General features: G+C 40.7%; 1 protein-coding gene across 7 annotated transcripts; it reads right to left on the bottom strand.

Annotated features, from left to right (window-relative positions):
- Positions 1–5,475: 5,475 nt before the first annotated feature.
- TJP1 (tight junction protein 1) lies at positions 5,476–170,333 on the bottom strand. 7 transcript variants are annotated; one of them, XM_086756838.1, is made up of 29 exons: positions 170,167–170,333; positions 161,510–161,642; positions 52,667–52,723; positions 44,971–45,095; positions 44,652–44,754; positions 42,956–43,235; positions 42,286–42,389; positions 41,374–41,542; positions 40,876–41,020; positions 34,092–34,228; positions 32,012–32,117; positions 31,036–31,186; positions 30,391–30,499; positions 29,718–29,937; positions 29,112–29,296; positions 28,878–28,973; positions 28,359–28,441; positions 27,046–27,256; positions 26,398–26,498; positions 24,842–25,195; positions 24,178–24,429; positions 22,505–23,404; positions 22,103–22,197; positions 21,376–21,600; positions 16,085–16,260; positions 13,020–13,461; positions 11,696–11,913; positions 10,343–10,426; positions 5,476–7,042 (listed from the first exon to the last, which is right to left on the bottom strand). In XM_086756838.1, exons 1-29 carry the CDS (start codon positions 170,331–170,333, stop codon positions 6,948–6,950), a joined length of 5,523 nt encoding a protein of 1,840 aa, XP_086612964.1. In that variant the 3' UTR covers positions 5,476–6,947. The 7 variants fall into 7 exon arrangements, with proteins under 7 accessions (XP_086612964.1, XP_086612963.1, XP_086612962.1 ...); XM_086756837.1 differs by having other exon boundaries at positions 10,322–10,426; XM_086756836.1 differs by having other exon boundaries at positions 10,283–10,426.
- Between the last annotated feature and the right edge of the window lie 32,230 nt (positions 170,334–202,563).

Genomic DNA, 202,563 nt, shown 5'->3' on the forward strand with positions numbered 1-202,563 from the left:
TCAGAGTGCTGGTCCTCCCTGACAACAACTGCCACTGTAAGACCCGTTGCCCATGCTAGAACAACTCCTTTTTCCTCTGAAAAGAGGACTGAAATGGAATACCAATGCACACAAGAAATTACACTCCTCCATTTCTACCACGTTTTGACCTAACCACAGTATCGTGCAGGTATCCCTGCATGGGACTATGGTGCATTATCTATAAATGGCTTTATCACTAGGAAGTCAGAGCTAGTTCCTTGTGTTTTTCAAATTAAAAAAAAAAAAAAAAAAGAACAACAAAAAAACCAAAGATCACTCCTAGAAAGCAAGAATGGCACTCAATTCCTTCAGAATTGTTAACAAAGTATGCTGGCCTCACAACTCACTAACTGCCACTGCTATATTTTAAAAAGCTACTGCCTACAGCCCAGAGTATCAAGGTCATCTTCTAACTATCCAATCAAAACAAAGGAGACAGAAAACATGCCAAAAGTTAGCAGTATGCCAGAGCAGAGCTCGTTATTAAATACGACACAATAAGGAAGTGTGAAGTCATAGCTCCATGCTTGCTCATCACCTGCTCTCACGCTGCAGAGAGGCACAGTCCAAACTCCTTGCTCAGAGTGATGCTAGTCTCCCTCACATTCACTGAGGATTAGAAAGTTTTACATCCTGTACAGAAACTTGTCAAAAACCAAATAATCAGTGAGTTTTGCTAGTGGTGGCGTTGTTTTTTTGGGGGGTGGAGTTGGAGGTGTTGTTAAATAGAACAGTGCAGCAGAATCCACGCAGTAAACGTTTTCTGCTTTGTGATAATTTTCAGCTTATTTTGTGAAAGACTGCTCTCCCCACTCACTGGCATGGCATAAAACTGGGCAGCTGTTACTGCCACAGGCCACAACTCCATGCCATCCACGCCCATTAAACAATGGGAATTACATTTACGTGCCACCAAAGGAGAAAACAAAAGTTTCAGTCTCTCGGAAAAAACAAAACAAAACAAACCCACAGGCTTCAGCACATCTGAAGTGTTGTCACAACTTGTGTGTTGCTGGTAGAAACAAAGCAGTGCTGACACCGGCAGCGCTAGTGGGACTGCCCACGATGCTCAAAGGGCTGCAACTTCCTTCTGGCACAGGCTCTGACCGCTCTGCAGGGCAGCAGGTTCTCTTTGATGTAGCTAATTTTATAGCTTTACATACCACGTCGTAACGTTTGCCTCTGCAAACGTCTTGTGCCTTACCACAGCTTTTAGCCCAAACTAAAACCAGTTAACGCAAACATGAAAATTAAGGCAACTATTTCCCGGTCACTGCGCTGACCTCCCGGAGGTACTCCTTTACCAGCACACTACTTCAGTGATCAAATAAGTAAATTCCTTTATCACCAATTTAGTCAATGCTACCATACCTTTTTATTCTGCAATGTGATGAACTTGAAATATTTGGTCATTGGTTCAGTAAGGACAAAAGTGAATCTAATCAGGAGGGAATCACTGCAGCCAGCTTCACGGTTACATGATCCATATCAGAAATTCACTGTCAAGCTCTGTACTACAAACACTCCTAGCAAAGAAGTTTCTGCTTGTCTCCTTTCTGCAAAGAATAATTTTCAACACCAGGTTTCCACTCTGGCAAGATTACCTGAAAATCATTTACATCATTAGCCTGGCTCTTAGTGTAAGTGCATGCTATAGGTTTGATGGAGTATCACCACTGGTAATCCAATGCCAAGAAATAAAAGCAGCTACGAAATTGAATTTGCCTTGAATTCTACAGTCTGTTTCTCACTTCCCATCTTCTCAGCTGTCTTCTCATCTTCCCCAAAATTCTAAGCCCCACAGTTGAAAGGAAGAAGGGTGGAACCAGGTCATAATTTTTCATGGAAGACATTCTTGTTTTTAATATAACTTAGAAACTGATACATTAACCAACATGTTTTAAACCCGCACTCATCTTAACAGGATGTAATTTATAGTGTTTCCAGAGCTTATCATACCTACTGTGCTCAGCAACTTTTCTAGAAAAACGTGTAAGTGCTGCAGAATACTGCAAAGAGAAGGTATATGAGTGAGTATTTGATTAACAGGGTTTTTTGTTCAATTATTTTTAGAGAAAATTTACTATGCACTCAACACCCAAGAGAAAAGGTAATATCAGTAGTCACTAACAGGCTACAGTTTATTTCCTTTTACTCTGTTTTTCTCAGTTGTCTAGCTAATTGCTGTTAAAATCAATAGAAAGGATGCTTAGAACATGACAATACTTAGCGTTAGGATAACAAGTAGAGAACTGCAGGTTTCTTTAGTGGGAAAGATTTGCTGCAACAGATACATTACGCACACAGAGAGGTATATGATCTTTGAAGAGAACTTATTCTCAGGTTTGATGCAAGCTTTTCAGGTCTTCAAATAACGTGAGTAAACCTGGAGTGATTCCACCAGTTTGTTCCAGCAGATTTTGTTCTGCTGAGATAAGTAACAGACTCCAGAACACAGCGAATTGCAACAGCATTAATGTTTTACAGAAACTGTTAAGCCTCTGGGACTCTCCCCACTACTCCGTTCTTTCATTTCAGTTGTCCCCAGGACAGCAGAAGTGTCTGTCACCCCCTCCCCTGAACAGACAGGTCAGAAACACAAGAGAACGCCACAGAACAGAGCAGGCTGTTGCAGACAGGGAGAACACACGACGCTCCTGGTTTGTTAGTGGTCCGTAGTGGTACCAAACACCAGCAGTTGCAATCCAAAACCAGATGAAGCTACTGGAGGTTCCAAAGTGCTCTTGATTTAAAGTTTTTCACAAAGCCACAATAAAAAAATAAAAAAAACCCAAACAAACAACAAAAACAAAAAACAAACACAAAAAAACCAAAACCAAACCAAAAATCAGAATGTACAAACAAAACCCAGTACAGACCCCTAACCACAAGCAGAGCACCTAATTTCCTTGTACAAAAGCATCTTTTACCACTTTCATGAGATACACAGAACGGATGATCTGGCAAGGTCCAGCTACATGACACAAACCATAGTTATTCCCTTGGCAACAAAGGGTGACAGTGACAGATCCCAAACCTGCCTTCCTGGCAGCCTCTCCAGGCCAAGGAACAGTCAGACATTTTGCATTTGTCTCCACTCTTCCACTGCCACTTTGTCAGTGCTGGAGCTGAGGAGTGACAGGCAGGCAGTGCTGCAAGATAAACTTCACTGGGAAGCTTCAGGTACATTGTCACAGGGCAGGTTAGAGCAATTTCAGCATCAGCATTAATGAATTAACAATTGACGAACCCCAAAATCTGCTCTTGTCACTCTAAGCATGAACTGTGCTGTTGCTCTCTTCCTCAAGCGCACGTCGTGGCAATTCTAGTCACACAGTAGCGTGCAAAACTTTCAGTCTCATTTCCTACTGCTGCAGTAACAAATTAGGGCAATTGCACTTCTAGATACAGAGGTTGTGTTTCGGACCACTTCTCTGCCTCTTTCACAGGAAGGACTGTCACCTGAAGTCACTGACAGACAGCTGTACGTGCTATAACTGCGCTTCACTGCATTCTGAAGTGATCTGTAAGTGTTTCAAGTTTAATTAACTAGGATAGCACCACTGCTTCCCACCAAAACATTCTTGAATCTTCTGTCAAAACTGAGTTTCAAGCCAAATTCAGTGACATAGAACATAATTATTTTAGTGTCACTGGAGTGATAACTGCTTGGGATAGAGCCAGGTAGTCCGCAGTAATCAAGCTAATTAAAGAAATCTAATAACATTCACATCCACATACATGTGCACAGCCAGCTTCATGCACTTTCACTAATATTAAGCGCATTATTCTCGAATGCTTGCTCAAAGGCTCTTAATGCACAGGTCATTTCGATATAACTAATGAAAAATTATTTTCCCCATTCATTTGATCTTGCCAACAGATGGAGCTAGTTGCCAGAGTACCCCACACGTAACAAACCACCCACTCGCACTCAGTGAGGCTTCTACAAATACTTTTCTCACAAGTGACTTAGATACCAATAAAACATTTTTCAGATGTGCTCAATATCTTTTATTCGCCAAACGTGTATGACTGATTTCTGTCATCTGGTCCAGGTTACAGTACAGCACAGCATCTTCAACCAGATCCTAAATATTTCTGATTTGCTTCACCCAACCCAGGCTGGCAGGAACAGAAAAGTACTTTTACAACCACCACTTGTTTGTGTACAGGTAGTTGAATACTCACTACTACTATTCTTGAACAAACAGAAAAATAAAGATCTTTGCCAAGAACCTAAGTCAGAGATGAACAGTCATTCTGTATCCGTTGAATATCTGTTTCCGCCGTTGAAGCCATTTGTTTAGAAATGAGCACAAGACTTGAGAGTTACATTATCAAAACTTCTGTGCAATCCGCAGGGCTAAGGCTGGCCAGTACATCGTGGAGACAAACAGGAAGAATGGAAGACGCTGTTTGTGAAGTTCACATTAAATAGTGAAGAGAGACCTACAGTAAACTAAAATACTACATGTGAACTTACCTCCTGCAGAGCCTAGCCCATAGGAAATATGTAAGGAACAATCTCTTGCAAGGATCAGGATTTCAAGAACACCGGTACTGTAGCACGCTAGACTCTGGATGCTCAAAGCACAAATGACATCACTGCAAATAGTTCACGCAGTCTAACTCCAGGGTTCCTCAGGTACAACTGACTGACTCCTTTTGTAGTGCTTTACATACTTCTTACTAAGATCTGAACTAGAAAAAACACTTAGAAATTTTAGCATTTCTCCAAGATGCTTTGCATGCCATTTTGAAGCCTTCCTTTCCGCTGATCCGAAAACCCACCACCAATCACTAAGACAAATGAAAAATGCCATCCTGACATGAACAGGTTTTTTTGGCTATTCAAATTTTCTGCCTGCTCTTGGAGTTGAGATAAGCATAAGGAGTAGTAATAACAGCAGTGAACGTATCTTCTAGGGCAAGTAATGCCTGAGAAACTAAAGGGGCAGTGAAAGTACAGAAAGGAAGCACCAGGTTTATGCACTGCTTCCCAGCATTATTTAAAAATAACTTCTGGAATTTATTTTCTCTTGTAGAATAACAGTAGCTTACTAGTTAGCCACCGAGTACTCCAAACAGGCTGAGTAACGGGATTTTGAATGCAAATCTTGAAAATTGTGTAACTAGCCTATGTGTAAATCTACATACCGGAACATCACCGAAGGATTTGGAAGAGCAGGTATAATAAGTAAACTAGCACCACCACAGTGATCCAAGGGACAAGTCTGCCACTCCTACGTACTGAGTATTCCCAAGGGATCCACACGGGAGTTCATCGTTTCAGAAGCCCTGCTGTAGACAGCTGCGACTCCGCAAACAGCTCTGCTCCACGGATGAACATATGGCAGAACTCAACTGTCTACTTGCACAGAAAAAAATCAAAGCTGACTTTGTCATGTTCACATAAATGCATTTCAGAAACAATAAGGTACTACAATCTCCTTTATTTTAAAAACAGTTTTATTCTGTATATTTAGAAACGTGTAATTTTAATAACTGCAGAGAAAAAAAATCAGCCACACCTGAATAGCTAATAACTCATTAACAGAATGCAGTGGTATGTTATCTAAACAGTAGTAGTGCCATTGTGCCGTAATAAATTGTCTATTAGTAAAAAAATACATTTCAGGGCACGTAGTACAGCATCCTTATGACAAATTACAGTAGGGATACTTTTCAAGAATTTAATCAAAGTAGAGAATTCCGCGTTATATTCTTTAAATGCAGCACTTAAAAAGGTAACAACTTTGTGCATTTTTTAAAAACGTCCTTGTTCGTATATTGTAGAAATGCTGCTTTATTGCTGCAGATGTCAAAGTTCAAGGCTCAAAAGGTATGAGAATACAAAGATATCCTTAAGAAACTTTGTTTGTTTTTATATATATTTATATATATAAAAAGGTAAAGCTTATAAAAGTTAATTTACAAACCAAGAACAAAAGTGGTATGCACGCATTATATACAAGCGGTCTATAACATCTATAAATTTTCAAATGCATAGCAGAAAACATACCATCATTTTCTTCTGGCTCTCTTCTGGCTGATGAACACAAACAGTACTCATTCTCTAAACCAAACTCACAAGTTGTTTTTTTTTTTTTCTTTTTTTTTTTTTTCTTTTCCCTCCTCTTTCCCCAGTCTCTCATGATATATTATCTAGGTAAGCACAAAAGCCATACAAACTTAATACAGAGAACTATGAGAGCTAAGACTATTAAAAACATGAGGGTAAGGCATCCCTGCTGGTTAATAGGTCTGTAATAATGTGGTTAATTTACAAATCCACAGAGGCAACTGAACCATAGTCATCCCACATGCTTTTCCCCCTCCCCCCGTTCCACGTACAGTCAGTAGCTGTGTTTGCATTTCCTCTCGGCAGAGGAGAGCATCCAAACTGTGGTACCCCAGGCTGATCGCCATTTCATTGGACACGTACACCAGAAGTCATTTAAAAACCAGAGACCAAAATGTCATCTTGTGAGTTACAAACGCACAGTCATAAAAATGCAGGCCAAATTCTGTGTTTCCATTAGTGGAGTATAAACCAAATTCAGTTCCTCTGAAAATAATTCCATTGGTACTTTCAGATTTTAAACAATGAAATACTAGTAGTGTCCTTTCAAAAAAAAAAAAAAAAAAAGGAAAAAAAAACACAAAAGAACAACCAACAAACCAAAGCACACAGAACCTGCAAAACCCCTACCTTGTTCCCACGTACACTCCCTGCTCGTGGCATGTACTGTGACCATGGTTCAAAGAGTGTACTTGCTAAACCGCTGTTAGTTAAAGCAAGATGCTCAAACGCTAAGGTCCGTTATCACTTAGAGAACAGTTAATACTTGATAGAGTGGTTCAGTTTATATGTAAGGTCCATCTCAGTTTCACATTATTTACTTGGTCAGCTAACTTAATATTTAGAAGTGGTCAATTAGGACTGAGACACAGTTTGCTCCAACAAGATAGTTTGGATCCCCGGGAAGAGACTTGTTCTGCCAGGTTTTGGGGTCACCTGTGGGAGGAAAACACAATGCTGGTGTTTAGTATCCGCCGTCAAACAGTGCATATCTTGAAACAACCAAGCTTTTGGACAGGAGCTTCTAAGTTCTGAATCAACACCTGTTTGGCTTTTTTATTTTTAAAAATCTGCAGTTTGTATGTTATTAATAAAAAATTAACTCTTCATTTTCAAATAATATAGGACAGCCCAGTTATTCAAAACAGATGCTGCGGCACTCAGGAATTGTTAATATAAGCCATTCTACTCTACAGCACCACCACAGCGCTTTTCATTTGAGCGGTGTTAACAGCGAAACAGGCATTCCCTGGCTCTTTCCTAAATTGCAGAAAAAATGAGTTTTAAAAGCTAATCTGGGTAGGATGCATTTGGGGTTTCTTGGAACAGTTCTGAGGACAGATGAGTCAAATCAAAAGCTATGTTGTAGCCACACACTGACATACTGGGAGTTTTATTTTCTATCGTGAACACTCTTGTAGACAGGACTGTAGTAATTTGGCAGCTACCTCCACTATACTTGTGTAAAAGCCTGGAATACTGATGTTCTGAAAGGGATTCTAGTTAACTGGTACGTACTTAGCAATCTTTGCGACAGATCTTATCTACTCATGGCCAAAGGCCCTGTGTACCACTCTGTTACATGGAACGTCATCAGGTGCCATCTCACCAGGCCAAGACTACAACATTCCCTCTGTACGGTCAGTCATCTCTCTCAACTGGAGACAGCGTTCTTCATTAACCACCTAAAGCCACTACTAAATGCTGCCGCTATACAAAAGCGTCACTATCCCACTATGGTAGAGCAGTGAAAAATGCACTGAAGTTCTTGTAAGCCTTCCAGATAAATGACATTAAACAGCTTGGCCAAAATAGATCTGCCTTGAGAAACGGGTAACGAGCTGAGAGAACCCAGCCACACAGACTGCAAACGCCTGAGACCTCTTCATTAAATGAGATTGACAAACTCCATGTAGTTTTCTCGAAGAACTCATGGAAACAAAATGAAGTACACAATGCACTGAGTGATGGCAACATCTGATGCAGGGACAAAGAACAGAAGTGGCCTGCCTATAGCTGGAGAATGCAAGCAGGTTTACTGCAACCAGCTGAGACTGCTAATCCCAGTCAGGCAGCTCAATAATGCTGCAGGACTTTTCATGTCCTAGATGCAGGGAACTCCATTCAAAACTCCTATGATCAAATATATTCGGAGAAGAGTCAAACGGGACTGTAGGACATCAGGTCCTGGTCTGGCACGTGAGATAATGTAGTAGCCACTGCAGCCTGTAGCTGTCAAGGATGTTTTTCCCATACTTACATACAACTGCTTTGGCGGGGTTCAGGGGGGAGATCCTTCCATTTATTTTTTTTTTTTTACTAATATTTTCTAATAGGCATGGCCATGAAAGGTAACTTTCCCCCTCAGTTTTAATACCAGAATCACTCAAGCTTTTGAAGTGGTTTAACAGTAAAATATCAATATATGAGGCTTAAATGTGGCAGAAAGGATGTTAGTAAGTGCAAATGAATGTCACTTTTAGGACAGAACATGGATACATTGAGAAAAGATGAGGTAGAGCAGACGACTGAAGAGAGGAAAAACCCAGAAAAGAGAAAACTCAGAATTGTAATAAACTGTTATTATAAAGCCACCCCGAAAATCAGAGTCCCATAACCAACTAATTTAGAAAGAGAGAAAACAATTATTTATTTAAGACACAGTATGGTCTACTTACATATCATAAGACAGAATTGCCTAATTTTAAAGTTTGTCTCAAAAGAGCAATGTTATGATATACATCCCATTTCAGATTAACAGAATGTGGCGTCATATTTACAGTACAGAACGTGTTAGGGTCTCAGTACGCACGCTCCTGCTCTCACCCACACACGCGCGCACACACACCCCCCCACTCTGGAAAAGGAGAAAAATGGCTCGGTGACTTCGGTTATCGGTTAGATCATGTGAGTCCTCTCCCTTCCCTTCAAGTAAGTTCATGAACAGGTGCTATTAGTTACAACAGAAGTGGTGTGTCATTTCTGTACACAGCTGTCATCGCTTTCAGGATTTCTCATTTATGAGTCCGTGTTGGAACACTGCCATGTATACACACATTGTTAAATAGATGCATGCAACACATGCATAGAATAGTTTATAAAAAACAACTAAAAATTATTGCCATTAGTACCTCTAGGTTATTGAATCCCCATCAAGGGGGTGATGCTTTAATCTTTCAAAGCATCAGTGCTTTGGTGCCGACAGCGACAGATACATTAGAGATGGAAGATACGCACACACGGTGGCTTCAACGCTGTATACAGAAGTACATCGTCCAGTCATTGCTTAGATCATACGTACACATGAATGGTCTGAACCTTGCACCACAAGTTTTGAAAGTAGCTGAATAAAACCTTAAGACTTTTTCCCCAAATGTGCAAATATTTTTTTTTACATCTGTCACCTCATAGCCATTTCATGAAATTGCTTCAAACTTTCCCAGATTCTCAGCTAGGCTCCTCACTGAATCTCAGCAACCCTTTCTCCCCTTCACCCCAGAAAGCCACAGTGAGGTAAAGATGAACAGGTAAATCAAATCGCAACCTAGTGCAAATTTTCCTAACCAGAAACTTCTGGGTAAAAGGCGGTAGAGGAGAAAGAGGTAGGAGCAAGCAAGAAAAGTCTTGTGGAAAATCCAGCTACATCAGAATGAACTGTAAATGCTTTTACTGAACACTAGTAGTTTTCTTAAATGCCCCAATTGTTAGCTTCAACTCACACACATGGAGACAGTTAACAAGCATTAAGTTGTGGTTCATGAGCATGCAGATTGTTAAGCTTTGCCAAGTCCTATATGGTTAATTAAGCAACAAACACCAGTTATGTTACAAAGGCCGATCAGAGGTACATAATCATCTCCTCTCATTTTTAGTGCGACTATCATTTCAAGTATATTCAGCTGTAGCAGTCCTCAAGAAAGAAGACAGAATAGAAAAATACGATAATATTTAATAGATTAGAGATATTACTCTTGTTATGCTATCATGGTTTTAGCTATGAATTTGCACCATGAGTAAATGTAAGAAAGACATTTGTAATGAAAGTGAAATGGGAGAGTTTGACACAAATACAATGATTGAGTTCTTTATATTACACAGCATCACCTTTAGTCAAATTAACTTAAATTATACGATAGCACCCAAAAGCCCCAAAAGGACAGAGGGAGGACAGCATACCCGACGAGGAGTCGGAGGATTTTAGAGCAAAAGACCAACCATCAGGGGTCATAGACGCACAATGTGGCAGGCGCAGCTCCACCGGCTTCAGGAATTTTAGTCCGTGAGGCCCACACATTACCAGGGGGCTAAGCAGTGTTTCACCTACAGTTAAGAGAAAGAAAAACCTGTTACTGATTCTTCTTGACATGGGTTCAAAGTATTACATAATAACATTGCAGAGCTACTCAGCAACTTTGTTCTAGAGAAAAACACAAACATTTTGACCTGTGTCTAAAGAATAGCACTTAGTAAAGCAGTCTCTCATAGTCTCTTTCAGAGAGCTCAAGCGACTTTTCAAAGGAGCACATCGCAATCTCAACATGAAAAAGGATAACCAAGTCTGATTATTAAATCATGTTGGGATTTTTTTTTTTTTGCCACTGATTTCTAAGCAGGTGCATCGAAAGAAACAGATCTCCCAAACCATAAGCAGTCTCGTTCACGCTTCTCTGTGCTCTAGCTGCACTGCTCTGCTGGTATGGATTTATGGCACACAGGGCTGAGCGAAGCCTTCGGCAGCTCAACAGCCTACGCCCTTATCCTATCTGACAAAAGATGAAGCATACCAATCTATAGGTCTATTTTTAGTTTAAAGCCCAAATGTTAACCTAAGATTATTCAGTTGAGGAACATGCTATGTTTGGTTTATAAAGATTCCAAGTAACTGCAGATTTTAAGTAATGGTTTAACTGCAAATTTATGAAATTGACCTCTTCAGTTCCCTGCCATGAGGAAACCCAGAATCTGACAGGTCAGAAAATGCATGTGCACTGGGCTAGTGGTATGAAAAACAGACGTATGATGAAAAAAATGCTCAACTAAGATACGCTACTGAACCCTTATTAATAAGACAGTCAGGAACACACTTTTTTTTTTTAAAAAAACCCTTTTATTTATATAATTGTGACGTTTTCTTTAGAGAAACTGAGAAAAATTAAAATACTGAGTATTTTCTTGTGTTGAAGTAAGCTCCAAATATGTAACTCAAATCAACTTGGTTTAGATTATGTGCTTTATAATTGTTTTCATCCTAACTGTGAGATGATGTATAAGAATGCTTAGAATAAAACTCTGCACCTTCCTACTGATTCTGTTCCTTTAGTGCACTAGGTAAGTTTTAAATCAATACTTAAGTCTAAAAATTAAATATTCTGAAGTTATAATTCAGGGCCTCCATCTTGATTGCCGCTTTCACTACTGAGCAGAATATTGCTTCCTTTGTACTTCTGGTGAGATGTGTACTCTGTATCTTCATACAGAAACACATATGTTGTCTATTAAAGCACGTTAAGGTATTTTCATATTCTATTTTGCTGTTGTTCAAAAATAATTGTATTAAGTAACAGAACAGCGTACAGTGCCAGCTCTTACCTTTCTCCTTGTCCAACGGTGGAAGTATACTGTTGTCTCTGCAGACTTTGAAATATATTTCTTGCTCTATTCCCTCTGGAATGGCTCCTTGGGGTATAATAATACTAACTCCAGTCTCTATGGAGCTCAGGACACCACCATTGCTGTTAAATACACCTCTTGCTGTGGCTACAACAGTGTGTCCGTCTTCTTCTTCCTCATCCTCAAGTGCTGAAGGGCTGAATATAAGACAGAAAGCCTAGCAGTTTTATCAATATTTTCTTCCTTAAAGTCAGTGGCATACTTTAGCAGAACACAGCCCAGAGTAAGCTAGCACAGATTTTAGGAAAACATTAAATGTATCCCACACTCAATTGTGTGGGACAACTAAGTTGAAAGCACTTCAAGTTCTAACACAAGAAGAGAACATTTTCACAAAACATCCCCACACAGTTTTTTCCAGGTTGCCAGGACATAACCGAAGAAAAATATATGAAGTTTTCAAATGACTAGTTCCAGTAGCTTTCAGGTCGATTTCTAAAGAATTTAACTCAGAGAAACAGTCATTCAAGGTTTCTAGCAGTCTACAAAACTATAAAGCATCAGACCATTTCTCAGGTGCTTAAGGACAAATAGGATTCATTCTTCCATTACATTCCTGAGTTGCTGAAACATCAAGCAAGATTTCAGGTCTGGTTCATGCACTCTTATTTTGAAATCAAAGAATAATAAAACACTGTTCTGCAAATATTAGTGAGAAGAATTTAACAAGTCAGCAGGTACCTTAAGACTGTAATACTATCTGTTGCCCTTGACAGAGTTCTTATAGTTAAGGCACATCAGGCAAGCACAAGCTGCTTTTAAGCAGTTGCTGGTTTGTCTCACAGTAAAGAACCACTGTGAAACTGCTGAAGTGACATCCTCTGTACAAGTACTTCTGAAACATCCCTTATGCGCATGTACCATTGGAGGTCTCTCTAAGCACACAGAATAATACAATTTCATGCCACAGCTATCCTTAGAAATTAATTCCATCTTCTGAAAACAAATTGAGAGGACAGATGATTACTGTCTACCAGAAGATTTACAATTACGGTATGAGAAGTGGGAAATAAAAGCCATGCCACTTTCTAATAACAGAATGCAAGATGCTAGCGGGACACAGGACACACTAAGTATCCACCCAAGGGCTCTTCAATGCCCTCTGGCAGAATTTTAGAATCACAGTATCCATCTTTCAACTAGAATATCAACAGAAATTGAAAGTACAGCAAGAGAGAGAGCTGTACTTTTCACAGATGAACTCCTACAGATGTACTATGCGCAGAAGCAAGCAGCAGCTTACCTTACAGGAATGGCTTTAGGCACAGCATTGACGTTATTTGGTTGATATTTAGGCTTGTCGACCTGTACAGCAAAGGTCTCCATTCCACTATCAAAGTCAGGAGGCTGCGATGAGCTGTGTGCTTTCAAAATTGGTTGAGGAGAATTCTGAGATTTGGATGGCAACTCTGCTTTATGCTGAGCTTCATTTGGCAAGAGATTATGGTTGAATTTCGGACTCTCAAACTTGCGCTCAAAGGGCCTCGCGGCACTGGTGTAGGGTTTTGTTGTAAAGCGGTTGTAAGAAGGAGTGACCGTTTTCTGAACCTGCTCAGTTCCGTTAACGGGGCCTTTGTCAGGGAAGCTTTTCTGAGGATAAAACGTGGACTGCACAGTTTCTTCTCTAGAGGACCTGAAAATTGCTGGCTTGTTCTGAGGTGGAGGAGGGTCAGACAAAGAGTTAACTGCAATGCAGAAGAACACCAGAACACGTCAGCGACCATCAGAAATTTCTCATCACATACACTATGGCATAAGAACACATTGTAGTCAGTTCTTAATCAAGTACATCAAAACATATATAGGTTCAGCCTAGGTCTCAAATCATCCGTCCTCCTACTATATTTCCCTTGTTCAGCCAAGTTAGACTGTTTCATTAAACAGATACATTAGGCACCATGGTAAGACCTTTTGACAAAAAGGTTACACTGATTTATCCTACGACAAAAAAAAAAAATAGAAAGTCGGTATTGAAATACTACCATGCGCTTGCACAAACTGGAAAATTCAGTTGGGCTGGACAATCCTCTCGGAGTGAAAGTGAAAGCAAGTTTTTCTTCTGCTTTCAGAAGCCTACAACTACTACTCATGCCTAAAGAGTTCGGGTCCAAAGCACAGAGGGGTACATTTTTAAGTACCAGAAATTTTACTTCATCTTTGCTGAAACTGCTAACTATGGAAAAGACAGTTACAGTGACTGTTAACACCTGGAAAGTATGGTTTCAGTCAGGATCACCAGTCACGTCATAAAACTCAATCTCCGTGCAGTCAACAGCTATTTTAATTGAATCATCAAACAGTTTGGATTGGAAGGGACCTTTAAAGCCCACCCAGTCCAACCCCCCTGCCAGGAGCAGGGACATCTCCAACCACATCAGGTTGCTCAGAGCCCCGGCCAACCTGGCCTTGAACATTTCCAGGGATGGGGCATCCACCACCTCTATGGGCAACCTGGGACAGTGCTCCACCACACTCACTATAAAAAAAATTTTTTCCTTATATCCTGTCTGAATCTACCTCCCTCTACTTTGAAACCATTACCCATTGTCCTGTCACAACAGGCCCTGCTGAAGTTTCTCCCCATCTTTCCTGTAGGCCCCCTTTAGGCACTGGAAGACCTCTCTAAGGTCTCCCCAGAGCCTCCTCTTCTCCAGGCTGAACAGCCCCAGCTCTCTCAGCCTGGCCTCACAGGAGAGGTGCTCCAGTCCTCTGGTCATCTTTGTGGCCTCCTCTGGACCCTCTCCAACTGGTCCACATCCTCCTGATGTTGGGGGCTCCAGAACTGGACACAGTACTCCAGGTGGGGTCTCACCAGAGTAGAGCAGAGGCGGAGAATCACCTCCCTTAACCTGCTGGCCACGCTTCTCTTGATGCAGCCCAGGATGCGGTTGGCCTTCTGGGCCGCAAGGGCGCATTGCCTGCTCATGTTGAGCTTCTCATCCACCAGCACTCCCAAGTCCTTCTCCTCAGGGCTGCTCTCCATCCATTCCCCACCCAGCCTGTGTTTGTGCCTGGGATTGCCACAACCCAGGTGCAGGACCTTGCACTTGGCCTGGTTGAACTTCATGAGGTTGGCACGGGCCCACCTCTCCAGCCTGTCCAGGTCCCTCTGGATGGCATCCCTCCCTTCCAGCGTGTCGACGGCACCACACAGCTTGGTGTCATCAGCGAACTTGCTGAGGGTGCACTCTATCCCACTGTCCAGGTCGCCAAAGATGTTAAAGAGGGCCAGGTCCAATACCAACCCCTGAGGAACACCACTCGTCACCGGTCTCCACTTGGACATCAATCCATTGACCACAACTCTGAGTGTGGCCATCCAGCCAATTCCTTATCCAACAGGCAGTCTGTCTGTCAAACCCATGTCTCTGCTGTTTAGAGAGAAGGATGTCATGCGGGACACTGTCAAATGCCTCGCACAAGTTCAGGTAGATGATATCTGTTGCTCACCCCTTGTACACCAACACTGTAACCCCATCACAGGAGGCCACCAAGTTGGTCAGGCACGATCTGCCCTTGGTGAAGCCATGTTGGCTGTCACCAACCACCTCCCTGCTCTCCATGTGCCTTAGCATGGTTTCCAGGAGGATCTGCTCCATGACCTTGCCAGGCACAGAGGTGAGACCAGCTGGTCTATAGTTGCCTGAGACTATTTTTGAAAAGGGAAACATGGTCCCCCTTTTCCAGTCATTGGGGACCTCACCAGACTCCCACGACTTCTCAAGATGGCCAGTGGCTTGGCAACTTCATCCGCCAGTTCCCTCAGGACCTGCAGATGCATCTCATCAGGTCCCATGGACTTGTGCACCTTCAGGTGCCTTAGATGGTCCTGAACTTGATCATCTGCTACAGTGGACAGTTCTTCATTCCCCCAGTCCCTGTTTTTACCTTCTGCGACTTGCTGGTGAAGACTGAGGCAAAAAAGTCATTGAGTACCTCAGCCTTCTCCACGTCCCAGCTAATCAGGTCTCCCGTTTCCTCCCAGAGAGGGCCCACATTCTCCCAGGTCTTCCTTTTATCCACAAAGTTCCTAAAGAAGCTTTTCTTGTTGCCCTTGACGTCCCTGGCCAGATTTAATTCTGTCAGGGCTTTACCCTGCCTTACCAGAACCCTGGCCGCTCGGACAATCTCTCTGTACTCCTCCCAGGCTGCTCGTCCTTGCTGGGAGGAATATTTTCACTAATAATTATTCAGAGTTTCAGTTTCAAAGCAACAATTACCAGTGTAGACATGCTGAAGCAACCACACAAGCACCTGACAAGTGATACTTGTTACCACACAAGACAGGTTAGCTTCCCAACAGCTCACCTTCAGAAAGTGCAGGCTTGTGGTGTGCCGGGAGAGACAGGGCTGGACTGTTAATCGACTGAGGTTGCGTATACTGGACTGAAGGAGCAGGAGGGGGAGTTGTAACTGGAGGGACTGCCTCATAGCGTTTTTCACCAACAGGCCTATCCATTGATTCAGTGTCTGTTGATTTCCCCCTGTTGAAATTAAAGAAAAAAACAATTGACTGTTCCGTTTCTGCAGGGCTCCCAGCTCCTGCGTTCACTGCTATTTTTTTCTTCTATGATCAATGATTTCCATCTCTTCCTATAAACACTAAAACACAATTTTCTTTAATATCCTGTCTCAAGTATAAGAACATTTATCGATAAGCACAAGAGATTAAGACAACATTGAATCTTTCGAAGAAGATTAGTAACACAAACCATGGCAAACAAGGCAGATGACATTTCAGGTGTATTTGCGTAATTGCCTACAAAGTCTTCATTTTTCAATTTCATTTGCGGTAACTCCAATGAAAAAGTGTTCTCTAATTTAGCAGGTCTTCAAAATAAAAATATAAATCCACTTTTTTGGGAGGTGGGTGGATTGTTTTCGAAATGCATAGTTAGCCAATAGGACAATGGAGTCTAGCAAAACTTTTCTAAATACACCTAGTATTTGAACAATGCCATCTTAATTAGAAATGCAATCAGCTTAAGCTTCACTAGCTTTATGTGCATGGTGTAGGTAACTTCAAAATCTAATTTTCAAAACTTCTTTTAATACTAGAAGTATTTATCCAAAAGTTTTTCAGGAAATGATTGATTTCACAAACACCTGTAATTTTGGACTACAATATATTGCACTCACTTTCAGAATTTGCATGTTTAAAATTTTAACTGCACATAATGCCCGTGATGAAATGTAACAGTGAGAGGACACCTGAAAACATCCTCACATCAACAGCAGTCTTACCACTTGAAGTTCCTTCTCAAGTAGTCATAGCTAGTGTAAGAGCCAAGAAATCTAGGTGATGGCAAAGCAAACAGCAATAGAAGAATGAAAGAAAACAGTCATTCTATCTTCAGCATAATATTTCTTCACACTTATGTTAGTTCTAGCAGTTCTCATACGACAAGGTTGTTAAAACAGAGACACTACTGTTAACAGTGATGTTGCTGAGAAGACCTTTACCATTGCTCATGTCCCATGATCACCTACTGTGTTTAGTACGAGATTTTGTCAGCGAGGCAGGAGATGGTTAAGATCTCAAGCTGACAGATATTGAAAGCAAGAAAGATTACATTAAGCCATTTGCTACCATCTGTATAAACAAAGTTATTCAACATACTGAAAAAAGGAACAAAACACAATCCTATATTGCAACCATCTCTCACTTGCGGTCCAACTTGCATTAATTTCTTCAGCCTTAACACACATGGAATGATGATGGTTTTCCCTTGCAGGTCATGTACTGAGGGTGCCTTCACAGCAACTATTTCTGTAGCACGATCAGCTCATCCAATAGCAGAGCCCACACCATAAAATGCTGCTGATTGTGTTCAACAGTTCCTAAAAGGATGTCTTAGAACAATTGTTTACGAGTACTAGGAGAGACAGAAAACTCTAGATATACTGACGACTTTCCCTTGATTTTTAACTCTTATCTTGCTTATATGTTGCAAGAAAATACATTTTACATTCAGACAGCTTTCCCTCATCCCTTCAGCATACTCATGAAAATGGAACAAGTAACAATTCCAGCCACCAGTCTTACTGCTTCAGAGGAGTACGGTATCAAACTAAGGAAAGGGCTGATCAGCTTTTGGAAGTCTGCTGGATGACCACATGAACATTTAGCTCAGTGAGCTAAACAGCAACTGTATGGATGCGACTCTAAAATCAGCATCACAAAAAAGATCAGTTTAGATTTGCTCTGTAAGTTTCCCTTCCCACTGATTTTACACAAAGCCATTCATCCAACAACAGAAGTCATTACTGCACGCTCATTCACTGTTGTCTTTACTGCAGGTGGGTAGTAGCTGCTTTCTCAGAAAACTGCCCACCTGAAACCACTGCTTCCCAGAGAAGGGTTAACCAGGGGAGGGCAGCACTGCAAAAACCCACAAAAAACCCAACATGCTCCACATCTAATCAGAACTGCCTGCCAGCTTTCTGAGGAATTAAAAAATGGGGAAGGGCTGTACATTTTGATGGAGGGAGCGGAAGAGAGCCATGACAACACAAACACAACCAAAGATGTGCTTCATACAACGCATATTCTTCTGTCACAGGCTGCTGACAAAGGGTCAGCCATCTCAGCCACATTATTCAGAACCGGACCGGAGTGGAAGTGGGCCACCACAAAATACTTGCTTACAACTTGTGATATCAATGAAGTTCCTCTAATTACTGATGCGCTGGTTTCCAAGCTGTTTCCCACTTCATTTTTGTTGCAAACTCGCTACTGTAGTTGGAAAGGACATAGAAATGAACAAGAACGAACCAGTGGGCTGCAGGTTAAAAGCCTCAGTGTACACCAGAAAACAAACTGCACTGTTGATCTTCAGTTCCCATTCAAAAAGCTCCAACTCCGTAACAGACACATAAGAGCTCAGCTAGAGCAGTTTAAGAAGTTAAAAAAGGACACTGTACCTTACTGCCTCCTCAGATGAGGCTGTAACTGACCATGTGAGCACTTTTAACCCTCCTCAATACCAAATTTAGATCAGCTACCTCACTCTGCAGCACGTCGGGCTAATGCAGGTAACTGCACTGGAACCAGGCAGGAACACATGCACTGCCCTCAGCCTTAGGGGTAGCAGCCCCCTCAACTGCTGCTATTAGATCCGTTGAAACACGTCCATTTACAAGCTCTACTATTTCCTCAGTCAAGAGAAACTCTCTCATTCTACAGTTACTAACAACTGTAACATGCAGATATGGTATTACAAAGCAGCTTCAGTAATAGCTTAAGTGTTTTAAATGATCCAAATAAAACCCCAACAAATTAAGAGTAAACAAATTTGTACACGCGTTATGGAAAAATATGTACTTTCACAATACTTACTCAGAGGCAAAGAACTTTACATAATTTAATGTTTAATATTTATAACTGAGAAAGTTTAGCTATTACTCATGAATAAATAAAACCTGTCCTCTGTACTCAGGATATAAGGATTAAGGAGGAGCAAGAGACTGGATAATCAACAGTTCCTATATAATCCAAATTCAATCCTGTTTATTTTTAGAGGTGTTGATTCACAGAACAGCAATTACCATATAAATTCACCGGGAAAAAAGATTAATAATGAGCAAGTAACAGGCTACAAACTGGAAGCTGATGAAAGGAGAGTCCTAAATATGAATGTTTTCTCAAGACAGTAATTGTTTCGTGTTTCTACATAAGGACATTGCACTATGCTTCTAGAGGTAGTACTGCCCAATTGAGTAGTGTTCTTGTTTCTCTCTTTCCACTTACTTCCATTAGTATTTTAGCCTTTGTCTATTTGCTCTGGACTACCCTGGGTAAATTTTCTTTCCCATGTCTGTCCCTTCCTGTTAAGGGTTACATTCTTTCATAGAAAAGAACACAACACATTTTTGTCCCCTGACATATGAAACTATCAGCCCTAAAACCAGCATTATTTTATTCCTCTGTAGCAGTAAGATGTCACCTTCCCATAAGTACAAGCCCTGAAGCTATATACTAGCTCACAATAAAAACAAAACAGAACTGAGCAGCCAAAGAATGGAAGTATCATGGCAAACACAAGTGGTAGGCAGAAGTACGGAACAATCTCTCCCAACTATTAGCTGTTCTGCAGTACAAATTCAGTAGTTGTGTCTATTTGTCATGTTTTTCAGTGTGTGACAACAAATGAACGACAACAGCTTCTCCATCTGAAGAATTTTACAATCTTCACAATTACTTGAGAAAAGCTTACAGCATTGCTCCCAAAGCATTACTTGCATTCGCGCCTACAAATCAAAACGGACCATGTACAGGTAACACGATTTTTTGTAGGTGGGAACAGAATTCTGAAAGCCACTGCCATGCATTGAGGCCAGCCAAGAATTTTTTTCAGGTTGCTTCGTATGATGCCCAGAGAGCAGGACAGACGTGGTCCCATTTTCCCATTAGAAGACACAGGGCAAGCAAAAGGAATGATAAAGAGCATCATTGCCCGAGAACCAGAACTGGTTCCAGGTTACTATATACATTCCTTTCTTAGCATACAAAAAACTAAAGTAAGAAACAGTTACCACATGCAGATTACTTAATTAGGAAAAAAAAAGTGAATTCTTTAAAATCTGTCAATGTTTTGGAAAGATTCTAATATTCTCAGTTCACAAAGGAAGACATTGGAGATGACAGACGATAGTAAGAACAGGATTCCGGAGTCCTAGCTCAAATCTTTTACGACAAGCACTGGAACACAGTGTATCAAGTACACGAAAGACAGCTTGCACACAGACTTAATGCTGTAAAACTTCAGCAAGCTAGTCTATTATTTCACTCTGACGATCTCGTTTACATTAAGGCTGCCAGGTTTTCAGCTCGACCTGAATAGTCCAGATTTCAAACAGGAATGCAACCACAGCCTTCCAAAATGCCCTGTTTCCCGCCCACATGCAGCAGCCTAATACAGCTTTTTGCACTAACAGCCACAAATTGTTATTGTCTGAATCACAAGTTTGGGAAATTTAGGTAAATGCGGACAGCAGTCACAAAAGCTTGAGTAGGGATCCTTCAAGATAGCCAGTTCTTTACCTAAGCTCAATCTGCGTATATGCTTTCACACCATTTCTGTATCAAAATGTTCCAGCTCAAGGAAGCAGAACACCACAGGAAACAGATGTTTCCATCAACAGATTAAGTTCTGGCCCCAGTGATATTCCCTAAAGGCTCCGTTTCCTAATGTCAAACGTGGCTAACGCGTACAAGCCTGTCTGTAGAATAAATGCATACAGAACTGGAATAAACCAAAACCTCTGCTTTGAAAGATGTTTAAGCACTCAGTATTAGGTAGAGTAAGAAAATACTTGGTTATACTCTGTTAGTAAGCAGAAAGCAAAAGTAGTAACAAGGTTGAAGGTCCTGAAACCTACAAAAATTATTCATTTAATTCTCCAAAACAAAAAGTTAGGAAGTTATGTGTTTTCAAACTAAAGCTACATCTAAACAGAGAAACTGACACTGTGAATATAAAATAATTTCAATTAGATACCATGAATGCCTGGAATTCCATTAATGTAGGCAAAACTTCTGTTTTAGTCCTATATGCCTCCCTCTTTCCAAATTAAAAGAAGAAGTCCCCCAAACTTACTTAGAATAACTGGTGAAATTCAGCTGATTCTGTGAATGTATTGGTTTAGTGGGCTCAGAATGATGGCTGGCAGAAACCGGCGCAGATGGCTTATTTTCAAAACTCCTGCGATCAAAGTATGAGAGCTGCTTTCGATAGTACTCTTCATCTTCCTCAGGATCATAATGATTTGAACGCACAATATCTTCAGGTGGCTTCACTTGAGGTCTCTGTGGTTCTGGGGCCCTAACCAAGAATAATAACATACAGTTGCTTTGCGCAGTTAAACAAGCATAAGCATCTGAATTAAAACTGTATTTTATTACCTAGTTAGTAATAAAGCAACCAAAACATAATTCTTATAATTGCACACCTTGCCTTTTAACCTATATTGCATGGAAATTAGCTGTGTCATAGCATAAAGAAAGAAAACCCTTATTTCCCTTTTACCTTACCTTTTCTCTTTTGTTTTACTTTCTAATAATCTCAATTAAACATAGAAAAAAGATAGTGACATTACCTACGTTTCTTCCTCAAAAATGCTTAAAAACCATTTTGTGTCCTTCCCCCCACTTCCCAGTAATCAAGTCCATGACTTTGTGTCCTGCCTTACTATTGAGACAGAAATCTCACTGACACACCCCGACTCTCCACTCCACAGCTTCCCATTGGCACCACTAAGATGTGTTTTCTGAACATTCTAATCTCATACTGCAAACTAGATTTAATTAATCAGTTGTGCATCTACCTGTAAGTTGTTTTGTCGTGTTCATACTGGCTCTGAGGAGTTGGTTTTGGACCACTCACAGCTGTGAGTGTAGGCTTAGGTGCTAGTTCTGGAGGCTGTAAAGAAAAGCACAGCATATTCTCTTAGATTTTAACACTTACAAAGATACAGCGCTTTGAGTAAGAAAAGAGACTGCCCCTCCCTTCCCCTCAAAGCTAAAACAGAAATAAATATTAGTGAAAGACTCATTTGAGGAGTTATCAGCAATGTTTTCACTAAAGTTTTCAGGTTCTGCTTTTAAAACATACTGCAGTTGGGTTGCTCAGAGGCTATTCCACAGGCAGTAAAGCTTCCTTTTATTTTACTTCTTGCAATGTAGTCTCATTAGCAAAAAGCAGGAAGTAAAAAACTTCAACGACTTACCTTGACAGTTGATGTATCACTTGGGTCCTTCAGTTTTTCCAAAGACGGCGATCTTCGTCTTTCAAATATCTTAACCCTACTTCGCACAGACTGTGGTTTCATGGCTGGATCTTCCTCTTCCTCTGCTAGAGATGGCGGTGTAGGCAGTGGTTTACTGTTAGAAGGCAAAACTTCTGTTTTGGTTTGTGATGAAGCGGGGGGAGGAAGAGAAACACCTGAAGTGCTATGAGAAGGCTCGTATTGTCCAGCTTTAGCATTATAAGCTTGAGGAGGACCTTGCTCATAGCCCCTTACGTGTGGATCGAAGTACTGCTTCGGCTCAGGAGATCGAGATATGGCTGACTGGTATGGCTGAGCTTCTTGTTTGTATCTGCCATGCGTGTCATACCCAACAGTATGTTGATCTTCATATCGCACTTGTGGTAAGCTGAAGTTTTTGGGTGCATGCTCATAGCGTGGTCTGCCATCGTAGCTCATTGGAGGGGGTTCCTCAAAACGAGGTTGTGCTGGATAATAGCTGCGTTCTGTGCTCTCTTCTATGTTTTGTCTGGAATCAAGATCCCTAGGAGGCTGGTTTTCATAACCTGTTCTTGTTTGGTTGTAGGGCTGTTTTTCATCATAATACGCCCAGTGCTCCTCATAGGGAGGTACACGGTCATCATAGTGTAGGCGAGGGTCATAACCACGAGAAAATTGATCTACATAGTTTGTAGAATCATACCTATATGTTGACTGTTCATAGTCTCTGCTCGGTTGTTTTTCTGCATATTGAGCCTGGGATTCATAGATCAGATTTGGGTCTCTTTCCTGCCTCTGTACTGGGTGATTCACTGCCGGCTGTTTTAAGACATAGCTTTGTCTTGATGCTTCTTCATTAACATACGGATCTTTTCGGTATACCTGTTAAAGAGAAGCATACTTTTCAGTTAACATGAAAAGTAACTGCAGTTGCATTTGAAACGTAGTATTTTAAACAAACCTAAGTTTTAAATATTTGCTTTAAATTTGATTAAAAGCAGAATAATTTGATGCTGTTGCTTGCAATCACAGGAAATTGAACTTGGTGATTCAAGAGATCCCTTCCATTTCTATTTTCAAGCAAAAACACATAAGCAGATTAAAGGGAAAGACAAAAGGTAACAGTCTCTCACCTTTGGAGTTCGGTGTTAGCAAGGAGGGGCACATTTTTTTTGCAGGGGATGGGAAGAGTAGAAGTAAGTAAATTTAAATAATTAAGGTAGCTCTAGCATTGCTGGGAAGTATATAAATGAACTGGATTCATCTTAATGATAAAGGATTTTCCACGATTTAATGTATAGAAAGATCTAGTGTCATTTTAGGGAAATAACAGATTTTTCTCAAAGCCTCATTAAACAGCAGAACACTGACAAGCTAAAAAAGGTCACACGTAAAGTAAAATCAAAATACAGAATGCAGTCTTTTTTAAAAAAAGTCATCTTTTTGAGAAGTGATAAGTATATAGTTTGAAGCCATGCACACAAAACATTAGATGATGCTTAGCAATTCAGATGCACTGTAGTTTTGTAACCTACATGATCTCTTACAGAAAAAAAAAAAATGAGAAGGAATTCTCCAAATAAGGGCAAAACAAAAAGATCATGTGCTAGCTTGATGTACAGCAGGAAATCAGCGCAACAATGCGGCACAGGTACCTTTGCTGGATCTATATGCGGCGATAAGGATGATGGCTCTTGATCTCTTAGGACTATATGAGCTCCCTCAGTACTTGATGTTCTTAAGGGGCCCGCTTGTGGTTGGTAAGAGTTGTAAGGAGCAGCGGTAGGCTCCTCCAGTCTGACATTAGTCAGGTTTACATTAGCATTTACTGCAGAGGTTGATGAGGTTGCAGGGTTTGATTCAGGCGACGGGGAAAGGTAAGGGACTGCAGGTGAGGCTTCTGCTTTCTGTGAAGTGTGTAAAATATTTTAAATGTACCGCTATTGAATCACTGTATGACTTTTTGACTTATATTAAAATAATTTAAATAACGCTTTGATCAACGCTGCTAGATGTAGAATGAAATGTATTGACAGTATCATGCACTAGCCCTTCTAGAAATTCATAAAGCTGAAGATTAAAAAACCAAAACATTTAATCAAACTAGAATGGTACTCCAATCCCTCCCTGTCAGAATGAGTCACTGAAACAGGCAGGGCAAGCTGATTCTCCAGTTCATTAGAACGTATTACTGCTGCTGTTGACAGATTCTTGTATGCACTCGCAATGCTGGTAAGCGGACTACAAACACAGACACCTTGTTCAACTTGCAACCTGAAGTAAATGTAGAGTGGTCAGTGTATAAAATCACTTTCTTACCAGCTGAGAAGTTGCTGTTTTAAATCCTGAAGAATCTATTCTGAGATTTGGCTGTGGCTGAGCTTGAGATGCATAAGTAGGGTAAGTTTGAGTTTCATGATGCATTCCAGAAGAATCCTCTCTAACAGGTTCAGAAGAACGTGTAATAGCAGATTCAGGAGGAGTCCCAACCTCATCATTCAGGGTTTCATCCAGTTCTTGGTCAGTATAAGCACCTCCTTCTGTATCTGTGTCTTCATAGTCAGACGTGTGTCTGCTGTCTGTGCTGTACATAGAGTATTCACTACCAGGAGCTGAGAGGTAAGAAAGGCGGTCATCGTGTAAATCAAGGTCATCACTTGTAGCACCATCTGCCTGTGTCAAACAAAATTAGAGTACTTGATAAATATATTTTAAAGAATGTCCTTGTTCTTGCAAAGTAAAGCTAAGGGGTTTTTTTTGGTTGGTTTTTTTTTTTTTTTTTTGGATTAAGTCAGAACTGAACAAATGGAATGCATCTATCTTATTCTGAACCACAACAGAAAGTCTGGTAGTTTAAAAAGTTAGTTATATTCCAAATTCAGTCAGAATTGTTGAATTCTCATATTGCTGCTATCACAGGGAAGGAGAAAACAAGTTTCAGTTGTTGAAGACATTAAGCTTACACCTAAGAGCCCTTTCTGCAGTCTAGCTCTCTGAATCGTTTTACTAAAGGATCAAGTGATTGTCAGTGTAAAGGAAGGGATAGTGCGCAGTGTCCACGGAAATCAAAGTGTCTGGAAAGATACAAAGCTGCACTTCAAAGTGATATTATGATACTGGAATCGCTAACTTGAAGGTAGATATAAAGAGGTATATAGATATAGAGAGGAGCTCAATCTGAACAGAAATACGACGATCCAAATATTAATGAACACGTAGCAATAGCTGACTGATTATTTGCTTATTTGTAGTTGGCACTTCGCTTGACGTTAGCTCTTCAAGAGGATGGATCTGATGCGCATAGTGCGACATGCAGCTTGAGAAGGCAACTGGAGTTTTCATGGGGAACACAGAACACTAGCTTGTTATTTTTTATCTGTGTTCTCAACGCAGAGAATACCGTTCTCAGAAAGGTCAGACACAACACCAATATGCCACCCGCTTTGATATTATCAAAATATAATTCATCATCAGGCAATCCCAGCCCCTCGTACCAATGCAGCAAAACACCCAGAAGTTTTCATGAAAGAGTATCCAATCCTGCAAAGTCTTCAAAGCAATAAATACCTCCTCCAGTTACCAGTGGCAACGGGCAGACGTTCTCACTTACTGCACTGCTACACGCACAAGGACAGTGTGCGTCATGAACAGAATAACTGCACTAAGGCATCTGAGCAGTTCACACAGCCATGAGGCAATTACTGCTTTAAATCTTCAAATAATGCTTAAAATGAGGAGGAAAAAAAATGAAAACAAGTTTCATTCAACATATATTTGCCCATATCTGTAATACCAGTAAGAATGAAAGAACAAAAAAAAAAACCAAACCTCTAATAAACACAGTTTTGACATTTCTCCCCTAACATATTTCTTACCTTTCCTTCTGAAACCCACACTAGTTGATTCTGTTGTTGCTGAATTGCTTCCTTGAGAGCTCCATACCATCCTTCATTCATTGAATTCAAGTTAATGGTAGCTAGAAGTACAGCAGGTTAGTTTGACTTAGGATTTCTGCAGAACTGGGAGAAGGATCTGTACCACCAGTAATAAAAGCAATATAAACTGGCAGGTTAAAACTATAAGATTCATATAGTAATGTAAATATTAATATTCAAAAGCAACCTTAAAGCCTGATAGGGTTTGAGTCATTTTATCTCATAGGATTTACTGTGTTAATTAACAGTAGCTTAGAAGAAAGTGAGGCTTCAAGTTTAACCAGACTCAAAAAAATAAAGTTACATCATCTTTCTATTCATTCAAATGTTTGATTTTGGTTGATGATCCTGCAAAGCCACTAAATCTATTAGAAATATAACTCCCACGTTTCAGATGGCTTTATGTTTGTGCAGTCACCTGCAAAGGATGTACGCATCAATGGACTACTGGGTATCGAACGGGGGAGCCTGAAAAAGCCAATAACTGCTTGACTTGGTCCATTGGCAGAAAAGTCTGGAGGAAGAAGTTACTCTCACCCCACTTCCCCCTTTCTCAGACGTACTGTATTAGCATTTTTAATTACTTACTTGTAAAGAGATGGTGATTATTTTTGCGTAGCTTGTGAGCTCTTTCATACAACTTCCTGGCACTTTTTCGGGACTCTGGGCACAGCCTCATCCTCATAGTCTTTACACCCTGCTTAGAGTCAGGATTTAGGAAGACTACAATAGGATACCACTGGGCATAATTCAGACGGTCCACTGCATTAGGAGTGACATCTAATAAAGCATGTTTGTCCTGTTGTGATAAAAAAGACAGAAGCAAGAAAGTTAATTACTTATCTACCAGACTTTTTTTTTTTTTAAAAAAAAAAAAAATCCTCCACAAATTTATTTTATATTACCTTTACAGAGTTCATTGTTTCAAAGTATTGCTTTAAATTCTTTTCCTATTTGAATAATAGATGAATAGAAACAAAACCAACTGCAGTACTGGGCTACACAGGCATACACATTTTGAGCTGTAGGACTGACTGCGTAACTATGAGCTTTTTAATATTTAACTCGCTGTAACTATTTATTTTTAAAAAATTAAAATCGTCAAAATAGGTGGGCACTAACTAAAAATAAGCAGTTTCCTATAAGTATTCTGCTAATAGGAGAAAAGGAAAGATTGAAACACAAGATCCAGTCTCATCACACACCTCCATCTTCCTTTCAAAAAAACAAACAAAAAAACAAAAACCCGCAAAAAAAACCCCAAACCACCAAACAAGAAAACCCATCACACCACAAAAAAACCCCAAAACCCCCACGAACTTGGCCAGCTTTCATCCAGTGCAATATTTCTCAAGCACACAGTACCCCCACCTCTACTTGGGCAGCTGAAAGGCCTGCAGTCTGTTTTCAAGTAAGGAAATAAAAAAGGTGAGGAGCAGAGCCTCATATGGTTCATATGATGAGCTAATGTCAGAAGCTTCAAGAATGTTAAGGAAGTGAGACTGAAGGACCCTTTTCCCCAGTCCTTGCCCCAAAAAATGATGTCAAGTTATTAATTTGTAAATTGGAGTAGGGGAGGACTAATAACTCCATAAATAAACTAACAATTCCTAGCTGTAATGTCACATCACAGCTTCAAGTGAGAGAGGAAATATCTTAAAACAGCATTAATGGAGAGAAAACACCACTCTGGACCAAAGCCTAGGTTGCAGTTATTAATATGGATAAGGAAAGAGGTGGCATTTTTTTTTTAAATTAACCAATAGAAAGATGAGAAAGTTACATTTCAAGCTGACACATTCATTAGCAATTCTTCTACATTTATATCACCCAACACTTTACTTGATGATACCAGTTTTACTCCTTTCGTGTTGAAAGTACAGTGACAATAGAAGACTTACTCTATCAATTATCTGCTTTATAGTGTGAAGACGAATAATGCCAGAACTACGTTGGTCAGTACCAGCATCTCTTGGCTCGCTTTCTGGTGAAGAAGACACAGTAAAAATCTGTTGTAAGTTTACAACATTCTATGTTCCCTCATTAAGATAAAACAAACCATTTCTGTGATTCTATAGCTCAAATTATCAATTCAAATTGAAGACAGTGCTCCTGCTTCAAAATAATACATGAAAATCTACCCACCCATCTGGCCGTTAAAATCACTTTACAAAAGCACTTAGAAAATAAGATAAGGTCCTGAACCAAAATGAAATTTGAGAAGGCTATAAACAGAACTAATATTACTTTTACCTTCAGGGAATCATCAGTGACCAGTGAAAGAGCTTACATTTAGTCTGTAACATCACACTGTCAACTTCTTTGTTAAACATGTTAACAGCTAAAAGAATAATGTAGAAATAATCTACGAAAAGAAATCTGACTTTCGTAACTGCAGAAAAACCTGATCCCACACTTACTTGCTATTTGGAAGATATCTGGTTCTTCCCTGGCAAGTTTCTCCCGTGCAACATCAGCTATTGGACCAAAAATGGTTACCGGTCTGAGAAACCCAGCTGGAATGGAATGAAAAAAAGCTAAAATATACCGACTGCTTAAAAAAAAAAAAATGCAAAAAACTCTTAAATACACGGGCTAATACAAAGCAAACCACACAAACCTGTGAACTTGCAACAGTAAGAATAAAGCCATACCTTCCCGCAGAACAACTCTTTCATAGGCAGGAAACTTCGTCTGAACAGGTTGGGCTGAAAGATCTTCTCTGCTTTTTCGGAGATTTCTTTTTGAGCTACGCAAACCTCGGAATCTCCAAAAATCTGCTCGATCTCCTCCTGCTGTCTTTGGAAGCGTGTACTGTACGCTAGCTAGCTGCTCAGCTCTAAGATGACAACAAATCCCAATCAGTTATCAAGTCAGCTTCTGAAGCAATGCTTGACTAGCAAGCTTTTACTTCCAAAAACCACTACCACTTACAGAATCAAGTTTTCATTATTTCTGTATTAGAAAGTACACGATTGAACTACTGAGACTGATACCACATTTCTGAAGCTTTATACAGCCTTGTCTCTTGTATTGAAAAGGAAGTTTTACGATTTTTTTTTTTTTTTGTGGACTGTAGAAGACACAAAAGCAAATCCATAGATCAGATATTTAACTTCAGTTTGTTTTAGCACTTTGTCACTTCTTCTGACTGAACCAGTTCTATAAACTGGCATCCTGCAGACAAGTCCAATAATTCACTACACAGATGCAGAATTTAAAACTACAGTTTTGAAACTTTAAGTATTTCAAGTTCGTACCTGTTTTTGTTCGGTATGATACCTCTTTCAACTTCCTTATGATTCTTGCCGATTCGAATTGCCAGCCATGAACCCAGTTTGCCATTGTACAGAGTGTCCACCACCCGGAAGACTTCACCTTTGTTGAAACTCAGTCCATAAGGAGATTCTTTTTCATATTCAAAATGAGTTCTAATATAGAAAGAATCTCCTACATCAGACTCAACAATGCGACGATAAACTGAAAAAAGAAAGAGAAACCTCAAAATATAAAGTGTTACGTAAGTTCAAGTGATGTCCTAATGCTCACAAAAATTATCAAAGCAGTACCTCACCTTCATTCTCCTTATTTTGTATTTAAAATGTTACTTCAACAAGACTTAATGTCTCAGAGCTGCTCTATTTTAAGCAGTATAATAACAGCAAACTCTACCAACAAAAACTCAACTTTCGTGATCAGAAATTTGGTGCTAGTGCAAGCTTTTGTTTGTGTGGGGGGGGGGGTGGGTGTACTGTTACAATATCATTCTCTAGTCCATTTGTAGTGGCAACCTATCGCAAAGCCAGAAGAACTTAACAGTCTTCATAAGGTGCCAATTTCCCATAAGCCACAAGTCAGCCATCACTCACTATATTACTTACATGTTGTTCTACTAACAGTCTACTACATTGCTCCCAACACACAAATATTTACCGTCTTTTTTCTTCTGTGCCAAGATCGTTACTTCTTCACCTTTAGGAAGATCCAGCAAAAAAAGGACAGCTTCTTCTCTGATGATATTTGTGAAGTCTACATTGTTTACCTGGTACCAATGAACCAATTAGTTTGATTTAGCATATGACATTATAACAGAGATTTAACTATACAATGGGAAATTAAAACAAATTCTTTGCTAAGATTTTTTTCTAAAATTCATTTTCATACATACACATCAAGTGCATGTATCTCAAGATGTCTTTTGTACCTCTACGTAGTCTCACTTTACTTCTTGACAATAACAAAGCTTCCAGATTAATAGGCAGCTGTTCATTTTATATGCTTTACATCCGTGTTAGAGCACCTACAAACATCAGTAATATACAGAGCCCTCTGACAATTTAGTGATCTAGTAGTTAAAAAAACCAACATTATCAACTGAATTAGACTAAGAAATTGCATGTGAAACTCGCTAACCTTCCCAGCAACCGAACAGTAACAGATTTTGCTGCTATTAAGTAATCTAATAAGTATTAAAAAAAACCCCAAAGCACATGAACTACAAAGGAAATATTCAATACTACAGAAAGATAACCTACTTTGGTACAAAAAAACAGTGTACTGTTATTGGTTTTGACATACCCTGAGAATCTGGTCCCCTTCCTCCAATCCTTCTTTCGCTGCAGGGCTGTCTTCCAGAACACCAGCCACAAATATGCCAACATCATTGCCACCTGCTAGCCGCAAGCCCACACTATCTCCTTTTCGGAATTTTACCAGTTTCATGCTTGGCCTAGAGATTCAGAAAATATTACACTTAGAGCTGTAGTAGCATAAACTAACCTGCTAAATTTGAGACTGAACATACACAATGAATTAATTTGCCTATCATTTCAATTAGATTACACGCTATGCATACTATTAACTGCTTATCAACATCAGCATTAGAACACACTCATTAGCAGCACCTCAAAAAACCCACCTGTATTTACTTGTCTAAACAAGTTTGTTTGTCTTATGCTCATACAGGGATGTAAGTGAGGCACTTTGACACTCTTCCAAACATGTTCCTCCTTTAAAGAACTGTGCTGGGATACAGATCTACTTTGGCTCTAAAGAGATGAAGATGAACTTGAGACGAAACCAAACCAGAATCTATTCTTACGGACACCAGCGTCCACAAAGGAGATCCCAGCTCAAGTAGACTCATTTTCACATCATGACTTTGCGCATTTCTGCAGTGACCATTATTCATTGCTCTCCAGTTATCACAAAAGGAGAAGAATACGCTACAGTATCTCTCCTCTCCCTGGAGATGGGGACAGGGGCAGGAGGGCTGGCAGAGCCCAGAGAGCACTAAACACCCCAAATTCTTTTCACCAGTCGATCACTGTAACTGCTCATTGGCACAGAAAATTATCGGACTTTAAAATGGTGTTGTCACATCGTGTAATATAAGACCAAGGAATGAACCTGAAGTCTTGATCCCAGTATTTCTAAAGAAAAGTGTCAGGACAGCATATTGGACTCTACATCAAAGTATTTACACCGGTTATTCACCACCTTGGATAAAAGCTTGGTTTCCCAAGGCCCAGGCAGATTCAGAGAGTTACATTACCGAAGCATTCCATCTTCATGGGTTGAATTGGGTAAAGGACCATCAGATGGACTGACTGGTAAATCCACATCTGGCTGACCTCCTTGTGCATACACTGGCTTTGGTTCTAATAAAATATCGAAAGATTTCAAATGTCCTTTTGGTCATTTAAAGATCAGAAAGTAAGTTCAACTTTATCAAGCGCGTAACAACTTCTTCAGTAGCCTTCCTCTACCCTTCTTAAAGCTACAAGTGCAATATCAGAAACTTGCAACAACAGAATACACCATGCCATTTGAAGCAACATGATTACTGGTCTAGTTTTTACTTCAGTAAAAACCCGAAAGCTTCCCTTCTACTTCATTAAGTACTCTGAACATTGTAAAACTGCAAGAATTAGAAGGCTTCATGCTCACAAGCTCACTTCCAACTCTGCTGTTTCTCACCTTCATCTAACATAACTTATTCATTTTCCATTGGCTCTCTTCCCTCAGGAACTCAATTTTTGAAATGAAAATACCACAAACACTCGAACTATGCCTTGAGATCGGTAGATTTCAACACTTACTTTGGCCCAGTTGGTGGTTCCTAAAGATCAGCACTTACTATGGCTCTGCTGCACAGATCGCCTACAGGCACTGGGAGGACACTGCCTCTGCAGTCTCCTCTCAGTGATGACCACTAACAGGTCACCCTTCGAAAGATCCTCATTTCCCTAGAGTTTTCTGTGAGGCTCTTAAAGGATTATGCCCTTTATTGCACTTCTTCATCTCAGACTATATATTATGGCAAGTTAATTTTATCCACAGACACAAATTTAAATATTATCTTTCTATACGGGCCTACACCTCCTCCAATCCAAACTAAGTATTTCCATGTACCTCTTCCCATTCACCCAAGAACAGAACATTTTTTCCCTACTAACCAACAAAATCCCCACAGTACTTATTACTTGCTTGCCAGTCCCTCAAACCAACTATTATTATGTGATATTGGATTAAGAATCACCTCAAGGGTCTCCTTATCCTGGTAGGCTTTGTGTTATGCCAATAATTAATCTTCAATATCTTATAGAAATACAGATTTCATCTTTCTCACCTCACCACCACATCCTTTTTTTATCTTGACAGATATAAGCTTACTTCATTTGCATCTTTTCATAATATCACTGTAAAAGGTCACCTTGCATGACAGTCTTTTTAACAACGGCTGCAGCACCAGAAAACCTACTGTTCTCATTTTCAAGATCTTTCAGAGTCCATCAACATCATAACTCTTCCAGTTCTTCACTGAACTACTGAGTACCACATGCAGTAGTGTCACTGCTCATCGCTTAAGCCTTCAAATATTTTCAAGCTTTAACGTGCTTTTTCTCTTTCTACCCAGTCTTTCAAGAACAGCTCCCTCTAACCCACCTCCACAGCTTCTTCTCCACTTACAATTTCACTGAAGCATCTCCTTCTGTAAACAAAAATCTTGTAAGTCAGCCTGCCCAGAACAGTGTCCTGTCACCATATATACTTTTTTTTTTTAAACCACTAACTGGCTTTTATCTGCTGCCATTTAGCTTATCCTTCCCTTCTGAAAAAAAAAGGAAGGAGATTTTGCTCTGGTTTTATTAGTTACACTGTGCTTGTTAAAATGTCTTCCTGGTCCATGACTGTAGCTTTTAAGTGCTACAGTAACAAAGCATTTCAGAGTTTTGAGTCGTGACTTGGGAGCAGCAGTTCTAAACAGGCTTAATTACATCCTTGGTTAAATACAGTCTGCTACAGTAACCCATAAGAACCAGTCTTGCTTGTCTCTCAGAAGAGCAATGACAGATTTTAACCTTGCTTGAGAAATCAGGACAAACTCTAAACACTGAAGTTTGACCCCTATATAATGGGCAGAGCTCATAGCTTATGTTTTCAGGACTGAAACTCTAAAATACAGATTGGGTTATGGCTACAAAGAGTGTCTGTATTCAGAAATAAAATTAATTAGAACTTGGTCTGTTTTAAAACTTCAGAAGTCATTCCACAAACACGCAATGGCATAAAGTCTTTCTGGTCATCCATTCTCAACAGCACACATAATTAATATATTTTAGCATCTTTACCTGGGAGTGGTGGAGTTTGTTTTTCAGTTCTTTCGACTGCCACCTCTTCCATGGTTTTAGAAATATCATCTGCATTCTTTACAGGCGTAGAGACAGCTCCTGGTTTAGTTACTCTCTCATCTTCTCTGCTTCGAAGACTGTATTAGAAAAAAGATTCCACTCGACATACAGAATCGTTTCTACAATCTTAGTCTACCAAGACTAAAGAATAAATCAATTTATTCACAAAGTTCAGGTTTGGTGGGTAAGGAATTACCAATCATTGTTTAACAAGGTTTTCTTCTTAGACTATTATTAGTAATTTTAACATTTCTAAATCCATGCATTTTGTCCCTAACTTCATGTGAATAAAGGTCTTCTCTAGATGTGGCTACTCAATTCCTGAGAGCTGGCAAATAAGCAAGGATATAAATAGTATTTGAAAGCGGACAGACACAAACAAATCACACCTTTTAATGTAATATCATACTTAATTGCCAAGGAGAGGGAAAAAAAAAAAAACCAAAACAAAAAACCCAAAACTTCCTCAAAGATAACAACGGCTTGTCAGGTGCAAGTCCATCTCCTCTCATAAAGGAGATGTCTGTACTGGGGGGAAAAAAGAAAAGTTTTTCACTACCAACAGCTAGATGGTGCTACGAGGCAATAATGACTATCACTTTTCATGAAGTACACACACATCCAAAAAAATCCCTTATATAGAGCAAAGACTGTTTATTTTGATCAGAACTAATACTTCAAGAGTTGGAAGTATGACTTTCAACAGATCCCAGAAAAAAAAAAAAACCAAACCAAAAACACACAAACACAAACACAACAAACCACCACACACAACACACACACACACAAAATCAAACAGACCCCAGCAAATCTACTCATCCAAGGTGCATGAGAAATAAAAAAATAAACATCTAAATACAAGCAGAATGTGCTTTCCTGAAGCAGTGTGAAGTCTGAAACATCAGAAACAAAAGCTTAGCTATTCTGCCAGGACATACTAAGACTTTTCAGTACTTTCTTCTGCCAGTTTTAAAACTGTGCCTGAAGGCAGCTAAAAAACCCAACAGAATGCAGAAAAACAGTGTAATAATCATAACAGCCTGGGAGACACAGGCACCCTTGCATTGTAAACAACCATCTTGTTATAAATCACTGGTAAAACGAGTACAAGGGCCTAATTTTTAAGAAACCTTATTTTTGCCTTTTTTATTCAGATAAACCTCTTTTAGGGAGCTTCCGGAGTTGATTAAAGTGATGCTAAAGCCATTACACCTCACAAAATGAAAAGTAAGTATTAATTATTCTACTTTGCTCCCAAACTTCAGCGATAAAAGTTTTTTATTCAGGTTTCCAAGATATTTTCATTCGTACATAAAATTAAGTGTATAAGCTAAAAGCTTATGTATTTTACTTCCAGCACTAGATTAAAAAACAACTGGACTCTTCATTCCCTTGAAAATAGTTCCTGGCTCATTAAAAACAGACACATACATTCAGCTGTTTAAGCACGTACTAAGTGTTTCATAAACAAAAAAAAGTCCTGTAGTAGTGTAAGCTACAATTAACTCCTCTCCTCGTCTGAAGATTTTCAGGTAAGGAGCACTAGTTAATGAGATATTACAGTGGATTTCCCCATGAGCCCTCTCTACCTGTTTCCAAGCACCTCCTAACAATTATTAGCATTATTCCAAAATAGTAGTATCTTTGTTTAGCTTTAAAATAAGGCCAAAAATCCTGCAGTTAGTACATGAGGACAAAGGTCATTTTACATTTCCTCTCCACATAGTCCAAAACCGCTGTAATTTTATGCTGCTTTTATGCCTGCGTATGTATAAAAAAAAAAGAGCATAAATACGGAAAAAACAGCTCAAGAACAGTAACTAAAATACAGACACAGAGAGCACAGCACAAAATAGTCAGGCAAATATCTGAAGCAATATGCTTCTAGGCTGGAGTACTACTACACATGTAGGCAAACACACCCTACAACTAAAATGCCTGCAAAAGGTCACTTCTACTCTGCATAAGATAAAGTTGAAAAGGGAAAAAGCTGACAAACACAATTGTGACAGAACAAAAAGGAAAAATCAGAACAGCAGGAGAGTAGAGTTTTTCTTCATTTTGCTTAAACTGTCCAGTAAGCACCAAATATCTCACGTTGCAAGATGACACAGGAAACAACTTGATGCTGTCGCTGGTTCTAGGTGGTGGAAATTTGTTACAAACTGACAGCTGCCCTGCCCAAGAGACAGAAGTGCTGTTCACTGTGTGCTCTGTGACACTATTGTTTCACATCTGTGCTGTGTCAGGGTCCCCTCTGCCTCACTTCCTCCCATCTCTTTCTTTTAAAGTATGCCTAACAGAAGCGTTTTTAAATAACCTTCAGTCACAAAACGCAGAGTCAGCGACACTACTGCCAGCAACTGTGACTATCACTTCAGAGTAAAAAAAAAAAAAAAAGGATTAAGTTTAAAAAAATATGAATATGCAGGCTCTTTCCAAACGTGTTTTAGCACATTTCAAATTCTTTAGCATGAGAAGACAGTAGGAGCCAAGAGGTGTCTTCCTAAGCACACTCAGAGTAGGGTTGGTTTTTGCCCTGTATTCCAGATTTCCATTCGGCAGGCTTGCCAGTACTTGGCTGTAGATGCCATTTTTCAGGATGGGTCACACCAAAAGCTCATCTAGCTCAACAGCCTGTTACTGCCAGAAGCAAGAAAAGATAAGTAAAGAGTATATATGATACTTCCTCCCTAAATACACTCCAACTTAGGGTGCAGACACCTCTTCTGCTCCTTCCTCCTTCTGAGCTCCTCCTCAAAGCCAGGACATATCATCTCTTATATTTCACTTAGTACCTAAGTCAGTATCAGCTGGTTATACACTTTCCAAGTCAATAAGGGTATGAGTATTTATCTGTATCTGGAGATCTGTAAGATCAATTCTCTGGATTCTTTTGCAAGTTATCCATAGTCAGTCTTGAATCCTCTAGAAGTAAAAAACCATACACATCTCATTACTTGTAAGTTATGAAGAGCATGCTTAGAATTTGAGTTTTAGAAAGACTGTTCAAGAGATATCTGTGAACCTCCTCTGGACTAGAGAAAACTAGCAGAGCTATTTAATGCTTTGACAGACTACGCAAACAGCAATTGTTACGGAAATTCTATATCCAGGAAAACTGCAGGCACACTGGTGTACACACCAGTACGAAATACCAAGAGATGGACAACACTGAAGACCCTGCAGACCCCAGAGCAATACTAAAGCAGGTCTGCTGGTAGATCCGTGTACTCCAGCACATGCCTCAGTGTCTGTAGTCAAGCTTGTATGAAAGGACTAAGAGGATTCCCCTGGAATTTCTCTCCTCATTAACATACAAACACTTGGCAGAACACAGTCTAAATAAAGACTCATTATCTTAAATACATTTTTAATGTCCTCCTTAAGCTCAGTTTGAGGACTTTTTTTGCACCTTTTCCTCCTCAGCTTGTTGTTCTCAAGCTTTTTATCCTCCATATTTTCCAGCAAGTTTTTAAAAATAGAAGCAGTTGCAACTAATTTGATCTTGCAGCAGATTTGAACTCGCACAAGTAACTGCTACAAGAAGAAATTGCTTTTAACATGTTTTTCTTTACATGGCTTAGAGCCCAGATTTTCTGATTTTGAAAGGGCCATGTCCAACAGGAAGCCAATCTATGCCAAGGTAGCTCTTGTTCATAAAGTAGATGGAGCGGATGCATTCAGAGTTGAGATAACTTCAAAGTTCCTTCTCAGGAAGGATTTAATTCTTCTGACAGTGTAGTCCGTCGGGAGGAAGTGACCATCTCCCCAAACCACCCTAATAGGACAGGAAAGCACTAACACTAGGGTTAGTCAGTCAGTTTCAGTTTTGATGGATTTTTTTTTTTTCCTCCCTCCGCAAGCCCTTTTCACACTGCATTATAAGTACATGACAAGAAATAAAGGTTTGAAATCTAGCACAGACTCACAAACTTCACAGTCAAATTTTTCTAGGTGCCTTCTAATTTAAAGGTATATCCAAGGTGTAAAATCTACAAAGTCGATTTCATTGACATTCAGAACTGTTCAGCAGAACATTCCTAAATGTTCATTTTCCTTATGCTTATCCTCAAATTCCAGAAACTGTCTTTTTTCATTCCTTTCTTAGGAGAGTCTGAAAAAAACCACCCCACCCCAACTAAAACAAAAACACCCCACCCCAAACCTCCACCTTTTTCAAAGTTGAACATCTGAACAATAAACAGAAACATGATTCCCCTCATGACAGTCTTAGAAGGGCACATCAAGACGCGAAGAAAATGCTAAACGCCCATTGATCCTGAATTTCCAACACTTCAAAACCAAAGCTATGGAGCTATGATCTTTGTCACCTAAAGAATGCCTTGTCTGATTGATTTTTATTTATTTCAATATTAAGAAAGGAAAAACAAGGTAATGGCTCACTTGTATTTTTCCTCAGACACCACAGGGATAAAATAATATCACAAAAGGCCAAAGGGCGCTCTCCATTCACTGTGCTTGCTCCTGCTTATGAAAGCTGGAATTCAACCCATCTAGTCCAAGATGGAAAAATTTATGGCTGAACTTTCATCTTTCTAAAGAAATAGATTCTACTAACCATTAAGAGCAGTGCCATGACAAAACTCTGGAACAAGCAAAGTCTGTTGCTGTACAAACCCTGAAGTATTAAGCCACAGTTAAAATTACCTCGACAGGCTGAAGATATGGTTTGACAGGAACCTCATGAAGTTCAACAAGTGTAAAGTCCTGCACCTGGGGAGGAACAACCCCACGCATAAATATATGCTGAGGGTCACCTACCTGGAAAACAATTTGGCATAGAAAAGACCTGGGGGTCTTGGTGGACACCAAGTTGAACACACGGCAGCAGTGTGCCCGTGCAGCAGAGAAGGGTGTCATGGTCTCCTGAGCTGACTTAGGCCAACTGGTCCAGGAGGGGATCTTTCCCCTCTACTCAGCACTGGTGAGGCCACACCTGGAGGACTACATCCAGGTCCAACAGAGACAGACATGTGGAGAAAGCCCCAGGGGCCACAAACAAGATGAAGGGACTGGAACATATCTCCGAAGAAGAGGCTGAAGAGTGCTGGGACTGCCTAGCCTGGAGGAGAGAAGGCTCAGGGGGATCTCTTACATTATATATATTCACACACAAAATATTACTTCTATTAAAACAATAGAAGAAGGGAAGGTGCAAAGAAGATTGAGCCAGGCTCATTTCAGTGGTGCCCACTGACATAACAAGAGAGACAATGGGCAGAAACTGAAATACAGCTGATCTGAACAACACAAAACACTTACCGGGAGGGTGAGATATTCAAAAGCCACCTGGACACAGTCCTGGTCAGCTGGCTCTAGGCAGCCCTGCTTGAGCAGGGGGAGCTGGACAAGGTGACCTCTGGAGGTCTCTTCCAACCCCAGCCAGTCTGTGATGCTGTAGAATTTGAGCTAGCCCTCCCTATATTCCAGTTGTCTTGGTTCTCTTGGCTGCTTTATTGAGCTATGAGGTGTGCATTTCAAACCAAATGAAGAACAGGGGCGCCTCTGCATCTAGAACCTTGTTTTTAAGCTTTTCCCACTAATATGGGGGGCTGTTACTTGAAAACAAACTGTCATGCCTTGTGGCCCCTTCTAACAACATACATGGAAGAGAAATAAAAACATCTGTAATCTGCAACCCCAGCCAGGCGTACATGCAGGTAAAATCTATCTTGCAGTTTTATTAATGCTTCAAAAACTTAAAGCTGTGACAGTATAACCGTTATCTTCTCCTTGGGCAAAGTGTTATTCAAACCAACCAAGCTTATCTTAGTTTCATGGAAAAGCTTGCTGCAATTCATTTTTCAGAATTTTTGACAGCATCTAAGAAAATTTTCAAATACAGGCTCTGAATTTGGAATTTGCAACGGATCAAGTCTAACTTTTGCTCCATCACCTATGAGCACTCAGAAGGTAAACTTTTCTCTTACAAATACTTTGTAGAATTTAATATCCAACACTGAAATTCTATTTCAATAAATTAAAATGTGCATTTCCAACAATCTGGAAGTGCAAAACAGATTTGTTATTGAAGACTAAACGTTCAAACGGCAGAAGAAAGAATTCCAAACCATACAACAGATTACTCCTCTCTGAATTCATGTAAGTTTAGACTTGCTTACTTCAGAATTATCATGAATGCCCCACTACCAAGTACAAATACTAAAAACCACATTCCAAAAGCTAAATCTGCTGTGCAATACAACTTTTTTGTAGGAATTAAGGGTACTCAGAAACACAAGATAACTTTCAAGGAAGTCCAGGGAGGAAAATAAAAAGCCTATGCCTAAATAAAGCAAGATTTCAACAAGTTTACCCAGGTTGGACATTCAACAGGAACTATGCTACTAGTTATCTCAAAAATCCTTGCTGCTAACTGCTTTCCAAAACCAAAATCCAATTGCGTATGCTTCAATAACACACATCACTACCAAGCTTACATTGTCATTCATACAACCATGCTCTAAGATCATGTTTAAAGAGATTAACGCTGACATTAGAGGTTCAGTTTCTCCTGGAGCCTAGGAAAATTTGGATCATTATTGCTCGCATTTGGAGAGAGTCATTAAGAGAAAGAATGCTATATTATTACTACCAGAGTTCTGCATCACATTCATCATGCTATACAAGTCGAAACACTCCTACAATTCATATGCCACATTAAAGAGTTGATTTAAAAACAATACAATGCTGCCATCACCTGCCGTTGCTGGGCTGCTGTGGAGAATGTCTGGAATGGTCTGAAGGCTCTGACCTCTGGTCAGGAGATCGTGAACGACTGCGGCGGGGCCTGTCATGTGATCGGTTGGAATGATCTGATGCCAGCGACTGAATTTCTGAAATGTCTGTTAAATAAAAGTTGTTTTTTCATGAAATGATTGTAATTAAAATGGTGGTGTGACCTGCTCAAATGGAAATAAGCTTTTGCAGAGAATTTTTATGAAGATGTTAATCTACATTTATTATTTAAAAAAACTAAACTTAGTAATATTCCTGAAAGAACAATTGCAAGAATAGGAACAGTATCTTTCTCCACTGTTTTTGAAGGTGTGGATTTCAATCACATTCAAACAAGACTTTACCCACATGATAGTCTTACTCCTAACTCTTCTCCTCCCCACCCTCTCATCCCACTTAGGTATTTCACAGCACAGGGAATTCCTCTCTTCCTTTGGAAATCAAGTTCATTTATACTCACCATCTCTCTCGGAAGCATTAGCAGAATGAATACTGTCAGAAAGATCAGGGACGTTCAACAGTGTAGCTCGTTCGTCTCGCTGAACAACCATCTTCAACTTGCCTTTTGACCTTTCTATTAGTGTCTTTGCATCTGCTAAGGACATATTTTCTGTCACTGTGCCATTTATCTGAAACAAAGTAAGAAAAGAGCAGATATAAACTTATAGAAAACAATCCCAGTGAATTTCCAGTAACAATAGTGGTTTTCTGTCTGATGATACTTAGAAATAGCTAGGGATATTTATCAAATTATCACATTACAATGGAAGACTATTGGACACATCCAAACTACAACATAATACAGAAAATTATTTTCATCTTTCAAAGACAAAGCCTCAACCATTAATACAAAACTTAAAATGTCAGTTGCATTTTTTGAACCAGCACTGCTAGACTCAGCAGAGTAAGGAATGGTATGTTTTTCTGCACCAACACATTTACAGCAGTATCTTGAAACAAAAAATTTTAGTATGATTTAAAAGTCACTGGGTATATTGACTTCTACAAAAATCAAAGTTTAACCTAAAGGCAACTTCTAGTGCTGCTCTACAGCACAATTCCACAACATCACGTTGTATAACTAAGCATGTAGGGCCAAAGTCTCTCCCTATCCCAAATGTTTTCTATTACGCATTTATAGTGGGCATTATTTGTCTGAATAAGGTCTGGGGAATAATATAAGAAAAACCCAGAAAAGCATCATAGTTTTTCTTTCCTTAGAAAGGCTGATTTACACTCTTTGAGATAATTTAATAAAAAAAAAAAAATACAACTACTAACAACAATTATGGTATTAAGAGATAGCTAATTCCAGGAACAGTTGTATCAATGAGCTTTCCCTTTTAACAACCACCACCCCCATTTACTATACCTTCAGTACAACATCTCCTTCCTGAATATTGCCATCTCGTGCTGCCAGGCTATCCTGTGAGATTTCCTTCACAAATATGTGGCTCGCCAACCGTAGACCATACTCTTTATGTAACAGCAATAAAAGAAAAAAGAAAAATTATGAAGCTACAGTAGAAAAAAAAAAAGGAAGATATCTGAAGATTTGCAACACTGCTTTACACAACATTTCCACCGGAAACACAAAGAGGACAGTGAATTTGGCACATGAAGGGCCGTAATAGAATTGCTCTATGGATTTACCATTATATCACTCTCTTTCCTAACTCTGCCTGTAATCGTAGCTGCTGTTCAACAGCTTAACTTTCCCTCTTTCCAACAAGATGGACACTGAAGACTCAACTAAAGTATACAGAAGGTAGCCACTGACTACCAGATGTCAGGTGCACAGCGGGGATTTGTTTACACTATACCATACTTTACCCTTAATGAAGCACATATACTTTAGAATATGAAAAATACCACCAGAAATACAACAGTAGTTTAAGTTTTCAGCTAGCTACTGGTAAAATGGACAAACTGTCAACAGCACTGTTCAGACAGTCTGTGAAGCCCTTAACACAACCCTGACTGAAGTAGCTGGCCTTTAGAAAACCGCAAAAGTCTAAGCAAGAGAAATACATACAAGTTACCTTCATTTTTCCTCGATTTCACCAGCGTTACTTTGGTAGGTTTTGCAGGCTGACTGGACGTGACCGACCTTCTGTCTGATCTTGGTGATAAGCTTCTCTCTCTGCTAGCACTTCGATCTCTTACCCAGCTCTTCTCATGCCTTCTGCTGGCACTTGGACCACCACGGCTGCTTCTTGGATCACGTATTTCTTCATCATAGCTGTCGTCCTCATTATCAGACACTGGTTCAGGTTCTGGTCGAGCCACTGGAATCTGAATTTTCTTCATCCTTCGGATAGTCTACAACCAGACACTAGGTATCAGCCTCTGGCTGTGTAATGCCAGTGGTATTACTAAATGTCTGAAGCCAAGCTAATCCCAAAACTTAAAAGAAAACATACACATGTATTTGTGAATGCTCTGAATTCTTGCATCCTAATTATAGAATTCTATCCAATTAATAGAGAAGACTCATCAATACAGATTACTAAAAATCTGGTTTTGAGGGAAGGGATAAGATTGTTTTTACAGTTGCTTTAGTCCTTTTTCCTTCTGCAGAACTGGCAAAAGGATAAGAATAACAGGCACTGTAGCAGAACACGATATTCTGTCTTCAGAGCTGCATACTTGAACGCCTTCTCTCTTTGCTTATACCCACAAATCAGTTACTGGTACTGCTAAAAACTTCTTTTCCTACCATGTAATCTGCTGTATACTCAGTGTGTTATTGACAGTAACTCTCCTCAACTTTGAAGCCTTCCAGCCTTCCAAAGCTATGTTTATGCAAGCCACAGAGGAAGGGAACATTCCCGCTGAAAGTTCAAAGCCGGTTTGCACTAATGTAGACAGCTGTTTCCAGAGTAAGACTCAGCTCTGTTTAGAGGATTATTTTCTCTGTGTTACAGAAGTGGACCAAGTTATACCATAAAGTTTCCATTAATTGCTTTTCTCTGCATAAGTCTATACACCAAATACTTAAGATACTGAAAGCCCTGCACAGCTCGCCACACATTGTTTTGTGCAAGCTTTGAAGACTTGCTAAATCTACTAATGCCAAACACAATTTTTTGTAACTTTATTAAAGCACACAAGAGTAATAGAAATCTGTCAGCACAAAAGCTTTTCTACAAGCCCTAGAAGTCTCTTTTCCTGAATTAAGAAATTGTTAAACATCGTGCGCTTGTGTTCTATTTTTTGTAACACAAATCAAGCTTCTAGAGAAAGTCAGATTACTACCCTTTAGTAATGGCCTGTTCTGTTTTGTAACGTTCAAAAGCCAACCACTTTGAATAAGCCTACAAAATTATAGGAATTAAGGTAATTATACTTTATTTTGGCAAACTGTTTACTAAGCATAAAAAAAACCCTACGCTAGTGCCTAACAGCAGGTAAAGTCCTTCAGCATACACCAGTCTTTGAAAGACTTGACAAAAGCACGCTCAAGAGAGCAAAGAAATATTAAACAAAGCTGAGAATTGAGCTTTTGGCAACAGAAGAACCAGTGCCACACTACACAAACATCACCATTCACTTTTTTTACAAGTTGTGGGTGACCCACACGATAAACACATCACGATCATCGCTTAAACCTGAAGCACCACACACTATTATTCGAGTACCTTGCGTCACACATGCATTTCACAGCAGACATTACACCATTTCACTCCTGCTCTGTAACTATGAATTAAAGTTTAAATCTTCAAGACATTCACTTACAATTTTGGCATTCTTCCCACTTTTCCTCAGCTGCTGAACAGCAAATGCATGCTCGACATTATCCATTGAAACTCCATTAACCATTGCAACACGGTCATTTTCTCTAAATGGAAAACATCACAATGCACAGCATAAATACTTCATGCCAAGAGGAAAACATTGGGGAATGGGTTCCCCCAAACAAACTACATGTGTTATAAACCTACTCTACAAACAGTTACAGATAGATATCTCGGGAGCAAAACAAATAGGAGGGTAAGCTACCACTGACCAAGATGAATCCCCCAGGATCAGAATCCAGGTGTAGGCTGGCACTTACTGTAGCAGTCCTTCTGCTGGGCCTCCTTTCAGCACATCAGAAATAACTATTGATGTCTCACCACTCTGAAAGTGAGGATTGTCTCTTCCTCCAGATATTGCAATACCAAATCCAAATCCAGGGGCCTATAATGTAACAAGGGAAATATTTTTACTTTCTAATACTTACATGGTCACAATTCACATTCCTGTGTCAAACACAAAAAGGTCCCACAGGATAAGTACAACTTTTTGAAAGAACGAAGGATCAATGAACTGTGCAATGCTATGAAATCTAAGAACAGGAGAGAGATTAAAAATTTTTAAAACCCCCACTTTTAGAAAGCACAGAGTTTCAGACTAACTACCTAATCTCTCCCAAGAGCAAAATATTAGAGTTCCTACCTGAATTTTAATGGTCTTGGCTTCAAGTGGCCATCAGTAAGACCTCAATCTCCAGTAAGCACATCATACCATACAATTATGTTCAGATACCGATTCAAACCCACATCACTTCCTGCGACTCCTTCTTTGAGGTTTCACATGATGATATTTACCCAGCTTGACCTCGCTTAGCTCAGGAACCGCCAGGATGACGGCACGCAGCAGTATGACTGCGGGCTCAGATCTCAGGAATAATACCAAGATCGCTTGTACCATTAAATACATCAAAACCTTGTCAGCACTTGCAAGTCATCTGCATCTTAACAGAAGTAATTTGCTTCAATCTTTTCCCTCTAGGGTGACCTGCCACGACAGCAAGGTCAATGCCTCTGAAAAGTTATTCCTGTTAGATATTTCAAGATACAGCAACCATGCTTACATTTCTGCCTGGAAGCAGTGAGGGGGGGAAATAAACTTTCTAAATATAACCCATTTGCAAACCGTCTAGCTCTTCCATTATTGCCCGGAAAACACCGTCAGGAGGATATTACCACTTAAATGCTGTATTTTACTCAAGAATTTATTATAAAGTTTTCAACTACTCAAAATATAGCCACTGGATGGAAAAGATCATGTTTCAGTCAGTTCCTCCTCTCCGTTTCACACAGCATACACTCCATGCTGGCAGACTTATGCTTTTCTTTTTCAGACTTTTCAAACATGACCCAGCTTTAGCTATGAGTTTCATAACCTTACAGTGACAGCAAAAGCAACATGGCAATCCGCATCTGGCTGTAAGAAACATGACATTCGGCTTTTTGGACAGTAATTACTGCTTTAAAAACCTGTTTTCTATTTCCTCTCAAAACAGAGGTCATAAAAAGATGGTCTAGATTTAGCCTGTAAGCAGTGAATAGGACCATGTAGAATGAAAACAAGTATCTGGAGATTCACTGTTCAGAAACAGATTTCAACAGTTCACAAATGCTGTTGCCAGATTTCTAGAACATAAGTCGGTCTAACGAGTGCGGGGGAGTCGGAAGGGGTACATCTTCCTGCTTCTTTTACATTAATTTGATTTTATTAAATGAAAACTAGACGTCTTTACAAGATACATTCCAGCCAGATCAACCAGAAATCATGGCAGGGATTCAAGAATCACTAAGTGAAACCCTGTGCCATGCAAGGGGACAGTCTAAAAAGGATCATAATGACATGACCAGAGCTGAGGTTTTCTTTCAGTTTTATTTTTTAAGTCATCCACAAATAGAATATGTAATAGTCTATGGAAATGTGAAACAAAAACCCCTTCAAAACAGTACTAGTCCCCCTTTCTCATGACACTGCTTTATCTTTCAGTTTTCCATCACTCTAACAAACAGAATTCAGTTTGCACAACATTTGGGTGGGGAAGGAAACGGAGAAGAGAGATAACAAAGACATTCATGTTAAACAGACATTTACATTAAACTTCATTTAAATGTTCTCCATCTTTCCTTACACCATAAACAAACAAAATTATCAGTTTTCCATTCATGAAAAAAAATACAATCAACAGGTTAAGGCCAGCAGAGATACAGAAACTCACTGTAAACCTCATCTTCCCCTTGCCATTCTATTCTTGAGGAGATGTGCAAACCAAATCACCAAAGTCTGAAGCTAGTAGTCTTAAGTGTTGTTCTTTTCAAGAAACCGTGAAACAATGCAGTCTCATATACAGACAGCAGTCAGAAGAGACCACAGGTCAGATAAAGGCTTTCTGATAACATAAACCAAGGTCTTAAGAAATACTACAAATTAGTATGTTCAAATCAAACGAAATCTTTAGGAAAATTTAAGAGCTCAAGTAAAAAACTTTGCAGTGAATCTCAGCCTAATGCTTTTCATTTTCTCCTGCTGCCTACCATCACCTTAAAAGATAAATGATCAAATGAACTGCCCTCAGAAAACTGAATCTAGCTTCTAGACATGTCAGGATGTTGATCACTACAGATTGCATTTTAAAAATCCACCACATTATAAATTCACCTGTCAGATGCTGTAGTGACAACAGAAGAATATTTTTGCTCTCCCACAGTAAGGCAGTATGGAAGAAGCAGAAAGGTACAGATATACCTGGTTTTTGCTCTTTGGGGGAAGGAGACACACCTAACAGACACACAGTACTTGAGTTCCAAGTACAAAGAAAAACACTTAACATATGAAGTGCACAGCTCCTCCTTAAAGTCCTTTACAGTTAAGCATATAAAGCCAGAAGATTGCTCAGTAAAAGACAAATCATAGTTACCTGATACGCTTTAACTGAACTTGAGTCTGGCTCAATCTCTTAAGAGCTAAGTAGCAGTTCAGGAGGTTGGAAGGGTAGTAAAGAAAGGGAACAAAACCTTTTGGTTAAAAGTTCAAGCCTCTCCTCCCCAAAAGAAGTTTCCAATAAGTCTTTTGACAATAGCGCTGTAATTCACCAACTACTGTGTTAAATCACAGCACAGTCAGACTGCTTATACACTGTGTTCCAGACTCTAAGATACCTGAAGCAGACCAAAAAAAAAAAAAAAAAAAAAACCAACAAAAAAACCCAACCAAACAAAAAAAAAACCAACAAAAAAACCACCCCAAAACAAAAAAAAAAAAAACCAAAACAAAAAAAAAAAAAAATCTGGTGTTTGAACTATATCCAAGTGCCTGAAACAACACAGGTATACTGCACCTACTGGGATTAAGTATAATCTGTCCCTAATTTGTAATGACATCTCTTGAAAGTAAAGGTCATAGAAAGCAACTCTTCAAAAGAGGTGAGCAAAGTCGCATTCTTCAACAAGAGCTCCCTATGCAAAAGCACTCCCTTCTCTTTCAGAAGGCTCAAAGTTTATACAGCATGCTATGCCCTTTTAAAGGGCCACTACAGGATCAAGGCATGCAAAAAACCAAAACACGTCTCTTTTTCAAGGCATGTAACAACACCTCTGAACTGCCATTTATTTATAAATCAGTAACTGCCCCAATAAAAACGCAGAAACATTTCAAAAATGTTTACCTCCTCAGAAGTTAAACAAGCTAGCGTGTAGACTACGCAGACAGAACACCTTATACAGTACCTGCTAATGTGGGTTTTTTGGTTTCTTCTTCAGGAGGAAGTTGCATACAAATGACATCTACTTTCCTAAAATTTGAAAGTTACCACCAAAACTGCTTTTAGTTTTTACAGTTTTGGCTACCTTTCTGGAGCCCAAGAAGGGCTAAAGGAATCCTACTCTGTCACACACAATAGCAACGGAGTGATAGTGCAGAACAGCACAGGCCAGGAACAAACTGTCAGAGCTGGAATTACCACAGGATAAGAATGATTCTTAGAACAGGAGTAAGCGTAGGCAAGAATATTCTACGTATCTTTGCTAACACACACACGTCACCTAACAAATTAATGGCATTTTCCTTCTATTTTTAAGGCTGCTCATTATAATAGATGTTAGTGGTCCTTACTCATCATCTAGTTTTTAAATACTATTAATAAGAACAATTAAAATGGAAAAAGAAATCTCAGTTACGTAGTCTCTTTGGGGCACATGGAGGGACAACGGAGCTGCTTGCCATGAAGAAGGTGGTACTTCAAGAGCTGATAGCAACTGACACCAACTCCGCACTTTTCTGCCTCTCCTGGGACACTTGCTAAGGTTTTAGGCAAATTTACCCCGGATCAGATTCTTCCAATGACTTGTCTAGCATCGTTTCTGAGGGCAAATACTGACAGAACCTACCAAAAAGTGTGGTGAATCCCAAGAGCTTTGCAGGTGTACAATAAAACAGGAAGTCAGTAACAAAGCCTGACCTGCATCTCCCCTGTAGAAATTCAGCGTATGTTCAATGTCGTTAATTCACAGCCAGCTCCCTGCCCTCAGCTAAGCCAAAATCAGCGGGACTTTTTGGTGTGCCTCACTAAAGACAGCAAGTTCAGTTCTTCAAAGTGTTTTTCTGTGGCTGACAGTAGATGGTCTCTAGCAGTTCTGCAGCTCAGCCAAGTGGAGCAGATAAGACTCACACAGAAAATATTCTGCAGCCAGAGTGGTATTTTGAGTCTATTCCAGTTCTGTTAAATTCTAGATATCTTTGAGGATAAGTGAGGACCAGATGCATTTCACTCCTCCTGACTAAACTGGGGAAACCTCATTTACTTGATAATCTAACACTACAAGAATGTCACAAATAAAAAACAAAATCAAAAATCCCACAAGCAAACATGCAGTTGCTCTCTTCCCAGTGCCAAGGATAAATTATCAGCACCAGTTTTTTTTTTTTTAACATTAGCACAAGAGTTTTGATTTTGTTATCTGGCAGATGGAAAACATTGTTTGTTTGTTTTTAATTGGCTAAATTAATGCTACCAAAGCATTAAATTAATTAATGCTGAGGCAAATGAAAAACAAGGAGATGATGGGTGACAGCCAACACAGCTTCACTAAGGACAGATTGTGCCTGTCCAATTTGGTGGCCTCCTACGACAGGATTACAGCCTTGGTGGACAAGGGACGACCAACTGACATCATCTACTTGGACTTGTGCAAGGCATTTGACACCGTCCCGCACGACATCCTTGTCTCTAAGTTGGAGAGACATGGGTTTGATGGATGGATCACTCAATGGATAAGGAATTGGCTGGATGGCTGCACCCAGAGTGTGATGGTCGAAGTGGGCAACAGCTCAGTGTCAAAGCGGAGACCGGTCACGAGTGGCGTCCCTCAAGGGTCCATGTTGGGCCCGGCCCAGTTCAACATCTTTGTCAGGACATGGACAGTGGGATAGAGTGCACCCTCAGCAAGTTCACTGATGACACCAAGTTGTGTGGTGCCGTCGACACGCTGGAAGGGAGGGATGCCATCCAGAGGGACCTTGACAGGCTGGAGAGGTGGGCCCGTGCCAACCTCATGAAGTTCAAGCAGGCCAAGCGCAAGGTCCTGCACCCGAGTCAGGGCAATCCCAGGCACAAATCCAGGCTGGGCAGAGAATGGATTGAGAGCAGCCCTGAGGAGAAGGACTTGGGAGCGATGGTGGACAAGAAGCCAACATGAGGTGGCAATGTGTGCTGGCAGCCCAGAAACCCAACTGCATCCTGGGCTACATCTAGAGGAGTGTGGCCAGCAGGTCGAGGGAGGGGATTCTGCCCCTCTACTCTGCCCTGGTGAGAGCCCACCTGCAGTACTGCATCCAGCTCTGGAGCCACCAACATCAGAAGGACGTGGAGCTGTTGGACCAAGTCCAGAGGAGGCCATGAAGATGATCAGAGGGCTGGAGCACCTCTCCCGTGAGGACAGGCTGAGAGAGTTGGGGCTGCTCAGCCTGGAGAAGGAGGCTCCGGGGAGACCCTAGAGTAGCCTTCCAGCACTTAAAAGGGGACCTACAAGAAAGTTGGAAAGGGACCTTTGACAAGGGCACATAGTGACAGGACAAGGGGTACTGGCTTTAAACCGGAAGAGGGTAGATTGAGATTAAATATAAGGAAGAAATTCTTCCCTGTGAGGGTGGTGAGGCACTGGCCCAGGTTGCCCAAAGAAGCTGTGAATGCGCCATCCCTGGCAGTGTTCAAGGCCAGGTTGGATGGGGCTTTGAGTAACCTGGTCTGGTGGAAGGTGTCCTTGCGCAGGGCGGAGGAAGTGGAAGTGGTGATCTTTAAGGTCCCTTCCAACCAAAACCATTCAATGATTCTACGGAAGTTATTAACAGTCAACGCCATCAGCCGTCAACATCTAAGTGAGAGATACGTAGCTAACAAAACAGTTAAACCAGTACTGCTGACAGAAGTTTGGCACATAAAATATCATAATCAAAATTATAATCAAATCACACTTTCACTTCTGTACTATACCAGGACTCTTGACTATTCTCCAAGCACAAAGACATTATTTCTAGCTCCTACCTATTATCTCAAAATTTATTCAAGCTAACACCCTATTGCAGCATTTCACTATTCCTTTGGCCACTGACTGAACTCATCACTTTCAGGTTTCACTGGATTTACTTCTCCAATTAACCAAAAATAACCCTTTAAGAGAAACTAAGCTATCACCAACTCTACTAGCCAACCATGTATTGCTATATTATTTGTTTGGTTTTGAATATAAGATAGTACTAAGCTAATCACCAACACGAGTGGAAAAAAAAGCTTACATAGGTTCCATGGATGACTGGACAGCTTCGAGAAGAAAACATAAAGGGCAATTACATACAGAAATACTACTTCTTGCTCAAGAACTTGTTGACCTAAAAAATAGCTGGGAGCTTGAAACACAGCATAGATGAGTATCACCATGCTTTTTTTTTTTTTTAACTTCTACTTTTCTTTCAGCACGTGCTTGCAGTTAGAGAGAGGGTACTTTGCTAGACAGCCTTCTGGTCAAAATGCTCTCTTCTTAAAAGGGCAGGTACAAAAACCGTTATTTCAAATCAACAACACCAAACTTATTAGAATCAACAGATACTAGGTTTCTACAGAGACTTAACGCTTTATCTGACCAGCTGACTTATTCACACACATTTTTAGTCAAAAGTCCGTTTATCTGATCAATACTACAATTCTAAAATGCCTTCATTCTATGCTGAAGAACTGAAGGCACATGATACAGCTTGCTCCCTTGAGAAAACTCTTGTCTATCTCCCTTTTGTGGGAATGGACATAGCTATGTGGGCCATGATGCCGTGGTTGCTTTAATCCTGAGCTGCTGCCAGAAATGGCATCCCACCTTGTTCTGACTTTCCCTAAGCAACTCAGTCCTTATTGTCTCTCTCACACAGTTTCATGACAGCTACATCAGAAATCAATTTAAGAGTAACTCAATTAAGAGTCAGTCTCAACCTAAAAGTTGTCTTTCTACTCATTAACACCTGGGACACACTCCTTTCTGTAAGGTGCACATTCTGACCATCTGAAATTGCTATTTTTGGCCACTAATTTAAGAAAGTGGCAAGCAAATAAGGCAGTTTTGAACATGTTTGTTTATACTTAACTACATCGTTTTATACTCCTGCAAATAAAGTTTCAAAACCTTTAAGTGTAGCTACAGCCCAATCGTTAACAAACACTTAGATTCCTAACAGCTTTCAGTTACATACAGAAGTAAATCTCAAGCTTTGTTTCTGGCATGGTTATTTGCAGGCCGGCTTATCTCTGCAACCCAACAAACAGAGCTGCTATCAAATGCAGCTTTTGAAACACTTCTAAATTTAAACAAAGGAATATGACAGTTTCCTTTTCTTTTACTTCCTGACATCTGGCTTTTTCCTATTGTTTTCAAAAGCTGCCAGTATCCTGTGTTAGGCACACACAACCAATGGTATGAACTTACCCTGTGAAGAGTCACTGTGTGTTGTTCCCATATAGCTGTTTCTTCCATTGTTGTGCTCTAAGAAGAGAAAAAACAAAGATTAGACTTCACTGTCAACAGTTGTACTAAATGACTGTATAATACCACAAACAAACTTACACTCAAAAATAACACGAATATTCATATTGAATAGTGACAGAGAAGTAGAGCTGGCTCATTTGTTACACATTTCCTGCCTTTATATGTCACATCTGAACTTCCTGTGCTCCTAGGGAAGGGGAGACAAAGGGAAGAACAGGCAAAAGAGATTTCTAGTCATTCTATATTTCAGAACCTGACATTATAAAGAAGTTTAAAGGGAAGGACTACAATTAGCATTGTGACGTAGGCTCTCTTGGCTGCTCATTAAGCGTGCAGTAAATGAAGCTGATCCAAGGCCCACTTTCAGTTTTCCACTGTGATCAGTTGTATTGATATTCTAACTTCTATACTTCACACTTCTGCGAATGTGCTCCTTTTGCTTGTTCTAACTGTATGCAGATTACCACTAACTCGTGACTACCGGGCTATACGTCACAGTACCTGTGCTACTGTATTATGCATACAGGTCACATTTAACAGACTCCAGTTCAGTGCGGGGTAATTTCTTTGGTGAACAGTAGCAATGCAGGAATAAACAAGGTCTTCTCCAAAGGAACTAGATTAAACAGTAACATTAGGACAATATTTACACACCTGCACTTCTGCTTAAAAGAGCAGACACTTGCACTACTTAACATGCAACGGCAACCAAACTTTTGGGAAGGGGAAGATGGCATGAGGGAGAAGTAGCAGCAGAGCCAAAGGCTTGAAAACAGTCAGAAGGGCAGCAGGAAACAGACAGCTAACAGCACGATGTTTCCTGCTATCCTGTTGCTGTATTTTTTACCTTTCCAGATGGAGTACCCAGTGTTTTGCTCCATACCCTCCCCTCTCATAAGCAATTCACTGAAGAACAGAATCAGAACACAAACTTCTGCTTTTCTCCTCATTTCTTTGAGATTTTCAAAAACCAACACTCCCATATTGCAGTTACAGTAACCCAGCCACTACAAAGGCACTCCTAACTTTTAAACCAGTCCTGTATTTAATAGAGAACAGCAGCAGGAGTGTTTACCCTCACAATCAATACCTCTGAAAACTTTATCCAGTTTCCTAACATCAACACTCACAACCAGGTTTAAAAGGCAAGTTCTTCTTATGACCCCAAAAAGCTGTGGATCTTTTTCCCACCACATTTTGTGCTCTAGGTTCAACTATCAGGATGTGCTACATCTCTGCTCGTTTCTCTTTCAGGGTTCACTTCTCCTGAAAGCGTTGGTGCAGCTTAACTGGGATATATTTCATTCAAACAGCTTCCCCCCACCCCCGCCCCCATTCAGTACCAAGTGTTGCTCCTTTGCATTACAAATAGATTCAGCTCTACACTAGAATTAGATTATTTATCTCCAGCTTTTTAAACGTAGACCAAATACATATTAGAACAGTAACGATTTGCACACACAAAACCATCTCAGAAACAAACCAGAATGTTTTGCTCGCTAAACGGTTAATGAATACTGATTTTCTTCCCTATTTCTGATGTTCTCATTCTGTCTCAGTTTTGGCAAGTTTCTCAGGCTAAACACCTCGTCAACAAGTAAAGAATTATCTCTGCAAGAAAACTTCTGAACAGGAGCCAGTTAAAGCTTTTTCTTTTAGAAGAAGGTGCAACAAGAATCCAGTGAAGGACTGCAAAAGTTGCAATTCACATTTTAATTGAAATAGGGTGCCTCATTTGTACCTGCAATTATCAGAGATATTAACCTCGCTGGCTTATTTATTGCTTTTGTCCCGGCAATGCCGTACAGACCCAACACCCCATCGGCAGCCGGACGCACTTTCGCACAGCAGTTTGAGCTCAACGGCTCCGAGTTCTTGTGCCTTGCTGTTGGAGCTTGGTACACATGGCGCAGTGTAAACACACCAACTTGTTCTGGATATGGCAAAGACTGGTAAATCCCAGTTTAACCTGCTAAGCACTGCTCTCACTGGATCTCATAGAGCTGGCAATCCCAGAGTCAGAGTGGGATAACAAAAACAGCTAAGCAATAGACTATGAAAAATGGAAATGACCTGTGTAACATGCCTCTTAGAACTGAGAAGACTTACTGCCTCACAAAAAAAAAAAAAAAAAAAAAAAACACCAAGAAAAAACCACTCCTGTAAACTCACTGGACTTTCTAACTAGACAAGGTGCTCATTGCTCATCCCACTGACTGCAGCTGCTATTTTAATGTCTTTCTCCTTTCTGTAGAAGCTCAGTCTTCCCACTTTCTTTGCTTCTTTTTCTTGCTCACACCATCTCCTGTACTCATCTGTGGCTATGGCCTCCCCTAGATTTTACTAACACATTCATTTCAAACGCAGCAGACTTGGAAACATCAGACATCCATTAGTCACATTACAAACCAAGCAATATGTTATTTTCATTCTTTCTGCGTTCCCAAGCAGTCCAATCAAGAACACTGAAAACAGTTCAAAGGTAGCCGGAGGTGAGTTGTTGGCTTTGACACAAACTGCTTATGTGAGTTAGTTTCTCATCTGTGAAGAACTGCATTCACTCAAAGACTGACAAAGAAGTTTGATGAAGACCTGTGAAGGTACTCACCCTGCTGAGCACTGACAACCCAGGCAGAAGAACTAGCTTATGCTGCCATCAGTTGAGGTCCCCAATGCAATGCTGCTCTTACACCATACTCAAAGTGCTCCATTTATCATGAAACATTTGAATTTCAGGAATCTTGTAAGGACTTAATTCCCAAGTCTCTAGAAATGGCAAACACTTGTTCTTGCAAGCAATGCTTGTAATTAAGGGGCGGGGGCAGACAGCGTAGGTCCACAGGGATGGTGCCAGCCCTGTTGACTGCTGCTGCCATGCTTTGTACCCCAAATAATGTTACCCACCACTAATTTAGGGGAAATCAAGATGACTCAGTAGAAAGTGAGAAATACATACAGCCTAACACCCCTATGAACTAGGAATATGTGAGAACACTAACATGCTACAGTCTAGGGTTAGACTAACTTAACATAGACCATTAAGTATCTTTGAAATGCAAGCAGACAACTGACAGCACTTGAGCTTTGCAAACTCCAGATACAATGTCTACATTACCTATGGTTCTCTACATGTATTAAGAATAAAACGAATAGGAAGAGAATGACTGTATCATGACATCAGCGTTGGAGGAAAAAAAAAAGCTCTACTTTACACTTACATGTTATTTAAGTGAAGAGTTTCCTTAAGCTTATCTTAGACACCCTTATATACATCACTAGCAGCATTCTCAGCTCTCTAAGGCAAGTGGATATGTTTGTGGGTTGGTTTAGGTTTGGTTTTATCCTTTGAATAATAATTAAAAAAAAGAGTCATAAATGAAGTTGCAATTCATCAATATGGAAGTAATGCAGCTTATTTGCTCAGAATCTTGGAAGTACCAAATCTTGTTCAACTTCCTTGTCTTTGAAATTGCCCTGAGATATAAACATATCAAAGCAAACATCTTTCCAGAGAGCTACAAGGGTCTTCAAACAATAACAAACACTTTCTGTTCCCCTTCTCATCACATTTCTTTCCTGCTTCTCAAAGGCCAGGGTTGTTTGTTGTTTTTTTTTAAAAACATGCCTTTTCTCATACAACTCCTACCTTCAACACAAGCACCTAAGTACATGCATGCGTTACTGGATTTCCCCAAAACATTCATTCTGTATATTATGCATCAAGATTTCTCTTTCAAGCATCATGAAGAAAAAAGCAGGACCTTGCTGGCTACCAGTTTGAGCAATGCTGCCTTGTTTGCAAACAGCATTGCTCAGTTTACCTCTACTGCAGCTGGAAAAGCTGTCAGCAGCAGCACTGGAGTCACCCATGGGCTTGAAGAGACAGTACCAGTTCATGTTTTGAAAGATTCAAACAGCAGCTACAAAAATTTAGTATTCCATACCTAAAATAATGCAAAGTTCCTAAGGTAGTTTCTTGCAGGATAGCATTTACTTCTTTAGACTTCTACACCTCGAGACAGAGCTCAGACTAAGGCCAAAGCTTCCACATATTCTTGAAATCAAAGCCAGAATAGTTTCCCCCATGTTTCTTTGCAAGTCTAGGAGGACTTACTAGACGAATTATATTTATTGTTTTAACTGAACTGCTTTTTGTACAAAGAGAAGTGTGTCAAGTTAGATTTTAAGCAACTGTTTGCTCAGTTATGATTGAGTTTTGACACAAGGTCAAAGCAGTTTCCAATCACCTTATTTCTTAGTAAAAGTCAACAGTAATTTCCTATAAATAAACAGTAGGTGTTAAATATCTAGTGTTGTTACACATTTCCACACATTTCTCACTAAGGACAATGAGATTATTGCATTTTCAGAGAAAATAATATTTGGGTATTTATCTTAAAACAGGCAGATTTTCAGGTTTTCCTCCGGCCAGCAGAAGCGTAACCTACAGCGGGAAGCAATGAAGTACTTCTAGCATCTTTACAAACCTGCTTTTGCGGATCGGCATTGACAGCTGTCCTGCAGGCCATAAAATGAAGCAACTACTTCTGCTGCCTCAGGGGGCATATTGTTTCTATTCTCTGCAAAACACAATGGAGGGGAAAGCTGTCTGTGAGAGATCCAAGTCCCTGCTCTAACCCTTTCAACCACAGCAAGCAAGCCACAGTGAATGGAACGACCAGATCACAAACTCACCTACACAAAGAACACTATCTTTGCACCAAGCTTGCAACCTCACGTTGTAAGCTGTTGTGTACGCCTTACTTCCAGTGAAATGCTCATGTCTAAAAACCTCCCTCATTGTCCTGATAAAATTGTAACAGTCTTGAAAAAATAGTTCTCTTATTCAAGACACCAAAAAGAGAGAGGAAAAAGAACTGGTAAGGGGCTGTACCAAAATAAGGAAATAAGCTTAGATTTAGTGTCAGTCTCTTCAGAAGGACACACCAGACATTCATATGCCTTATCTATCTTGCTGTATTTCTATTTGGCTTCTAAAATTAATTCTCAGTTTTTCTTGGAGAAGTCCACCAGGTACTACTGACCTTCAAAGTTTTAAAAGTTAACTGTAGAATCAATACTTTGTGATTGCACTAGTGGGAACAAAAATTAAAAGTGCTTATTGTAACCATTAGCACCTGCATGCAACGGTTACCCAACAAATCTGCAGAAATTCTTGTATCTAGGTGAGAACTATCACTCACTTAGGAAAACAAACAAGAAGTCAACATCCAAAACAAACAGCTTCCTGAGGAAGTTCAGAAAAGAAAACTGAATATTCCTCAGCCAGCCCAGAGCAGGGAATGAAGAGGTTACTTAACGACATGCAACACCTTTCAGCACTCAGCTGGAGCAAGGTGTTTTTTCCAACACTGACCAGGAAGACTTCCTACAGACACTCACCTTTGTCCTCACCTAGTTAAACTACAGCCACCTTAAATTCCAACACATTCCCTCCAATTGTCTTATCACAGAAACCTTCAGCAGACTGAAAAATAAATAAATGCTTTTTTTTTTAACAGTTGCTCCCCTGCAATTAGTGCAATGAGGGCAGAATCCTATTGTCAGGCTGATTTTACCAACTGAGAGCACATGCACCACATCTACTGTACAGAGTACCTTCCCCGTACCTGAGCTGTTTCAAACACCGGAAGCCAACCACTGCAGCAAGCACAGGCAGCCCAAGAGGAGGGCACGCCGAGGCAGGGTAACTGCAGCAAACTGCATGCTGCCAAAGCCGGCTCTTTGCACTCATGGCTGTGGTATCTCTCTACCAGACTTTGCAAGCAGCCCATATCCCTGTTTTCTAGTTGACCCTTTACAAGGCAGAAAGACCGTTTCCCTGAATGTATTTTTCAGAAAAGGCTCAAGAGATCAGACAGAGCAGCTCAGGGACTGCTGCAGAGACAAACAACATGCACCTGATGCTATTTGATTATCACTTTCACACAGCAATGTGAAATGGAGGAGAAAACAGCCACTAAAGCATTCTCCTGTGAGATCTGTATGAAACAAAAAATTCTCATTCATCACTGAGGCCGAGAAGCCAGTCTGTCATCTCACCTTCTGAATGTACATCCATGCAAGTGTCATCAACACTTCTGAAACAGCAATATTAACCTCATTCTCTCAAGCAGTTTAGATACACTAACACCTAAAGGTAAAGCAGCGTGCATTGCCTTCCCCCCCACCTTATTTCATACATTGCATAGGTCTCAAGCTCTAGTCAAGAGTCCCACTCCTCCCAAACACTTGTCTATATTCAACAGGCCACCTCATGAAAAGCCTGTATTAAGAAAGACACCATTATTAAAGTTGGTCTTCAGATGTCAATGTGCAATCCAAGTTTGTTGTTTTTGTTTTTTTTTTTTTTAAAAAAAAAAGGATATACACAGTTCTCAGAATTTTCAACACTGCATGTTAATAAATTGAACTTAATTTTACTTAGATCAGTCTAGAATTACAGTCTCTACTACAGTATTACATATCACTGCCTGGACAATAGAAGTCAACTTTACATCGTGAACAGCAATCTTGAGAAGAAAAACTAGGGCTAAATTTATTTATTTATTTAATAATAGCTAGACTGTTTCACCGTTCTGCTCAGTTCTCCCTATGCTTCCACAACCACACACTGCTCCATGGGATACTAAACAAAACTTCCCTGCTTCCTCCTCTAAAATTATACGATTATTTGTTATATTTCAAACATGTAGATATTGCATATATATGAAAACGTCCCTTCTGCTAGTTTTCCCAATGACTTTTTGTGCAAGGCATTTTTGCTTAAACTTCTGGGTGCTACTCTCTCCAAACAAAAAAAAAAAAACCCCACAACAACAACAAAAAAACCCCAAAACAAACAAACAAACCAACCAAAAACCCAAAAAAAGCAAACCACCCCCACAATATTTAACTCATTCCACGAGTCTAACTTCTTTTTTGGCATCACTCACTTTTCCAGAACAGCATCTTAAGTCCACAGTCGGACACAGCTGATCAGACAGTTCTCTAATCTCCTTGAGTCATAAAACCTTTTCGTTTTTGTTTCGGTTGCTGCTTAATACAAAGAGAGTGGTAGACTCTTTCCCAAAAAGCCCTAAACAAGAACAGTATGCAGAAATTTGGGGGGAAAATTGCATTTTAGTGAAATAATTAAATACTGGATTACTGATCCAGCCACATCTGAGTATTTATAAAAGTGTTTATGACACAGGCCTAGTGAACACCATTATCCCCAAACGGCAAGAGGCTGACACTCGGGAGTAAGAAGGTAAAACAAACCAGAAAGTCAGACCCAAACACAGATACATCTGAAACGATCTTAAGTCAAGTCACTTCAGATGAAGAGTACCACTCCAACACCCTGGTAACAGTATCAGCCAGCAGCTAAGCAAAGCTTACTAGCTTCATGATGTCCAAGGCGTGGGAAAATGGTGCTTGAGAATTTGGGAGCCTTGTCTGTTTTGCTTCTTTCCATTTTGCTTTCCAGCTGGCAGTGAAATCATGCAGGATCACAAACTCTGAAGCGCTGGCAAGCAGCGTTTCACAGATCACTACTACGGGCCAGTACGCTAGCAAAAAGGAATCAAAATCACAACAGAACAGAAAGGCTAAGAAACAAAGCAGTAAGCCACGTTTCTTCCCCCACAAGTGATGTTCCCAAAGGGAAGCACAGACAGCTCGCACTTAGCTTCTGGTTTTATTTTAAGTCATTTCTCTACCATACTAACCTAGGTCAGTATTATTAGGACAGAGATTCCAAAATTAAGAGCACAGTTTTTAATATGTAATTGAAAATATTTATCTTCTCTTTAAAGATCAACTTCAGCTCAGCTGAGCTAAATAAAGATCTCAAAATACCACATTGAGTTTCTTGAATTCTTTAAATCTCAGAGTGCAACTTGAAAAGCACTTATTTTACCACAAGTAACTGCTGAAACAGCACACACTACTCTCCTACTAGTTTCCAACCTCAAAAATACCCCTCTCCCTCATATTAGGCTTGTGCAAGTGTTACACTTCTGTATGTGCCCGTTTCCAGCTGTATTAGTTCCCTGTCACTCCATCTCAACTCCACCGACAGCAGCTGCCAGCGGCACAGTTTGTTAACATGAAATCTCAGACTATAGCCTCACATCAAAGTAAAATGAGCTATATTGAAGTATACAAGTAAAGCTCATTAAGTGTACACAGCTACGACCACAGTTTCACAACTGACACAGCTTGGCATAGGAAATTCCGATCAGATATTCCCTGCTTTGTTGGTTTGTTTCAAAACCATGGCAGTGGTCAAACGGTGGTGCAGGCTGCCCAGGGAGGCTGTGGGATCTCCCTCCTCCAAGGTGTTCAAAACTTAACTAGATAAAATCCTGGGCAACCCACTGCAGCTGACCCTGCTTTGAGCACAGCGCTGGACTAGATCTCCAGAGCTCCCTTCTGACCTCACTGTTCTGCAATTATCCTACAAACTAGATTTAGTGAGAACTGCTTTGAGCAGAAGGTTGGACTAGCTGATCGCTAGAGTCCCTTCCAACTTCAATTACTCTGATTTTATCAAGTCACATTTCCAGCACATTCCTGAAACCAAATCCAATCATCCAACCGCAGACACAGCCCCCATCCCTGCTCTCAGACACAGCTCCATGCTACTGTTTTATCACTCGGTTAAGAACATTAGTTGGAGTTGTTCCAGTTTGTTTTTTCCACTGAGGGAGGAGAAGAGCACAGTATCAGTATCACAGGAAACAAAATTATACTGCATTAGTCTTACATAAGAAACCTAAATCAGGCTTATGTACCTGACCATTGGTTTTTAATTAAAAGATACAAAGCCAAAACGCACACAAATATAAGATACAGCCACCAAAAAATTACCAACATGAAATTAGACATCAGAGCAGCAATTAAAGTGCCTCACTTTAAGCCAGAATGCCTCTTACCTTGTTTTTAATCCAGAAAATCATAACCTAGTTACCAAGCACTGCACCATGTCAGTTTTAGATCATTATACTCTGAAGATCTGTCAAACAAGAGCCTTAGGATAGGCAACAGTATCCCACTAAGAGCAGGGTTGTTTTTCCCAAGACAGTACTCAAATTTTCCAAATATCAATCAGACCAAATACAAGTTTAAGGGCCTTGCATGACAGTTCAAGTTACAGATGCAGAATTACCACCTTGACATCTTCCAGCTTGACAATATACCAACAGCACACATAGGTTAATTTCTCCTTGAAATGTTTGGGTTTTGTTTGTTTTGGTTTTTTTTAAAAGTCCACAGAGCCACAACAAGCCAATACATTTTATGGTTAATTTACCAAATTCTTCTGAAATTAAGATTTTAAATGCAGGCACTTCAAACACAAAGACTGTCTTTTGCCCAGTAGAAGCAGCTGACAACTATTTCTGTAGTGGCAGAATTCTCTCATATTTTCCTCCCTGAATCTCAGTATAAAGAAATATGTCACTTCATGTAATAAGATTTTTTTTTTCTTTTTATGGGACAAAACTTCTTCCTCTGATTCTGAACCAACCAGTCTTAGCAAGAAATGTTGGGTTAAGTGTCCTTCTCTCCCCTGAACAGCCACACACACAGACAGCATTTCTCCCCACCCCCAGTTTGGTTAACTCAGTTAAGAAGATTCAATTTCAGCAGTCGCATGGCTGCTACAGCATCTGCAGAACACATTACAACTCTAAAATCACTTAACTTCACACATTCCAAGGAAGTAAGTCAGAAGCCAAGGATACAGAAACGCAGTGGTTAAAAGAGGGGGAGACGGTGAATAAAGGTAAAATGTTACAGCTCTTTGAAAAAGAGTAACTTCTTTGGTTAGAAAGTTGTTAGCAACTTTGGAGTAAGGAGACAATGGTAACAGTTTGGTTAAAAAACAGGCCTAACAGGGAACACAACAGGTTTTTGCTTTGTTTTCTTGTAATTTTTTTTTGTTTGGGGTTTTTTTTGTGGGGTTCTTTGGGGTTTTTCAGGGTGTTTGTTTTTAAAGTGCAGTGCTTGCAAGTTGAGAGAGGAAGAAAAAAGCAGAAGCCAATGGGAGAGAAGGAATGAGAATCAGAGCAGCATTGCCACACCCTGTTGGTCAGAGGCTGACGTGCGGCTTGGATGGGAGGACAAGGTAACAAACACTACAGCAGGGACTAATGTTAGTGTGTCCCAAAGGTTTATCCAGCTACCAGCAAGGAAACCATTCCTGAACCTCCTTACCAGGCAAGTATGGGAGGTGGAAAACACATCATTTTTCCTCAAAAAGAACTATATCCATCCTATTAATAATGCTCAGTTTTGTATTACTCCACCGTGAAATGGAATGCTTGTTTACCTCGTACCACGTACCTGGAAGCAGGGGAGAGGCATCTGTTTAAGCAGGCACAATCTAGTATGCTCTGACACTTTACTTCATTATTGTCTCCCAGTTTCCCTACTTATATGCACAACATGAGTCTGTTCCAGGATTTTCTTCCTGAAAAAACTTCCTTTCTAAAGCTAATACATAAAATACTAATTAAGTGATGAAGGAAAAAAAAAAAAAATCAGCAGGCTACAATTGTCCTTATATCCAATTACAAAACTGCATAATGTAGCAATGACAGAACTCAAAGCCAGGTAATGTTGGAAGCTGAAGATGCAGAATTTTAAAAAACTAAGAAATATTAGTCAATACTACCAATATTTAGATTGTCCCTCTGTGCGGGAGAAAAGAGGAGACAAGAGCCCTTTCCTTAATCATACCAAGCTGTTAAATTGCATTCAGTAACCCACAGACCCACAGATGAACTCCCATCTCCCAAAGAGGATATACCTACAGCTCGTTTAACTGCTTCATTTTCAGCAGTCCTTTGCACCCCTTTGTTTAATGTCTATATAACGCAAATTGATTTACATTATCGACCACTAGTACGAAAAATTGAAATGATTATGAAAGTTCAGTTTCAAAGGAGTAGTAAAAGTGGTGAATGAGGTCTAAGAAAAAGGATGGGTTACTTCGTAACTGTGTGAATCAACTGAGCAGGTGCCCAACAGTGTTGCAAAGGCAAGGCGCAGCAGCCAGAGGACTTTAAGCAAACTCTCCTGCCAAAACAAGTCTAACCGTTAGAAGAGCACTTTCAGGCTGCTGTTTGACAACATGAAGGGTTAAGGAGCAGCCAAAGCCTAAGCTTAAGGCTACTCTCATCCTCAGGGCAGAGTATCTCCTTTATTTGCAAACCTACTCTGAACTGAATCAAGGAATCAGTCTGGCACTGGTGATTGCTTTCTCAAGGTGGAAAAGGAGCAGGCAAGAAAAGAAGCTAACAAAGCAAAAATAAGTCTTTTCTGGTCAGCTATTCATTGACTATGAATGTAGAAACATCACCCACAAACAGCGCACATGCAATCACTTTCATAACCCTAGCTGCGTTAGTGGGTAAGAAACAATTGCTTATTCACAGCCAGTTATAGAGTGGGATTTTTTTTTTTTTTTTTTTAATCTCAATCTTGGCTATACTATTAGATATTTGAAAGACATGGATGTTTCTTTTCAGAGGGCAAAAGAAGATTCATTGTTACCAAAGACTTAGAAATATGTTTTATGGAAGTTATGTGGATATTTTGGTGCCTTCCAATTTGTTATCCTTCCCCTTTTTCTAAGTGATCTGCTTCCTTCTCTTCAGGAGCCATGGCCACTAACAAGCATAAGAGAAAATAACAGCAGCTCCAGAAGAATGAGCAAGCAAGGAAGAAGCAGCAAGACGTTTCCACACTTTTCTCTCCCTTCCCTTAAAAGGACATGCAGCAGGAATAGAGATGCCCCTGCCACTCAAAGCAAGCCAGAAACATCTTTTTCTCCCATCATAACTCCTCGTCTTCTTAAAAAGCAGCAATGAAACCAACTCCATTGAGGAGCCAAGACTGGACGAGGGGCAATAAAAGCAGGCCTGAGATACTGCACACCACCAACGGTTGCCCTGATAACAATGCTCATCTTTGATTTCCTACTGGCAGCGATCCCACCACTGCCTTTCACTACACCCGTGGCTCCCCACCTTTTCCATCTGCAGATGTCTTCAGATAAGTGGGATGTAAATCACCAACTTAAGCTAAAAAAAGCAAGCCTTTTTTAAAAGAGCGTGTTCTGGGTTTTGGGGTTTGGATTTTCTCTTTTGCAGACTGCACCCCCACCCCCACTCCAAATAACTATGGCTTCCCATGAATCCCAGGCTGAAGAATGACCCAAGCCATTTCTCACTGAGGCAGGAGACAACACCCAGTCTCATTCCCTTCCCTGCTAAAGCCAGGGTAGAACAGACACTGGCTACAGTCACCAAAACAAAATGACAGAGTAATTACCGGACAAGAGGCTTTACACAGGCTTCAAATTAAACCCCGCAGGTATTCAGATTTACATAACCAATATGCCTTTTCCCATCCCACCCTACATACAGCTAAGATGTTTTTTCTTTCCTGTTTGCACACCAAAGCAGGCAAAGGGACAAGAGAATTAACTAACATACTCAAGAGCACTGATTGTTGACCAGATCAGAACTTCCTAGCAGCATGATGCCTTTACGCACACAAAGCAAAACAGCACACTTCATGACAAGAGGGCATTTTGTTGGTTTTGAAGAGTCATTTGATAGATTTTCAATTATTCTAACCATATTAGGTGAACTAACGCTGAATTTTACATAAAACTTAACATGCAAACTTAGAAAGCTTTGCAAATAAGGAATTACCAAAAAATGACAGTCTTTCAGATCAAGTAGCTTCAAGGCCTTTCTTCTGCAGTTTAAACTTCACCTTCTACTTCCACAATTGAGCATTTAAGGTGATTAAAAAAGCCAAAGTATAACTAAAAGCACAGTTCCATCAAAGGGGAAAAAAAAGCTACACCCAGAAAGCCAAAGGTTAACCTTAAAAAATGGTCACAAAGCTACTTTTGTATTTACATCAGCCATTAAAAATAAGCTCATTTAAGCGGAATAAACTGCCTCACCAGCAGCTTTAACCACATGACACTAACTTCTTCTCCCACAATTTCAAGTACGTCGAGGATGCAGGGTTATATTCTTGACCAAAACTGCACCATGTCCGTTCATCATCACTCTGGAATGCACATTCCCAAACAGGCAAGAAAACTCTGCGGGCAGAGACTATCAGGGCTATTTTAAAATACGCATTGTGCTTATAGCAGAACTGCATCTTCCAACTACCTGGAACGATATTTAAAAACAGAGACTTTGCAAACACAAAGCCCTTAAACAAGGGCAAACTTCTCCCTTTTTGAAAGCTGTTCTGATTGTACTTTTAACTTAAAAACTGCAAGAACCAAAACTATAACCCGACATTCCAGTTTGGAAAACTGAAAATTCACTCAAGTTTACAACCTTTACCTCACCTCTTTATCACTTCAGCACTCCTTATGGTACAGAAAGCAGCTCCATTGAACTTCTACATTCTGAATGTAACACATTCTAAAAAAATAACAAAAGGTTATAGATCAGGGGAAATAACTTGTGTAGAAGTTTGTCTTTCCCCATCTGTTCCCTTGTCTCTTCAAGCTTCACATTCTAAAGCAAGCTAAGGCTTTAATTTACAAAAGAGAACAAATGCACTTGAAGAGTGACAAAGTTCAAATAGAAGCAAGGAGAAAAGATAACAAATACCACTTAGCTGCAGTTTTCCCCTCTGCATCTATTTGTTCACGTCCCTGCATATTAGCTCCAATCTGTTCCACCAAAAAGAGTAATCAACAGCAGAAGTGCTTCCACACTCTAGCCCTACTTAAGCCCACCCCACCCCTTGACTCTTCAGGGGGAAGTTTCTCATCAAAACATAATGTAATTTAATTTCATGGCTAAACTTAAGTTCTTTCAGGAGCAGAGTTTCAATCGATTTTTTGTTTTCACTCTTGCCCTTAGATGTTCCTCACCACCAGCAGCCCAAACATCAGGTGTGTTAGTGGCATCTGCAAGTCAAGGACCCAGAAGGTCATTTTTGTGACAACACACGGTCTTTTCTGGGCTTTGGACAGACCAGCAGTGTAGCTTTAGGATTGCGTTACCTTTTTTTTTTCCTCAACACCCCCCCCCCCACCCCGAGCCCCCAAGAACTTCAGGTGGTTACAAGGCAAAATGGAAAAATACTTAAAAGCTCTTTTCCCATTCCACCTCTGCTTTACATCTTGCAACTACACAGTAAACCAAGCACATATTTTAGCTGCCCAGTCCTGACAAAGACATCATATACTAACCACTTCAAGGTTCAATGAGCATGTGCCAACTATCAGCTTGCACATTGGTATCATCACACTGTTGCCATTTTTCCTTCACAGTGCATTGTCAACTCAGGAATCAGTGCTCCCCAGTCATATTTACTCTCAAAAGATCAAAGACAACACATGCACCTTTACATCAACAGCACAGGTTATTGATGCATATACTTAATATTCTTAAATACCGAGACCAGCGGTACTGCAACACTTCAAGCAAGTGCAAAGTTTCTGCAGGGTTTAACTTGTTCCTCCAAACTGGAAGGAAGGCTGCCACAAAGCATTAGGTACAGGATACCTTAATACCATTACTTTAAATAATCTGCACTCCCACACACCTACACACTACACGTTATTACATCAGTATAATTAAATACAAATAGTATTACTTTGAAATAATTTTCAAAAGTAGTACTTTAGATTTTTAGATTTACTTAGGTTTTCTTTATTTTTAGGATATAATACAAATACATTCAAGATTTATTTTTTTTTTCCTACTGCTACTAGAGCTGAGTACACATTTTTTCCAAGATGGAATCTGAGCTTCTCATGTAAGCAAGTGATAAGCATCGAACCACACACAATTGCAGTATCTGGAGTTTGCACTTGGAAGTCAGCCTAAACAAGTCTGATAGAACGGTGCAGCGGACTGAATTACAAAGCATTTTTCCTTTTTAGTGGTCTCACTTTGCATTTGTTCCATAACATATTTAAGAGGCTCACATTTAAGAAAAAAAAACACACCAACAAAATTACTGAGGTATTGAAGAAAGCTACAAATAAAACACAGTAAATACAGGCAGCAGTTTGACACCCATCAAGAATGTCTGACAAGGAAAAAAATCTAGACATATCAGCACTGTAACTAAGACAAAGCTTTCTGTTGGCAGGCTGAATAGCAAGAAATCATCATGGCATTCTTAGGAGAATCGTCATTACAGTTGAAGTATGGCAGTCTCCCTACCTGTACAGGCCTGAAAAGCTGCCTTCATTCTCAGCCTATGAAGCTATCAACTGAAGTACCTAATGCAGAGACATCACTGAAGTTATTTTCTACAGCAGTTTGATACCTTTTATAAACACACAAACAAAAAGAATGAATTATGTTCAATATCTTGTTCTGACTTTGCACAGGTAAGACACACAAAGTGAAGAATCCCAAACTAATCACTACATAAAGACATGTCCAGAAAACAGAAGTGGATGCCATGGCTTCAACTTTGACATAAGAATTAACTATGCAACATATAACACAAGCAGAGAAGCGACATGCTTAGGAGACAGAGCAGCTTCTCATAAGTCTGTCTCCCTAGGTAATCATCATTTCATGAAGAATAACCCTTGATTGCTAACCAAGCTATGGTGAAGATGATGACAGGCGCATAGAGTATTTCAGAAGAGGAACTCTGCAAACAAAGACTAAAAATAAGAAGTCTATACATAACTACTCAGGCATGCTACCCATCAAACCCACCTCTTAGCAAGTATTTCCCATCTGTGCTTAACAGGCAGATGTCTTTTTCATTTACTCAGCACATTTTTTGAAATGAAAAAGCATGAATGCCATTCTAGCTGTTTATCTAACCAGCTGGAGAAGAAACTGGATAAGCTCTTGGTTAAGAGCTGAAATGTCTGTATAACTTTGGCCAATTACCTGTTTATCCCAGGTTACAGCTACGCTTCATTCAACTGTCACCCTAAAAAGCTATCAAGTTGCATGACAACAAGAACCAGATGCTGGGCGGAGAAGGAAGCAACTGAATCACCTACAGACCTGCAAAATCAGCTAGCTTTTTTTTTTTTAGAAGAATCTTTCCTAGATGAGTAAGAAACCTCAAGAGTTCAGCTTCATTACACCAGACAAATCTGTTTGATGAGTCAGTTCAATAGAAAAATACTATCAGAAGGTCACGGTTGCAGAGAAACCATTTCATCCGGAGTATTATTTGGAAAAAATCCTAAAGGCTAAATAGGTGAGGATAAAAAAAAAAAAAAAACACAACACCAACCACAGAGTGAAAGACTCAGTCAGAAAGAAGAGATGAGAAATGAAACAGTACTTCCAGCAAAGACAGTTGCAGTACACTTTTTTCAGTAGAGAAAAAAAAACAGAACTGGATAGGAAAATAAAACTTACTCTAAATAAGAGTGCTTTCAAAGCTTCACTGATTTAATACTCATACCTTCATAGTCATGTAGGTTCTAATAACTTATTAGAGAAAATTAAATGCTGTGACAATAGCTAAATTTGTACTTCTTGTATCAATGTATTGATTTAGTTGCATCTTCTCCACTAATTTTTGTAGGTTCACCTTCAGAAATCATTCCCTTTGAAATTTAATCCTCCAAGAGATACTGTAATGTTATCAACAGCTAGAGTAATGCCTCTTTTTGCCTGTGCCACTGAAGTTGATCCAGGCTAACAGATGCTGAACTGAGCTACAGAAATACAGATTTTATATATATATATATATATATGAAGAACAAACTTTCTTGCCCTACCAATCACACACAAAGAATGCAGGCTCTTTGCACCCATAAGAGTAAGAAAATACTCACTATGGAATTACACTGTTCAGTTAGTTTCCTGCTGTAAATTCATTACTCATTCTGTTCTCTTCACTGCACTGCTCTAGCAGGAAAAATTTATCACATTGCTATGCAACTTCAAATTTGTATTTTAGTGCACTGTAACTGTATACTGTTTAGCCAAACAGCGAAAGCAGTTTTAAATAAACCAGCTGCTTATCCCTGGACACGCACTACTGCTTCAAGAGATGTTAGGCACAGGTTGTGCCCATTTTGCAGTTACTGGAAATGCAGTAGACACAGTCACACTCCCCTCAAACAAGATGACAACGATGCCATGTTGCACAACAGAAACCCAGTCTTAGAATTACATAAAACTTCACATATGACTATATATATAGAGAGAGTATCAATCAAATGTTACTACTTTGTTTTCCACATGCTTAGTTTTTGATCCAAGCACACTGAACTGAAGCAGGCTTAGAAGTGAGGTGCAAGTAACCAACAGATTATGTTAGATACAAATACATTCCCTGGAGTCAAAGGTTAAACTGCAAACTGGTAAACTTTGCCCCTCACAGGTAATGGGCTATTATGCTTCTTATTGTATAGGCTCACTTGGGTTACACATCCACTTCCCGCAGACGCTCACCATGTTCTTTTCAGTGAGAATATGGACTCTCTGTAAGTGTCTTTGGAAAGCAAAAAAAAACGCTTACCCTTGTAGCATTTTAGTTGGACTATTGTAATTCTAATACTGAAGAAGTTACTGGCATTACAGTTACCAAGCATGACACCCACTAAGCATCACATACTCAAGAGAAACATTTACTTATCAGCTTCTTCCTATTCTTCATACCAATTCAAGAAAAGACATTAGATCTCAAACTTCTATACGACATGCGCTATATTTCAGGAAACGCCTTTCCACTGTACTGGTCATCACCAATAAAGGACCATTGTTTCATAATCCCTTCCCTCCCCTCCTCTGCCCAGTCACACATGCTCTTTATCTCCGTAATCCACCCACTCTTTAAAGCCACCACATCAACTTTTCAAGACTGCTTGTTAGCAGCAGCTCTGAAGAAACCACACAAACCAAATCTCTCACAGACATGACTATTTTTGAAGTGAAAATTAACACGAATACAATTAAATGGAGACGAGTCAACAGTTGGGCCCAGATAAGAACTCTGTGTGCAGTCAGCAGGGGAGAAGTGTTGTTACAGAAAAAGGGGGCTAAAAGCATGGAATGAGAGCCAGCTTTGTTCACAGTCAGTAGCCTAAGTGCCTATCAGTCAGCAAAAGCATTTTTAAAACAGCTGCATCAAAGCTTTCTGCAAGTTAGTCAGCATGTGACAGGCCAGCACATTACAACAGTGCCACAGCAATCTCTGCATAATAGGAGTGCTCGGAGTGACCCCAAAGGTCAGTGTTTTCAAGCATTCCAGTAATCTGTAAATTGCCTTGGCTTACCACTTGGAAGCAACATAATTACATTGCTTGAAGGACTAGGACAGTAAAGACAGATTTTAGGTATTATGCTTTGGTCAACTATATACTAACCTCTACATTGTAAGTATATCCAGGGAATATGGACTAATGTACAAATAAAAAATAATGGAACATTAAAACATGGAAAAATCTGCTTTTCTGACAGAGGAAAAACTAAGTTTTGTAACACTGTCTATAGCATTTTACTAAGTATATATTTTTTTTATTTCTCTATTTTCTTTATGTTCCAAAATGTTTAAAGTTATTTTCTACAAAATTAATTTTTAAACACAGAAACTACAGAGTAAATTAAAAGGTGCTGTTCTGGAAATTAAAAGGTAGAGCAAGCAAAATCTAGTTTCATACTAAGCATCCAGTTCCATTTGAAAACTGGTACTTTCTATAAGAGAAAAGAGAAGTGATTACTGCCAGCTAAAAACATTCCAAGCAATTTACTCTTGGCAAAGGAAGGCCAGTCATTGACTTGATTCAAAGATTTTTCTAGAAATAGAAAAGAAAAATTGGATCACTCAATCTACCTCATAGGACAAAAAACTTAGCATTTAGTTGCCAACAGCCTAATCAGGACTGTAGTAACACAAACTATTTCAACATGCCATTTGATTCATGCGCTTCTGCTGCCGCACTCCCCCGCGCGTAGCACACCAGCCGGATCGCAAGGCGCGTGGAACAAGTACCCGTATCTGCAGCTCACCACACGGCTTACTTCACCCTGCCCTGGGTGGCCCTTCTGCTGCACCGAAGGCCACTGTCTGCTTACTTCACCGCTATACCACTAAAACTGATTTCTACTACACTCTAGGTGACTTCAAGCATTCTTCATCCACACAGAAGGGAGTAAGACCAAGGACAAATACAAAGAACACTAAAAATTCTCCACTTTAATTCAATCGTAGAGAAGCAGTGAAAAAGCCCATACAACATTTCTGACTGCTTGCCTTTGTTTGCAGTATTTTTATTATCAGTAACTACTTAAGGTATGCTTTATTTTTTTAAAGGGAGATAGTCAATGTAATCAGAAGTCCAGGCTAAAAGCAAGCCGCAGCCTAAGTTTAAAAGGCATCTCCTGCAGGTTTGCATTTTAAGCTAAGATGCTAGCACAATTTGAAGTACAGGACATAAATCTCACATTGCTGTCAACCAAACTAAGTTCACAGTCAAAAAGATAGTCCCAACATTATCAATAACCCAACTGACCTAAAAGTTATCCTCATAATGCTGAAAGGAGAAAAAAAAAAAAAAAAAAAAAAAAAAAGGCAAGCAGTGATCTCAGCAACTCTTAACCACTGGCTTCTTTACTATTGTTTACACATCTTCCCAAGATAAAGAGGCACTTACTGGCTGCAGATAATGTAACAAGTAAGAAAACCTTTTAAGTTAGCATTGGTTTATTTCAAATGAATCATCTCTGGCTTTATATACCCTCAAAGGCAAAGAGAGATCTTCAAAACTAAAAATCCAAATATACACATAATGTGTATTTCAACTTCCAACCCCAGAATTCCTCTTAACAGGCAAGACAGGAAGCTATAAAATCAGAGAAAAACTACAAAATTTCATTTAGAACATGGCACGTACTGATTACACAATCTTACACTTCAGATTGAAAATTTAACTCAAAAAGACCTCCTTGATAAAGGATGGAATGGGTTCCTGGGAATAGCACCCCAGCGGAGAAACTGGGACTCGTGCTTTACTGGAGACATGTTTTGAACACTCTCCTCTCCCAAGGGGAACGGCAGTTTCTATTGGTTAGAGAGTCATTTCCTAACTTTTATTCTCTTCCTGTGGTGGAGGGGAAGTGACATTCCTTTACAGTCCTATTTGCAGCTCTTCTCGGTGTGCAATAGCCCCTGCCCCAGGTCATCCCCAGTATCAGGAGGGCAGAAACCACAGAACATTTGAGGAAGCTGACAAATAGCAACAAATAAAAATCATATCCTTAACATTAAAAATACTGCCAGTATTCACAGAGCATTTGGGGATTGGGAATGGTGGATGAGGTGGTGTTCCCTCTCAGCTAGAGGAGAAAGGCGTACTGCGAAAGCAAGTAGTTCTGAACTACCCCTCTTCATTAAACAGACTGTTTTAGCTGAAGAGGAGAACTTTCCTTAAGTGAGACACCTGATTCATAAGAAGAGTTTTCATTTCACAGGAATTGGTACTACATTTTGGACCAATTCAAATTATCACTCTTCGTACAACTGGGAGTACTTAGGCCAGCATCTCCTCTCCCTGAAAACAGCACAGTATTCTCCGAAAGAAGAGCTCTTCCTTTTACTCCACCTGTAACTCAGGTCCTATCAACAAGAACAGTTAAGCTAGCAAGATCAAAGACTTTCAGATGATGCTTGCTTTGTCAGCTAGCTACACAAAACTTACAAATGCCTATCTATACTTTTTAAGAGGATGTGGCTTGCCAAGGTATCCTCATACTCAAGATTCTGCCCTTTCTCAGTTACCTGGGAATATGTTCAGATAAATACTGTAACTGAAGAGGAACACCCAAATTCGCGTGTGTGATGACTTCCAATATTTCCAAATGCAGTACAAGAAAGAATAAGCAGTAGGTGCATTTCAGCACGTTGACTGCTTCTGAGCTATCTTTTATTTGCTTTAGGATTTAAAATAGCTTTTATGATTTTATCTTCCTCTCTCTACTGCCTTCAGCTCTCTCTCACTGAAAGCAGCAATAAGCAAATGAGCTCACATGACAGCTACAAGAAACAATACTCCTGCAACTTGAGCAAGACATCTAAGTTTTATTACGGCTCTTTCAGAGGTGAGGTATGATACTTTTTTTTTAAAAGCAATCTTTAAATACAACTACGCAGTTAGTCTTGAAGAGACAGTTCTGTGAGTAAGGCTTAGTCACACAACACAAGGTTTCACAGTAATTATTTGGAGAGTCCAGACACCTCAGCTTTTGAGCTAAGGTTTTTGTTTCTTTGCTGGGAAGGGCAGAGGCAAGAAAGAAGAGAAAGAATAGGTAGCTGACTCAGGATTAAAAACCTGACTGCTTGCCTTTGGCTCCTTCTTTCCTTTCGTGCTCTTCTTCCTCAAATATCATGTAGTATTTCCCTCCCCAACTGTTTTCTTTCTGTAGTAGTTCTCCTCCCATCACAGTTCCCACCTTTGGCTTAGCCAACAGAAGCTTGCACAAAAACGCAAGAAAGGTAGGCAAATACAATCAAAACATAACCCAAGACAGATCTTTGGCCTCCATCTCATTTAAGTTCATCTGAGAAACCAGATGCCCACCTTTTGTTCAGAAGATGATGGAATTCAAACAGCTCAAAGTACTGCACAGACCTAGCTATTCCAGCTTTCCCCTCTCAGTTCTTAAGAGACCAACTTCACCTGATGCTATCGCACTTGGCACCTCCATGAAGGAGAACATGCTAATGCAGACATTTTCAGTTTCACAGATACCCAAGAAATACTGGGTGGCAAATACAATATTCTGCCAAGACACATAATATCAAAAGAACTGGGGTGGGGTGTGGACACGACAACAATTTGCAGTGATACAGTGGCTCTGCCACTCACTTCAGTAAATAACAGTGCATTGACTTATACCATCTTTACACAAAATTCGCAGATCTGCTGCTGACTGCAACATAAACTTAAAATTCTGATAAAGCTATGGTATACAGTCAAGAAGCTTCCTAACCATCCCCCAAGATGGTATTTCATTGCCCACTTATCACCTTACAGATAAATGATACTTATTTTTCAGTCTAACTGGTACTGTTGCACCTAAGATATGTAAAATACGGGGGGTCAGCAGCTGCAAGATGAATACAATAGACTAAATATTCCGAGCTGCATAGTGACAGGCTATTCAAACAATCCTACTGATAGATCTCCTAATGGGAAACTCAGCAGTTTCCTGGGCAGCTCTAGGGGGCATTTACCATCTAACTGCCAATAATAAACAAACTACAGTAAACTACATGAGCAAGACTGGCAGAAAGAAGCTGGCGTAACACAGAGTTCTTCTACAGCACCGTATCCAATTCAGATGAAACATGTTATTCGTTCAAGCCATTAATATGCTTTTTATAAGCCTGCAAACCTTTATTGTATTCTCTAGCTAAAGGCTCCCTGGTTTAGGAGCATTAATCCAGTCTACATTATCCATAGGGGGAGAAACCCAAACAACATGCAAGTCCATTTATTTCTCTCATACAAGATTACCCTCCAGGAATTTCCATTCCTACATAGCTGGGTTATTAACAGAGGGGTTTATCCCGTGTGATGGCCAATTACTTTCCACAACTTAATTTCAATTTTGAAGGAAACACAAGTGCTTTTGTCAGAAAGCCATGCCTTCAAGCTTAGCTTTAAGTTCTTAATACCCACTGGAAATAACTATTTCAGGGAGTCCAGAATTACAGGAAAAGTCTGTATCTTTTCCACCTAACATTATGCTGGAAAACTACTTCATATGGAGGCGTTCATGCGCAAAGGAGGATTTTTCCAGATAACGCATAGGAACAGTGCTGCGTAAAGAGAGAAATTTTTTAAACAAGCATCCTGTGCTGAGAGGGTTAACATGATACAGCCTTCTCCCAGACTTAGTTCTGGGGAAGCCAGCCATCTAAAATGAACATGAATTACAGATTATGAGTCTTGGAATTTGTTCAAATAAACAGTACTTGGCATACTTAGCCCCAGGTACTATCCCGATCTCGTATTAGTTACAACTGACTAATTATTTGATAACACACTGTCAAGCAGCACCTTTTAAAGTTACCTCTCCAAGAGTTTTACAGGTACAGGAATTCCAATTGTTACTTTCCATTACATACAGCGAATCTTTAGATGGCATAATTTAAGCCTGTATTTTCAATTAATCTGAAAGCAACTACGTAAATATTCACCTCTTTTTAAAATTTTGTTGACTGCTAATTTTTTTATTGTTTTATAGCAATGTGTGCTAAGTCAGTCCTTTTGCAAACTCATGCCACTACTGTTCATAATTTAAGTAATAAAAAAACCTGACATCATTGTTCAAATTTCACAATCTGTCCTGTTTCATTATGTTACTGCTTCTAGTTATTATTTAAGGTTATTACTTCCTTTTAATTAACTCTACTTAAAAAATTGAGCAGTGTTGCCTCAGCCATGTTAATTCTTCATAATTTTTGTTTTATCCAACTTCATAATGAATATAAACAAAGTAATTAATGCTGTAGCAACAGTGACACTGTGGTCTAAAGAAAGATCATCAACAATGTTTGTAGGAAAGGGCAAGGAATGTTCTTCCAGCCACACCAACTCTTCTTAAAAAGCTTGACCACATGCTCTGAAGTGTATTAACAAGTTTAAAAGATATGATTTCTTTCTCTATGCTTAGTCCATGACCCACCTGGATACATCATAAGAAACTGTTACCACCTTAGAGTGCAAATAAAATTTAAAGCTGTATACTTAAAAGGGGGTCATCTGCTGAACGACTCGTGACCCTGGGGGGCAGAGGGGAAGACGGTTACTGGACCCCACTCAAACCGGAGAGGGAACAGCCTCTACAGTCCCAAAGGACCATGAGTTGAAAACTAGTCGCCGCCTGGTTTAGGAGGGGTGGGGGAAATATTTTGTAATGAAGCTCCTAAGAAAAGAACTCCAATATAAAAAGCAGTGGCAAGGAAGGCAGAAGACTGCTCTTCAGCACAGTACTCACTGGGAAAAGGCTTGGAACTACAAATCAAACAAACTGCTTACTTTCACTCAATTCCTATTTTTAGCACATCAAGCACTTTGCTTACGTGGGGGTGGGGAGACGAGCAGAGTATCAGAGCAGTACCAAGTTCTGTTACTGCTTGCCCCGCTATGGAAAACTAACAAAACATCTTCTGGTGAGTTATGCGGGCCAAAAAGGGTCATGGTGTGCGTGCCCACTTCTTACAGGAACACGAACTTCTCCAACACAACACTCCCTACTGCTATCATCTTACTGAATTTAGGCTGCCCTCCCCCACCACAAAAGGGCAGAACATCTGTTTATAATGGATTAGGAAACAAGAATCCTATTAGAGACTACTAAATACCCTTGAGAAAATAAATACTATTTTAACATAAAGCCAATATTTAATTTTTTAGCACCTACAATACAGTTTCCAAGTGTCTAAACAAATCCCGAAGTGCAAAGGCAGCAAAGAACTCCACAGAGCTACTGAAGAACCTACAGAGCCAGGAACAGCAAACAGAAGCAAAGCGCCCAGTCCTCCACTCACTGGGACAGTTCTCCAACCCTGCAGTAGCACATCCACATTGATCAAACAGCCCACAGGGCCTGTGGCTTAAGGAATTATCTAAGGATATACCACAGCAGGAAAATCCCACGGATAACCAGGCAGAAACCATTGTCCCTGGAAAAATCACCACATCTGTGGCCTCAACAGCGCTTGTTCCTCTGTAGGACCAAGGCACCCAAATTGGACCTTACAGCACTCAGATGAGCATGCGCCTCCATTTTCTCAGATCACAGCCCCTTGAAGCAAGGGCACTCCTATTTTTGAGTGTAGAGCGCATGTTTGAATAATCTGTCCCTGAAACAGCGTAATTATAAGACAAGACAATGTTTTCATTTCAGGACTCTCTGGACTCAGCATAAACACACAGCACAGAATCACAGGATTCGTTTTAAGACTTCCCTGCGGCTGGTTGCTTAATCAGTACATTCAGCAAAGAAGTCATTAGTAATATATTTGCCTGAGAAAACACTGAGCATAGTTTGATATTAATTATTGCTGCCTCTATACCATGACAACCAGGAAAAATTGAGGGGATATAAACCACCAATGTCTTTCTTAACCAAAGGGTAGTCTGCTGTACACATTACATAACTTCAGCCTCCTGTAACCTTAACGATAAGCATTTGCTTCAAACAAACACTGAGAATTTGACACAGTGTCAATAAATCAAACACTGCAGCTATTAATTTTGACACAGACACACATACAGCTTCACTCTCCCCACACTGTGACTATGATCTGATTTCCCCCCCTCCCCAATATAGACAAGACACCACCTTTCCTCTAGTTATAGAGGACAGAGAACAACACAGAAGAGTGGACCCAATTTCATACTTCAAGCTTATTGGCACGGCCTGTAGCAAAATGCGCAAACAGTTGGGTCCTTGGTCAGAACTTGGTCACAACCAACTTTGATAAGTTTTTGGATGAGTGCTTTGACCTGAGACAGAAAATACTTTTGCGCACTATTTCAAGTAATAAAACGAAAGCATTTAGCACAATTCACAGCTTCAGTAGTTCACTAGTTACAGTTCTGTCTTCAACTGAGTATCTTATGCCGAGGACTTGTTATCAAGTGTTTTCATGAGCCCTCATACCACAAAGTTTTGGACGCGACAGTATACCATAGTGTCAACGTAGACATATCCTCAAGCTTAAAGAGCACTCTCAACTTCGAGCATCGATTCAAAATACCCTGTTTTGAGCCTTTTTTGCATAGACAGGAGCCCAGTATTTCTACTCACGGTACATCAGTAGTACAATGTGCACCTTAAAATACCTCTGACGTACAATAACTCATTTCTAGATGTTTTCCTTGAAACAAAGATTAGCTAGCTGGTCACTGATAATGCCTCACTGATTTTCCACTCTATAAAGGCGGAACCAGCTACCAGGCACAGTCGCATTTCCAGCTCTGTTTACATTACAGTAATCTTTGCGCTGCATGTTGAACCAGAAGCAAACTCCAGAACATACTTCATCATGACCTACAGAGTGTGGAGCTCATGGCTCTTCTCACATTACAACTAAATTCAGACTGGAAAATGCACCTCAACTATCATTTAGTAGCTGAAGTTGCCTCTGGTAATAACTGTAACAGTCAAAGAATTTAAGAAAATCCAAACCTGAAATATAGGTAATTTCTTCTTTGAAAATAAACATTAAAGTAAGTATTTCCTAAGGTTCAAATACAACTTACGGGAACACTATCAAAATTCAATGCAGTCATTTTACAGATTTTTTTTTTTCCAAGTAGAAGGTAGATTTTGATGCTAACACCCAATCCTCAGCTTATTTCCATACCTGGTGCTACTTCCCCATAGGCATTTGCTACGTATTTTTTTTCTTCTTGGTTGTTACAGATTAAGAATCTCACCAACAACCTGAGATTCGATCTAACATTATGGTGTTAACGTAGACTTAAATGGGAAAGCCAAAACATTGTTCCAAACTTAGCTATCTCATAGATTATAGCACATTAAAAGCCACTTTGAAATCTTCTGCATATACCCTCTACAACAAATACACTGGTGTCTCCAAATAGGATTTGGGATAGAACGCTAACCCACATTTACAAAAACTATACATCATTCCCTCTAGCAGAGGAAACCAAAGAGTTCCTGCAATCAGCTAGTCTTAAACTGTTAATGTGATCAAGCTCTCAACTTGTGATTGAAGTGGTAGATAATAGATACATGCCTGGAGCTAGAAAGACGGTTAGAAAAAACAAAATCCAAGTAATGACAGGATTGAGATTAAAGACCGAGAAATATTCTTTATGCACGCATTTAAAACTTGAAGGAAGTCTCAAGAACTCAGGTTCAGCATTCAAAAAGGTTCAAGGATTCAACAAGTTCTGTCCCCACCTTTACTACTAAAAAGCATTTGTATTCTTTTTTAACCAATGTGGATTATATTTGAACGCTCAGCTTGAAGGCGGAGAGCTTTACATCTCATTACCAATACCCCGACACAGTCACTCCCACAGCATCCATCAGCATTGTTCAAAAAGACACCAGAACAGATTCGGCCCCCTGCATTTTGCAATCACAGCCACCACTAGACTGGACTGCAAGCAAGATTTCATTTCTCTCACCATTTTCTATTGTGTACTACCAACAGCTACAGCAAGCATTTCAAATCTTAATAAAAACACATTCTTTTACAGCACAGCAGGGAAAAAGTTAAGTAACCAAAACTGAAGGGCAGTGGAAGGTAGCATAAAGATTGTCGATAATGGAGCATAACACAATCAATCATACCAGTCAAGATTCTCACATGTACAAATAAGAATTATTCAGCTAATCAAAAAAACCTTTTTTTTTTTTTTAGTTCTCTTCTGGTCAAGTGTGCCACGATAAACGTGGACACGACACAATGCCCACAAAGCTAAAAAGTATGTTAAGTAACTATTAAGAGAAAACCATTCAGAGTTTTTTTTTTTTAATGCATTACAACCCCAAAAATGAGAAACCAGAGACCATGTCAGAAGGGGTGATTGAAGGAAACAAGATCTGAAACTTGAACATAGAAATACTCCAATATTTTAGTATTTCTCAAGTATTTATAATCTCCTCATCTACAACTATTCAGGCTATATGAACAGCAGTCCATGAACTCACGGCTGAAGCAGAAACAACTCTCCCCATCTACTGAAAGCATTTCTGTTTTGACAAGGAAAATTCCCATGAACGGTGTACATAAGATTCCAGTCTCTAAAGACGTTTTGTGATCAAGATCAAAAAGGGAAGAAATAACTTTGATAAAAGGCTATCACAGACTGTAAGAGTTTACACTGAAAAAGTTACAGGACCTATAAAATTTATTTTTTTTTTCCTGAGAAAGAGATATACTATTTCAAACACATGACTGTTACAAAAACTGGAAGTTATACCAGTGAAGAGTTAAACTTGAGGGAGACTGTAGTCTGTAACATTCTTAAATTAACATAACCTTTCAGTACAATTAGTTTGGCTGATACTGTATACATGCTCCAAGGGCCAATTTGATATGACCACGATCTGGAAGAAGTTTCAAATAACTGCTGCGGTAAGATACAACCTCCAATTTTACACCAGTCTACAGTCCAAATAGATAATACTTCTGTATTTAGAAAAAAAATAAACTTTTCTTAAGAAAGCATATGCACGTGTGGAATGCAATATTTTGCCATAGTCTCACAAAATGGTTATATTTTATGGGAGTATCTGGAACTGGAAGCCTTGCACCCCAATTTTATACAAGAGAATATCTGCAAAATTTAAGCTGATGCAATTTCTCACAGTTCCTCGCATGGCAGAATTCTAACACAACACTATTCAGGAGCAAAGACAACATTTATCTTCAAGTCTTGCCTGTGGTTAATACAAATGCATTTGAACAGGGGAAAAAAAAATACACTTTATCTGTCTCCGTAGCTTACTTACACAACCAGTTTGAAGTATTATCCAAAATAAATGACTTGTCTGATCATACACATTTATTGTTGAAATGTGTACACCTAAAGGTTAAAATGTAATAAAAGATCTCTGAAAGCATACTTAGACAGGGGCGTGCACCTCAGCAGGTCAACACTGACATTCTAAGTTTTTTAAAACTGCACTCCGGAAGCTGAAGTTACCCTGTATACACCTTGAAAGCAAAACTAAAGACTTCGGAGCTGATAAAATCACCACAGCCAACAATATCTCATAACTAGTAAGCTTACCAGTAACTTAGCATTTCAAGCAGCCTTAAGATTTCCAGCAGTAATGCAAGAAGGTGTGTATTCTGCTTCAGCCTGCAGAACCTCACTCCTGAGTAAGTGCATACCAGCAAGTGACATCAGACCGAAACCACATAGTTTCACTCGAGAGCAAACACCACAAAGCCGAGCTCCAGCTAGCGCACGACAGGAACTTGTCACACCGAAGCCTGGGCAGCTACTCAGGAGTCACAGTTGAAGACCAGCTCGAAATTTAGAGTCGGACCAGTTTCCGAGCAAACCTTTAATTTCAGGCGAAGGGAAAATAACCTGTTGAGCGCTGCGAGCTCCACCTGTTTCCCCGGGGGAGGCTGAGCATTGCTCACCGCCGGGGAGGCGGGAGCACACACCCCGCAACCCGCACCTGCGCCGCCAACACCTACGGATCAGGTGGAGGCACCGGCACCAGTTTCCGAGGGATTACCGCCGCCCCAAATCTGTTTACCGTATGTCAGCAACAATCATCCCCGACCCATTCGGCGGCTGCAGAAGAATCCCGCAGTACTGGACTCTCCCGGTTAAACCTTTCCTAATTGCTACTCGGCTCCTCGGCCTGGAACAAAAGGGCACGGCCTGCCCCGGCGTGCAGGCAGCGCGCACCCACCGCCCCTGCCCCGCAGACGAGGGGGGGGGGGGGGGCGCCACCGCGAACTTCTCCCGGGGGGCCCGGCCGCCCCCCCTCGCGCAGGGCTCCGCTCCTAGGAGCGCGCCCGGGGTCGGCGCGGACCCGTCCCGCCGCCCGCGGCGCTCCCCGCCCGCCAGCCGGGCGCCGCCGCGCGTCCAACAGGTAGGCGGGAGGGGAGCGCCGCGGGAGGCGGCGGCGGGGCAGCGGTCCCGGGCCGGGCTGGGGGGGCTGCAGGCCACCTGCGCGGAGGCTCGCCGGGCGCCCAGGGAAAACGGCCGGGAAGTCCCAGCCCGCCTCGCCCACCCCCTCTGGCCGAGCGGCCCCTTCCCGGCTTCCCGAGACCCCGCGATGGGAGGGTAGGGGGGGCGAGGGAACTCGCTACCGGCGGAGCACGGGCTCGGCGGGGAAAAGGCTCCCCAGCGGCCGCGCCGCCGCCAAAACCGCGCCGGGGAGACGGCGAGGATTAGAGCGGGGAGGGAAGCGCCGCCGCCGCCCCGGGGCCGAGCCTTACCTTGGTGGACGCCGCCGCGGCCCTGGCAGACATTTTGTTTCCTTCTCTCCCCCGGAGTAGGGCGAGCGTCTGTGTGTGTGCGCGCCTGCAACTACTCAGGCCGGGGGAGAGCAACTCCCCACCGCCGCCCGCGCCTCACGCAGCTGCCCGAATAAACATCCCAGGGCGCGGGGGGGAGGAGGAAGAGGAGGGCGGCAGGGAAGGGGCGGGGACGGGGGAGGAGGGAGGAAGAAAGAAGGAGGAAGGGGAGCGGAGGCTCAAGTTTGGAAAAAAGTCCGGGCTCTCTCCCGCAGCCGCCGCCGGAGCCCGCCCGGGGTGCCGAGCGCGGGAGCGGCGCCACCGCCCTCTTCCCGCCCGCCCGGCCCCTCAGCGGCCGCGCCGCGCGCCACCCCCTCGCCCGGCAGCTGCCGCGTGCCGTTCCCCCCGCGCAGCCACTGACATGTCTGACTGCCGGCGCGGCCCATCCCGCCCGCGGGGGAGGGGGGGGTGGCGGAGAGCGCCCCGCCCCGCCGCCGCGCCCTCTCGCCCGTCCCGGGCACAGCAAACGGCGGGCGAGTTGCGGCGGCGAGCGGGCGCTCCCGACCCCGCCGCTCTTGCCGGCCGCCGCGCGGCGCGGAGTCGCCCGCAGGGCCTGGGCCGCCGCTGGGTTCCCCCCCGCGCGATGGTCGGTGCGGCGGTGGCCGAGCGGCTGCCGGCTCACCGCAGCCTATGGGAGCGCGGGGGGGGCGGTTTGAACCGCGCGGAGCGGCGCGGGCCGGGGGCACGGCGGGGCCTGGCGGGAGGCGGCTGCGGCGGGGAGCGCGGGGCCGCCCGCGCCTCCGATCCTCGGCGAGCGACGGGGCGGCTGAGCGGGGCCGGGGTCTGCGCAGGGCTGGGGTCTGCGCCCTCCTCCAGTCCAGTCCAGTCCAGTCCAGTCCCGTCCCGCAGCCGCGTAACTGCCGGCGAGACAGGGGTGTCCTCCGGGGAGGGCCGGGAGCCGCTTTCGCGCCCGTCTATTGTTCGAAGGGGCGGGACGCTGGATGTCAGGTTCCTAATTGTACATTTTGTTCTCGAGATAACAGCAATAAAGGCACGGAAAGAAAACAGCTGGGGAGATTGGATTCGGTGTAAGGTGGTGACCGCACAGCCTCAGCATTTCCTACCGCACCGCGAGCTGCTCCTGCCTGCGGCTTCGAAAAATAAACTTGTACAAGTAAAAACACTTTTTAGCATTTTTACAATAAAAATACTTGTACACAAGTACTTTTACAAGCAAAAACACGTGTACAGGTGAAGGTTTCTCAGTGTCCTTAACAAAGCAGGTACTTGTTCAAGCACTGAACCGCTGCAAACACTTTTTTTTTTCCATTTAGGAAAAGGCTTCTTAAAGATTTTACTTACTTTTTGGTACTTTTTTTGCCTAACCCACGCAGGAGGAGGCTCTCCCTGACAACGGAGCTGGAGCTGTGACTCCAGCGCACTCCCGCCGTTCTGCGCCAGGACGGCTCACGCCACGGAAAGCTGAGTGTGTGCCCCCGGGATTGGTGGGACCAAGCTGCAAGTTAATCAAACCACTTCCCGAAGGATCACTCGCTGCAGTGTTTCGAACCTCAGTGCAAAGACGGCACGCTCCGCGTATTAGCCACATCGCTACGGTCCAGGTTATGATGTTGATTAGTTTACTCCTTAGACTACAGCAAAAGTCCCGTGCCTGATCAGACAGATCAGAGAAAAAATCCCACACCAAAGCTGGAGTTATTTTGCACTTGCTTTGCAAACATTTCACGAGGCACAGATGACAGTAAAAGGTATTGGATCAGGGCCACAACTTTCCTGCAGTTGTACTTTCTGTGTGCCACCAACTGGTTTTGTGCTCTATGCAATCTTCAGAAACACCTAAATTCTTAAGAAGAGGCAACAATTCAATGATCCAAATCACTCCTCTACACAGAAACGCCCTACCCAAAGCTACTGTGCGAGTTTTTCGTTTGTTCTCCTTTGAAAATAAACAAATTCATATTCCAGGAAATAGCTGAAGCAAATTCCCAAGACAGCAGTTCGAAATCGGGGGGAAGGGCCAGCTGCTCCACCATGGCACGGAGAACACGGCAGGGCAGAGTAAGCCCACTGGGACCTTCTCCCTCAGAGCAAACAGCGCCAACCCTCTCCCCGGTACCTACCAGGGCAGCCCCAAAGCTCCGGTAACCTCTAGCTTTCGACTTTCTGGCACCTGACTGCTCCCAGAGCACCCGAAGACTGTGGCTTCGCTCCCCTTCTCCCACAGAGGCGCAGCGGCTGCGCTGAGCTCGTCCCCGGGAGCTCTCCTGCGCCGGAGCACGGCCTTCTGCCAAAGCTCCTCTGCCGTGAAAACACTACTGCGGATTTTTTATTTGTTAATTGCTAGATGTAACTAAGCCTCTGATTTATTTTTGTTTTAACTCTAGCTACAGATGCAGAAGGTGGAATGCGATGTTTTTTATGCCCGCGTGCTTCATTGGCAGAGTCTACGAGTACACATCGGAGGAGGCAGGAAGGAAAAGGCTGAGATCACAACAGGAAGGAGGGGGAAGATTTCAAGGTGTGGAGACGCAAGAAAAGAAACTCAGGGGAGGGCAACCTGGTAAAGAGTAGGGTAAAATAATCCCTCCCTTTCATCTGCCCCCCGCCTTGAATAAGAATAGCTCTGGGGAGGGTGGGCAATGCCTGCAGGCTGGGGAGAAGATTAAAGACCATAAAACAAGAGGAGGCGTACAGCAGGGAAACGAAAGAGGCCCGCATACAAACACAGAGAAGTGGCCGCCTAAAATAAGGGAGAAGGACCACAGAAAAAAAAAAGTAGTTATTTGGGTATTGGGAGAAAGATGGGGAACAAATAAAAGGGTGAAGGAAAAATATTAAGCAAAGAAAGTTCCAGCAAGAACAGAGGTGCCATCTTACACTGGATGAGAAAATGCCATCAATCCGTATGCTGGATTTGAGAAGGAAGGAGACGATTTAACAAGGAGGGACTTCTGTCTAGGGGGTTTGAAACATCTGGCGGCGGATATAAAATGATCACAGATGATCTCTGGCCAGTCTGGGAGAGGACATACATAACTCTGTTGGCCCACAGAGACTAGTGGGATTTGTGTCTTTCTGTATAGAATCACAGAATGGTTTGGGTTGGAAGGGACCTTCAAAGGCCATCCAGTCCAACCCCCCTGCGAGAAGCAGGGACATCCCCGACTAGATCAGGTTGTTTTCCTGCCTTCCTTCTCTTCTCTCAATCTTTTTCCTTTTTTCCTGTTTTTTTTTCCTTTGTTCCTTCCATTCCTTCCCTCCCTCCCCATCTCACTTCTCCTTCTTTCCAACAGTTGCTTAAAACCCCCTCTCTACGCTTAACATGAATTAGAGGAGACAGAAATGCCACCTTATTCTACTAGCATTGCTAAAATACATAGATTTGTTGGTAGATACAAATTATTTTAACAGATGTTTTTGTCTGCATTTAAACAAAGCAATAGCAGGACTATGTTCCTGTCCTTTCAAATTCTTCTTTCAGGAGAACTTTTTCATCTTTTGATGAATAAATTGCTCACACGCAAAGCTACCATCAGCTTTCCTGAAAATGCCAAGTCAAATGTTGGTTGAATCAAATTACAATTATTATGCTAAGTGAAAGAAACTTGGAACAATAGTCCTTTTTAACTTTTAAAAACAAATTATTAATAAAGTATTAGAAAATTCATCTCTGAAATGAGCAAGTTGTATTTTTCCGACTGTTGGGATTGCGGTGTATTCATGTATTCCCTTTAAAAAGACTCGAAGGAAACAGCTAATGTCTATGGATATACAGGGAGAGATATAAACATGTCAGTGTTTGTGCATACCAATACGCTCTCTATAGATAGCACGCTCAGTCAGATACAGATATGTACCAAGCCCCATCTGTTTGCTGAAGGATCAGAATTTTCAATCATATTCCTGATACTGCCCTTTTGGGTCCTGAAAGCAGGATGGCTTCCTCCTCTTGAGACAGAAAATTGTCTTAGAAGGCAGCAGCTGAAGAAAAGCAAGTGCTTTACTCATCCTTTAAATAACTGCTACTGGGAGATGTCTAAAAAAAGGTACTATTATATTTTCTCAGTAGGAAACCTAAAAATAAAACTCCTATTTAATCAGTATAGTTCAAACCATAACCCTAAAGTGATGCAAAGGACAGAGAAGGACAATCAGATGTGTGAATCCTTCTCTCTGACTGAAGGCACGTCTAGCTGTTAGACTGCAAGAACAGGAAGTCTTTTCTCTACTTTGATTTAACTTTTTAAGAAGTTGAAGACGGGGAAGAAGGAAACTGCAGAACCGCAGCCGCTACTGAGACAACTTCCTGTGGGTTTTGCGGTGTGTGTGGCTCAGAAGGAGAACAATTCAAATACCATCTCTCAGAGATACCAGAGGGTTTTGCTGCCCTACGCGGCAGTCTTGGGATACTCAGCTATAAATATGCCTATGTATCATCAACTGTCAGGCAGTTTAGTCAATATTGCGCGTTCTGTATTTGTAACTGCCACCTGATTTCAGCATTTCAGGAACGGAGAAAAAAGGGGAAGAGAAAATCAGAATTCACCACATAAAACACAAGAGAAGAAAGTATCTGTTTCCACCTCAAGAAATAAGAAAGTGGTTTAAAGAAAGCTGTGGGAAATTCATGTCCTTAAAATTACACAGAATTTCAGCGTCTTGCTGATTCAAGTCCCTAGGGAAAAAAAATTAATGTAGTAACGATGTCTAGTAATGATTCTTATCTTCCTCCCACTTCCACGCAGTTAAAGCTGGCTTCCTGCATCTACTTCCTCTTTAAAAGGCTGCAAACCACTGCAGGTGCCTCTTCGGAAACCTCTGCACATAACTGCTCAATACAGAGTGAACAGAGTCTTCCAATAACTCAGTGCCTCTCACATACTGGAACTGTCAAAGACAAAACCCCAAACATCTGTCCCTCGCCTCTCGTTATCAGGCTAAAGCATACACCCCAAGTGCACACGAGAGGCTGGATATGCCCTGACTGGGAATAAACCCAACCTGTTCCACCAGTCAGCCTGTCTGAAACTCCTGCTGTTCTAAACTCGTCGTTATTTCTTGCTTAACACCTTAAAAACAAAGTATTAGGTTTAGCACGGTGCACGGTTTTTCTGTTCAGTCAGAATATTACTTTGATTTTTCAGCAAACAGCAAGCGTACAAATCAAATTAAAAGTAGGTTGCAGTAGCAAAGCCAGATTATTTTCAGCCTTAAAACACTTAAAGAATTTATAACTGTAGAGCTGGAGAGTGGTCTCTTTGATTATTACTTTGGCATATCCTTATAAAAACAAGCTCTTGTCTCCTTGGTTTGGACCCACTCTTAGAGAACCTTTGTCATCTGTATAATTATGTCTAGGGACAAAACCTGAGACCACTGCTGAAAGAAAATGTTATCCGTGAGTTTTAATCTTGGTTCATGACAGCAGAGCTAATGCATTACAGAAATGTTGTGTAAAACTATTCTAGACGTTGTGTGAGCGGGAGGGTATATTTAAATGCACTGCAGCTGATCGACGCTGATTTCACAAAATGCTCCACCATAAGTAGCCACTGGATGTCAAAATGTCAGATACCGTGAATTGTTTTACTTTCTTCAGGTTTATTTGGCAGCGAGGCGACAGCAAAAATAATCGATGACAACTGCGACACTTCAGCAGGCGTACGTTCACGGCTGATGTGGTTCCAGTCCCATGAACAGTGACACCACAGGCAAGCACCACACACGCTCCCCGATCTGGAATTCTCATTTTTCAGAGTTTGCTTTCGGAGAGCGTGGCTACCGGTTCGTTCTTAAAAACGCTTGCCCAGACAACAAGCAACATGTCCCGAAGAAATTATCGTGACTCATTTTTGGTAACGAGAAGGACATGCAGATAGAACATGAAAACACGTACTGAGAACTGCTGTACTCAACACAAAAGCATATTCTGAAAATTGTCGTACTGCTAACAAAGTTTATAGATAATACTGCAAAAGTGAGAGCTCGTTTGCTTCTTAATTCTTCATATAAGAAAGACTTTCTTGCATAATTGCAAAAATGTAGACACTTAAACTACTGACATTTATAAACTATAATCTACTGCTATTGTCATTCAGCTTTTGACTTTTAGCATCTCAAGATTTATTTTTATCCTCTAGCCTTTCTTACTGCAACCAGTACAAGACTTCTAAAATGCACATGCACAAGTCCATCAAGTCAAGGGGCTAATGATGTACTTAAAAGCAGGAACACCAGATTACACCCAGTAATTCCAGCGTAATCTTTACCTTAGTTGGTAGCTCTGTCCTAGTAGCACCTGCTTTATAGGAGTGACTTCTGTAAGGCTGAGAGGAGGTAAGGAAGGGGATTAAGCTCCTGATGGTCAAGCCCATAGGGTTATGAACCCTTTCCACCCTCGTATTTGCTTTTGTTTATACCTCCAGGTAGTAAAACCAATTAAAATAAAAGCACGTTAAAAAGATTGCTGTTTTTTTTTCAGCAGAAGAAACTCAAGTTATCTTATCTGTACTCCCTGCAGCTTTCTTAACTACCTATTATCGGATGATTGTATTGCACGGTGGTGTCACCTCTGGTCTGCAATGGTTTTGCTGGAGCTCCTTTTCAAAACCATTAACATTCAAAAATATAGCCTGAGACATGACTGTGTCAAATATTATCTTGCTGTAAAATACTACAGTAGAACATAGTTTTATGAGTTTTTAACTCCATGTTTCAATAATTCAGCCTCCACCCTCAACAGATCTTATTTAAGACAAATTTATTGAGCATCTTAAGAGTGCTCATCGTAAGAGTGCGTTTCAGTCACTTTTAGTCTGTGGCAACTAAGGAGACATCTGGTTATCCACCATGTTACATAGTCTATTTTAGCTGTGTCTGCAATCAATAGCAAAATTTAGCTCCCAGGGACAACATGTGTTTTGCCATACGCCCGGGTGGAATATTTCATCTATAACTGTTAAAGTGTGGTTAATATTCATCTTTTTAATTATAGAAATAAAACTCATGGCAACTTATTAAAATAAGTTTAAAAGTTTTCATTTTATGTAACCATTTCAAGATGACAATATACAAGAGGATAACAGAGTAGGAAGTACTTAGTGTGGGAGGATATTGCATTATTTCCTGACCTGTTGTTGCCAGGGAAGAAAAAACACGTCAGGGGTTGGCTTTTGGGCTGTGGTACGTCACAGCACGTGAAATCAGCGGGCAACAGACACTAACGTGATTGAAGCGCCGCGTTTTTCTAATGTTACCTGACCACTCGTTTCTGCTCTTGCCCTGTGTCACCACCTCCACAGCCGCATCAAGCTAACTCCATATGGGGATAACTACAGTGATACTGGCTAAAAAAACATCCTTGGTAGCACAGAGGCGGGAATAAGTGGCCAAAGATGGGGACTTTTTAAGCTGGGTTGTCTGGCAAAGACAGCATGATTGTGTATCTACACTTACACATCGTTTACCTACACTTCAAGCACGTAGATCTTCTCAGGTGCAGGTTTCCAAGCTCGCGCACAAAAGGCGTCCTCTGCCCTGCAGCGGAAACGCACCCGGACCTCATCTGAGCTGAGATTGCTTGCTTCACTCCTTGGATAACTGCACTACACTTTTCAAGCGGTCCTGTAATATATGCCATCATGGATGTGCAAGAAATCCTCAGATGAGCGTTTTTTTGAGATGGGAGATGTATATAGTACGGGCTGTATCGGTGAAACCAGTTGCCACTGAATCGCTCAAAAGCCCTCAGAAAACATGGATGCTTTTACACTAGGTCCCACTAACCGCAACCTGTAATACATTTTCAATAAGATATTCTTCAGAAATAACTAAGCAGGATTTTAGTTCAATATTGACAAAATCAAGTTTTGACCACGGAGTAATACTGGATATGTTTAACACAGTAAACAAGAGGTTCAACAAGATGTGAAATACTAAATGTGATTTTTTTTTTATGAGTCATCGTGCTGCTTATACTGATAGAGAGTCCAAACTTCACTTCTTTCTCTCAGTTGATTAGATTCCATCCAGCTCACCAGGCATTTACACTGCAGAGATCCATCGACTGAATCACATTTGCCAAACCTGAAGTTTCTTCAGAGAAACTCAGAGGTGGCATCTGTCTCCAGGACGGGGTGGGGGGCTTGATTCTGAGCTGAGCTTAGCTGAGCGCTGCTGGTTAGAACTGGTTGTGCCTTTGCTTATTCAGAAAACATTAGCATTTGAGAAGATAAACATAAGTGACTACGGGCGTATCTTTGCTTAAACTCCAACTTTAAATCTGAGAAATGGCCAGTCAGAAATTTTCCTGACTGCTGCGTCACCGGAGAAACCCTCCGTGTTGTACGGGACCGCACGCCACAGCCTGTCAGAACGCTGCGTTAATCCACCTGAGCGCGTGCACACACTACAGAAAGACTCAAAGCAAAAATATTTACAGTGCAAAGCTAACAGGGCAGACACTGCTTTTTCCACACGTGGACGAGTGTTCCTTGTGCCTTGCACGGCTACGTTTTTAGGTAGTATAGGCCTCACAGAAAAGTGCACGTTATCTCAATTTCATTAGCTAAACCTTTGCTTTACACATCTGTCAGTTCAATCCAGCGTGCAAGCTGAAAAGCTGTTAACTGCCATATCTTTTTTTAAACGTGCGAGATTTCCATACTCGTGAGAAGTGCTAAAGCAAGAGCCCGGGGACCGAAACGCTGCTTGTGTTCAGAGCAGGTGAAGCAAGAACATGAAAGCAAGCGAGCCCCCGTCAGGGTGGCTGCCTTCCGCCCCTCGAGCCCCCCGCCTCAGAGCTTCTCCGTTATTTCCAATGCTATGCTTCGCTTTCATAAAAGATATGGCTTCTCCCCAGAAATCTTGCTCCCTAACTGGCACGTCTTTCTGAAAGTATTTTCAAAACCACATAAGCCAATTTTGCCAGGTGTGAGAGCTTTCATGACTCATATAACGCTTCTCGTATTGGTTGAAGATGAGTAAATATTATAACTGACAAGATGCTTGATACTGACGTGATTTATACAGCTTCTTACGATAAATTTAACAAGCGTTTTGAAGGAGGTCTTCCACAGGTACTTTATTTACACTTATTCTCCCATACTTTTCTCATTAGAAGGGGCAGCCCTCTAAATAGACTTTTTTTTTGTCTCCCGAAGACTCGATTATAAACACGGGGGTTGAAATAAGCCCTACGACTGTGTCCTGGCTCTGTGTCACACTGACATTTCTCAGAACATCAAACACGTGAGCTGCTGGACAAATAAGATTTCATACGACTTCCAAATGTTTCTAGCAGGGCAGCCACATTCTGTTTCCACAACTGGGCGTCTCTTCGTTTTCTGAACAATATATGCCAAGACCGCGCAAAAAGTAGAGCAAGCCTTGCCCCTAGGTCACCAAAAAGCATCCAAAAACATTTTACTAGAAGAAACACCTTCTTTATAACCCGTCTTCCAGTACTGACTAATTTTTCTTTCCAGCCGACTTCGTTTCTGTCACTGAGTCAGGGCCCCGGCTGCACTAATAGGCCTTAATGGCCCTGACAAATTGATTACGAAGATAATTAATTGTTTCTCTTTAAAAGCCCTGTAATCTGGAGGCAGCAACAGGGGTTGACAGAGATTTACAGGGAAGAGGGGAGAAAGGCAGGCGGAGGCCTTTTTCCCCCATCAACACCAGAGCAGGAGCCATAACTCATGGAAAACCTTCCCCGGCCGGAGCTGGTCACGTGCAGTTAACCCACTCATCGTTCTTGGCGCAGAAATTAATGAGAGGGCTAATCACGGAAGGCTTAGATCACTTGGGAAAATCAGTGAAACGATCTCTACCTACACAAGCATATTCAACAGGGATCACAAATCACGCACGGTGTTTATTCCATCTGCAAAGGAAGGGGATAATGCAGCAGTTGTTGCCCTCATTACATTAAAACCACAAACAAATTCTGAGCTTTGCAAAACCTTCGCTCAGATATATGCAGGGTCAGCTTTACCCGCGCGCGGTGATGAAAGGCCCGGAGCCAAGGGTGTGAACAGGGATGCTCCCTCCAGCAGCGCAAGCCCCGTCTCGCAGAACCCGCTGGGGAGAGGCCGGAGAGCGGCAAGGAGAACGCGTCTTCAGAACGTCTCGTTGCGTCAGCGCCTGTTAATGCCGTGACGCAAGTAATGGAAGCTCATCAAAACGAGATTTGATGTCATGACTCGAGCCGGATGGTGAGCACGTGAACATTGTTATCTGAATTACAACTTCTTAAAATTAACATTTCATTAGGTACCATATTTCATTTTAAAAGCAGTATTTTGTTTCTAAGGGAAAAGATCAGATGGTGTAACTGAAGAACATCTACATCGTAGCCTTTTCCACGCCACTGCAAAAATAACTCCAGTGGTCTCAAGGACAAATTGATTGAAGTCTCCCAAATGTACATGCTATATATGCAAATAAACTTCTTGATTTTTAACTAAAATAATTATTTTCTGTCTTCCTGCCAGCACTGAAAAGGCAAATACAGAGCTTACATGACCCTTCTCCAACTCTCCTTCCAAAATCTGTGTCACGTCAACCATGAAGATGGCCAGTGCTCCACTGATGGAGAAAGGACCCGTCTCAGTCGGGAGCACGGCTGGGTACAACCTGCTTCACCAGCATACGCTGTTGTTCCTTAGACAGCATGAAAAATGGTATTCTGCAGCACCAGCACGTTCTCTGGTTTTAAAGAGATGGTTCTTCTGCTTGAAACTGAAATTAATTCAGCCAACAGAAAAAATAAAAGGCTCTTTGAATATAAAGAAACAGAAAAAAGTCATGCACCTGGAGCTGTTTTGGAGTAATTTCTTTGTGTGCTGTGGGCTGCATGCATCCGTTCAAACAAGGAGCCCCGCTGCACTGGTGGGGGCTCACCTGAAAGGGGGAGGGTCCTGGTGCTCACCCCCAGCCTGCGTTGGCCGGGGAAGAGGCAGCTCCCACCGCGGCCAAAGGACTCCACCAAAACCCTGCCGAAAGAGCAGGTCAGGGGACGCAGTGAGTCAGAGCCCTTCCTCTGGAGGCACCTTCCCCGCGCACCCGCTCGGACCTGCTCCGCTCACTTAGCCGTGCTCCAGCTGCACGCCAAGCCCTCTGCCCCCGGGCAGAGCTTCTGCCATGGAAACCTTCTTCAGGCTCCCGACGAGCCCGACTCCCCGCCTTGCTCGTATTTTTAGAAATGACCCTGTTGCAGCAACGTATTACAAATCAAACGCGCCATTATATAACTTTATTACAATTATATTGCAGTCTTGGCCTCAGAGAGGCAGAAGCTCAGCAGCTACTCAGATCCTGCCACGATAAGGGGCAGAAGACAGCGCGCAGCTGGACACCGAGTGCGTTGGATCTCGCATAAAAACAGAGGTGTAACAGAGAACTTAGATGGAGAACGTCCCCTTGCTCCATCAAAAGTTAAGCGAATATAAATCTTGAATGACTTGCAGCAGGAGAACAAATTGCTAGGCCGCCAGCTGAGACTTCGACTCATTCTGAGCCTCTAATTATGCTTGAACAGCTCTTGAAAACACAGAAACCTGTTTCTGACTGCACAGCAAAGCGTGGAACGGGCAAGACAAATACTGCAGGAACCTTCAGAAGCAATCTGATAGCTATCGCAGAAACCATCCGCTGCCCCTTCTCCTCTCTGGGGGAGCTGGCACTGATGATGAAAACATATTTAATAATAAGATCCTCCAGAAATTGAACAATTTTTTCCCTATTTTTAGCATTTATTTCAATATTTTAAAACAAATACTTAATTAGCGATGCTATCTTTCATTTCCATGCTCGGCTACATGGAAGAAGTCTTTAGCAGACACACTTTGATGTAAGCGCAGATCCACAGACAGATAATTTTCTTCTGAACAAACTCGTTTCTGTAAATATAAATGCAATGCAAACATAACTGGCACGGTCCTGTCTGTGGTAGCAGCTGTAACTCATACCTGTCTGTTGTCAGGGGTGTTTATCAACCTCCGCTCTGCAGCGAAAGCGCAAACAGCTGCAACTACACCCACTTCTTAGCAGCAGCAGGATGCAGATGTGAAATGCTGGGCTGCGCTAGCCTCACACCCCTCCAGCTCTGGAAGTGGCCTCAAAGCCAGTCTTCTTCAGTTTTCTCTTCTAGTTTTTGGGTTCCTTTATTATGGAGATCATTTACTAGGCTTTTCATTTTTGCTACGTTATGTATCTGAAGGAAAAAAAAAAGTGTAAAACACATTTTCTGAGACGTTTTAAGAAGAAAGTATTCATTGTCCACAGAGAATTCTCTTGCACGACCTCAGCGCTGTCACTGCTCCCGGCGGAGCGGCCCGCTGAGACACAAACCGCACAGCACGCGGGGCCGGCCACCCAGCCGCCACAGGCACGCTCGGCGGCCTCGGCTCCATCGCTTGGCTTCTGTGTGCGTCTGTAAAACGCCAAGGCGGGCTACGTGGGCAAATCAGTAACCTGAAGAAGCTTTTTATGTTCTTAACAGAAAAGGCCACCTGTTGTCACTTTCTTCTGCAGTGTTACGTTTCTGCAGGCGGTCTGGGCTTTTTTGGAAAGGTACATTAGACTGCAAAGTACAAACGGATTTTTCATTTCTTCATGTTATCCCCTCCATTTCTCCTCCTACCCTTGGAGGGTTCCAAGGTCAGACTGGCCTCAGCCCCAAGGAGGGCTGCAGGACCTCGGAGCCCTCGTTAGCTCCCTTCTTACCCCAATCATTCCACACGCCAACGATTACTGCTTCTTCCTAGTGAAAACTGGAACTTCTCAGAGTTTGCACCTCTGTATTAGCTTGTTTTCACAGCAGAATATTAATTTCATGTTCTGCACGTTTTCAACCTCCCTAACGAGCTTCCCAAAGGAGCTTTCACCTCCAGAGGAGGTCACTTTTTCAAGCTTCGTAAGTAACAGCAGTGACTTTATCGTACCTTTTTCCCCCCTTTCTCCTTTCCGACAGGAGACACTTCTGCCGTCTGGCAAACACTGTGCTCTTACTTTTTTTTTGCTTATTCCTTTCTCGAAGAGACACTACAAGAGTTACAAAAAGCAGGTGAGCTCCACATGCACCTATATGAGAATTCCCCCTCTCTTTAAAAGCTAATGTGAAAACAAAATAATTTACAGGCATAGCTTAGTAAAATAACTGCTGGAGTCAGAAACCAAAAAAGAGAAGCTAGAAAATTATCAACCAAGATGCCATTGTTTTTATTTCCACCTTATCTATACTTAGAATTTTCAGCAAATTGTTGTCGATATTCCATCTTCCTTAAGCACCATTTGATATACAAACATAAACACTTTCAGTATTTTTGCTTTTACAGATTTCAGATCTGTAATGCTAGACCAAAATGTTTTGGTTTTTTTTTTTCCCCTTGCTGGTATAAATGGCTCCAGTGAGTAATTTTCCTCAAGGGCCACTACATAAGTCTGGCATATTTTCTGCCCATCCACATTACTGAAGGTTGCTTACAGCTTTGAGCGAAACAGCGAGCGGACTGCCATCCTCATGATGGGGCATCCAAGGAGACAGCGCTTTTCATCGTCACGGAATAAAGGACTCTCTGTTTGCACAAGCCCTTGCACGCTTCTCAGTCTCCCACCAAGGCCTGTCCACACTTAAAGCTGCCGCTCAGAGATTTGTTGATCTCTTCAGTACACCGCGGTTGAGGCTGTAGCACCAAGGGCTGTGGGACTGAGCACTACTGGACGGCAATAAATCATGATGCCCAGCTTCGTAATTTCTGTGATTATCTGCTCATCCTCTCACCCAGGACCAGCAGCACCATTTTCCAGTTGCGAAAAGCCACACGGAGCACTGCTAAGCCATTTTGGTGTCCTGATAATGACTACAAAGAAGCCGCTGCACGTCTCAGAAACATAATGACTCGGGAATACAGGAGAATCGGCAAAAAGGTGATGCTAAAACGAGGGACTGGAAGGTGGAAAACGTTTGTTTTGGGGGACTGGAATGTACCCAGGTCTACTTTCATCTATGTAAACTTAACCCACAGATCAAACTGAATGTAGTACAGTAATAAAAGTGGCAGATAACTGACAAGAAAATACAGGCACAAGACAAGTTCTCTGGGAAAAGCCTCAAAAAACTGAAATGGTCGCATACATGGTCTCTAACTGTCAGCCCCCCGTAGCACTATGAAATATTGGGCAGCAGAGGGGACCGACACGCACGGCGGCATTCCAGCTCTGCCTCAGAACCACAGTAACGGGGATGGCCACAACTGTTCCTTGTAAGAGACCTGTGGCTCTTTGTCACATCCCCCCAGATTTTTGTGCCTTAAAGACAAAAACTTATCAGCCAGAGACTGATGTTTTCCTCGAGTGTTTTATGCAATGTTTTTGCTTTCTTTTGTATAGCACCGAGAGGTATTTTCTCTGTGTATTGTGAGCTGGTACCTACTATAACCTAGGCAGTGCAACAAGATCCCAGTTTCCTAAGTGTGTATTTAATTTTTTTTAGACGTTTGCAAAATGGTGGTGTCCTTAAAGAACAACCCCATCATGCAGAGGACTGAAGGAAAACTCTAATTTAACTAAAGAGCCCTAAAGCTGCCTCAGTTCAGACTTGTTCCCAGGAGAACATCGCTGGGAGCCAACTGCTGCTGCTTCCTTCTTTGCTTCCGCTTGCTGGCAAGACTGAATCTATTTTTTACTGGCACGCCACTTCTACACACTGTGAAATGCAGACAGAACGCAAAAAGAAATTGCAAGCTATCCTGATAAACATCTGACACCCGTTTCAACGCTTGGAAACAGTTTTGTGCTGCTTTGAAGACGGATGATAGCGCGGCAGCCCGGCTGTATTAGTCTGGGGTTTAGTTCCACAGGAGCGTCAGCTGTGAGAGGAACAGGCACCTGGCAGGAAAGAGCATCCCCTAGCATCTCTGCACTTGGGGTGTGTACGCAGTGGCTCTTGACGAGCAGTCTGGCTGTGCTACCGACTTTCTGTGTAACTGCTCAAGTCACTTAATGTGCTCAGTGCGATCACCTATAAAGTAAAAATAAAATATGCAAGTGCCTTTGTAAACCATTTAAAGATCTTGTGATGGATATGTTATATAAATGCTACTTATTACACCATTATACTATGTTACGCTATTATTAATGCTATATGAACATTTCTTTGCTACATTCATAATTTTCTTATCTATCCCGAAACAGAATTTGAAAGGTCTTGGTAATACTCCATTAACATCCTTTACTTTGCAACTTTGATTGTAAACACGGATGCCCTCCTCTGCTCAATCCGCTGTCAGCCTTGCTGTCTCTGATGTTTCCCGTGATTCCCAGACAGGAGCTGCCCTTTCGCTTGTGCTGCTTCAGCAGCCTCGAACTCCTGGCTGCCTTTAACCTACTGAATCACTTCCTAACTTTATGTGATGCCTGGAAACTTCTCCTCACCTGAACCTGGAGATGAGCATTTCAACCACATTTCCCCGCTGTTGCGGACGCACATGCTGGAATGGATTTTGCAAGATAGTGATTTTTGCTGCGTTTCAGATCCAGCTTTTCTTTCACCATCTCTGTCACTTGCCTTCAGTCTTGCTAGGAAACTGCTTGCACTTGCTCTGATAGACTTTATATCTCTTCTCTTTCTGTTTCTTTTTATAAATAGTTTTTAGCAACCACAAAAATAATGTTATCTAAGGCTGCAGGTACATTTACAAAATGTCACAAAAACATATTTTTGGCAACGCTCCCAGAGCAAAACAAAGGTATTTTGGGAAGGCCTCCATTGAAAAATAAATTCCATTCTCACACCCAGGGGTCCCTGTGCTTTCTGAGAGGAACAGGTTCCGTCATTCCTTACACACAGTCACCAGCACCTTACACCCAGTGAATCCTCATCGAAATGAGTGAAGAGTCATTGGGTTCCAGCACCACCCCGCATCCACCTGTCTTTCCTCAACTGTCTGTTGCCGCCATCCCTCTTCCCGGTTTGCAGCAGCACAGTAACCACAGCAAGTATCTGAAAGGAGAAAGTCATCAGGATGCCATTTACCTCCTTTGTAGCTGTCTTTTAAAGGAGGTAACAGCTGGAAATCAAGGTCAGAGGCATCCATGCAAGGTACCACCAGGGAGAGCATTACCATGGCTCTGTGGAAGAACCAGTGGAGTTTGTTCACTGAGCGCAGGAGAATCAAGGCACCGGAAAGCTGTCCTCCCATTCCAGTTCCCCGCTCAGCAGGTGACCCTGAAGAACTAAAATTACAGTTTTTTTCTGTCTGTATTTCCTTGGCCAGATACTGCGCTCCATTTCTTCCAGAAGGTGCAGCCCAGGGGAAGGCAAAAATGACTGTAAGTCATATCTGCATTGCCTGAACTCCATCCATGCCTAGGGTTACGGCAGTTCCTTCCGGAAATTAGCTACAGGCATACTTCGTCGTGTCCTCAGTGGACCTCCTGCGATGGGAGCTGTGGGGGGAAAAACACGGGCCTCCTAACATCAGGCGTATGGTCGGAATTCTGTCCTGGACTCTCCCAAGTCCTCTGAACCGCCCCATGTTACTGCAGCACGCAGCAGGGCGGAGGAAACTGGACTCGCAGCTGAGCCAAGCGAGAAACAGAATCAGCCCTTACCCCTCAGTAAGGCAACGTATTTCTTTGACTGACTGACTGTCAGAAGCAAAAAGGGCTACAAAAAGTACACTCGTAACCTAGAAAATAAAACTCTATGTAAGCTGAGGTGCTGGAAAGGTGCTGGAGGAGCGGGCTGGCCGCGGGGCGCTGTACGGTGAACGCCAGGCTCCCAGCCCTCTGCACCTCTGTCGCTTGTCACGACGCTGCGGCTTCAGAAAAAATGCCGCTGCCGCCCCGTCTGCTGTAACTTCTGCTTCATTTGTGACTACCTTCCTATTTTCCTTAGAATACTACTACTATTTTTAATGTTTCTACACCTGAAACGGCTCATACAAAATACTGCTCTGGTACCGTACAAACCTTTTCAGACAGACACAGCAGACACTCTGAAAATCTATTTGTACCACCAGCCTCCATCACTTTATAGCCAAACAGCGCTGCTCTCCAGGCTGCTTCCGCTGCCGTGTGGAATGAAGGGATGTGTGGACGGTATCACAGCGTTCCCAGACTGCCGCTCTGCAGACGGCCACGGCGTTTTCCACGACTCCTGCTGTAACTCCAGAACCACATCACTCATTTATAAGTAACCGATACGTCACCGCACCTTACAGCGCAGCGCAGTATTCAAAGCTGAACAGACAATTAAAAAATAAATTAGCATGTCTCCTTGTTTTAATTTTATAAAGAGCATATATGCACCCAGAAAAAGTAGGAAAGCAGAACAAATACCAATGTGTCAGCTAGCACGTGGAAACATCAGAAGAGCCACTAAATACAATGATCTAAAAGGCAACAGAATGACGCAGAGCATGCCCACAGAAAATAAACGCTTATTTTGTGGGGTGGTCAAGGCTCCGAAAATACCATTACCATTCATCTGAACTCACTGAATAATTGGCAATTACTTTGTTACTGGAGAAAGAGGTGTCTAATTGCTGAGAATGACCCTTCTGTCCTTGTTTTCCATTCTCTTTCTCCTTCCATTGGGCTAAATAGATATGCACTTTATTTTTTGTCTTTTCTTATGGCAAGAGGCAATAAAATAACTTTTAAAAAATTAATCTCAGGAGACGTGAGTTGAAAAATACAAAGGAGCTTTTAACCTCAAAGTCTTCAATGTGTTATGCAGAATTCTCCACAGCAAATAACAACAAAGAAAACAAAGTTCCCACTGGTATCACAGCCAAACGTTCAGGACACACAAACACCTATTTTCTTTAAACATTTTCTATTTGTTTCTAAACATACTCTATTTCCAGGCAAAACTTCATAATTTATTTTTTTTTCTTCAGACTCCTCTAGCAAGGACACTCAGGTGCTGGCGTTCCAGGTGTCAGATAAAGGGACAACTGCCGTGCCCCGCTCCTTCCACCTACAGCGGTGTGTGGAGCCCGCAGCCCCAGTAGCGGCAATATTGTACTTCCACCTCAGAAAAACTTATTAAAACATTTCTGAGTGCCCACAGCACAACTGCTTCAGAGTGCAGGTGGAACAGACAGAACAACTGCGACACAGAACCGGAATGTGAGTGTTTGGTACCACTAAGGCAGTAAACATTAATCAAACGATAAAGCAAATCCAAATGGGCAATACGTTCCCTCTCACAAGCGCTCATTAACCAAACAAGGTCACTGAAAAGGGATGGATTTCTTGTCCTGTACGCGAGCGATAAACTCCAAAGAGTTGCTCTGACATTAGTTTTCGCTTGTAGAGCCCTGGGCATACAGAAATAAATTCACAGCAACGGTATGGGTTTAGTGTCAACACATCAGTGGTGGGGGGGAAAGTGATTTAAATAATAAAATGATTTAAATTACCCACGTTGCCCCTGAAGTCGAGTCTGCAGCGTCACTCAGGAGCAGATCAGCACCACTCAAACGAACCACACCGGTAAGGACCTTAACGGGGTTCCACAGGATCTCAAGGGAACAGACCTGAGCTGAAGCCTTGCTTTCCCCTTTCCACTTCTGCAACCCGAACCTCAGGCAGAGCCCGGTGAGGAAGGCAGCTGTGCCGCTTTTAACTCCACGTGCCAGCCGGGGAACGCCTAGGTAACTTGGCCAGCCAGTTCTGAGGTTGCAGTTGCCACCAAAGCACCTTGAGTTAGCCGGTCCAATTGACTAAGGCAACTGGATTACGCAGTTGAATATTACAAAAGGTTTTCTTTCTTTTTTTTTAAAATCTGCTTATCAATGAGGTCAATTAAGAATACAGCACTTGTGAACATTAATATAGGTAAGCACGTGTAGGTCTAGTAGCTCAGGCAGGTAGACACCTGCCTTTAAAGAAAATCTGACACTGGTTTACATGATGGAGACAGGTTTGTAAAGAAACGTGAAGAAGAGGGGAACATTCCTTTTTGATTATGTGGACTCCCACACGCAATGTCACTAAGAATTTGTGTGGGAACTTATTTACAAAACTGGGACTTACTGTCATTACACTGTGCCGAAGCAGAAAAAAAAATGACCATGCTGTAAGTCAAATGTCACAGCAGAATTTAATATGCTGGAATTCTTGGAAAGTGTTCTAATGCTTTCAGCTCAAACAGCGTACGCTGCTTTTTATAGCAAGGAATTTTAATTATTATTAGTTTCTGGCAATCCCCATAGTCTGCTGGCATTTTCTAACCCACAGAGATTAAAACCTGAAGAGAAACAGAAGGTGGTAGGAAAGGAAAGAATGCCTAATTGAAGTACTAAACATCTCTTTATCCATGACTTACTAATATAGATATGCGAGCAGGAGTTCAAGATCAGGACATTATTCCCACTTTCTCCCCAAACACACCATCAACTGAATTCTCGTAAGAGCAACAAGAAGTCAGAGAGAAGCAGGGAGGTGACTGGATCACATAAAGGATGGCAGTGTGGTGGGTGGACTGAGGAATGACTAGCAAACCAGTTTGCCTAGAGAACAGAAAGAAGTCCTGGAGAGGTTGCCGCTTCTACCGAATCGCAGTACCAGGGGTCTTAGTCTCTGTGGTTGCCACATAGCCATGAACGAAGAGTATCAGGTTCAGACAATCCAAGGATAATCCCACAGCCTCCTGCTCCTGTCTCGCAAGCCGTGTCCTAGCCCCTTCCACGGAGATGCTGATCGGCCCTGCATATCCTCCCGCCGGCTCTCCAACCTTTTTCTCACGCTACTCCAGACTTCAGCACATACTTTCTGGCTTCAGACTGTTGACTAACTCTTTCTTGGCCACGCTGAGGGCGTGACTCAGATTTGCTGCTAGTGGCAAGAACACGCTCACATTTTGATGGATATCTGGAAGGAATACTTCAGACACTGTAATTTCGACTGTGGCAGCGAGGGAATTATTACAGCACCAAGGCCAGCTTGTTCGCTGGATGTACAGAGCACCGAGCTGTCGCACAGGTATGTGTCAAATTGATGAAGCAACACGACCACAACGCTCCGTGCCTTTGCCTGATGAGTTGTTCACTCTGAGCAGCGAAGCCGGTTTCCCCAGTGATGCTCTTCACCAGAAGCCTGAGAAAGAGGATCTTGGGAAAGTTCCTGGGATGCGACAGTGACAGTGGTGTTTCTGTCCCAAGGAAACCCCAAGCAACAAATTGTCCCTCCGAACATTCAGGAAAAATATTCCGAAGACCTGTTCAGCACCAGCTTGACAGGATGCCCTACGCTCCCTCTCCTCCCTCCAAACTGCACTTCATAAAGGAAAGAAGAAAACCGAAACGATGCTGGGAACTAATTAGCACCTCCTTTTATATTTGTTGACGCTGATGCAGGTTTTAGTACAAAGAGACAGCAATTTCCTGCTAGGTGGCTAAACCCACAGCTGGGAAGAATGCTGGCTCCCCTGCACTGCAGCCTTCAATGGGCTGTGGCAATGCGGTGTTGTCTGGGAGAAAAGGATCTGCCCAGTGGCCTTCTCCCCTTTACAGAGCACTCTCTGCTCTCCTCTGTTTCCACTTTTACGCCTTTCACAGTTTTCCCAAGAGGGAAAACATTTACATGAGGCAAACACCAAAAATTTCACAGTACAACAAATTCTTTAGGATTCGTTAAGTTATACGCTATACGAATTATATGCTGTTATGTTATATGCTATCTGAATAACGCAGCATGACACAGCTACTTATAAAACTGCTACATTCATAGATTTGCATCTTGTAAGTTTTCTATAAAAGCAAAACTTTGATTTTTCATGGACACTTCTTCAGTGATTAACATTTATCAACATCCAACAGTCAAAAGCTATCAGATGTCAATGTTGTCCTTGTTAATCCTTTTCCCCTGGGAAATGTCTCCAGGATCTGCAGGCCGCTATGTTCAGCTCCCCTTCAGCACACAGAATTCATCCAGATATCTGTGACGACAAAATTCCTACCAGACCATTTTTGTTCTTCCAGGAGGGACTGAACTCCTTGCCACTGAAGAGATCGCTTTGTAGTTACTCATCAAACAAGCACTCATAACAACCTCTTACCAGTGTTTCTCTGGGCCTTCCCCTACTTTCCCAAGTCTCCCTGTAAACTCAACGCTTGAAATTTAATTACACAACTCGAATTTGAGCTGACTGATGAGGCCGCGTGGGAAGGGAAACGCTGTTCTTGCACATCGTCGTTTCTGCCGCTTACTCTACCGCGCCACCATCACAGTACTGACAATCTCCTTTGGAAAGGCTAAAGCAACTGTTCTGGACATGGAACAGCATCTCCTTTACTCAGGAACAGTAAAATTGCCTCTTTTGTGCTCTCCACCCTAGAAACAATGCTGAAACCCAAGCTGGTAACATACGGTCTGTCAGGAATCGCCTTGCCCTCCTCCAGCCTCGCTAGGCTGGGCGATGTAAAGCTCCCCATCCATGTAAGTGATTAAACTTTAATAATAAAGAGAACTTGCCCGGGTGTTCTTGCTGGAAACTTTCTATTTGTCACCTGCTACTCCCCGATAGATAAACCCACAGATGGGAGAGACTGCAGACCAGAAATTATAAACCCTGCAAACACTGAGGTACAGAAACAGCACAGCAGAATTTCATCGTCTCCATTTCCCCCAGGCCTCAGTAACGGATAATTTTTCTTCTTTCTTTGCAGGCACTTCAACACCTGGAGGCCACCCACGGTGCCCAGGGGTGTGAGCAGACCCACTGTGCTGCAGAAGGAAACAGAAGTGAGCCATCAGTAACAGCAGTTGAAGAAATGCAAAAGTGGGGCACCAGATTCAAAGAGCTGCTAGAGGTGTGGGAAGACAGGAGATCCAAGACTGGATGTTCTTGAAATTACAGAGAACTGAACACAGAATTTCTACAGATGACAGGCAATGGTGAGCATTGACAAGTCCCTGGGGGCGCTCGTGAGGGGTCAGAATCTGCGCAGACACTGGTTGTTATATAGAATCACAGAACGGTTTGGGTTGGACAGGACCTTCAAAGCCCACCCAGTCCAACCCCCTGCCAGGAGCAGGGACATCTCCAACCGGATCAGGTTGCTCAGAGCCCCGGCCAACCTGGCCTGGAACGTTTCCAGGGATGGGGCATACACCGCCTCTCTGGGCAACCTGGGACAGTGTTCCACCAGCCTCATCATAAAAATTTTTTTCCTAATATCCAATCTGAATCTACCTCCCTCTATTTTAAAACCATTACCCCTCGTCCTATCGCAACAGGCCCTGCTGAACAGCCTCTCCCCATTGTTCCCGCAGCCCCCTTTAGGCACTGGAAGGCTGCTCTAAGGTCTCCCCGGAGGCTCCTCTTCTGCAGGCTGAACAGCCCCAGCTCTCTCAGCCTGTCCTCACAGGAGAGGTGCTCCAGCCCTCTGATCAGCTTCATGGCCTCCTCTGGACTCACTCCAACAGGTCCACATTCTCCTGATGTTGGGGTCTCCAGAGCTGGACGCAGTGCCAGCTCTCTGTGCGAGCATCCGCCAAGCCAGGCCCTGGCATGGTTCCTTTTACCAGCAGAAGGGCATGTGCAGGGACAACAGCCCCCTCCTCCCTGGGGAATGCCGCCAGCCCCTGCCTGCTCCTCCCAGCTCCTCACCACCACCACCACCACTGCTGCCACCTCCAGCCATTCAGGACCAAGATTGTTCCATGGTCCCCAGGAAATGGAGAACTTGAGCAAGTGCAGAAGGCACCTAAGTGATCTGTACAAAATACTGTGGCAACATACTGCAAGGAGAGGCAGGAGGGTAAGAGAAGAAAAGGAACAGCTACTACTCCATTTAAGATGTCTGATAAAAAAAAAAAAGTCTGACAGGTTGTGGGTTTTATTATATTTCAGTTTTAATTCCTCGTTGGCAGTAGCTAGTCTCATTTCATTGCCTTTAATTTCTCCTCAGGTCTATCTGCAAGTTTAATACAAGCCTTTGTGCATGCTCAGGACTTGTTCACTTAATTGAGTGAAACTAGAAGCCACAGTTATGCCAAAAGGTTTTATTAGGATATTAAAGAATAATCAGCAATCTTTCCCCAACCTCTCCCCAATTAGATTGCACAAAGGTTTAGCTGATGTTTTATTTAAGCGCAGGAATAGCACACTGCCTAATGCAGACCTCAAAATCAGTCAGACCTGAGAACCTCTACGAGCATGGGGTCTCCTCACTCAGGAAAACGAAGGAAAGCGGTTTAAAAACCTGCAACATCAGCACCCCTACTCCAGCGTACCCCAGGAAATTCCAGTGCACAAAGCAGTGCTCGCGTTCCCAGCCTCTCCCGACGGGTCTGTCACAGGTACGAAGAGCAGGAGAACACAATGCTCCTTGCAAACGGGGATCCTGTGCCAGAAGGACCCACTGGGGTATTTGTCACTTGTGTAAACCAACCAAGAAATCCACGAGTGTTCCCAGTCCATCCTAACTGAAATCCTTCTTTTCTAGGTATGTTGATATCATGCTCTACGACACATTTTTTAATCACAGGTACACTACTTGCAACATTGCTTCTAAATTATTTTGAAGGCAGAGCTCTCTCCTTCAGCCTTCTAAAAATTGACTTCACCCCCCATTCAGCAGCTGAATAATTACTGGCACCACAGGGAGCTGGTTCACAAGCAGGAAAAATTTGGCAGGATGCTCCACTGTTAGTTTTGGCTTTTCTCTTCGCATTTCCTCCCTTAAATCAACATATTCCTCATTGTTTTCCTCTCTCTTTCTTTTCCATCTCCTATTGTACTCAATAGTCTCTCTCCTCTTATGTTATGCTCCCCTATTCTGAACTTCGCTACCCACTTTACCTCCGATTAATTTTAGGGCTCAGCTTGCCTTGTTGTGTTGCAGTCATCTGTAAGATCAGTTAAGCAGAACAAAGGGCAAATTTAAGTAATGAACTGAACTCTGAGGAGGAGAAGCAGGGTGGAGAAGGCCTGTGTTGTTTTAGGAAAGGCAGTTTGGAAGTCAGGAACAGAAAGCTCAGTTCATACGTGTCAAAATGACTTGAGCCTGGACATGGGCGTTTGGTAACGCTGGCGTTTTGCTCCCGCTGCTCTGAACAGCCTGGCTGCGCAGTTCCTGGGACCAAACCCCTCCAAAGAGCTTCCAGCTTTAACAGCTGGCAGTACACCACACAAACCTCCCCACCCCACTCTCCCTGACAGGCTCCCCGCTTCACTGGAGGCTGGTTTTCAATTCCTGACACCGGGGCTAATTCTGTGACTCAAAAGGGAAAACCAGGTGTCCCTGGCTGCAGCCCAGCATCCCACCCAGACCAAAGTTCAAAAACAGTTGCAGAACAATGTTCAGACACAGACCAACAAAAAAATTTCTAACACAGATTTGCCAGTCTGGAAATGTAGTTAAACCCTGTGTGAACATTATTCCGCTCTATCAGACTTCAAGAACAGCTCACAGAGCCTAGAAATCATTTGTGCGCGGTCTTGAAGTCAAACACTGCCATCGGTCACCTTCGCCATGCAGAGTTTTCCTCTGTCCACACACAGACACACACACACACTCCTCAAAGGGTGCTTCTGGAGAAGTTTTAGCTCTAACATCTGATGCCATCTTGCACACACTGCACCTTTACGATGACCATTTTTTCACGCTATACCTCAACAACACCCACCTCGATGGGACGTACCGATGGTTTGCGTGCACGCCTGGCAAGAACCTGCATCCGAAAGCAATAAAACTTTTATCATTCTCCTGAAGCGTTTCCAACCTGTCCTCCGCCTGCCAAAACAGAGCCCTCGAATGCAGACTCCATATGACTCGCCCCTCAACCACAGATCCTGTCAGCTTGCATTACCCTTGGTAACAGTAATAGTTAAGAAACAGCCTCCAGCGAAAAGCTCGCGCTGTTTTTTGAGCTGGAGCAGAATACATACCAGATATCAGCAGGACCACAAACATATCCCAATTCCGATAAACAGCTCAAAGTGGAATTTTGCTTTTATAATTCCTTAAACCTATTAGTAGTTTACATCACATTCTTTACAATCATCTAAAACTGTATTTTTAATACTAAAACAATCTTGTCCTTAGTAGCAGCAAGGTGTATGAAGAAAACCAATGGACACTTAAAAAGTAAACAGTATTGAAGGGCTATTTCTTCTCTCAGAAAGTACAGTTAACCTTTTTTTATTTCAGTATTACAGTTCACCTATTTTTATTTAACTATAATTTTGACTGCTGCTGCCAACTCTCAGTTTACTAAAGGAAAATCAGCACATGCACCCTTGTAACTTAAATTAGAAAGTCATTCACATGTTTAAAATACAAAGAGAACAGATTTGCAACCTGGAAGGACACTGGAAATCCACATTGTTAATTGATTATCATGCCAAACTGATCTTTCCAGCTGAAGTAAAAGCAAGATCTGACAAATGTGTCTCCTAACTACCAACAGCCTCCAGTGAAATGATGACAACACGACTGCACTGCTTCCTCTCACAAGCTCATTTCCAACACGCTTTGCTGACGATATTTCAACAATAGCTAGTGCCAAGTGGGATTGGCAGTGATGATTATATTAATCGGTCTTCTTGTTCAAAATAAAAAAGTGTCTGTTCATCATTTTTCTAGGTTTCCTAAGAAAACAAACCGGTTTTATCATTTCATCTACCTGCTATCTCTACCTGACAGCCAGCGGATGGAAACGCTGAAGAGCACTGAGGCCAAGCCGGCTGTGAACAGCGAGCACCTCGGAGCCTGGCTGTACGGGGAAAGGCAGGGCACTACGAGGTACAGGGCATTTGGGCACTAACTCCCAGAAAATCACAGATCTGTGGTTCTGCTGCACAAGGAGAAGCTTTTCTTCCATCTGGCAAATTTTGGAGAATATTTTGGCTTTATACACTCTTCTAGGGTCAATAACAAAAAAAAACCAAACCCAAACAAAACAACAACCTTTTTCAGCTTTTTTCCAGAACTGAGACAAACAAGTGAAAATCTACACATACATACAGGAATGCAAACAACACTGAAGGACAGAAAAATTCTCCTATTCAGGAACCCTACCACAGGTTTCACTTGTTTCTGCTGCAAAGCATCCAGTGCTAAGAAATAAGGAGAGAGATGTAGAATGAGAAACAATATTTCAACTAGTATCAAAGAAAAATTACTTTATCTGTATACAGATAATGTGGAATCAGTTTTGCACTGTCTAGCATCAAACAACGGACAAAAAGTTCCTCATCAGAAGTCTGACAGTTCTACCTTTATACTTAAAAGTAAAATCCAACTTCAAACGAGAGCACGCGTACTTTGGAAAGTCAACACCAAGTTTATTTGTGTGCTAGCCAAAACAGCTCCCCGTAAGCAATCTGTTCTAACTAAAGCCAGAAATAATTTCTGCCTAACTCTGTGCGCAGGTCCTTTGCTGGGCCAGGCAGCAAGAGCCACGAACTTGTGCCCCACACCCTTGAATGCCTCTCGGCAGCGCCGGCCAGGGAGGCACAGCGCGCAGCCACTATAAACACGGTGTTTCGTGTCATCTGGAAGCAGCACCGCTCACTTGCCTCCCCTGATCTCGCACGGGGCCGTGAATTTCCTGGCACGTGCTGATGTCTAGCATTCTCCACAGAGTGGTCCACGACATCCAAACAAGCAAATTTTACTGCAAATACGAAACAGCGGTATGAAATATATTCAATACATAGACTGGAAATCTAGGACGGATCATTTACGGACATTTTTATGTTGTTACAGGCTCCAAAGATACATAAAACATCTTGCATTCCTAGCCTTGACAAGAAAAAGGCAAAACCCCGGTATTTTTGCCTGAAACTCTGCTAATGGCAACACAGAGTTGCTGTAGTTTAAAAATATCCCTTCTAAGTACTCTTTAGAAAAAATACAAATAGTCTCTAAAAAAGGTGAATTTAACATCTCTATTATTTGAATAAATAACAGAGTAATTCAATACTGGGTGTAGTCTTAGGTTATGAATTTCAAAGACTATTAGGAAAAGAGAAAATTGAGGACAAAACCTCGCATGAAACATGCATAATTTTTCATTATAGAGCTGAAGGAGTGAATACCCTCATGCTGATAAATCATCATCAGCAGCAGAGAACGCATAAATCAGCATTGTTCGACTGTGAAGATTTCTGGGTTATATATCAGAGTTTTTAACAACCTGCCTACACAGCTCAGCCAGTACAGAGTTAAGGAGAAAATATTCTTGTCAGATAATTCAGTTGGACCTGCTCCTGCTGCTGCTGCTGAAGCCAACAGCAGCGTTGCCCTAGAATCCAGGAAAGGCAGGACAGGATCCGAAGCTGCAGAGTGATGGGTTTTACCGCTTCTATTGGCGCTGTAACTATCGCTCTCCAACTGGAGATGATGCTGTCAAAGCTCATGAGACTCATCAATACCAATTCCATTTGGCCTTAATCCGAGGTGTCTACAGCAGCGAAGCAAATTACATTCAGGCAAATTAAGGAATCAATTAATTAATCAGGTCTTAACTTTTCTTCCCAGCAAAAGGTTTCCATCAATGCAACTTTTGTTCCAATAGGGTTCTAGAAATTTGCTCACTGAAGTGATCCTTTTAAAATTATATATATATAGATACAGACATTCATGGAAATTCCTCTTGAAAATATTCTCTTATTTCTGGTTCCAGCCTGCCACACAGATTCAGAAAAAAGCTGTTTCCAAACCGGCTCAAAGTCATTGCCGTGACTTGACAGCGACGCAGCATATTAAACGGGTTTTGACAGAGGTAATATTCTATCACTGTTTTCCAGTTTCTTCTGGTAAACTTCACCAGTTCTCCCCGGTTTCACATGCCAGTTCCTGGCAGACCATCCTCTCCAGCTAAAAGGACACACAGTTTCCAAAACAAAGCTATGTTTTTATGCCCCATAATAAACTAACTTTTGAACTGTATGCAAAGGACATTTGGATGAACTGTCATTAAATTGTGCACTCACACTCCCAGGGACCATGTAAGCCACTGTTAAAAAGGATTTGTGTTCTAATTAGCAACTGGCCTTGCGTATCTTGTCTCTGCACGGCTGCTGGAGCACAGCGCAGCGCCTCACGGACCCGGACAGACCGTTCCCTCGGGCAGACCAAGGCGTTTCTGCATACGACCACGGGATGGGCCTGGCTCTTGAACTCCTGCCGAAACGCCATGCCTTGACTCCCATACAAAACGCTTTTTTGGCTGGCTTTGAGGAACAGCGGGACAGGCATCTTTGTATCTTAGCTTGGCGCAGAATCTGGGTTTGCAAAAACTCAACACATACTCTGCTCCTGCCTGAGACAGAAAGCGAAGACTTATTTTTGATTGTGTTAAAAAATCTTAAGCGTAACAAAGTTACACGTTTTATAGGACTCCCACTCCCCTCCTCAGCACCACATGCATCTTTCTTTTTATTTCATTTTTTTTGGCAGACCACCCTCTCCAGCTAAGAGGACATACTGTGTCTAAAATAAAACCGTCTTTGTACGCCACACAACAAACTAACTTCTGAATTTGTCTGAAAATCACGGACTTGACAGCTTCGGGTTTAAATGCCGGACTTTTAGAACATTATGCAATTATTGCCACAAAATGAAACACTTATTCTGGTGAAAATTCACAGAAACATTAGATCAGTTAACATGTATGTATACACTGAAAGCCTCGACGACACACAGCATTAAAGAACATCGTATGCTGTTCCGCTCCACCGCCACCCCTGTGGGGTTCATTGAAAAGGAAGATGAGATCTTTCTTAGCGAGTAAACTGGGGATTTCCTACTGGTTGAGAAACTCTGAAGTGGTGAAAAACGGACATTTCTGGCTCCGTGCCACCACACTGTGGCTTAGCAAATATGGAAAGCAGCAGCCACAGGATGTGATATGTCTACTAGCACCACATAGGACTCTCCTTCAATACTCAGGCACACATAAGCATCTAGTTTGTAATTTTTACTCTCTTTTTCTCTTGATTTCCATGTTTTTCACACTTGCCATTTAATCTGTGAATAAAAATTGTTCTGTGGTCATAATATAACTGTCTTACTGATGATGCCATCTCAAGACAGAACACATAAAAAGGATTACAAGTGTGTAAATAAATCTCACTGCCTCCTAGGACTGTGTCTTAGCTGCTTTTTGCTGCTAAAAAAAAAAACCCCAGGAAATGTCACCAAAACAAATGACTGTTTAAGAAACAGTTAACTCTTCTGCTCAGTCACTTTCTCCAATAAATTAGAAAGCTTTTCGATAAAGAGGATTTGTTTCCAAACATTTCATAAGGGACATCCTTAACCTGCTGTTGTGGTTTTGTTAGTGAGGGGGGGCCTAAGGTGGCAGCTGCTGTAGGAAACTGCTCGAAGTTTCCCCTTTGTTCAGGGGACTCGGCCGGGCCTAGGTCAGACCTGCTGCTGGCCAAGGCTGAGCCGATTGGTAGCAGAAAGCCCCGTGATAACGTCTCTGTGATAACGTATTTAAAAAGGGGAAAAACGGGGGGAAAAAAAAAAAAAGAGAGATGTGAAGCAGCTGAGCGGGGGCAGAGAGGGGGAGGCGCAGGCCTCACAGGCCTTGCAGGCCTCACCCTCTGGCCTCTCACCAGTGGGGGCCAACTGGGCCCAACTCGGCCCGGCCTGGCTGCAAGAGGTGGAGAGGAAACGAGATGTGAATGAGATGTAAAAAGGATCCTGAGAGGCATCTGCCAGCCTGTTGTGAAGAACGGCTGCAGATGCCAAGGTCAGTGAAGAAGGAGCGGGGGGACTAATGCGGCTCCTGGCCAAGAGTCCCCTGCAGCCTGTGGTGACGACCATGGTGGAGCAGGTTGTCCCCCTGCAGCCCGGGGAGGACCCCACGCCAGAGCAGGCGGGTGCCCGAAGGAGGCTGTGGCCCGTGAAGGGCCTGTGCTGGGGCAGCTGTTCTGGAGGGACTGCACCCCGTGGAAGAGATGACCCACGCCGGAGCAGTTTCACGAAGGACTGTGGCCCGTGGGAGGGACCCCACGCTGGAGCAGAGGAGGAATGTGAGGAGTTCTTCCCCCGACAATGAAGCAGTGGTGTAAAACAACGTGTGATGAACTGACCGCGACCCCCATTCCCTCTTCCCCCCTGTGCCACTCGGGGGGGAAGGTGGTAGAGATAATGTTAAGCCTGGGAAGAAGGAGGGGTGGAGGGAGGTTATCTTGTTCCCTGTCTCATTCTCCTGCTAGTTTTAGAAATAAATGAATAGTTTTCCCCAAGTCAAGTTTGTTTTGCCTGTAACGGTAACTTTAAGGATTTCTCCCTGTCCTTATCTCAAACCTCGAGCCGTTTTTCTTATATCAACTCCCCCTGTTCTCTCGGAGGGTGGGGGGAGTGACAGAGAGAGACTGCGTAGTCTGGTCCCAATCGCGGCTGAACTACGACACCTGCCCAGGAGCCTGTTTTTTTTTGTTTACCTGTGTGTGTTCGCTCCACTCCAGGAACAGAAAAGAAGGAAGGATTTTTCATGAGAGTACCTGCCTGAGGGGAACCGTGGTCTGCTGATATCAAACACACATCAAACACTTCCTCAGCACTTCTTAATGGCTGAGTTCATCTCCCCTGCCCCAAAAGCTTGCTCTTTCAAGGTTTTCTGTGTATAGGAAATGTCTCATTCTAAAGACACACCATCAATTTTTGCCTGTAATTATGCTAAAACCAAATCTGTGGCTTCTGTTATTGAGTACTAAATATGACAAATGTTTGGAGGATCTCGATCCAAGACTGCAGGAGTGAGTCCAAAATGGCCTGTTACAGTACCTTCCTTGACAGATGTCAAGTTATAGGTTTCCCTTAAGCAAAGTCTGCCTGATGTCAAGCCGAACCTGGTTTTTAGCATCTTCAGTTTTCACTTGGTATCTCTAGGCCAAATACATTTTTAATAACAGAATGGAAGGAAGTCAGCATTACCTTTTACTGTGCACCTCACAAACTTCCGTGAGAGGCACAGGCTGCTCATACGGTGACAAAGGCTGGCCTTGGAGAAGTTCCCCAGGGACGGTGTGTGAGTGACAGTTTGGTGTAGGATTATATAAGCTTCAAAAACCAACCGCAGCACTGCCTGCAAAACCTACCTTCCGACAGGAACAGAGCTCTTCAGCTCTCTTCAGTTCCACATTAACTTCCCTCTTACGTTAAATAGCTAGCAAGAGAGCATTTCTACAATAAATATTAATCATCATATAACGTTGATTTCATTGCCCTTAGTAACAATTTCACACTGATACAACAGCCTATGTTTTCCAAGTACTTGAAAAACATTAATTAGGACGGCAAATTACAGTGTTTATGAAAATATATCAATTAAAGTCAATGACAAAATCCTCTAAAGAAACTGAAAAGCATTAAATGGAAGAGTCTGAAACACCCTAAGACAACAGTTCCTTATATGCTGAAAATGTTCTCTCCCTCTCGGACTGTTTCATTCCAAATGTCAAGATTTAACAAAAAAGAAATGTGCGAGACTTGCAGTCACGCTGCATAAAATAAGTTTACGTAAATTGGAACTTTCTCTGTAGTAATCAAGCACTTTCTTAATCCCGTGGAGCCGGACTGAATTCTCACTGATTATTAGCATTTGCCATGAATATACTGAAATAGCGACCTACGTATCTATGCGCTGCACAGATGCCTGACGCGTCGCTGCGGATGTCACCCGAGCAGGCTCCGGAGGAACGCTCTGCGGGCCCAGGTACGCCGCTCAGTATTACTCTTGGCTTCCAGCAGCCCCGCAGTCCCATATGAAAGAATACAAGAATTTACATAAAGTTACAATTCCTTAAGTTCTCTTGTGGTGCTACAAAGAAACCTGCTTATTGTACATGACCGATTAACTCATCAGTAACATAACTGATAGGTGAGGTGTGGCTGTATATTCATGTCAGAATATGGAAATACAATGTCAATGAAGTCTGCCTAACTTGACGGGGATTGCCAGGTGTTAATTCTACACCAAGACGTGAATTGCTGGAAGAACAAGCAGGAAGCCACATCACGACCCCCAGATAGGAATATTTCGTACATATCCAAAAGACTTAACTTGGAGGAGCCTACCATCCGTCTTATTTTGCCAGCTGGGAAGCATAAACAAGAAAAGAGGCATAAAATCCCTTCAGTCAGAGAGAAAAGGGGAATGCCAGTTTTCAGGGGCTGCCTGGGGAAGACCCGAGGGAGAAGCTCTGCAGAGGAATCTGAAGAAGCTGGACACACCAGACGAGTGAAATAGCATTTTCCCTTCTACAGGCTGATATCCTTGTCCCTTGTGCTTCCCCTCATATAAGTGAAAAAGCGAGTTCACGTTGTCCCCATGCACACACGTGTACGTTACTGCACACAGCACGTGACACACATGTTAGTTACCATCTCATTCTGCCATGAAAGGGAAGGGCCATCACTGCAGCTACTCAAACACACCTATCCCTCACGTGCCACTCGGACCGGTAAAGCTATTTGCATTTATATGATTGAAATGTCTAACAACAGAGTAAAAATCACGCCTGCCCCAAACCACCTCCCATCTAAATAGGAAGGAAAACAAAAAAAAAATTAGAGCAAGATCAAGCCATTTGGACAAGTTGCACAAAAGGTGACAAAATCTGAAATTAAAAAATTGGGGTTTTTATTCTTAATGCCTTCACCTAGCTTATGCTTCCTCACATTCAGATGATTTTCCTTTAAAGCTTGAGACCATGCAGTAAAGACAGAGTTAGCTTTCAGCAAAGCTATTTCGTCTCAAACAGGGCCACTGCTTGGCTTGCAGCTATGCTACTGAACGGTCTTTAAATATGGAACGAGTTGCATGCCCCAACCAGAAATAGAAGCGTGAGAAATCTAATGAAAGTGTGAAATATTCATCAGGGAAATGTGGAAAAGCTACCATAGCAGTTTCTTTAAATGGCTTTGTGAATTTTATTCTTAAAGATCAATGAAATTGGTTACTTAGTAAACTTAACAACGGGTATAAAAATAGCCAGTAGAGAAATCAGAAACCCTCTTTTTAAAAAAGTCATTTTACAAGGTTTTTTCAGTATTATTTCGAGGCCTTAGAATTTCTTCTGCTTTCCTTCTCATTAGCACCAGCTGCAGAGTTGCCCCCGAATCACTTTGCCCGGAGCTGATAGAGATCCTCAGGGTTGTCCAAAGGTGCTAGCAAAGCCTACACAGAACACAATCAAAAGTCTCCAATTCAGTGCACCACCTGTGGCAAGGGAAAAGGCAGCAGTGTGCTAAAGGCAACTACATTGACACTCTGCTATTTGGGAATTAATTCCTTACAGTCCCGAGATCCTCATTTTTGCAGTTTCATGGATTTGGCTTTCACCTGGAGTAAGCAGGAAAATAATAGGCATGTAGAGAAAGCAAGAGTCAGAGGAACATCACCCTACTAACAAAAAATAAGGTTGCTGCCTTTATTCTACATAACACTTCAAGTTCAAAATCTTTGCTGGAGTATTGTACCAACCATTATAGGAAAAAAAAAAAAAAGAGGATGTATGATCTCTGAAGCATGGGATCATTGACTTTGCTAACAGGGAAATACACAAATTTAGTCCACAGTTTGGCATTTTCCAGTTTAAACAGCAAGAGGGAACATGCTTGAAAAGAACGGGAGGTAAAATGCTGAAAAAGATGAAGTCTCTGGTAAACTCAAGTTAGTTACAGGGTCAGTTTAGGGGCATTCCCTGTAATTTGATCTTTCATTTCTCTCAGATAAACAAGCCTAATTACTTCTCTCCTTCAGGATAAATTGAGGGAATGATGGTACTTAATTTAAAGCTACTGTTTCATCGTAATAGTCCCTTGGTATGAAAAGACTTCAAAATTGTAAGTATCCAGACTGTTAGCAAGCCAAAGGCTTCCTCAGCCTTTTAACAGCAGCAGTCATTGATTCTCTTGTCATATTTCAGAAGCCAAACCCGAGGTGACTAGTTTAAATTTGATACTCCTGGTGGAACAGCCTCTTTCATCTAGGCCGTGATCCGAGTAGCTCTGCTATTACAAGCTACTTAAAGTTGTCTTTGTAAGTGAGGGTGCTTTATGAACGCCAGGTCTGATGAAATCCTGAACTGACACCATTTGTTTTTCTACTTATTGAGATTTTTTCCTGTTCAATTAAATGTACTGTAAAGCATTTTCAAAAATTAGAAAATAGCATTTTTATTTTGCTATCTATTTAAACATATATGTGGAGCAAGAAAAACTTTATAGATGATTGACAACTAGATACTGCCATAGTACTGTATGAAAAATATGCAACACACTCTGAGTAAGGCAAGAGTAAAAAGTTTGCCTTTATTTCCACCGTGTCCATGTCCTTCCCTTACATGAACACCTCCTCAATCCACCTACCAATCAGATCTCCTTCAACGCTGAAATGGCAGCTCTCCTCTCCCATTTGGCAAAAATGTCAGCCTCTACTACGGCTCGTTAAGTTTCCACATCAGCGTTTTTGTACCTTCTTTTCAGTAAAACTCTGAATTTCTCCTCTGTCTACAAAACCTCGGCAGGCATTAGGGAGAAGGTGCGAGGGCACTCCTGCCATACTGACCAACGCTCTCTCCTTGTTTCCCTGCGCTGCCCCTTCTGCAGCATCACTCGCCTCTCGGTTTTTACTTCAGTTGTAGGATCTCTGAGCAGAAACCATCTTACTGCTCTGTCTTGGTGCAGTCCTGTGCAGCAGTAACACCTGCGTAAATAACAGCGTGATCAAATCCTATGGCCTCTGGCAGACAGTTAGAATTAGAGTACAGTCTCTCTTTCCATTCTGCTGTCTTACTAGGGACTTCATTGCAATCTTACATATATAAATGTAAGATACATACAATGTATATGTGCCTATAAATGTAAGATATGTACAAAAATATATAAATACTATTAATTTAACTGCATGTGTTACGAATCCAGCCAGGCTGCAGGAAAGGCTTCCCTCTTCGATTTGCTCCGAAGCCTGGATGAACCATCTTACACAGCTGCATGAGCTCCCCACCCTACCCAGTGGCCTGCCGGCTCACTGCCAAGTTAATTAGGAGATGTGCGCATAAAGGACTTCCTTTCCTAGGTGCACAACAACGAGCTCAGCAAAATGAAGAAAACAACGCTGCTGCAAACGCTCGGAAGTCGGATTTCACGTGCTCACAGATCAGGTCGGTCAAAGCCAATTTCTTCTGCACTCTCCTTTGGAAATTATTTTTACAGCTGATATCTCAGTTAATGATTTATTTAAGTATTGCTCAAACAAGAGAATGCATAATGCCCTCAAACCAAATAAATCAACAAATCCTCAGTCTTGCTTAGCCTTTCCAAAACATACATTGTAGGCCACAAAATGAACGGAATAGATCAGCCAAAACGGATAGGCTTTGAAAGTAATACACACTTGAGATCTAACTAATGCAGCTTTAACCAGGTCCACGGTAACGTGCTCACACTGCACACCTAGGCAATGCTAAGTGAGGCATGTATTATCAATTTTAAATGCCATAAATTAAATAATATTGTTTGAACTTTTTAAAAACTATGTCCCCACAGTATTTTTCATAGACTTGTCAGAACTTGTATGATTTATAAGCAATTGAGTAAATACCTTAAAACCTGATTTTGAACTAAATTGTATAATTCGTGTGACTTACAAAACTATTTACTTATTTTCTTTACATATATAATGAGGAATTTGAAGTCCCTAAGCAAACGCCAGATCATTTAAACACGTACTGAAAACAGACTAAGGTTACACCAGTGCTTGCATGTTTTTTCTATTTATAGTTAAGCATAAAAGAGTCACATGCACAAGTTGAAAAAACCAGCAGTGTTGATAAATCCCCGGTTGTGTGTACCAGAAGAATAGCTCTTGGTCTGGTTTGGTATTTAAAGTCTGACTCCTTTTCACACGCCCCAAACCCCACACACATTCTACTGCTAATACTCCACACAATAGGACTAATACCGGCTGATTAGAACATGCTTCAATAGCATAATTCTCTAAAGAGAATGACTATCCTATAAGTTAAATGATGACACTAGGTTATATGAAATCCTAATTAGCTCAGCAGAAAAGAAGAAAGACTTTCGAGATATGAAACTGTCAGAGCAGACCGTTCATAAAGGCGTACGATTTCCTCTCCGCCTTTTAATCACATTTTCCAAAGAGCTTCCTAAACTAGTGTTTGCAAATATATCTGTTCCTGTACACAAAAAGGCAAATTCCACACGGAACTGTCTGCTCACCTGATGGTGTGATGGATGGGTATCAGCCTCACAAGAACCATGAACTAGGTTCTAGTTTTACCTACCTTGCCATTTACGAAAACTGTGTCCAGGGACTGCTGTTTGCACCCTCTACCATTTTACAAAGCGCATTTCCCTCTCTTGAGCGCACAGCTCTCCTGACGTGTGCGGTTTCCTGTCCTTTGTAAGAAATTGCTTCCGAGTCTGAACAATACTTTGGTTTGGATCGCGCCTGTAGCTCCAGAGGCCAGACAACACTGGCTAGATGGAACAGTCCTCAGCTGCCTCCTCCATCTCTCTCTTCAGTTCTGCAGTCTGGGGAGTGAACTGAGACAGGAGTAGGTGGATGGAAGGGCTATCTAACATGGGGAAGTTACCTGGAAATCACAGTATCATTTATGACTGTACTACCTATCCAAATTAGATTTACAACAGGTACTAGGAAAAGAATAAAACTCTGCTTTGAAAAAGACCGGTTGGAGAAGTGAATTTATAGCTTGATTAGGAAAGACAATGTGTGCAACGGACACAAAAAGAAACAATGTGCAGAAATGGAGCCTAAACATTCCCTTGGGCCCACCGGTCACCCATCTTCAGGAGAATGAAGGCTGTGAATTGAATCTTCTGAACTGAACCAGCAATTCCCTGGCCGCACCTCTTTCTCCTGCTCAGCACGGTCAAGCTGTTCAAAATCGCAGCACTTGCAGAACAGAAGCTGGGCTTACCTCACGTATTTTGCTCTTGCAACAAAGAGTTTCAGAAGCAGCACAAATTTTTCGAATAAATGGTAACCTGAAGCCGCTTCTGCTACAATTGTTCTCACGGAGACTGCCGGCAACAAATGAGAGGAAGTCAAGGCAAAAGAAGGGGCACACAAGAATCTCTGGCTGCAACTGTTTCTGCTGCTTCTTTGTTTAATCATAATTTCAAGTGGGGGAAGTGGGTGTAGCAGGAAAAGCAAATAACAAGAAGCTGAATGATAGATTAAAGTCTTTTTTAATTTGGACTAAAAGTTTGACCATACTACCATGGAAAATGCTGCTGCGCTTCTCATTAATTTTGATGCAAATTTTTGCAGCATATGGTTAGGAAAATTATTCTTTTTAAAATACAAATCAGGGGGAGTTACGGCAGCCTTGCAAATTTTTGTTGTGATGGAGTTCTGTTTTCCGTCTGCCAGAGAGGGTAATTTTCTGTACAGTCACACCCTAAACTGAGGAGAAAGGAATGAAAAGGAACAGAAAGGAACAGAAAGGAAAAGAGAAAAAAAAGGGAAAGAGGGAAAAAAGGGAAAGGGAAGGAAAAAAACCATGGACAATTGGTATTACATTTCTTGAGGTCCAGTGCTACAGCACAACTGCAAAGCGACTAACAGGAAATATGCACTGAAGCAGTACCTCCATGTTTAAAGAATTTATCAGATGTTTTTAAAATCAAAGTATCAAAGAAAAAACCCTGATTCTATCTACATTCTTATCTACACAGTCACTTGAGATGTCACGTATCAAAAGGCGTTTCTACTCTGAGTTTAGGGAAGTTAGCATGATTTGAGTAATTCTGCAAAACGGATAAAGAACCAGAACCTTTCTGATGATGTCATAGGCAACGTAAAATACACAACTGGTCTCACCTTCTCACTGGGCCTCTGTCAAAGGACGTTCTTGTTGGTGACAGTAAAAAATGACTGATGTCAGCGGAATGAAAACAGTGTAAAATCACCATGAGATCTTCCACTGCTGTATTCTTGTGTCATGAGTCAACATGCTGTCAGGACTGGGCAATAATAATTGGAAATTAGTTTCTATGCTCACCTTTTAACTCTCAGAGAGAAGCCACTTCCGTCTACTCAGGGCTGGAAACGGTCATGTGAATTCTACCACTGGCTAGAGAGCGCAGAGCAGACCGAGCCGAGGAGATGCCGCGCTCCTGTCCTCCAAGGCACAGGAGCTTCATGGAGCGCTGCTACGGAACAAGACTCTGCTGGGGCTCAGCAGAAGGACTAAAAATTAATGACTCATCTCTCATCTGCATACGCCGTGAGCACAATAAGTGCAATGTCAGTTTTAAACAGAGGTGCTACACTGTGTCTCTGCAGAACCCTGGACTAAAATCTCTGGAAAATAAAATGCCTTCTTTCAACGTGAACAAGCACGTCCAGATTCATCAGCCTGTCTGGATTTTGAGGAGCTATACGACTGAAACGGATCGCTTTCCCTGCACAAGGATGATGACGACAGAGTGGCTGAAATTCAGCCCAAACAGAAGTTATCATGGAACTGTTTCTCTGTCAGCACTAACATGGGTGCAACCTGCTCTCACTCACAGCACGACTTCATTTTAAATCAATTGCTGCCTAATAACTGTGGAAATAAATCTCAGTGGAAAGTACAAGAAAACCAAGCCACAATCACCACACGCTTTTCCCCCGCTATTAAAGTTCTTCACTTGCTCTTATTTATAAATCAATGTGCAAGGCAAAAGAAGTTTAATTCCATCAGTGATGCTCTATGTATAAGCTGCGCGCTGGAAAGTACTGCACAGCAGCGAGAATCCGGGTGAGAACACTCTGAAAGAGAACAGTTGAAAAAGGGAGATTGTTGCTACCGTAGAGAAAACGGTAGAAAAAGCCCCACAGAACAACAGTGAGTTCACACACTCCCGAAGCTGCTGATCAGTGAAACTGTCAAGCCCGGCTTTTGTTCGTGTAAACAGAGGAAGGCTGTTCCTATAACAAACTTGCCCCAATGTGCCCTGCAGGGATTCATGTTGCAATTCTTTATCAATTCCTGTCAGGCGTTATTCTGCCAGCTTGTAATCCTATAGCAGAAGCCTGCATAAAGAAATTTTCAGGAAAGAAAAAGCGCAACAGCTCATCTTTCTTCATGCCATACGTACCAACGCACCGAGAAAGTACTTTGCAGATACGTAAGTGATAATATAGTGGAATCTGATTTTTTTTTTTTACTTTTCTGACTGTAATATATAACAGAGGCTGGATTTGGAACGTTGCTAAAGGTGGTGTGAACAGCTTCTGGGTGAGTTCTCAGTTACTGTGCGGCAGCGCAGCGATATCCAAAGCAGCTGGGAGCACTCTAGAGGAAGCTGGGAGGGACAGTCAGCATGGCTTTGAACAAAGACAGGGGCTCAAAACGTGTAGGACAGTTATACTTCTTGTTTTCCCAGGCATGTTTGTTATTTAGGTACTACAGATCAGCTTGCTATAGCAGATGCAACTCTATACTAAAAAATGCACACTTATTCTTTCATGCATTTCAATTACTTGGAAAGTAAACGCTCCTGCTTTCACACCCACGTGCATCCACACAGCTCTGCATTCCGAAACACAGCCCGAGCCTACTGCCACGAGAAACACCACGTGGCCTGGGAGACTAAGGATGAAAGAGAATTGCCAAAGCCAGCCCCGCTCCGGTGAAAACCCTCTGCACCACGAACCTCACAGCAACGGCAGGTTATTTTTGTGTAAAGTCCACTGAAGGAATCAGAGTGAAAAGCATGCACTTCCTGTTCATACACTTAGAACATTTCAAGACGGGATTTTTTTTTTCTCCTCTAAGGTCATCCAAGTACAGCATCTACCCAGAAAGGAGTCTCAGCTCTGGCTGTTCTAATCAAAGCTTTACCAGCAATTGCAGCAGACAGTTCGCAACGGCAGCACTTACAGTTAGATATTCCATTGCGTTGCGCAGACACGTTTCCCTTGACAGAAGCAGCGACCAAGATTTTGAATGCTATTCATCTTCAAACGCATATCAAAACTTAAAAACCTCTACAAACAAGTATTTTGCTGGTCTGTTAGTCTATTACAGCACGTACCACGCAGAGAGATGATTAGCGAGAGTATTCAAACTGTGGAAACCAACTTTGCGCCAGGCAAGTGGCAGGCTGTAATTCTCCATATCCACCTTACACGTGTAGCAGGAGGCTGACATGGGAACCAATTAGTGTCTGACAGCTCCACTTAGCCCTGAACGTGTGCCACCATCTCAACCTGTAAATGTCATCTGCAAACTGCTCCTTCTCCCACTAGGCCCCGTGCAAAGAAATCGCTGCTAGGATTGCAGGAAACCTTGTACGGCACTTAACCACGAGAGAATTGGAGGAAGGGGCAAAGCAGTAATTTCATAGCACTTACACAGAAAATGGAAAGCGAGTGTAGCAACTGAGCACTTCCAAAAATGCTGGCCTGTGGCAAAGCCGCCAAAGCCTTCCGATTTTTATGGTCCGGAAAGCCACACGTCTGTGGAACTGTGCGGGATGTGGAGGTGTAATCATGGGATTGTGTCATGGAGGAGACAAAGAGGAGAGGGGCCCATCTACATTTTCTGCTACTTCTGTCCTGGGATACTTAAACTACCAATAAAGATGTTTGTGCACAAGAGACAAAAATGATGGATGGATTAATTATTTCCAATTGATACTTGCTACCCAGAATGAAAACGAGCAAAGGAGTTCTAACGCTTTTCACTTAGTTCCATGAACTGAGAGGGTTAGATCCATCTCTTCCTTTCACAACATTGAGTATTTGCTACTTTTTATGTACGTGGAAAAGGCAGTTATAGTAAAACATCAATCCCACCCAAGTTCAGGCCACAATACCTGAATGTTTGCCAATTTTTTTGGCACATCGCTAGAAAATAGTACTGCACTATTTTCCAGCATTGGGCTGCCACTCCTATGTACTTTTCTCTGTTCAAATTTTTTTTCAGAACCTCTTTTGTTACAGTATTTTTACCTCCTTCGGAGTGGGGAAAGTTTATTCCACAGACAACCAACTCCAGCCACGTCTGACTGCACAATTTATCTCCCCAGTATAAATGCTGCTGCTATTGTTCGCAGTTGAAGACATAAATAATGCAAAAAAGCGCTACTAAGTATGCACAAAGTTTGATCCCCTATGCCCAAAAGATTTTAAATTTTCATAAATCAAAGCAAATATATTTTTGCAATCAGAGTTGTTGGAAAAGTAGTTCACTGTTTCCTTCAGACTCCCCAGGATTAGCTTGGCTATCTGTTTGGAGAGAAGGTCAACAGGGAGAAGGTGCGGGTGTTATTAGAAACGCTCGTGGTAACGATCCAGTAAGTCATTTTTTCCCCCTAGGTCAGCATAGGAGCGAGCACTACGGCACTGTCTTCAATCCGATAAAGGAGAAAATGCCTTGAAAGCACGTGGCCGTGGAAAAGCAATGCATACGTGTCTGTGTTTCCCTACATGCGACGCTAAGAGTGTTAGCAGCCTGGTCATTTTTTAAAAATGAATAAAATGAATAGCTATCTTATGCTTAACATTTTCCTGGAGTCACAAGTGCTCTATACAGTTGTCCCGCACCATTAAACAGTGACAGTGTTGCAGCCTAGAGGTAGCTTCTTTCCAGTGACGAGTGAAGTTATTTTTGTATTTTTTTCCTTGTATAATTCATAAGTTAGCATGACCAGATTTTTGAATCGCAGAAGTAGGACATCTGTCACCATGGGGAAGCAGTGGGGGGAGTGCGCAGCGTGCTTCTGACAGTTGTGGGCTTGTGGTCACCAGAAAAGTGCCTACTTGATTTTCTCTCCACTTTAGCATTCCAGACATTTGGCTCTGTCACCTTCCAGATTTCTTATACAGAATATAACCTTCCTCCTCATCGCTAGCCAGCCATGTTCCTTCCCAGCTTGGCCACTAGCTCGTTCCTTTGGGTTACTGGGACCCACCTGGGCACACCAAGCCCCTCAAAGCTATTCTTGTCTAGGAGATAACGCAGTTATCTCAAGTTACGCAACCACAGCAGAGGTCAGGAGCTGGGTTTACCGATCTCTGTACAAGGATGGGTTCCAAATGTGCTGCTAACATAGCAAAGAGGGGCCGAGCTGGCGTCTCACAACAGAACATACAAAGACATTAAGGAAAGAGTGCGGGACAGAGGCGTCAGACACATCTGCCCAGGTAAAATGAAATGGAATCAGGCAGATTTAGTTAAGGGAGTCCTACCACAGAGATATCCTGCTACTTGAGTAGCTCTCTCTGAGATTGCTCAGTGCAATCAACAGAGGTAGCTAGGCAGATTTTATTAACGACACACGTCTATCTTTTTCATCTCTTCCGAAGCTTGCGAACCACTCCCTGGCTCGGCAAATGCAGGAGGAAATCATGAAAGCATCTTCTTTTCTTCCTCCAGGACATTCACGTTCGGGTTTGTTGGCAGTTCAGAAGTACCGCTACGTTCACTGGCGGTGGCACAGCACTACAGGAGTGGGAGCACCAACCGACGCCAGCCCAGGAAACAGTTGCTTCCTCAGCTGATGGGGCAACCCCCTTTGTAACCACAGACAGTAGCACAGACTACTCACCTGGTTCCTACAGCGATCCAGAACGTGGTTACGGTTTACTAGAGTCAGCTGCATAGGATCTGCTCAAGAATTTGCACAAAATTGCTCTGTTTGAGTATGAACTCAGCATGGGGATCTTGCAGCTCCCAAGACTCTGCAGCTCCCAAGACTCTGTATCCTGGGAGACCATTTCACCCTTCTATTTAAATTGAGAAATATGTAGTACTCCAGAAACAGCTACATACCAGGCAACTATCTTCTACACCAACACTTCAAGTACATCATTTCAGAAAGTCCACCAAACCTCTGGTTTCTTATATTCCACCTTTTTCCAGGAAATGTTTTTGCTTATTATGATTTTTTCATCACTAACAAAATAAACAATGCACTTACAACAAATTTCTCCCACTGCCGGACCTCGACTTTGAACCAAACCCTAGGTTGTCAGTGAAAGGGAAAGAGCTTCCCCGCACCCCAACATACATAAATTGAGATATTTCTGTTATTATATTCTACTAGTGACACAGCCTCTTTGCTACTGTTATCAATGCTTTAAATATTATATCTTGTAAGATGTCATCTACATTTCATCTACATAGGATTTTTGGCCCCTTAGAAGAAGTCTTGAGACAGGAATCAGAAATACCTGGTATTAAATACACAACAAAGACCGGAAAATTCTCTCAACACTTAGAAAATTAGCCGAGTGCGTTAAGCAAGTTCTCTGATGATGCTTCTTATTTTCCAAAATAATTATATACCTCCCGCTAGGGGAGTCCTAATTGCTCTGCCTACACTGAACTAAAAGCCCTTTTATTTTAAATAGTACATGACTGAGGAAAGCACGCTATCCCGGAGAGACGCAGTGTTTCCATGTACTCTAATGCAGCCATTCACTAAGAGCTTCTCAACTTGTGACCTCTAACGATGTTCTCCCTCTCCCCAAAATAGTCCAGGCTGGAAGTTTGAGTATAAACATCCTATCATCTTGTTTATGAAAAGAGTAAAACAGCAGGTGACTAAAAATGCTTTAACGTCACTTTTAGGAAAAGATTTCTACTCCTTGCTTGAAATGCCTGCTTGCTGCTACGGTAACAAGGAATATTTCTATAACGTAAGGAGACAGGGACTTCATGATACTCGCATCATTCACAGGAGGGAGTTCAACTCACATATTTCCATCCAGTATACTCAAAAAACCAGCAGCCAAGGATAAGCTCACCCTATACATCTTCTCTATCCATCTGCTTGGATTCTGACCGTAGGGGAACGCAGCTGCCCCAGGTAGATGGGCACAGAGGAATTAAAACGTGCTGAGCCGCTAGCAAGGGCTTACCACAGGAACTCAAGGCACCCACGGCAGGTGGCATGAAGATTCTCCAACAGTCTAAACCAGAGCTTCTGTTTTGATGCAGAGGGACTCACTGGGACGCACCAGCTGAGTAACCAGTCCTTCCAGTACCGAACCAGCACCAGAGAAACTGAACATTCTGGATAATTACAGGGTCCAGCTCATAAGTGGTTTAGGGAAACATATGAACACACAAATGAAAAATTATTTTAACCAGAATGCCAAGGAAATATTCTTCTTCCCTACCGAGTACTGACTAGCTACGTCTTTATCACCCCCAGTAAGCCAACAGACCAGAACGGTTCGTTTAGCCAACGAACCACAAAGTGAAAAGTCTGAAACAGAACTTGCTGGCTTAGCCCCTAAGTCTGACCACAGAAAATGACATTTAGATAACCAAAGAATCACAGAATTAGAGGTTGTAAGAGACATCAAGAGATCACCTAGCCCAGCAGGGCCGGACTGACAGCCTGAAGGACAATTCCCCCAGGCCAAGGCCCACTCCTTTTTCCCCAGGAGTCTTCAGGAGCAAGCTGTGAGCCACGGGAATTGTTCTGGAGATGCTGCCCTCCCCATCGCCGTCTTTGCGGGGCCACACATCCCTTGCCAGATCACAGCAAATGATCTGGCAAGCCTGCACGGTCAAAAGCAGGTGAGGCTGCAGAGCAAAACCACAGTTCGTGACTCCGCTTACACGTGACAGGAAAGAGCTACAAGACAAAACGATGGATTGATGGATTTTGAGCTGACCTGGCTCTACCACTCTTGCTGCAAACAACGCAGTTTACAGCTCCGATCCTCCAGCCAGTGGTTCTGGGGAACAATGGTTCTGTTTATGTTTCAGCAACTTTTTACCTATTTGAAAAGTGATGTTTATTCAATTCTTCCCTTTTCTAGGTTTAACAAAACCCCATCTGGCAATTTTTTCTAAACATACCATATTTGCTGCTCTCTTCAGTACACCGAGTTATCCAGCTTCTTCCTAAGGGCGGAGCCAAAAAGCGAATAAATTACCCCGGCCTCAGAGGAATGCTCATTAATGCATCTGATATTGCCAATCCTATGAATGTACTTCAGAACAATGTTTGCTTTTTTTTTTGAAACAGCATCACAGTGTTGACGTACTCGGCGTGCGGCCCTCCACAATTCCCCATTCATCCTTTGCATTCTTGCTGCCAACCAGTTATTTTGCATTTCATGTTTTGCATCTGATTTCTTCTTTGTCTGCTTTTGAATTTACTAATTTATGTCTTACTGATCTCAGACCATTTCTTCAATTAAACAGGATCATTTCAAATTCCAACCTGCCCCTCAATGGACTTAGAACCAGTTTCACGTTGCTATCACCCAGATGTTTTACAACCACATGTTCTGCGCCCTCATACAATCTATGCATGAAAACCGTCCTCACGGGGACGGGAGGATGAGCGCTTGCTGAACCCCATCTGGACCAGCCACCCTTTCTGACGGCAAACCACTGACAGCAGTGCCCTGAGCACGTTATTCAAACAGTTTTACAGTGGATTTCTAGTTTTACCTCATTACATTGCTAATCAGAATGTTATATAGAATCACAGAACGGTTTGGGTTGGAAGGGACCTTTCAAGGCCACCCAGTCCAACCCCCCTGCAAGGAGCAGGGACATCTCCAACCAGATCAGGTTGCTCAGAGTCCCATCCAACCTGGCCTGGAACGTTTCCAGGGATGGGGCATCCACCACCTCTCTGGGCAACCTGGGCCAGTGCTCTACAACCCTCAGTGTAAAAAATTGTTTCCTAATATCCAATCTAAATCTACCTCCCTCTACTTTAAAACCTTTACCCCTCGTCCTGTTACACCAGGCCCTGCTGAAGAGTCTCTCCCCATCTTTCCTGTAGGCCCCTTTAGGCACTGGAAGGCTGCTCTAAGGTCTTCCCAGAGCCTCCTCTTCTCCAGGCTGAACAGCCCCAACTCTCTCAGCCTGGCCTCACAGGAGAGGAGCTCCAGCCCTCTCATCATCTTTGTGGCCTCCTCTGGACCCTCTCCAGCTGGTCCATGTCCTTCTTCTGTTGGGGGCTCCAGAACTGGACACAGTACTCCAGGTGGGGTCTCACCAGGGCAGAGTAGAGGGGGAGAATCACCTCCCTCGACCTGCTGGCCACACTGCTCTTGATGCAGCCCAGGATGTGGTTGGCCTTCTGGGCTGCAAGGGCACATTGCTGGTTCATGTTGAGCTTCTCATCCACCAGCACTCCCAAGTCCTTCTCCTCAGGGCTGCTCTCCATCCATTCTCCGCCCAGCCTGGATTTGTGCCTGGGATTGCCCTGACCCAGGTGCAGGACCTTGCCCTTGGCCTGGTTGAACTTCATGAGGTTGGCACGGGCCCACCTCTCCAGCCTGTCCAGGTCCCTCTGGATGGCATCCCTCCCCTCCAGCATGTTGACAGCACCACACAGCTTGGTGTCGTCGGCGAACTTGCTGAGGGTGCACTCTATCCCACTGTCCATGTCCTGACAAAGATGTTGAACCGGGCCGGGCCCAATATTGAGCCATGAGGAACGCCACTTGGAACTGTATTCAGAGCCTCACTAAAGTCAGATACGTAACACCACCCTGACTTTCTCTCATCTAGCAGGCTACTTAACTACTAAAAAAAAAAGCAAGGAACTTCCCTTGATATAATTTATACACCACAAAGGCACATTCCATGTTTTTACCACCTTACTACCCTCAAGATGCTATGAGCTGGCTGTTAAACAATTGGGTCTGGTATCTTGCTGACACTAGGGAAGCTCCTTTGTCTTTAAGTCCTTAGCTCTTCTTTTTCTCCTGTTTAAAGAGACAAACTGTACTATGTGCATCTCCAGACCGCTGGGACCTCTCCCCCTCATCCTCCATCGGTTTTCAAAGATAATTGCTAATGCTTCCGAGATTGCTTCAGCTGCTTCCCTAAGTAGTCTAGGATGAACTCCATCAGAGACTGCCAAACTGAATATATCCAACTTACCTAAACACCTTAACTCCTTCCCTTCCTGTTCTGAACCGCCTTTTAGCCTTTGCTAAAATCCTGCAGCCCTCTCTGCGTCTGACATCTGTGCTGGTGACCAAAGCCAAGTTGAAATGTCTGCCTTCTATATTTTAAATTTAAGTCTTAATATAAATATTCCAGAATTCCAAGCAGAATAATTAACTCTCTTGTTCCGCATTTACAACAATATTTTCTAAGTAAATACATTTTAAAATAGTTTAAAAGGTTTTTCCTCTTTTCTTCCCAAGTATCTCTGTTTACAACTTCCAAATATTGACAGATATGGAGATGTCCATCGCTAAATAATCTCATTTACGTAGTGCTATATCATATCCTTAATAACAATACAGCACCTCTACCACTTCTGCAAACAAACCACAAAAGAAACAGTATACTGTCACTGGATTTTAACTTTTTAAATTCTGTACTATTTAATGAGTCCTAATTTTAATTTTGAGATATTATATACTGTAGGTTTGTCTTGCTAAAGCACAATGCAGTAAAAGACAACATATCTTTAAACTATTTTGCCAGATGAGCGACTATATTAGCAAGCAGCACACATCGACAGCCTTTGGCAGTTAAGGCATCTAATTCAGATTAAACACAAAAAATGCTGCTTGCAAACTTCAATTTGTACACACTTTACCTATTTTGGTGCAGACATAAACAGAGAAAAGTTTATCTCAGAATACGATTTCTCATTTTAACAACATTTTTGTTGATATTTTGAGTAACCATACATGCCCTTTTGGAAATCAATGCAGGAATTAATATTTTCAATCACATTTACTGTTTGTTTCCAAACTCTGTAAAAGCATGAGGTGCCAAGGCCTAACTCTATGATTAGAATTCTGAACAAATAAAAACCCTCTGGAATTGCTTTAGTGCTCTAGCCGAATGTAGTATGCCATTAACCTAAAAAACATTTATGAACATTTCTTCCTTTCTGCATGTATTTCAACTTTTACTTGCCAAACTATAAAATCCATGGTAAAGTACAGAAAAAAAAAATTATATAAAGTCTTGAGTTGCTCAAGTGTTCCAAATTTTTCTTTCTACCAATCAAAAAAAACCCACTGAAGGTGTTTGCATACCGAGATGATAAATAACGGCTATAAGCCAAGTGGAAGTTTGTGTGTTCCTCCTCCTCCTTTTGCTGATCCCCCTGGAATCAGCAAAAAGATAAAAACGGACAGAAAGCATGAGAGGATGAGAGCTAATGTGAAAAAAATCTGCATTTATACAGGTTATGTGAATTTAAATAAAATTTATGGTGCATTTTTTTTTTTTATTTCTTTATATCAGGGTATAGCAGTAGATGGAAGGTACACACCTGAACCTGAACTTACCTCTAACTTGATTTTATGAACGGAATTAACTGGCCAAAACTTCTGTAATGGAGAAACTTCCCCATTTGCCTCTTCTTCAGAGAGTCAGCCGTGGTTTCCCTTTTGCTTTCTCTCTCTCTCTCTGAGTTTGCATGAGTGATTCCTGAGCCAACTTTCCGCTCATTTCTAATGTCACAGGCAAGGGAGTGATCACCTGGGAACTGCGGCCACGATGCCGTGTCAGCACTTTCGCGCCGGCCTCCAGTGTGCTGAGCCAGCAGGACCCAGCTGTCCCTTATCACCGCAGTGGCTGTTTGCCCTCAGCTAACATGCTGTGCATCCAGATGTGTCAAACCAGCTCCCAAAGCAAATCCTGTACTTAAGCACGGGAGAACTCTGGACAAGCATCTTTCAAGAGTATTTCATGTTTTATTTATCAAAATGCTGGTTTAGAAATCATTTCCCATCCTGCAGGACTCAGAAGCAACAGCGGAAGGATGCATCCATCTCTCTGCTGCTTCTCCACAAATGAAGAAGCCAAAATCATGGCCCTGCTCCTTGCAGGGGGTTGGACTGGATGACCTTTAAAGGTCCCTTCCCACCCAAATCATTCTGTGAAGATGCCAAAATGGCACCAATACCACATTCTGTGGTAGATGAACTATCACTTCCCTGCACCATATCGACCCGGAGAGTTACAAGATTCTCTCTTTTTTTTCTGCTGCTTTCAGCAGGAAAATTGCATTAGAAGAAATCTAAAATATTTTTAACAATTTCATGGTATGACCTTCTCTATTGAAATTTAAGTCTGCATTATGAAATAATGCGTTCTCCAGAGATGTGTATTGAAGAAGCTGAGACAGATGCTAGGCACAGGAGTCAAAACATATGAAGATGGCACTCATGAATTTATTGAAGCAACATTTATCAAGGAAGATTTCTGAAGGGAAGGGGAGTTAATTTTCTTTGGCAATTAGAGTGCACTACATAAAAGATAAATGTCAAAACAGAATTTGCTTCACCTTTTGTCTAATTTTGAAGCTTTCCTGCCACTATTACTGTGCTGGGCAGCAATAAATGGAATGTGAAACATGACCTGGAAACATCCCACATACTCCTGGTATATCCATTTTCTTTGTACTGTTAATGAAATCTTTGAAGTCACTCCACATACAAATAAGTTTTATTCTGACTTTTAGTTATTTAAGAATAGAAAAAAAGTAAGGTACTCCATCAGCACCCTGAACATAACAAGCAAATATATTGAACTGTGTAATTTCCCACAGGCTCTGACCAAAATTGCTTTAAAAAAAAAAAAAAAAAATCAGTTACTTTATCCGACACCAATTTGCAAACAGGAATGTTTTGTAGTGAGGGATAAAACCGTATCCCCATCTACTGTACGTACACTGAAGCAGTCACTCTGCCATCTGGAGGATATTTCTAATGCTCCAGAAAAGCTCAATCCAAACACTGTCCACTCTGGACACTTTTAAAATACATATTAAGATATATTCCACAAGACACACACAAATCATGAGAAATTTAATCTAGGGGGTGCATTTGGAAAGCCAGAGGCATCCTACTTAAAGCTGTCTAAAAGAAACAGGTAGGAAAATCTATTTTTGTGTATTCACCCTCTCAAAATAAAATAGCAGGTTTACTCCTTCAACTTTTCTTTTTCCTTTTCTTTTTTTTTCCTAAGGCACTGTCATTTAGCGCCTGGAGGTCCAGCGGCAGCCTGGCCGGATGCCATCCGTTGCCCTGGTGAACAACTATTTACATGTTTCCTTCCTTTGCTTTGCCCATCTTTTATATTTAACTGTGTAAACTCCCGAGGGCAGGAGCTGCCTCTAACTCTGGATATACACACACAATTAGAGCTCCGAGCACAATTAGACGCTATCACCAGCTGAGGTCTCTCAGTGTTACCACTGCAAACAGCAGTAAACACCGCTAAGCTGGAGATGGCTAGATGGCACTGTACCACCCAGTTTCAGCAGCGTTTCTCCTTAATAGAGCTAATTTTCTATCTCCAAAGAAAGACTTCACTACTGACACAACACGTTTGTTCCATACGAACAGCAAGAGAGCTTGCTTCCTCAACTTCTGTACCTAACGTAGATTTTGATGTAGTTTTTCTTGAGCTACTGATACCTGGACTGAAGGAGAAGACTGTCCCCTCCCCACTGCAGATACTTCTGTTCACGAGAAGGATGGCTGACTGGTAGGCGATGAAGTTGCTTTCACAAAGTCTGCTGCAGTCTAGATCCTAACTTTTCCCTCCAGCGACAAATCAACTGGCAAGGCTCCAAACATTGCGACTGCTCAGCAAATGTGCCACTTTATGAACAGAGAGGTATTATTTCTTATTCTTCCTCAATTAAAACTATAAATAATTCCACAAGAGGAGCGATCAATTGAAAGGTAAATCATAGGAAAAAATGCCTTGGAAGAACGCTGCAGATATGAGCTGATTTTTCTATCAGCTAACGGCAGTGTGCGGTAGGGCTGCTCCAACACGGTACTTTGAAACCTCCTCTGAAATAAGCAGGTAATGTAAAAGTGGTTCCCAAAAATCAAATAAGGAGCGCAGAAGCCTCGTCTCCTACACTTTACACTTAAAAGTAAGCACGTTGAAAGAAAGATATATAATTTTAGAAAATGTTAAGAATGTTTACCTAACGTATATAACCTGCCCTGTTTCACATGACAGGAATGCACATTATGCTTTCTATATGAGATTGGAATGCGTAATACCTCACGCTAGACCAGCACTGTGGGAGTAGCAAATTTATCTCTAAAAACCTCCGTTCCTCGGTGTGAACGCAGAACAGTGGGGAGGTGTCTGCCAACTGAAACAAGGCTTCAGCTCAAGAGATTAGAATAATGACCAGAAAACGCAGAGACACTAGTAAAACATTTCTAACTTACAGACGTATTTTGAGCCGGCTGTGAGCAAATGACCATTATCAGCACAAGACGTTTTCCTGCTTGCCTGTTAAAGTGTGGCTACATCGCCAGGTCGTGCCTACAGACACCGAGCAAACTCTCTGGTAAGCCTCCTCGAGTTCTACCAAAATGTATGCAACTTAAATTTGGCCCTTTGCATTTTTGTATCTTTGAAATTTATTTTTACACTGAAGATTCAAATATCTGGACCCACAGAACCTCACCGACAGCCAGGGGGACTCTGGCACAGCCCAGCAGGCACGGTGGTATTAAACTGTCTACAGCCAAATACAGTGACAACCAAAACACAAAATTGGCAGTGATATGTGAAACTGCTAATCCTGGAAGCTGGTCAGCTGTACAAATAAGTGGACAGGTCCTTTGTGTTTCAAAGATGTCAGGTAAGCCTTATTTGTTTCTACAAAGGTGTCTAAAGATTATAACTGTCATTAAATTAAGTCACAACATCACTTATAATTTGCTTTAAAACTTCAAACAAAATTTAAAAATCTCAATCAGAATCTAAATATTATAAAACAATTTTGGAACTGAACTCCCCGCTATTTATTCTCTTATTCAAAGACCATGAAGAGACATGCTACAATTTAAAATTCGGCTAAGAGCTTCCACTTCTGAAGTCGTTCTGAACCACAAACGGCAAGACATTAATGGAACGCCGGTATTTACTCTGCTGGTGCAATCACCTTGTCTCTAAGCGTTAAAGGAAACATGGACTATTATTCCCTCTGACTCCACCCTTCCCTGGGGGAATAATAAAAGGAAAGCAAAGAAGTCACCTTTCTACTTTCGCTGGACTTGTTTACTTTTCCTTACCAGGATTTGTTTTGGCAGGCTGGGAACAACAATTTCACCCTCCCAAGAGCCATTCCTGGTGGAGAAGTTTGTTTATGTGCAGCTTTCTTGATATGGAAAGTCTTGCAAGGACATCAGGGATTGAAACACAGCCCTGCCCAGCTCCTCTGGCTCCTTACAAAGGCCGGAGTGACCAACTGCGCTATCAACAGAACGAGAATGCCAGGAATCTGCGGTATTTCTTGGTTTGCATAGTGGTTCCACTTCAGGACAGCCTTCTATAGAATTGTTTTTACATGGGATTTCTGTTGGGTTTGTATATTTAAGATGGATAAAGGCTTGCCTCAGGGAAGTACTTTCTAGCCCATTTTCAAGAGATACTTTGTACTGCTCAACTCAAGCCAAACAAAGACCCGTTTTTTCTCCCATGCTTTCTTTTAAACTAGCCCTTGCCTTTTCTCCATGCAGTTATGATCAGGGCTGCTTTTTGAAAAGGGAGTCCTATAGTTTTTCAGTCTGTTTAATCACTTCCCAATGTTTCAGTGTTACTGCTTGAGCATTATTTTATTACCCATCTAATTTTAGGGTTTGTTTCTCCATACTGTCTCATTTAAAAAAAAAAAAATCTTAGCCCTTGATGATCTTCTTGCTTTTTTAAAAATCTTTTTCCTCAATATGCCATGTGCACATCTCATGCCCTGTACTTTCTGAATAATTCACTCAACATCAGTCAAATTAAGAAGGAAATCTTTCAGTTGATAAAATGCCATAGGACAAGAGATACCAACCACACCATCAGCAAGATCTTTGCCTCATATGCTCAAATGACCTAGAAAAAAATCATGCATTACTTAGTTATCAACTGACAGGTCCAAGAGAAGCTACTTTTAAAGAGCGGCATCTTGCCTTTTGGCAAGAATTTTAATTTTCCAATCCATGTACGTTAGTGATAAATATACGAAGTGAGACGATTAAAAGTGGATCTGAAGTAGAAAGGGAAGTAGAAGAGCTCACTAAGCACTAGTCTAACTGCTCCCATGAATGTAAAATAATATCTTCTATCGGGTATATTTCACCATTGAAAAGGAACAATAATAGAGAATATTTACTTCCTTGACTAGCTTAACACACTTCAGACCTTACCACAAACTCATCTAAACGGGGTGCATTGCAAAACTCTCTGCACCTTGTTCCCTAGGGATTTTACTGGGGCAAAAAGCATTGTAGTGGAAAAACACACTTAGACTCAGACACAAAATAAAATAAAATACACACACTAAATTTTTGAAACTGTTAAAATTTCCATTCAGTGGTTCTATAGTTGTACTAATATGTAAAACATGCATGCAAGGTAAATTTTAGTTTACTGTTTACAGCCACGTACCTGCTCTCAGAGGACAAATTTGGTTTATCTTTTAAATGTGACTGTAGTCAGAACTATGTTTAAAGCGGGCAGTATAAACCCATGTCCATCACAAAATCCCTTATTTTACATAAAGTGTAAATCAAATATTACATCAGTCTGCTCCATCCACTTGTCCCTTCTTTTTTAAAAAAAAAAAATCTAAATGGAGTTGGCATATATCATAAAATGTTTACAGCCTCTATGGGTCCCAACGGCATGTTTTGCCACCAGGGCTCATTCTGTCAGATCTATAAACTTTATTTTCAGCCAATGGCAAATTACCTTGGTTTACAAGACCAGTCTTACTACCAGTACTTCGCTTGCTTCTTGGTAAGTTTAGATACTGTTACTTAACAGAAATTTCCTTGGTATCCTAAGGACACCACTGGCTCATCAGCAGTACGGTCAGCTCATCTCTTTGCTGTAGCAAAGAAATACACTACTTACGTACTTTTTAAGGGGCTTGTTTCTCCATTTCCCATGACAGACACAAACCTCCTCTCTACCTTCTTGTGCTGAAGTTCACTGGCTTTTATTTCTACTCCATTTCACAGCACGAACTACTCACTTACTGTGGCAGCCTCGCAGAACAAAGGAATCAAGCGTTGAATTAGGAGTACAAGTCTCCTAATTTCTCTCAAGATTTAAATTTCCATTCCCAAGAGGCAGATGACATTTCCAACTCAGCAGCGAATGCAGTAATACTTGAAGAATGCTTCTGGTTGTTGATTATTTCACAGATAACAAAAAGCCTATGCAGGTGGCTAAACCTACTGGATCAATACTGACTCCTTTTATTTTAGATGAATCGATCGACTCTTCAGCCAACGACCACTGTCATCAGTGCAGCGCTCACATCGCGGCCAGAAATTCTGCCCCAGAACACAGCGACTCAGAGTACGAATGGCTCTGACTATTTTTAAATCTATTTGATAGTGTCTTGGGTAGACATTCATTCCATTTCTGTGGAATGAAAGAAGCCGTCCGCTCCTTTGGTCACATCACAAGTTTGAAAAAGCACTGTAACTGGAATTGATCCCACACCACTTCAAAGACAGCGCACACAGAAGTATCAGCTACAGCTGTACACGTGAATTATTTCGCTAAATGAAACTACTTTCATATCCAGTTTAGTGTGGACACATTTGAGTCCATTTCAATAACACTCTGAGGAACTAGATTAATCCATTAATTCACTAAATTAAACTAAAACTAGCTAAGTGCAGCTGAAATGGTTTCAAGTGCATCCACAATAGCTAAATCAAATCTCATTACACAAGTGTAAATTATTAATCTGATGAAAACTTCAGTGATTGATATTGACTTGTTTATAGTAAAATAAATGTTTCCAAATCGGCATTTTGAGTCAATCCCCGGGACTTCTGGTTTCCACGCATACACACACACAGAGGCATGAACAGATGCATGAACCATACACAACAATCTTTAGCCAAGTGCCTTGGTTTTTTCGGACCTAAAGAACGTGTACCTTCTTTTTACCAGTGTTACGATTCGATCCCAACAGCAACAGGAGTCACAGCACAGGTTTGGAGGTGCTGCATAAACTGGACACGCTTCCTTTAAAATCTGGCATTTAAGAATCACAACTATCAGTAAAGGGACAGTAATTGAACTTCTGAACTGTATTTGGCTAAATCTGTCCCTGTAGAAGAAAAAATTAACAATAAGCAAAGTATAGAGCGCTTCCTGCATACCCCAACAGCAACTGAACAGAAATTGTGTCTTTCCTTGGCATTTTTCAGAGTCTTTCTAAATTTCCAGTGCCATGGGCAGCTTCAGGCCCTTGCACAGAATTTTCCCAACACGTCAGACCTCTCAGTCCGACAACAGCCCACCGCAACCCTCTACACGTCATCTGCGGGCCATGAATCCGCACAGCTTCTTCTTGCCCTGGACACTGAGCTCCAATCCCTTGCACAGCAAAGCGACACACCAAGTCCATCTGTGCAGCCTTTCTCCCCTACACAGAGGAACCACACACGTTCGGCCACTCTCTGGGAATTCTTTGTACATAAAAGAAATGTACAAATTTATAGGTCCAGATTTTTTGCGTGTCTTAAATATATATTTTTTCCATCCAAAAACGCCGTGTCCTAAATTTAATTGTGTGCAGGAAAAAAAATTCCTGTAGAAACAGAGGTTAGGTAATAAAATATGAACAGTATCTTTCTTTGGGTAAAAAAAAAAACCAACCTGTAACTCTACAACACAGTAAAACTGTCATGATACCAGGTATCTGCTTCCGATCCTATTTATACCAGCACAAGCTAGAAAAGAGACCAGAACGAAGTTACCAATTGCAAACTACAAAAGATAATCAAATCAACATTAAAAGTTTGATTCTGAAGACAAGAGGAAAATAGTACCAGCTTGTTATTTTAGGAATGAAAACAGCTTCTCAATATTTTGCAATTTTTTTTTAAATAATCCAGCTCCTACAAAAATAACTCTATTATAATATTAATAGCAACATGACCACATTCAAAAAGCTTAGCTTCAAACAAGTGGTTATTTAAGAATGGATTTTAAACCTGAAGCTCCTTCTCCATCTTGTAAATTCTCAGGCTTGTTTCTGGAGAAACACTATTTCTTTCTTCAGCAGAGCAAAGATGGAGATCTGCCAAACCGTTATGCAAGATAATGAAGCAGTTTCTCAGAGGGTGAGAGATCACATGAAATCACATGCGCTACAGAGGGATTAAAATTTCAGGAATGTCAGAAGTTTTACCTCCCATCAACTTCATAAATTACATGGCATTTTTGTTTCAAATAACTACTCTCAAAGTTTTAAGAGTACATAATAAACTAAGAACTTGAGTTTTCCAAACCTTATCCATTTTTACAATTTTTCACATGGACATTGAATTCAGATCCTAGCTGGGAGAAAAAAGAAAATTATCTGTAACAATGCTAACGGCTAAAACTGAAGCATATTTTTTCATTTAGTTTTTATTTTTCTTCTGCTGATGAGAATAATACAGATAAAATTAACATTTAAAGACAATCCAGATTTCTGCATCTACACGGATTTCCATACGTCTCATGGTACAGCAGTTTGCACTTGCAAGGCCATCCCTGGCCTCAGTCCTGCTCTTAGCTCTGCATGTCGTGATACTTTTCCCCATATGGAATTTTATAGTTCAATTATTTCAAATATCAATTTTATTAAGGATTTTGTGAGTAGAACTTGTCATATTGATGTAATAATAAAACTGATACTTCCCATAGTGCAATGCACCCAAAAATTCACAAGGGGACATAGATTTCAACACATACCTACGAACAGAGATATCTTCCATAGTTGTTTCTACTCCAGAATTTCCTTACAAAGAGGTAAAAATTTATCTTCAGTATGACTCATCTTTTTACAATCTGTTTATGAGCTATGTTGTTCAGTGTTCAGCAACTCAAAGAATTCCTGAAGGACCTAATAAGAGAGAGTTCTCCTCAAAAGATTAGTGTGATGAGACAAAGTGAGGTAGACCCGGTCTTCTCAGAAGGTGTTTGGAGGAAAAAAAAATAATGTTTCAAAGCTATTTTTCCCTTTAGCACAATTAAACTAACTTGGAAGTTCATGAACTTTTTATTTTCACTTTTAGAATATCTAGTATTAAGATTTTGCAGATTTTGTAACAGGAAAATGCACGCCTTGAGATTAAACTCATTTTTAAAAGGCACATTATATGCTCTATCATAAATCCTAAGCATTAAAGCCCTAGTTTTCCTTATTGTACTAAGTAGTTAAATCAAACCACTACAGAAAAAAAAAATTATACTGTAGATATCTCTTTAAAGCTTTTCCCTACATTGGAACAAGCAGTTATTTTAAGGATTAATTATATGCATAGTAACTCAGGGCAGCCACTGTCCCTACAGCTTGCAACATAACTGGCTAGTAGGCAGTTACAACAGCCAGTTTACAAACTAAACCTATATTGACTGGGCATACAGCTTAGAAACCTGCCAGAGAGGTGTGACAGACTGCTCCTCACAGCCCCAGATAACATCCCGAACCCCAAACCCTCTCTCACAGTTACGGGCTAGTCCCTCAGAAACACTTCATCCGTTCAGACAAGAGCCTTACAAATATACATATAGAAGCCTCCAACATTAAAAGCTCCAAAACCCAGCCTCTGCTCAATGCTGTCTGTAGCAGAGGAGAAGCCTTGTGCCCCAGGACCTTCTACATGAATCAGGATTCTTCCTGAGAATCTCTCAACCTTTAATAGGTACATATTACAGTTATTTTAAATAAATTGAGTCTGAGATATATCTAGAGTTCACTTGAGACTACAGTCAGCAAGAGAGCTTTTCAGTAATATCAATCCCTAATGGTTTACTTATCATCCTCCAGTATCACAAACGACTTTCTATTGTAAGATGTACAGATTCACATACCACTCTACAGTCAGGTAACCTGAAAGAAATACTCAGCTTTGCTAAGCTCAGAATTTTACCCAATATAATACTGAGATACTTGAGAAGACATCTGCCATACCATTAAACTAATAAACAGAGTCACTGATACTCAGCTTCTTGGCAAGAACTGCCTGCCAGCGCAGAAACAGGATGCTAGTCTGCTCAGTCATGTGTCCCTTCAGACATCGGCCACATTTTGGGATTTTGCCAGTATTCATTCGTGCCTTTTGGATGCGACACACCATAGCCACACGCACATGTAAATGCCCTGGATCAACAACGGGTTGTTACCTGAATGATCTCCAGGTCAAAGTTTAAGCAAATACAGAGGAGAAATGTTGCAACGGGACATCTGTACATGCAACCGATCAATCTCTGGGTTTCCAGCCAAAGAACTACAGACCATTCTCCAGTACACAGAGCATGAGAGAGTATCCCTGTGGAGAATCTTGTCCTGGCAAGAGATGGGCTGGATGACCTAACAGGACTTTTCCATCACCAGGCTATGATTCTCTGAACTTCATGCTTTTTGACAGTATTACAAGGTTCGACAGGCATTTCTCTTCAGAAGAGGGATTAAGGTCAGTAAGAATCAGCGTCAACGAAAAAAGTGCACATGAGGCAATTGTGATGGCAGGAGGCAAAGAGACATTCACAGTCAGAAAAGTATTCAGTGCTTGTGTCTTCTGTACATGCTAAAATCTATGATGTAATCGAAGCACTAAATGGAGGAACAAGGAATATGAGATCCATACTTCCACGCCGATTTTTCTGTTATAATGAAAGAGGAAAGGTGTGATAAGATATAAAACAAAATCAGGAAAGGTTTAATATCTTACATGTAGCAGAGGCACAAAAAATAAATTCCAATTTAAAAAATTTATTTGGGAACAAATTGCATACAAAGTCAGTCATGTTAACCAGCATTCATCACTAGAAGCTCAATGCCTCTTAGGAACTGAAGTCGAACTTCAGAAAACAAGTTTTGTTGTAGAATCAAAGTGACACATGAAAAGATTTGCAGAAAAATGTGAAGTATCTGTATTTCATACTCGTACGTATTCTTTCACAGGGACTATCACAGGGATACGCTTCTTGTCTTGTAATACCTATGTAATGTAGTGCGATAACAAACCGTACCGCATACCCAGCAACCATAAGACATAACAAACTTGAACAATCTATGCCAGAGGGACCAATGTGTGGCTGTTGAGATACATACAGTTCTGAAGCAGCTCAAGTCAGCTCCGATACATCACAGGCTCAGCAGCGTGGCTGCCCTGGAGAGCGGCTGCTCGGGAATCGGAGTGCCGAGACAGCGATGACAGCGAGTCACTACAGGGCTCCTGAGATACTTGGTCACCATCCAACCCAGCTGTGCTCCCATCCTACTGTTTTTAAAGCTGCCCTTCCTTTCAGTTCTCTACATGTACCAGGAAGGTACCCCTGCAGTGTCCATGGAGTGTTGTATAAACATGAATCACAAACCCAAATATTTAAACTTTAACAATTTTGGTAGTATGTATCAGTGCAGAAAGAGTCATTATGTAACTATCATATTCCTATTATCATATGATGTTACACATTCTGTCTTCTCCACAAAACGTCACAGAGATCTTTCCACTCCTAAACATCAAACAGGATTCAATGCGAGGAAAGAAAACACTTTGCTTTCTGAACAGAAGTTTCCAAAGAAAACGGTGTTTATCTGTGATGGTACCTCACACTTCAGTGAGCTACCTACATGCTTAACCCTGAGCGTGCTTCTGTTCCAAAGGGAATTATTATCGCACCTTCCACTCTTTGTAAGAAGAATTAGTCAAATGAATTTCACCAGTCAGTTGCGTAACTCTCCATCTAGAGGCAGCCAATTTGGCTCAAAAGCCAAGATAAGTACATTTATTCAGTGAAATCACGAGTAGAATCTTCGATTCTACGTAGATAAAAGACAAAGGTTAAAAAATTTCCAGAGAACGTTCAGAAGTTCCTCTGAATTATTTCTTACAGAAATTACTCTTATCTTCTAGTTCTAGGTCCTTGGTTTTCTTTTATTAATGGTTTTTAACAATTCAGTCTTGTTTAAAACATTCTCAGATTCACAGTTCAGAATAAGAGATAAATATTTTTTTTTCAAAGATAGCCTGCAGATTCCTTCATGACTCGTGCTATACAACATTCTGATGCATTCCAGCATACAAGGTGAACTTAAGCCTTGAAGTGATGCTAAGAATGATGTACCTGGAACATAATTTGACATTTAAAGAAGATTTACTCATACAACTGACAAAATTCTCCGTGTCAGCAGATTTTGTAGTTTTCCTTAGATAAGCACTAATGAAAGAATTACAAGTTCAACACAGTAACCCAGCATAGGTCAAGACACAGAAACGAAGCCAGCTGAGGCAAGAGAAAACTTGATTCAAAAGGAGTTTGAAAATGATTTCTATATCTACTTAAATGTTTTGGTACCTGTGTAGGCTGGGCTTAGATCTTTTCAACACACACAACAACACACCTCCCACATCTGTGAGGGAGGTAGGATTACAAAGAATTCAAGCTTTGTATTAGTGGGAGGAATACTCTGATTTTTAATTGTAACAATATACTTCTGAGGATTCCCTTCTGATTGCAGGGCATCAGAAGGAGTAATCCCATTTAGAGGACTAATGGATGTAAAGAAAAGCTATTAAAAGTGAAGCAAGATAGCACTAATGAGGTCTGAACACTATATGGCAATAAAAAGACAAAAATAGCAAACTAAGATTAGAAGTAGGCATTGACAAAACTGAACTAAAGGATTTCCATTCAATTAATGGATTTTTTTTTCTCATTTCACTCTGCATTTACATTAGTTGCAGTTTCCTTCCTGTTGAAGCGAGGAGGTAAGTGGCAGAGCAGCCAAAATAAAACCAATGAGGAGCTGAAACATCCTTATTGAGCTTTGGTTCAGGATGCACCTATGTTTGTAAAGTGCATTCGCAGGGTTACAGGTTTACCAGGGGCTAACAAAAGAAAAAATATTGGAATATATTGTTCCTTGGCATATTGAATAAACATACAACTGAATCCTTTAAAATATGAAAAAACTTGACGTTAGCCAAGGCAGTTAAAACTTGTAAAACACGTGCTTTTCACAGAGGTATCTTCTTGTGCTGAGGTAGCATAGGAATGTTTTAGATCTCTTGCTAAAACTCACCCTTAATGTGTCAAACCCTGGCTATAAAGTGAAGAATAAAAACAAATGGTTGGTTTTCACTATGGCAATGAATTGCCCCATACTTCTGATTAAATCTCCTAGGAGCAGTAAATAAAATACAAGCAGGTGACAAGTCAGAACCAAAACACCACGAAAAGTTTCAGAAATCCCAAATGATCAAGCTGAACAGGCAACATAAAGACAAATAAAACTGAGTGACCAAAAATACCAAGTAATGTAAACAAAAAAAAAAATTAGAAGAGTTCTAAATTAATTGTATCAAACCAAATATATTTTGTGACCATTGATTTAACTGCAGAAAGCTCAGCAGAAACATCTGATCATTGTGCCAAAAAAAGGTAACACAAAGTTAAAATACACAGGGAACTGGATGGAGAAAGCAGTATAACTTCCTCAAGGAATCAATAATGGGTCTTCACCTGAATTCTACATTTAAGTTCATTCCTTCTACAAATGGAACTGCAGAACCAGAGAAAAGATACAAGATTACATAGAAAAATCTCTTTTACGAAGAAAGAGAAGAGACTGCAACTGGACAAACTGATATGTTCTCAGGATGGGTACAAAGATTAGATTTTTGTTTCAGGCTACTAGAAAGAAGATTTAACAAATTAATATCTGAACTTGTTAAAACCAGTTTCAAAGAAAACATTAAAAAGAATTTTTAAAAGTTGATTAAACTACGGAACTCATTGCCAGATGAAGTTTTCAAGGCAGAAACTCCATCTCTTCACTGTTTACACAACAGAGATGACATATTTGCATCTCAATACACAAACATTGTCAACAGTTTTGAAAAAGATTAAAACTTTGGCTTCAGGTCTAAGCTAATTTCTTTTGAAACAAAAGCAACACGGAGCTATATGGGAAAAGATTTTTATACCTATGCTTACTTGAAACATCTCCAGCATCTGGTTCTAGCCGTTCTCATCGACAGAAAGTTGTACTCTTGCAATCAGAATGTTTGTTATCATTTGCTACCCTTATCGATATTAAGGCTCTGTAAATAAGAGTATTTAATAGTTAGCAGAGATTGTGCCTTTCATCAGGGACAAAGTGGTCATTTGCTAATGATCCCTCACACAGACACTGTAACCCCAAATGCAAGGCAGCAGTCCGAACAAATTCTTCCTACTATTCTGTACTGCGGTGTACTTTGCAGAAGAGCAGTTCTAGCTTACAGTATTATCACACTGCTCACGACCACTACAGCTTTCCCTTCCCTGCACATGACTCCATTTTCAAAGAGAAAATCTTGACTACATTGGAAATGGATAGGGAGAGCAGAGAGGCAACTGGGGATGGACTGTTCCAAGGTGTATTTCTGGTTGACCGATACTTTCGGTTTCTAGGGATGATGGAGAAATAAATATTTGGAGATATGACCTCTTAAGTTAATTTTCCTGTGTTATTACAGAACATACATGAACGTATATGTATTCTGTAGAAACTACATGAAAAATACATCTGATTAGATAAAGCAAGTTTATACATCAGTCCAGTGTATGAGAAAATTAATTAACATATTTAGCGTGCAGAGAGATGGATTTCAGCCAGCACAAGCCAGAAGGAAGGGAACTGAAGCGCTGAACACGGTGTGAGACAGTGAGAATTGGCATTGAGAAAAAGCAGGTAGGAGGCTAATTAGCACAAGATTTGGAGAATATGCAGCAGTATGAGAGCAGAAAAACAAGCGGCCCTTACTAAGAAAACTCCAGTAGGCTTCTCTGTGAAAAAGATTCCTACTTTTTTATTAAAAATGCTTGACCATATACTAACAAATACTATTCATTTCTCAAATCTTGCTTCTTTTCTGTGAGTAGATTATTTGTGATACAATAAATATCCTATCACGCACAAAGGCGTTCATTTGTAGTAAAAGCATTCTGTTCAAAAACTTTTTAATAAGGTTCAGCATTAAGCTGTATTTCTGAGGTCTGAATACCTTATTTAATGTTAATCTGTCTTACACAGGCAGGTAAGTCTGCAAAGTTACGGCTGGTACCAGCTAAGATACAGTATGACTCATCAATTCTTCTAGCCGCCTTCGCTGCTTAAAATGTCCTTTCTTCCTCGCATTCAAACTGACACAGCAATAACATTTACATCACATTTCAATTTAGCCTACATGCAATTGTGAAAAGATGGCTAGAAACTTAATTCCAGTTGTCAAAGCTGCACCGTGAAGGAATTGTCAAAAGTTCTGAAGTTTCTCTTGCCACTAAAAGCATAACAAGATTAGTCTGGAAATGTGAAATGGTTAAAAAAAAAAGATATATAGGAAAAAAAAAGGAACAAGAAATTGTAATCCAGTGTACAAACCCCTCTGCACCATTACTGTAGTATCACAGGGGACATCCCAACTGCCTTCAGTGGGAGGTTGTGAAAGCAACAACGCATGCAATATGCTCTGTAACCTACTTGACGTGATCCCTCACGGACTGTGATATTGGTGGTTCGGAGCAGGATAGTAGGCTTGGGATTGCTCTCCAAAAGCAGTTACGGGATTTTCTTAGAAGCCTTTCGAAGAAAGAATATTGAAACACTCAAAAAGGTCAAAAAGCAAAGTCAAGAGAGCTTAATTACAACATAATATTTCCTTGCTTTGTAAGTTCATTAATTTGATTAACTGTATAAACTGGAAATCATAGCTAAACAAAGTGTGAGTGAGCAAGTCACAGAAACTGTCCCTGTAGGTCATGAAGTAGCTGCTTACCAAAAATTAATCTAGTATATTTACAGAGTAAATAAAAAAATGTTTCAAAAAGGAGAAAATTGTGCATTGTGCTTAAAGTCTTTACCTTCATATCAAGAGACTGGCCCAGGAGAAATCACCTTCTGCACTTGAAATGACTGCAGCTACATTACTTCTGGTACTGCTCTGCCAACATTCCAACAGCTTTACCTCTGACAAGCTTCCCTGCCTAGTTTTTGGAGAAAACCTACACAACTCTGAGAAGCAGTCTACAAGAATTTAATACTACTTTATCTTCGATATCCTTGCAACACTACCCTTTAGATCTTGAACCATCTGAACCATTTGAGCTCTGATATTCTAAAAATGACTGTTCACGGTTTTTTGACAATCTGATTTCATAAGGCAATATTACTGTATAATACTTCCGTATCTTCTTTGAAGATTCATTTACCTTATATTCAAATGCATTTTAATTAACCAAAGAGTAGAAAGCAGGCTTTGATAGTTGTCCATCCTTTGAGTGTCAGAACAATGTCTCTAAAATCTTTGTCAAACCTTTAATTTGTGTTTGTTTTAATTCATTTACTCTAATTTAATAAAAACACTGTTTACTGGGGTTCAGGTACTTGGACCCTGCCCAACTTTGCAGCTGATCCACCCTCACACCAAACACTACAAATCTCACACATATTTAGTCATTTCTGCTGACTTGTCGTACCAGCTAGATTAGATGATGATTCTTCACTCAAAACAAGGCTGAAATCCTCAATTTCTTCCAGCCCAGTAAAGGGCCTTATGTTCCACAGAGCGGTGCAGAGGGTCTGTCAGAGGCTTGCGACAGGCTCTTTCCCAGCGCCAGCGCTGAGGGAGACAGCTGTAGGGCTGTGTGCCCACCACCCTGTCCCAAGGGACCGGTTACTGAGGGGGCAGAAGCAAGACGACGATGCGGGGACACAGCTCTGCAGAGCGCTGTCCCTAAGGAGAGGACAAGGGCAGGAGACTGCATGCAGGTTGACTCCAGCTGCGAAGGAGATGGTGCAGTCTGGTTTGGTCAAACGGCTGCTGTCAGTATGCCCTACTTCCCACTGCTTCTGCCCCTTCTCAAAGCTGCACACCCTGGTTTTGGCTTCTTCTCCTCCATCCCCTTGCCTGCTCAGGTTTAGCCTCCAAATTCCCTTCCGTCTTCTCTAGGAGGCACGGTCCCTGCCAGCTCCTTACTTCTGGCCCTGCTCCCAGGCTTTCTGCCCCTGATTAAAGGATAGAAAACCTCCAAAGGAGATTACACTTTCTTCACATAATCTATTTAATAATACTTTTCAAGTAATGCAAAGCTAACTCTCACTCCTGAAAAGATCTCTAAAGGACTCCAACAATTAAAAAGACTAAAATCTGTGTTGAATTATTGAATACAAAGGATGACAAAACCCACTATTGTGGGCTTCCACAAATATACCCAAAATACCACAAAAGCTGCCAAATTCAGTCAGAACTGTGAGTCATAAGTGACTCTAAAGGTCTGCAGGTTTGGGTTTCTTTCATATTTTTCCAGGTCGGACAATGTTTTTTGTCCTTTCTTGAGCGTTTGGTATATACTACAACCAAGCTCTAAAGCTGATCCCACAGGTACGAGGGAGGGGATCAATGAAAATCTCCCCCCCGGAAGAAGAACTTTAAAAAGCCACACCACATACATCACAAAGGCTGGACTAAAACTACAGTAAATGGCAACACCATACGGCTGTGCGGCCCAACTGTGCACCCTGCTGGTGTTTTTCCAAAATGACTATGAAAATGCATCGTGCTAACACAGGGGAGGATTCTGCCCGCTTTTAGATTCCACTCCATTTGGTTAAAAGTCCCTTCAATCAGGTATACAGCCCTGCATCCATTTTATCGTTTTTATGTATGCTATAAGGCAAATATTGTCTTTTCTTCTCAGCACATTTAGAAATAATCAAATTCATCTGCAGGAAAGGTGGCGCAGGAGAGGTGGCACACACAGAGAAATCTTGACTAGATTGGAGGCTCTGGAAATTTTTTACTTCTTCAGGCTTCCACTCGTAAGCAGCAAGGCAATTACTGCCCACTTCTGACTTTAGCCTACACAACAGCCTACATGGCACGTTTCTCTCAATGCCAGGCGAGCTGTGGTAGAATTCCAGCATGCATGTTGGTATTTTTCTCTATGTTCCTTAGCACCTCTTCAATCAGAAACGCCCCAGAAACTTTTCTGGTACAAGAATCATCTCCTCCCCAGCCCCACAAGTTTATCTAATAAGAACAGTTGCTAACATGACAGCTCTTATTAATGTTGAGCATCTCCACAGGCAACATTTAGATGCAATCATCATTTTTAGTTAGGTGGCAACCTAAAGCACTGCTGATACGATGCTCATTCATTAGGAGGGAGCATAAAAACTGTCAATTCATGGGTCTCATTCTTCTCTTGGTCATCTTGTTCCTCATCAGCAAGGAACTGTCTGAGAACACTTCTCTGCACTCCAGAAAATACGAACAGTTGCATTAAATAGGTGGCCACTTCTGTTCTCAGATGTTCTGCTGAAATTTGTTTGTTTTCTCTGTACCATTACAGGCGAATACAGTGTTTATCTCAGGCATAGGATTCCTACAATAATACTAAAAATAGAATGTTCTCTCCCCTAATATCACATTATGAACCATAAACAAAATGATGACAACTAGCATCCTCAGAATTTTTATCTTTTTCCAAAAAGCAAATATTTTTTAAAGAGCTATAACTCTCAGTCCTCTTCCTCTCAACTGTACTTTATTTCACTCAAGGTGTTTTCTCTATGATATTTCTACTAAGAACATACAGCCTTTAAAAAAACATCCCAGACTAGGTCGTTTGGGTGAAAATGCACTGGTTGACTTTGTCCACACATGTTCCCCTACAGCACATTCGTTTTGTTCAACCTCACATGTATCCTACTGTAATATGAATAATAAGAACCACAAAAGCTGAAGACGAAAACAAGAAACAGAAGACAAGCTATGTAAACATTAATGTAAAAACCACTCCTGAGTAAGGAAAATCATTCGGGGATGTCCCTGCTCCTTGCATGGGGGTTGGACTGGATGACCTTTGAAGGTCCCTTCCAACCCAAACCATTCTGTGATTAAGGGACAAAATGTAACTGCAGATCTTCAACTGGTCTTCTTGGAAGTCATGAAGTATGATCTAGTCAAGGACATGTAATGCCTTATCCCAAGCCTGCATAGTGTGTTAATCAAATCAATTTATCAAAGATACTTTTTAAAGATACGGTCTGAAAAGAACACCATCTCCATACTGAAAATCCCAGATTATCAGTAGAATCAGAAAGTTTATAGCAAAGATTTCTGCTGGCAGGGAGCTACTTACAATGCTTTGCTGGTATATAATGCAATTGCTGCCCATACCGGTATATCTCCACAACACAGTCTGTATCAGCAGAAGATTTACGTCACTGCCAATCGTGCATTACCACTTTTGTGAGCATTCCACAGCGTGCAGGCACCACTCTAAGTATTATCTTAAATGGAAAAGTTTGCAGTGGTAGAAGAAAAAAAATGAAGCTCCTGTCAGGGAATTTTAGGTGTTTGGGATCAAGTCCAACAAATCCTCCTGACTCATCCATTATCTTCTTCCTGGTTTTGTGCTTGTTCTAAAAAAATTGTCTGTTTTCCATCCCAAATAGTATTTCTTTGTGCAGCCATCTTAAATCCCCAAGATTCACTCACAAAATGCTCAGAGGTAGACCTGAATCCATGAAACAGATACTTCAGAGGAGATAAATAATGCAAATACGAGTTTACAAAGTCCTGGCTGCAAAACTTTTGGATTAATGCATCATGTTTCTGGGCATGTGTCTGAACTCATTCTAGTTTGCCTGTGAACATACAGAAGAACTGCTATAAAGTGGAGAAATGAAGGCAGGTCAGCTCTGGGTGCTCGCATCCCAGGATTGCTATTGCTTTGCGAGTACTTGATTGGGTAGTAATCATCCATGTATCCAAAGCTATTTTGGTTTACTGCCCAAAACTGTTGCCAGTGAACGTAAAGGAAATACTGCATGCAGTTACTGGAAAGATCTTTTAGTAAGGTGGTGCAATATGAAAAAGTTTGATTTAGGCCACCCCTGCATCGCCTTCTAGGCAGAGAAAGGAAAAGCCATGTATCCTCTGATTCTGCAGACACTGGTAGATAACCAAGTAAGTTGAACTTGGTTAATTTGGTCAACTAAGTTGCACAAGGATCACATCTTTAAGAATAAAAGAATATAGACTGCATATCCACTTATAAATTGGGAAAAGCTTTCAAGCAACTGTTGAGGGATTGTTCATTTGGGAGCTCACATCCCTAACTCATTAGAGTTCACAAAGCAGTGTTTTGTGAAAAATACGCCTAAAATAGTGCAGCTGAAGTGGTGCCTGGGCACTTCAGGCAGTATCCAACTCATACGTGAATTCACAATCTTCTTATTCTTCGTTCATCAGAGTCAGGTGAAAGACTAAGACACACTGGCTTCCTAAGAGGGGGGAGAAAATTAACTGTGTATACAGTTATGTTGTATGACCTTCATGTCACACTGGAGTATGTTACTTCAGTATTTTCCCTTTATCTGAAGAACGGCACGAAACCTCACTGAAAAGCATATCGCTCAGACCTGAGTACTGTTTATTCCCAACTCACCTTCAGAGCAGGCTCAGAAAGCACTCTGGTTTCTGAACATTCGGGCATCTCCAAAAGCATCTCTTCTTGCTGATTTTTGCCCTCCTTTGTTATTAACAACCTTTCAGCCCCCTTCCCCTGGGCTGTCCTCAAGGGCAATGAAAGGCAAGACAGTACACAGCTGGAGGAAGTCAGTAGACACCAAAAGTTAAATGTCAAATCTTCATAAAAACACAAACACTTGTTATTGGCTTCCTATTCATGCAGTGGCATTCACCCCAGTGAGAACAGGAGATGTACTTTTCAAATTCCCTAGCTCTGAGGGGTGCTAGATAAGTGCAACGACAGTGCAGCCAAGATTGCTAAATTTATTGCAGGAGCCTGTGATCCCAATAGTATATTGCTAATAACAGTGCCAAATATCCAAAGGCAGCTGCTCTTTAGAGGTTATCCAGTCCTGCACGCTCCCTCACGGAATACTGCAGAGCCATAAGCAAAGGCATATTACACCAGTGGGAGAAGCAAGCTGCTCTTCTTAGAGATAGACGGGCAACAAACATCCAATATTTCTTTGAAAAATCAAGGAAACCTGTGCCAGAGGACAAAAAGGACATCTGTGCCAAAAGAAACCAGAATCTCTGCAATCTAGAAGTGTCTTTGTTGCTGCAGGAGCGATGAGCCAGCCCACGCTAACTGCCCTATTCCATTAATGCATTCTAACTCCTTTTTCAGTCTAAGCACAGCTTATTAACAATTTGTTTTCCATCCACAGCCCCAGACTTCAAAACTAAAAAAAAAAAAAAAAAAAATTTATTTGGACTAAAAAAAACCCAACGTTCTCCTAGAAGCTTGCTATGGCATTTTTGCAAATTCATGCAATCCGAATTCCAAAGTGCTTACAGCCAATTTTTATGTTATTCTGCATTTAGGTTGAAAACTTGGGTGTTGGGTGGAATGTACTTCACGTTCAACTTTCTATGCACAGAATTGTATTTCCATTATTTTAACAACATTTTCTTTCTTTTTAATATTTTTCAAGTGACTGCAGCAAAACCTTATGCTACAGCCCATATTTCAAAATTTTTTTGACTGCTCAGAGTATCCTGTCAGTTCTTCTACATTAGTACTGGTGCATTCTCTTAAAATAAACCATCTGCTAAAGGCAAATTCCTTTGTTCCTGGCCCGGGCACACTCCTCAGCCATTTGGATGACAAAAACGGGGAAAGGCCTAGCTGGAGAACTATTCAGAATGGTGAAGAATGTTTAAAAAATTCGTACTTGACTTGAGTGATAAATGACGCGTTCCTGAACACCCACCGGGACTTCTGGAGAGCAAAGGAAAAAAGTTGGTAAAAGCAGACCTTGACAAGGTGACAATGACATATTGCAAGTGCTGTGGAAGGACGGTCTGTTTAGGGTCAGTCCTGCTCTTGGAGATGCTCACCTCTGGCAGAGATGGTATAATTTGATAGGCAGAGTTTAGTCAACAAAGCTCTAAAATTTACGCAGAGAAAATACTGACAAAAAGTGACCTTAATGAGTAAAATTTTGTATATTAAACGCAATGTCCATGTATGTGTGCATATAAATAAATACATGTATATTTATATTTTTATATAATTTATATAGACAGGTGTGCACAACAGCATCTGGACAGTGGCAGATAACCTTGAACACGGCTGAGTTCAGAAACAGGTATTCTGCAGCTGTTTAGGAACTCACACTATCTTCTCGTCTCCCTGGGTAACTAAAAAGATCTTCAAAGTGTAAAGAAATACAACCCAGTGCTGTGAAATTGCCACTTTGAAAGTGTTCTGATAGCAATTCTGACTGGACTATCTAAGTCACAGCTATGGAATATTTCCATTAATATTTCCTCCACCAGAGCTTATGAAAAAAATCATTTCAAAGACCTTCTAATGAGGCCAAACGTATTTCAAGATCTTGCCCAGCTTGCCTCTCAGCTTCTCCTTTTATACTTGACTAAGTGCGTCTTTGGGCTTATCAGAACAAACCTGAGTACGGCTGCAACATCTGCAGACATTTTGTCTGCATTGTTTACAAATAAATCTGTACCTGTCCCTCTAGAAAACTCCAGCAGTGCCTCCACATCAAGCTGGCCTGTCTGACCGAAATGCTGCTCGGTGAGAATGCCACCAGACAGACGCTTTAAGAGAATCCCACTTAGCGAAAGGCTCGTTGCTTGAAAACTTCTGAAAATCCGAATACCATAATTATAACTGTGGCTATTGTCTTTGTACATAAGTTATGAAGATACCTTGATTTGTCATGTAGGTAAATTCCCCTATTTCAGGAAGAAAATATTATTCTGCTCATTCCAGTGCGCACGCAAGTTTTAAGTGTGTGGGGAATACTAATGTTCCCACCCGTATCCAGAAGGGTTCCTGCAGTACTGCTGGTCACAGACCAAGGGATCCTGCTTCTGCGGCAGGAACAGAAACTAAGTGCCTGTCCGTCATGGGAAACGTTTCCATTTTTTCAACGGAAAAAGTAGCAAGAAAAATTTCTATCCCCACCAAAGACTGCATGTCAAGGCTGACTGGACTTGCGTTACAGGATCATTATTACTTCCATGAATTTTTTTTAACAACAAAAACAAATTTTCAAGACCTTTGAAATTAATCACTCACAAACTCTAGTTTCCAAGGGGAAACCATTCTGGTAAGTCAAAAAAATTGTTAAAAGCCAAAAAACACACCCAACTCCCCCCAAAACCAACAACCTAATAAAAATATTAAAAGAGACAAGCTACTAGAGTTCTCAGCATATACATTCTAGTGATATATTTGAAAAGCCATTCATACTGACACTCCTGTTATTTGCTATTTTTAAGCACAAGCTGAGGGCCTGCAACAGAAATTGTTGCAGTCTTTGTTTCCTCATATATAACCAGTCTGCCTCTGTGAGCACAACAGTGGAGAAAGGTCAAACAAATAAAATCTATCAATAACAGGAAAATAGATTGAGCAATATAATCTCAACTCCTACGCTAGAAATAAATCAGGGAAGAATTTCTGGCATGAAAGATAAATGCACTTAGACTCAAAACCAGTTTAGATAAAATTATTTTGGACAGAAACAATTATTTACTACATCAATACGTAGTACCTAACAAAACGTTACAGTATCTCATCTATAACAAGAAACCTTGATTTTCAGGAAAAAAAAAAAATCAGATTAGCATTTACCTAAAGAAGCTTATATTTATATGAGTGTTGTTATTTTGCCTGAGTCATCCCATCAAATTACTTTAATACAACGTTGATCATCATGTGGATGCATACAGACTCCAGTTCAGAAATCAAAACACTGAAGGGAGCTCATGAAGGTACCTCAAAATCAGAGATGGTGGTCATTCTCGACCACCTCTCTGCTTCCCTGGATCCCTGGGCTAGCTGAAGGACAAACCACTGGACCTGCATCCCGCTCGGGGTGTCACTTCGCTGGAAGGTAGCTGCATGTGCACTGTAATGCTGAGACCAAATACATTATGCTAGCATCCTATACAATCACACAAAGAGGATCTGATATTATATAATTTAAAGACAAACTACATGATGGCCTACATACCTTTCAACATTCAGTTAAGAAATGGGAGATGTGACAAGTCACAATCATACGCTAGGTATGGTGGTGTTGGAGTAATGAACCAGGTACTACCCCAACAAATGCCAAAGAGCATTTCAGTACAGCTCCATCTGCCCCAGTTCATAATACCGTTCCGAGAAGAAATAAGCAACCTAAAAAAAATGTACTCACTCAAAAATACATTTCTAATTTAAATTAAATGTAAACCCAGTTGCTAATACAATGACTATGATGGAGTTCATACCCTTGGTAGATTTAAACTGGAGTGCTGAATTTATTCAGAAACATAAATCAATCAGTCTGAATCAATTCAGAAACGTAAATCAAGGTCAATCACAATTTAAGAGTTTAGCAAATTACATTACTTGTTCATTTATGGTTAACATCCTTAGGTTAATCTTAAGGCTCCATAAACTTCACCTAGTATTACGCTTGAAACTTAATAATTTGTCTTGACATTTAGAATAGTTCTTACATAAAACTCTGGAATTGTTTTTAAATAAAAAGCAAGATGACAGAACAAACAATGCTGAAAATATACTCCTCCTTCCCAGAGGAGCTGTAATCTTGGATCAAAAGCCTGTAGTTTTTTCTTTCCAACAGTATTATATTTCTAAAGTTGTTACAATTAATTACTTTTTCTAACAAAAAAAAAAAAAAGATGTTTTTCTCTGTATTAAAAACTGTTAACTATACATATTAAAACCAGGAATATCTGCATTGTTTTCTATGTACTCAACCAATAAAATACAGAAGGAAGATGTAAAGTACTTTCATTTCATTAACTGTAAAATGTGTTAATTGGTTAAATAAAACAAATACATACTTTTTTATTGAAACCATCTTAGGTAAAACAAGCTGGCCAAAACTGGCTCTCCTGTATAAGGTCAGTGCTGTGTTCATATATCCACCAAAGAACAGATGAAATTATTATTATTATAACAAATGAGTCATAGTACAACAACAATATTGTGAAGCAAATCTAAGCTACTGTAGAGGACTTAATTCTTGGAAACAGCTGCATAACAACTACACTCCTCTGAACAGTAACAAATTAAGGGCATCCACAAGACTCCAGCTGTGCTCATGAATCCTTCCTTCCACATGTACAGAGACCATCACGTTCCTGTAGGACTTCTTCAAGAACGCCAGCGTTCTCATCTCTCCATCCTGAGAAATAACTCTGGTGGGTATTGTTTGTGTTATTATTCATTTATCATTTTGCTAGTTTTACAGACATACATTCCAATTAAAATACTCAGCAGGAAAAATCAAGACAAATGAAAGTATAAAACTTGAATGATTTTATCAAAAAAAATTAAAATCAAACTACAGAATCTCATCTACCACCTCAGAAGCCATTTATAAGGTGATTCAAAGCCAAGATGAGTTTGGGTTAGATTAAATAAAATAGAAACTGCAATAAATCCATGCTTTTCAGTACAAATTAGATTGCCTTGCTCAGAAATACGCTCTATGAACTAGCTGAGGAGTACCGTACAGTATCCTATTGTGACTGCTAGATTGGGAGTGGGGCTAATCAGAGCAACAATTACCCAATGTACTGGTAAGGACATTTCAAACAACAAATTGATCTTCAGCCTGCAGTACGCTTTGAAAAAATCTGCCAAAGAGACTGGGGAACTGCAATAAAGGTGCCACCACAAACATTCATGAAAGTTAATCACTAAAGCCTCGAAACAGCCTTGAAACTTCATTATAAATTATAAAGCAGGTGAAACTCCTAGTAACGAAATAATGCATACCCACTCACTCCCAGCTCTCGGAGCACTGCGGTGCACGCGCGCCTCCTTGCACACAGCCCGCACCGGGCACACACGTATCCCCACAGAGAGCACGCAAGGTCAATCGCTCCATCCTGCTAATGAGAGCGGGCAAGCACAGAGAGAAACACAGAGTTTCTACATCTTCTCTGCAAGCAAGCAGACAAGACACTGTACCCATTCAATGGCAGAATACTCACTACAGTGAACTAAAAATCAGTGTTATAGGTGAACACGCGCATCCCCTGTGTAAAAAAGGCAGTCGTGTGTCAGTTAATTCCCACTTTCTGATTATCTCCTCCTTTGTTGCCTCTTCCATTTTGTCGTGCATTCCACAGTGCTTTATTCAGACTGCCTTTTGAACTTTGTTGTCTTGTCTCTTTTCTCCTCTTCTGGATAATCTCCTACCCCAGTGTGTTCCGTTTTTACTCTGCATGCTGACCTCCACTACTCTAAAGCGGCAGTACACAGCGGTTCTAGCCAAACTCACCTCATTGTCAGTACACGGTGAGAAGAGGCAAAACAATGCATCTGAAAAAGGTAACACTAGAAAATAATGGAAAAGTGGAAGGAAAAAAAAAAAAAAAGAAGACTTAGCATTTCTATAACATTTTGCAAAGTTATTCCTTGGAATTCCACCCTGATGCGAGTGGAAGTACACTGGAGACTACCTGCTTCACTAGGAGTGCAGGTTAACTGAAAACTTGCTGTGTGCATGTTTCTCAAGAGCAGGCGAGCACCAGCTGCCCCCAGAAAATGTGCAGAACTGCTCATACTGTAAACAACTGCAGTGCTCCGATTGCCAAGGAGACCTCCTTTGTCCACAAGGGCTGATTTTCACAGGAAAATGTTATGTCCAGATCCCTTTAAACACATAGTTTTTGAGATGCTGATTTTAGTAATTTCTCAAGTCTAATCGAAGAGTTACAATACGAAAAACAAAAAGAAGATACCTTAGACATTACATCTCCATTAAAGTCAGGAGATTAGCTCCTCAAAAATGCTTTCAAAGTCTCCCTTTCTGTCATTCCCACAAAACATCATCACTGTCTCCCAGGGACAGAAGGGAAGAATTTCTCCACATCTATGCATTGCAGGGGTGGTCAATATTTGTAATGCTACGAGCCACGTACAAAATCTGTCATACGGCCAGCAAGCACAAGATCCATTCATACACCTCGGGGCTGTCATAGACAGTCCCAGTGCAGCTTACACACAAATGAGGACGACGACTCCCCTGCAGCCCCAGTGCTCTATCACATAGGGCAGTCCCAAAACCCACCTGCATCCCAACATGTCCTTCAGAAGCCCTAGCGCCGGTGCAGCACTTGAACAGCTTGAGAGCCATATGCAGCTAAAGAATCAAAGGTTAGTCACATCTTACCTATTGTTATAAATAGATGGTAAGGTCTGTGAAAGCGAACACTCTGTGTTTGCACAATGTCTTCTACAACAAAATCCCTGTCGACGAATTGGACTCTGAAGTGCTACTGCTATACACGGTAGCTTGTGAAAAGCCAGAGTTTGTTTTGGTAGAATAAACGTTAAAATATCGATGTAACGAACATTGGTACGACAAGCTCATTCTACAAGGTAGTAGGTATTCCACATCTTTCTCTTAGAGCTGATAATCCTATTTTTTCTCTTTTCTGCCAAGTTTTCTGCAATGTGGAGTAGGAGTTCTGCAACATTTCTGGGTTGCAGATAACCATTTACCAATACTCAAAAAAAAAAAAAGTTATTTTTTTTTTATACATACAACTAAAGCTGAGTATTTCAAGGGCTAACATCTGGGGAAGAACAGCATGATGATACTCCTTGAAGAAGGTGCAATGAAACAGGTTTTACTTAGTTTGTGGGAACAGGTTCTAATCTAAGTGATAGCACCAATACATGGAGACGATAAAGAAAAAAAGAATGCAAGAAGTTCAGGAGTGACGCATACTTTAAGGGAGCTGCTGTACTCTCACCCTGTGGTGGGTTGACCCTCACTGGATGGCAGGTGCCCACCAGAACCACCCCATCACTTCCCTCCTCAGCCGGACAGGAAAGAGAAAATATAACCAAAGGCTTGTGGTCAAGATAAGGGCAGGGAGAGCTCACTCACCAGATACCATCACAGGCAAAACACATTTGACAGGCCATCCAACAATGAGGTTGTACAGGCAAAGACCTCTCCAGCATTCTTAGGTACATCACCCATCTTAAGAGCCACAGCTCTACCTAAAAGCCATTAATATCACCAATCTCAGGTTTTATTAACTGTGGTAAACAAGAAACTCGGCCAGCACCACCTCGTCTCAGACAACCCTCTGAAGGCACTCGTGGCAGTCCCTCCAAGTCACTCTTGGGCCTCTGTTGAAATTTTACACGTGCAATAGGCTCTTCGATGGTTACCCCCTCCCTTGCAAATAACAACCCTTTCTTTCAACGAGCCTCCCAGCCTAACGCAGATCCCACAACTTATCCTTTGCCATAGCTGAAGTCACAGTAAAGTCACAAATACAGATTTTTTTCACATATTGAATTATTGCATGGAAATCCAGAACTTTCCCACTGGGGATACAGTCACACTTGGAGAAAAGAAAACATAACTTATTTTTTATGTCTTTCTGCTGTTAGGATTTGTCCTCAGAATTTGCTTAGTGATAGGGAACAAAAGGTTTACAAAAAAGATCAGTTTGGGATGCACACAGGTACTACTTATTTTCAAATGAAATCCAGTAACATTCAGAATTATTAATGGATCTCAATCTCATCACATGATAAAGAAAACCAACAGTTCACTGGATGCTCAGATCACTTCAAGTTTGTCAGCATGTAAGTAACCCACATAATTAAATATGAAATTTTTCATCTTTGTTATGCATTAAATGGATATAATACAGCTTAAAATGGTTGTAAAGAAAAGTTTTAAAAAGCTCTTCCCTCTCATTGCATAAAAGAATTTCTCACTTCTACCAAATCTTTTATTTTCAATTTTTTTTCCTATCTGCCTATGCCTGAGCTTTCTTATTAGAAAGAGATGAAAAACATCCCATTCTGGAAGCACTTTCAAAAGATTTAGGCATACTAATTTCCTCAATTTTTTCTTTAGATCTATTTTTAACCACAATTTTAAAACAACGATAGTACCACTCTACAATATCAAGAAGTATTTCAGTGCGATTCTAAATTATGTAGTAGCAAGAAAATCCATATTTATAACTCTGATTTGTGTGCTTAGCTATTTAAACTTGTATCATCCTTCAACATGAGACCTCAGAATAAAAGGTGAGCTTCCTTTCCTCATCCTAATTATCAATACTTAGCTATTAATGTATGAATTTATACACATACATGTATATACTCTACAGATTTGTATGCTACAGATACAGACATGCCCCATTATTTTCTGCCTCAAATCTCTTTGCAAAGGTTCTGTGGCATGCAAGATACTCTTTTTACCGTTGGCTATAATCTCTTTTTCTTTGAAGGCCCCAAGAGTAGAGATAGATTTAGATAAAACTCCTTAATAGGACCACACAGAGGAAGACCCATATAGCAGAAGTTAAAATTATTGTTTCAGTAATCTTGTTTCCTGAGAGAATTTTTAACCTTCAGGAAGGTAATGATTACACTGACATCACTGCTGCGACAACAGTTCGCATAGACACACCAGAACGAGCTTTAAATTAGGCAGCACGAGTTACTGACAGCGCAGAACCGTGCGCAGGCTCACTGCACATGTTTCCTCAGCCATGGGACGTGGCTTCGCAATACCACCCAGCTAGAAGTGTCCAAACACAATACAACACACTAAATCTCAAATCCTTGCTACTAATGTCATTATTTCCTTAAACAGCAAACAGCAAGCTCTTTGTCCCAAAGACAGCGCTACAAGACTTTGTAAGTAGAAACAAAAACAGTCCTGAGAAAAAAATACCATCATCTGTATTGGCATCATCTGTAAAAAACCATCACACCGAACGATGCAACATGCTCAAACCAATGTTTTGCTTTTGATAAAGATGTTTCCCCAAACTGCATCTGAACATTTTAGCTATATCGTTTATCTTACCATGTAACGCCAGACAACATCTCCACGTCACTATTGATTTGTGCATTTTAAAGACAGCGTGTATTGCCTATCTACCTCGTTCATTCGCATATTTAAGAATCGGTTTATAATTTAACATATTATTTGACATTATTTTAGTATTTCAAAACTACATGGAATTAATTTATCAGAATATAATTGGCCAAATTCCCCACAGTTAATTGAGAGGGGTAGCTTTTAACCACTTTCCAGTAAAGAACTTTTGAAACATACTGTGTTTATAACCAATTCTAATATTTTGTAAACAGTACAAATGGCAGGAAATCTACTCCCATGTCCCATACTGTTTCATATTAACATTTTCTTTTCTTCCATTATTTGAATGTAAACAACTCCTCCTGAATATAAAGTTGTCTTAAAAAAAAACTATTCCAGTTCTCTCTCAATTCAGCTAAATCTCTGAAGCATCACCTATGCAAATTCTTTGAAACCATGATCACATTGAATTTTCAAACATATCTACACCCTAACCAACGAGAATAAGTATATACCAGTACTACTTCACTGGAGTAAGATATCATCTGTGATACTAGTTTTGAAGTGCTATAAGCACATATTTGCTACACTTCCAGCTAATGTGTTCATCTTATGCAGGCGGCAATATTAAAATCTGACATCAAAATTTATTTCTAATGGTTGCTGAAGAACAAAAACATCGTTATGCATCCCTAATTATACAAGCAATATCACTGTTCTTAACAATCAGCAGCACGGAACCACAACTACAACATCATTCAGTACAACACCTTTCCTGATTCTGACAGAGATAAACCCCATGCAAGAGGGACGGCAGCTTTATTAGCAAGGCTTTCATAACTTCATATAGGATAAATGTAAAATATATGGTACTCACAGTGAATTCACAGAAATCAATGCTATCAAGGCTTTTGCTTCTGTGTATTCTCCCTTTTATTCTTCTTAAAGAGGGCTTTCCCTGACTTACACTACAGGTAGCACCATTGGGATTTTCGGAAGACGGAGTTACCCTGCCAAAGAAAAAGAGCCACACATCAGACAAAGGAGATATTTTTTAATTTAATAAATTTGCTTAAAGTAAAAAAATTTGCAAAGGAGACAACATTGCCATGCTATACAAAGAAGGAATGCCATTCCAAGTTTTAGCTTTCAATCTATAAATATCAAAATAAGACCACGAAAGTATGTAGAAATCTAGTTCCCATCAAGTCCACCACTGCTTGCAGACTTAGTCAAACACACAGCGTAGTCATGATTTCTGTATAAAAGTGAGAAGTATCAGAAAAAAGACAGATTACAGAAAAACATATTTAACTTCTGAAAAATTAAAATTAATATTTTTCTCTATTAATTCAGCAAAAAACTGAGTCCTGTGATACATGATGAAGGCTGCTGGTTAGACCAGTAGCAGCCTGGCAGTATTTGGCTTTTGACCTTTTCCAGTTTGAGTGCTACTGGTACTTCAGCTATTCTAGCAATGAATAACGATGAACAATAATGAAATTCAAGGGATCTGTTAAAGTTACAGACGCCGTACATCAAGGAACTACACTTTATACGGTGTTTCGTCACACTGTCATCTACACATAGCCCTAAGGGGAGCCGATAACTAAAATATTTTGAGTAAGCAATCCATATTTCAAGGAACTTGTTGGAAGTTGCTAGAGTAGAAGCAAGTGGAGTTAACAATTAACCAAACGTGTTAAGTTTTGTAAGGTCCATGATTTAAATGCAAAATAGTCTCTAGTCAGTCTGACGCCAAATTAGCTGCACTCCAGCAAATAAGCACATGAAGAATCATCTAAAAACGCAACATTCTTACCGTGCTGATTTACACTTGTTTCATGTAATTTCTCAACTGCAGCTAGTTTCAAGAACTATCTTAAATAAGAAATAACATGTATCTTCTTTGCATATCCCAAGACTTTGGATAGCAGTTCAGTGTTTTTCTCTGTAACCATTAAGATTCCTCCCACAAAAAAAAGAGTACATGTTTTAGGTTCTTTTACTTAGAATTAACAGCTTTGGTATGTGCATAAAAAGAACAATGCTTGGCGTGGGCCACTTCAACATTTGAAATACAGAATTCAAAGTACAAAATGCAATAACCACAGGCTGAATACACTTGTCTGATTAGTGAGACTCCTCGGGCTAACAGCTTCATGGTCACGATAAAAGGTCCAAATGCATGCTTATAGGAGGCTAAGGAGAAAAAAAAGCTGCAGTAACCAAACTTGAAAATGAAAACAGATCTTTTCAAATGTCTTATTCAATTTAAGTCCTTAATTTCTTGTTCAATTACCGCGATTACCAAACCATTATTTTGTTTCCAGATACCTGAGTTTTTGGGGTTTTACCCATGCACACATACACACAGGAACAGCTTGCTGTAACTTCTCTTGATAATATAGTAATCTGGTTTAGATATTTTTTCACCTTGGGTTTATTTACTGCCAACTTTTAACTGCAAAGATAAATACAAATTTTTAACTGAAAACATAACTATAATATTCAGACATTTAAATTATGTTATAAACTTCCTGCTGAAATTGCACCAGATTTTTTAGTATAATTATACATGGATTAAATGCTAAGAAACATGCCTGGCTACTACAGTAACATAGTTGTTGACAGAACAAAAACTGAAAGAAATGCCAGATTCACTGCTAAAATGTCTTAAAGAACTACCAGAACAAATGTCCAAAGAAAGCCAATTGTCTCAACTCCTGTTCCGCAGAGAGTGACATTTACGGTGATGGTACATTTCTATTGTATGAATGTACCTTCTGCAACCAAGCTCTCCAAACATCTCTGAAAAAGTCAATCCAAATGTACATAACCATACACACTCTGCGTCCACGTCAAATGCTGATGTTGGAGCCCACAGGGAGATCCACTGTTTCAGTACAGTTAGAGGACTGTATTTATTCTCTCTCCAGAAAATCTTTGAGGGCTGCATTACTGGGGACAATAAATCTTCATGTGTACTTCCGGCAAATTAAGTGCTTGGTAGGTTAGACAACTTCTTCATACTTAACAGAAACATTTTTAAACAGCTGTAAGCTGCACTGGGCTTTTCTTAAACTTGAACCATATTTCAAATCATTTATTCTAGGGTCTTACCTATAAATGTGCATTTCTTTAAGTTGCAAGTCTTTTACTGTTTTCTGATACTGAGAAGCCTTTATAAAAAATAAAATAAGAAAAGCTTTATGCTTTCAAACAAGTAAGAATAATGGGCTAATCAAAGTTACATAGTATTAACGAAGAACTAAACTAATGATACGTTTTGAAGGCCCTTCCACTTGGGAGCTGCACTCTTAAAAGAATGAACTTGGTGCCTCTGGAACCCATCCATCATTTCACTCTGCTGGAGAATAAATTAGGGCTGTTACTTGTTAGCTTCTGAAATTCAGAAAAATGCTTTTAAAATAGCATTTAACTTTCAAAACATGATTTTATGTGAAGAAATATCACAATTGAAAGATTCCCTTTAATCCTTGACATCCTTAATTTCTAGGTGTCTTTACAAGGAAATAAAATATTATGTAACCAATCCAAGAAGAAAAACAACATAAGGACTGGGAATCTGTAAGGTTTGCACCAAGGGAAGGGTACGAGGCAAGAAATCCACATTTACAGAATCAGGGGGTTTGACTCTATGGTTGATGAGGAAACTCTGGGACATGAGTAAATAAATTAAATATCAGTTTCTCCAGTGCCTCTGCTACTCCTACAGTTTTAGCAAAGAGAAGCAGTAACAGACCTGAGACAGACTTGGATCTATTTCACCCCGTCTTCTCAGAATGCTGGACGCAGCAATGAAACTCTCAACAGCAACTCTTTCAAGTACTAGAAACTTCCATGAGAAATACAACTCAAAAGTTGGAAGACACTGAAGCTGGCACTCCTGTTTGAGTTCAAATTAATGAGACAAAGGCCCAAAGTGTTTGACTTGAAACTAAATTATTATAAAATCTGAAAAACAGCTTTTCAAAATCCTTCTCACTTTTGAATCCTGCTTTGTGTTCTCAGAGTGTTTGTTGTAATCAGAGAAAGAGAGTTTATTCGTTTTAAATGAATACCGAAACTATAACGCGATATTCTATGGTTCTGACATCTGAACCTTAAGTTTAAAAATGAAAATTATTAATGAAATCTACTACACCTAATTATCTCCTTTCATCTTTTGAATTGCTTAATTAATAGAAAATTAATAAGTGAATTGCTAAGTCACTGGCTGCAGTACATGCGTCAGGGGTATAGAGGAATTATCACAGGTTAAAGCAGAAAGATTTATAAGAGCCCTTTTAAAATCTCTGCAACTCAGCAACTGCTTCAAGGAAAGTACTCATAAATGAAAGCCTATGAATGATATGTTCAAGGCAGTCTAGAGCTTTAAAAAGTTGAATCTCTCATCAAGATCTCTGAAGGGAGTGAACAATTACAGATGCTGTGTTTGAAATGTGCTGTTTCTGTTAAAATTTAGTATTTTAATATTCCAGAAACATAACACCTTTCTAATGGAGCTCATCACAGGAATCCTAAATTAACGCACGCCGATTCATTAACTGTTGGAAATTCTAGTCAAGTAAAAAAACTGAGCCATTTTGTAAAATCGCATCTGGAGCCCGAAGCCCTTATTTGTTATCCACAATTCTTACAAAAGTTCCATTGACCTTGACTGGTTCCTGATCATATATCACATTACATAACAGTGACTCTAATATTTCTCTAGTTTGTAAAACAAGCAAAAACTTTAAACTTTCAATATCTGTATTCCAATGATGAACGTGCTAGCCTAACAAACTACGCAACAGGGGCTTCAAGGTGCAGCATCACATCAAGGGCTAACGACTTAATACATATCGTAACACAATTAAATGGAACGTATATAACAGAACAGGTTTTTATGAATAAAAACTGTATTTATATTCTACTTGCACATAATTACTATTTATAACAACCTTCAATATTACCTAACATGTTTTTTGTACTTAAATTCTTGTCTGAAAGGACTAAACTGTCATGTTATTTTCTAGACAGAGCAGTTAGACTGAACATCTTTTAAGAACTTAAAAAAATTATCTTCTTGTTTAGTGATTAGACTTCTGAACAATTTTATAAAAGACAACATCAGAATATTTTTAAAAATAAGTCTTGAAATGACACATTTTCTGTATTTGTCTTCCAAGTGTAGTATTAACACTAGAGTTCATGTGGATAGGGCAAGTTTTTGAGAACTGCAGAGAACAAGACTCAAAACGGTGTCATAATTATTACACTTTTCATACACTATGAGTTGTCCACCCATCTTATAAAACAAGCACTTAGGTACTTCTAGCAAATTATTATTATAAATGGTTTCAAAACACGTCCAACTTCTACCTCAAGAAGTTACATAGATCTCAGTTGAGAGATGTAGAAGATTTCCGTAACTGCATGTCCTCCCGTTGGAGGACAGGCTTCCTCAATACTACAGAAAGTGAGGACGTCAGCTGGACTCCGTTGAATGTGATCAGTATGCCTTCCGGTTCAAACACAGGGCTGGAAACACTGACACTTACTTCCTCTGATCAGACAGGAAGACCTAGCCGTTACAATAAATATTCATATTTGTTTGGAAAAAAAGGGAAAATGTGAAACAATGACTTGTAACACTGAGCAGTCAGCTGCTATGCTAAATTCTTGTGCACCTCTGCAAATATCTTCAGTTCTAAGCACAATATCCTGCCTTCCTCAGGAAAAAAAAAAAAAAGTATTAATTAATTTGCAACATGAATAAATCCTTACAACTGGCTAAACTGAAATTGCTATCCTCATTTCAAACAAATACTAACAGGAAACAGTAATAAAAAACTGAAAACATCCATTCTAGTGATCTGTATTTTTCCACATAGTTCTGCAGAGACACCCAAGAGGTTCAATCTTTGATGCTTTCTTTCTCCTACCCTAAAGTGACATTTTCCATTATTTGATTATTCTAAATACGACTCTGCTTAGAACATAAACAAACAATGGCACCTTTCTCCCTAAGGATAGTCCTAATGATAAAACAGGCATCCTTCATTATAAGCCTGGACTTCTACATCCAAGCCCCAGCCTGAACACAAAGACTCCGAGTCAACAAAGCCTTTACATCAGTGCTTAATTCCAGACATGCTGGCTATTCCTCACTGATTTCAAATAAGTTTACTCCTATGCTTGAAAATAAATGTGTCTGTGCAATATCTTATAAGAAGCAGCTATCGTTTAACATCCAGGCTTCTCTATCACACATTCTTTTGACAATAGCACCAAACAGGGGAATTGGATCCTGTCAAAATTCAAATTCTATAGAGCGTTGCATCTGCATTCTTTTTTTCTAACCTAGACTGCCTCAGACAACTACCAATCATTCTTAAAAGATGGCATATGTAAATGTGGCATAGCCTCAGCCATTTCCATAATATTCCTCACAATGAAAACTTATCACTAACTGAGCTTTTCATCTTATTCCATGACTCTGCACTGCCTTGCACCAAGGGGAGCATAGGGGGAGTAAGCCAAAGCAGAGGAAGCCTTTCAAAGTACAGGCAAATGCTGTAAGAAACAGAAGGGAATATTAGTGAGAAGAATTATTAGAGTTGCTAGGATATCCTGTTCCTTTTTTTTTTTTCTTCGTCTGCTCCTTCTCCTTGCAACAAAGAGACATAATATTTGGTGTGACAAGAAATTATGGTCTACTTGTGCAGCTCCCCTTAATAATTTCATTTAGCATTTCCCTATTGTAAAAGCATTCAGGTTGCACATATTGTAATTTCAGTAAATATTTATGCCAATTTACTGTTTTAAGGTGCTCCCAGGTCAGTAGTTAGTTTTCCTTGAGCACCTTAGCAAACGCTAGTCCCTGCCGCATTCTACCTCTATTAGCAGCATTATGATGGTGGGGTTTGTATCCAAATACTGTCCCCCCAGCAAGACAGTTTAAAACATCCTACCCCTCTCGTTAGATTTCTACATATTAGATTACAAAGCCACACCGACATGGGAAAGGCTCTGAATCAGCAATTCAGGGCTCCACCAACTTCCTCCATTGCAGAGTGCAAAACTCTACTGCCTCAAGTAAACCTCATCATAAAGTGGTCAAGCTCCACGTTAAAACACAAGCAAGTTTCTGGCTCCACCACCTCCCGCTGCAAGCCTGTGGCATAGCTTCCTTCTGTTTGTTCAATTGCCCGTTTTATTCTCAGGTAGTTTATAACAACTTACTCTTAACCTATCATGAGACATCAGTGTCCACCTTTTCTGTTTTCATTTGTAGCTCTGCTTTCATGCATCACAGAACAGGACTTACATTCTAGGGGGGAAGCGGGAGAAATTGGAGTGACAGATGCTCTATAAAGAAATAAAACATTGCTGTTACCTTTTTCATTTTCTTTCAGTAGGATTCAGGTGGATTATCTCCACCAACAAAAAGATGAGTATTTTAACCCTTTTTTATTAAATTATATCTTCACTTCCACTGACAGTATGTATTAACACATCAAAGAGTTGATTAATCTGATCAGTTAAACAGCATGTTTTAAGTTTTTTAGAAATAAGTAAATAAAAAGAGATGAAAAAGCATCCCTTGATTATAGACTGACTTGATTTATACATTTTCTTCAAGTATTTTTGAGACTTCCAGTGATACGGTACTGGAATACACTTTTGTTTTACATGTTGGAAATACACACTACTATTGCACTGATTTTAGTAACAGCAACATACTCTTCTCTGTAATATTAAGATTTATTTAATGCATTATTTGATACAGACTACGCACAAATAAGAACAAATTAACATGACAAAGTATCCTTAAGCACTTCCTTAAATGCATCAGAAAGCAGTATTTCATCCATAAGCATAAATTCTACCCATAAAGATAATGCCTAATGCTATTAAAGTTCTCAAAGGAAATGTGACTACGTATTATCATCTCGCCTATTAATGAGCATTTGAAAGCATGTCTGGGATATTCTTAAGTAATTCATACATCTCCCTAAAATTAAAAAATTACCTTATTTTTCCTTACCACTTTCAGTCAACTAAATCTTCACACAGCATTGCATTGCAGCAACACAATGTCAAGTTACAAATGTTATGAAATGCAATGCTTATAGTATGTATTAGTGGGGACCCAGTATGTTGTTTTGCTGTATCTTATAAAGCACAAAATCTCACCATGAAACCAGGCAATACACAGCTTATCTAACTCCAACAGAAGACAAAGCAGGAGTTGAATCGGGTCCTTTCAGACTTACTTTTAAAGTATGCAAATATACGCAGCTTCACCTTAACATGCTAGCAAAGAAAACATTTCCAAGGAGACAAAGGAAATATGAAATAAAACAATTATTATAATTATATTACCCATAATTAAACTTCTTTTAAGAAGTAACACACCAATATGTATACTGCTGCACACAGACCGGAGTGTAACTTACATAATCAAAATCAAACCACTGAATACACTATAAAAACCTTTGAGTAAATGTAATAAAATTTATCTGTATGACAACATGTTTTTGTCTAAGACTACATTTTATTTTGACGTTATAGTTCAGATGAATAGATTTGCCAAGTTGTGTTCTTATCTGCAAGGAATAGCAAGGTTTGGAAGCTTACTAGTTCCACATTATGTTTCTTCAGGTGATGTATTTCCTCGACACTGTCTACACTAGCCAACAGTGTAAGGGGGGAGAAAAAAAAAAAAAGTAAAAGAAAACATATTCTACAATCCATATTGCCCATTTGTGTTACAACTACTGACATGGAAATAATTTTATTTAAAAATAGGCAGTTCACAAATAGAAGTATCTATCATGCCTTCTGTGACACTTGACTTTCCTTCACCAGGAGCTCATAAGCACGGTGGAAGCAAACCGTACGACAGTCACCGCCCAAATATCACCCTTGGTCTTTCACAAATTCTCCGCGTACAAATTTGTTCTCGGTATTTTCCTCCCAGAAAATCCGGCTTGAGGAGTTCACAGGTTTTCTCCTTACGATGTGTCCCGATGGTGACACGCATCCCGCCCAGCTAGCACTGGGCTCTCCCGAGCCCACGAGCGACCGGGTATTGCAGTGCCATATGCTTGCCGGTGCCCTACTCACCCACATTACCCCATCGAACTTTAATACATTTTTCATCACGTATTGTTGATTCATCCAGAAAAAAAAAATAAAAAATAAAAAATGAGTTCAGCACACAGACAGCGCACCAGCAGCGCCCTGCGCCCAGCCGGCCCGTCCTCCGGCGGGCCCCGGGGGACAGCTCCTCCGGCACCGCCGCCTCCCGCCGTTCTCCACACGCCCGCCGGCGAATTCGCCGGGAACTTTCTGCCCCCGGAGATGCCCGTCGGGAGCCGCAGGCCCGCTCTCGCCCGGCGGCCGTTATGTCTGAGGGGAACCCCCCGCCCTCCCGCTCTCCCGTCCCGCCGCGGCCCGCGCTCGGCCCGGCCCGGCCCGGCTCGGCCCGCAGTGCCGGCGGCCCGGTTTGTGCCTACTCACCACAGCTTCCTCTTTAAGGGCATCAGACTGCCCCTGTTGGAGGCGGTCACCCCGATGGCCATCTGCAAGACAGTCAGGTATTTCTGATACTTCATTTTGCCGTCGCCCCCCCTGTCCCTGCCTCGTCCCCGCCGCCGCCACCGACAGAGTCTCTCCAGCCGCTGCATGCAATCATCAAATTTTTATTTCCAGGCATCTGCCGTCCCTGCGTCGCGCTTCTTCCCCTCCTCCTCCTCCTCCTCCTCCTGCCGCGCTCCCTCTCTCTCTGCCCCCCCGGCTCACGCTCTCCTCCTCCTCCTGCCGCACTCCCGCTATCTCTGCCCCCAGCTGACGCTGTCCTCCTCCTCCTCCTCCTCCTCCGCCTCCCGCCGCGCTCCCGCTATCCCCGCTCCAGCTGACGCGCTCCTCCGCCTCCCGCCGCGCTCCCGCGCTCTGCCCTCCCCCGGGCCCGCGCTCCTCTCCTCCTCCTCCCGCAGCCGCACTCCCTTCCTCTCGGCCCCCCGCACCCTTCCACCCCCCATGCTGCCGCGCCTCCACCTTGCTGCGGGGCACCTGCCTCCGACCAGGCCGCTCGGCCCCCATTTTGCCGCCTCCTCCTCACCTGCGCTGTCTCCCGGCCGCTGCCGCCTCCCCTCGCTAGGCCCTCGGTGGGGCCTCGGCCTCCCCCGCTGCCCCCTCGCCCCGCCGGCGGGGCCGCTCCTCCCCTTCCCCCCGGGGCAAACGGGCCTTGTCCGCCATCCCTGCCCCCTCTCCCCGGTTACCTGGGGTATCCCGCCCCCGCCCATGCGGCGCGGCTGCTGCTCTGCCCTCCCGCCATCAGAGGGGCGCCATGCCGCAGCCCGGCCGCCGCGCAGCGCTGCCCTCTCCCCGCCGCCTCGCTGGCCTCGCCTCTAATCCCATTAGCGCCTGGAATAGCCCCGTGTTATTTTAATAATTCCCCCCCGACCCCCCTTCCTGGATAACAATGTCGGTTGTGGGTTAGCGGTAACCCAGCTGCGGGAGCAAGCTCCTCACCACCTGCCGGGGCGGTCCTGTGGAGGCGGTGAGGGCGAAGGTGAGCAGCAGGGTGGGGGGTGAGGTGAGGATGAAGGTGAAGATGAAGGTAACGGTACCGGGGGGGTGAGAGTGAAGGTGAAGGTGAAGGTGAGCTGCGGGGGCGGCCGGGACAATGCTGCAGCAGGAGCAGCGCTTCCCGCCAAGCCTCCCTCCCTCCATGCTGTATAGTGGCCTTAGGTGTGACACAGTTACGGTTACAACTTCAGTCTGGTTTTGTGTTTTCCTCCTCAGACTCGGCACTGAGAGCGGCAGAAAGCTGTGGCATGTGAAAAGTGCCTTTGGAATTAGTTCTAAAGCACAGTACAATACGATCAGAGACCCTCCTCAGCACAAACATCCCCGAAGGGAAGGGCAGCGCTTAGCCGACAAGTCGATCGATAGTGATGGGAAAGACTTTGGCCACGGATACCCTGTTTAAGTATGTAGATAATTTGCAGGATGCAGATATGAACAAATCTGTGCTGAAGTGACAACTTTTCATTGAGATGCTGTAATGTAAACAGTATAAATTGTAATACTTTACTCAGAGTTGAGGTCCTAAGGTGGCACCATCAGCTATGAAAAATATTGTGAACAGCATTGTTGCTTTATGGCTCAGAGAAGAGCATTTCAATTTTTTTTCTTCTTTTTCTATATGTATTAGTATATACCTCAAGACTGTTTGTCATGCAGGAAGCAGAGAAAATAAGTATATTACTTACAAGCACAACAGATTTTAATTAGAAACATAATAGTTGTATTACTGTAGGTAATGAGATGGATGGCTTTACATTTTCAGCCAAGAAATCTGAGATGTATACAAATGTCCTGAAATTCTGTGTCACAAAAGATTTAAAAATTCAGATGCCAACTTGATGCCCAGGGTAAGCCTGCACATCTGCAGCTCTTAATATACTGTTAATGGGTTCTTTGTCTTTGGAGACATCAAGCCTTAAAAGCAATGAGGGATGGTTAACTTGAAACGATTAGGAAGGTTAAGGAGGAGGAATTAATTTTTGTACTTAAACAATGCTAGTAATATGTTAACTGGAAAGCCTGTATCTTTTATAGACAGGACACCAAATCAGTCTGAAAACCTGCAGAGATCTTACTTTGAATTAAAAACAAAACTGTAAAACCAACACATTGCTTTCTCCTTCTGTGTATCTAGTCATCATTAGCTGACTGAAAAAATGCTTGTTGCCCACACACGTTGTAAGAGAGTAAGTGTGAGCTGGATTTTATGCTCACCATCACCAGTAGAACGCCAGCTACACTATGATTGACATATTCACTTACTTTTGTGCAATCTGATTAAGAAAATAATTTACACCTTGAAATGGTAGGAAATGCTGACTAAGGGAATTATGAGACTGTATTAGTTTGAATGTCACATTTCAATTTAAATGTTACACCTGTCAGAAAAATGCACGCTATTCTTATCTCATATAGAAATTCTTGAAAGAAAAATCTAGTCTTAATCTGGTTGTAGTGGTAGAAATTTTATAGGTAAGACAATCTAAGGATACAGGGAAGCACAGTTTATTTGAAAGCTGATAAACCTGGAAGAAGCAGGTAAGCTTTCAGAGTTCTTTACTGTGTAAAAGGACTCTGTATTTGAGAGTCCCAAAACATTACTTTTCATTTCGACAGTAGCAGGCTTGGGATATAAATTTATTTTAAGTATCTATATAAAAAATAGTTAAGAAATGCACCAACAATGCCTTGCATAAAGACCTAGGCTGGAGCCTGGCTGTATATACAAATCATTACTCAAGTTCTTTAAAAGTCTGTAACGTGATTCCTATTCTTAATTCAATAGGAATTCCTAAATCTATTTAAACTTGCAAAATAATTACAGTTATTCCAGATTTAGCTCTATAGTTTTCAATGATTATACTCCATCAGTCTGGTACTAACGAATTAACTTGTTTTGTACATTTTACAGATCATCTTCCATACTTATTGAGATAAAAATGGATATTCGTGAAGAAATTTTATCCTCTAATTTTAATTTGCATTATTTTTTTTTCTCTCGTACTTGTTCCTTCTTAGTACTGCTCCATTATAAATGGCCTTTCAGAACATCTTACTTTAAGCACCTGTGTTTTACATAGCTGAAAGTAAAAAGATCCTGTCTTTCTTGCCTTTCAGATGAACAGCCTATTTTTAACAGGAGTCAATCAGCAGTTTCCAGATTAGGGTAAGCATCCGGACATCCCACTGTTAGCTCTGAGGCCTGTGCAGACCCATTAGCTGAGCTAAGTCCAAAATTTATGCAGTAGACATCCCTGCAAGAGAGGCAGTCCGATCATGTTGGCTGTTCTCAGTGCGAACTCATTCTGTCTGACAAGGTACACTCCTTTGCTACAGAAAGATGAAAGCTGCTTACATTTTTTGAACCTAGCGTGCACTTCAAAAACAATTTAATTCCTATTAGATGACTTCAGGTTAATATAGTTGTTTCATAGATTTTTTTTTTCAGTACAAAGCCCAGCAGAACTATACTAATTTCTTAATTTTATTTGCTTAGGTAACTTAACTGCAGACTTTACATCAGAACAAACTCTATACAATCTATCTGTTGCTTGTCCCCGATGCCGCAGCCTTTTCTGAAGCCTGTTGCTTTCAATGCACAATGACCTTCCAACGCATTTCTTGGCTCAAAAGAACAGACTGCTCTTTCAGACAGCTACAAGTTACAATATTATGTATGACTGCTGCACTTGAACGGGTGTGTGGTTGACACAAGCTCCGCTCATGACAGTATGTTTATACTAGGACAGCCATGTGTCTAGAAGATAGATGGATGGACCCCGAGAAGGTGGAGTTTAATGCCAGTGTGTGTGATCTAATCTTGGCCCACGCCTTGGTGTTTTTCGGTAGAGAGCAGGCTGTTGTCGGCAGGGGGAGACGGGCTGGCTGCAACTTAGAGGGTGCCACTGAGGCAATTGTTCACTGAGAGCTCCCATGAGCAGCTAAGAATGAGGGAGTGTAATTTTCATCCTAATTTGTGCCTTTCATTTTTTCAGTCTTAATATTGATAGAATATATGTGAGATTCCAGGTAGTACAAAGCAAGATTTTACAGCATTACCTACTTCTGCTGCTTTTAGATTTGGTTTCAGTAAGCTTGTCACTAGAAGAGGGATTGCAGAACCTCATCTTGCTTTCCTTTATCATTAGCCCATCACACATCCCTTAGTGCCCGTTGTCACCAGGTGCCATCCTTTTCAAACTCTCACCTGCGTCACTCAGTCTTGACTGAGCTCACAGGAGGAGGAGAGATTTAGGTCTGACTCAAAAGACTCTTTGAAGGCGTTACAGAAATGCACTTTGAAAAGTCTTGGCTATGCTTAAGTTACTTCAGATAATGTAGTTTTTCTGCAATAATGTGAGGAAAAAGAAACCACACCTCTAACTGGCATAGCTGTGCTGGTGAACAAGCAAAAATACTCTTTTTTTTTTGCTGATGCAACTTATTTCGTTCAGCAAGCCTATAGAAGCTACACTGCCTGGCAAAAAGAAAAAAAAAATAATCTTACCAGAGTAAATGGCATCTTTATTAGTACTGTAATGGCTGCGACTGCAACTTTGAGGGTAGATTAGGCCTTAATGACAGATTTTAAGCCTTCCATCGCATTCATTTTTAGGCTGTCAAAATTCCATTAGAACTAAAGCAAACATTAAATAAACTTGTTGCTGTTTTTATGGCGTATTAGATAGCATCTTTTATTTGCATTTTAGAATAGCCTTAATTTTAGCTTTACTCTGCACATAACAGAGACTTTCTGTAACCATACATTGTTCATTCCATGTAGTTCTCAATACTGTGCTACTGGCTATGCTGAAGATTTAATATTTTGTTTATTCCTAGGATATACCTGTTCCCCTTGCTGACTTTTACTCCAATGATTAATAAAAAAAAAAAAATCTTGATACAGATGTCATATTCTATGCTTCTGTGCTGTTTAATATAATTTGAGAACTTTTCGTTACACAGATCAGTTGGTAAAGTGGCATCTTTCCAGAGACGGATTACAATACAACACTGATATTAAAACATGACATTAGATGACTGATCTCCTCTAATTTCATCTGAAACTCCCTGATTACTAAAGAGGGTCTTTTTCTGCAGTAGTTGTTAGTAATACTTTATTCTGTTAATTTGTACAGTTAGTCAATTATAATAATATTATTAATAAAGATTTATGTTAACTAAGAGCATTAATGCAGATCCTTCAGGCAAGAAAGCTACTGAAACGGACTTTCTTGCCATTTCAATCTGTCTGTCATGTGTAAGCTTCATACATCTCCCATATTCTTCCTAGAAAGAAAAATAAAGGGATCATACCTGTCAAAGGCAAAAGAGCAAAAGCACTCCTTAGAATCTACAAGTATGTCAGATGCAGTGAGTCCAGCGGTTAACTCCTCCCTCCTCAAAAGTAAGAAAAACATGTGTGCATGTGTTTCCTATCTATGCACTTACAATGTGTAATTTTGTGACTTTTTTTGATCTACTAGGGCTTTTCTATACCCACGCTAATCTATTTATTGTATAGAATGCAAAGCCTTTTTCTGGTCTGTTATTGTTTCTTACATAAACTCCATGTTACATGAAGACCTATAAAGATATAGTACCATAATTAAAAAAAAAAAAACCAAACAAAAACACTTGGAGGAATTTTCCTATCACACTTTGCTGCACAATTGACCATATACAAGACAGGAAATTTTCACGTTTCTTTGAAGTGTCTTCATGACAGGCTAGCTTGACTGGTGGCAGAAAACTGTGAGTCTAAGTGGGTATGGTAATAAACTGGCACAGTCATTTAGAACTAACTTACATTTTCTGAAACAGTTTATCCTGGTAATTCATTTGAGCTGTCAGAATAAAGAGGTAAATCCTTTAGCTTTGGAAGGAAAGAATGTTCATTCTGTTTTCTCAGAAGAAGATCTTCACAGAATAAATAACTTCTATTTGACTATGGATATCAAGAAGAAAGGATTTGCTAGATTAAGCAATTGAAATATTTACAAGAATATATTTCACTACAGTGAGAGCTTCCTGTACAAACAGTGTTAGTGCTGCTCTACCAGCTCTGATGTGGAGCTGTTTTATACTGTTACTGTCAAATTTTAGGTTACTGCAAAAATAAGCATACTATTACAGTGCAGAATTCAGGCTAGAACAAAGTGGACCTGTACTGCCACTATCCAGTACTTTTGCATTTAACCATTTCTTTCAAACTTGTGATTCTAAGATTTTACTCTTTAAAAAAAAAGAAAAAACACCTTAAGTCAAAATTATCCAAATATCACATTATGCCTGACAAGCATGACCCTCTCACAGGATAAAATAAGCTTAATGTAGAAAAAAAATAAGCATATGCATGAATTCCGTTAGTGCTCTCTGATACAGCTTATTCATGTAGAAAACTACTGGAGGGAAGAAATCACCAAGCATACAATTTCAATGTGAGATGCAGGGAAAAAAAAAAAGCAGCATAAGTAACATCACTTCCCAGAAAAGATTCTAAGAAATAGATTGCCATCTGCAACACATCACAATCTCAGTACACAAAGATCTAATTAATTAGTCTTGCTAACTGTGTATTGCTAGAACTGTGAGAGTACGTAGCTCTGAGCTGAGGTGTGACCAGACCTTGCTATCATTCTGGGATGTAGAGTTGCTAATAGCTTTCATTTTTAGATGTGATGCCTGATGGGGAAGCCTCCAAGTACACAATATTTAAAAAAGAAGGGAAGATTGTGAAAAGCGGGGGATAATGATGGTTCCATGAAGCAAGGGTGTGGAATTCTGAAAAACAGAAATTTAGAATATTGGAGGCTGAGAAAAAAAAAAATTGTATCATCTGAACTGTCGTGGTAGACATGTTATAGAACCAGTGTGGAAAAGTGAGAATGAGGACCAATTCACAAGACTGTACCCAATTGCCTAGAAAGAATACATCCTTACATTTCCTTTACATTTTTTTCTAGTTGAGTAGTGTATTCTGTCCATGGTAGCTGTACACATCAGGATCAATAGATCGAAATGAGAGAGAGTATTACTAAAATGTAAGGAGGTTCTTCTGCCAAAAATTATACACCTCTTATGCCTCAGATATATAGAGAGAGAGATATATGAGGCATGTGTATTATATGCCTCATTTTATAAATTAGTAGTAATTCAGACCCTTATTATATCCTGATAGGAATTCTCCACATCCATGAGATATAAAGCCTGAAGGCTGCCTGGATGTTTCATTAATGTGTTGAAATTGCTCAGAATCCTACTGGAAGACTGGCTTAGGTATCTAGTTGTATATTTGCGCACTTACTACAAATATGAAAACCATTTTTTACTTTCAGGAAGAAAGCTGTTCTCATTTACAATGTATGTGACTGTTAACGCTCTGCTATTTTAATCAGATTACCAGGACAATGGAAATTAATGTAATAGGATTTACTATAGTTAGAGGCAAGTATACAGCAATCTACTGTTGCTGTATAGTGACAAGAACAGAAAAATGTTAGTGGAGCTCATTACAGGGATATTGTTTATGCTAATTATTCAATTTTTTTTTAAATCACACTAAGCCTGATTTTAATCAGATTTTTTTTTTGACAAAACTTTAATCAAACAATTCCACGCAGAATAGTAATAGTCAAGTAGTATTCGTCTCGGCCAGAGAGAAGTGGAACTAAATACAAACAGAAAAAACCTAAAGAACTACAAGCTACTCATTTTATTGCCCTGTCTGAGTAAAAGATAAAATGAAAACAAAGATTATAAATGATAAAATAGTGATAAATGATAATTTTACAACATGGATGAAAGAATCAAATTTGAATTTATGGTTTTAAACCTATAAATGTTTAATATATATTAATATATAACAAAAGTTCCTGTAATTCCAGTGTAGGGAAACCTACATGAAATTTTGGTGCGGATTGCAGATCTGTTTCCCAAGTGATTATACTGGTATTATAACCTGTCTCTTGTAACATCCTGATAGATCACAAAACTTAACATGCACACAGTAAGCCTAGCAGATAGGAACTAAAAAATGAAAAGCTAGCAAAAAATGATAGCTAAACCTAACAGCAAAAGCTTTGATGCCTCGGGGAACTATTTTTGTGAGTATCTGAGACTACACCTGGTGAAATAATCAGCTTGAGCACAACAGGTTGAAGGAGTGGTTCCTACAGTGTCGCTTTTGCTTTCATCAGTAATTAGCTCATGCCATATTCTAGTGACATGGTATCCTATCCTGTTGGAGACATTTGTTTAGATTCAAAATATAGCAGTGTGTTACAGTTTGCATCTACAAAATTTTAAAAAATCCAATATTACTGTTTTCAACAGCAAAAACTGTTCATGCTGTTAGAAGTTTGCAAGATCTAGCCATTCAGTCACTTAATTTTTAATTTGAAGAAAAAAACAGAGGTAGCATTTGTAACATTCCAGAAAGATAAAGCACTCCCATTAAGTATTTGTGTGGGGGGAGGATAGATATTAAAAAAAATGTATATGGGAGGTATAAAAATCAGCTTAATAGAACTCTTGAGCCAAAGTGAAAAAAAAAAAATTCAATTTCTGAGAGCCTAACTTCAGACAATATATTATATGTCTGACTGCATATCCCAAATTCTTGTTCAACTTTGAAATCATTAGTCCAAATGAATATGAAATATTTTTAATAAAACAATGGGAGAAAAATCTTAAATATGTCATTAAAATGATCAACAGCCAGATCACATTCTTTCAGGAATATGGAAATTAGGCATATAAAACAATTTTTCTCTTTCGTTTCCTTCAAGACCACCTCATACAAAATAAAGAACAGATGTGTTCATTCCAGATACAGGTATTTTTGAATATCAAACGTGTATTTTTTTTACTTCATTGATCACATAAGGGATTTACAGTCCTCTATCTTCTTTCACTAACTGGTGTCAAGACTTTTCCAGGCTTCAGTAAGTTATTAATAAACAATAAAAATTAATGTGCAGATCAACAATCTTACTGCAAACCAGATTTTTAGAACAAATAAGCAGTTTTCTGTCCTCTGCTTCAGCGAAGACACAATCAATTCTAGCTTCTCTTATACACTGCAGTTATTGCTACTTTTGGCATAGGTGATCTGGCTCCAAATTTGCTGTGAGTAGACCAATTTTTTTTTAATTGCCCCAGTATAAAAATAAAACTGCCTTTATGGCATTCCTGCTGTTACACTATCGAATTGCATACAGCCTTACATCCTGGAGAAAACACAAGAATAGCGAAAGGGAAAAAGGGGAGAATTAAACAACTTTCTATTCTTCCCTTAACACAGAGCACAACATTTTGGCTTTGGCTTGTGGGATGTGGTGTGCGTTGGTTGGTTTTAAGCAAAAGAATGAAGTACATAATGCACTGCTAAGATTTTGTCTGGTAAGGTAAATAGACTTACATCACCTTTTGCTGTTTTCGCAGTTTACATAACATTTTCCTGGTCAGTTCAGCTTCTCTTGGTTGTTTTTAGATATTAAAATAGCGGTGCGTACAATACTATTGTACAAGATTTTATTTGTCTAACTTAACACTGGTCACTGCATTCGTACTCTCTAATACTGAAATGTTTATGACTGTGTTCCAAAAATGAATCAGCAAAAGATAAGAAATGAAGTTTTATTTTAATACGGTCTCTGACCTTGCCCTTTGTTTCCCTCTTATTATTTAATGTTTTTGCTTGGAGCATTCAAAGAAAAAGCAAGACCCTGCTAGGGTCAGTTGTACTCAGTTGTACAAGGCCACCCTGAAGTAATCATTTTATACCATGTGATAGCATAGTTTAGTCCATGCATTTTGGTGAGCGTTGGAAGCAGTATTTCTAGTGAGTGTTTTCCTGCAGCTGACCTGGATGGTATCTGTCCGGAGATCTGTCGTGCTGTGATCTGCACTGCTACAACGCCAGCATACACCATGTTAACAGTTACGGTCTAGTTACTCTTCTCAGTATAACCTACAACGTTTTTTTTCTCATTACACACTAGCAGGTTTGCGAGTTCACTTGCTCTCTTGCCAGCCAAGCAATTTACCTACCATCTGCATGTAAAGAGCACCCAAGCAGTTATGAAACTGTCTGGTTCTTACTCGGCACTGTGTATTTTTGGGAGCTATTCATTGGCTCTCCAGTCTTTGGAGCAGCAAGAGAGGATGCAACAAAAAGGAAAATAAAGCTCCAGTTTTTATTATTTTAGTTTTAGTTAAAGAACCCTACTTTTTGATTCTGTGAAAATTCCTCAATAATGTACAAAGGACAGATTTTGAAGATTAACTAAAAGAGCCATAAATAGAGATCTCTGCTGGCACCCTAAACATCTCTGCAAATCTGTTCATTTTACTGCAGAACTGCAAACTCTTCCTCAGAACCATCTGCACCACTACGGAGACTTGAAAACCAGAACACACAAAAAAAGACCAGCGCTTGATGAGCAAGGGCACTCTCAAACCCACTGCGCTTCTCTTGAAAGCCAACCGCCCAAGTGGCTGGAGCACACTGGTCTCACTCCCAGGTGAAAGGTACAAATGCTACAGAAGCTCAGTGCATTTCTCTGAAGAAAATCAGCTGATTTCTCACACAAAACTAAGTGTGATATTTCTCCTCCAAAACTTTGCCTGGATGTTAGTGACAAACAAATAGAACGAATAAAGCCATGACCAGACACCAGAACAAATAAACAGCAGTGACTATTCAAATGGAAATAATGAAATCAAGCTTCATATCTGTTCATGTAGCCAAAAGTGATCATGTTCCACTCATTGTGAGTGACCTCGCAGTGGCTGGAAATATCCTTTTGCCATGCTGACAGTTTGAATGTGTACCGGAGTACAGTGACACGAAAAGAAAATGCACGGATCTCTGTAGAAGACAGAAGACATAGTGTTTGTAGGAACAAAGCAAAAATACCAACACTTGCAAGTAGTCACTGCAAAACATGTTCCATCTGGTGATCTCTGCACATCATTATGACAGCAGCAATAAATCACAAGCTCTGCAACTGTTCAGAGAGAAGGTTTCCTGTGAACCTGAAGCCAAAGATTGAGGAGGATCTCACTGTATTTGATCCACTCCTTTCGATAGATAAGTTTCTGGTTATCTTATTATGCAAAGAACATACATACCATCTGTCTTGGGCATTTATGAAATGTTATTACTGTGGTATCTACACTGAGAACAGAACAGAAATAATCTCTGCTCTTGCCTTCCTGTACTCTCATGTGCACACATCTCTGAGTAATCTGGGTTATGTTTAAATGATATCTTCTACCGCAGCTCCTGAAAGCATCTGTCTTAGCATTGCACTGCACCTTTTATCGGATCACACGGTGTACTAAATACCTTCAGTTGCCACTGACTTCTGTAAATTTTGACAACAAGATGCTATTTTACCAGAATAAAACTTTCAACTGACTTACACAGCTGTGATCCCAGCGATTCCCAATGGGTGGAACGCAGGCTAAGAAAAACCATCCAGCAAAGCAGAGGGATGGAGTTGTCCAGTGGCAAGAAAGAAAAGTTATTTCTAAGCATCCCAATGCTATTCTGGCTGCAAGGGATTTTATTCTTTTGATGGATTTAAAATCAGGATAGTACCAATGTCATCTCTCAGTTACTCTTCATCCTACTTGATGCAAACATCTGACAACTCCTGATACATCTGATGCTCCAGAAGCTCAGCCTCTCTCTGGTGAATTATATTACAAATACAACCAAATTCAAGGTCGTAGCTAAGAATCTAAGTGAATATGATTAAATTAAATATAATGCATAGAATCTCATTCCTCTTTCTGTCATCTTCAAGTTTATACAAGCCTCTCTGAAGGAGTATAATGGTGAATAACACCAACCTTGAGACTGATTAATTTCTGGGGGAGCTGCCTACAAGAGTTATCTGAACCTTCATAAAATCTTAAGATTTAATTTGCATTTTCTTTGCGATAGGTCTTTTAAAGTACAAAGAACGTACATTGAAGGGGTGACTGCTTTTCTCTTCACAAATGCATTGTCATACTGCTGTACAAATAAGATATCTCTGTTAACACACCTAACATGCACCAATGACAAACACTTCTGCTCTGGTATATAACGTTATTTAAGAATGATTCAACTCCTAACCTGCAGTACATATTCTTATCGCCTCTTGTCTCAGTCTGTGCTTCTCTGAATCTCATTATCATGCTTTATTCTAGCAACCAGCTATTTACCTTTTGAACTCCATTTGCCTTCACTAGACAGAACAAGAAGAAAGTATTTTCTGCTATTTTTTATCAAGACACCTTGAACATAATTTCTTGTTCTTCACCTATTTTCTGGCTAACATTAAATAGAAAGAGGCTAATAAGGAGGTGAGCCACATAAAAGCCCCATAGATTTCATCTTAGCTTCTTCTGCAGGCCCAACATTTAAATATCTTGAGACATTTTCAGGGCGTTTGTTGCTAGCTTTAGATGTGCTTCCTCTTTTGATGCTTCCCTGTCCACTATCAAAAGCTCTATTTTTCTTTGCAGTCTCTTGGAAGTGCTCTAGAAACAACTAAATTCATCTTCTATCACCTACACAGAGTGACAATGCTGTCCTCCATTTGTTTAGCAGCAGCGCTGAAGTTACTCATAAATTGTGCTGTGTATTTGACATACAGCCAACCACCAGAAGAAGCAAACTCACTTCTCCCTAGATGTTATTCCTTTATTCTATAACTTCATTGTATTTACCAGACACTGATAGTTACTGTGGTACATATAATTATTTTTGTGTACCCTCGTTAACCCAGAGAAAAGAGGAGTTACATCACCTGGCTTGCACATGCCAGTTTCCTGTAGTCTTGTGAATAATTAATGAAAACACACATAATTAAGCTCTGTTTATATGAAAAAGGTTTACAGGTGGTTTCTAAAGATATTGTTCCTTTCTTCAGATTTGTTTGTAGAAGGAAAACACATCATCTTGCCTATGTCTCAGTAATAACTATTGGTAAAGTTGTAAGGAAGATCACATAAAGAACAGAAAAGCAATATTAAAGGGATGAAAAAACCCAAGAAGCCAGAAAACTTTTGAAATTGAATTAAATGATGCTCTTGTGCTTGCCTGATGCATATTGCCTTTATTTTTCTGTATCTCTACTAATAATGATGGAATATTTGCTTGTGGAAAGTAGAGGAAGCCAATGGGCAAAACTTATACGTAGAATATGTTTCAGAATGCCTCAGAGTGGAATAAACATGTATGTAATCTAATTTTCCTTTACCAGGTAACCACTGCGTGTCTGTATGCTGTGTGTAGCAACAGATAGCATAATATCTAACATATACATTCTGTAACTGAGCAACACGTCAAGCAAAAACTGTGCCTAGTTCAAAAAGAGCTGCCTGTATTTCTACTTAGCTGAATAGACAGGGGTTATTTGCAGGCAGTATTTACCATTATTTTGGGGCAGGGTTGGAGGAAGGCAAGGGAAGATCTAGCCATGTTTAAATAGCCTGTAGGATTTCTTATGTCTTCCATGGGTTGATTAAAGTCATGTTTTCCTGCTTGTTCCTTATCCTTTATCCCTTACAGAAGGAGCACGCGGCAATAATTTGCAGCAAGATTTTTATGTAAGCGTCCCCCTTACATGGGTTTTATGCAGAAGGGAAACATATGGTTCTGAAGGAGCGCTAATACCCAGGTACAGCTGGTCTTTGAAGATTTTAAGTGATACAGATAAAAAGAATGAGCAAATGCCTCCCAAGGGAGACTGTGGCTGTTCTGACACTGTTCTTTGTCACAAGTGTAACACTTAAAGGGAGGTGTCTATGGAGACCTAAGAATAGAATGGGGATTATATTGGCAAAAGGAAAATAGACATATAAGCAAATAAGACAAAAGTAAAACCCTCAACGTGGCTAGCAATAGAGAACTTAATCACAGTCTACCAGGCTGGCAGCAAAGACAAGCAAGCAAACGGATTAATTCATCTATTGTTATTAGTTAATGCAACAACCTAACATTCCTCCATGACAGCAATGTCTCTGTGCCAGGTTTTTATTATCCTGCGGCACTGGCACTCTTAAAATTCCTATTACTCAGAGACTTTACATTGATTTAAAATGGAGTTTTGTTTGCTGGATATAAAGTGAGCTATCACAAAAAAAAAAAAAAATTGGTGTCAGACCTTAGGTGAGAATCAACCCTATTTTCTATCTAAAAGACTCACTGCATTGAAAGACAAGTCACTTTTAAAGAAGGAAAGATCTAAGGTGCCAGTTTTATCTGAAGAGCTGATCCCAAAAAATGATGCTCGATCTTTATTTTTGTCATACAGAAATATCACATAGCTCCAACCATACTTGATCAGCTTTCAATACTGCATACTCCAGAGTCCCAAACAGGCATGCCAGAAGCTGAGACTAGACACTGTCATTAACTGCTCTTGTGCAGGGTAAAATTCCCCAAAGTATATGTTCCCAGGAAAGACTAGATTGCTGGAGGAACAGGGAATAAACTTGATACAGAGAATGTGAAATATAGGACAGAAAGTTCACAACAGAAGGTTTAGGAAACCTGGAAAATTTATGAAGCTCCTACAGTTTAGTGACTGCCAGAAGTAAATTAAAGAAGCAGGAGAAAGTCAGGAGGAAAGATGGAAAAGAATACCATAATGCAGTCAGAGCTCTAAGAAGAGGAGCCTTTCAAAGTCCCGCTGAGATCAGTAGCAAATCCAAAGCTTGCTGTTAATACAAACAAGAAAGCTAAACCGCAGAATCAGAACCCATGCACCAAGTCTGGATAAAATAAGTTTGATTTGTCAGGACTACTTAAGGTAAAAAAAAGAATCCCATTTAAGAAATAGTCCACTATCTCATCTATAGTCACAACATCAATGAAAATGAAGTTACTAATACAAAACAAACATATAAACCCATCATTTTCTCTGAATTCTGCAGACAGAATGTATACAGCTAAGGTGAAAATCTTGTCCTGGGGCTGCCACTGGATAACATGTTCCTAACTAGAAGGATTAGAACTACCATGACATAAGCAATCCTAAGCTAATTTGGAAGCAGAACAGCTGAAGAAAGGCCGTTCAACAGAAGTTGGAATTAGAGAGAGAGGTTAAATCGCTTCAGATTCTTTCTATCTGTGCTGATCTTGGTGCCAGATGTGAAAGTCTGTGTGAGATAACCATCTTTCCAAACCACCAAATCTTTCATAAGCTGGGACATTTTGGAGGCAAGATCACAGATATTGTATCTAAGATTATAATAATAAAAAGTTCTTTTTATTCTTCTCATGTGAGATTATTACAAGGAAAAAGAAAAAAATAATATGGAAGGGGTACTTTTTTTTTTACATGAAGAGACAAAAGATATTGAGCACAAGTCAAAAGTTAAAAATATGGTAGTTATTGTAAAGTAACTGAAGTTACTTCACACATTTTTAACAAAATATGTCCAAGGACTAAATACGAAATATGCTTGATTAAGTAATTTCTCAAACCAAAAACAATAAGCTGGTTGACAGGCCAGTCAGTCTCACCTCTGTGCCTGGCAAGGTCATGGAGCAGATCCTCCTGGAAACTCTGCTAAGATACATGGAAAACAAGGAAGCGACTGGTGACAGCGAACACGGCTTCACTAAGGACAAATCATAACAAATGATATGACATTATTTGTCATGATTTGTCCGCCTGACAAATTTGGGGGCCTGATGTTATCAGCATTGGTGGATAAGGTAAGAGCAATGGGCATCATCTACCTGGACCTGTGCAAAACATTTGACACTGTCCTGCACGACATCCTTGTCTGGCCTGTTATGACAGGACAAGGGGTAATTATTTCAAAATAGAGGGGGGTAGATTTAGATCAGATATTACAAAAAAAAAATTATGCTGAGGGTGGTGGGACACTGTCCCAGGTTGCCCAGAGAGGTGGTGGGTGCTCCATCCCTGGAAACGTTCAAGGCCAGGTTGGCCGGGGCTCTGAGCAACCTGATCCGGTTGGAGATGTCCCTGCTCCCGGCAGGGGGGTTGGACTGGATGGGTTTTGAAGGTCCCTTCCCACCCAAACCATTCCGTGATTCTATGATTCTACAAGCTATGGTAAGCCTTAGGTAGGTCCAAGTTGCAGTCTTGTCCTATAATATCTGCATAAGTATTTTATAAAGTTATAGGTTATTAAGCATGTTGATGCATAAAAATATGCGGAAAGGTTGGCTGCTCATAGATCGTACAACACAAAGAGATACTAGCTACATAACAAATTAGTAACAGCTGGATGATTTGGAACCAGAAGGCCTAACATGCCAGTACAGGGCAAATTTCACTCAGTTTACGAAACAAGACTACTTCACCTAGGGCAATGAAACAATGCCTCTAGATTGGATTTTGCAGAACCTGGGGCTCCCTGTGAAACTGTGTGATAACTTAGTCATGACAAAGATGCCACAGGAGCAGGGAGCCCAGCAGAGAAATTCTGCTGCCTGGGAAGATTCTGGCTGGAGAAATCCTGATTGCTTGAAGAGTTGAAATGAGTAAAGGAATTAAGCTTGAGGTTACAAAATTAAAAATGGAAGTCTATGCTTCTATACTTTAGTATGTCTTTATGACTATTTTCTTTTATTTAAGAATCATTTATCTTTAGAAATATTCAATTGTATGAAGTGCTTAAGATTTTCTGCTTTTAGATTCTCTTTTGGCAGAGGATTGAGATTTTTTTTTCATTGGAAAGGCTCTTTAGCTTTAATGTCATATTTCAAAAGAAATTTTCTTGCTGTCTTTTGCCCTTACCCTTTGACAGCCGTCGTTGCTGAATAATGCCCAGGGTCACACTTTTGAAAAGCAAATTCTTCTTTTGCAACATTGCTGCAGGACCTACGGCAGGGCGTATCTCCAGAGGACTAGGCACTTGTCCTTTTGTAAGATATAGGTTGAATTCTGTAAGGGACGTGTCTGGCACAAGAGTTAGATGCAGATCAGTAAGGAAATATGAAAGGGAAGATCATCAGCTGTAGAAATAATTTTAGGAATATATACACATACATTCACGTGTATATACAATTTTAGAATATTAAGCAAGAAATGCCTTAAATGTAAGGTAATTTGTTCCACCAGAAAACATACAGCAAGCTGTTAGTCCAGGTCATTACTTGGTTGGACAAAACTCCAGACTGAGCCAAAATCTTCGCCACAGAGTGCAGAGAGCCTCAACCAAAGTCAAAGTAGTTGACCTAACGTATTGAAGATAAATTTAGTCTGGATAAAAAGCCCTGAAATAATGCCTAGATAGCAGTTATTTTCCGAAGAGAATTTATTACTAGAACAAAACTTACTTGAAAAAAAAAACCTTCTCGCATCTTGGCAGAACATCAAATGTTTTAGTAAAAGACAATCATTTTCTTCTGCAACAAATTTCTACCCTTAAGAAATCTTAGTATAAAAAGCAAATAACATTCAGCTCGTATTTAGTGACAAAATTGGACCAATGTCTCTAACGGGATGCTTAGCGTAAGTATTGCATTGCAGAATGATTGTCCAGGTCACTCATTGCTAAATCCCGCTTCCACAAAATTAATCAATTCTGCTAATTGCAAGGAAAGCAGAAGTGGGCCTTTAATCACATGGTGATTGAAGAGATAATCCTTTTAAAAGACTAGGTTTGTTACCACTGCAGGTGACAGATTAGCAAATCTTGACTTGGATGGTTACTATTTTCTTAGTCATATGGCAGGTCTTTACAAGGACCTTAAATTTTTCCCTATTTATACATTGATTTCTACTCCCTTGCTTTGTTCCAGCATTTTAGTCCAACTGGTTTTATGGTTGTCCAGCATAAAATATGACTAGTTGGTGTATGACATGTTACCTCTACAGTGTATGAACATATTTTGATTTCTACAGCACTGAGTCAGCATTCTGATGAGTTAGCATTTATATTCCCGACAGCTGTTTATTCCTCTCAATGTAATTTCCGAGATAAATGTCCAGAAGGGATTTGCTGCCCTAGATCTATCAGAAAACATATTTAAGATATTCTGTGGTATTTAAATCATAAAAAAAATATTATTCAGTAATGCTAGGACAAAAAGTGTTTAATTTTTAATATTAAATAACTAATTTAAACCTTACTGTATTATTTTTAAATCTAATGTGGTAAAAAGTCAAAGTATCTTTATTTTCTGTGCAAAATCACATCAATGGTTTCTAGGGACATTATAAATTTAAGAAACATACTGGAACTTCCAATTAGTATTTTTATTTTACTCCTTTTATTTAGAGTTGAGAAAGAAGCCTTGAGAAGAAAAGAAGAGATAGGAACCAGTGCACATAAAGGGCCAAACTGTTCCTGGAACAGCTGATTGATTGTGTCTCACTAAAGCCATGGAACCAGTAGGCTCAGTGGAAGGTAGACCTTAGGCAGAACCAGTAAATGAGGGTTCACTGCATTCTGAAATTCCTCAGGTGATGCTGCAAGGTTATTTTGGAAAATATGGTGTAGGCTGTGGTCATTCATAGCCGTCATATTTTATCTACTTTTTGTTTTGTTTTGTTTTTGTTGTCTTGTAAAGCAGTGCAGAAGGTGCAGAGTAGCACAGGCTTTGTTTTCTGCAGCAGCCCTGTAGACTCTGTGGGCTGCACTACCTGTGTTACCACAGCTGCCTTATCTTTGGATTTTAGTGAGACCAAACTCTTTCTAGGAGATATTTCTTCTAAACACTCTTCTGTTAGAGGTGGGTTTACACTATGGCAAGGAATTTGAAGTTACTGCTAGTGAGATTACAGAAGTGTATGTATGTCATCTGTGTAAAAATAAAATCCAGTTCTGAATCCCATTAAATTAATTATTTTTATAATGTCTGGTGGCAGTGGATTCTACAGATTACTCATGGTTTTGACAAAAGAATTAAAAATAATACTTGATTATCCTGTTCTTCTCTATTCTTTCAAACTCAGTTTTTTTCTTAGGACAAAAAGTAAAAAGGAATTCTTGATACAACTTCTCTAAAAGTTCAACTCATAGCCTCAATGACTCTACCTTTTGCCTTTTCCTACAGTCTAGTCTAAATCAAATGATCCCGTTTTTCAAACTTAGATGAAATATATCTTTGCTTATTAGAGTAATAATATATATTGCCTAATAATTTTTATTTTATTCTTACTGATTTTTTATTTCTTCTTTTCTGGGACAGAGTAAAAAGAACAGTGAACAGTATTACAGAGAGAGTTTTCCAATAGATTCCTTCGGCTCCCTAATAGTCTGTGTGCTCTTTTGCCTGCTATAGAGCACCAATCATCAGTTCTTACTGAGCTTTCTGTATTACCGGCAAGTGCTTTTTTTTTTTTTTTCTCCTCCCATGGTAACTATAAATCTAGTAATAAATATAATAGGCCAAATTAACTTGCAGGCAATTCCATTCATCTCAGTTATAGCTATGTCCATAAATGAACAGACAAACCAATGAATAGAACTGCCATGGTTACTACTCCGGTGAAGTCAGACTTTTAAATGCAAGCAGTACTTTTGATGCTAAACTCTTTAATAAACCAAATCTTGAATGTTATTACCTTAGGAATTTTTTTCCCAAATCCTTACTTATGTCAATAAAGGAGGATAAGCGGGAGGTGAAAATCTTCATCCATGTTTACCATTAAAAGCTAAGCTATGAGGCAGACTTCATTGTGAAAAGAAACTGTCTTGAATTTAAGCATTCAAGATCATTTATATGGCTGTGACATATGCACCATAAAGAAAAATGTGTAAGTAGAAGATAATAATCTCTTTGATCTATTCATGAAAATTTCTTTGGGCCATTTCTGTGCAAGTGTTGCATCACCGATGTAGGCTAATGTATGGCTTTCTCAAAAATCATTAAATGAATCTTCAGATTGGACAGTGGTTACAAATTATTTGATCCCTTCTAAAATCAATTCATAATCCCGTGTCTGCATTTGTGAGTTTTCCTCTGGCTTTGTAAAACATCCTGAAGATTGCAGTGCCTGTACTGTAATTTTGTATAGGGGTGTTCAACATTCCACTTAGATTTAAAAGTACAGTGAAGAATGGGCATTAGAGTCAATACATTTGTGTAAAAGGTATTTAATTGTTATTAATTTTATTGTGTAAAAGGTATTTACTGCTTTGCTTTATTCCCAGATTTGTGGATAGTACGATTTCCTATTTATAGCTCAGTCTTAAAAGATGTGGGAAAACAAGTAATTTGATTGATAGAAATGTTGCATTAAGTGATTGTGCATATCTCTCTGCCTCTTGAGAAATGGTTAGGTCACAGGAAACACCGACATACACTTGCACTGCAAGGGGTCTGAAAACTTTGTGCTGAGATTCACACGACTATTCATGCAATATCCGACACAAAAGTTTCCAAAACATTGTGCAATATACCTTGTGAATGATACCAAAAGCAACAAATATATATATTTTTTTTTCATGAACTTAGTATCTGTTCTTGGTAATAACGTTGCTAGTGTTCCTAGTACTTCAGTGCCTGGAGTTCCCAGGGGAGACTAATAAATACGGGTTCCGACCGAGAAGTGCTTACAATCCAAGTATGTATTTATGGAAGTATTGCCATGACAGAAAGGTCTAAATTTACTATGTTACTACATATAGTTTAATACTTTTTTTTCTCCTCAGTATGCACGCAGAGCATATCCCAACAGCACTCTTAGAAGAAATATTTTTTCTGACAATTTTATGATTCAGTGCTGATGGGGTACAGCTGTAGCAAAGAATATGTAAATTTACAGAGAGGTAATATTTCTAAGTACAGCCAAGTCTTTAGAGAGAAATCTTCTGTGAAAAGTTTTTACTAAGAGGCAGTCATTTTGTTATGATCTTACTCAAGGACTGGTTTAAATGTAAATTAAGTTATGGCAAGAATATATACATATTCCAAGTGACTGGCAGCACAGTAACAGTGGGTATGCATGCTGCTAAGTCCACCTCCTCTCACACATACCCCTTCTCAAAACTGACATTTCCATTTTACTAATCTTTACCAAAATCCCCTCATTTTTATAAGAAAAAAAAAAACATTATAGAAGGGAAGAATCATCTTAAGAGGAGAATATTGAGTGGCTGGCTGGCTGGCTGTAAGGGCCAATCTCCTTGTCCTTATCTGGGCTACCACAAAAATGCAAAAGGTACCTGGGAAGCAGACATAACGCAAAAAGGCTCTCTGGATAGCGGAGATGGCTTCATATGCATATAGCAGCCCCATCACAGCTCCCAGAGTATGGTATTTAGCCGGATTACTGCTGTACTCTGACTCTTTCTGACGCAAAGAACAACCTTTTGGATATTCCTAGCCAAGAATAGCTGAAAATAAGTTAGAGCAATCTGAGGCTGCACTAATTAACTGTAGAAGCCAGAAATGAGGGAAACTCAAAGATCAGAAATAATGTTTTCAAGGCCAAAAGCTACCTTCATCCTTTTTCTGGTTTTGTTGCAAGCAGAATCAAGAGAGACTAGATAACTGGATTTTGGATATTTTGAGACATGGGATATTGTGTCAGGAAGCATGCATAATGCATTGCTATGGTAATGGTTACAACAGTTGGTATATTTTATGGAAAAAAAAATTAATTCTGTATAAGTGTAGTGAGCTTACATAAGCAACTGCTACTTTAGTCAGAAGTGCCTTTCAGTTATCTATAATATCTTAGAACTTGTCATATTTTACATTTTGTGTAGCAAAGGTAGCAGTTTACAGAAGTAACAATTCCTGTAGATGAAAATGCAGGTTAGTACCCTGAGCTGAGCAGGCTACTAAAGAAAGAGTCTTGTCTTTATTATGACGTACTATACTTACAGTAAACTTAACTACAGTATCTGAGAACTGCTAATGTGCCAACCGTTGCAAGAAATTCCAGTAACAGACTGGAAAGTACTTTTTATGATATTTCTAAAATGGAAATCTCCAAAGTGACTTGGGAAAGACACTTACTCTGACATCTTTACTTGCTTTCCTCTTCTCATCCTTCATTTCTCTTTTACACTCCTGTCTGCTGCTGACTATAGCCATGGCTTATCTGTTCCAGGTTCCAAACTGAGATGAGCAGCTTTCTGCCAAATAAACCAATGCTACTGGATGAACTGACCTTGACATGACTGCTGGGATGCCAAAATCCACAAGCTAACTGGTAACAATTGTTAGGTATGTCAACGCTAATTTTTATTGTTGATGCACATCATAAAAATTTCAGGTGGTAAAGAATCAGAACAGCGCAGTCCCTTGGTTCTTCAAAACCTAATTCTCTTGAACCTCAATAAACATTTGGGATCAGACATAATGTGAATAAAACAGTGTCTATATGCATATTACCTGCTGTATTAGTTCCCAATTTACAAAACATGTTTGCACTAAAAATACATGCAAAATTAGAGATGGCACCCTCGCAGCAGTAATACTGGCAATGACTTGGGCATGCCAGGTAGCAGATGCTTGGAGAAAGCCAGTCAAGGTTTTGTCTCAGTAATAGCTGGCAAGAAATGACTCTTCCTGCTTTTCTTGATCCTTGATGGCGTTGGTTCAATACATCCTCTCTTGCAGAATACCCTCTATGAGAAGGTGCATAATCCATGAGAATTTTCTCTTATAGATTCTTCCGACATAGATTTCATCAGGAAAGCAGGATTTGTTTTCTGTTTCCAATGCCACTCCTTAATCGTTCAGATGTGGTGGAAAACATGACCATTCGTGAAGGAGCTCTGTATTTCCATACCAAGTATGTCCTTAGAAACTATTTTGAGGACTAACTACTTCTCTAAATAAGCCTTGGAAGTAGGAAAATGTAAGGTAGAAAAAAACAGAGCAGCAGACTCTGCGTTTTCCTTTCTAGTTGCTGTTTTACAGAAACACCTATCCTGCCAACTTCTTTTCCCAGACAAAACATAGGAGTTTGAGAGGTGGAAGGAAGAAGAGTATTATCATTTAAGTCTGTGAGTCTACTTTCAGAATAAAGGGAATGAATATGCACATACAGAATTGCTCTATATAGAACATGGGGTACAATGTATCCTGGTTTTTAAAAATACTGCATGGCAATGGCAGCACTGAGGATTGGCTGGAATGCTGCTTTACATTTCTACATGAGAGCTACTACATCAGTAGTGTAAAGGTAATTACAGGTAAGAAATTACAATTATGTTTGAAGACTGTCGTGTCTGGATTTCAGTGATAGTATTTCCTGGTCATAGTTCAAGGCATCTCTTTAGAAATGGATCTATTTCAGATTCTGTATGCATTTGTATAACTATTGAAAAGTTAATGAATCACAGCAACATGACAATCCTGCCTGATAACAGCGTGGACTTGTATTTACTAGGATTTAAAAGTGTGGTTTCTGTAAAGTGTGATCTGGTGCATTCTGATACATGTTCTAAAAGTACATTTCTGTCTTTGGATGGAGCCTCTGGTTACTCTGAACTGCCTGCTCAGTGGTTGGTTGATTTCATTCATCTTACAAATTACTCACTAATAAAAAATGAATGACAGTGGCGCATCTAAGGACCTTCTCATTTGGAACACCTCTTTGTCAATGTCCCTCTGCCATCACCAGCCTGGCCTGGCTTTTCACCACACCAAGAAGAGGAGGAAGCTTGACAAGGGGAATCCAGCTCACTGTGAAGCCATTTCTGTTTCCTTATCCTGTTGTGTCACTGAACAAAGCACAGCTAGGTAGGACCTAACAGCTCCTTGGACACCTTTTAAAAGCAGTGGGTGCTGTCATGTTCAGTGTACCCTGCTTCAGCCTAGTTTCCCATACTTGCATATCTGATCCTTTAATTCCCACTCTCTCCTTTTTTTTCATTCCTTATCTCCTTCCATAAGCTATTTCTTTTACAGAATAAAGAGTTCCAGCCTGCTCAATGGTTTTTCATATGGAAACCATTCTATCCCGTGTGTTTGATCATCACTGCCTTTCGCTGAACTTTTTTCAGATCTAATGTAACATTATCAAGATGCAAGCCCAGAACAGCACACAGTATTCCAGGTGTGAGCAAACCATGGCATTACAGACTGGCATAATTGTGTTTCCTGTTTTGTTCTATTTTCATTCCTAATAATTGCAAACATTTGCATTTTTGGACTGCTGCCATGTTCCAATTTGATGTTTTTATGAAACTTATCAATCTGTCACAATCCCAAACTTTCACTTATGAGTGGTAACAGGCAGCTCAGAGCTCATCACTTTATTCCTAAAGCCCACGTACGTTATTTCACATTTATCTACACTAAAATTCCTCTGCCATTTTGTTACCCAGTCACATAGTCTTAAGGCCCATCCAGAGTTCTATGCATTGAGCCCTGACACTTCCTACATTGACTAAATGTGTATTCTCAGCAAACTTTTCCACCTCACCCTTTTCCAATCCATTTTTGAGTTTGTTGAGAAGAATCAATCCCCTGCAGAATTCCACTGATGGCTTCTCTCTGCATCGTCACTAAGCTCACATGGTTGAAGGTTTGGGAGGGGACACGATTATGGTGCTGGGGAATGGGGTTTGGCATTTCCCAGCAGTAGAGGACTGTGTTTTCTGCCAAGATTCTGCATTTACTGAAGTCCTCTTGAAAGGGATTTTTTCTGTATGCAGTCCAGCCCTGTGGCTTTACCTGTCATGGGATTTGACCCTCATGTTACATATCCCCCTTCATGTGATCAGATACATGAAGTCTCACCTGGAAGAAAGAATAAACTTCAGAAGTCTAACTTCTCATAGGAGGTAGGATGCTAACAGTCTTTGCCAAAAGAATGCATCACGGCATAGAAAAAGTATTTCAGAGCAAAGTAAGTTTAACAGTACACAGCCTCATGACCCAGTAACATAAGATCCAAGACAGCAGTTTAGTGAGGAAACTGTGTAAAAGAGGAGTAGAAAGTCTATGGATATATGATTTGGTTTGATTTACGCATGCAAGAAAAAAAGGACCATATATCATCTGTTGGAAGTGAGTATAGCAGCAGCAGTTAGTAAAACAGATAAAACCTGAACGTTTAAATGGCTATTGAGTTTTATTTGGTTTGGGCTTTGTGGGCTTCGTTTACCACTACAGTGCACTTAATTTAGTTGTTTGCATGTGGAAAGTGGGTATGAATCTTTCCAAGTCAGCAAGGAATCATCTCCAATTCCTAAATTACTATATCTCTGAATTTGGGCTTGCACTCTTCACTGGGTTGTGTTTGGGTGCTGTTGTTTGCAGAGCACAGACTCCAAAAGAGTATTTTGTTTACCACATGCAAGGAAGCAAAGGCAGTATTTCTCACTATGCCTTTGAAACATCATCGTTACAATTGCAGTGGTTGGTAAGTAACAGAGACTCATTAAGTGATATTAGCAAATCAAACCAAGAAATGCTTCTAAACGTCTTATATGTATCCTCTGTCTTTTTTTTTTTGTGTGTGTGTGTATCATGTCCAAAAAAAAAACTGGGCAAAGAAATAATCACTACTAAATGTTATGATATTTTTACAAGTCTAAATATTTCACAGTGATAATTTCGAATAGGTAGCCAAGGAGTTTTCTAACAGCTGTGATCCAGTACCATCTAGTGGCCAAATTGAACAGGACTTTATCAGAGACTGGCGCCTTGCTTTTCACTGTTAACTGCCAAATGCTGTATGTTGCTACTTGCTTTTCCTATTATTATGGTGCAGAAAGCATCCTTCTACTTTTAATAAATATGTAACTTACTGGATAACCTTGCAGATCGAAATAAACAAGGCTTCTTATTGCCCTGGCTTGGGCACCCAGCTTCTCAGACATAGCTTTTGAAATCCTGGGATTTTGGTTGAGGAGGATAGAAGATGCCAGGAAAAGTGTCTTTGCCATTTGGAATCCACCATTGCTTCTTTGAGATTTTTTTTTTCTCAGTTACTATTTCACTGAGTATTCATTGCAAAGAAAAGAAAAGTAAGTTCTATCTCTAAAGCAAAAAGTTTAAGGGAGTTCTAAGCTACTATTTTACAAATGGCATGGAAAATGAGAAAAGGCCAATTTACTACATTCATTCAATAAGCCTGATGCTGTAACACTTTCTCAGTCATCCTCTTAGTGTGAACTTACTTTTTGTAACTCAGTTTTTTTAATTGTTAGAAATCAAAATGTTGTCTTTACTTATCCAGACCATAAGCTTTTCAACCTAACATACAGTATAGATAATCTGCCATTTAGATGGTGAAATAATAAGAAGTTAAATAGTAACTTACATTTACAAGTACCAGATTGGCATCTTAGAGAAAACTACAAGTAAGTATTTTGTGACTGCTAGACGATAGTGCCTTGTCAGATAACTTGGTCTTTGTCCTCAACAGTGCTGATATTAAAGCATGAATTTAGTTTTCTGGATTGTGCCCCCTGTGCTCTTACCAAGTTTCTGAAGAAACACAAAATACATGCCAAAATGCCATAAACATTCTAATTCCTAAATTAATAATGATGTTTGGAAGTGTCTCCTTTCAAACAGGACTTAGAATTAGCAGTGACGTTTTGCCACACTTAAGCTTTTTTTTCTCAGTGCAAAATACTGAATTTCAAATGTTGAAAAATTATTTATGTAAGAGCTGTAAAATACAATTCCAATTGATTCAGAAAGATATATTCTATGACAGAACTGAGCCATTCCAAAATTTTAAATGTAGGTGGGAAATCCATAAAGCAGATTTCAGATATGAATTAATTACATGCACTGTAAAGCATGTATCCACACAAACATAATCCATTTACATGAAAATGGAAAAGCTGCGTGCAAAAATCTCTTGTTGCTCGCAGCGTGAAAATAAATGGCTTGTGTTATAACAACTGTAAAAATACTATCTGATTTTCACAGTTTGGATATTAGTTACTCTGATAATTTATTTGACTGACATTATGACACAGTCTTTTCTCAATACATGGGAAAGTAACACATAAGTACTATTAAGGTATTGAGATTGTCTGCTTCTGCATTTTAGTTCTCAGTCAGTAAGAGAATAAACACTGTTGTTGGAGGGGGAAACAGAAAACCTGAGGAAAATAATTAACTACTTTCTTATATGTAATCTGCATCATTTTCACAGGGCCAGCATCAAATGTCCAGTGATGCTTGAGAGATAAAGAAAAGTAGGAAAAAAAAATTTTAAAAGGAGTGTTGAAATTAGTACTAATTAATTTGAGGTCATATTCAGGCAATTACTGACCCAACCTATAACTCCATCCACTTGTCTAATAGAGATTGTCCTTTTTGCAGAGAGTATCCTGGGAAAGAAGGTACAGATAGGACAATAAACAGAAGCAGGGACAATGTTTTCTGATCCAAAACCAGAGCAAGAATGTATCCTCAACACTGATTTACAGAAGACATAGAATAATGTGATATGGTACCTGTGTCTGGCATCTTCGTGAGGGTGTTTGTAGATAAGCTGCTTGCCCTGTGAAGTCCCAGACCAAATCACAATATGCAAACCCCAAACTTACTCGGTTTCATTTGTGTTAAAGGTCACATTCTTATTTTGTTCATCAGAAATGCTGGAGCTGTGTCAAGAGGGGAAATAGTGAAAGTAGAGCAGAGTATCCTTATTAGGGCTCTCGCCTTTAAATGAAAAACTGAGTGTGAATCCACACACCTCTTGCATCTTTAATTTCGTTTTCTTTTTGCCCAAGGTGCTTTACTGACTGAACTGTGTAATAGCTATAACTAACAGGATCAGCTTAGCATTCAGAACTGAGGTGACTTTGCTCTTCTCAGACATGTAAGGTATGTACCATCTATTCTGCAGTGATAAAGACTCTGGTAACTTGTATAAAAATAAATGTAAAAACATAGCTTTACAATTGCTATGTAATTGTCCATTATTATCTGTATTATCAATGTATTGTCGCTCGCCATGATGCTCCCACTAACATTGCCTGGAGTTTTGTCATTTACTTCAGAGACAGGAAGTTCTTGTCCTTGGAGTGTCTATGATCCTGACATTTTTCTACCATTGGAAAACATGCTCTAGAAATGATGGAGAACATTTACAAACGTCGGGAAAGGGCAGTGAAGCTATTTTCCATCTTCCCTTTGTGCTCATCTCTTCTTTTCTAACTGCTTCTTTGTATTTGTAGCTGTCTTTAGTTGTGCACTGTTGTATTTATGGATGGTACTTTCTGTGTCTGCTTGGTTGCCTTGTGTTTAGAGACCCCGCAACTGTGGTTTGTAACGTGTGAATTTATGCAAGATACATGTGGGTGGCACATTTGCTTTGCTTCCAGCTGTATTGTTTTCTTCAAAAGCGGGGTTGTCACTTTCACAAATTGTTACAAGCACTTGAGATTCTTCTCCACAAATTCTGTCTTGATTGTGTAAGATTTTCTTTCTGGTGTTTGTCACAAGTGTGGCACTTAAGAAAAAAACTAGCATAAGCCAGTTACCTATTATGTATTTCTTTTGGATGGAGGCAGTGAGTGTCAGCATACAACAGAAGGTGTGGAAAGACTGGCACTTTTTAAGCTGGTGTAAAGGAATATTTTTTTTTTCCCAGAACACTGGTATTGAAGTAAATTGTGTGCTATTGCACACCAGTTTGTCTTCTCAATGAGTTCTCTGTTTCAAATCGAGGTGACTGTTCCCTTCTTACTGTGTGACTTCTGGGGCTACATCTTCCACACCAGACACTGATACACTGCGGGGAGAGGATAGCCCCAGCATCTTTTTTTCTTCTTCCAGGGTGCATACAGGACTGATAGACCATATGCTTTCTTATCAGGTGGAATGTATCTAACGATCTTAATAGCAAGACGTCCTGACTCTGCAAATACCGATACTGTCATGTTTTATGAAATCTGGTAGATTTTTCTAGAGCTATCAAATATTTCCAGCATAGACTAGCTTCAGGAAAGCTTTTGTATTTGCCTACTACATCCCTAATGTGGTTCTTTAGCCGCAGGCACATCTTAATTGGTTTGGTTTTGTAAGTGAATTGTCTTGTGATGTTACAGGGCCAATGCTACAGAATTAATCTATTTAAAGCCAAACAGCACACATTCAGATTATGAATGACTGCGAGTCTCCTTGAGCTCTTGTGGAGGTATATGGAGAAAGGCGTTCCGACTGGGATTTCATCAGTTGTGGGTATAGATCAGCCCATACTGTACAATTTGGGCCTATAATGTAGTGTCTTCATATTCTTCTACTATTTCATGTTTCACTGCTACTCAAGATGAACTTAACCACTTACGACCACAATTTTTTCAATCACTTCACAGTCATTAAGTTTTACTACACTTCAACAAGCTAGTGTAATCCAGTCCCTAGCTGCAACTTAATAAAACTATCCTAGACATGCAAAGATATTAAGGCTTCATAATTTACTGTTTATATGCTACTGACACATTAAAACAACAGTGCAGCTTTTAACTGCTTTTCAAGCATTTTTCTCAGAATGTAAGTTTCTGTCTTAGCTGGACATATGTGAATTATCTACAGTATTTCTTAAACAGCTAATGAGCTACTGAGAGCTGTAGTCCACTCTCAGCTAGATTTCTTATTGAATTAAGCAAAGCATGATTCCAAATACACAAGTCCAAATGCCTGAACTGAATACTATCTACAAAAAAAAAATGCAGCATTTCAGGACTTCCCAAAGTTTTGTTTGCATCCTTTTTTTTAGGTTCAAACCTCTAAAGCAGGAACTTGAATGCCAGTATCCCAGCATGTATCAAGTTACATGCTGGTCTTCCTCGGTTTCTATTCCCCTTAAAATAAATAAAAATAACAGGAGCTGTGATACTAACTTAGGTTGTCTCTCGCATTCCAAGAAAGTTTATGAGTAAAGTGTTCTACATATATGTGCTTAGTCCTCTAACGCTGGAAACTAGCAATTAATCATCAGTGTATTACTTGACTACTGAATACCTGTAGTAAAGACCAGAGGTGACCCCCAGCATTCACCAGCATCAAAAGATGTTCGCTATACAAGACAGAATCATAGTTTACAAATGCCAAGTAAAATCAGATGCAAGTGAAAAACTTCTTGAAAGCATCAGTGGTGTACTTCACTTACATGGAAACTAAGAGACAGGAAATATTGTGATCATTAAAGACATCATGACACTGATAATTTTAACCTGTATTTGTTGAATGAATGATTCAGTTGTTCCTCAGCAAAAGGGCTTCCTTCTTGGTCAATCATCCGACAGGTTTCGTGCAGCTCCATCTCTGATGCAGCCCTCAGTTTTGTTTGCTCTGATGGCACTGGGAAACGTCTGTGCATATGATCTGGATAACAATAAAGAAATTTCTCTAATAGGTGACACATAGTTCAAAATAACACCTACAGCTTGATGTAATTCTGTCTGTGATGTTGCATTTGGGTAAGTGCCTGTTTTAGGTAAACAATTTCTTTTGACCCTTTATAGATAAAAGTTGTTTCTATATTAATATTTCCAATAGACTTGAGAGGTACAGGTCAGACAATTTATCAGAATTTTTGAAATAACCCTGAAATTCTTACTCCATATAAACACCTGCCCGGCCAATGAAGAATTGACTTCCTGCTGTATCATATGGGCGAGTAATAACCAAATGTTTCTCCCCATGGAATCTCTAGGAGCTTTGCTTTATACTATAATTAGAATTTTGGAAGAGTAGAAGAATCAAGTCACCAGTGTCTTGAAGAACAAATACTGCTTTTGCACCCCTTAAATTACTGTGGGTGCAATTCTTTGAAATAATGAAACAAAAAAGTTCAAAGTGGTGTTAAACCAGCTGCGTGCAAGTGACTGCATCATTCACTGCCCGCATTTCGCTCGCACAGTTTACAGTTTTGGCAGTGCGCTACATTAGTCGAGAGACTGAGTGACCTCTTGGAAGCATGCCACATTTCCAGCACCTGTCACATGGTTCTTTCTGTAGGGCATGAAGACAATGGAAACACATTAAAATACCCATATCTGCCACCATGGGCAGGTCCAGAGAACAGAAACTGGCCCCTGCTGTACATGCAGTTGGTCAATAACAGGGATTGATCCTGTTCCGTGTGCTCAGTCAGCCTGCCATAAAGAGTCTCTTTAACCAGTACAGCGGACAGGCTGGCACACAACTGCTATGTTAGCTGGGGTGCTGGAGCCACATGGCCCAGGCATAGCACCTTCTCATCATGCAGCTAGGCAGCATTCCTTCCATTTTCATTCCTTTGTCCTACCAACCAGCTTTTATAGGGTGGAAAAGAAAATTATTTCAATGGAAATAATAAACAATGCTCTTTTTCATCCTACCTTTCTGTGTACCTTCCAACAGGGTTTATCAAAATCCATCTACAAAAATCCACAATGCATGGAAATGCATAATGCATAATCCGTTTAATTGAATCTGTAACATATGCGTGCGTGAATTTAAACAGATTATGTGCATGAATCAATGTGAATATATAGCATGTGTTTTTTCTTTGCCTGCTATCCAGTAGATTATTATTAGCAATAACAGATTCTAAAACTAGCTTTGCACATCTGATGTATGCTTCTGGGGGAGGGGAAGGAGGAAAGAGTGTAATAGAGGCTGAGCTAAGGCAGCCCGAGGCATTTTTCTGCCTACACAAGGCACAGACAGACAGAATGGATTGGGGACGCTGTTCCAACAGTATCCTTTACTCTTTTGGAAATGTGCAGCATTGGCTTTCTCCTTTTTTTCTCTTTATCTACTGTGATGTTGTCAGGGAGACAGAGTCCTTGACTTGCACCCAACTGCTGAGGCCATCACCCTTTATAACAGAACTACCCCCAAACCTTGTACCCTCCAGAAGATTTAAATCTGCTCTGTGACAGGCCCCTGCATGAAATCCTTAGGTGGTATAGAATAAAAATCTCTGCACTATCTTTGCAGTTAATTCAGAGGAAGCCAAAACTTTGTTACAAGCTGCGTATTCTGAAAGACCTGACTTTATAATATATTTATAATCCATTGTATTTATATTTGTATGCTTTAAAAAAAAAAATGATAGCATAAAGCAGCCCTAAGTAGCCTTTTCATAATGCGGTTGTCCGTGAAGTACATTCTACATTAATTAAAATCAACCACATTTGTGAACCTCCTTCGATATTCTTGTAACCGCCATAAAACCGTACTGTGCCTTGATCTTGAAAAGACACACTAAATGGGCATCTGCTCATAAGTAAATTATGGTAAAATATCTGTTGCCTTCTCAAGTAATTTGATCTCTAATTGTCAATTTAAAAAGTAATCAGGGGATTTGAAAAGGGAGGGCACAGACTACAGCTATTTTAAAGGTCAAAATGGTTTTAGATTTCAAATGTTCTTATTTAATTTATTAAAATTCTTACAGTACTCAGACTTAC

Source organism: Chlamydotis macqueenii, chromosome 12 (assembly GCF_036417535.1).
Source record: "Chlamydotis macqueenii isolate bChlMac1 chromosome 12, bChlMac1.mat, whole genome shotgun sequence".
In the NCBI taxonomy this organism is placed as follows: Eukaryota; Metazoa; Chordata; class Aves; order Otidiformes; family Otididae; genus Chlamydotis; species Chlamydotis macqueenii.

Excerpts from the sequence above, each read along its gene's own strand:
- TJP1 (XM_086756836.1), bottom strand. The coding sequence starts at position 170,333 with ATGCAGCGGCTGGAGAGACTCTGTCGGTGGCGGCGGCGGGGACGAGGC. Across the intron at positions 16,261-21,375 it reads AATTTCACCAGTTATTCTAA|GGGGAAATCAACAGACACTG; the intron begins GTAAGTTTGGGG and ends TAATTTCAACAG. Across the intron at positions 7,043-10,282 it reads ATCCTCCGACTCCTCGTCGG|GTGACCCCAAAACCTGGCAG; the intron begins GTATGCTGTCCT and ends TTCCTCCCACAG.